Genomic DNA, 281,460 nt, shown 5'->3' on the forward strand with positions numbered 1-281,460 from the left:
ATTTCAGTTTGCTTTTTCCACAGCCAACACTTTAGTAGTAGCCAACAAAAAAGGAAATGTGCTGGTGGTGCTACAAAGGAAAGCTGGTAGGATTTGCAGAAGTTAGCAAACGGTCAGGAGAGAAGATGGATACAGTGGTGATGCTGGAAGTGGATTCAGTTCTGGGAACAGCAACACAGAGCACAAGAGCACAATGCAGAGTGGTGATGGACACTGAATGCTGTAGCAAATCGGTAAGCCTAAGCTCCATAGAGGTGGAACACTCAAAGGCACCAGGAGAGGCAGGATCTGACAGCCTGAGCACAGAAACGGTGCTCCAAGTAGGAGCCTGAGCAGAAAATGGTGGAAAGGCCAGGTTGGATAGGGCTTTAAGCAACTTGGTCTAATAGAAATTGTTCTTGCCTATGGCCCAGGGGCTGGAACTAGATAATCTTAAAGTCCCTTCCGACCCAAAGCATTCCATAATTCTATGGTAAACAAGTACCAGAGCTAGATGTGGTGGACTGAATACAATAAGATAGAGGCTTCTGGGAGCTGCTTAAGAAAAGGGTCACAGAGTCATTGGAACTAGTCTTGAGAAAAAAACTATTCTCAAAATGAAGTTTGTCAGCAAAGGGGAGGAGAAAGTTGCAAAGTGCATCCCACCAAAGGAATATGGACCATCAGAGAGAAGAAACCAAAACCACTCTCAAAGCAAGAAATAAGAGGGATAGGGGAAGCTGGGCACACAGATCAAAGAATACATAAAAGCAAACAGAGAAAAGAAAGAAAAAAAAAATTGACCAGCACTCTCCAGTGCCCAAAAAAGGCAGGTAGAATGTAGGTTGTGAAAGAACAAGGCAAGAAGGACCTAGTGGCCAGAGGGCTGCAGTAGGACCACAAAGGCTAACAGGAAAGGACAGGAAGGATGGTCCATAGCATCAATGGAAGATACAAGTGGATGGAGAAGCAGGAGTAGGAAAAGACGAGAGAATGGCCAAGACAAGCCAAAAGCAAAGCTAATGGATTTAACAAAGGCACAGAAGAGTCTCTACCAGTATGGCAACCCTAATTAAGAGGATATCGCACCAAGATATGATGGCAGCAAATCATTAAAGGTTGTTAAGAGGAAGTAAGGCTAATAAGAGAGTAATTTATCAGGAGCCAACAAGAATAAAGAGTTCAGGAGCAGTAAATTCAACAATGGAGTAAAAATAAACAGGCAGAGCAAGAACCAGAGCCACCAGCATGAACAAGGACAATGCCACAGCAGAGCATAAAGCCTGTACACACATGGTGAGCGGCTGATGGAGTCCCAGATGGAGCTGTCAGGCCTCCACCCTCTCCTTATTCAAATCTTCTCTGAACACCCATCTGTGCCAGGAGGCCTTTGGGAAGATATCAAGCCAGTGATCAGGGAAGACGCATAATTTTGAAGTAGGGCCCCTGTTGCACTTGTGCCTGCACCCAGCATCTCAAACAAGAGCTCCTGAGGCAGAGGTTGTCACAAGATCTACACCATATATGTGGGTGGACAGGGGGTGGAAAAGGTGGGAACAGACACAAGGTTGGAGTAGGACAGCAGCCACTAGTAGATCCCTGAAGGAAAGTGCCACTGTTGGGCTTGCAGAGGGAGGGGCAAGAGGTCTTCATAGTTGCAGCCCCAGTGACGGCATGACAACCGAGCTCTTGCCTGGGGAGCAAAGGACATCCTCCCATGGGAGCAGGGAAACAGGAGTCCAGGCATCAGCCTGGGAGCGGGAAGGCAGGAGGAGCAGGCTACCTTCCCCACAGCTCTTGCTGCATCTTTACAGCACCTTCCTAGAAAGTACATGAAGCTTATTAGCCATGTTCCTGGTGCTCCTGCTCTGTCATGCTCAAACAGGAGATGACTGCTACTGTCCCTGCAGCAAGGATACCCCTCACTCACACATGCCCAGTGTCCAAAGCCAGACAGACAGAAGTGCACACCCATCCCGCTGCTCTCCACATCCAAGAAAATCCCAGTCCTGAGCCCAGACTGCTCCACAGGGAGTAAGTGGCCAGTGACCGCACGCCAGCAGCCAGGTTTGCTCCAGTGCTCCCTCCCATCAGCTGTCCTCAGGCTCAGCCGCAGCCACCTCAGCCCAGCCTGCTCTGCCAGCTGGGGACGCAAGGCACGGAAAGGAAGGGCTGCCGTGGAATCCAGAGACGCACCTTGAGACATGGATGCACAGAGCGTGGGAAAGAGGCTAACGACATTCAGACATTCATGTTCATCAGAAGGCAGATAAAACCACTGCAATAATAAAATTTCATTATGATAGCTAAGGAAGAAGAAACAAAAATTCTTTGTTTACTGTGTCTATAATAAAGTACAAAGGTACCTGCCTTTGCACTACTGTTTGCACAGACAGGTTTCAGCCCTGGGTGAGGACTAGAACTTGCTGGTGCATTGTATGTTGGTTTCCAAACCGTCTTGTAATCCCAGCAGTAAGCAAAAGCAGTATCACAGGCAGGGTCTCCAAACTGAGCATACAAAACACATGAACTCAACATGAATGACCTACAGAAGGATCATGAATGACCGATAGATCAGTCATTACTCATTGTGGTTTTTGGCAAATTTAGAAAGAGCAGGCATCTAGAAGGATAATTTCAAGACTGCACAGCCTTTGGATGGAACTCCTGTGGTTCTTTGAATCTCTCAGACGCGCTTTCCTTCTCCCTGCTTTGGGTTTCTTATCTAGCTGATGGGACTAGTGATTACTACTAGCTTTTGAAGCCACCTGGAAATCTACTGATAATAATGATAATAGCATGCTACTATCTTGATGTTTTTTTCTCAAACTGCTCCTAAAACACTTCCCCTCAAAATGAACATGGGCTGCCACTGGTGACCCAGCTCTTACTCCTACACCGTACATCCAATTGCAGCACAGTGCAAAGGACACCGTCAGCATCTCTTGGGATTTTTCATCACTGTGACTTCAAACTTCCAATCCTTCTTGTAGAAATGCCAAATTTATTGGCATCACTTTCTGGGATGTTTTTAATGGAGTGAAAGTCCTTGGGCAAGGACCTGTGTTCTGCCTATGGATAAACAACAAAATGTACATGCTCAGCTCTTTAGGGTTTATTGGCTAGCCATGAATAGCAGCATTTACGGAATCCTTGTCCTTTTCTATGGCAAGCCTTGCTCTGAAGATTATGGGGCAGCCCTGGGCCTTCCCACAAAAGCCTCAAGATAGACTGAAGGCTCTCCTAAGGAGCTATGGACTGAAATGACCCAAGTTCTATCTCTCTCCCAGGTTGAGTCAATGGAGAGTACTCAGCACTGCTAAGAAATCTGTTATTTGGGGCCAACACATAGCATTTGATACCATGACCTACCTTAGAAAAAGATGGTACCCATGGTGGTACCAACATGTCACCTGTGTGGCCCAGATCATCTGAACAGAACTACAAGCCTTAATTAAGCACATACAAAAGCATCTCTGCACTGCATCCACAAGACAGTTCACTCACACTCTTCAGTCTGCCTTGCAGCCCAGACACATCCACAGAAGCAATGTGCAACTTCTTTCAATTTCCTGCTCCCCCTTCTAAACCTAAAGCACCACCTTAGTCATCTTTCCCTCAGGCCTTCTGACTAGCAAAGGGGAAGGGAAAAATTTCACCAAAAACTAAGGGGAAAAACACCTGTGAAGTATAGGTTGGTTAGTACAGTAATCACTTTCTCAAAACAGCCTAGATCAAATTTTCAGAGCTAAGAGTAAGGATTATCAGGTAAAACAAAGATTTATTAAGACAGTCTCAATCACAAAAACTGAAAACAGACACTAGGAAAACACAGCCCAAGATATTTTACTCTTCTCCAGCAAGACCGAGATAGGTACCTGGAGAAGGAACCAACGTCTAAATTCCACTATTACAAGAGAGACAACCTCAGGTGTAGGACTTCTGCACTAATGTGGCTCCCAATTTCATCAGGGCTGCCTTGAGATTTTCTGCTATCAGGAAGCAGATCTAAAGAAATGCTGCCAAGAACAGTCAGGAAATTTTGCCAGGAAAAGAGCTGACCATATAGGCTCTGGGTACAGATGAGCATTTCCTCCCAAGCCATCAGTATCTCAGGCCAAGAATATCACCAAACACTCAGGAAAACTAATATATAACAATAGAAAGATTTGAATGCATTGAAATACCAGGTCAATTTTTGGCAGATACTTAATTGCTGGAACCTGTTTTTATCTTACATGCTCACTGCACTTTAATGAGCCTCAGCTCCTCCCTTACACAGGAGAGCATATGTATTTTTAAAAGAAAGGCAACCAGACAAGCAAACTGTCAGGTAAGAAGAACAAGCAGTTCATGTCGCATCCTCACAGCCAGTTCTACCACACCCAACCTCTCTAAGAATGTACTTCCTGGCTGGGTTTTTTATTTTCAGATAAAAATATAAAATGAGCAATAAATGTGGGAAATGCACATTTTCCATCTCCAGAAGCAGAACACATTTCTTGTAAATCATGGATTGCCACCTTCCACAACTCCAGCCCACAAAAATCAAAAAGCAGAACCTTACTGAGGTTTGGCTTACTTAGACAAACAAATCAGAAACATCCTGGGAACAAAGCACCATGTGTCTTAATATTCCCACTTGGAACCAAGCCAGAGTCTCTTGTGTCCCTACTGCAAGCAGTGAAAGAAATGGTGAGCCTACATCCACATCAATTAAAGCTATTCAACAGTTCCGAGAATCATAAGTTATCAGGGAAACACTATTAGCCTGCTAAATACTTAGTGTCACTTGGCCTTTAGTAAAAAGGAATTGCTTCTAATAGCTAGTTAAATTGGGTCAGCTATGCCAGACCTTCCCAAGATCATAGGAGAGAAAAAGGAGCCAGAGCAGGGATGCTTTCTTGTGAAATTACCTACTCAACTCTCCAATGAAATTACACTCCAGGCAGATGAAGCAAATTTCAAACATTAGAGTCTCCCCCTAGGAATTTTCTAACTTGGAGTGTCCCTTCCAGAAGGGCACAAGTGCCACAGAAAGCACCACACTGCTTGCTAAATGCCTCTCACCTTCATGCTCAAGCACTGGCTGAACACATGACAACCTTACAAGCCCGGGGTATTTAATCCCTATGTGAGATGACTCAGTCAATGCCACTCAGAAAGGAGTGCCAGGCAGTCAGATCAGGCTGATCTGAAGGGCCAGAATATCTTATTAGCAACTCTTTCTCCTGTGTAATCATCTCTTATAAAGAAAATTAAATTTAACTGGAGACAGTACTATCAGGTTCCTTGCACAAATAAAAAATGTATACCCAAGGCAGGGTCACTTGCAGTGAGAGGTGCAGATGACAACATCTTCAACGATTAGCTGTTCACATAAAGAGGTGCCATTTCATCTTTGCATATCCTAATAAGAAATTCAGTTCTGTTTCCTGCTCCCTGTTGTGTGCGTGGTACCTTCATCAATAGCTTCCAGCTCTCATGCTGGAAGGGAGAGTGAGTTCATCTCCACTTAGGTTCTTCTGGCCTGTTATGGCTCTGCAGGACTCTCCTCAATTACTCTGCTGCTCATTACAAGGAAGCTTCTCCACGCCTCTGGGCCTCCTCCAATTCTCAATTTCACCCTCACCACAAGCAGCAGTAAGGCAGGCTGGATAGCAGGTTCATACAGTTACATAGAAGCTCTCTTGGTTTTCTTCCTTTCCTACAGATCCTAATGTTGCATCCACTTTTATCTCAACTATTACCATCTCTCCAGCTCCATGCTCAGCTGGGACAGGCTGTGACAACAGCTCTTCCCCTGTAAGGTCACTGGCAGCTCAGAACCAACTCATTACCACCTGTGAGGCAGACAGCCCATCCCATGTGTACAGCCCTATTTCCTAACAAAGTCTGCCACCTGTGCTAGAGTGACACTTGTGCCTGAGATGCCAGAACTGAGGACCAATGCAGGGAAGTCATGGGGAGAACATAACATTGTCAGAACTGTTATCATTCTTACCAGTATGCAGGGAGAAGTGTTCAGGTTCCAACCTGGTGACTATTAACTCAATTTGGGGCACACCTACTAAGTTCACAGACAACACAACTGCACAGTGCATGACCCAGAACACCAACATCAAAAAAGAGAAAGATGAATCAGCAGGATGGTAAGACTTAATTTCATCTTAGCTTTTCAGCCTCACACATACCATGCTAAATCAGTTTTACAAAAAATGATGAAGTCAAGCTTGAGGTATCACACACAGTAACCACCAGAACTGAATGAGCATGTTTATTCAAACACAAGTTACACATAACCCTTCAAGAAATACATTCCAACTAAGCCTTTGCATATCAGATTTTTTTCATTTAGCTTGTCTACGAGACATACTTTGCCAAAACAGCATAATCAGACTAATTAAATGGTTACAACAGAGAACTGCATGTGATGAAAAAAACAGTTTGAGAACAAAGACCATACAGAGAACATATTACTGGATACAGCCCAGCATGGATCATTCAGAAAATGACAGGAGGAAGTTTTATCCAACAGAACACAAGTAGACAGCATCATTAGTATACATTTTCCATTGATATTTATTAAAAAATAGAAAAACTGTTAACTTCAAATATTACTTTGCTAGCCTCTATACCTATAAGGTAAAACCATAAATGGACTAACTCTGCTTAGGAGGTGGAAAACATTAAGTCTCTAGAATTAACTAGAGCCCAATTCAGCAAGCTACTTATGCATGTGCTTAAGCCCCACCAACACTAGTAAGGCTTACACATGTTGAAGTATTACAATTAACATTGAGAGATTTCAGCATGCATCAACAGTGAAGTGCAGGCCAAACACTTGTACTGAATCAGGATCATATCCTTTAAAGTACAAGTTACATACATACCATAAAAATAATGATCCTCCTCACTCAATGTATTGTTCTATCACAAGAAAAAAACCCTACTGGGTATAAGAAAAACTGACGAAGTCCCCTGAAGAAGCACAGCTTTTCATGTTTTATTACACAACTCCAAAAGTATGCAATAATCAGTGCCAGGGATAATCCACCTTAACTCTACTTTCCAACCTCAGTCTTTCAGAACAACAGAATTTACCTGATTGGCACCAGTATAGTATTATAACTCTGTATGCAATTTGTAAGTTCAAGATCAAGAAACTTGTTTCTTCAGATCCTTCCCCAAGTGATCAATAGATTCTTAGAACTATACAGCTGTACAATAATGTCAGTGACTATATACAATCCTGCAAAAGATACTGGAATAAAGCCACAAAGTAACATAAATAAATGTTCAAAAATATTTAATTTCTCTTGCATTTAAGTGTTACTAAAACCACAACAATCTCTGCAATTTTGACCTGTATCAGCCCTCTCTAAAATTAAAAAAAAAAAATCCCATAGAATTGCCCTTGTCTAGAAGTTGCCTGTATGGCTATTTAAATAAAATCAGTCCTGCCATAGCTATGAAATACAGAAAATAGGTAGCCAGGAAAATGTTCCACATACTTAGGAACGAAGCATTCCCTTTTGGTTGGAGGAATTTGATTGCTGGGTTTGGGGCTTTTTTACGTAACCCACTATACAATAGTGAACAAAATACTTTTGTTTCATGGAAACAACTAACATTTGCCCACACCAGGCAAATGCTCTATTTACAGATAGATTAGGACTGCCTGACTGACAGTGAGTGTAAGTTGCTGAACTCCAAGAAACATGGAGCCTAAAACGGCGACACTCTCTGCTGAATCGCCTTCCCTTTGAGGATACGTCTTATCTGGAGAAGAGAAAAAAGACAAAAACATTAGTATTCATTGTCTTGAAGTAAGCCCCAATCTGGAAAAACCCCCACCCTAGATCCAGTTTTGCCTTCATTCATCCAAGTCTAGGTCCTTAGTTCAGTTACACTAGAAATGATCCCAACTTTACAGCATCTGAACCAATCAAAGGCAACAGTCAGCAACTCAGCTGTGCTTAAGTTACTAGTCTTAGGTCAAGAGTCAGTTTTTTCACCAAATACGAAAAAGGGATTTTCTTCATTTGTTACCTAGGCCTAAGAACTATCATTACTAATTCTGACAAGAGCAATAAAAGCATGACCTCAGGCCATAATGACATGAGCAAGAGAAGGAGTATTGCCCTCCAGTACATTGCAGGGTTACAGCAACAAAGCCTGTCTTGCCAGGTAAAAGCTTTTGAGATGGAAAAAATAACGTGAAACCTAAAATTCCACGTCTGTATGTTCTGCCTCATCTTGGTGTTGAAGCTAAAGATCTAAAGAATAAAATAGTATTTGCTAAATCTTTTCCTTGAAAGCTACAACTCAAAACCCCAAAGAAACTTCTGGAGTGGAATGCAGCTTTTGTGTGGACAGGGACCGATGGAAGGAGAGGGCTGTTACGAATTTTTTACCTGTTCCCCTACAAGGCCGTCAGGAACCAGATGAACTGGCTGCTCATTCTCCAAGTTCCTGGCACTGGGATCAGCTCCCTTGCGCATGAGCAGGCGCACAGCATCCAGCTGGCTCATGCGGTACTGCAGGCTGGCAGCCACGTGCAGGGCTGTGTTGCCATTGTAAGCCTGGGGATCAAAAAGCAACTCCATGAAGGAACAGTGAGGGCATGAGCCTCTCTCTATCTGTATTATGGAAAAATCACCATACCTTTGCATTAACAAAAGAGAGATAGTTGGGCAGCTCCAAAAAGAGACGAATGAGCTCCAGGTTTGCTTCTTCTGCTGCCAAATGTAAAGAGGAGCGACCACTTTTGCGATCCTATCAGAAAAAGAAACTGTTTAGTCTTCTTCCCTGCAGGTGCTTCACCTATCCAGGGGGAACATGTAGACAAATAAAAACAAAAAGCAAAGTAACTGCAGTGTGTTGAGGAAACATACTTGCACTACAATTCATCAAAAGTGAATCTGAATACATATATTTTAATATCAACATCTAATGAACAATGGAACCTGATCTCATCTGCAGGTAAGCTTACATAATGTAATATTTGATATTTTGGCTAAGTAATGGTCTGGCACAGCATCGACCTAAACTACACAGGTAAGCAGTTTTTAATTAAAATTTGCAGTTCAAGAACAAGGTGTCATCAGCAGCACCCTACTACTATGGGGACCTCAGAGTGCTCCAAACATATTCTTACTTTTACAACGCTACTCAGTGCAGCCAGCATAGCATCATTCTTAGTCTAGAGATTAGACTGTCATCTCCCTCTTTCCCCAGGGTTCGTTTGCATTGATAATACCTTGCTCTGAATAAATGCAGCATTCTCATCCCATCTGGGTAAATTAAGCTGTAGGGAAGCTTTCAAATTAGTCTACTTCCCTTGTAATAAATGCAGTGTGGGAGAAAGGGACATAGTAGTCTGCTTCCACATTCTCTCTGGATCTGGCACTTCAGACTAAGGCATTTTACTCACTTTCGCTTCAACAGAGGCTCCCATTTGTATCAGAATCTTGATGGTTTCCACCAGGCTCTTGTTTCTCAGCAGGAGCTCCTGGAACTCAGGGGAGTGAGGTGGCTGACAGTTCTGCAGTTCATGCAGCACAGCATTATGGGCCAGAACCGCACAGTGCAATGCTGTCAAACCTGAACATCAAAAGAAAACCATAAAATCATCATGAATGAACAAATGCAATACAGAAGTATTGACTGGCTGCTTGATTCAGAGCTTAGATAAAGGAGCCTCTAACCCCATTAAGCCCAGGGATGGTTCCATATTTGTAGGTGACAGTGACTGGTCCCAAGCAGTCTGAGATCTGGACTGTCCATCAGTGAACAGTGAAGTAGCAGCCTACTGTGAGCTCTCAGCCAGCAGATGGTGAAAGAATCAATTTCTAATTATTTTTGTACAAACTATACATTAGAAAGAGCTGTTTTATGGAAAAGGGATCCAAATAGAACAGCTTTCTACTGCCAGATTCTGGCTACTGTATCCACTTGACACAAGGCTGGCACTCCAATGTTTTAAACAATGGCCAGTTACAACCTATGCTCTCCATGCCAAACACAGCAATCACAAGAGGAAAGAGCTCCTGACAGACACAGACCAACAATGTTTTCATCTGGCACATATGACAACTGCACCTGTAAATTTCCAACTGAAAAGGAAATATTGCATTTTACTGCATTCCCATCAGTAGCTATAAAACACTGTACTATCCAGTAACTCTGTAAATTATAAAGTCTTAACTACTCACCATCATAGTTTGTTGCCTCAAGGTCCACATACTGATTGCTTCCCATAGCTCCCTTTTGGATTGCCTACAAAAGTGGAAACAAGTACACATTTACATCTTATCCAAACCACATACTGCTTCAAATTTGTTTATTGTCTTGATCCAATAGCTGTGATAAAGTTGAAATACATAACAGCATCCCTGGAAGTGTTCAAGGCCAGGCTGAATGGGCCTCTGAGCAATCTGGTCCAGTGAAAGGTGTCACTGAGCACAGCAGGGGCATTGAAACTAGAAGGTCCCTGAAGTCCTTTCCAACCCAAACCATTCAATGATCCTGTTATTAGGAGGAGACTTACTGTTTTGGTTTGGTAAACTACAGGATTCCCCCAAAATTACTCAAAAATATTGATGAGAACCTTAATGAAAAAATCAGTTCCATTTTAAGCTCCATGTGTATACAGACTCACAAGGCTACCCAGAGAGAAAGATAAAGGAAGGAGTGGTGTTCCCAGAGTTTCCCAACACAGCTAACACCAAAGGTAAGAATCAATGGCCAGGGCAGAGCTGTGCTTGCCTGGCTTTTACCTGGAGGACCTGGGCATGCCCCTTCTCAGCGCAGACATGCAGCGGCGTCCTACCCCAGCAGTCTGTGGTGTTCACTTGAGCCCCCAAGCTAACCAGGTCCTGCACAATGAGATGCTGATTGGCAGCCACAGCAACCTGGAAAGCACTCTGCAAACATCAAGAAGAAAATTTAAGCTATTAGTCATCTGATCACTAATAGGAAAGAGCAACTAAAACAAATAAAAACCCTAGCTACCTGGTATTATTTAAGCAGTGATTATGAATACCAGGAAGCCAGGACAAATGAAGCAGAGCACATAGTTCTACCAGCTCAAGGTGATCCCAAGAAGTATTAATAGCTCAAGGTTAATATTAGTATGCAGGCTAAATCTTGGGGTTAATATTAAATAAGCATTTCACCACATCTTTCCCAGGGTTCAGACATGCAGAAGCAGTCAGGTGCAGAAAGCAGGTGCAAAGATTTTTTTCAGAACCTCACCTGGCCATTGTGCTCTTTAATATCCAGCATGTGCAGGGCAGCCATCTTCCTTGCAAGAACATAGGAGAGAGCTCGACGGCCCTGGGCCACAGCAATGTGGAGGAAGCTGCAGGAAAGAGGGGCAACAGAGTTACACCACCAGACACAAACCAGGGCTCAAGACAGCAGAGAACCAAATGTCTAGAAGGGGTTTTATGCTACCAGCTTCAGACCTCCTCTTTGTAACTAAGACCGGAACACGGGTATTTCTTACTGGCATAATCTAAAGCATCTAAATTACAACGTTTTTTCCCCATTCAGCCAAGTCTAACAAAAAGCACCTGAAATTAGAAAATACATCTACTCAAGTGTGCAGGAGCTCTGCATGGCAGCCATCAGCAACACCACACCTTTCCCTTGATCAGCCAAACCACTGCACTTGTGACACAAACACTGCTATTGAACTGCTTCACTATAACCCACAGTCTGCCAAAACCCAAACAGAAACATTTCCCAACCTCCCACAGAAGAAACACCAAGATAAACAGCACTCACGTGTCTCCATCGGCGTCTTTTGCAAGGAACTGGTCTTGAGAGATGTTAGACAGTTTGTTCTCCTCCTGTTCCACTTGCCATTGAAAAAATGACTTGCCCAGCTGTGTCGTGCTTCTGGCAGTGTTTTGGTCAGGCAGTGAGACATTCAGAGCAGCCAAAGAGATGCTGCGCTCCAGACTACCACAGAGGTTGCTGGAGAGCAAGCTGAAGCTCGGGGCTTGAGGGGCAACCTCAACCTGGGGGTGGGCACTACTCAGCAGCTGGAGGGGACCGGAGATGCTATCTGAGCCTTCCACATCGTTCAAGAGGGAAGAGAAGCTCTGTGACGGGCAGTAGGGCAGCTCATGGCTTTCAAAGGTGTTCTGCTGGTAGGCAGGAGACTGGTCACTGGCAACAAATAACCTGTAGTCCAGGGAGGCATCTGAAGGATAACTCTGTGACAAATCTTGGTTGTGGGATGCAGGGAACTGGTAATGCTGTGGCAGATCAAGCATGTGCTGGCTGGTGTGGTCTTGGAATGCTTGGTACTTCTGGGACGGGGAGAAAGCCTGTGTTCCTGGGCTGCCCTGGTACTGCTCAGCAGGCGAGCCATGGCTGGAGGCTGAGTGCAACCAGCTCACCTGCACCGTGTTCAGGGAAATGGGGCTTGACTCGTTCTTGATGTTTATAATGCTCTGAAGCAGATCAGAACTGCTGTCGTGCTTTGGGTCAGTTTTATGTGTCTCCTCCATACTATCCATAGAAGTTGGTGTCTGGGGTGGGGTCTGACAGGGGGGAAAAACAAAACAAAGGCAAATCAAAATAAGCCCGAGAAAATTAGAGGTATAGTTGTATCTGGTAGTTTCTGATCATACCAAGCAAACTGAAAAATAAAGACACATAAAAAATTACTACAGACTTACCAGGAGATGTGGGTGAACATTCGCTTGGCGTTTGAAAGAAGGTCCATCAGAAAGGAGTTCAGGAGCCTTTCTTTTGCCACTGTTGCCCAGTATGCTCTTCAGTTCTGATGAAAAGAAAATAAATTTAGAATCCATTTGGAGGTTACTCTTACTGCAGGGTATTTATTAAAAAATGGTCTACCTGTGTATGGTTCATAGTTCACCAATCCTCCTTGTGCCTGTTAAGAAAAATCCAAACTTTTCTGTTATCATAATGTTATTTCTGAGGGAAAACAAATAAAAGCAAATAAACACAAAAAACAATCTACACCCAAAAAAACCCCAATGACAACAAGAAAGCAGCCATGACTTCCTTCTATAAAGACAGAATATACCTTAGAATAATTCTAGTACATGGTTGTATAACCCTAACTTAATTTGTTTTAATTAAGGTTAGAAAATGGAAATAGTTTAATGGAACTTAAATAAAGCCCACTGTTTTTCTTTAGGCTTTTCAAGTCATTTGTTATAAAACCACAAAACTCCAGAAAATCTAGAGAAAGACATTATTCCTTCCAGAAACCAGAGGATTTTTTTCAAACATAAATAACCTAGCCAATTTTACACTTCCTTAGTGCCGTGAACTTTCCTATGCAAAAATCTTCCTCTGAAAACACTTATCTATAAAGCTTTCAAACACACACTCGGAAAAAAGAATCTGATCAAATCAAAAACACCCTTTAATCTTCTCAGAATTTCCTGTAATTTTTGTCTTTTCAGATTGAAAGGGCCTACCTTTACACTGTGTGCTTTGCACAGAGGTGCAATAGCATGACAAACAAATCTGAGAAAAATCCCTAACCCTTCCAATGAATGATCTCATTCCAGCCAACACAGAATTTCTGTGGTTTCGCAACACAAATGTATCTTTATCCAGACTCCCTCTAGAAAATAAAGCTTAGTAAGAATATTTTTAAGTGCCTCCTTCTCTCATGGCAAAACTTCTTTCTGATTTCTTCCCAGCTGTATTTTTCCATTGAAAAGGAAAAACACTGATTCCATCCACAGCAGATAAAGCAAAAGCTCATTTCTAGCATTACCGCAAAGAGCTTTCTTGCAAGCTTCAGTAACCATTAAAATCAAACCTGTCAGTGCAGAAAGCTGCCGGTTACCTTGCTTTCCTCAGTGGCAGGACCCGAGGACATCTGCTTGCTGCTCCTGAAGTGCAGCAGGAGCTCCTTCACGGAGTTCTTCACACGGACTCCCTGGAAAGGTCCTCTGTGCTGCTTTCCCCCCACCATGTGTTGTTCAACTGTGGAGACAAAAACAAATTCGACCTTAAGCCACCCATTTTGTTTACGTTTAACAAATAAAGAAAATAACCCAAACTAGAAACTCTGGTGGAAAGGCACCTAAACCCTGGTTTAGCAGAGAGGAGCCAGGGAGCTGCCCCGCGTATCCCTTCGCCATCCCACGGGCGTGCGGCTCCTCCGCTGGCCCGGGGACCGCACTGCCGCACCCGCTCCGCGGTTGGGAACAGCCTGGCACCGGGCACAAAGCGCCGGCCAAACGCGTCCGCTTTTCACCGCTTCAGCCGCTTTCACACGCAGGAGGATCGGCCGGCTTCACCCCCGAGGGGACGGAGCGGGACCCGCGGCTCCGCGCTCTCCCCGCCACCCCCCGGGCCGGGGCCGCCTCGGGGACCCGCCGTACCTTGCAGCGCGGGGCGGGGGCCGCCCCGGGGGTCCCTCCGGCCGCCGCCGCGGCTGCTCACCGAGAGGTCCGAGTCGGATCCCGGCGAGCCCGGGGCGGAGGAGTGCGCCGGCGAGCAGCTCCCCTCGCTGGAGTGGGGCGACGCCCCGTAGAAGTAGGCGAGGTTGATGGGGCTGCTGAGGGCGCCGCCGTCGCTGCCATCGGGCGCCGCGTCCCGGCTGCTCTCCACGATCATGGCGGTGCGGCGCGGCGGGCGGCGGCGCGGGGCGGTGGGCAGCGGAACGGGCACGGTCACGTGCACAGCCAGGGCCGGGCGGGCAGCGCGGCGGCTCTGGGAGCGTGGGGCCGCGGCCGCGCTTATACGGGGTCCGCCCCCCGTGGGCGGGACCGAGCTGGGCGGAGCCGCGCTTCCCGTAAGGCCGGCAGGAGGAGCCTGGCCGTGAGGGAGTCGTGGTGAGGCGTGTCGCCTCACACCTTGTGGTCCAAGCTTGCCCCGTGGGCTTCGCGGGATAACAGAATATCCTGAATTGGAAAGGCCCCATCAGGACCATCGAGTCCAACTCCTGGCCCTGCCCAGGACACCCCAAGAACCACACATGAGCCTGAGAGTGTTGTGCAGATGCAGCCTTGGCAGCCCTCGCAGCCCTCGCTCACAACGCATGAAACTGCTAATTGCCACCCTCTTATGGAGCTGCAGAGGTGGGAATGACCAGAATCTCCCTCAGCCTCCCACCGCTGCTGATGCCACCTCATGTCCCCATGGGTAGGTATCCCTCACCCTTTGCCCCAGTCCTGCCAGTCCTTGGCTCTAGGACACAGGCATGGAAGAACAGAGACTTTTTGGTCATGTGCATCCCATGAGCAGCATCCAGTGAGAAGGGGAATATGAGCAGTTACTCACAATGGAGATGAGTCATCTGTGTTCCTCTTACTTGGCATGGAGTAGCCAGGGGCAGACAAGGAGTGATTTTGGTTGTAGGTTGCACCATACTGTAGTGGCAAGAGCCTCTCAGTCAAGGCCACGGGGAGAAGCGGGTAAGCAACACAATGCCAAAACAAAAAGTGGGTGAAACCCTGCCATGACTGTTAACCTCACTGAATTATTACCACTGTTCACAGGAAGACTTCTCAGGTTTCTACTTTTCAAACAAATATTCCTGCTTTCCCATTTCCACTGAAGTCACCATCTTCTAAAATACAAGTGAGCAATTTTGCCCACAAGGTTGAGTTTAGGATGTTTTTAGCACTGTGGCTGCTCCAATAAATATGTAGTAAAACAACATGGTCTTTCTAAAGTATATTATGCAAATTGGAGGTCTATAATTTTTATGTTTTAATTGTATTGAATAACATGGGTTAGGTGCAATATGAAATTATATTAATCAGCCCACGAGAAGGCAGGAGGGAATTGCTTTATATTATTCAAATATTTCTCCCACCATCAAGTGAACAAAGGGTTTTGCTGACACTGAAACTGTCTAGGCAGGTTTCTACTCCAAAGACTGTTGTTTTACACCATAGATTGAATCTATGCAACCAGAGTGAAATTTGCAAGTAGAACCCAAAAAACAAAATCAGATGCCAAGTAGTGGCAGAAATACCCCGATAAAGGTAAAAATTCACTTGCTCCCTGAGCAGAAACTCACTCCCAAGCACACCTTCTCTCTCATTTAACAAAACACTTTACACAAGTGAGGATTTATGAAATCAGGCCATGTGTTTTAAACAAGCAAGGAGATGGTTCCCTGTTCTTCAAGCCCTAGACTTCAGTTATGACACCTTAACCTTAGGCAGAGGCTTTTAAGTATCTCTTCATTGAAAAGCACTTGGTGCTCAGAGATCTTGGAGCCCACAAATGCTCTTTGCACATTTGGTGGCTGTGAGGAGGACCCACAATTCAGCTTTCCAAAGTGGATCCAACCAATGGACCTTTGTGTTCTCATCCCTGCCAGGGAGCCCAGTAAGCCACTCATTTCAATCTCACAGGAGGCTCTACAACTACTGCAAAATGCATCTTATCTTTCAACAAGCAGATGGTAATGCAAATCTGAGAAGTTGATAATCCAGAAAATTAGATTTGTCATCACAGTTGCCTGCCATTCCCTTTAAAATGTTGAGAGTAAAAGAGACTTCAAACCAAAAGTGCCTGTGTCTCATTGTAGTTCTTCAGTGTTGTAGAAGGTCCCTAAACCACATGCAGGCAGGGACAGGCAGCACCTTTATTCAATAACAATTTTGGAATGGATTTAATTGGAGATTAGTCTCTACATATGAATGAAAACTGTTCTATAAAACAATTTAATGAGTTTGTGTTTGGTTTTTTCCCTAAAGAGGGCATGAAATTTCTTTTTCTCTTCTATTCCAAAGTCTCTACTCTCCTGAAGGAGTAGATTGCTGACTTGCTCTCCTTTTAGCCAGTAAAATCCATTTCAGGCAACACTCTGATACCTCAGCTCGTACTTGTTTCATCAGTGACACCTTATTTATCAGGTCTCCTGGCATAAATCTACTCCCAGTCAAAGCAGATTAAGGCAAGTCTAATTCCACCAAGCTCCATAACAAAAGGCTCTTTCAAAAATATACACACACCCATTGGTTGCACAAGATGTGCTGGCTCACAGCAGCCCTGTGTTCTCAAAGTGCTTCTATGAGAGTTACTGGTAAATTATTGCTACATCCACAAACTGTAATTATTAATGCTGCAGACCTTGAGCATTAATGGGTTTTGGCCCAAACACTATGTAACATCTGTGGTGACCAAAACCCTGTGAGGCATCTGCAACCAAAGTAAGTTCCTCTGGGGCAGGGCGGTGACCAAAGAAAAAAGCACTTGTCACCTCTTCTCCTAGGGAAGGCATCCAACTAGGTTCAGCCTTCTTTGGCTGAGAGGTAATTCAGTGTAACCCACCAACCTCAGAGCTGGAGAAGGCTGCGAGGTGAGCACAAGGCAGCGACCTCAGCTACTCCATGTGCTGTCTGCCCATGTTTTTATTGCACCACCTCCCTACTGGGATGTATCAATAATGCCAACTAGTGGCCATTAGCAGCAGCATTTGTCCTGAAACCACTTTTCTATACACCAGCAAAAAGTGAGATAGGCTTATCTTGGTATCTCAAATAACAAGAAAAAGGAAACAGAATGCACTTTTTTCTGAAAACTCTGTTTCTTCCCTCTCTTCTGAGCACAGCCCAGTATTGTAACATTAAAAGCAATCAATCTTGGTTTAGATTAATCCAAAATACTTGATTAATGAAATAACTTTTGAGAGTGTGACTTGTGCACACCCATGAGCTACTTCATGGGATCCAGAAAAAACTTTTGTTAAGAACAAAACCAAAATCCAGTTGTCTTGAAGCTTGTGCTTGCTGGGTAGGGGTCTCATTACAGAAAGCAAAGAGGCTGAATACCAACACAGCCTTTAACCACCTGCTAAACATCTAGGCTAACCAAGGTCATGTTTATCCCCTTTGCCATCCTAATCAGAACGGAGAAAAGATGCAGTGTGCCTGCATTGCTTGGTCCCTGGGGCACGTACTAGGGTGAACACTATAGGGAATGTAGGCTTTAAATAAATTAATTAATTAATAAAGCAAGCCCAGTAAGTGGAGCTTTGTCTTCCCTGTAGAGCAGACCGTAGTCACTCTGCCAGGCACTCCCTCTGTGAGTGAGGAACATGCCAGCTCCCAGAGCAGCCCATGCTTCAGCAGTTATGGGAGCAGAATAAATCTCTCCCCTCAGTCTGTCTCATAAGTAGCAGCATGGAATAAGGGACAGCCTCTAGGCAAAATGTCAGAGCACAAACTGCTAGTAACAAGAACTTGGTTTTGCAACATGTTTCTGGAGTAGCATGACTTTTGTGGTATTTCTTAAACTGGACATAAAAATGGTAGTTTACAATCCAGTTGCTTAATGCAAGTGAATATTTGCTGTGTTGATGTCAAACGTGCCTTGTTCTCCTCTGGGTGTAACTGAGGCTCCTGCTGCACACTGAGAGCTGAGGCGTGCAAACGCCACCGGCACACCTCTGCACCCCAGCAGTGTTTCCAACAGCACACACCTCCCAAACCATGCAGCACAGCACTCACTTTGCTTCTAGACTGGCATTGAGAAAAACAGAGGTAAAATCTCAGGAACTATTCCACTCCTTGAGAGCATTTGGGGTCTGTACCTGCGTTTGCTTTGAGGGTTCTGAAGAGCACTTGTCAGCAGGTTGGAAGTGGTCCATGACACAGTTTTACTCTAAAAGCTGGTACAGAGGAGTTAGTGTTTCTTCCCTCTTTGCTATACTTGTATTGCTACATTTTTCCTAAATTTTGGTCTCAAAGACTGACATTCTGGGATTAACCTGAACATCAAAAGGGGACATGTATAATTCTTCATATTAAAGATAAACTTAGAATTCATATTTAACATATTTCTTTTGGGCCTTACTCCTTTGATCCAGAGAATATTTAAAAAAAAAAAAAAAAGAAGAAGTAAATTTAAAAAAAAAGTTAATTGCTCCTAAGTAGATCCTTCAACACTGTGTATATAAAACAGCTGAAATCACTACAGAAGAAAAGCAACCCTAAACCCAGCAAGTGTTGTAAATCTGGCAGAGAGGACCTGAGTTCTGTGAAAGCAGTTTCCTTGTATATATACCTGATGTTTGGGGACATTCCTCCCAACATACTCACTACTCTGGTTAGTCATGTTTTCTCAGCAGCTTACCTGTCTCATTAGTTCATTAGTTCCTTGCAGTAGGGAAGAAGTGCACAAACCACTGATGTCACAGCGTGTAAACAAGGAGCAGGAGGCCGTTTCCCCATAGCAAAGGGCAACCTCATATGTTGCCTAGCCTAAAGGATACTCTGTGTACATAGATGAGGTAGAGGGTGCACGTTCTTGCCTCAAAGTATGTGGCTTGTTGTGGCATTCCAGTTCAGAAAGGGAGTTGGCACAGTTTCTCAGTGCTGTTAGGAGGTTTCCCAGTGTAGGTTTGGAGGGGTCAGCATCAGTTTTCCTTGTTGTTCATGCTTGAAGATATTTTTCTTCCTAACCCAGATAATCAACCTGGCCAAAACCTGACATTCATAACTCACATGAATTTCATGTTCTGCTGTTAGATGCAAGAGCATGTGTTGCAAGCACAGTAGATGAGTTGGGCTCTGGTGTACTTTGATTTCAATGTTCCTACCTTCCACAAACAAGGACCACGTCAACCACCTGTAAAACAAAACCACTTTTGAACAGGGACTGCAGAGCTGTCCCGATACACATTGCCACACAACACTTCAGCAGCTTCAGCACAGGAATGAGAGGAAAAACTCTCAAAGTGAGATTTGAACCTAGAAAAACATGATTTTTTGAACTGTTTTCTACCCAGACACTTGCATTCCTAGACTCAGTTTGTGTGTAGTAGCAGGTAACCTATCTAAGATTAAGGTTGCCATACATCCAGGTTTCTTAAACATGCATTTTTTCCACTCAAAAACATTGTCTAGGCAGATTTTGAAAATCTGTGCTCTTCTTGGACGTGGCAAACAAGTCACATCTACCAGACAGCAGGTCTAACAGCTGACCAGTCCAGAAACCCCAGGCACAATGTCAGTATTTATACAGCCCACCTGTGCAGCACTTGTGTGGCAGGATCAGCACCTGCAGGAAGCTTCAGCACTGATTTGCACAATCCTACACATCCTGTGTGCATACCATCAGCTCAAGGGTGCAGATTAATGAGCAGGAAAATCCAGGCAGAAGCAAGACAACCAGTAAAAAGCACTTGTAGCATGTTGACACTGTAGAGTTCATTGAAGGGAATGCCCTCATCTAATGTCTTGAGCTTATTTCACTGTGTTTTCCAGCTGATAGAGGTTAAATGCCTTCAGTTCAGACATCCATTTACTAGAGAAATCCCAGCTTTCAAAATACATGTCTGTCTGACCATTGGGAAAGTCCTGAAACTCAGCTACAGAGCTGTCCTCCATTAGTCAGAAAAAAACTCAATAAACAGGAAATTTTCTCATTTAAAAAAGCACCTAAATCAGGGCAGACAAAATTTTATTATAGTAGGGAAAATGTTAGGTCGCTTCCAAACAGCGATACAAAAATTTTCCTGGTGCTTAGGATGAACTGCATCTACTGAGGCAGGTTTTATCTTCAGTTAAATGTGTGCTGGAACAGGCTGGAACAATACCTCTCCACCTATGGGTCAGAATTTGCTGTCGCACAAGTCTCAATCATAGATGGCTGTGTAAAAGATTCAAATATCACAGAAAGGATCCAAATACTCTGTTCTTTCTAATGAATTAACAGGCACCTGCTACAGGTTTAGAAAGAAATCCATGACAGTAATGTCAACTTCACATTAATATGTAAATCATGCACAAGTTAGCATAAAACATAAAAAAAGTTGGAAATAAACTCTTTGATTTGGTGGGGCACTGTGCAGAGCTCCATTCCCAGGCGTTGGCTCCCTCCTCCAGTTCCCAGCTGGGAAAAGACACCTTCCAAAGCCAGACACATCCTGTCTGACAGGACGCTACTCTCCACAGAAGCCAGCCCATGGATGCTTAAGTTTCCTTTTAATTTCCTGCCAATTTTTTAAGAAGAAAGCAAAAGTAAAGGCAGCTCTTGTTTCTGCCTTGCACGTTTTGTCTCAGGAGTTTGTGATTGGGAACACATAAAGTCACACAGGGGTTTCTTAGCAGCACCATCAAGACTGAGTTTTGCTGCTCTTGAAAGTCCCAGTGAGAAGCAAAGCCAGGTCAGACCACTGGGGCTGCAGCAGGAGGCAAAGCCAAAGTAAGTGATGGGATTGTTCCTGACACCCTGCTGCTCCAAGCAGCCCAGGGATGGGAAAGGAAGCTCCCCAGTGCCCAGGACTGCTGCTGCAGACCTGCTTCCAGCAACTGATCATGATAATGATGATGATGATGATGATGATGATGATATCCCAACCACGACCTCCAGGGTGGCAGGCAGCAAGGCTGCCCCAAGCAGCCCAGGGCTTAGTTGGTGCTTGTCCCCACCCCCAACCCCTGACAGAGGGCATTTACTCCCCGCACACACCCTGCTCCCACCCATTGCCACCAAATGCAACAGGAAATGTGTCTTGCTGCAAAGAAAGTAAATATAAGTCTAACGAGCAAAAATAAAAAATCACTTGCTGGAACGTGATTACCAAGCTGATACTGGAGTTATGTGTGGAGCAGAAATATGGCCTCTAGGTGACATTTGCCCCTGACTGCTGGTCACCCAGTCTGGCTAAGGGAGAGCCCGGGGTGTCTCCCTTTCCCTGCCCACTGTGTGCCTCCAGCAAACCTCCAGGTCTCAGCTGAAGTCACCTGGCTTCCATCTGAAGTATGTGCGAGGTACCCACCCCAGTCGCACGCACATCTCCAATGTCATCACGGCACACACAGGACCCCAAACATTTGGGGTCTGAAAACCAGACCCCATTTTATCCTCTGCAAGACTCTTCCTGCTGAGCTGCCCTCCTCGCCTGCCAGAGACAGGCACGGTTAATGACCTGGGGTGCTGCATAATCAGCCTCATGTGGTAAGCCAGGGAAACCCTCGCCAGATGATGAAAAGAAGCTTATGGTTTGGTTTAATAAACCCCTTAGCAAACAAAATTTAAAGTGAATTTTAAGCTCATTAAACTTAATTCTTTTCATTCCCACCAATTTTTTTTAATTACATGAAAGTAGGCGTAAATCCCTATTTTTATATGCTTCCCTGTGTTGTCTCACACTGCACCATGACAGTTTATTCCTGTCCTGTTGAAGCTGGCAGGCTTATGTGCTCATATGATGGTTCTCTGCTATTCCAAAATTAGCTGATGAGCTGCCAGGAAAGAATTGTAATCAAGATTATACAAAACACCTTTTTTCACTAACAATGCTTCTTCCATTGAGTACTCTCAAAGCTTCACTTTCCATCCATCCATCCATCCATCCATCCATTCATCCATCCATCCATCCATCCATCCATCCTCTGGAAAGGTATTACATCCTCTTCTAAAAATGCAGATTGTTTCAGAGAGAGTCACCAAGAACAGCTAAGCTAGTTAGGAGTATTTTGCCACCAGATTCACTGAGGGTTTTCAAAAATCACACCATTCTTTGTGGTTTCTTTGCTCTTGGCTGTTACCCATTACCTTCCCAAAAGCCAACCATTCTTCCATACTCAACCCCAAAACACACACAGACTATTACAGCACAAGCCACTTGCGAGGCTCTTATGAGTATAAAAACTTATGAGAAGACAATATTGTTTCAATCAATTAGGATTTTGAAGCAATAAATCAAATAAAATTATACCAGCATACCTTCATGTTGGAGGAGTGAAGTTAGAAATAGTTCTATGGAAAACAAGCCAGTTCTCTGCACCCCATTGGCAACTGATCATTCCTTATGGCCATGACTGTGTGAATGACTGAGAAGTTCCTCTGAGGTTTAGAGGTGTGAAACAGAGAAGCAGTGGTAAAGAAATTTTTCTTCCCCTCCCTCACAAATGTCCTGCTTACTTTGGCTTTCTGTTCACAAAAAAAAAAAAAAAAAAAAAAAAAAAAAAAAAAATTAAAAAAATGTAAAAAGGAAAAAAAACCCTAAATAACACCCCACAAGTTTCTTTCAGCTCCTGGCTGAGTACCCACAGGGCACCTTTAGTGCAGTGGCTCACACGCCACTTATCTTTTGGCTCTGGTTAACAGGAAACGGGGATGTTGTGACATGTGAGAGGAAGCAGGGTGGAGGAGGACAGTGGCATGAGCATGGCTCCCTGGACTTTTTCTGCACTGCGGAATTTCCCAGGTGGGGTAAGCCCTGGTTGAGGACATTCCCCTGTCAAAGACGCTGGCAGGAAATCCCAGGCTGGTGTAACACTGCCAAAAAAGGGTCTAGAAAACACTGATGAGATAAGAATAATGAAAAAGTGCTGTGCCACAATGGGGTGAAGAGAAACCTGTGGGTACAACCCAGTGGGGTTTCTGGCCTGCCAGGGTCAGGTTCTCCTTGCCCACCTCCTGCCTGCAGTGCTGCCTGTATGGCCACAGACATTAGGCTGCATCTCACTATCCCTTTTCTGTCTTGGCACTACTTGGGTAAACTGGATAAGCAGGTGCCTGCATAGCATTCACCTAGGAAGCAGAGAGATCCAGTGTCCCACAGGAAAAAAAATAGCTCCAGCCTTTGGGAGGCGGTGCAGGACAAACACTTGACAAAAACCTTGGCAAATGTCTGGCTTTCAGCAGGACTTTGCCCTCAGAAAGGTTGGAATAAGTTTCACACAGTGTGAAAGTTTCATAAAACCAGGAGACTGGTTAAAATGGAAGGGGGATATGTGTAAAAAGAAAAAAAAAATAGAAAGGAAAAATGTAGTCTCATTTTTCGCAGATGTATCAGGCATGAAATAGTCACCTGCTCCAGAAGATAAAAAAACCCTTCAGTATAAAAAAAGTCTCCTGGATTTTCCTAAAATGTGAGGAGATCCATCTTAATCATAGTCCCTTTTCTTTTCTCCTTTCACAGTGGCATGGGCCAGGACTCACCATGCATATCAAACATGGTAAGCAAGGACAGAACACCCAAATCTTTTCAGGGCAAACACCCCTCATTTTTCAGAGCCTTGTGTTGCCCCTTCCCAAGTGCAGCTAACTGATACAATTTCCAGCAGCTGGCACCAACATCGGGCCACTGGTCCCCCTGCCCGTTGTGCCCCCAGTGCCTCCTGCACTGGGACACAGATGTTAAAAACAAACAGAACATCCTCAGACTTTTTTCCCACCCTTGCCCTGTCTCAGCAAGCTGCAGGAGGGAGGAAGGAGAGAACATCTCCATCCCAAAGGTGATAAATTAGAAACCTTCCCCCTGCAGGCAGGAAATGCTGCGTGGGCTCCATCTTCCTGTTCGCAGATGTATTATATCGCTGGAACATGTTCAACTGATAATCTTGATGGACTCGATACTTCTTGTTGAAATCAGGATGGTTTGTTCCAGCTGGGGATGATATTTGTTTGCTCACTGAAGGCCCGTGGTGCCCTCAGTCTTGTCTAACATGTGTCAGGGTGGGGCCTCATCCGGACCCTTGCCCTGGTGTCTCCTGCAGCAGCTGTGAAGCAAAACCTGCTGCCTTTTGGGGACCTGAGTGCCTTCACAAGGTATAGAGATCTCTCTTTGCAAAGAGGGGAGGCTGCAGCCTCAAAGAGGCACAGATGGCCCAACACCACAGGCAGTAGGAGCAGCACCTGGAGCACTACTGAGCTCGTCCATTCTCCCAGGTGTCACCGCCTTTGAAGTTAGGGCAGCTCAGGCGCTTTGACTCCAAAAATCACAGGGGACATTTTTTATCAGCTGAATATGTGATGGAGGTCAGCCCCCTCCTGGGCACCACTCACCTGTGCAAAGAGGTGAGCACCTGCTGCAAAGAAAAGGAAAATCCAAGTCCAACAAGAAAAGAAAGACAGGAAGAGTAAAAATGTCATGGCTGATGTGTGGCAGGGCAGGAAGCAAAGTAATGACTCCAGCCACAAATGAAAATATCTACTTGTAACAATGTTGCACACAAGAACACGGGCAACAAGACATCAGGAAGAAATGTGTTAACATGGGGAACCTACATTTCAACCAGCAGATATGAAACTTCTGATATTGGAATATATATATATTTTGAACACATTTTACAACAATGTAAAGTAAATATAATATCAGCTTGTTATTGGAGCACCTGATATTTTTTATTGTATTTTTAAGACAGGATATTTTTTTCAGTAAAGTAACTTTCTTTTTCTAATTTTACTTAACAAAGCAAGGGCAAAAGCAAGGCACAGCAAAAGCAAATAATACACAGGGGAAAATACAAACGTGGAGCAGAAAGATATGAAACCATCAGAAGGAAGAAACAGCTAGAGACAGAAATAGCTGCCTTGCTGAGAGCAAGCAACAATTCCCTGAGAGAAAGCAACAATTCCCTGAGAGAAGCTGACTCAGAAAAGAGGGCAGGCAAGACTGGAAAGCATGACTCACCTAGCTCAGGGAAAACCAAAGGGTAGGAAGGAGTGGAAAGAACTGACTGCAGGATGGCAAGAGGGGAAAAACCCTGTAATTTGTCATGGTTCTTTTACTGCATGTCCTCCTTTTGCCATGCCTCTCACCTACTGCATTCCCACAGGTATGTCCCACCTGGAAGCTCTTCTGTGAGGTCCTTCAGAGTGAGCTGCCACCCCACAGCAGAGGAATAGTGCTTGTCATATAAATACTCCTGGTCATTGCAAACAGCCTGCAGCAGAGATTTAGGGAGAAAAGGGACAGCCTTGTACCAAACTGAACCAAAAAACAACAGGTGCCTTCAGAGGGCCCAAGCACAAGGACAAAGGGTGAAAAGCACTTGTCCATTTTCAGAACTGACCAGGGAAGGAGAGAGTAAAAATTGGAGGGGACAAAATGTTTAATGGATGGCTGACCCAGAGGACACTGACTGGCTCAGCAAGTCTTGCTCTCAGACCACGGACACTGCTTAATTTCCTATGTTGCAGAAAGAAGTAACTTGAGGTATACTATTCTAGCCTGGTAAAGTTTACTCCTCTCAATCCTTTTGTGGCTTAGGATAAAAAAATCAGATTTAAAATAATATTTTTGAGGAAAAAAATAATCCTCTGAAGCATAGTCTTCAAGCTAAGAATTATCAAATCTATGTCATCAACTGATTTCACTCACAAACTTCAAGTCAAATAGCCTCAATTGTATTTGTGACATTTGTTTTCAAAACACAAACTACGCAGGAGTTAGAAAACAAACCACCACCAAGACAAATATGTTGTGGCTTATGTTTTTCATTTGAGAGTCATCCCAGACTCTTTTTCAGTGCCTCAAAGCCCTCTTCTGGCCACATTCATTAAGGGATTAATCTATTAAGCCCAAGCTGACAGAGTTGTGATGTGGGGGAAGGCACATTGCACTTTCACTTAGCTTTAGTGATGTGCTCACTCCGCATCTGGGGCTCACAGAAAATAACTCACACACTCAATTCTCTAGCATTCCCCCACAAAAAAACCTCTTTCCCCTTCCAAGCAGAGAAGCTCCTGTACAATTCACCATGACAGATTCACAGAGCAGACCAGCTTGCATCACCCCAGAAGGCCACTGAATATGCTCACAAGAGGCTAGTAACACCAACAGTGAAGGAGGACATAGTAATTGGGACACGATTTTAGAATCACTGCCCAGATACAAGCTAGGCTCCCTTATATAAGAGTTCAGATCTGGGTGACAAGCACTGTGATGAATTAACAATTCAGGAAGACCCAAAGATCCAGATTCAAGGACATAAAACATTTCCCTGGTTTCAAATACACTGATCTTGCACCATAAATAGGACAGCTAATGTTAGAAGTTACCTTATACACTGCTAACTGAGGATGCAGGGCTGAACCATGGGATGAACACATGAAGCCCCATTCCAACCAGATCAGAAACCATGTCATTTTGGCTTTTTGCCATCCCTGGTGAGCCTCCTGTCCCTGTGTCTGATGGATGAGGCTCAAGCCCCTGCCCTTGCCAAGCAACCTATGCCATCTCAGGCAAGTTACATGCCTCCTCTGAGTCACCATAGCCTCTGAGGAGCACTTGGTGCATGATGAAAACCTGCCTGTGCTCTCCTCCTTAGCTTGATTACAAATGCTTTGGGTTTCTTTTTAAAAGTTCCCAGCTATGATATCTGTCACATCTACAGTCATGTGAGAACACAATACACAGGGCTTCAAACAAACTGCAAACAGAGTTTGGAACTGTACTTAACATGATTGCTGTGTCATCGCTGTCAGGAGGGCACAGAGGAAGAGGTGGGTGAGCAGCCTGGGTGGGAAGAACAGTTCCTTTTTTAAAACATGTGGAGCAATACATCTATGTGCTTTCTCAGAGGAGTGAGTCTGTCCCACACAATTGGCACTGCCTTTGGAAATCAATCTCCACGTGACCAAATCCCTGACCTTCTTCCTCTCATTGGTGTCACAGAGCAAGACCTTTACATGTTGTTTTCCTTAACTACATCCTACTTTTTTGCTTCCCCTCTCTATCCTACTCATCACTCTCACTTCCCCTCTGAAGAGGCCTGGGGCCTGACCTAACACCACACTGAAAAGCAGCTCATACTTTGCAGCCTCTCTCATTCATTTTTGGCTGAAGGAAGGCTGATGTAGGTTGGACATGATAGCAGCACACAATACAGTTTCCATAGCCAAATGCTGGGAAGAAGCTGCTTTGCCTTTGCCCTGTCCCCTCGGGGCTGTTGGGACTGGCCAGAGCAGGCTGGGCCATGCCCCAGCTCTGTGCTCGGAAGGAATGTGTGAGCAACACCCAGATCACACCCCTGGCCCTTGCCCCTACCCTGCCCCCTTCAACAGTCAGCACAGAATGAAAGGGGAACAGAAAAACAGAACAAATACATGGCAATACTGCCTCAGCACTTTCTCCTAGCTGTCAGGACTTTGTCATTCAGGGATTTTTAGCCTGGTCAAACAGGCTATTTTTGGCTATCTATGTCAGGAATCAGCACAAAGGGCATTGCGCCCTGCTTGCTACTTTCCCAGCTGTGAACCCTGGCTGCAAGCTAACTCCAAGGCAAGCCAGTGGACATCCCCCCAAATCCTCCACCCTTAGGCCATCCCCGAGACTCCCCAGTCTGTGCCAGGCAGCCACTCTCTCCCTCTCCCCTGCAAACACAGCCCTTGGGCTCATGGGGCAGTGGACACACATCCCACCAGTATAGGATGCCCTACAGCCCTTGAACACTCTGATTGACTCACAGGACACATTTCTCATCAATTTTTCTCCCATTATTTAAATTAAAACTGTTCATAAGATAGAGAAGCAATGACCATGCTGCATCTGCTCTTCACCCTTTTTTAAATGAAGTGGTTTAAGGATGTCCTGTGGGTCAGTCAGGGTGCAAAAGCCCTCAAAGAAGGAAGCCTGTATTAGGTACAAGCTTTTATTATGTGTCAGGCCTGACATACCAACAGAGGGAATCATCAGTGTGCTTCCGTGCTAGGTCTCACGTCAGGTACAGATCACCCCTCTCCAAATACAAATCACATTTAAAAAATTACTTAGAGTGAATTTAATCTATAAACCATAGCGTGAAACTCCTATCCAACACATAGCACAAAATATAATAGGTAAAACTAAGGGAATTACTATGCAGCTATAAAAATATAAAGGACATGTGGTTACAGCAAACAAGATAAACTGAGACTAAATCAGATTAAATGGTTCAAGTAAACTTGCCCTCTTTATTAGGAACTTTTCATTCTCTGAGCTTTCTGGCTATTTAAATTGTTTTTCTGATCACATCAGGAAACAAGACAGTAGAGCCTTTTGTATATTGTAAGCATTACAATAACATACATATATTAGAAAAAAACAAGTTATTTCAAAGCAAGTTCTTTCTCTAATAACATACAGAGTTCTTCACTCCTCCCAACAGTGAGTAAGAGCCTTCCAAACATTCTAAATATATATGAAATTATCTGAACTTAAGGAGTAAGTGCTTTACCAATGAAAAACACATTTGTGACTGAAGTTTTTTGCTGTTACTTAAACTGTCATGAATGGAAGAATGTTTTAACCCATGCTTCTGCAACAAAACCAAAACAAAACCCCAGTATCCTCCACCCCTCTAGAAGGCAACTTCAAACCTTCGTCTTTGTCATGTATCCATGAAATTGTCACCTGCAGTACATAAAAAGTTGTACAGACACTTGTGGTAAGCAAAGTTTCCATTTTTAATTGCTTACCTACAACAAGAAAAGCAATGAAAAATGGTAATTTAAATCTCATTAAGCAGTGCTACATTTGCAGATGAAATTAAAAGCAACTGAAAGCTTGAAAAAAGGGAAGCTTTTGCTTTTTATCCTCCCTTCTCATTAACGATTCAACTAACATTTTTACTATATTTCTAGAAGGAAGAAATCATCCTAAGAAGATACACATGAGAAACAAGACTCTCAAAATATTACAGTGCAACACTAATATATATAAAATGGAGTTTACTTATTTTATAAATAAATTACTCTGAAATCTTCTAATAAAAAAATAAAATTAAGTTTCTTTCACTGGAATTTGAGAAAGCTGGATTTTGAATGAAGAAATTAAAAAATATCTAATGAAAGATTAATAATCAAAATTATCAGTACAATAATAAAAATATAAAAAATAATACAATTTCTTCCTTTCAAAAGAAGAAAATGCAAAGAAAGGGAAGACAGGGCTTTGAAAACCCTGTGAATTATTTTTTATGTGTTGAGGAAGATCCTTAACAGATGCTGAGAAATTCCTTTCCAGTACTGTTTCACATTAAGTAACTTCAAAAATAAGCAACACCTTAACCTAAGTCCATAGTAGAATCCATTTAGAAGTTTAAAGAAAGTGATTTAAAAATATTTTATTGCTTCTGTGTTTGCATATCCCATACATACACAACTGGTAACATGATGAGATAGATGATAACAAGATGAGAAGAGATATTAAAAATTCTTCATAGATCACCTGAATAACATCTAAAAGTACAGTGTCCCCAAACATAACTTCCCTGAAGTTCATTACCAATAAGTTAGTTCATCTGTTATTAAAAAAATTAATCTAATTAATCTAAAGGATTAGGTTCTACCAGAAGGCAATTAGACACCTTTTCTAATAGCAGTTCTGTTCTATATCCCTCAACTGTGAAAGCATTCAAAAGAATATTTTCTTCTCTCTTTGTGCTCGGTAGCTAACAGTGATATAAAGCTGCTGTTGAGGAGCAGTAACAATCACTACAACACCCAGAGAAGAAACATGCAGCCACAACACTTCCACACACAGTATGGCTTTATGAGTTAAATCTAATGGTCAGTCCACAAATTAAGTAGTTTCCTTCAAAGAAGTCTGAAGTCCTATTTCCATAAGCATTATTAGGATAGAGTTGTTATTCAGGATGAAAGCCTTTACCTATTACAAAAATCACAACTGGAAAAGATGAAAGTTCATTTTCCATTGTGGCAGTTTACTTTCCCAGACCTGAATTGGTGTGGCCTCTTTATAGCAGAGGATAAATTGCCATTACCATATTAATGTAAGAAATAGTTACCTAATGCTAATGTATGGGAAGATGCTGTGTGAGGCAGTTGTCAGTAGGAATCAGCAAATTGGACCTCTTAACTGTTTATTTGAAAAGCTAAGAATAGGTGCTATTTCAGTGTACACAATTCCTCCAGACATGTTTAAACATTTTTAAATTGTTACGTATATAGATGGATAGTACTGATGTCTTTTACATGCTAAACTAATTTACATTTGTTTTTAAACTACTTCTCAGTTGCCCGTTAAAATGAACACAATAAGAAACACTGTTGCTGTAGCTGGCAGCATTGGCTCTCGTAGGGCTCAAAGGGCACAAACTTCATTAGGAGAGCAGCAAACCTAACAAGGGGTGAAACTTTTCTAACATAAAGATATTTTGATAATTTCATTCTGTGCAACCTGCCAATTTGCCTTATTCATCTTCTCAGTTTGCTTACAAAGACTCAACTTGGTTTTGACACAAGCCAGTGAAGACTGGCTTTGGCCTGAGTGGGACCAAAGATAAAACAGCATGGAACACTTCTCAGCTGTTTAATTTGGGAGTTGACTTTAATAAAAACTGTTTTCAAAGTGCTTCTAGTTAAAACTCTAGACAGGCTCAATCAAATAAGCAGCAGTAAATGCCAGGCCAGGAGGCTGGAGAGGCACCAACAAACCTGGGTCTGTGCCAAGCAGATATATGAAGGCACCCCTGGGCATGCTTGGCTTTTGGGTGCAGGACATTCCACCTTTTATATTGGCAGCAGTGAAGTTCATGAAGAAACGACAGAACTGCCAGACCCTGAAGAGGAGTCATTGCACGGCCTTGACCACCACTGCCAAAACACACCGGGGGCCCTCGGGTCGCTTTGCCGGCCCATCCTGACGCGCGTGGAGCCTGTGTCGGCAGCCTGGCTTCCCAGGAGCATAAGGGAACGGCTGTAGCTCGCAGAGAATGGAAACACTTTCACTGGTAAATGAAACACTTTCACTAGCAAATACTTTAAGCTTCAAGTAGGCAGCCTGCAACTTGAACTTGCAATAACTGCCTGAGACGGTGTTTTCACTGAGGTCATAAAACACACATATCCTTGCAAATGATAAATCAAGAAGTAGACAGTGTATCAAAGCTCAAAAGAAATTCAGTAGTACAAGAAACGAAACTAAAATACCAGCTATTTGCTCTATTTAGCAGCCATCTGTAAACAACAAAGTTACCTAACTAGGCTGCTCGATCGAATTTCAGCAAATTCCTCATGACTTAATTCTACAGATATTGTGATTGTGCTTCCTCATTGGTGACTTTGGTACATTCCCTTCACTTTTCTAATTAGGACTTGGAAACAAGAACAGACACTGTGCTTCTCTGACACACAAGTGGAGGAGGCATCCCTTAAGCTCTGGAATGCTGAGAGAAAGACCATTCCCAAAATCCCTCCCAGGTTTCACACACTGTTCTGAGCAACAAGATCCTGGCGCCAGAAGCAGTGTCACACGGATTAAATTAGGCGTACAGCGCAGACAACTAGTAAAGCTAATAACCCAAATAGTCTCTTATTGAATCCTGCCAATTTAATTTAAGGTGCTCTCTAACAATCTCAGGTATGAATGATAAGCTTGAAGGAATCAACCTTGCAGGAAGATATGGCCTGAAGAGTCAACTCCTCTTTACCACCCTTCACAGCTACCCAGACTTTAAGGCCACCCTACTTATCCTGCATGCGAGTACAGTACCCAGAGCTCCTCCATGTCATCCAGCCTCATTCCACAGCTCAAAAGAGCAACTGTACTTGGGCTATAGCAAAAGACGACATAGGGATACCCATTTGTGCTAAGTTTGCAGAGGGCACACGTAAGATAAAAATGCATCTATTTGATTCTTAACAATTATTTCATTAGGGTGCAGGTTATGTGGTGAATAATGAGCCAGAGACATCTCCCAAGCATCCACAAAGTTCACAGCAATTCCTGAGAACATTTTCCTCATGACAGAATCAAGCTGTAAGGAATACCAGTCACTGTTGAAGAGGCTCACTTCTGGCCCAAGCTCCTGAACATTCGCGGTTCTGATGACGATTGAAGTCTTGGGGCTGCGGTCCAGCAGCTGGATAATGGCTCTGCGGATGTTCCTGAGGCGCCGGATGTACACTTCCACAGGGAAGGTGCTGAAGTGGGACCATATGGTTATGGCTATGACAGTGTTCCTGCCACCCACGATGCTGTTGAGCTCGTTGGCGATGTAGCGCAGCTCGCTGCTGAACACCGTGGAGAAGCGGATGGGCGGCCCGTGGCAGCGGAACTTCAGCAGGATGTTGTGCTTCAGGTCCACCGACATGAAAGGGCCCACGTTCTTAGGGCTGCCCAGGTTAAATTCCACTAGATCTGAAAGCCCAGGAGCAAGTGTTAGCGAAAGATGGCACAAGAACTTCAAACTGTCAACAAGATGCTTTGACCACAGGGCAAAGCAGGAGTAGATAAGGAAATCTGGACATATTTCTAAAATTAAACAGAAGGTGAGCATCATTTTTCAGAGTGGAGTTTATGGGTATTGAAATCTGCAGGACAGCACATTTGGATTTCATAAGGCTGTCAATGCCCTTTCCAAGTTTCCCAAACTATTTCCTTCTCTCTTGTGAAAAATAAATTTTCCAAATAGTCATTGTTACTCTCTGAATCCAGGGTTCCCAAGAGCCCTTCTAGCAATTTTAGGACTCCATTAAATTTAAAGTTTACCTCAAGTTGTAGGAATTAAGGCAGCTCAAAGACTGTATTCCAACACAATTGAAGCAGTTCAGGGGAAAGGGATGAAGGAGACAGGAATATTTAGTTGTCTACTGAAATTCTTCTACTTAAGTAACTTGAATAAGGAAAAGGGTCCCAAAACTATAAACAGCAATGGAGGTAATTTGCTGCTTCATTCCAAAATCTCTCTTGTGACTGGGATGCTGCAAGGCCTTACAATGGCAACTCAAGTGACTTTCTGCCATGCCTCCCGGGGTGGGCACCTTAACTCACAACCACAGCAGCAGTCCTGTTACAAGGACAACTTTGCAGATACCTGGTGGCCCCATTTACAAGGTTTACATGTTTTCAGTGTCTGCTCAAAAATTTGACTGTCTGCCAGGGCTTCTGATGAGGTTTTGTCTTTCCTCTTCCTTTGTTTTGTCACTGTCACGCAGCAAAAACAGCTCTGTGTCTGAGATGTGAGAAATAAGGCTTTGTAAGGGTCCTTAAGGACAAAGCTGAATAACAAAAAACTACCTGGAACAAATGCTGTCAAATATTCAAACCACTGCCTTATTGTAGAGTCTCCAAACAAGTGGATTACTTTTCCTTTTAAGCACTCGGTTATGTCATCTGATTTGTTAAAATTATGGATCCAACGTGTTCTGGACCTCCACTGGTCTTCATAATAATAACCAGAAGGGGAAGCTGTGGGATCTTCAGCTCTACCCATACTGGTTGAATCTGGAAGAGAAAAATCCTTTGAAATTAACATGCAACCAAAGCAGCCTCTATAATCTTCACATGTAGTCAGCAACTGCTGACAAGACCTGGCTGGCCGATTACAGTTCAGCTTGGTTTAAATTAAACGGTATCTCTGCCGCTAATGTGAAAACGCATCTGCCACCTTTCCCCCTGCGCTAGAAGTGCTCAGTGGCGGGTGTTTGCCCGGCAGACAGGAGCGGAGGCAGGGAGACCAGCGGAGCATCTTCCCCATGCCGCGGCGGATCCCAGCGCTGCGGCCGCCCTGCCGCGGCGCACTGCTGCCCTCCAGCGCCTGGCCTGCGCACGGCAGCGCTGCTCGGCAGGGACACCGACCGGGCGGGGACAACCTGGTAACACTCAGAGAAACATCCAAAAAACCCAAAATAAACCCACCAAAACCCCCAAACAGACCAAAACAAAACCCAAAAACCTACTCCTACGGAATAACACATACCCCGGCACTCTAGAAGAGTTAAGTCTGAACAATAAGGCCTCCAAACCCAGAAAATGCCAGAATTGAAGCTATGACCAAAAATGTTATATGAATATGATAATTATAAGAGTCTCTAATTCCATGGATTTCGTACTTTCTCTCTGCTATATAGTCCCCTCCCCATTTATTGCCTGGGACAGGCAGCCCCCTGAGGAGCAGCTACACATTAGGGAAGCTCTGTTCCATACGATGCCTTTTTAACTTGCAGAAGTTGAGCAATACCTTGCAAGCAAAGGTGTCAGGATTACAGGAGATTACAGGAAGAGAAACTGCAATCTCATGGTTATATTAGTCAAATACTGCTATATTGCTCTCAGTAACCAGGGTGATATTGGTGATATTGGTACATCAACGTTCCATAAGGTTGTTTCAGGTTTGTCCTTTGCCATTTTTGTGTATTCAAATACCTCAGCTGAACAAGCATGGAGATCTTCCCCAGCACAAACACCAGCTGCATGGACCAGACACTTCCAGCTGTTTAAACACGTCTACTCAGCTTGGTGTGGAGACTGCTACGAACAGTCCATGCCCTGTCATAACTTACAGCTGTTTGATAAAGCACACCTTGCCAAAGCCAAAATCATGCCTGGGACTGTTCAAATTATGTAAAAGTACAAGCACCGGAACTCCAGGGCCCAAAAGCATCATCTGATAGATGCTTCATTATAACACACACAGAGCCAACCATAACCATCTTTCCTAATAAGCATATTTTTAACAGCTCTTTTTCTATTCAATATTCTCTGCATGTTGTATTAGTAGATGTTAACCTTAGAGGTTAGAAGATGTTAACCTCCTTAGACCTCACAGGGACACTAAAAACGCAAACTACTATTATGTTTGTGTAAAACAAATTATATAATCACAATTATCATCAGAAAATTCCATCTCTGGATGATTCTTTAAATCTGACAGCAGGAATAAGGAAGAAAAAAAAAACCAGCTAATAATGCAGACTCATCTAATATCTATTAACAGGAGAAAGGGGAAAAAAAAAGCCTTCACATGGTCATGCAGTTAAAGATTAATTCATAATGTGAATTCACAACTTGAGTCTGTTTAATTCACAGTTCTGATGCAAAAGTAATTCAATTTTTTACCTTTTAGATAGATTCTTATATATATATATACATAAGTGGTACTAGAACAACTTTTTGGTGCCTCACAGTAAATCAGCACTTCAACTCTGTGTATAGTATCATATCAGTTTTGGCCCAGAATTCAGAAGTGGCCCTTACTTTGCAATTTTATAAAAGAGAATAAAAGCTCCAATCTGAAGTTAAAAACCAAGGATAGAAATAAAAACTTGTATGTCAGAAAAAGAAAGGTTTTAAAAAACTTGATCTACATTTACCACCACACAGAAAAACATGTACAAAAAGAACAACAGCAGAACAATGACTTTGTGTGTATCATCAGTCCTAACAAATCCACACATTCACGAGCATTATACCAGTGAGTTCAATTTATTCAGAGACTGCTTTACTTGGAAGGAGTTTCCCTGAGGAAATGTGCTACTGTCAACCCCTTTTTAACCTAGCATTAATTGTCAGGACATTGTTGGCAGTCTTTGATCATTCTTAGCTCCTGGAAGAAGGGTGACAATCAAATTTTTAATTTGCAGCAGTTTCTGTCAGGAAACATACAGGATTAAAAAAGTAATAAAAACACATCAGCTGAAGGATCTGGACAAAGAAAAGAGGTGGAGGGTAAAATGTGCAAGCCTAGTAGCAGAACTGTATTTTTTTAGTGAACAGTAAAACGAAAAGCAAGAAATGTTGTAAGTTGCCTTCTGTTCAGACTTTATTGCTCAGGTCAGTAACTCTACCTTAAATCTCTTATAACCTTATGAAAAAAAATGAAAAGTTTTCATTTAAGAAATAATTCTCTATGTATCACATTTTATGCAGACTTTTTAGAAGTATAAAAAGCTTGCTTTTGGATATGAATGAGATAAAACCTCTGAGTTTATTTTAGTACAGACTGTCTTTGTTCTATTCTTAGAAAGGGCACAAAACAATTAGGTTCTAGTCCAGAACTGTAGATTCTGACATCCTGTGGTAACATAAATTATAGTAATAATTAAATGCAAGTTATCAAAATCTGTTAGACAACATTCTTAACAAAGAAATAAATTAAGAAACACAACACAGCTGTTTTCATTAGATTGAGAGTTTGGTAAGCAGTTACTCTAAGATGTTTTACACTGTGAGTAAATGCTAGGGGAAATAAAAGACATTTTTGGCCAAGAGAACAAACTTCTCTCTTCTTTTGATTTCTTTTTTTTTTTTGCTAAAAAAATGCAGTTCACCTTACCTGTAAATGCCTTGGGCTTTACAATGACTGAATCAGGTCCACTGGAGAGTATTGGCCTTTTGATATTCACGTCACTTGAACAAAAAATGAACACAGCAATATTTGTAAAAGTTACTGTGAAACTTGAAGGCAATATTAATCTCATTGTTTTCTTACTCCACTTCAAATAAGCAGACAACACTACAAATTTTTACTCTAAGTTTACTCTACTCCCTGCAGTTGAATTCACTCTGCATTTACTTTGAGACCACCATCGCTACTCTCGATCCAAATTCAAAATTTCATGGCACTGACACAAATCTTGTGCATGCTTGTACTGACACAACTCTCAATAAAGCAATCAAGCTGTCAGAGGTCTGCAGGAAGCTTTTGGGGATTTGCCCCAGAGATGTTCCCAGCTTGCAGAAGTTGTGGGGACAAACCACTGCAAGGCTACAGGGCCACAGCAGCAGCTCCCAGCTGACTAATACTAAGATCTTGTTCTGTTTTTTTCTACTGTTTTGAAGAGAATCCTTGTCTATTTTTTTTTCCATTTAAGAAATAAATTATTTGGAATTTCTTTAAGCCACTTTGGTCAAGGATCTCAGAGCTGAATGAAACAAATAAACAATCAAAACTAAACCAAGAAAAACACCTTTCCCATTCCCATATGGAAACATCACCAATAAATATAAGCTATATTTTACAGGTGGACTGACAGAGACACTGAAAGTCAAAAGACCCACTTACAAACTTGATACAGAAGTGCCAAAAAAAATTCTACTGATGCTTACTTTTTATTTCTGGTCTTGGTTATGAACATGCACATATACTTTCCTAAATTAAACTATTTGGAGCTGCTACTCTAAAATCTTTCCCAATTTAGGCCTCAAGTGAACATAATGCCAAAAGCCTTTCCTACAATATCTTTGGAGAGCAAGGCATTAGTCTACAACTACAAATCTGACACTACACAGTAACTAACTTTATCTAAATTCAGCTGTGTAATTTCATAAAGAAGCAGTTCTGTCAGACGTACCCAGGCACTAAGAGATGGTTTGGGTGGTTTTTTTTATGTTGAATGCAGAAATAAAACATGACTGTGACACTAATTTAGTTTGACACTTGAAATAGCATGCATATATAATTTCCATTTGCATGGGTATTGCTCAGCAATTTGTTCCACCAAGTGTTTTCTTTATGAAAACTGTTTCTAAGATTTGAAAGCCATATTGAGCAACAAGGAACACATTTAATGTAATTTTTGATGAGGACAAAAACAATTGGTAATGTCTGTAAAAATGAGCCTAAAACCTGGACTCTTTTCAGGTAGTTTATATTTGGACAAAAATACTTCTCAAAGCATTGTTATTAATATTGCAAGTGAAGGTATGGAAACAGGAAATAAGGAAACAGCCCCTCCCCACAAAAAAACACCAGATTTAGACAGCATGCTCTTGTGAAATTCAGTAGAGTTGAATTCAAAGCACAGAAAGAGAACTACATGCCAACCTCCTTAAAGATTGCTGTCTAAAATTCTTGCACAGGTGAATGGAGGGGAACAGACTATTCAACAACTAACACCAAACACCTGGTCCTGCAGATACACTCCTCCTCTAAGGCAATGTGTCATATTTAAGCAACAGGCTAACGTTTGTATTAAAAAAAAAACAAACAAAACGACTGAATATATATAAATTCAACAACATACAAACCTTTGGAAAAAGAGGCTTTCCTCTTGTGTCAGAAGACCTTTCAGATATCCACCTTTGGCATGGCTGATTCGGCTGGCACAGGACAGTTTTCGAGGCTTGTAACAGAACCATGGCTCACCCGTGTAGAGATCTGTGAAGTTACAGACTGGGAGACCTCCAGGCAAGCAAACGTTGCACTCTGTAGTCTCTGAATACCTCCCAGACTTGAATGAGCTTTTGAAATAGACTCTGTCCGGCCTTTCCTCTCGTAAACGCAGGAGGACTTGGATTGCTTCACTCGGATGGACAAGTGACACAGAAACTTTGACCTCTCCTGGCCAAAGCAAGGTAAAGAAGACTTTGTAAAGGCCATTATGGCAATCTACAATCCTTCCTGCTGCTCCAGCTTTCAGCCCAGGAGAGTGAATTCGTGCCTGTAAATAGTCTCCACCATACTGCTTGGGTTTTCCTTGGAAATCCTTCATACGAATGAGTACCTCTAACTGATCACCCACCTTGAAGAACCTGCTGGGTTTCACAATCACAAAGTCACTGTGTGTGGGATCAGTGCTTTGTGCAAAGGCGATTTTGCCATCAGGGGGCTTTGGCCACTGTATTGCACCAAGCAACGATTCCTGCTCTGCTTGTTCCCTTTTGGACAAGCTCTGTTGCGTATACCCACAGTAAGGCTTCCTGGTGGTTTTGGTTGTCTGTAACAGAGAATGCTGGACATTGTTTTCTGTAATCCAATTCGATCCTGAAACTGTGTCATCATCCAGGTGCTGGGGAGAAAAAGATTACCTGGAGCTGTGCTATGAAAAGAAACACTGGGAATAATGGATGCTTTGTCAGGAAATGATCCCAAGAACTGGGCTTTGCTTTACAGAGCTTTGAAGCTGACCAAATGAAGCAACTTCACTAGAAGACCTAAATCTATTACTTTAACCATGGGATTTCTAGGGAAACAGGTGGGCAACCTGTAGTTATCCTGATCTGGCAAACAAACTTTTAAAGAGATCATATCCAATATATGTTTCAGCTACCAGTACATTCTCTAAATATCAGTAATGTGAAAAAAAAAAAGACAAAAGGTTGGATGATTAAATTATAACTCTTTTTTTCTTTTCTTCTGCAGTAACATTTTAGTCTTGGAGCACCATGAGTTCTAATAGCTGCCCTATGTGACACAAGGAAATAGGGTTTCTTTGAGATGTTCCACTGCAGGTTAAGCTGATGCACCCCGTGCACATGCCTTCCAGAGAGGTTTGCTGCATGTAGCAGCTGCAGTCATTTATCTGGTCATGCTCACATCACTTCTTGGCTTATTATCTGAAATGCATGTTTCCCTGTAATGTACACATTAAAAGAAATAAAAGAACAAAAGCCCAGATCCTCCTGGGACAATGAATTCATGAGCCAGTTGGCAAGTAGAATAGTGCAGCACAAGCTAGGACTAAAAGGCAAAACCCTGCTTGTTTATTTAAAAGATTCAAAAATCTATACACAGCTGCTTCTAGCACCAAATGAAGCAGCAAGCAAAGCATCCCCTAATCACACAAGAGTTTAAAAATTAAAATACTTAAATACAAAACTAAAGTAAGAGAGGGGGCTTCTGCTGCAACTTGAAAAAACTGTATTTTGTGTAAAAATATCAGTGTCCAAAACTGTATTTGCATGCAAATGACTGCAGATACCATCTTCTTTATCATATCACATAATTTTGCAGGTTTGCACTAGGAAAATTTTAAAAATAGCACAGTCTAAGACTCCAGAGGTACCCATGAGACGTCTAATCAGCAAATTAAGAAAAACCCCTTCAAATATACACAAAATCAGCAGTTAATGAGCAATTAATTACCAGGTATATATAGTATAACTTATCCATAGTTCTATTTCATAAAAAAGGAGAATAGTTTTTCAAGCAAAGATTAAAATTGTACACTGTATCATTCACATAGCATCAGATTATATGCTCATTTAGAAAGATTGCTAAAAAATTCAAACTAAATTATTTGAAATCTTTAAAAATACCATTGTACTTACCAATACACAGTGTTTTCCATTTACTTCCTCCTTAACTAACTGCTCAGTAATGTACTAAAAGTCACAAGACTCTTATTAAAGCCTTATTCGTTGTTATAAACCTTTCTTAGGCCATGAAAATATAATTTGAAAAATCATTTGAACCACACTGGGATTCTACATACTTATTTAGAAGAAAGGTAAACCTAAGAAGCAATAGATACATATAGGCTTCTGAAGTTTGTGACATAAATTGGTTTTGATCAGCTTTAGAGTAAGAGGATGAGCACATGAGGATGTAGGATGGATACACAAAATCTTCTTTGTTTGATATCTAAGTTAACTATAAAACCTGAGACTTTAAATTGCTATGCTGTAGCTCTGAAACATAAATTGACATATACCCATCTATACACTAGATGTTAACATCACAATACAAGCTTTAGCTTCTGTTTTATATTCCCACCCAGGATTTAATAAATTTCCCCGAAGGTCATAATTCTTTTTTTTTTTTTTTTTGTTTTCCATTGCAGCAAGCCAAGCTGCAGATGTATGCTGCACATTACTTTTATTAGTCCAGTAATAAAAGCTGGACTAATTCCAGCCAAAGCTGAAAGTGAATCTCAGGCACAGTTCTACTGTGATTTAAAGTTCTACTTTAAATCTTGCCTACATGCATTCTTGAATTAAGCAAAGTTTCTATTTTTAGATATCTTCACATCTTCTTCCCTTCACTTGCTCATGCATAAAATATATATATATATATATATATATATATATATATATATATATATATATGAAATAGAAAATGTTGCATGGAAATATTTTTTAAAGTTTGCTATACATTTTGATGCATCCAATAAGTCAGTAACAATGTCTCAGCAAAAATATTTATGCATTTTATAAAGAGGAGTGGAAAGAGAGAATATGTGTTACAATTAATTGTTGTTTTCAGTGTAAGCTCCCAAGAGAAATTTTCTGGTTTTCAATTGGTTCTTCAATGGTTGGTACTTTGGGTTGGTGGACATGGGAAAAACAAATCCTTTCAAATTAAGAAGATATGATTATCTAAGACAGCTTAAAAATTTATGTATCCCTATTTTTAATCTTCTATAAGTTTCCTCAGGGTTTTTAACCCAGTATTTCTGTCAGAGATGGAGAGATGCCATTTCTGGCCTAGCTAGGCTTTCTGAAGTTTTTCCAGGGGCATACCTATATCTTTCAGTGGGAAAGGGTGCAGAGAATGCCAAGCCAACAAACTCATTCAGAAAACAGAATATGGTTTGATGTCTCCAAATCAGTCCACCTACACAGACTTTCAGCAGAGCAGAAGGCCAAAGCTCTTCACTTGTACACAGCTGAGAACAAGGACAAGCACTGTCACTCCAGCATCTCCAGGTTATGTCCCAGTAAGCAGAATAGATCTTACCACAAATATTTCCTCATTCTATCTTCAAAAGACCTGAGGGGGAAGCTCCACAAAGGTAAAAGCAGAGCTTCTTCAACATCCTGAAGGAGCATTCTTTTTCCAGCCTCCTTGCTCAACTTTACAGCCCTCTTTCAAGCTCAACCAGGACCCTGTATTGTTGCAGAATTATAAGCTTATATGTGAAAATAAGCTACATCATGTATGCTGTTCACAGGAGAAAATATTGCAGAGATTCTCTTTGCCAGTAAAGGCAGAAAAAGCTTCAGTCAATTAATACAATGATCCCTGACTGGAATATAAAAGCTTTCAAAACCATCTTCCTTTCTTAAGTGTTTCCCAGGCTCAGCTCCAAACAAGTACTTAAGTTCTCCTGCCCCTACAGATACACAAGGCCTGCTCTGAGGTAAATAATTGGCTTAGTTTGTCCCCACTCCATTCCCTACTCCCTCTTGGCATTTCCCTCTCTGGCTCCCTATGTTGTCATCCTGGGACTGTGCAGAATGGAGGACTTTCTATTGTAGTTAGTAGCTAAACTAAACAGAATTCCTTTTTGAAAAACAGATAAAGAGAATTTCTCAAGAGCACTCTTCCTTTATGACACAGATTCTTTTACTGTTCATTACAGGCTCCATGTGGATAACACCTGCTTTGCTTATTTCCATGTATACTCCATTCAAGGCGTCATGTATAGTAAGTGCAATTCCCAAGGGGTATTGTTTGTTTGTTGGGTTTGAGAGTTTTTTGTTTGTGTGGGAGGAGTTTGTTTAGGTTTTTTGTTTTGTTTCGTTTTTTCCTATCATAATTTTTTTTTTAGTTCACTGTATTTTGAAGCTACCCAGAACCCAAATGTGACCACAAAGTAATTTAATGGCTATCTGCCAAGTAACACAGGCAGGAGAGAAGAGATTACATATCAGTTAAGCACAAATAAATCCACTAGCAGTTCCTGCATTAGAGATGTCATAAAAAGGAAAAAAGGAAGCTGTATTTTATGAGAACTAATGGAAGTTTCAGCTCATCTCCTTGGCTTTTGGCATACTCACCACGATCTAAGCAAAAATTAGATACAACATATAGATTAACCCAGGCAATAATGCTCTCAAAGATATTCTAGATGGGTCACAGATACTTGGGAAGATCTGCAATGAACACCTGTCCTTAGTTCAACACCACAATGTAGGTGGCTGATGAAAACATTGAGTATTTCTATTGCTGCTGAAAAAGGTGAACTCCACCTCAAAGCTCAGTATCTTCCAGCAGCTGTTAGCTCCTGCCTTGGCCTGGTACATCCTGAACAGCTGCTGCAGACATGCATAAGTCACTGTCACTAGAGCAGGAAACAACACAGGAGATTCCCAGGTAACAGGCACAGTGGGGAAATAAAAGTTTCAGGAATCAGCATCTGAATCTGAACAAATACCAATTCCTAAAAGGTCAGTCATCTTATATTCAGTAATTTTACACTCCAGGTACTTTATTTGTTGTCTATGACAGATATGAAGTCACTTCGCTATCATTACCATCACACAGCACTAAGTGGCTACTAAACTACTCTAAGTGTCAAAGCCAGTCCTCAAAAGCCATTACCTGGCAGCCAAATGTTCCAGAAATAATTGGAATAAGATAAAGTTATCTTTTGTAGGCACCTGCAGTTTAGCAGCAAGAATTTAAAACTTTGTTACACAGTTCTTTTGTTCAGTTTCAGCTATCTGATTTCATACTCTGTCCGGGCAAGAAGCTTCCCTTCTCTACGTACACTCTCTCTTCTAGGTGTTTTTAAATAAAACAGCCAATCCCAAAGTGGTTCTGTCACTCTAAAGGCCACTGGTACAAATACACAAACCCTTCTGCATCCTGAAAACATTATGTTTGTGCAATATTCTGATACTTCACAAAAAGAATTACTGTACCTCTTATCTGTCTGGCTATATTCACAGAAAAAAAAATATATTAAAATAAAACCACATTTCTTCTGGTACTCTATGATCAACTATGTGACCCCAAGGGAACAGTTATTCCAGAATAAAAAGCAAAGTAAATAATAATCTGGCTACCAAACTTTTTGTGGACAGCCTGGGGTTTTTTTTGGGGGGGAGGTTTAAACACAAGATAAGGAAAGTAAAATTCTGACATGGGTATGACTACTGCAAGGATGTCATTAGTAGTTTAAGAAATTAAGAGGAAACATTCCAACACTAAAAGGTATAAAATCCCAAAGCAAAAAAGAAGGGAGACTAGCTGACGATTGCCTTAGATCTTGAGCTTTAGCCAGCTAGGCTGGATTATCTGGGGATGAGAAGTATGTCTGATGCTTTCACAAACACATTCTCAACAGTAGCCAACAATAAACTCTCCTTCCAGAGCCTGAATGGATTTGGTTACAGATATTCTGTGAAAGCTTTATAAGATGTTTTTCTGGCTTTGATCTCTGACTGAAAAGAAGCAGCATAAATGCTTGTATTAGACTGCCTGGAAAACAGAGCCAAGACAAATACAGGAGCAGGTCCATTCAGGAAAGTCATGGCAACAGAAGGGGTTAGAGTTGCATGTTATAGTGTAAAGATTTACCAGCAACACAATACTTAACGGAGGTTAGAATAGCAGATATGTAAAGGGCAACAAAGACACTTATCATGGACAGTGACCAGAAAAAACACAGAGCGAACACCCAACCTGCATTTTCCATTTCACTCTCAAAGCACTGCCAGAGCCTTTTTCTCTAAGAAATGTAATTTTAAAATGGAAAGAAAACAGTTTAAGATTCTAAATATCAACACTCCTCAGGCAACATCCTAGGTTAAAACCCAAAACAAAATAAAACTACAGAAAGAGAAAACAAAAGCTACCTCCTACAAACAAAATGGATCATGCTAACTTGAACCAAAAGTCCTTCAAACACAATATTTTGATTGCCAATAGTTTCCAACAGCATGTATGTGGGAAAAGAAAACAGACCAAACACGCTGTGCCATTTCCTCCTGTAGACTTAACGCACCATCTAGCCCTTTATGGTTCAGATTTCTTAAACACTAGGGTAAACATCTTTAATATCTAGTATCCTCTAATGGATTTTTCTTCTGTGCATTCATCCAGATTTTTTTAATATATGCATTTAGTAACTGCAAAGGCTTTTGTAGCTTTGCTGCAATCCATAAAAAATATTCCTGCTTCCTTTTAAGTCAGAATCTGCAGTTTTTATTTAATGTGTCCACTAGTACTGGAATATGTAACAAACACTCATTCTTCAGTTATTGATCCTGAGTCCCTTGTGGTTTTAGACTTCCTAAACATCTTCCTTACCCTTATGTGATCCTCTTCCCATTCAACTGTATTTTGTGTGGGGTGAGGGGGCTTTACAGCCCCTCTTTTGGATCATTTAATTTGGGCATCACTAGCCAGGAGGAAGGAAGATTCTGCAAGCAGCATATACACAACTTAAAAGCATAAAGCAATCACTGACTGGCTGACATGCACAAAGGACAGCTATAATTTACAAGGTGTTAGGCTAAGCATTACAATGCTCATCCACCAAATGCAGCACTAGAAGGCCTGGCCAGACAGGAAGCCAGTGGGCAGGGTCAGCCTCCAGGGCTCCCACAGACAGATCCTCATCCTCCTTGGCTTTAATCTGGGGTTACTGACTAAGCAGTTTGAAAGTACCTCTGCACTGAAGTGAGAAGAAAGATGAAGAAAGATGCAAGACAGACACAGCAGAGGGAAAAAGGGAAAGGTAAATAAAAATTGCATCAGTAGAGGCCGGAGATGAACAAGCTAGTAACAGCTCTGCAGAAAAAGACCTAGGGATTCCAGGAGACAGCAAACTCACCATGTGTCAGCAGCACAGCACTGTGGCAAGGAATTAACAAGATGCTAAGCAGCTGACTGAGCAAAGTTAGAGTTCTCCTTAACTTGACCATGGTGTAGTCATACCTAGAACACTGTGTCTGATTTTTGGACAACCCATGCCAGAGTAAAGCTGGCAAGACTAGCTAAGAACCCTTGAGATGATTAGGGAACTGGAATGACACTAAAGGAACCAAAGCATCTTTTTTAATTCTGGAGAAGACCAAAAGGGAACCTAACTGCAGTCTTTCACTACCCACAGGGGAGTCACAGAGAAACTGGAGTTAAAGTACACTCTAACAGGATAAAAGGCAACTTCCTGTTGTACATAAGGCAAACATTCTTCCCTCTAAGAGGGATGCAGCATTGCAACAGGCTGCCTAGGTAGGCTGCGAAATATGAGTGTCCTTGAATATGGTCAAAAGTCAAAATACCCTGTTGCAGTCCAAGCTAACTCTGATGCCAGCCTTTTGAGGGAGGTATTGGATTAAATACATCCAGACATGCCTTCAACTATTGTCGGACAATACAACTTCTACAACTATTGTCCCACAAACTATGAATTTTCTGTGATTCCAATTTATAGCTAAATGCTGGAAGTAAGATAATTCTAACCTTACACTCAAAAGCCAGTAATGTTGCTCAAGCCATCTTGGAGAAGAAACAGGCTCCACTTACCTCTAACTGAAAAAAGTTATGGACCAGTACCACAACAGCCAGCACTGCCATGAGCAGGCAGAAGAGCTGCAGTCTGAACGAGTCACGCCACATGGTCCATTTGTCCCTTTCCCTCCCATGTTATGCACTGCCATGACTTCCATTCACTGCAAGCATGAATGTCATTTCGTCTCAGCAGAGCACGAGAGAATTCAGTTGACTTCCACTTCATTCCTGCAAATGCATTTGCAAATACTATATTAAGTCCCAAAATGTTACCAGAACTAAAGTCAAGTTTTGCACTGAAAGCTTACAAATGGTGGCGCAATAACTAGCACAATAGAACAGTCAACATAGATTCTTTTTGTGGAACTAATCTGAACAGCATTGTCTATCATGTTACATAATTCTCTTGGATCTTCCAAAGCAAACCCTTATAATAAAAACAAATAACCACCACCTGTTAGGCCACACCACCACCGTGGCCTACCAGACAGAAACAGAATCAGACTGAAACAGAAATTTGTGGGTTTGGACATCTCCCATTAGCTTTTATAGCAGAAGCTTGTGGGTTTACACATCTATCATTTACCTGTTTTATACATTCCGATAAGTTGTTATTAAACACTGGTGTCTGAAACAAATTTAGATAAGCAAGGTAAAACTTCCTCCGGTTTTCTGCTTGGGAAGAGGGGAAAATAAATCAACTGTAGCATTAAAGAGGAGATACCTAAGAGAGTCGAAAGCACTAAAATTTAACTTCATGCAACATCTATAATGTTACATCTTCCCTGTTTTGCTTTTTTATCATTCCTTTTATCTCAGGTAGTCATATGCAGCTCTAAAAAATAAAAAAAATAAACTTCCAGAAAGAATGCAATATGTTGGGATTCAGTGTTTCTGGTTCTTTAAATCTAATAATAGTACTGTCTTTCATAAACTTTAACTTTCATACAAGTTCCTTTAAGGTTGCTTGCTGACTGATCTCCTATAAAATCACAGAATTAACAGCCACTGATAAAGTTCTCAATGCTTGCTCAGAATGACTCTTAAACCTTCCTTTCTTTCTGAGAAGGACAATTTTGATGCAGTCTTTTTGCAAGCAAGAAGGGTACTGTTCTTGCAGAAGCTCTAAACTTGGAAACAGAAAATAGATGGCAAGGAGAGACACTCAAAAGACACCAATCTCTCCAAACCAGATATCCTCAAAGCAGCATTACTCATACAACCATGCACCAAGTGCAACAACATAATCAAATGATTATATAAACTTGTATAACTTTCTATAAATTGTATAACAGAAAATTTATACAATTAAGATAATATAATATATAGTACCTATAGTTTTAAGACTATATGAAAAATGCTGTGTACATTTAAATGAAACATACTGATACATTAAATATCAAGATTGAAAAATTATTTATCAAATCAACACAGGCTAGAAAACTGATATACATTACTGGTATAACCAGGACAGCCTCAAAATAGACCACACATCAAATTGCTTTACAAGGATTATAGGGATTATAACTTCAAATGCTTTGCTGAGAATTAGAGAGATTGTATTTCTGACCAATGAACTAGCATTGAAAAAGCAAGATATCCATTAAAGTGAAAGTATCAAAATGCCACAGAAATGCAGCTTTGTTGGAATGGCTCTGCACTAATATGAATTTTGAATAAAACAGCAGCTTAGGTCGTAAATTGATACTAAACATACCTAGAGTACGTGAAAATGGTAATTTAAGGACATATATATCCATTTGAGGAAGAAAAACAAATACATTAGACAAAACCAGAACTTTCAATTCTGTTGCTGATAATTCTTTCCACATCACTGAAAAGCACAAGACATTGAAAACGTAACGCAATTTTATATGCCTAAAATTTCAGATGTAATTTCATGTAATTTCAGATACCTAAAAATACCACAAACACTGTTCCATATATTTTTATTCAAATTTTTCTGTATTCTGTAGATATCACATGCCCCAAAAAATTTAAATGCAGGTTTAGAGCTTTATTTATGCTAAAGGTATAATATACTGCCAGTTTCATCACAACTGGTCCCGTTCATTTTTTGTATACGGGAAGCCCATAAGTACACCAAAAAGCCTTAGGACTTACCCTACTCTTGAAATGTTCTCCGAAGCCATCCACACAAAAGGCCAGATAACCTTGGAAAACAATACATTAAAAAATAAATACATCTACAGAAACACATGCAAATATTTCTTAATAAAATTTATACACTGGTGGTTTGCTTACAGTGGCACAAAATAAAATGGCAGTTACAACTTTTTACCTGTAAAATCACTTTAGTTTCTACAATGACCCAAGGATTTTGTTGAAGCATTTTATTCTTTTAAACTTCAGTGCTGTGCCCTTGAATTTTCTGCTATTTATTGCTAAGTATCGCTTCTCTCAGCTTTGTCCCATGTTACCACAAGCCCCATTTTACCCAATGTTAAAAACAAAAACCAATTTAATGGCATTTTTATGAATACGTCATTAAATTATGCCACATGCTCCATTACAGGATTGTTGTTTTGGGTTTTTTTCCAAGTTGTCAATTTCTGTCAGCTCTCTATCCCCACAGCTCTCTAAGCCAACAGCGTTGCAAAGGCAGATATGAGTGCAACCTCTCCAAATTCTGTCATGCAAATCTCAAAGGCACAGAGAAGCCGCTACCACTGGCGATGCCCAAACCATGTCACTGGGGCACAGAGGCTTGATGCTCGCGTGGCTGTCAACACGGAAAACCAGATTTCCTGCTGTTTTTCGCAGATTCCGCCCTGTTCCTCAAGGCGCGGGGAGCTGGCAGTCCCCCAGCCCGCTGACATTCCGGGGGCAGCGCCGCAGCCCCCGCGGCGCTCCCGGCCGCGGAACACGGGACCCGACACGCACCACGAGCCACGGACGGGGACAGCGAGCAGGAAGCACCGCTGCCGGCAATGCGAACGGCGCAGCTCTGTTTTACTGCTTCAACGGTACTTTTTAGGGTGCCGCGGGATAGGCATACCCGGGGAGCGGCACAAGGCAGCCCCAGCATCCCCGGGAAGCCGCTAGCCCGGCAGGAAGCACCTTCAGCCGCCGCCTCTCTGAACCCCGAGCGGCGCGGGCAGCGCGGCCCTGGGGGCGGACGGACCCGGCCGCGGGGATGGGGGATCCGAGCAGGGCACCCGCCAACCCCGGAACCCCGCACCTGCCTCCCGCCCCGGGCCTCCCCAGCGGCCCCGAGCCCGCTGCCGCCCCGGCTGCCCCGCCAGGCTTTGCTTTTCCCCCGCTCCCCAGACGAGCCGCGCAGGCCGCACTGCCCGCGCTCCCTCACCGCAGCTCCCTCACCGCAGCCCCCGGCACTCCCCCGGGCCAGGCGGCAGCCTCGCCCCCGACCCGGAAGCGCTCGCTGTATAAGCCCGGCTCCCGCCGCCCCTGCCTCTGCCCGCCCCTCACCCGGCGGCTGCGGCGGCCGCCGCGCCTCCTCCCGCCCCGCCCCGATAGCGGCTCCGTCCCCGCGGCAGCTACCGCAGCCTCTGTGCCGAGAAGGGGCAGTGAAAAGGGAAGCGGACACAAAACCCAACAAAAACAACACCGCCGTCCCTGTAATTTTTGAGCCACCGCAGGTGAAGCCTAAGAAAGCAGGCTGTGGGGAGCCTGGCGCGGAGCCAGGCACTATGGCCTGAGTGGCATCACCATGGGACCCTAGCCGCAGCCCCAGCCAAGGGAGAAGGCTCTGACACGAACCATCTCAGCTCAAAGCTGCCGAGCCTGAAGGTTGTGAAAGGAGAGTCTGGCCCCAGACCAGCTGCAGGGGCTGAGCGGGGGCCACAGGCACGGCCCAGCACAGCAGAACTGGGCAAACGCAGCTGAACTGAGGGCAGGACTTCAAGATGCTTGATGAGGACATGCACACAGTCAGTGTTGAGCTTTGCACCCTGCACCAGAGCCGGGCAGCACTTTCAATCCGCAGGACATCTGTAATTAGTTTGGTAGATGTGAAAAATGCATATTATATGGCTCTACGCAGATATTTACTATATGTATTATGCTAGGTTGGAAAGTTATGTTGTATTAACATTTTAATATTATAGTAAATGTAGTTTTGTAATTAAAATTAAGCTTTAGTAGTTAAAATAGAAATTATGTGTGTAAGGTATTCTTTTCATTAGCTCAAGAAAAGGAGAAGATAATCAAGAAATTCTTCACACAGAGATAACAATTACAGAAACCCATAAATTTTCCAGAGGAGAGGAGTTTATGGTTTTCCTTATCAGCAGAAACGAACTTCTTCAAGCTGGACTTAGACTGGAAGGCATCTGGGGATTACAGAAAATTTCTTGACAAGTACCAGATGAATTTCTTGTTTTAAATAAAATATATGCATATTCATAAAGTGTTTTGTATATGCAACAGATTACCCTTCTTAAGGAGTAAATTTTCTTTTAACGGGGTCCTTTTCCTGGCTCACTTTTGTCCAGAAAGAGGTACCCAGCCCGAGCTGTAACTCTTTGCTGTTATTGTCTCATTAATTGTCCTAACTCTAATTGTGTAACCTTTATTACTACACTTGTATTATTTTTATAACCATTTTATTTTTATTAAACTTTTCTAAATTTTTGAAACAAGTGATTGGCGTTTATAACAGTAAACACTGCATAAGTTTGGGAATGCCAAAACACTCACCTGCCAGAAGTTCTTTGTATAAGTACAGCTTAAGGGTTTGAGCTTATTTTTACTAAGGAATATGTGGGTTGCTTAAAACCAGAAACAAGACAGAGCAGCTGAAATATTCTTGTGAACACAGTATTTTAGCCGTTAGAAATTGCCTACTTCTGTCTCCTGCCTCCATCCCCATCAGCCATAGCTATTTTGAAGAAGTGATCTTACCTCTATTTTTCTCCTTTCTTCATCTTACAACAGTGGTTACGTGGTAGAGATAGAAAGCAAAATCTCAACAGGCACCAGCTTTTATTTCTATTATACACTGTAGGTCAAGAATTGAAAGCCATCTGGCTGTACAAGCAGAGCACATTAAAAAGACAGTATTTTGAACAATAATTGGTACTGATTTTTTTACCCTCTCAATATACAAAGTCTATCAGTTCTCTAGCAGTCTCATTTCTGTTCACTCTTCCTTCATGAGCATCTAATTCCCCTACAAATTCTGCAGCTCAAAGTGCAACCTAAGGCAAAACTCGTGTGCCAAATGCCAAGCATTATCCCATCTCTTAATACATCTGGAGTGATGTTGGGGGTGAAGGTATGGAAGGTGACAACAGTGAGAAAACCTGTCACATCTAAGCAAATCGGTACTGCTACGCTACCTTCTGCCACATTTTACATTTCACCTCACCTCAGAGATGGGAAGTGATCTCCACACTACTTCTCTTCATAAATTCTTCAGTCATCATTATAGTTAGACTTGATGAAGGCCTAATAATGAATCAAATATGCCTTTCTAATCTCTGACATGGTAAGCCCTTTTACACAGAGGCCAGAAATCAATTTCTCTGTGTTTGTCCCCATGCTCTGCAGAAGGCCCCATGTAAAAGGCTGTTTGGGTTATTTGAGAGTCAATGGCATTAGTGAGGTCTGTTCCACCTCATCACCATGCAACATCTAAATGTCATTAGTGCCAAAAGAAGTACGGCTTTAGCACCTGTTGCTCACCTTACATCCCTCCTTGTTTATCATACCAGAAGCACTTGCCAGTTATTTTGATTTGAGTACAGAATGCTGGATAATGAAAAATAATCAGTCTTTCCTTATTTTTTTTCCAGAATTATATGCAGCAAGGTGAAGTTACACTGGGCCTTTGGCCCCATTTCCCTTCTCTCTCTTACCTACCAAAAATAATCAATAAAACACAGTATTTTTGATAATATATATGGGACTACTGAACCCATTCTTGATTATAGGCAAGTGTTGAGGAATGCTTTGGTTTGTTCCCTGAGACAAACCAAAACATGCTTTTGTGCTGATGTATGGTGAGATTTAACAAACAATGCATGGGAGAGCCTGCAAAGAGCACAACTCACACTGTTCTCTTTCTATAGACACCTTTGATCTGTCTCCTTTTGCTACATTACCCTTGTATCACTTCTCCAGTCTTTTTTCCCTTCCACAATTATCTGGGTCTTGTTCTTCTGCAGTCCTTAGAACAGTGAGTTTCACGCTTATCTTGCACACAATTTCAGCATGGCCCCTGGTTTCAGGCATAGTAACAATAAAGTCTATTTAACTGTCGGTAAAACTCTTGCTGACCTGGTGCCATTCAGATGGTTTTCACATCCCCTAATGCTTTAAAGGGATAACGCTTTTGCTAGAAGAATCCTCTTGCAGTTTCCTCAAGTCCTTTTCCAAAAGCTTACAGAGAAGCTTTCTTATAGGCACCATCAGCCTTTCCATGAACCTGCATTCCCACTCCAGAGACGGGCAGGAAGGAACACAGGTTTCCATTTCTTCCAGGTAGCTCTGCTCACCTTTGTGACTAAGAGAAACTCTTCCTGGTCTTCCTTTCTATTTCTCCACCAGACAATGGACATGGCCACAGCCATCTCAGCCATAGGCTGTCCAGAATAGATCCTGCCAGTTTAACAGTGACGCTGCTACACCAAAGGAAGGAAAGCATCAGGCAGCTAGGAATATGAGAAAGCAGGTGAGATAAAGGTAGCTTACCTGTCCTACTAGTAAAATAATACCTAGTTCACGTGCTTAAAAATTTCAGTATCTGTGAGTAAAGCCAAAGAATCAGAGACCAATAGGAAAGCCAATCTGCTGTAAAGCTAATGAGCTTGGGAATGAGCAAGCTGCAATGAGGACAAGTGCATCTCTATCCTGAAGAGCTCATCACTACAAGACAGCTGGAGTGCCAGTCTTGAAAATATGGGCTCCAATACCACATGCATTTGCCCAAAACTTCAGGTTGAAGGGGCTGTAGGAACTGCTAATGAAAAGAAGTAAAGTGAATCCTGGTTGTAGAATTTCTCAGTGTCTCCTCTTTCTCCCCAGGTCCCACAGACTCTAAGGCATAAGCAGTAGTAAGTTGCTCAGCACATCTTCCATGCACTTCCCACACTAGAAAACATGCTGCTAATACTCAAGGGACTGGATAACTTTAGCTGGTGTAACAATGGATAGGAAAATATTTCCCAAAGGCTGCTGCTTGAATGCAGTTTAGCACAATGCTAAGCAAACATCCCTGACTGCTAGACTGCTGCCCCTCACAGCAGTACATTGTCTGAGAATTGTTTAGGCTTTTCTAAGGGTTTATGGATTTCAGTCCAACACATGAACACTTCAAACACAATGTGTCAGACTTTACATTTTCCAGAGCATCCTTTATGATCACAGGCTTCTCAATTTTCACAATTTAAAGCATCTTAGAAGTCAGAGGCAACTCGTTTGATTTGGGCATCCTGAGCACAATTTTCTGATATTCCTTCCCTTGGTAAATATCATCTTCCACATATCAGAAAGAACAGCTATACTGGTTTTGGATGGAAGACAGGTAATTTTCTTCACAGCGGCTATGGTAGGTCTGTGTTTGGTTTGTGCTGGAAACAGTGCCCCATCCAACCTGGCCTTGAACACTTCCAGGGATGGGGTATCCATTTCTCTGGGCAACCTGTTCCAGTGCCTCACCAGCCTAAGAGTAAATACCTTCACAGAAGTGCAGAGTCCCACTTTAAAAAAAAGTCTTTTCTTTGGTGTAATGAAGTAGAAACACATAGTCAAGACTTTAAAATGTCCACTAACCTCCATGTGTTACAAATTAAGTGAAAACAAAGTTAGCTTTGTTGTTTCAGTTTTGTTATTGTTGTGTTCTTTCTACCTTTCAGAGAACTGTGTTGCAGTAAAACATGACTTCCATGTATGTCTGAACTCCTCAACTGTTTCTTTTTGTTAAAGCCTAAAAGATGTTTAATTAGTCTTCATTTATTTAAGAAGAGACCAGGTATCTGACCAAACCAAGAGAGGCATCACCACACGTTGCCATTGTGTTTCTCTTGATAAGCCCCTAAGTCTTAATTCTCTTTCTAGAAAACTCTGTACAGAATACTGCCACATCTTTTCATTTAAACACAGCAGGTAATTAAGAACACGAAAGAGGGCCAGCAATAGAAACAAAGGGCTGCAAATCACAAAGACCAACTTCAGAGTCATTGGTGAACTCATTTCATGTACCCTACTAGACTATTACTGTCCTAGGCACTGGAACAGTGGCCATCAGATGTCTCAGTTGTGCCAAGTAAAGAATGCCAACACTTATCTTGTCATCACTTGCTTTCTATTCCTGAGCTTCCCATGTCCAGAACAGCTCTCCAATTGTAAAATTATGACTATAGCCATAAGAGTCAACATAAGGTACACCATAAAATTTTCAATAAATGTACAAATCATTTATTTAAAATTCAAAACTCAGCAATAAACAAAATACTTAAGAAACATTAAATCCAAAATGTAAACACTTATAGAAAATATATGAACTGTATCAATTTAACCACCTACCATTGTTCACAGAAAACAGCAAGAAATAGAAAGACAAACCAATACCCAATTCTTTTTTTCTTCTCAAATTCTAGTTTAGAGGTAGAATACCACTGTGAAAGTCTCAAAAAAAAAAATTAATTCAGTAGAATTATGCTACAAATAAATTTGGCCCATATACTTATAAATGTAATGAAGCTAGAAAAAATATTCTTACTGAGAGCTCTTGCACAATGAAATTTGGCATGACACTTTCCAAGAGATAAAGCACCTTTCCTGATAAATATTGGTTTATGTTCTTGCCAGAAAGGGATCCTGTGCTTTTTCCATTACTGACAAAGAAAACATTTAAAAATAGACCAACTTTTTGGTAGGCATATAGAAAGCAAGTGTTTCTCAGTAACTTGTCCTAGAAAGCCAATCTGGGAAAAAAAGAAGTGTAACTATTAAAAGAAGACATTTTGAAAGACTTTATGAATATTTGATGCATACTTATTTGGGTGGCACAGTCCTCAAGGGGGAAACGGGGGGGAAGGGGGCAGGGGGAAGTTAATACAACAGGAGAGGAAAACAAAAGGAAGTGTCTTTTCCATTAGCAGGAGAACTGACTGGTTTTTACATTTTATTGTCATTCAGCCAGTCTCCCCTAACTGCTACAATTTTATCCTCTCAGGAAAAAGTGTATCTGTGTGAGACACGCTAGAACATCAAGTGCAGTAAAAATTACCCAGGTAATCTCAAAGGAACATATATCCCATTTTTGTCCATCAGATAACCTGCAACAAGTAGAAACAAAAATTGCAATTCTTCAGACAATATATACAAATTCATAAAAAAAAACAGGAACAGTTTGCAAGCTCAAATACAAACATTATTCAGAAAAAAAACCCCAACATCTTAATACAGAGACTGGCTGCTAAGTGCATTATTTAAACTGCTGCATGCAAATAGTGGAACCTATGGTTGTCTAAGAAACTTAACTATCAACAACTGTTAGGCTTCTGCAATTTAGTTTAGCAAGGATTTTCTCAAGTATTTGTTGAAGGACGTTTGTGGTTTAGAAGCAGAAAAATAAAATTTGCAGTCTTAATGCCTCCTTGCTTTATGGTATATAGAACCACTTTTCCCAGCCTTCAGAAAAAGAGGCAAAAGAGTAATTTCTGCCACAGACTATCTGAAAATAGCTTTCATGTGCCAGCTACCTCATTTGGGGCAAAACTACTTGTGTGGTGCAGTTTAAATAGTCTGACCTATATTTATATGATTTTTCTGAAGCAAATTAAAGAAGCATTTGAACTGTACTCATGGCAGAACTGGCAACATTACCTGGCAAATAACCAAGTGATCTCTCCCACTAACACTGGAGGATCAGCCCAGGACAAAACACAAGAGATAAGCGTTTCTTCTACATAGTACATTCTTCTGCTGAACATGAAGCCTTTCAGAAGGAAAGAATACAATATTAACACCGGAAAGTTTCAGATCTCTTTTAGGCCTTCCAATTTCTTTATGAAATTTCCATCACCTCCAAAGGAAAACTGTGCACCCCTATCCAACTAAAAGACTATTACATACCTAGATTAAGGAAATTTACTAAAAGATGAGTAAATGCTGAGCCATATATTAAACTATGATATTTCCACATCATGATTCTTTGAGAGCTCAAAATAGGGCTGAAAGAAGACAATTTTAAGTATACATCCAGTTTTATTCCTTACTTTTCCACTGTATCCCTCATTATGCCTTTCCCTGTATGTATTTTAATGGTCAGGATGAAAATATTTTTTGTATATACAAACTAATTACATTTAACCCTGTAAAAACTAATCCCAAACTTCACCATTCGTTGATTTCTCTATATTTAGGTAACTCATCTTCTACACATGCAAGATACTTTTCAGAATATTAGAAAAAAATTTTCTAGTATTTCACTGTTTCCCAAAAAAATTAAGATAAAGCTGAATATTTGCTGGTACATGCTTTGCTGTACCTGCATAAAACCATTTTTGTATATATAGGTTACACATTAATAAGGACAACAGCTGACCTCGGCATTAGTTAAAGTAAGTTGCCTTGTCATTGTGCTTGCAAGTTCTAATAACAAAATGACATATCAAGAAACATCTAGGGCTTCCAGAAAAAATTTACTTGCACCAAGTTTCCCCCCCCTCTGACAACTCCAAAATTAAAGTTGTTTCACCTCAAACTGTGCAGCAAAAGTGAGAATCCAAACCAGCAAAATACATATGCTCCCCTCAGTGTCTCCACTAAGAGAAACATTGTTATCCAGGCAGTGGTCTAGTTTCTTCCAGGTCTTGCAATATAGCACTCTGTCAAGAAAGAGACCTTACACCTGACCACTGCCTCCAGAGTGCAAGATTCAGAACTGTTTCAAACACTGAAATAATTCCTTTCTCAATATGCAAAGAAGCTTCTTTGAAGTTTGGGGGTTTTATATAACATCTTGACATTCAAAGAGCTAAGTCCTATGAACTGCAGATCCCCAAGCATGGCAGATTTAAAGCCAAATTCAGCACCTTCAGAGGACAAAGGTATGATCCTGTGGACTACACACTGCTTTGCCCAGGTAATCAGACGTTGTGAAACATTAATGCACCTGTACCATTTTCAATACCCAAGCACAACTGTGCTCTAAGATCTGATTATGAATATGGTCATACTACAAATGTGCTGTGACTACATTCAGTTAGAAAGACAGCACATTAAGAACCTACCACCTCTGCTGTTATGGGTTTTCTTTAATGCTCCCATATATGCAAGGCACAGTCAAAGGTCAGCCTGACTGCAGAGACAGCTCTTTGGAGAAGTTGGTGTCCGAGAACTTTTTTGAGGTGGGAGAAAAAAAGATGATGGTTACTCTATACAGAGAGGCAAGCTTTATTCTTCCAAGGCAAACTTCACCACTGGGAACATGGCTGGTACAAGTCCAATACATCATTTATGTTCTAAATAAAGGATATTTTGAGGCCTCAAGCAGATATTGGCCCCATCCCAAACTCCTGAGTAGTGGTAAATTTCAACTTGGAACCAAAGCAGACATGCAACCAAAGCTTTCACAAAAACTAAATTATTTTACATGGTAACATGGCCATGAATGAGTTAAAAGAGTGCTAGTTGGTTTTCATGACACCATAGCACCAGAAGTCAACCTGTGGATCCAGAGAATTACAATAAGCATGTGTCTTTGTAACTGAGAAGTAAACATTAGCAAACTACTGCAACACTGAGCTTCCAGTACATGTTGCAAAATGCAGCATCAGCAAATGCCACTGATCCCTGTAAATCACAACAACAACTTTTATTTCACTAGTGGCCATCACAAATCACATGGCAAAATGGATTTCTCATGTCACTGTTGAAGTATAGTAAGATCCCTGATCATTTCCCGTTAAAAAACCCAACATAGCCATGGCTAGGTAAGATACAAACCCTGCTGCTTTCCCAGTGTTTAAATTGAAAACACAGCCTAGGTATCTCAGCATTTTTGCTAACACGGAAGAAATACAACTTTTTATCCAGGTCTAACTAAAATGTCAGCTACTGGATATATAGGGGAAAAAAACAACAAAAAATCCCAACAGGGATATCAGGAAACAGTTAAGTCATAGCATTTGCTTTCAGTATTCATACCTGTAGATAGAAGTAGTTGTGATCCATCAAACTCACTAACGTCTTGAAAGCCATGCAAGTCCAGATCCCACATGGACATTAGCATCCTAGTGGAGCAAAACATATGCCAGCAAGTCTACTGCTGTAATCCAGCAGGCCAGACATGGAAATGATGTTCCCAAATCACATGCCCTTCTGAAATTCTTACTAAGTCCTGACTGCTACTGGTTCCATTTTGAGTCTTACCTGAGAAGGCAGGGAAATTCAACCCCAGGGCAAACACAGGTCAAGGCTTGTTTGAAGCTCCCTGTGGTCTCTCTCCTCTAAGTCCTTGTTTCAGTGTTTGTATGTAAATTATCTAATTCCTCACCAGCAGCTTCAAGTTATTTACAAAATAGTAGCTGACTTGGACACTGGTTTTCTGAAATGCATCTTTGATATGCTGACCAAAGTTACTTTTGTTTAAGTCAAAAGAAGTCTGAAAAGCAACTTTTCATCTTTCTCAGGAGGCTGCATCCTGCCTATGACAGGATATACTGCCTGTATTGACTCCATTTCTTCACACATTGTTTGCTTCTCTTTGAAAAATAAGAGCTTAATCTTTCTTTGCAGGAAAAAAAACCCAAACAAATACTTACTAACACATTCACCAAAGTGAATTTGCAGGAAACATTACCACGACCACCACCCAATCTTCAGAATTAATTTAATGGAGGCCAGTTATTAGGATACCAGTTTTATGTTTGAAAATAAAGTGCATAATGATTGTCACTGAGAACTTTGCTGATTTCAGGTTAGCATAGTTAGTGTCAATCCTCAGCAACATCAATAAAATAGTAATTACAACAAATTCATAACATGAGTCAAAATCTGAAACAGAACACATGAAAAATAAGTTTTGTATAAACAGGAAAAAAAAGAGAAGGTGAAATGGAATCCCTAGTCCTTTGTGGAAGTGATCCTATTATACAGCTATTCCAACATGCAGCATCTGAAACGAAGAATCACAGCCTGTTTGCTTCCCTTCTACTATTCCTGAATTCAGTTTGTAGCCTTCTGGTGGTGTCTGATAGATTTCACCTTGGACAGGGGAAGATGTGTCTTGAGAGAGCTCTACAGAGACTGTGTCAGAGGAAGAATCTTGGCTTTCTGCTGACACAGTGATCTGTAGACAGCTGCCCTCCATTTCCTCATTGCAATCTGTGTCTTCATCAGCCTCTTCCAGCTGCTGAACAGATTTTAAATACTGTTCTATCAGTCCGCTGTCCTGCTCATTACTAGAGCTCTCTTTACTTTGCCCACACTCCCCAGGGCCATCCTCTTCAGAACAACATGCTAAAAAATCACAATTGCCACATTGTTTGATGGTTTCCATTGAAAGGGAGCTCTCAGTTCCTTCAGCTGAGCTCTTTTCAGAGCTACACAGGTCACTGGCATGAGTCTGATCAGCTGCAGAAGAATGAAAGCCAGAGTCTGGGAACTGCAACAAGGACCTTTCCTGAAGATCATCCTCACTAGCTGGAACTAACAAAGCAGAACTAACAGCTGGTGAGGTTTCTTGCTCCACTGCAGACGACTGAAGAGGTGGTTTGGATGTACATAAAGTATTGGCTGAAGGGATCCCAGCACCACCTAAGTTCTGCATCACTGAAAGCTGCCATTGTTGAAGGGATTTAACCTGTATAGAGAAAAATTCATTATGAAATGCAGCTAGATGTATTTTGATTTCTAGTGGATTTCTTGCATTCAGCAACCAAGCTCTGGTATAAAATCCAAGATCAAGTGAAAAACAAAAGGCTTCTGATATCATTAGGGAAATTTTGTTCTTCTCACTGAAATCATGGCTTTTAAACATACATGCCCAACACTGACAGAGCACACAAGCTCCCAATTCAACTACCTGAAGAAAAAGAAATCTGTTCTTAAAACCAGAAAGGATTTATCTGTTTTTAAGAAGACAGCCTTATTTTTGGAAGAAAAGCTTATTAAAAGGTGTATTAACAACTTTGCGGCCTCAAAAATGAGTTGCTCACAAGCAAAACAGCTTGGAATCATTTCACTTGCCATGGGCATTTACAGTAACATCATTCTCCACAGTCCTGCTTAAGTTTATTTAGCTTTTCTTGCATTTTGTCTTCCTTCCTACACCAGGCCACAATTTAGCCTTTAGTAATAAAACCAGTGTTCTTGCACTAATGTTCTGAGAGTTATTTTCCCCCACAGTATCAGTATAGCAAACAACACATCAATAAGATTCTATTAAACCACTCAAATCACTGGAAAAACTGAACCATATTGACTATCTTTTCAGGATCTCCAGTAAGAAAGAATGCAAATTCACATATAGGCAGATTCAAATTCGAATTCTAAATTCACATTTAAGCAGAAAAACAAGAGGACTAAAATTACTTACCTGGTTCCAAAGAAATTTGATAGCTTCCTCCTGTACAAGCCTCTGCATTTTATCTTCATCTCTTTCTTTTCTCAGTCTGCAAGAGCACACATCCAAAATTTATGCAGCTTAAATAAGCAACATTTCGGTAACAAGAGCAACAAGAACACAAACATGGCTATTATATAACAGCACTTTTGAAAGATACAACAGAGCCTAACATTAGGAAATTACTGCAGTCTGGCTTGCCATAAATACCCAGCTGCTGACTTCAAGTTTCTTTTTCAGCTACATTTAAATTCTGCTTCCTTTTACTGCAGCACATTTGTTGGATTGGCAATAATGTGTCTTTTTCTAAACTGAACCCGAGCTCTTATTTTTTCATGCACAACTATCACCCCCTCCTCCCCTTCTTCATTTCAAATTATGCTGTCCCACTGATATATGTATGGAGTATGGTGTGTAAGCACTGGGAGTTTCTGGAGTTTCACTGAGCACTCAACTCGATTTACAGAACTTTTGTCACTTGTGATAGTAAAGAAAAAGAGCTTGTCAGACTAATAGATACAGGCTCATCCAGAAAGATCTTAAATAAATCCAGAAATTTTGCCTTACAAATTGAGGAACTTTGACCATGATCTTCTCCAAACACGGATTCACAGGATCAAAAATTAAAACAGAACCAAAGACAGAATCACGTTTTAAAATTGTATCATACAAGGTAGAGGAAATTTTTTTCACAGCAACAGAAGAATGGCTCTCAATATGGACACTTGATTTATAGACTCTGTAATTGTGAGGAGACAAACTTCAGAAAATCCCACACAGCAATTTCTATTTTGAAATATGCAAGTCCTACTAAAAGAGAAATAGAAAAATGTGTTCTAACCCAATCCACTTACAGAAGGCCCTTTGATAGTATGAATAGCTATGTGCAACACTGTGCTTACCTTACGGGAAGCGATCATGTAATGTAATCAGTTTTATGTTTCTGATGCTAGGTTCTACTGTGAGTAGTTATACCATATATATGTTTTGAAATACTCTGGATTGATGGTTATATTCAGACAGACTTGCAAATATACAGCATGACCTCAACTTACTTTTCTATTTCAGCTGTTAAGCAAATGATGTGCTCCTGCATTCTATGTAGTCGAATTTCATTCCGCACTTCCTTGGCTCGAGGATGGTGGTTCCTTGTGTAAAAGCCTCTCCAGGAAGCTTGAAGCTTGGTAGCTGCTTCAGTCATCCTTTGCAGTTCAGCTGCACCTTGATCAGCTGGTGCTGCACCTTGCACAGCCAGTGAACCAGACCTTTCTTCTGTCATCTGGTCAGGACAATGAGTTTTTACTCCTGATTCAGCACCTAACAAAATGCTGGGGTGACTGTACATAACTTGGCCTTCAGAGGCCCCTAAAGAGTTGCCAGTCTTTGCAGCCAGGCCAGCTGTTACTGGATGAGGAGCAGGCACCTGCAGGATCTCTTTGATACTCTCTTGTCTTTCCACACTTCCTGCTGCTTTATTAGGGTGCTCTCCTGTAACAGGCAAAGCTTCTTGCTTGTTAGTAGTTTCCCTACTATTATTATCTCTCACACCTTCAATCACTGTATCATCATCATCTTCTAGGCCCAAATTGATTCCACGTAGCTTGAGGTCTGACGCAGGAGACACTGGAGATAATCCTGAAGCAACTGGCATGAAAGCCGACTCTGAGGATAAAAGGCTGCTGTTTAGTTTGTCTTCATCTGTCTGTACATCTTCGAGGTGTAGCTCCTTGGGAAAGCTTCTTTCATGAAGAAAAGTGTTCTTTACTGCATAGGAATGATCATTGTTTGCACTTGGTCCAACCCAAGAATTCCTCAGGATGACAGGTTCTAGATAGGCAGAAAGCCACATTATAGTGTTAGAGTATTTCAATAATAGTAATAGTTTGTTTAATTCATAGGGATTCGCAGTTTGGTTTTGACAGTTAGCACCGGGGTGGGTAAGATGTTTTAACATGTTAGTAATGATGAGCATCATTTCTGTATCAGGACAATATGCACCACAGTAACATCCAAACTTGGCAAATACTGCATACAGGAAATTGCTCAAACTGCACTTCCTTGGAGAATAAACTTGTATAAAATGCAAAAGTCAAAGTAGTAACTCCTTAGTTTCTTGGATTGGGTTTTTCACCTAACCAGTCTACTAGCATTTCAAGACACAAATAAGCATGGACTGGATTTTTAGAAACAAAGTATAACTTCAGTTGAGAAAATCAAAAATCAATAAAATATAATTATAACAGGGCCTTGTTCTGAAATTCCTTCCACAAAGTTACCTATGTTCAAAAGAAAAATATTTATTTCCACAGGTTAGATCACAGGTGTAGATAAGCTACTTACCCTTTTCAAGAACCATCTGTGATGGCTGGGCCAGGCCACTGTGTTCATGAGCAATTGGCACTGTTTTGCTGGGAACAGAAGGTGTAGGTGGTTCCTCATTTTGGTTTTCATGCATCAACTGCCTCTGGTGGAGTCTAAGCACAGAGTGCCAACAACAGATTTTATGTTCCTTTTAGACTTTCTTTTGTACAGAAAATATCTAAAAGAAACTATGAACTATTTCAAAAGAAAAAGTGATCAAAACATTCTAAAGGAGAGGCTAGTTTTGCAGACTCCTATATGCACAAGGCACTAACAGGACTACTCACACAGCAGGAAATTGCAGTCTTTTCCTGCTCCCCTTCCTCCATACCCTCTTTCTTCATTACATGTACCAAAAAAAAAAAAAAAAGACCAAAAAAAAAAAAACAAAACCCCAAACAAGGAAACCAAACTAAAAAAAAAAAAAAAAAAAAAAACCAAAGAAAAACGAGGAAAAACCCAACAAGCAATTCTGACTATAGACTGAAAACCATGAGGTTATTTCTACACACAAAGAAAGCATGCAGATATTTTAAGTGTCTAATGTGGAATACATTATGTGTATAGGTATAGAGGGGTTTGAGGAATGTGGGAGTATCTTTTACATTTCAAAGTGAGTGAATCAAGGAATAGGTCCTGTTACTCCTGTTACTAACAGCTCAATATCCTAGTACAAATCAACAAATATTTTCACAGAACAAAAGAAATCATCCTTTACAAATTCAAAGAACACACAGGTTGTTTCAGCACAGCTAAATTAGAAGCTCAGGAGACAGAGGACAATGTCAAACTGTCCTATAAATCATATATGCATACAGGTGATGATTTGGGGGGGATTGCTTTTTCTGCTAGGGTTTTTTTTTTTTTTGGCTTGGTTGTTGAGGGATGTTTAATTTTTGAAGAGTTATATTTAGCAGAACAACTTCCTGAATTTTCCCCAGAAACGTGTGAATGCTAGAGCACTTAGCTAGAGATTCCAAGGTCAAGATGCGTTGACTGCACCTTCTCCTCAGAAACAGCTACAGCATTTCTATAATTTCCTCCCAAGACCAATCTACACTTGCAAAGTGGGCAGTAACTCTTTCCAGATACTTTCAAGTTTCTGGTCCTTTTGATGCAATACCCTTCTGCTAACTACAACACTTTCGTTGCTTAGCTTTTTAACCACACTATGCCACTTAGGTAGTCTGTTCCCGGGAGCTGAATTTTCTGCTCTTACTGCAAGAAAAACTTTGTAAATAGGTCCTGGGGAAGAACAACCTGTATTGCTTTGTTTTCTTCCTTCTAACCAAAATTAGTTCACCTTTACATGGACAAAAAAACGCACCATGATAACTCTACTCATGTATTTGCACAGACCTTAGCAACACAGCTACAGCTGGCAGAACCAGCAGGCTCTCCAGAGGCCTCTGCTGACAGACCTCAGATGCCAGATACAAGCGGACAAACACATCACTGGGAACAGCATCCCTCAAAGGACAACTTTAACTTTAAACCAAGAAAGAACATCTCAACAATAAAAAAGTGGCTGATACACCACTGTACCACAATAGTCCTCATTTACAATTAGAACAAAAGCTAAGCTCCTCTTTGAACTTTTCATCATTTTTTTGTGTGGCAATTAAAACAAAAATCCCAGTGCATAGTTTATTTTAATCACAGTTCTAACACAAATTACTTTCAGTGTCCTACAAAGCACAGACTGAAAAATATGAAGGAATTTTCCCCTAGATGGCCCAGAAAGCAGGAAAACACTCCTGCTGCTGCTGCCTTGCCCCTCATTCCCATCTAGGACACATCCTGTACCTCCATGACACTTTGCATCTCCAGCCCTCACTGTTACTTTGAAATACTTAAAATAAAATCTTACTACATCTAACACATCAGACATATAATTATGTTCTCAATTGCATTCTCTAAGAAAGAAACTAAGTTCTCACCTTTGCTTATTCAGTATTTTTTCCAGTTTGGCATCCTCTTCTGTCTGGAGTCCATATGCAGATGTGAGAGGACAAACAGTAGCCAAGTACTGAACTAGATGAACATGCTGCCCAGGTCGAAATGACCTTCCTTTCCCTTGACTGTAGAGCCATTCTGCTTTCAAACTGTTAGGAAGGGGGAAAATGGTTTAATAAATGGCACCTTTAATAAACAGCATAGAAACAGTAACTGTTTTCATTACAGTTCTTCACAGCATAGAAACAGTAACTGTTTTCATTACAGTTCTTCTAGTGGGTACCAAAGAGCTAATCTACAAATCTAAGCAAAACATGGAACGCGTGCAATGCCCAGGGAAACTGGCAATGCCATTAACAGAACAGTGAATAATGTATTCATTCATTTAAGCATCAATGAAACAAACGAAAAAAAAACAAAACCAAAAAAAACCACTTGTCCAAAACTGTGCAGTCTCTGCTTTGTGTGTAGTCTTTGAGCACTGAAAACACATTTGTCTCAATGAACTTATCAGCAAAGCTTTCACAGAAACAGAGAAGTTCATAAAAATATGCAAAACAGACAAAGAGAGCAAATATTGCTAAAAAGTATTCAAGTCTGTTTTTCAAATTAATTTCTGCCTGAGAATATTTCATATAATACATCTACATTTAATACATCTACATGTATTATACAAATACATGTATATACATTTGTATATATACAAGTACATGTAGATACAGTTGATACGGAACATCCCATTAGTCATGAAAAAAAGTCTAGAATTCCAACAGGCAACTCTCTTGGAAAGTCATAGCACGTTATGGTGAAACAAAAAAAGAATTGGTTTACCTTTGACCAAAAAGGGGCACCTTTTTTATTTTAGTAACAGGGGGAAAAGGACATTAATGTCCTAGAATATGTTAGTGTCCTGGACTGGAATGTGTTTATACTGGATAATAGTTATGCTTGCACTATTCGGATGTCAAGAACTTTGTCATACAGATACCATAGTGATATAATGAGCACAGTGATACAGTAACAAATTATTTGAGCAAAATAATATTTAACTAATTGATAACAAAAAAATGCCAAATCTAGAAATGCACACGCAAATGATGCTTATATAAGGACAAGTTTGAGCTTCCCCCAAGACAACAGCTTTAACTCCTGCTGATTGTCACATTCTGCAGAGTCAAAGAGGCTGTAAAGAAAAGGTACCAGACCATTGATGAACTACTACCACAGTTTTGCTTTGTAGAAGTGCTTCTGTGATTTGAGGAACAAAACAAAAGCTTAACTTCATACTTCTGCCTAACCAAACTAAATAATAATTCGAGTGTAACAGATGAAAAATTTAGCTAAAGCAATTTTAGCTTAGCCAAACTTCATGTAGCAATTTTAGAGATTTAATAATACTGTTATGTCACCTTTCCTTCTGAGAAATCACATATCCATCAAGAACTTTAAGGCTCAGACACCAGCTGACAATATAAGGCCTGTAGTCAAAGCCAGGGACAGAAGGTGTGGCCATCACACAAGGATTGTTCATAACTGACAGCTGTTCCAATTGGTGAAGAGAGGCCAGGAAAGAAACCTTGAGAAAATAAGATACCTTTGTTAACTGGGCAAACATTCCACATTTCTCCTAACTACAGCTGGACAGCTCGTGCAAAACAACAGAATGACAAATAAATCAAAAATCACATTCAATTTGTGAACACAAAGGACCTTCTATCAGCTACTGCCATTTACCATTAATTCTTCTGTAAATGCTATTAGTCCTGGAAAGTATTACCTTCTCTTAAAATTTGGGAATGGGGTGAGAAATTACCAAAAAGTTTTCTTCTGACATGAAATCCCAACCAAGAGTTTTGGCTGCTACTTGTAATAAATCAAACAAACAAAACAAACACAAAAGTCACAGGCAGATTATTTGTTTCTCTTACACAGTGTTTGAAAAATAGGTCAGTGGCAACAAGTGCAATTCAAACCTCTGCTCTAATCCCAGCAGCTGCAGAAGCTGTCTGAAGCATTTAATCAGCTCAGCTTTCAACATGCAGACAAATACAAAAGGTTAGGCCTAAAAGTAACATCCTTGAATGTTGGGGAAGATGAAATAGGAAAACCTTATAAATATGATTGCCTGGCAAAAGATTTGGAAAATACAGACATTGAGATGAGAACTAGATTTGAAATAGCAAACCTTGACTACTGAATAACTAGAAAACAATAGTATAGCCAGGCTGAAAGCAATCCCCCCTTCTGACAATGCCTAAACAATGCCCTTTACCTGCAGATAGGTCCAAGGGTCAAATGGAATGCTCTGTCTCACCCCCAATGTATGGTTCATCCCATACCTGTAACCCTCCCCTGAAGTATCAGGTATCTGTGACCCCATTGGCCCAAGTCCTGTTCCAGCCCACCTTGAAGCCCCCTGATAAGGTGTGCCCGAGGGACCAGACGCTCTCTTGGACCTTCCTCTCTTGGACCCTTGCTCCCTCTCTCTCTCTCTCCCTCTCCCCCTGGGCCTGCCACGAGTTGCCCCTGGCAACTCCAAGCAGGGCCTTTCCCCCTTTTAATAAACCACATTTTCTAAGACCTGACTTCAGAGATCTCTCATCCATCCAAACCGTCCTGGAGATCTGCGCTCGTTACACTTGAATAAGAAAAACATAACAAAAAAGGCAAATTTCTTTCCAGACTAAGTTTTAAAAGATACCACTAGCTCGTGCAGCTAATGCAAATATGGTTATTACATCTAAACAAATAAACTATTAAAAGTTGGGTTGTTTCAAAGAAGAGAGCCCATTTTCAGTTAAACCTCAAAAAAATTGTTCAACTTCCTTCTTTCAGTCTACCTAAAGACAAGGTGATCTATCTTCTGTATCTTACCTCATTTAAGTCTCTGATTTCATTTTCTGCCAAAGAAAAAACAGTCAAACTCTGAGGTAGGCAAGCAGGGGCAGTGCGAAGTGAAGTTATAATATTTCCATGTAGCAACAGAGTCTATAAAATAAACACACATGATGAACACATGATGAAATGAATGTTTGATCAAAACCCACAGACTTCTTTTTCAGGCATCACCTGACAAAAATACATTGCAAAAGAAGTATAAGTAAGACTTTCTGGTCACAGTTACCAAAAAATGTATTTGAAAACGTTTTTCTCTACAGTGTGCATGTTGGAAGAGTTAGAAGTATGTTTTGTTTTGATTCATGATAGGAAGAAGATATCACTATCATATCTTCATCAAAATCATTAGAGTGGCTATAGAAAAATCACTGCCTCAGCTCCTGCAACTTCAAAACAAGGAAGAGAATATTTACATGCTTCCCTCTAGAAATTACAGTTCATGAATTAAAATGGTCTAAGAGCTAGTGTTCAAAGAGTGAATGTCTAAAGGCAGCAATTTTCAAAGCAAATTTCTTTGTGTATAGAATGCAATAAAAACAGAGATAGAACATCTACCTTTAGTGAGGTAAGCTTGGAGAGATCGCCTATTTGAGCTATGTTATTGTCTGACAGATCAAGATGCTGAAGAGACAGACAGGAATTGATTTGTTCAATGGCCTACAAAAAAAAAAAGAAATCAGTTACTCACAGTAACTCTTTTTAGCTACTAAATAAAACCAGGTATAAATAATTATAAACTATTTTGAAAGATAAAAAACCCACTAGCTAAGTAACACAAAGTAAAAACTATGTTTTAATACAGTTGTATTTTAAAGATAATAATTATTTTTCTTATTTTGGAGACTACTTCCTTACTTTCATTTCATTTTCATAACAAACCTTTTATTTTTTCCTAGACAACTCTACTGCAAAAGCTGCCATCTTGTATTTGATAAGCCAGCAGACACAAAACATTAACATTGTTGTTCCAATCAAAACATATTCAGATTTCTTTGCAGCATTTTCCAAATTTCAATAACACAAGATTCTGGTAAATACAACAGACTAAATAGTTTACCTTAATGTTATTTCCTGCCAAATTCAACCATTCCAGGTGCACCAAATCCTTCAGCCCTTCCACATACCCAATACTATTATGAGGCAAGTTGAGCACTCGGAGCTTGGTCAGTTTTGCTACACCCATCATTCGCACCAAACGGTTGTTGGCTACAGAGAGCTGCAGACAGACACACAAAATAAACAGTTTTAACTATGCAGATAGAGAAAGATTTTATTTCTAATAGTTAAAAATCTACTCCAACAGATACTTGTTCAGTCTACATATTTCATTTTCATGTAAATGGCACAGACAAAAAACCTGCAAGAGTCAGGAAATAAATTACTGATCAAAGAACATGAGTCCTCACAGCTCATTTCACAAACATAAGAGGAAATTCTCCTAGCAATAGCTAAAAAAAGGAAAAAGAATGAGGAACTGTATCATATGAAAATTAGGTTTTAATATCAGAATTGCCAATTCATTGTGCAAATTGTTGCCCCATTCCTGGTGTAAAATTGCACTTACTGTCAATATGGCAGAGGACAAAATGTATTTCACACAGTTCTCTAACAGGTTCTGTATTAATAGGACTGTAAACCACAAACTTTTTAAAGGGTAAATCCAGACTAGACACACACTTCAGTAACATGATCACCCAAGCAGGCAGTGTGGTGAAGGTTTGTTGTAGCAACAAACCCCACCTCTGCCAAGTCAGTATAGCTGGTCTGTAGAAGTTTATCAGGCAGCTTCGAGTCTATCCAGAAGAACTTTCAGTGATAATATTAAGTTATTTTTAAGGTTACAAAGTCCATGTACTCAAAAGATAAGAAGTATCAAAATTTGAGTTATCAGTGACTTTTCTAAGTGTCCTTATGATGTCCCTCCCCCATTAGGATTTTTTTAGCTCATTTTTAGTTACAGCCCCCTCCACTGAAAGCAAAGCCTTCTACTTATGTCAGCCATCATTTATTTTCCTGTGAAGACAGTAACTGTCAGCTTATTTCATTACATAATGTGGCCTGAAGGCAGAAAATTCTAACATCACCATTATTTGATAATAATTTCAAATCAAGTAACACTGACCTGCATCAGATTCCTGCATTTCTCCAAGTGTTCCAATTTAATTATCTGATTTTTGTCCAGAATCAGAGTCTGAGTATCAGCATCACAGGGCAAGGTTGGACCCAGTTTTTGCAATCCTTGACCTGAGCAGTTGACTACCAAGCCTTAGAAAAAAAAGGAGGAAAAACAACAAAAAAGCACCACAGAGTTCATATATAAGAACATGTACTGGAAAAACAATGCAAGACAAAAATATTTGTTTTATAATAGGTGCAGATAATTTTGAAAAACTGATTAATTTTCTTTTCCATGTAAAACTGGAAAAGAACAACTTCAACAAAATGACTTGAGCTTGAACACTTTAAGAGTAACTGATCCAATTACTGGAAAATATACATACCAGACACTGTTCCAATTAACAACTCTGGCAGAATTCTGGGAAAGTCACAAGAGATCCTTTAAAGTGAGATGCAGCAGAATTCTGGTAGCTAAATTTAAAGGTGTGATCCTCAAAACCCCAAATTTCAAAAGAACCGAAATTTTTTAATTCTTCAGAGAAATTAAGTTTTGAGCAGCTTGTCAACTATGTGTAAGCATTCTTTCTAAACTAAGAAGCCATCCATGCAGCCACCCTACAGTACTGGGGGCACTGGGAGGAACAAACTGTAAATGGGCTAGCCTACAATTTACTTAATGCAACACAAAATTCAAATGTTCCATGCAGAAAGGCTCACAACATAAAGTTAAAAGGCAAACATATGCCATCCACAGGGAGCTTGAATCACTGGGTACCCAAAGTGACACCTGATAATCATAATAATTTTCATACACTGAGCCTCTGCTGTATATTTGATGTACAAATATCACTGTAGTGCTTCTTGATCTCTTAGTATCTGTTCAGAAATAATGCTTCTTTTTTCAGCAACATATCCCAAATAGTGTTCTCACCCTAATATGATGCACGTATTAATATTACAGTTTATAGGTTTTTAGGGTTTAGTTACACTATGGATGGAGACAAACATTTTTTGTGTACCGTTTTGTCAGCTAGAGAACATGGATTTCTAAAAAAGATGTCTGATGACATTTATTACATTCCCATATTTTTTTTCAAAACCACGGTTGCCCCAAGAGCTTTGGAGAGCAGCAAGGCAGAGCTGGCAACCATCACTCTGTCTTTGCACATTCAGGGAGAAAGTATGACTTATTTCTCACTCAAGCAGCCATTTCTGCAACCCCTTGGTCACTTTAATTGAACAGACAAACTTTGCATCTGCTCATTTATCCAAGGGTTTGTTACAAAAATTCAGAACTGGCCCCTCCAGCCTAGGAGAGAGGCAAGGACCCACAGTACAGGGCAAGAGCAATCCTTTTATTCGTGCACATGAGGAGGCCCATTCAAACTGGGGCACTCGGAATGTGGCTTTACACATGGTTCTCATAGATTTCCAGCATTCAAGTATAGCGTGATCCAATTGCTACTTAATACACACAGCTATTTGCAAAGAACCTGTATTTCTATGGCAACATCATCCACCTGCTTCACTGTTGCCTGCAGCCAGACTTGCTACAATCACTTCTCCATGATGCTGACAAAGGAAGGTTTTCACAGAGGAGTTATCTCCCTGTCTGGGGGTATACTTTATGAGCACCTTCAAGATTCAGAGAAGCATAGGTCTCTCTTTCACAGAGGAGTTATCTCCCTGTCTGGGGGTATACTTTATGAGCACCTTCAAGATTCAGAGAAGCATAGGTCTCTCTTTCACCATCGTCTGTATTTCTCCTTGCAACAAGCTTTACTTTGCTTGCTTAAGCATAGCAATTCAGTACACAGCATGAATTATATACACACGTATAACTACGAAATAAATATAATTCTATTCTATACAGACTCATTAATGTAATACCTGGGGAACGACATTTTCTTAATAGGCTTTCTGGACCCAGAAAAACATTTCAAAATTGCTTAATTCTCGTTTGGCAGGAAGCAAGGAACTACACCCTCAGAAGTGGCGCTGTCTCCAAGACCTCTCAGCCCTTCCCTCTAGGGAAAACGGGCCCTATATCATTCAAATCCTGACCTATAAAGGTTCTACAAGGCGGCGGGACCCTCCAGTACGATGGACAGACGCTCCGTCCTGCCCCGAGCCGAGGCGCTCCTCAGGGCAGGAAGCGGTGCCCACGCCGCCCCCCTACCCCGGCCGCTTCCAGGCCCGCGGGGCCCTCAGGGGCCGGCTGAGAGCGGGGGCAGCGGAGCGGCCCCGCACCCCGAGAGGAGGTGGCGCCGCCGCCTCCACAGTGCCGAACCCCCGCGCCCCACCGAGCGCCACAGCGCTTTTGGGGACCCGAAGCCCCCACCATCGCGGCCCTGCCGGCCCCCGTCTGGGGCTGCCCTTACCCGCTCCGGCCGCCTCATCCCCCGCCCTGGCCGCAGCACCGTCTGCCGCCATGCCCCGCGCTTGACAACACCGCCAGGCAACCTAGCGCCAGGCACCGATAGGCCAGGCCGCTCTGCCACGGGAGCACCGCGCCTTTTATGCTGGGCACCGATGGGCCAGGCCGCTCCGCCACGGGAGCTCCGCGCCTTTTATGCTGGCTAGAGCGGCGGGTCCCGCGTCCGGGGCTGTGCCGGGGTAGCCCGGCTGGGTGAGCGCTCCGCGAAGCTGCCGCGGTGCGGCGGGAGCGAGGGCGGGGCGGTGCTGCCCGGCCAAGTCCTGCCCTTCCCGCTCAGCTCCCGTCGAGCCCCGCGCGCTGCTCCTGACACCGCCTCCCGGCGTCCCCTCCGCCTCTCCGGCCCCTCGCAGCCGCCGCCATCATGAAGTGAGCGCCCCATCTGCCGCTATCCGGGCCCATCCGCCGCGGGGAGGCTGCCGCGGGGCTCCGGCCGCCTTCCCCGGCCACCCGCGCCCTCCCCTAACTCTTCTCTCCCGCGCAGGGTCGAGCTGTGCAGCTTCAGCGGGTACAAGATCTACCCGGGCCATGGCCGCCGCTACGCCCGCACGGACGGGAAGGTGAGGCCGGGGCGAGCCCCGCGGGCGGCCGCGGGTGCGGGCGGGAGCGGGCTCTGCGGACGGGAGGGCGCTGCGCCCGGGAGAGCGGCCGGGCGGTGCGCGGGGAGCGGAGGCTGCGCCTTTGGGATTGACCGGAGGCTCCGATAGTGTTGATGTGACCTCTGCCTGAGTCTTTCTTATCGAGCTGTATGAGAACAGCATCGGCCTGCAAGTGCCGTAGCTGCTCCGCAGGAGATTCGTGCTGTGATACAGCTTGGGGTTGGGTTTTAGAATGCAGTTCCCAAAGGGAGTCTTAAAGCAGCAGGTGTAAAGTACCAAAGTTCTGTAGAAAATGGTGCTTAGACGTCCTGCATCAAATGCTAAGATTCGCTGGAGCCAATAGTTGGTCTTCCAAATTAATTGAGTAGAAATCTTTGAGGTAAAATAGGGTCGAGAACCCTTTCAAGCTGTCATGTCATACGCAGACAGGAATGTCCCTGCCTGTGAAAGGAGGGCTTGGCTTTTGAGTATCCCAGTACAGTCAGCTTTCTTTGTGGAATTCCCAGCAAAATGACCAGGGGATAGACTGGTTGAATCCTTATGAGCACTCCTGGGAACTAGCTTGTACTTTAAATGGAATTATATAGCTAATAACAAACCAGCTTGCGCGTTCTGCCTGTTGATTTAGACAAACAGCTTAGTGTGACTAGCCGAGAAGGTGAGCATTGGTCTCCCTGTGTTCCCTAGGCCAAGTTTTGAGTCACTCCCACATGCAGGAAGTGCGTTGTTGCTTGAAGACAAACACTTGGAAAGCATGATGCTGGACACAGCTATTCATGCTGTGCCTGAAATACACAGCAGCACTGGATGCAACTGGTAATTTGAACTTTTTTCAGAGAAATGAAGATACTTCAGAATGCCTTGCAAGACATCAGTTCAACCACTGTAACAAAATGCAGAACTTGAGATTACTTGAATTATCTTCTAAAATTTTGAATAGTCAGAACTGTGTTTAAGAGCTCCAAAAGCATCAATGTCGAAAAACACCGACTCAAAGAATACTTAATGCAAACTGTGATAATGTCTTATATGGAAACAAAGCTTACGCAAAACATTTTTCCTTCCCAGGTTTTTCAGTTCTTGAATGCAAAATGTGAGTCTGCATTCCTTTCCAAGAGAAACCCTCGTCAGATCAATTGGACTGTTCTGTACAGGCGTAAGCACAAGAAGGGACAGTCGGTAAGTACATACCAGCTAATAGCACTGCAGGTTGGTGACTAAAAGATGTGGTCACTGGTCTGTTAGAGGTCACTTAAGTGTGCCAGTGTTCAGCAGAAGCATGACCCAAGTTACCAGGATGAAGACTAGTTAATAATGGTGAAAATGTGAGTGCAGTTACATGAGTTTATACACCACTTCAACAAAAGCATTGTATTGTGTTGTAGCACTTCTTTGAGAGACCGCTCAGAGCCACAGTATATTCAGTAGATCTTAAAAACTGTAGGAATAGCATGGTTTTAAAAGTTAGTTTTAGGGAGGGTGGGTAATGCTGTTTAATATGCAGAGTTCCTAAAAGCTTGGTCTTGTAAACTTCTCAATAGTGACAGCATAGGGAGCTGATTTTGGGGTTAGAGGGGCAGGGATGACACTCCTAATATACTCTCCTTGAAAACTTTGGGCTGTAGCTTAGCATGAGGTCTTTCCCTATGTAGCTGTCATTGCATGAAAAGGATAAATCATGAAGGCATGTAGCAGGAGGTATGCTGCAGTGCTCTTGTTTAAACTTGCACAACAGAGGAGCTTTGAGAAAGGCTTACATCAGTGCAGTAGGTCAGTGTTCTTGCCAGTTTGGTTGAAGAAAGTTGATGCATGATGGCTTACACTGCTCCCCAGCACTGGATTCACATGAATAGGTGTGGAGTGTTCTCCTTTCAGAAGACGCCATCAAAGATTTATCCTTCCCCCCCTTTTCTTCTTCTGGGAGTTATAGATGGCTGAACTTCTAACATTCTTTCAAAATATTTTTTTTCATACTTCACTGTAGAAGCGTAGAAGATACAGGGTCTAATGTATATGTCTCCAACACTGATAGCTGGACAGCTGGGGAGCCAACCAAGGATTGTTGGTAATAACACAGTATGAAAAGTACAGGATGTGGTTGGAGAAGGGGCCATATGGAGGTACGGCAGCACTTCTCTGTACCCAACAGAAGGATTCTCTAAAGTGAGAAGTAAAATTCTACTACAGTGTACAGTTTTAGATAGCTTCAATTTGAGTAGCAGCTTTTTTCTGTAATTGTCTTCAGCCACGTATTTAATGTCTTGCGGTGTTCATTGTCTGTGTTTGTCTCCTGCCCTCTTAGGAAGAGGTCCAAAAGAAGCGCACACGCCGTGCTGTGAAGTTTCAGAGAGCCATCACTGGTGCCTCTCTAGCTGAGATTATGGCCAAGCGAAACCAGAAGCCTGAAGTACGAAAGGCACAGAGGGAACAAGCTATTAGGTGAGAAGTCAGATCAGTGGAGCTATCCCAAGCTTTTCAAAGAATGCAGTACTTTTCATACAAAAGCTTAAACTCTCGGTGAGCTCTGTGTTTTATAAGATTTTTGTGGGGGTTTTTGTTTGCTTTTGATCTGTATGTTTGTATGTAATACTGAGTAATCTTGGCAAGAGATGGTGGCAGCAGAGAAGGATCTCTCCTTGCTTTTTCCCTTGTACTTTTGTCACTCACAGTTCTGCTACCTCTATAGAAATTCCTTCAAGGGATAGTGAATATAGAGGAGAAATCTGCAGTAATGCATTCCATTCCTTATCTTGGGAAGCTCTCACAGTGCTGAAACAAGGAAACAGTGAATGGCAGACACAGATAACGTCCACTTTTTCTGTGAATTAACAGGGCTGCAAAGGAAGCCAAGAAGGCTAAGCAGGCAACCAAGAAAACAGCTGTTTCTGCTGCAAAGGTGAGATGCAATAGGCAAATAAAAATTATAAAATGGAAAACACCATGTTGTAACATGACACACAGCGTTCTGCTGTAGCTCTTCATTGGAAATTCCTGTTTCTGTTTTGAGGAAGCATTTTTGTAACTTAACAGCTGCACAGAATAAATGTTTTTTACAGAATAAGTACATATTACAGTAAAACAATTCTCTGACCTAATATCAGAGATAATTAATAGATAAAAACTTGTCTGAATGTGACAGCTTCACTATCTAGGAACTTGGTAACAATATATTGATGAATGCTACCATGTGTTTCATTATCATTTATGAACTAATACCATATGTTGGCTTAGCGTTACGTGTGTAAACATCTGTTAACATGATCCAAATATTACAGATTGCAATTCTAGGCTGATCTGATCCAATTTCTTTGAAGAGTACATACAAAGACACTTTTAGGACTGCAGATAAATATCTTCTTTTCATTCATACTTCATTATTTCTCTACAGGCCCCTACGAAGGCAGCACCTAAGCAGAAGATTGTGAAACCAGTCAAGGTTTCTGCTCCCCGTGTTGGTGGAAAGCGCTAACTTGCCAAACTGTTGGTCATGCTGAATAAACATCTAATGGAATTCCATTACTTGTGCCATGGTGTGCTCAGCTGTGTGAGATATACTGAAGGGAATGAATCTGTAAAATGATCATGTCTGGGTTTTGCAGACTGAAAAGCATCTTCTGCCATAAAACGCTTCGTTTCTTAGACAGTCTGCTGTATTAGCACACGTTTCCCCAGTCTTCACTGAGTGGCTCAGGTAGCAGGGAAGATGGAGCTGGTATTTGAGGAATGTTCTTGCCTGAAGGACAGAACAGCATCTAAGTTTATTCTGCATCTATGACAAATGACATAAAAGAGGTTTCTAAGATCAGAGATGCATGCAAGCTAAAAGTTAGTGTGAAGCAATACCATTTGTAAATTACTTACAAAGGTCCTGTGTTGTGGAATGCCTGTAGCAAGATACAGAGAATCAAATACGGAAAAGGTAAAAAAAAAAAAAAAAAAAAGGAATTGATGGTTTCACAGACTGCATGGCCCTTACACACAAAGATTCAGGTGCAACTTCTGGGTCAGGAAGTTACAAAATTATGAATTGCTGGAAGCTGTTGTCAGGAAAAGGAAGCCTGTGAAGATTGAATGGGTTTCAAATGCAGCTGATGTTACACAGTTAAAGCACATTTAGGTTCATATTTAACTTGCTGAATGTAGATAGGGGCTCCCTTAGTAATTTTCCACCCTCCCACCGCTAGAGGGATTGAAATTCCTCATGGGTGTTCCTGTCTCTGCCTAAGTAATTGCACTGTGCAGACAGGATGCCCAGACTTTGCCAGTTTTGCTGGACAGCAATAGCCTTGGCAAAGCATGTCCTGATTTACTAGAACCAAAACGGAAACCAAACCTTCACTATTTTCTGTATCAGTTACTTTTCTGTTGGTACTTTGAGGGCTTGATTTGTTATTTTACACCAGTCAAGAAGACAGCTGTGTTTCAACTTCCTGCAGTTCTGGGCTGCAAAAACAATGGCTGTAATGGGCACTGTGGATTATGGGCTATATTTATACCTTGTTTGGGTTTTAGTAAAATAGATATGGGTCTGAATGAAGGCTACAACTCATTTAAGAAAGGTCTAGCTTGATGATATTAATGGAATTTGCACCATGATCTTCCAAACAATTCTGCTTCTTGCTATTAAACAAAAAAAAAACCACCAGCGCTACTCATGCTTAGAAAGAAATTTAAGGTTTTTAAACTGGTTAAGACATTTGAAAGCAAAGGAGCCAGAAACTAGAGGGGAAAAGAGGAAGAAAAATTACCTGTAATTAGCAGGGAAAGGAATTTTTAATAGTTTGAAACTGAAGGCTGTAAACACCTCAGAATATTACCCATGCTAGTGGCAATTATAAAAATCACACCAGTGTCTTGTACAAGGCACCTGGTACCCTGAATGTGTCCTTGTTAATGTTTTCAGCTAAGAAGCTGAAAATAAAGATGAGCTTTTACCATCTGTTTGAAATACCATTAAGGATATATATATATATGTAGAAACTGATTGGCAGATATGACTAATTAGTAAGTTAGTATGTGTTAATGCTTGGAAGTTTGTAGGCTTTGGCTGCCTGGTGTCACTGCAGCGCTGCACAGAAGTGCTTCATGATTACTTTCCCTTGATGTTTACTCCTGAATTCTGACTAATATGGTGAGAAGTAAAGAATAACAGCCCATCAGGTTACTCTTCTCACAAGCTATGCACTGACTGAGGCAGGCTGTTCAGAGCAGGGCCTTACTCTGGTGTAACAGCACTTTATTCACCTCAAACATAGATGTAATAGAATGAATTATCATGGAAATTAATATAAGCCCTTGTGTTTACCTAATGGAATGTAATTGAGCCTCTATCAAGTATTTGTCAGAAGAAATTGAGTACCTAAGTTTATCACAGACCTACAAAATAATTTTGGTTGAAAAAGACCTCCAGAGGATATCCACTCCCAACTCTTTGTTGAAAACGTGTCTGTTTAAACGAGATTGCTTAGTATCCTCCTGAGTCTTGAACACAACTCCAAGGACAGAGATTCCACAACCTCCTAAGGCCACCTGTTCCAGTATTCGACCACTGTCATTGTTTAAATAAACCGAAAAACTAACTACAGAACGCTTTTTCTATATAAATAACGCCTTTGGCCGGTCTTGCTCAGTCTGATAGGTATTTCTGTGAGTGGGGATCGCTGTGCTCCAGGTGCGTCCCGCAGGTACCGAGCGCAGGGGAAGGGTCGCTGCTGCTGCGCTTTCCTTGGGCGCGACAGCCCCGGCTCCTGCCTCGCGTGTCTGTTATGGATGTAAAAACCAGCGCAGAGCTCGGACACGTAAAACGCGCAGCTGACTTCTAAGGATTTTCTTTCTTGCCTCTTACAGACAAACAGCGCGCACTGAGCGCCCCGGGGCGGGGCTGCGGCGCCGCCTCGCCCGCGCTGGTGAGCTCCTGGTCGGCACGAGTGACCCTGCTACTCCCCTCGCAGCTCTTGCCCCCGAGGCAGTTCTGGAGCAGAAGCCGCCATAGTTTCGGGGCCGGGGCTGCACAGGGATTCCCTCGGGAGCGTCACCGGCTCCCGCCGCCACGACCGCGCCCCCGCAGCAGGCTTTGCCCGGCCCCAACTTGGCGGCCCCGGCTTTGCGCCCGGGTTCTCCCCTGCCCGGTTCCAAGATGGCGGACCCGCTCCCCCGGGTGCTCCCCCGCGCCCCCGCCCCTTCCCGGCCCCTCCTGCACGCGCGCGGTCCCGCCTCACTTCCGCTTGTGCAGCAGCCATTTTGTCTTTCCGCCGCCGCTGCTGCCCGAGCTTCTCCCTACCTCCTGCCGCCGCGGGCCGCGACACTCCAGTTCCCCCCTGGGCGCAGCTCCCGCCGGGCCGGGGCCGATCCCGACCCCCCTTCCCCTATCCCGGGAGGCTCCTCCGCAGCCCCGGCGCGGCTCTGAGGGCGCGGGGGTGGCTCCCGTGCCCCTGCCGCGCGATGTCCAGCGAGGAGAGCTACCTGGCCATCCTGCGGTACCTGACAAACGAGCGGGAGCCGTACGCGCCGGGCACGGAGGGCAACGCCAAGCGGAAGATCCGCAAGGCCGCTGCCTGCTACGTGGTGCGCGGCGGCACCCTGTACTACCAGCGGCGGCAGCGCGACCAGCAGCGCTTCGCCGAGCTGGAGGTGGTGCTGCAGGCCGAGCGCCGCGCCCGCCTCATCCGCGCCGCGCACCTGGCTCCTGACGGCGCGCACCGCACCCGCCTGCAGACCTGGCAGGGGCTCTCGCAGAAGTACTGGTGGAGAGGTGAGCGCCGCGGGCGGGGGCGGCTGCTGGGGCACGGAGCCGCAGAACCGCAGTAGGTGCCGGGGTCATCCCGGAGCGCATGGCACAGGACCGCGTCCAGACGGCCCCCGAGTATCTCCACTGGTGGAGACTCACAGCCTCTCGGGGCAGCCTCTACCAGTGCACAGTCACCTTTACAATTTTTCCTCGTGTTCGCCTGGAACTTGCCGTGCATTAGTTTCTGCTCGTTGCTTCTTATGTCATTGCTTGGTACCACCGGGACCTTGCTCCATGCTCCTGACACCCTCTGTTTAGATATTGATACACATTAATGCGGTCCCCTCTCAGTCGTCTCGTGTTAAGGCTGACCGGGCGCAGTTCCCTCAGCCTTTCCTTGAGATGATTCGGTCCCTTAACCATCTTTGTTGCCCTCCGCTGTACCCGCTCCAGCAGTTAAATGTCTCCCTTCTACTGAAGGGATGTCCGTATGCCTTCCGTGGCAGGACCAGGAGGGGACTGTCACTTGCTGTGTGACCAGTGCCTTTGAACGCCACCTCGAAGCACGTGGTCTGTGGGCAGTGACATTGTGTCACACCCCGAGAGGCAGGGTTTACTCTGCACAGTACATCCTGGTCAGCACATTGTCTAGGGCTTCTCATCTGGTGATGGCACCTTGAATATTTGGAAACACTGAGTACAGCTGTCCCCTCCAGGTCTTACACACAGCCCAGGTAAGACAATGACATCTCAACTGTGCCCTTGGGATAGGGTGATAATCCAGTCCACGTCACCTGGGTTAGATTTGGACCTCATTCGTGCATGTGATGGTGTTCATGTTAAAGTACTACAGCTGCCAGTGGTGGTTGGCAGTCCTGGCGCTCATTGTTTTATTTGTTTCTTTCTTGCAATGAGAAGCTGAAAAGACCAGGCTAATTCTCAGCTGGATCCTGAGTGTTGTCACAGCTGTTACAAATGGTGGTGCCTGAACAGCAATTAATTCCCAATTGGGACTTTTCTTTTGCCTGAGGGAATGGCTTGATATCTTGTTCCCTTTGGATTTGGTGTTCTACTTTTAGCCCTAGGTATCCATTAAACAAATAGCCTTCTTTTCACTTGCCATGGGCCCAGTGTGTGTCTGTATTGCTTCTCTTGTTCTGCTCTCTTCATCCATCAGCAAGTCTGTAATGTAAGCTTTAGTTTTCCCTATTTTCAGTTTGAGGGATTTTGCTTTAGCTGCAACCAGTCCCTCCAGTCCAGATCTCATTGGCTTGAAGATATTTTCATGTGAAGAAAGAGTTTGGCATCTCAAAGCTGATATACACATTCTGGATGGTGGTTTCCTTGCCTTTATCTGCATTCTCCTTGTCTGCCCAGCATTGTACTGTTCTGGCATCTACCCTCATCCTGTGCTGGAAACTTCCTCCATGGGCCTCAGTGTAGCTTCTGTTTGTCAGGAGAAGGCATTCTGTATTCTTTTGATCTTATTGGTCACCTTTATTTGCACACCGTAAATCCTCTTGCTACTCTTACACTGAGAATACTAAAATTCATTCCATGCTTTCAGTTCAAGTATTATGTTTCTTACATGTGTCTCCCTTAAAACAGTGTTTTCCTGGGCATTACAGTACTCTCTGTCTGCTATGGACAGCAGCTTTAGCCCAGCTGTCATCCTGAGAAGGACATCAGCCTGGTGTGTGTTCTGTAACTGCAAGGCCATGGGCTGGAGAACGGCTCAGAGGCCAGGAAGGGTGTTAGAGATGTGAATTGCAGGCCAGAGACCTCCTGTCTGATTTCAGGTGAAATCAAGGAGGTGTACAAATGTTTAAATGGGCATTAATATCTTAGGTTGCCTTAAGTCTCGGTTTTCCTCGTCCTTACAGAGATAGGTATTTAATGATAGTGCAAGTTATGCTCTGAGGCGATGTGAGCAACCAAGTCTAAGTCTGGGTCAGCAAAGCTTTTGAGCTGTGCTGGATTTTAAGCCACAGAGGCCCAGCTGCTATATATGCTTTTATGTTGTCCTAGTGAAGAGAATGAACTTGGAGTGAAAGCCATGCATGGAAAATGCCTCGGTGTCTAGAAGAGGACCCTGTACTTAGGACCTGTTGAGTATCTGAAATTATTTACAAAATTGCAGAATGTGCTGAGTTGGAAGGGACCCACAAGGATCCCTGAATACAGGGACCTGGACCTGCACAGGACCATCCCCAAAAGGCACAAGAGTCATTCCTGAGAGCATTGTCCAAACACTTCTTGAACTCTGTCAGGCTTGGTGCTGTGACTGCTTCTCTGGGGAGCCTGTTCCAGAGCCCAAACATCCTCTGGATGAAGAACCTGTTGCTAATATCCTACCTAAATCTCCCCTGACACAAATTCAGGGTATTTTCTTGGGTGCTCTCGTTTATATTTGGTTCCACTGGTTAAAGTACTGGCGGGAAATTGATTTATTTCAATTCCAAAATCATAAGCAATTGATTTAAAACAGCGTTAATAGTACCTATCAGTGTCATTGCATATAGCACAGTTGATCCCAGTTTTGCAAAAGCTCATAAGTGAACCTTCCAATTCTTGTCCTCTTCAGCAGGAGCAAGCCATTTGTGAGGGCTAAATACAGGATTATATTACATTTGTCATTACCTTGGGATGATGAGACTAAGTGTCTAAATACCTTGTTGTTTTATTTTTTTAGCCTTAATAATCTTTCTAGGAGGGTTTGCTTGATGTAGTGGCATTCTAAATGTTCTATCTCAAATTAGCAGTAGAGACATACAATATCATGCAATGGTGTGAAAGAATAGAATTGGTAATATTGCATTAGAGAGGGAGAGTGTAGGCGACTGACTTTTTTTCTTCTTGGTTATTATGTAATATTTTTGTTTATTAATTATTGATGTTTTGCTAATCTTCTACATACTTAGTTATTTGTTTATAGTAAATTGCATTAAGATTAGAAGCCTAATCAAGCTCCATTAATTTTTCTTAGGTATTCTTAAGCAGGTTAAAGATTACATTAAAGAATGCAGCAAGTGCCAGGAAAAGCTAGATCGCTCTAGATCTCTCTCAGATCCTTCTGAAATGCTGGAGGAGTTAGGACTGGATGCAAAATCTCATGAAGACAATAATGAAACAGATGATGAATTGAGTAACACAGCATCAATCCCAGCAGCATCCCCAAAGCCTGTGAAGAAGAAGCCAATAGCAAAACACGAGCTTGTGTTTGTAAGTACCACTGTTTACATCTGAATAGATTGGTATTTTCTGTTACTGCATTCTTGGTCATGTACTTCTTTTCCATTGTTGTGATAATCTTGTCACAGCAAGACTATACATTTTGCCAAAGATACTGAAAAAGTAGAAATGGGATACTGGTGTATATGTCATGAAATCAATTACAGGATATCATTGCTGGGAAATAAAATCACCCTATATATTATTCATATAGAATCTGAGATAAAATGAATGGCAGTAGTAAAACATCGCATACCAGATTCTTATGGGCTCTATATCTTTCCCTTAATAAATGATGCTATACTGATATATAAAATTCTTGTTCATAACTGCAGGCTCACATGTACATAAAGACATTTGAATTTAGAAACTTTTTCAGACTGTAGCCTAGAAAAATACAGTCAAAGAGCTGTTTGCATATGTCTTCCCATTTTTCCAGTCAGTTTTAATTGTGTTTGGAGGGAGGGTGAAACTTAGAGAAAGAAAACAATAGTAAAGTTAAGCTCTGTATTCTACAGGCTCAAACTGATTGTATGGTTACAGAAAATAATCCTTTTCTGTGTTTCAGTGTGAATGCTTAAAAAGGCACAATAAATGTAATGAAGTTCTCAAATGTTGTTTATGACAGGTTGACAGTAAGGGCCTTGTGAAGCAGTCATCTTCCAAACATTGTCTGTCAGTCTTAAACCAACTGAATCAGCAGAGGCTTTCCAATCAATTCTGTGATGTGACTTTGCTGATTGAAGGAGAGGAGTACAAAGCTCACAAATCTGTCTTGGCAGCCAACAGCGAGTACTTCCGAGAGCTCTTCATTGAAAAGGGAGCTGTCACTAGTCATGAAGCTGTAGTGGATCTGTCAGGTGAATTGCTGTGGGTTTCAAAGCTAGAAATTATAATATCCTAAGTAAGGTGTACAGTATTTAATTCAGTCTTTTTTGAGTGTTAAAGACAACCAAATTTTAGCTTGCTTTTTTTCTTTTAATCTAAAAGTATTTTGTGTGAATCTTAATGTAAAAATGATCACTCAGATTTTGCCTAACCTGATTTTCCATGGACTGTGGTATTTAACCTTAAAATTTCTGAGAAGCTTTTGATGGATTTTTACCTTGCTTAAGCATGTTTCCTCCTTGAATTAGTCACAAATGTTAAAAAGGGAACAAAGTCAAATGCTTAGTACATCAAGCAGGGATGTTCACAGGCTGCTTGGAGAGTTGTTCAGCTTAATGAATGCTAAATTACTTCTTATTTCTGTGAAGCAGAATTATATGTGTCTGCTTATTTCTCAGACCTGGTACATGAAAGACAGGAGCTAAAATATATGTTCTAAAAATAGCTTTGTAGTGATGAAGAATAGTGTACAGAACATATGCCTTCTCCATTGCTTTTTCATTTATTAACTGTCTTTCTCTGCATGAATAATAGGCATGCATGAACAATAATTCTCTAATAGGATAGTCCAGAAGGTTCCCCACATTAAATATTTGATTTATTATTTATGCAACTGTGGATAATTATACTAAATTATTATATTTCAGCTTTCTATCTATATATCCATATTTTTATTGTTTTCAATAGCTACTTCCTTATTTTTCTACCGCATCACTTGTTACTTAAGACCTGAGTACTTTCTGAATGTAGCAGATCCTGAAATACTTTGGTTCAATTAATCTGCTCCAAAAGTATTGTAGCTCTCCCAGCATCTTGAAATATTCCTCAAAGAATTTTATTGTGAAACTCTTTAAGTACTACTTAGTTTGTGGAAAAATTGTCTGAGCTTACCCATACATGGAAACTACATGAGGAGAAAGCTGTAGTGTGAATGACAGCTAATTGAGTACCAGTGATGGGCTTGTTATTTCCAAGTGTGTTTTGCTCTAAATTTCAGGCTTAACTGTATCAAAGGTGAACTGTTGTATTCATCATGGGATATTTTGGGGTAATTTTAGGTCATCATTATTTGCTCTAATATCTTGTTTTATTCCTGGTAGGTTTTTGCAAGTCCAGTTTCCTGCCTTTATTGGAATTTGCTTATACTTCAGAATTAACATTTGATTTCTGTAGTATGGCGGAAGTGGCCATGCTCGCCCGGCATCTCTTCATGTCAGAGGTCCTTGAAATCTGTGAGAATGTGCACAAACAGATGGAAGAGAAACAAATTACAGTGTACCAAAAGGGAGATATTCAAACAGTAGAGTCAACACAAAATCTAGCAGAGCAGGCTGAAGTGGAGGTGCATCCCGTGGATGGTGTTGAGCAACCTAAACTTGCAGCCAGTGAAGTGCCAGTAGCTGTGAATGGAGCTCCTTCCTCTGCTGGGACAGAGGAGGCAGCAGCACCCCACCCTGACCTCCTGCACCCAGGGCCTCTGGAGGCCACTGCAGATGATCCTTCCAAGCCTGTGGAACAGTGTGAAACAACTGAAAATTACATCAAGATCCAGCTGGTGGAGAGCATTGCAAACAGCCTCTACAACAGACTCAGCACTGAGCCATCGGCTGTGGAAACCATGGACACACAGAGTCAAAAGGAAACTGGGACAGTTCAAAATCAGAGTGATAAAGCACATGTGGCCTCTGCTTCTGAAGACTCCTCAGAGACACTCACGCAAAAAAGTAACGAGCAGAGCAACTCCATTTCCCAGCCAGAAAGCCTCACTTCCAGCCAGGATGATACTTACAAAAGCAAGCTTCGCCAGCGTTCAGTCAGTGAGGGGGGATACATCAGGCTGCATAAAGGAATTGAAAAAAAACTGCAGAATAGAAAGACAAATCCTAAATCTGCAGTGCAGCAGGTATTCTGTTTGTCATTAGACCTTGTAGTTACCAGAGTAATTTCTAAGCTGTGACAGTTGGGCAAACAAAATCCCAAAAGCATTGACTTGGCATCAGTATTCCTTCCATATTGAAGGTCCTTAGAACGCTCAGTGGCCACAGTGTAGGCTGAGTATCTTCTCACATCTTCTTAGGGTTGGACAGAAGTTCTATCATCTCCCCAAAATTCTTAATGATCTGGGAATTTAATTTTGAGCTAGCTCATGTGTATGTCAGTCATAGATATGTACAATTATCTATTAGAGAAATGAGATCCTACATTAGTTCAGACCTGACAACAGCATTGGGAATTAAAAATTTTACATAAGTTGTAGTCATGAGTCACGATAATGTATTCCTGCTACCTTCTGATTGGGGTCAATTTAGAGAAAGGTTCAAAGAGCACTGGAATTAAAAACTCTAGCACCTGAACATACTAAATGTTAAGTAATTGAACTAGCTCCATTTACTTTTTTTTTTTTATGAAACAGTCTTATTACTCTTTCCCGTTATCTTATTGCTCTTTCCTCTTTCAGTGCCTTTGGATAGTTGACAGTCATCTCACTGGGCATTCATGCATTTTGTTTGTGACAGAGTGCACTTCACTGCATGTTGGCAAAGTTTTCTGAAGAACTGTTAATTACCAGAGGAGTCCTGAGAGTTTTGTGTACTAGAGCCACCAATCCCACACACAGGACAATCATTTGTTATCATTACAACACCCTGGTAGATAGAAACTGTAGCATTACTGTCTTTTTACAGGTGGACAGCTTAAAGCCCAGATGCTAAAACTAGCACAATCAAAATACTTGAGCAACCTATTTATGCTGGTTGGAGAGCCACCAGGGTTTTGTTCTGTTTTGGGAAGGGGAATATTTACTTTTGGGATTAGTTCCTGTTTTCTGCTAGTTCTCATTGGACAAATTCCTTGTTATTGTAGGTGCAATTTTTTTTCACCCTCAGAATAGTTAGTTACATTAACAAGTGTCTCATTCTCAAAATAGCTTCGTATGGGAACTTGCAAACTGCTTGATAGTGGCACCTAGAAGAAGTGACAGGGCCGCTTTGGTAATTTAGCAGAGTGAGGCCTTGATGTTATAAGGCCTTTCTTTTATAATTCTTCTACCTGTCTACAACAGTTGGGAGAACAGGATGAAGAAATTGGGATGGTTGTACTTCTTCCCTTGCCTTATTCTCAGGAACACAAATGGGACACACCTGATACAGGACATTTTAACCTGATCACTTAGAATTTGGCTTCTAAAGAATTTGGCAGCAAGTTTCTACAAAGGAAGATGAGATTATCAGCTCCAGGTAGCACTGCCAATACCACCTAAAAAAACCCTCTAGTGCCTTATTCCTAGATAAAAATCTCTAGGAAAGCTGGAATGCTCTCAACTTGATAGAAATCCTGACTGGCAATACTCTGTGATTCTTCTTTAATTATCCCATAACTGTCACTTAGGCAGTTAGGGCTGAAGAGTTCATGGTCCCTGAACTGGTAAGTCACTGTGTCACCATCATCACAGTTAGTTTATGGTTTTTAAAAAAGAATGGTTTTTCACTCACCTTGAGATCTGTAGTTGGGTAGTGAACAAGGTAACTTTCAAGCAGCTAAGTCAGCTGAGCAAAATTAATAGGTATTACAGAAACACAGAACATCAACTTTTAATACAAACTTTCAGACAAGGTATGAAGTGCAATGCAGTAAAATTCATCCAGAGGTAATGTTTTTCCAACTTAGGTTGCCATGAAGCTGGTACAAAGAGGGAAAAAAATGAAACAGCCCAAAAGAGAGACCATGGAAAATAACGAAGTGGAAGCGCAGCACAAATGCACTGACTGTGGAATGGTGTTCCAGCGGCGCTATGCACTTATAATGCACACACTGAAACACGAAAGATCTAAAGAATATAAATGCCCAGTAAGTTGAGGGGTTGGATTTTTTTTTCTGTGTTAACTTTCCTCCTTAGAAAATTTGATTCTGTAATTATATTAGTAATTATTTTTTGTTGTCTTTTTTGGTATATATGTCTATTTTACTTACCAGTTTCAGAGTTGGATATAGCCTTGATCTGGATAAGGTGAGGTAGAATGGAGTGCAGCCACTTGGCCTGACAGTAGTGTGAACTTGCTGCACAAGACAGTGCTAGCATGGGATTTGCTTTTAACCCTACCAGTAAATTTGTATTTAGTCTAGTCTGGAAGTTAATCTCACTGAGAAGTGATCAGAGGTTCTGTCAGTGCCATAAAATAAAAATTTACAACTAATCATTAACCTTATTCAAAATGGCTGTTGGAGTTGGGTTATAGATTTAACTCATCATATTACTGTACTTAAAACATTTGATTTCTGGGTTGGTTTTTTTTGGGTTTTTTTTTTTTTTGGGTTTTTTTTTGTTTTTTTTTTGTTTTTTTTTTTTTTTTAAGAATTCTGAGTGTTACATGCAAAGTAAAGTTGTAATATTTTCTGTCCCAGTTGTGTAAGAAGGAATTCCAGTACGGTGCCTCCCTGCGGGCCCATCTGGTGCGTCACACACGGAAGACAGAAGCCAGCAGTGCAGGTGCCGAGGGGACAGGCGTGTCCTCAGTGAAAGGGAGAACCAAACGGGAATTTGTGTGTGACATATGTGGGAGAACTCTGCCTAAGCTCTATTCCCTCAGAATCCATATGCTTAAACATACAGGTGTCAAACCCCATGCATGCAAGGTAAAGTCCTTTTGCTCTCTAATCAGATTAGTAATGTTCTCTTATTATCAATATTTTGGTGTTGACGCTCTGCCCTGAAATTTATGTTAATCTTGGTCGCTTCACAATAGGGAGAACCAGTGTAACATTCATGATGAAATTGCTTGCAGTCCAAGAGTGAGAAGACAAGAATGAATTTGAGTTATGCAAGTTCATATTCTTGTATCTAGAAGAATTGTCTTCCTTTGATGATTCCTTTTTTTTTAACAGGCTTTGTCACTGGTGCAAAGTCACAGGCTTGGCCATCCTAGTTCCCAAGAAATACAGGAGATTTTGTTCTGTTTAAAGTTAAACACCTATTACATAATTAGTTTTATTTGTCCTATTCCACCACGTATGGATTTCTTTAGGTTTGTGGAAAGACCTTTACATATAAGCATGGATTGAAAATGCACTTAGCTCTCCATGAAGTACAGAAACAGTTCAAGTGTGACTTGTGTGAAAAATCTTTTGTCACAAAAAGAAGTCTTCAGGAACACATGAGCATTCATACAGGTAAGTGATGAGAAAGGGAATCCTTTTCCTTTGCTTGGCTATTTTATGCTGCTGAACTTTAATGTTGTTCTTCAGTGTCAAAAGAAACTGTTTAAAAAAAATAAATGGCAATTTGTTATTTTTCTTCTGGTCAGGCAGCTGAGATAGAGGTAAGTAGTCATTTTCTGGGGCTAAACCATATTTTAGTGTTATTATGCAAATGTTCTATACAAGAACAGGTTGGTCTGTTCCTGTGGTTTTATGTACATATTTCATGGCTGTATCATGTCAATTCAACAAGAAATAGGCAACAGGCTGGAATGTTCTAATGCACCTAATCTCCCAGCCTGTCCTTTTAGAGGAAAACATGCTAAGTTAAATCTCTCAATATCTCCATGTATGTTTTTCAAGATTTTCTGTACTGACATTTTGTAAAGCCTAGTGTCTTGAAAGATCTTAGCCTGTGAAAGATGGCAGTATAATAATTCAATACAAGCAGAGTTTTAAAATTGTAATTTGTAAAGGTTGTCTGTGGTTCTGGTTGTCTTGGCTGGGCAGAATCAAGAGAGATACTTAGGATAATTTGTTCCTGAAATTAAGGGATTTTGTATTAGTAGTCGTCACTCCTGTGTTGATGAAATAGAGCAAAAACTTTTATTTTAAGGTGTTTTTCCACAAATGCAAGATATAAGCAATAATCCATAAGCAATGCTGTGTTTCTGAAGAAGTTGCATAATACATAAACACAGTCAGTTGTGGTTTTTTTCACACACTTTTCCTCACTAAATCATAGTTGCAGTGATGTAACTATGTTTAAAAACATAAAATAATTCAGAGTTGCTACTCCCCCCTTGTGTATTATTACATTAGCACATACAAAATGCATTTAAAATTCCCTCAGTGTGTAATTAAACAAACTTGTCTTTGTAGTACTGCTCTGATTACTTAAGTAACTTATATTTAAATTAAAAACCTGTCTCACAAAGAACTCCAGAGAAATGGAGGCCTGGCTTGGTAACATATTTTGTTTTGTTTTTGCTAGGAGAATCCAAATATCTTTGCTCCATTTGTGGAAAATCTTTCCACAGGGCATCAGGACTCAGTAAACACATAAAGAAACATCAGCCAAAGCCTGAAGTTCGTGGATATCAGTGTACTCAGTAAGTCAGGTGATGGGTGGTTTTGGTGGGCTTCTTTTCTTAGTATTGATGATTTTAATAATTTTCAAGATGAAAAGCAGCTCCTTGTTGTAGCGTAAAACTGTTCCGCTGGCATGGGATAAGACTTGGAAAGCGGAGAATAAAAAACGGATTTTTGTAAATACATGTGTTGGAGAGCAAAGGTGTTACCTGGCTCTAGTTCCATGCAGCTATTCTCTATTGACTTAGCACTGTAATTGGTGCTGTAATCAGTAGCTGTGTGGGTATACAGCTTTTTTGTAGGACAGATAAAAGAGTGTAAGGCTGTAAGAGGCCAAGGGCCTTGAGCCTGGTTTTCCCGTCTTGTAGTGTGATAGTGGATTTCAGTTTGATTTGAAGCTGTCCTATAGAGTCTGCAATGTCCTGCACTTGTGTGCAGTGTTTGCTGAAACATGGCTGTGTTTAGGAACATCGCAAACTGAGACTCACTGACTGTTGCACTTCTCTTGATTATAAAACATATGTGACCACTTAAATATTGCAATAAATTACATTTATTTTTATTATTAATGGCATTTATTATTATTTACATGACAGCATTGTGGACTTTAGCAAAGCAGAAACTGTAACTGGAAAGTGTGTTCTTAGTGCATTACTAAAACATGGATACTTTTTCCATGACCAAGCAGACTATAGGGAACCTTTCAAGTGCCCTGCAGAAGGATTAATAATGTTTAATTTTGGAACTCACAATGAGGTCCCTGGGAAGCTCTGTCAGATATTAAGAGGAGTGGTACAATTTATGATTGCCAGTAGCATCTCAAGGTTTTAAAGAAAGCAATGATCTAAAGAGTTTTTTAAAGTATCTCAGTGCTGCTGCATACTAGCAAAAATAATATTTTCTAAATTATGAAAACTTACTTCAGTTCTGTCTATGTTTTTATTTAGTGATTTTTAATACTAAAAGCATTAATTCTAAAAATACAAAGAACAGAGCTAATAGGGTGCACAGACACTGTTTCATGAAACATACTATGGAAGGGAATTTTCGTTTTGAAGGTGAAATATAAAACAAAAATTTTTTACTCAAGGCAGTAGGGCCATGGATGCAAGAGATCACCTTGACATAGAAGATATTTTGACTCTCCACCTTCTTCAAAATAGACACAGTCCTTGCTGCTTCTCCAGCAAAAGTCTCTACTAAGGATATAGTTCATGTTGTCACCAGTGGTTCAGAGAGCTTCACTAAGCAATAACCAGACTTCAGTTCTTTAGTTCGGTGTATTGGAATGGAAAACTCCCTGTCAGGCTTCAGTCTGAACTTCTGGCCCCATTGAGCAAAGCTGTCCATTAATTATTTTCCTAAAATGTTCCTGGAAGTTTTGCAGTGAAGTATGTGTTTGATTAAAACACAGTAATGCATGACAATGCATGGTGGTTGCTTGAGTTTTTACTTCTCTAATGGCTTTTCCAAATACACAATCCTTGGGGAGAGAGCACCGAATGCCAGCACCTTTCAAGCCCCTGAGGGGTCGTTCTGATACTTTTTAATGTGGATGTGCAAACTGAGGATCCCTGAGAGCCCCATTTGAACTGGAGCAGTGAGACTTTCCAGCTGAGGAGGAGGTTGTTTCTGTGGTTCAGGGACTGTTACCCATTTTTTTTTTCTCCCTCAAAAGCAAAGACAATTTTTTTTTCTCTCAAGAATGCCCATTATTCAGGCAATGTAATATCAAATGTTTTGTTCCTGTATGGAAGCTTTTTTCCTTTTCTGATTCCCTCATTCCAGTGGTTGATACTGTAGAAGTTGGATCAGCCACCTTTGCTTGCTGGCATTGCTCTGCCTCTCTCCTTTCTTGAATCATGCAGCTGTATGTTGTTAAATGAGGAAGAGAGAGAGATGAGCAGCAGAATTTCTTTCAAAGGGAGAAACCATGTTTTTGATTAGACCAAACTCTGTAGTCATCATACCAAGAGGAGCTGTATAGTCATATTATACAAAGAGTAGTGAAGGAAAACCATAAGTTAGCCTGGGTTAAGATGTGTACAAGCAGCAAGCTAAAGAATGAGTATCAATACTTTCAGGTGCTTTCTTGCAGGCTTATGAATTTGAGTTTTTTTAATTTTCTAAAAACACCCTACATTTGAGCATTAAAAACAATAAATTCCAGTTATCTTTGCGTCAGTCCTCTTTGGTTAAGGGAAGAAGCAGCTGTTACTGTCCTCATATGTTCATATGCTATAATGCAAATTTCTGATGTCTCCCAGTTGGTTTGCCTTTGATTGTTCACCATTAAAACAGCAGAAAGAATATAGTTACTTAGTAACAGCCAAAAGGGTTTCAGAGGTCCTCAAGTTTTAAAGTTTTATTCCAGGCTTTCAAATAAGCTGCTATTCTTTCTAATTTTTCCTAGTTTAGAATGGGATTATGCTTTAAATAAATATTGATGATGCCGTTGGTGTTCTCAGTCTTGAGTTGCTATTAAAGAAGAGGGTCCCAGTGCTTTTGAAATCAGTGCCTTTCTTGTATGGGATGCTAAAACATTTCCTGTTACAGGTGTGACAAGAGTTTCTATGAAGCTCGGGATCTTCGGCAGCATATGAATAAACATTTAGGTGTAAAGCCATTTCAGTGTCAGTTCTGTGGAAAATGTTACAGCTGGAAGAAAGACTGGTATTCTCATGTGAAGTCTCATTCTGTCACAGACCCTTATAGGTAAGAGGAAATTAATTTAACAACTGAAATATACTAATCAAAGTGAGGCTATAGAGATCCACAGCCTGTCAACAAGGCACTGCCTAGTCCACTTTTGAAGTACCAATAGATTGATGGTGACTGAGGTCTTGAGTACTTGAGGATGGATGGGTGACTTAAAAATAGTGGGTTAGCTGCTAACCTGGGACACAGTGCTGGAACTAAGACATGAAGTCATAAATGGATAAATACAATCAGTGAAATTAGAAACTTATGTGATCTCACTTCTCTAGAAGGGTAAGTGGAAGCTTTGTGGCTGTGGATAAGAGGAAATGTATTTTGGGCCAACAATATTACTTCTATTTATGGAACTACTTACCATATAAGACAGTATTGCCAATTACCTTTGTCTACGGTAAATAAAGTGCATTTTGGCTTAAAAGACATAAGCGTATAATAATGGTTTTAATAGATTTCTCACTTAACATATTTTAGATGTAACGTCTGTGGAAAAGAATTTTATGAGAAAGCTTTGTACAGGAGGCATGTAAAGAAAGCCACACATGGTAAAAAAGGAAGAGCAAAACAAAATCTGGAACGAGTTTGTGAGCACTGTGGAAGAAAATTCACACAACTCCGGGAATATAGGAGGCACATGAACAATCATGAAGGTATGTAGAACACAAATAGTCATTACATCCCTCAACCGCTAAAAACACGATGTGCAAAGGGGTAATTTTTTATTTGAGTATTTGTGTGTGCTGTCTGGCAGGACAGGGAGGATTTTTTACAGATTCTCCAGTTTTATGTGAATCCTGCTTTGGTAACTTGCTGTCAGTGATTCCCAGAAGTTGCTGTTGGACTCTTTCTGAAGCTCCAGTCACACACAGGGACTGTGCCAATTTGTCCTCAGAACCTGAATAGAAGAGGAACATTTTTACAAGTGACTAAGAGGGATAAATCTGGCAAAGAATTGGATGCACTAAAATATTCTCCATTTTCAAAGGTGCACACAGTTAACAAAGTACTCTTCAAATAGGAGAATGATTGGCCTAAATTTAAAAAAAAAAAAAACAAAAAACGGACCAATGTTGGAAATCGATCAACTTCTTAATTTATGACAAGTGATAAATTGTATGATGTTTTGAGAAAATATGAAAACATTTTATATTTTTTCTTAAAGAATTGTGTGCATTTTTACTTTAGATGTAAGGTATGAAATTGATTTTTGAGTATTTGGTTCTTTCAGCTCTGTTGGGAGTCTATATTTTCCTGTCCCGGGGCAAAACCCACTTTTTTTTGAAGCATGTCTCCCTTTAAAGAGCTCTTAACAGTAAATCTGACAGCTGTCTTTACTATTGAAATAAGATTTTGTGTTTGTTTCTAAACAGAGGAAGTGTCCTGTGGTAGGTACCTAGCCTAAATCTACAGTAACTGTCACAGAGCAAAAACCAGTAGTGAGATGGTGTTTGTCACCACCCACACGTCCCGTTAGATATTACAGACCACAGAACTCAGATGTTACGAGGGAAAATAAGATCATACAAACATCAGGTGCTGTATTTGAACATATGCAGTGAAGAGGAGGGGTAAAGCTGTAGGTGTACTGAAGGATTGACAGAAGCAAAGGATGACTAGAAATGTAAGTGACAAATTCTGTGAAGTAAAACATGGCTTCAGAAAGGCGTCAAAATGATCAGAATTCCATTAAGCGTTGTGCACTTAAAATAAGGAAGAAACTGCATTAAAAGGAATCTTGAGAAGTTTTTTAAAGTGTTGGATTGGGTTGGGCACTTGTGGAAAATCTAACTACTGAATGCATTATGCTTGCATTGCATTGTTACACAGAAATGGTGGACAGGATCTCTTTCTTACATGGCAAACATCACAGTGTTGCTCTGTTTCCCCACGCTGCTGTTCTCCCTGTCGCTCCTGGCGGGCTCCGTGACCTTTGCTTGCTTTGCCCTGCGCAGGTGTGAAGCCGTTCGAGTGCCTGACATGCGGTGTGGCCTGGGCAGACGCGCGATCCCTGAAGCGCCACGTGCGAACGCACACGGGGGAGCGGCCCTACGTGTGCCCCGTGTGCAGCGAGGCCTACATAGACGCACGGACCCTGCGCAAGCACATGACCAAGTTCCACAGGGACTACATACCCTGCAAAATCATGCTGGAGAAAGACACCCTTCAGTTTCACAACCAGGGGACGCAGGTGGAACACGCCATCAGCATTTTAGCCTCAGACATCCAGGAGCAAGAAACCGAGATCAGCTTTGGCGCTGGTGAGGGCGAGACTGTGGTGGTGACAGGAGAGACGCTGGAAGCCATCGAAGCGGTTGCAGCTACTGAGGAATGCACGTCAGTCTCTACCCTTTCTGACCAAAGCATCATGCAGGTGGTAAATTACGTACTGGCACAACAGCAAGGACAGAAAATGGCTGAAGTGACACAGGCCATTGAAACTGTAGAAGTAGAAGTGGCCCATGTAACAACAACAGAGTCAATTTAGTATATGAGAGAGCAGGAAGGGTGAGGTTCTGTATCTGTGAGAAGCAAGTGTATAATGGGTTAGCTGAGGCTTTCAGTGATGCCTGTTTTCAAATGGTTAATTCTCAGTACTGAATGTTGTGATGACAGAATACTGCACCACGCATTATATGGAAAAAGTATCAGTACTCCAGTGTGGTCCAGGGCTTTGAAAGCTAAGATTTCTATACTGGCTGTAACTTTAAACAAAACAAAAAAGTTAAAATTATGTTTTTGTGTCATGAAGTATCATACTGTAACTTTGAAAAATTAAAAAGAAAAAACATATAAAAAGGCTGCACTAAAACCTAGAAATGCACAACTATTGGTTGCTTTTTTGTTTGTTTTGATGTGCATTTCTTCAAGTTTGTGAGCAAATTACCTGTATTAGATTCTGTCTGTTTACTCCCAAGACAAGGGAGGTGGTAGAATGCTTTGTGTAGGCTTGTGCTTCATGTGGCATACAGAAAAACTGAAGCTTTTTTCTCTGGACAAATGCACTATTGGTAGTTAGTGAATCCCAGTTCTGAAGAACTTACTTAAATTCCAGGTGTGTGGGTGGCTGTTCCAAGGTTCAGCAAAATGTAAAATGTTTTATAGATGATGGGCAGGGATTTGCCGAGTCTGAGGAAGTGGTTCTCCAAGGTGGTTGTGAATTGAAGTTGACCAGAGGACAGCCCACCACAGGGAGGCTACTTAGGGAAGTAAACTCCTTTTTTTTGTAAGGGAGGAGTTTGCACCGCAGCCTCTGTGCACAACCGCGTTTAGCTCCATGTTTGTTTGGAAGCTATTGCCAGCGCTGACGTGTGAGCCCAGCACAGGCAGCCTCATGAGGGATGCTTCTGGTTTTGCTTTACATTTGATGTAGAAACTGTCAAAGGATAAAGAACTAATGGCACAATTCTTCAGGAACTAAGGAAGTTCAGGTAGTTATGAACTGATCTTGTCTTGTATTGAAAGGAAGAGCCCTGCTAATTCCCAAGCAGGACACATGACAGTATCAGGGTAGAGAAATATGAAAGTCTTGGGATGGGGTAAAAATCAAATTTGTCTCAAAATTACCAGAATCTCTAGAAGACCTTATTACTGCTGCTTTAAGAGAAATACTTCTAGGGACAGTTGATACCTGGTGTTACACCACGTAGTTTGAAAAATCCTTACTGGGTGTTCCTGCAAGTAAGTGTGAATGCTTGACCCAGGTTTCTGTGTCCCTGGTTTATCACCATGAATGGGGCACATCTTAATCTGTACAAGCTGGGGTTCCTTTGTTGCTGCGTGATTTCTTTAAGCAAGCAGCATGTCTGTCAAGGAAACCAAAAGTGTTTGCATGTGAACAATCAGAGCTGTAGTCTTTAAATTCTTCGCAGTCTATAGTGGTATCACATGTTTCCTAAGCTGGACAGCAGAAAGATACCCGAGCAGACAGAAACTTGTAATATTGCAGGGTAAATTTCATAAATAAAGTGACATGCATATAACTGCTACCTGTGAATCAGATCCACTGAACAAAATTTCAGCAAACCCTGTGGCAAAGTAACCACCTCATTTGAATTAGTATTTCTGCTTTTCATCTTATTTAACTATGTGGATATCTGTCTACTAAGCTACAGAATGGACTGTTCTTTTTGTACTTTGCAATTCTGTAGATAAGCAGTTGTTGAAAATTTTTTATGTTTGAGTTCCTATCTTGGATCCAAATTAATTTGTAGTTGTCTGTTTCAAAAGTCAGGGTCTTATTTCAGATAAATAACATAGTTATTTATATATCCAGCACCCCTTTACAATTGTATTATTTTCTAATTATCAAATGGATTAAAACTAAAATGAATATTAAAAAAAATACTGCTAGCTGTAACTTGAATTTTTGTATGGTAAAGAATCTGGAGATAGCCATGCTGCTTAAAATTGAAATACTGCCATTATGATGGAAAAAGATTTAAAAGAGCACTAGATAAACTTGAAAACTTACTTCAGTGTTTGTATCCTAAAAATAATTATGTATTACTAAAGTGAGGAAGTGCTCAAGGAGAAATAGCTGTAAATAGTGCTAGAACATTATTTGTATATTTAGTGGGTTACCTTACAAAAAAGAATATTACCAGCACCTTAGTTTAATCTTTGGTGCATTTATTTATTTACCCAATCTATGGAAGAAGCAAAAGTGAGTCTGAATTTTGGAGCCTTCTTATCCACTGTCAAAATGCTTTTACTGAGGCAATGATCTACTGTTTAAAAACAACCACCAACCAAACTAATAACAAAAGGTTGTTCTCTAAACAAGACTCAGCCAGGAATGTCAAAGCTGAACTTTGTGGCACCCCTTTCCTAATGCGCTGTGCCTTACCTTTTCAGAACAGTGTGAGGTAAGTAGGGAGTGTCACTCTTGGCTTTGCTGTTCCCATCTCTGTGGGATTGCCTTATGTTTTTCTTTGGACTTCAGCACTTAAGACATTCACTACCCTTCTGCTAAGTCAGACTGCAAATATGCAGTTGGTATTTGATTTTTTAAGAAATGAAGTTTATGAGAAGTGTCTGTTCATTAAGTATTCCTTGTGAATTCCTGTACATAATGACTCAGATTTGTACATTCTGCTGGTTTTATTTAGTGTTAGATGTATAAAGTTATGGTTATTTCTGTCATCAAATAAAGTGAGCTCTGCCATCAATTGCTCTTTCAAGAAACTTTCTTTTTCTCTCAGGAAAGAAGGTGTTGCAGATTCCTCTGCAGTATTTCATTTTCCATATATGGACAGATTCTGGCCTGGATTGTTCTAGTAACACCTGCTTTTTAAGTTTTGTTACGTTATTAGGAAGGGAAAACACAACACACTCCTGAATTGTGTCAGAACATGGCTGTACCAGAGCACAGTGCTAATGAAACACTGTGTATATTGATACTGAAATTGCTTTGGCTGCAAGTCCTCAGGGTGGGTGAGGTGTCTGCTTGGCCCCCTGGTACCCAGCTGTAACCATTCTGGTTTGTTTCAGATGATATTTCTTTTGACTTGGGTGTACAACACTGCACCCCAAAGCAAGCACCAGCCAGCACTTCCATCTTGGCTCTGCCTGGGATGGATATCTGAGAAGGGGTTGTGGTGTGGAGGTTGTCCTCCAGTGTCACTCTCCTGGCTGAAGGATGAGCTGTACAGCTGCCTCCAGTTCTGGGAACAGTGTCTCGTGCCTTTCCCTTTACTGTTACACGAACTTCAAGGCAGCACTGATGTTGCAGAAAACCCGATTCTTTTCTGGGAAGAGAGAGGGAACGCTAGGAGCTTTTTAACTCCTCTGTGAGCCCCTGTAAGTAACCAAGCTAAGTCTATTATTAAAGAAAAATGGGGGTTTCAAAAGGTTGAGTGCTGAAGGAGTAAGGTAGGCTTCTGTTGAATAACTACTGCTCCACAGGGATGCAACTACAGATGCACAGCAGCCAAGTGATGCGTGGATAATTTTTTGCCCCGCTTTGTTTCTACTGGAGTTAAAACCATGTCATTCCTTGCTGTTAAAGGAAGCACCATGAATTTCTGCAGAACCAGTGTATAATGCTAACATTCAGGAGCCAGTTTTACAGCTGTGGCCAACAATGTGGTGGAACCCCCCAGCATCTCTGGAGCAGCTCTTAACCGAGGCCTGTTCTGCAGAAAAATTCCAACTGCTGCAGGTGAAAGGCCCCTGGTCACTGTAGTCACCCTCAAGTGCAGGGCTGTTGAGGAGCATCCTTACAAGTCTCCTGTGACCTTTAAAGGACTGAGCAGAAAGGAAGTTTTTCTTGTTCCCCGAGGAAAAGTTTTGTGCTGCAGGCTTTGTCTCTCCTCAGGGGTCAAAGCCTTCCAGCATTGCTGAGTTAAGTGGTGCTTTTAGATGTGGAGTAGTGCAAGCTCTTCTTGTCATGGCTTTAAATTTTACATGTGAACAGGATTGTCACACATTGTCTAAGGATTTTCTAAGTAACAGAACTTAAGCACCCCTTTAGGCCCTTGTTCAGTGCCTGCAGCTGTAGACATGGCAGCTGCTGTGAGTGGGGACACTTCTGTCACCAAAGCACTGCTGTGATTCTGTAAGGAGCTACTGAGCATCAGCCAACACCTTATATGCAACTACCATGTTTACAAATTAGGGGATGCTGGGGGAGAAAAGAGATCATTACATTTTTATTATAACTTGCATTACCTTTAAATTAATAACTTGTACTCCCAGGAAAACATCAATATGGGTTCATGACTTCAAGTTTCAGCAGAGCTCTTGCTACAGAACCACAAACACTTTTTGCATATCTATCTCATCAGGAAATCCAATCCCAAGAAACAAATATAAGAACTGAGCCACACACCAAGCAGAGGTTTTCCAGACCTTGTTCCATGCCACTGCATCAGGAAGTCCATGCACTGATTACCAGCTACTCCTGCCTCCTCCTTACCCAGCCTGAGGGGCAGCTGGCATTGGAGTGTCCAGACCTCAAAAAACTCCAGAAGTTTGGGCAGTAAATCTTGGGCTCCCACTACTGCGGACTGCTAAATGCAAGTTTGCAAACACAAACTGAACATGCTGTGTCCAGAGTTAAAGTGTAACAGTTGATGTTCTGTGCTTTTAATTCCGTGGATAACTATGCACCTACCCCCAGGCGATGGCTCCACATTATTACACATGAGCAGCTTTCCTAAGTTAAGCACCATATAAGATGCCAGTATTTCAAAATTAGACAACAGTAGATCTTTTTGTTAATGAAACCAGAGGAAATAAGGGATGTGTTAATAGGATAAAGTAAAAAAAGCAAACTGTTATATTATCTAGTATTTATGGTGTTCTAGTGAGCCATGACAGAGACACTAGACAACAAATTCTGGTGAGTTTAGAACATAACCTTCCCTCTTGTAGCTTAAGGGCAGAACTACTCAGCATTCCTCAACTTGTAGTTATATAAGGAATTTTAAAAAACCAAATCTCTTTGCAGAGCACTCTTTAAGGCTACCAAATACACAGACAAAAAGCCTTTTGAAACCCTGTAGCTTCTTCAAACAGATTTATCTTATCTTACAGCAACCTATAAAGAGTTCTAGTGACACCAATGAATTCCAATAGTTTAAAACCTCTTTGCCTCTTCAGGAAACAGAAGTTGCCATTTTCTCAAAAGCTGACTTTTCCTGCCATGTCTTTTCAGAAAGCCAGCTTTGGTAAAGACACTGGCACCACGCGGAGCTCAGCAGAGTCCTGTGAGCTCTCACAAAGGGGTGCTCTACAAACCAGCAGCCATAGAGATGAAGCTCACCAGGCCTGATGGCAGCTGTGGCTGCTGCCTTGGTGCTCCCAGGAGAACCACAGCTGGTTTTGCCGAAGTTCAACGAATACTGGGATTGGGTCATCTCCGATATGGCTCAAGTTGGGAACTGGCACCCCTCAGTAACCTTAGAGACAGGCTGGGGACTCCTTCCGGCTGATCAAATTTTCATTCTGAGAATCTGGACAATGCACCTGCCATGCTTTAAAGGAATGAAATTAGGTAAGAGGCCACACCCAGCGCTGCTTGAAGCATGGCCACCAGCCGTTCATTGCACTGTTTGGCGGGACTGTTTTATTTTGGATTTTTGGGAGGGGACTTTTCTTGCCTTTTCTTGCCTTTTTTTTCTTTTTTTTTTTTTGGGGGGGGGGGGTTGTTGGGCTTTTTTATTATTTTAATACATTTAGATTAGTTTGGATCCATTTACAAGCCAGTAGGCTCAGCACAGCCCAACTTCAGGGTAGCACAGAGAAGGCTACTGGGTAACTGCTCACATCTTCACCTGATGTCACCTATGTTCTGCAGGCCATTCACGTGCCAATTCCTGCTAAGCAAGCATGAGCTCCATGGGATAAAACCACACAAGCTGGCATTTCAACCACTGATAGGCACACACAGCGTGCTGTACTAAGCAGTTCAAGGTCTCAGCATACCTCCTGGAAGCACTTCAGCTAAATCAGGTAATTTACCATGAGTTTCAGGATTCTTGTACCTCTTTAGAAAAAAAAGCCAAATCAACTACCAAAAAAAAAATCACACCAAGAACAAAAAAAAGGCTCTCTTCATGCAAAAAACATGACTACTCTAACAAGAGCCTATAGCTTCAAGTTAATCCCAGCTAACATTTGCCTTGATGATATTGTTCAAATCAATTTGTTCTTGCAAGTGTCAAGTGTCAGACATTAAAGACCAGCAGACAAAATCCAGCTTATTTGGCACCCAGTCCTGAGGAGACTAAGGCCATCCTGATGGATTTGCTCCCACAAAGCATGGAGGAGGAGGAGAACACCTGCATTGGGTAGAGGCAGGATCACTGCTCACCTTCAGCTGAGATTTAGAAGTTTCTGCAGTCTCTCACAAGGTCTAGGATTATTTATTGACCATGGAAGTAAGATAAATATAACTTTTTCTCCCTCAGTTGCATGGAAGGTATTTCATAGTATGTCTGCTCTTTTGCCTAGCAATTTCCTAAATGATTTTGAAGTACAAGGAAATTCTGGGTATGAACATCTACTTCAGACAAAGATGTGAAAAAAAGGGGTGGTAGGTTAATTAAAACAAGGAATAGATCTCTGAGTCATTCTCTTATTTGAAGTTCTGTTTTGCTTTGTTCCTATACAAGTGATTGATATAGTATGAACCAGCTACTGAGGAGCACAAGAAAATAGCTATTCACTATGGATTACCACTATCTTAAAGGGATTTATTTAGACAAACATAACCACATGTGATGAAAATAAGTGAAAAGTTTGTCTTGCCTAGTTCCCGTAATGCCCAAATTGGTTTTGGAAGGCCTGAAAGTCAATTTTGAAAGTGTGTTTTAAATAAACCAAATATTTCTGCTATGGAAGAAAAATAATGTATACATTTTTATGTTAAGTTTATAACAAGGCTTTTAAAAGAAAACAGTTATTCAACTGCATCAGACTTCAAAAGAAAAAAGATTACACATACAATACAAAAATACAAAAAATATTTTTAGAACTTACAAACTCAAAAGTCTAAGTGGTCAGAGCTTTCCTAAAATAATAATAATAATAATAATAAAAAAATACATTTCAAGATGCACTTTCCTTTCTGCACTTGCAAGTTCAACTTTAGCAAGAAGACAGTTTTAGAGGCAGGATGAAAGCATCTAATATATTGAATGCTACAACCATTTTCCAGCTGAAATTAATTTAGTGGTTGACACTATCAGGTATTTGAGTTTAAAAAGAACCTTATGTTTATTTGGGGTATAGGAGGTGGTGCTGTTAGGGCAGGCGGTGGTATTGCTGTTGATAATTTAACCAGTTAAATTGCTGTCCTATTTAACCAGTTCTGTTAATAAAATGTTTTTACAAAGACGCAATCTAAATTAGACTGAAATTTAGACGGTCATTACTAGCACGGAAATCCTTCAGCACTGTCCTGCAGTATGGAAGATAAGAAGTAAACTGACCAGATTCATGCCACTGTGGAAAATCACTGCAAAAGGAAGACAGGCAGGAAAAGGTCAAGTTTTATTTCTGAAGCTGATACTTGCTAGGAACATCAGGACTGCAGATACAGCATTCTTTGACCTGATAGTGTCCACTGAGGTCATAGGCATCAAGGCATTTTGTCTTAAATGGCAAGACAGGGAAAGTGCATCTTAGATTTTTCATACTTAAGCAGTGAGTTACCGATTTTTGGTGTGGCTTTTATTCCTTCTAGGCATAGTAAAGAAAAATATTTCAACCAAAGGTGAAGCTTCATGTACATTAGCTTGTATTTTTGGTGGTGGCTTTTGTGTACCACTAGGAAATGCTAACAAGAACTACTCAAGGCTAATGATTTAAAAGGAGCACACTGAAAATACTGATTTACCTGTGTAATGAATATTCTTTACAGACTGTATCTAATATACAGACAAGGCCCATTTCCTTAGGACAGAACAGGCCACTGAAGGTTACACACCCGACATGAAGTTTTAAACAAAATTAGAGCTAAGTTACTAGAGCCACTCAGAGCAACATAATTCATAGTTTGCAGAGACTTAACAAAAGGTGACTGCAGGGAGAAAAAAAATCCAAGTTCTTACTATTTCCTGTGTAAGATTATATGCAAAGTAATAGTCCAGTAACGCTTCTAGCATGAGACAATGCTCACTCTCTTTAGCAGAATTCATAGGAGTCAACTGTTTCTCCTGTTATGAAGAGGGAGCCAGAAGCAAGAATGCAAGAGCATTCAATTTTAACCTGATTAAAGAGACAGTAACCTTTTTCATCCATCTTATTTAATCACTGACAAAAAAAAATTATCTTAAAAAGGTACCACTCCAATTTATTATCTATAACCTTTTGAAACTAATCACATGAACTACAAAATTAGCAAATGCCTTGAAATCTGTATACAAAACATAAATTACCTCTAATTTCAAATTCATTCATTAGTGTACCACTCAAACTCTTAAAAAAGTGGCTCCAAAGATAGTCTCATACCATTCTTAAAAAAGGAAACTGTTCCTTTAATGTTACACCCTCCCCTCCCCCCAGACACCCAACTTGTAATCCACATGATTTAGTTATTTTCTTGGTCATGGACATTTCCAAGATGAGATTTTATATTTCGTTCCCATAGTTTCTGGTTGTCAGAAAATCCATGCTTTCCCTTATTGAACGAATTTGGTCCTGCTGAGGTTGGTGTATCCCTGTGAAAAGCAAAACAAGAGCAGTTGAGAAAGCCAGCTCAACTATAGTAGACCGTGCCATATGACACTGAAAATGCTGATTTCAAGCCCAGTCTGCCCCTCTAACTACCACACAAATTTCCTTCTGCTACATCAGGAGCCCTCACTATTAGCAACTGTAAGCTGGCCATAGAACTGATCTGTACACAGTATGTCAAACCAGTGAGGAGATGGGGCAGGAGAGGAGGTGGCAGTGGCAGTAACTGCTGCCAGCTATGAAAATTAAGAAACTGAAGATCCAAATTTGTTACCGGAGAAAAAAGAAAAACCACCAAACTAGAGAACTTCCAGAGTGACTGACTTTAAAAGCAGTCTATCATGACAAACACTTTTGAAATACAAATTCTCAAAATTCATCCCTAATTTAAGTGAAGCCTCCTCTGAAAAGGTCCCAATTTATTTTAGGACCGGTCCCCTACCCTCTCAAATCTGTGGCAAGCAGAAGAATTACATGATTTATTATAAAGTAAAGAAGCAATTGTTTGTCTTTCTGAGAGATGATTCTTATCTTCTCCTTGCACATGTGTTAAAAAATGTGACCAGACTACCTATTTCAAGGCAATTTATAAAAGAGAGAACCAGAAAAATACAAAGTAGAGAGACAAGCTGGAATTCCCACCTATTACACATTTAAAAAAAAAAAAAAAAAAAAAAAAAACCAAAAAACCAACAACTTCTATTTAATGCAGACTCAATTTCTTCCTCAAAAAATGTAAGTAAGATTCAAAGTTCAAAGGCAAATGTAGTACTTTTAACCTGTAGATGACACATTTGAAAATCTTGTTTCTGGAGAAATGCTTCTTTAACCTATTCTACCTCCTTGTATTCTCAAACCATCCTCAAGATCTGCCCTGAGCTGGGGAGATATTCCACGCACCGACCCTTCTCCAAAGCACAGTTCAAAGCTGCCCTACCTTCCGATGTTCTTCATGCGCATCTTGGCTTCAGGGGGCATTTCCTCTGGTTCGCTCTGCAGGGACAAAGGAGGTCAGAGTGGGGCTGGGCGCCTGCCTTTGGACACTTCAATGTCTGACAAGACAAAGGCTGGACTACAGCCCTACAGCACAGCAAAGTGACCTTGGACACAATGGAGGTCCTACACGGTTATAGAACAAAATACAAATTCCTTTGTTCAACTCCATGAAAGAAGGAGCACTAATATGACAACAAAATATTTAGCAAACCAGAAGCACATCTTTCCTTTGCCTCCCCCTAATCAAGCCTAGAGAAAGCAAGTATTAATTCAAATTATGTTGTGCATCTTATTTTCAGGGAGAAGTTATCAACATTTTAATGATTTCTTGAACCAACACAGAGCTATTGTACATTCTTAATCTGAGCCAAAAGAGATGCTTCTACGTTGAAAATTCCTGACATTTATGTTAAGAACCATAAATAACCCACTCTCTCTGTCTACCACACCAATGGTATTTTGTGTTGATCACTGGCTTATTACTCACATCTTCATCTTCGTTGAAAGCTGCTGCTACAGAAAGGGTTTTTGGAGCCAGGGTTGGAACAGGCTCTTTAGGCTTCTGGAAAAGACAAAATGCACAAGTAACATAAGTCTAATAACTCAAAAAAGCCATCCTTGGCTTTTAAAGTATTTTGGTACAATTAAATCAAATATCTTCACTGAAATGGGCAGCCAGGGGAAAAGTTTTTGTCTGAATCAAGCACAAAAAGGATTCTCTAATGACAAAGGAAAATGACTGCTCATTTATGTGTGATCACTCTAAGCAGCAAGCCGAGTCCTCTCATATTACAACTTCGCACATGCAGGTCTTAATTTTCTAGAACACTGCAGGGGTAGTCAGCCACTGTTGCATGACATGAACAATTAAAACAGAACCCGAATAACTTGTGCAATTCAAAATTTTACTGTGCCACTATTTCCATTATTCTTTTGGGATATTCTTATCCATCAATGTCAGAAAAATAATAATATGTTTATTTTCTTCTATTTTAACAACGTGACAGCTTTCTCACTTAAAACAATTCAATGCTTTTAAACTACTACCAGTATCTATCATACAGTCCGATTAATATAAGTTCCTTTAAAGAGAATTTCTTTTATTTCCAATTTTTTATTCCTCTATTTAAAGTGTAGGAAGCTGTCAAACTCAAAACTGTTACATGTACTACAACAGTGGTACCAAAAGTTACTTCAACACCACTGAGAAAAAAAAAACAAGTAACTAGTAACAGATTGCTACTATAGTACTAAATCAATCCTATACAGTGCTTTCTGCATTTTGCCTTTACTGGCAATTCTTTAATACACACTCCTAGAAGCTGGTACTGCAGCAGAGCCCTTATGCAACTGTCTACAGCTGTTCTTTACTGATACTGCACAACATATAAATACGACACCATTTTAAAAGCATCTGCACCCAAGGAATGGGAATGTTCTAGGGGAGTAAAAATGACTGAAGAGAAACAGGGCAAATTTCAGCACTGTCCATCACACACGAAGTTCAGTGAACCAGAAATCCTGAGCCAAATTTATTGCCACTTTGGACATGAGAAACTGAAGCATGCTAGAAACTCAGAGAAGGAAGCCTCATATATTTTTCCAAAGTCTGAGCTGACCTGGCTGCATTTATACCCTAGAATGCTGCCAGCCCACATCTCCCATCTCAAAATAACAGAGCACCCTTTTAATCCTCTGCAGGTTTCTAAAATGCTGGCATTGCAGGTGCAAAGCTTTCACAATTAGTTTGAATTCAGTGCAGACAGCTACTTATATCCAACACAGTGATAGGTGGGAAATGTAAATTAATTGTATTAAACAAAGAGACAGCCCCTGGCTTGTCCTTGGCCAAGCCAGTGGAGGACTACTCTGGAAGTACAGAGAGTCATCAGATTCCCATCTGAACAAGCACAAGGATACCTTGTGCTGGACAATCAAGGGGATCAAAATTCTTAGAAACCCATGTAACAAAGCCCCATCTCTTACATTTAACACAAATCATGCTGACTTTGCAAAGAACAGGCAAAGCCATGGAAATACGCTATAATTCCCCATGCTAAAATAAGATCTTTGGAGTGGAAGACAACCTATTAAGCCATCTAGATGCTTTCTTCTAGCTTTAAGCATCCTATGCAATGAAGATCCCAGCACTCATTTCAAAGTAGCCTGAACAGCTTAACAAGTCTGCTCATTTCCTTCAGGAAATTATTGCAGACTTATCAAATCTCATTATAAAATTATTCTGCATGTACAAAGATCTACAGTTCATTTCAATCAACTCTTATGATTCCTGAGACTACTGACCTGTTATTAATCACCTTGAAGTACTTACACATGCATGACTACCTGGCCCTGCAACACCTGCTTAAGCTTTACCCAAGTTACCCTCATGGGAATTCAAGGTTTCCTCTGCAAGGAAGCCTCCCCAAAGTACTTCCCTTTTCCCTCAGTTTCCCTAAAATTAAAAACTAAAAGCCCTTAGTAAACTTACATTTGCTCCCAGTTTGATGGATATTGCAGATGCCTTCTTTGTTGTCTGACTGCCTATGGAAAATCCAAACTTGGACATTTTGGCAGGAGCAGGCTTTGTGGTGAAGTCTTCAGCTTCTTCATTAGCTGCCCGTTTCTCTGCGCTGCGACTCGAACTTTCTCCTCCATTACTGGAAGAAACAGTCTTAGTTTTCACAGGTTTTTCTGCTTCTTCTTCAGGTCCTGGTGAAGTTGAAACAACTTACCAAGATGAGCTACTTTTACTGAGCAGATTGATGGGAGCAGCAACCTCAAAAAGCATTATACTTTGGGTGCAATAGGTAAGATGTTTTTAGTGACAGCAGTTTCCAGCAATGTATATTTAGTGGACAGCAAAACACAAAGAGGAGAAGAAACTGCAAGCACTCCACTACTTGTAAAGAACTTCTTGTATGAGTCAGGAAAACCATCTTGAAGCACCATCTCTTTATTTAGTATGGAAGTCAAAGTTCATGTAGTAAATTAAATGTAGACGACTAAATCTTTTTAAGTTTTTAAGTTGCCACAGATAAGCTTTCATAATTGGAATCTCAATTCCAAATCTAGAGTAGATAATCTAGATAATTTTAACTAAAATTAAGTCTACTAAATTTCTACAAAATCATGTCCATGTCAGTCTCTAGGCTTGTCTGGCACAACTCTAAAATCATGGGAGTGACTACAGTGAGGCCGGCTGTCTCAATCATGTTTCAAGTCACTGCTTGTCCGCATCTCATCTGTAATAAATCTGCCAAGCTCTGTTTGAGGAAGGAATCAGCACTAAAAAACATATATATAGATTTCATCTTTTCTGGTTTTGTATAGTCATGGAAAACATAGCAGCCAAACAGTGATCCAGAGAAAAAACATTCAAGCAACACTTTCATTCCTATAAAATCAGCTTCTTCAGCTACACCAAGAGACAAAGATGTCCTTGGAAAACTCATACTGAACAGAGTAAATGCTTCAGCAAAAAGACACTTCCCTGCTGCTGCAATAAGCAAACCACTGCAGTAGCAGAAGGGGGGAAAAACCAACACACATTAAGGGATGGACAGGGAAGTGCTCACAGCAGCAGTTTAAAACAACTGGAGCTAGCACAAGTTCCTCATTACATCAAATGGAGAACAGCACCTTCCATGCACAGCAAATTCCGACCATCAGGGGATAAACTCCTTGCACTGCTAATGCAAAAAGCTACTAAGTAAGATGAAGCAGTGGGAGAGAAGAAAGTCTGAACTGGGGGTCAATAAGATTGTAGCTCTGAGAAAAAAAAAAAAGAAGCAAACAACATCAGGAAAGAGAAAAACTAGGGACTCAATCTATATATATATATATATTTGTCTGCTATTTCCCAAATCAGAAGCAGCAGAATATACCACTTCTACCCCACTCTTCCAGGTATCAATAAGTGATTGAAACCAAAATAGATTTATCATTCACCTTCAGAAATATGGCAGATCACAGAATAAAAAGGTAACTTTAATCAGTTTCACTGTATTAAAAATGCTACTAGAAATTTGATCCAGAAAATATAGATATAAAAATAAAAAACAAAGGAGGAAAGAGAAACAATCAAAATTTACACAAGTGACCTTGGGTACTGGTAGCTGTCTTAGCAGAGTTTACCAAACAGCAGTCTGCAGAGACTGTGAGAGCATCCTTATAGTTAGTCCATGGAATCACATTAAACAGAATGTTCCAAGTGCAGCCTCAGTACACTAGAGACTGTGCTTCAAGGGTACCTAGAAGATTCACTGGCCAGATTCACTGGTTCCTGTTGAAACCATAGGGCTAAGCCTTCTTTTTCATAACATAAAAAATCCATAGCAGTCCAAAATTCAGAGCACAGGGAACCAGTTCCTAAACTAGTGGTAGCTTGAAGGTTATTACACTACTTCTTACAGCTTACTTCTTTTAAGTACAAATTCTCAAATACTGCTGAGCACAAGGTGAAGCCTAATACAATCTCCTCACATCTGTTTATCTGTTTTCTCAGCAAATCCTAAAGAGCGTCTCTCTCAGAATTAGCTCCTATCAGCACTGCATTCTGAGCGTTATTTCTACTGGGCTTGCCAAAGCATGAACACCAGACTGCTGAAGGAAACACTCTTGCTTGATGAGAGAGCTGTAAAGGGCACAAGTCAACTGAGGAAGGAGGGGAGGGAGCTGTTGTGCTGTTTGATTTCTGCAGTAAACAGAAATGCAGGCATAGTAACCATTAAGCAGGTGTCTACCATCTCCCATGCCAGTCCATATAGATATTCCAAGATATCAAGGCTGCTTTATCATTTCCTGGAGGTCATACTTCACCTACAGAAAGCACCAGTACTATTTCCAAACTAGACTGGCTAGTGCCCTTTCCATGGATTGCAGACATTAAAAGGTGTCCTATCCACAGCCAAGTTTTACTCATGCGTATCAACAAGCCATACGAGTGGACAACTTCCACGGCCCAGGTGGCTGAAGTGCCAAGAGTGACAGTGCCTGCTGTACAGCATTTCAGGATCTGTTATCTTGGGAACCACTGGGGCATGTGGGAACAAACCTCTCACAGCTAAGTTAATTTTAAGATAAACCCCATTATCTTGCCAAAAGCTAAAGACTACAAATTGCTTTCAAAAATCGTCAGGGAACAACTATTCTTCCTTAGGACCAAGGTACCTCAACTTATTCAGATCATGTTTCAGCACACAAATCAGTACACAAGACAGTATGAAGTACTGATGTGCTGATGCTGTCCAGTTACGGTATTCCTAATACAAAAAAAACACACCCAATACCACCACGAAAAAATAAAAACCAAAAAGCCACCAAAGCCCAACAGAGAACCAAGAGTCAAGGAACTGCCTAAAATCAATACTCTTCTAATGTCAGTGATTATCAGAAATAACATTCACTGTTGAGGCTATTCTGATTAGTTTACAAGCCCGATTTAATTTTTCAACAGATCTAAGAAGTGCTTTCTCCCTACAGATATACTGAAACAAAAAAACAAACCTACCAAAACCCAATTAAAACAAAAAAAGAAACACACCAAGAAAGAAAAGCTTTATCTTTGCAAAGACATTGTCCTCTCAACTTAAAGGGAAGAAAGAAGAAAAGAAACATACAATTAAAATTTTCGAACCAAATACTACAGAAATTACAGGAATGTCCAGTCGTAATATAAATACTGTTAAGACCAAAGAGCAAACTTACACATTGTTGCCAAGCAAAAAAATCCTCAAATGCTTAAAACAGCAATTAAAGAATATTCACTGTACCCATTTATAAAAAAGGTACCATAACTGCTGGAAGTTAATAGTTAAGGCTCTGTCTTCATCCTTGCAGACAGCAACAGTCGTGTTTCTCTCAGAACACGGCGTAAGTACTCCATATATTTTTACGAGAGAGAAATATCGCATTTGCATGGCCAAAGAGAAGCTGGTGTGTTTTTACGAAAGCGCCAGTAAAGCTGAGCACAGCAGGCGCGACTCGGCCTCTCCTCCAGCGCAGACCCTCAGGCCCTGGCCACCCACTCTCCCGCAGGGCCGGGCACCGCACGGCCCGGCCCGGGCAACTGACGGCCGGATGAGGCACACTTGGACCCCCTCCACCCACCCTGGACCAGCCTGGAGCCCGTTCCCACCCCACAGCTCCGCGGCGAGAGGCGCTACATGTTCACCTCCTGCGGGCTGCGGCCGCTTCGCCTTCTCCCCCTCCGCTCTGCCGTCCGCCATTTTCCCCCGCCTCCTCCACCGCCTCACGCGCCGCGCACGCGCGCCGCTCGGGCCCGCCCCCGCGAAGCCCCGCTCGCGGCCCGGCCGGCCCCGCCCCTGCGGCGCGCGGGGATGGCGCGGCGGGAGCGCGCTGGGGCAGCGGGAGCGCGCCGATCTGATGCTCGTCCGGAACCGCTGCGCACGTGGGCACGGCTTCCATTCCCTCTCTCGGTAAAAGCGGGGGTATCAGAGCCATCCCCCGGCACTCCCAGCATCGCACCCTGAGCCTCTGCGTCTCGGGGGCGCGAAGGAACCACGTCCGCTGCCGCGCCCTCCTCGCTGCGCGTGGTTTAACGATTACCTCCCATGATTCACAAATACCATTACCTCATTGCCTCCTCGGTGTGTATAAATATCTAAAGTGTGTGGAGGTGGTGCGCCAAGGAGGATCCGGTGGTGCCAAGCAATGGGACAGGAGGCAACGGGCACAAACTGACGCACAGGAGTTCCACCTGAAGGTGAGGAAGAGCTTCTTTCCTGTGCAGTGACAGAGCACTGGACAGGTTGCTCAGAGGGGCTATGGAGTCTCACTTACTGGAGATATTCAAGAGCCTCCAGATAACAACCCTGTGCCACGTGCACTGGGATGACCCTGCTTGATTCGGGAGCTTGGACCAGATGACCCACTGTGGCTTTTTCCAACCTAGCCAGCCTGTGATTCTGTAACACGAGTTCAAGTGAGCAGTGACACCACCTTCCCCCACCCCAGTGTGCATGCCAGTTTGCAGATCAGAAGAGGCTGTTTGAATGGAGCAAGAGCAAATGACAGAAGGGACATAGTGCCCAGCCTATGGCAGTGGGCTGGATCTAGATGAGGCCCCTTCCAGCCCAAACCATTCCAACAGTTTTATGACTCCCAGCAGCACGTAACGAGGCACGCACACTCACACAGCCAGTCCTTGTACTTCAGGGCTTCCCAGGGAGCTGAAGGTAGCTCTCAAGCATCACCTGGATCACCACCCTAGGGTGAAGCTTTGTGTACTTCCCAACCACACACAGCTGAAAGGAACCAGGTAAAGACCCTGTGCCAGAGGTGATCCATGCCTGCAGGCCCCTGCACCTCACAACAGGCAGTGAAGGGCAGTATCAGGGTAGTGAATCTTCTGCCTTCCAATCCCCACCTTACAACAGCATGTAGGAAGAGATCACCAGGGAGTGGGTCACCACCAACTCATCATCTGCTATCACTGATTTTAAGCATCACCCACAAAGAAAGCCCTCCTCATCCTACAGACAGCAGACCTGTATTTAGCTGCCCATGGCAGCTCTGCAGCCTGAACAGAGACTTCCAGAGAGACACCAATATATTTTTGAGCTGTGAGAAATATTAAAAGGCTCTCTGCTCCTCTAAGTATTTACTAATAGGGAAATTTACCATCTCAGAAGTTCCAGCACTTTGGGAAATCTACATTACATGGCCTGAAAATACAAGCACTCTGGGATAAAAGTCTTAAACAGAAGTAGGTAAGATTAATTTTTTTTCAGCACAGTAAAGAAATTTGCCTGATTCCTTGCAAACAGGGATTTTATTTGTGCCAGATAGAACATCCAGAAATAAATGGTGCAGTTCCCCAAAGTCACACAAGGTTTTAATCATTTAGTTCAGCTATCAAAGGTCAATTCATCTGCATACAAGAGGATTCAGGCAGTAATGGGAGAGGTCTCTTCTACTTCATCTTAAGTGATCTTTTAGAATAAAACCTGTAGCAGCCTCTAAAACAGTGAGCTCTGAAGACCTTTGCATTCAGTAACAATCACCCTTGTCCAAGCACAGTTCAATTGAACAGACTGACAGGCTTCATGTAGTTTTTTTTTACAACAGATTATCTCATTTCTCTTACATAACTTCAATAATTTGTGAATAAATTTAAACAGCTGGACTACTAAAGTCATTAAAAAAACCCAACTCTTAACAATAGTTATTTCAAACGTAAGCAACAAAACATGTTCTAGATTAAGAGCTGAACAGAGTTCCAGATGTACCAAGAAGGCGGAGCATCAAAGGATACAGTTTGTGTGTAAAAAATTAATTTTCCTTCCCATCACTCTACTTTTGCTTTAGTTTATACTTCTTGGGGTAATTTTTGGCAAATTTCTTTTCTACTTTATCCCGTCCCTTTCCAAGTTTAAGTGTGTTGATAAGGTCTAATGTTTTTTTCAGTTCCTTTACAGGCTTGTTTACAAAGCCACAGTATTTCCTTTTTGGAACAAATTCCAGAGCCTTTTCCCAGTCAGCAGTATCTTTCAAGGTTAATAAAATATGCATCATTTGATCCAGTGTGAGATTTTTGGCACCAGTACACCAAAGCAAATACTTCTCCAGTGGAAGCGCTGCAGTCTCCAGTCCTAATCGCTTTGCCCGTGCTAAAGAGACTCCTGTTTTTATGCTCTTGTCAACCATCGACCCAACAATATAGATCTTATCGTGATCAAATGTTTTCATTACTTTGGGAGAATCAGCTGTCAGATAGATGAGCTTATCCTTTGGAAAGATTTCTGTGTAGCACTGGTCTGTCACTGTGATAAGCAGTTTGTCCCACGCATCTCTATAATTCTTGATAAATTCCCTATGATAGAGGCTATCATCTTTGAAGTTACAGAAGTGGATGTGGAATGGATCCACAGATCTCCGATTGCTGCTTTCACTCATTACTATCTGTCTCACTGTATTTGTGACTTCTCGGACAGACATTTCTTTTTCATAAGACATGTCAAATACTAGAGGCTGGCCAAAGACCATAGACTGAGCAGCCCTCCAATTGTATGCTTTATCCATAGTGCGGGACCAGAAACATAGGAATGGACTCTTTTTGGTCTCATCTGTTTTTGAAGATTGATCTTGTGCTTCCAGCCTCCTTTCCCTTTTCTCATCCATCTTTCTTTTGTCATTTTTCTTGTGAAGTTCTTTGAGATGCAAATATTTTAAATACTTCTTTTTGGCTGACTTAGAAGGACACTCTATAAAAGTTTTTAGCTGTTCTTCACTAATATTTTCTGGAACTGCTCTGCCAGCTAGTCTCCACATCTCCAAAGTCTCACGTGCAGCAGCCAAACTGGAAAGCTCCTTAGGCTCCGAGTCCATCTCACTGACTTCTTGCAACCCAGATTTCATGACCTTCTTCCACTCATCTAAATCCAGTTTTTCTGAGGGTTCACATGACTTGTCCTGCTTCAAATGAACTGATAAACTCAGAGTTCTACTGAGTGGAAACAAATCCTTTTTCATCCCATGTTGCGCAGCAAATGGAAGGACAGAACGTCTTACAATTCTTCTCAGAAGCATATTAGTAGGCTGCATAATTAGACATGTGCTGTGCTGCAACACTTATCTATGAAACACCAAGAAGAGGGGAAAAAAACTTGTCAGAAATCACCAAGAAAACACGTGCAGATTTTTATTCTTAGTAACATTAACAGACAATAGGTTACTTCTTGGAGGATGCTAGAAATTCCTGCTTTGGCTATGAATTTTTTAAAATAAAACCAGCTTAAACCAGCTATACTTACTGCAATTCAAAATGCAGTCAAACAACCTTCAAGAACTGTGCAAGATCTCTTCAAGTTATCTGTATCATATGATGAGCCTTCACAACCAAAGTCAGTGAAATGCTGCATGCAAACCAGAAATATTTTTATATAATTTATCTATCCTGTGAAAACAGAAAGAAGAGATGGAAGAATAAAAACTAGTAAAGGAAAAGACCATCTTTCTTCTTTTTGCTAAATTGTCTGTGAAGTTGGCATAGGCACATAAACCCTCCCCAGTCCCATTAATTTTATTCACATTTGTATTTAAATATGAAAAGACTGTAGAAAGAAAAACACACACAAGAACATTTAATAGTTTCCTTGGCCTATGCACACTACTGAACTAAGCATCAGTGAAGTTTCAGTCCCAGAGGAAATGTGATTTGGACAAAACTAGAATTAATTCCCAACTTTTATATCAAAATTCATAATCTTCCTAATTAACTGAAAATAATGTGATATACAAAACAAGAAGTTAACGAAACTAATATTGGGTTTGTAAATATGAACCTGCTCAGATAGAGGCACAGAAGGAGCAGTGTATTATTTAGAAATGTTATATAACCTGCCATGTGTTTTACGATGCAGTAATTGGTCAAGTTGGTGGCTGACCTCTCATGTTCTACTGTTATTAAGATAAAAGAAACAAGAACCACCAAGCAACCTAACCATGTGAACATTTGTAAGTGCAACAATGGAAGTATCCCTAATTTTACACTGAAACATTAAACTAATGGCAAAAGTAATAATCAAAGAAGCATGGAGAAATCAAGGGATCAGTTCCTCAGTTAACTTATGTTACTGGAGCTCCAATTAAGTCAATATTGAGCACCAGATTTACACTGCCAGAATACCTGATGACAGCTTTTGATAGAGCCAAGTTACCTTCCAGTGCGTCATTCACGCTAACACCACTACTGCAAGAATTAATCTAACGCTCTTTGAAGAACCTAGATTTGTAGCACTGAAAATATTTTTTATTTTTATTTTTGAGCATGACTTCACTGCAACTCATCTCAATAACAGAAAGGCTCTTCGCTGATATTTCAGAGACGGAACAACTTGCCTTACTTCTCCAGCATAGCTGCCCACTCAGAATCACAAACTGAGTAAGGTTGGAAGAGGCCACAGTGGATCATCTGGTCCAACCTCCCTGCTCAAGCAGGGTCATCCCAGAGCATATGGCACAGGATTGTGTCTAGACAGGTCTGGAATATTCCTAGTAAGGGAGACTCCACAACCTCTCTGAGCAATCGGTTCAGTGCACGGCCAACAGCACAGTAAAGAATTTCTTCCCCATGTTCAGGTGGAATTTCTGTGCATCAGTTTCTAAACCCGTTGCCTCTTGTCCCATGGCTCGGCAGTACGGGCAAGAGCCTGGATCCATACTCTTGGCACTCCCTTTAGACACTCACTGATGAGGCGGGCTGCAGCGGAGCAGCACTGCTCGTGTTTAACAACTTTTAAACCAGCCCACGAGCACCCGAGCCGCTGAGCGCCAGCTCACACCCCACAGCCCCGCGCAGTGCCCCCCAGCCCTCCCAGGGACATTGGCGCGCCCGCTTTCCTCGCTGCGGCGGGGCCCACGAGGACCGCGGCCTCCGGGGCACCGCGCCGTGGGTGGCGAGAAGCACCTGTCCGATCTCCGGCCGCGCTCCCGCCCGCCTCGGCGGGGCTCGGTCGGGGCAGGGCCGGGCGGACCCCGAGGCGCCCCGCGGTCACCGCCGCTCCCCACCGTGCCGCCACCGCGCTCACCTCGGGGAGCCGCTGCGCCTGCGCGGGGCGGGCCCGCCCGGCCGCGGTGCCCACCTCGGCTGTCCCCGGCGCTCCGCGGCTGCAGCGCCGGCGTTCCGGGCTGTCTGGGCCCCCACGGCAGGAGCTGCGGCGGGCGGTGATCCGAACTCTCCCGTATTCCATTCTTCCCGGGGTGCCGCCGGGCACTGAGGGGGCTGCCGGTAGGTGCTGCCGCCGCCCCTGGTGCGGGACAGGGTCTGGCTCCGCCGCCGCGCTGGGGCGTGAGGCAATCTGCTGGGGCCGAGGGGTATGTCAGCCCGGCCTGCCGATCTGTGCTGTGTCGCTGTGTCTCTGTCTCTGTCTCTCTCTCCCTCTCTCCTCTTCCCTCTCCCTCCCTCGCTCTTTTCTCTCCCCTTCCCCTCTCTTTTTCCCTTTAAAAAATTTTAATAGCACGGAGAAGTTTCGCTTCTTTTTGGCCCGCAGGTTGCTGTTTGATGGTGTGTTGTTTTGTTCCCCTAACTGTAAGGCTGGGATTTTAGTGGAGACCGTGATCTGTCGCGATGAGTTTTCTGCTGCCCAAACTGGCCTATAAGAGGGAAGTGGATCAGGCAATAAAAAGCGTCGCTGAGAAGGTTTTGGTTCTCCGTTTTGGAAGAGATAATGATGCTGTTTGTCTGCAGCTCGATGATATTGTAAGACCTTTTTGGGTTTTTTTTTTTGGTTTTTTTTTTTTTTTTTTTTTTTTAAACAGACTGTACAAGTATATTTGGTGCATGGAAGAGAATGTTGCTGTTGCTAAGATGGGCACTCATGAAAAGTTTGGTGACAAAGATAGAATAAAATTACACTCTATTTATAAAAAGGTTTGAAAAGTAAGCATCGGTGTTACTATTGCTGTGGCTGAAAAAAGGCTTGAGGTAGAGAAGATGTGATATTCTACACCCGCTTTAACTGGTAACACATAAGAGAAACAGGCTTTCTAAAGCTTGCCACCCTCTTTTCCTTGTATCTCAGTCTAATTGTCATCTGTCTTTCTCACTCTTTCCAGCTTGCAAAAACAGCTCATGACCTAAGTAAAATGGCAGTCATTTACCTGGTGGATGTGAACAATGTCCCAGTGTACACCCAGTATTTTGACATCAGTTATATTCCATCTACTGTATTTTTCTTCAATGGACAACACATGAAGGTTGATTATGGGTAAGTCATCCTACCATTGTCTATTATGTCCGTAAGAATTATCAGTCTTTTTCTCTGTTGTCATATTTGGGAAAGGTAATATTTGAAAACTATAATGTTACCAGCATCTGCATTGAGAATTCTGTAGGAGGCCAGAAGGATGTAATTAGGGAAGTAATTTGAAATATGCTCTCATGCAATAAATAGGTTAAATATGTCCAACTCTGCAAAAAATAGTAAGAAATGGTTAAAATCTTAGACATGATGCTGCACATGTTTGAGCTTTGGAGGTCCCAGCATATTCCTGACTTGGTTATGCCATTACAGAGTTAGTTCATTCTTTCAGAATGACCAGATCAGAACTCCTTCTCTCATCTGGGCATCCTTTCAAATTTTTAGGTGGTTTTTCTCTGAATACTTTAGCATTACAATTCTACCTTTGTCTTATGCTTATATTTAGGTCTCCAGATCACACCAAATTTGTGGGAAGCTTCAAAACAAAGCAAGACTTTATAGATCTGATTGAAGTGATCTACCGCGGAGCAATGCGGGGAAAGCTCATTGTGAGAAGTCCTATTGATCCCAAAAACATTCCTAAATATGACCTTCTCTACCAAGGAATTTAATGGGTTGACCTGAGATAAGAATTACACAAATGGACGATGCTGTAGATCCCTTTTTCCTTTGAGCACTTTTGGCCTCCTCTGACATTGAGGGACAGTTTGAGCATTTATCCCGAAGGATCATATTGGTCTCCTTCTGAAGACAAATATTCTGTCACCTCATGCTTCTCTCATAAATAAAGCTACATGTTCATGTACAGAGTTCAGAAAAGTTCTTTGAGTTGTGTACTGACCAGCCCTTACAAAACAGGCAGGCTGTGTGCATCCTCAGCTGTGGCATCTCCAGTGCAACCTTCTTCAGGGAACCGAGGCACTCTGTTAGTTGTCTGTGTAGTACCATTTTCATTCTGATGTAATAACAGTAAACCTGACATTAATAAAAAAAGCTGTGCTTGCTCTCAAGAACATTCCTTTCCAATAGAATTTTACATTTTACGCATTGCTGCGTAACAGGACAGAAGTTTCTTCTGAGAGAGATGATGACTGAAATCTGAAATGGATATAAACACAAAGGCAAGTAGATGCTCTCTTCTCTCTGGAACCCATTATTACTGCTCAACAGCTTTTTTGACTGAGATTAGAATGCTCTATACTTGTAGGAGAAGGTTTTGTCATCCTTCAAAGAATCCTTTTTTGTGACCATTGAGCACTTTTGATTCCCATGGGTTTGAACTGGAATTTAAGAATAATTCTTTTGTTTACATTCACTTTAAAGATTATTTGAACTTCTGCTTGTACACATTGCAAGCCTTGAGTATGTAAATTTAAAAACTGTGTTTCCCACCTCTTTCTAAAGTTAAACAGCTGAGAGGAAAAAGCAATGTCATTCCTTTGCATCAGTTTGTTAACTGCAGGCTGCCAGACTGGTGTATCTCTGTAGCAGCTCATGTCCAGTATTCTCACTGGCTCAGTTAGCTTTAAAATGGAAATTATTTTACCTCCATCTGTCCTGTTTGGGGCACATCAGCTCCGACTGGAGGGAAGGTAGTAGTATGTACTTCCCTGAAGCATTGTTCAGCTTAACAGTAAATGTTTCAAGGAGGAAGGTGGATGTTCCATCTCTTGAAAGATTTTAAACAATACATGGTACATAGGAGGAAACAGATTGTTTACATGCTTTTGCTATTCCAGATTTAGCCTTCTAATGAAGCTAAGCACTTAAGCAAATGTTTTCCTGATAGTTTAGTCTGATTATAGAGCCAAAACTATAGAATGTTTATTGTAGAAAATGATAGATGAGAGTTGGTATACCTTAACATCTTTAATTCAGCTTTAAATTTCACAGCTAGCCAAAGGGTTGTGGCTTAAGGTTTTCAACAAGGCATATCTTTCCTAATAGTTAATGTTTGTATTTTTCTTCTCAAAACCAAACATAGTCTCAGATGCAGAATTGTGAATTTCTCCACAGTGAGATGAAGGTGCTTAAGTGACCGAAAGGTGCAGAGGCACTTATGAAAGGAGGAGACCACTATCAAGAACAAACCAGTGTACCTTTATTTATCATCTCTTCTTTCTTGTGCTGCTTCTAGTTGCAACAGGTGAATTCCTCGAGGCTGTTGTGATCTTGGCTTTCAGCATGCTTTTCAGGTACTTAAAGATGGGTTGTAAGCAGCAGGAGGGTGCTAAACCATACTTTTCTGTTCCAGCAGAGAAAGTAGGACAATTTGCTCTCATGAGAAATTGCACAGTTTTATTTAGGGGTTTACTGTTAGACACCCATTCTCGGCAGTTTTTGTGTATCCATTCCTGTATTTCTGGATCATGTCTGCTCTGGTGCTGCATGTTGTGCATGGAGTCGATGAACGCCACAGAGCACACTTTATTCATCACTTCACGTTTCCTCTGCACCAGCAGATCAACAAACACCAACCCACCATAGCCATGGGCAATGAAGGCCACGTTCCTGGCTGCACTCTTTGCAATGAAATGATCCCATACATACACGCTATGCTCTTCAGGGCTGCTGCTGTCCCTTTTGGGGATCCAACAGGCAGACTGTGTAAAAGTAAGCACTTCTTCCCTGGCAGAAAATCTTTCCTTTTCAGTGTTCAGTTGAGTGAAATTGTCATTGGGGTTCAGTACAATCACTTCCCAGTGGCTTTGCAGGGCCATTTTGATGAATGGTATTTGTGTTCCATGTTTCAGGCCCTCACTGACAATTGCCCTTTGCCCCCACTGTCCAGCACAAAAAACTCCACGGTCTTGAAGAAGGATAATTAGGCTAGAGGAACTTGTTAGTGCATCCTTGCTCATGAAAAAGAAGCTTCTTGGTTCATCCTCTGTAGCGTCAGTAGGAATATAAACCTTCTGCAGCATGCAGACTCTTTCCAGGAGCTCATAAACATACTGAGTAATAAAATGTCCCAGAACTTCGTAGCGTTTATGATTCTGCTCACGTCCATTCTTGTTGTAATTGAAAACAAAGGATTCATTTGTATCCAGGTGCCTCAGTTCCCCTTTTATATTGAAGTCGTATTTTAGTTCCTCTTGATACTCTGAACCTGCTGTTAGTTTCCTCAGACTGAGTTCATGCTGTATTTGTAACCACTACAAATTAAGAAGACTATTTTGTTAAAGTAGTGATAGACCTCCCCATGCTCCATTAGAATTTAGATTTAAAAGCTGTTACAAATTAAATACTTGTTGATCCAGGGTATTTTATGGTGATGCAAACAAACCAGATGCTTCTAAAGCCCCTTAGAGATGTCAGTTGCAAAGTTCCAACAGCAGTAACTCCTCTGCCTTTATTATGCCTTATTTCAATTTAGTAGTTAAAAATTTGTAAGTAGCATGTTTATTTAAAGATCTGTTTAAGGTAGTTTGAATTAAAGGCTTTAAGAAGGAGGCACATGTACATGGTTCATTGTTCACTTGAACAACTTTTATTGTGCTGTCTCCTAGCCATTATCTTGGCACTCTGCTGAGTTTCAAGGCCACCTTTGAAGTACAGGCCTAGGCAGCTGGAAATAGTCCAAGTGTCATAACTGGATCCTGAGTTTTTAAAGAAAATAAGCTGTGATTACTAAGGACTTCAACCTTCCCATTGCTTGTGTACCAGCATACTCTCCATGTTCTTCTACCTTCAACTGCACTAGAACAGATAATGCATGTATGTGTTTGCTTTTTCTAATTTCTCTAGTTAGTCATTCATCCTTGCAAGCACTTGCCACATGGAAATATAGGAATGGATGACAGAATAAACTAGCCACTGTGATCCAGGAGCAGAAGAAAGTCCAGGCAGCAAACTATCATGAAGTTGGACTGAGGTCTCCAATTTCAGATTATCTCTAATGACTGATATGAATTATACCAGAAAGTTATTTTTGTGCAGCTGAAAAATTAAGCTTAGCAGAAGCTTCTATTTTCTGAGTAATTCCTCAATCTACTACTGACTGTCACTGGCTGTAGAACTGCAAACAAGGTATGACCAACCTTTGGTATGGTCAGAATCCTACCTTTACAGGAGTTTAGTCCTAATACAGTCATTTATTTTTTTCCTGTAAGTGGTCTGAATCAAGTTATATTTGGCAAGTTAGACTGTATACCTTTAAGTTTTTCTTGCTGAACTAAAAGAAGTTTTATAGAACACAGTAAATTACATTCTGTGTTAAAAGTCACCATACCATTTGATAAAGCCAATTACTAGGACAAAAAGTGATCTGAATATTTTCATATAAGCTACTCGATTTGGAATTCAACTCTTTCAAGGAATGCAAGTTTTCTTGAGGTAAGGTGATTAGCAGATTGAAAATTATTTCTTACACTCCCAAATTTAAAAAAAAAAAAAAAGCACAAAAAACCCCACATTTTTTGCTTTTTTTGCTGTTCAACTTTGCAATATTGTATTTTCCTTTTGAGTAATCTCCACCTGGCTAGTGTTACTAAGTCCTCTCTTCAAGGTCATTCCTGTCTTCTAAATAATACAGAGCAGGCTAGAAAATTATACTTTCTCTTTTTTTATCTCATATAATCAGTACACATAGAAAAAGGGAAAAAAATCATATGCTATGATACATAACCCATTTATTACTGTCTTGCCAGTTTCTTGAAATGGAAACAGCACAAAGAACATGAAAGGGTACCCATTCATGAACGATTTTTTCATTCTGCAGGAAGGCACGAAAGACACAAAGGAGATGGGAAAAGAGTCTGTTTGCTGTATTACGGAAATATGGGCAATTAATGCAAAAGAGATAATACTTAGTGGGAAAGAAGCTACCCATATTCCAGTTGTTGTTCCCATGAGACAAAGTGGGAGAAAAATGGACATATTTTAAGGAAAGATGCATATGAAGAAAGGCACAGCTTTCTGTAAGAATTAGGAATAGGTAGATGCAGTTTCCTTGGAGTGGTATGCTAGGGACCACCTCTCAGTCCCTTTCCTTCTTCACCCCTAAAAGATTGGAGAGAGTAATTTTCCAGCATACTCTGAATAGGAGGTTACTATTCTTTTACTCCAGCTACTAACAGCAACATTGCTTTTTCAGTTCCAAAGCAAATGTATGTGATTCCAAATTAAACCCTGAACATCTACTTTACAAAGCATTGTGAAGGATTGCTGAAGATTTCAGGAGGCAGAAACAGTTTTACATAATGTGGACGGATGTATGACTTTCCTTTCCAAAACTGCCTTCAGAATGCAAAATGAAAAGTTTTGAGGCAATTATTGATAGGTTATTACTTTGGAGTTGACTTAAATAGCAGCTTATAATTATATACTTACTAGTCCAAAGGACTGATTTTATTGTAGTAACACAATTAATTATCAAATTAAAAAGTAGCAATTACAGGTTGTTCCAGATGCAGCTGCATAGTGCATGTACTTCTTTGCTGTAATTCTGCATTCTAAATCAGCACTGATAGTTGTTTGTACTTCACTGTCTATATGTAAATGCAATATTCAAGGTTGTATATGCTGGCAGCCTTTAGAATTGCTACCTTTTTAAAAAAAATTGCTTCTGGGGGAAACATAATCCCTCTTTCCCTTCAGATTCTAAAATGCTTCAGATGTAAATTCAGCTGGTGCTTGTTGTAGAATTTGTCATATTCTAAACACTTCTGCAGTATAAGTACTATATAAGATCCATAAAGATTACTTTGTTTATAATTTAAAGCCATTTTATTCTAGTAAAGCCCAATATTACCGTATCCTCGTCTGTAAAATCTGTCGTCATCATCATAGATGGAAATCTTTTTCACTCTGGGAGTGTAGACAAGTCCTCTGCATGAAAAAATTAAACTCGATCATGGCTTCAGTTTTCATTACTTTACCTGCTGGGGCACGTATCTACAAAACCTGTCAGTAGCTGATAGTTTGTGGCCAGCTAAAGCACTCCACATAGTTCCAAGTTCCAAACTCGCCTCTCTTGTTTGTAATTCACACCTGACAGTAAGCTAAGGCTAAACCTCGAGTATGAAACAAAACATTTGTCCACACCAGTTTTAATTCCCACTACCAAAAAGAAAACAAAGTGGAAAGCGCCACACAAGACTTACAATTCTGAAGCTGCCCTGAAAAAAAAACACAGAGCGAAAAAAGCCCAGCCACCAATTCTTCGCCTCCCCTTAGCTGCAGGAGGATTTCTAAGGGCAGCGGCTCCACACCGCGGCCGGCCGGGGTTATGAGGGCGCTCCCCGAGGTGTATCCCTCGTCACGGGATTAATTTGGCGGAGTCTGGCTGTCAGCTGAGGGAAGCGTCATTAGCAAGGTACAACTTAAACCTGGCCCAGCCCGGCTCGGCTCGGCTCAGCTCAGCTCAGCTCAGCTCAGCTCATTATTGCTTCTTTACAAGTAATGCGGTTTTCTCGGTTCTTTAATAGCTTTTAGCCATTAAAACTAGTACTGAGCTCATCCCGAGCACATTAAAGCTCGGAGGGCCTGAGGGGTAGCGCCCGGTGGCTCCGGCAGAGTGGGGCGGTGCTCGGCCCGGAAGTACCCGTTGAAGCTGCGCAGGCGGCGGCGGCGGGCTGGCCCGGGTGAACAGCTCCGTTGGTGGCGGTGAGTGCTTCTGCTGCCTCTGTGGCCGTTCGCTGCCGCCCCTTCGGCAGGGGAGAGGAGAGGAGGGCAGAGCTGCAGCCGGCCGGCAGCGTCTTGTGGGGGGCCGTGCGGCCGTGGTGTCTGCCGCGAACGAGCGAAGCCGGCAGCGCGGTTGAACGGAGGGCACCGAGGGACGGAGGGAGGGCTGGTGGCGGCGTTACTGCGCCTTTGGGAGAAGGCTGAGGAGAGAGTGTGAAAAGGTGGAACTGCTAGCTCGGGCCCTCGGGATTTGCGGGTTTGTCAGAGGAAAGCTGTTCCCCTCATAGTGGGGGGAGCCGGGGCTGCTCAGCTCGGGGCCCGCGGCGCTCCGCCGGCGGCAGCGCAGTGCCGGGGCCGGGCTCGTGCGGTGTCAGCCCGCACGCTGCCGCTCCTGGGCAGTGCCTGCTCCCCCTAGCCCCAGGCGGCCCCCGTTCGTCCGCTCTTCTTTGTCGCAGGCGTCGGAACAGGCAGCACTTTGGCTTTTCTTTATCGGTCTGTTCCCCGCCCTGGGGCACTATGGCTCTAACTTTAAAAAACCTCTGAGATAAGTAAAAGTCCCCGAATTTGGCTTCTCGAGAGACTTCAAACCAGCTGTAATCTTTGAAGGTCTTATGCCAGAGTCATATAGAATCTGTATAGCTAGAATAGCTATAAATGCTGGAATCTCTGAGGCTGTGTTCTTCTAGCAATGAAGTTTATAGGTTTAACAGGAGTCCTTGGCTGTTTATTCTTGGAACCCTTGCAGTGGTACAGATGTACTTTTTTACTCCTTTTCACTCTATAGTCTAAGTGTGAACTGCTTATTAGTTGTATGCTTGCAGTAAGGAGTTAATCTGTAAATGTGTTAGCTAAGGATAAATTCTAGAACAATTTCATTAACAATTTAGTCTATGCTGACAATCCAGAACCTTGCCAGGTGTGTTTCTGTCTTGTATTGTGGCCGTCAATTACTTTTTACCAAGGCCTGTAGTGACAGGGCAAGAGGGAATGGTCATAAATTGAAAGAGGGTAGGTGTAGATTGGACACAAGGAAGAAATATTTTTTACAATGCGAATGGTGAGACTGGAATAGGCTGCCCAGAGAAACAGTGGATGCCCCATCCCTGAGAGTGTTCAAAGTCAGGTTGAATAGGCTTTGAGCAGCCTGATCAGTTGAAAGATGTCCCTGCCCATGGCAGGAGAGTTGGACTATAGAAACTTTTTAAATTCCCTATCCAATGCAGGCCATCTTATGAATGTGGTTCTTTTGTTCTAGATTGCTCGAAAATTATTTTCTTGTTCTTTTAGTGCCTGCTACTGTGGTTCTACTTCCCTCTTAATCAATAAACCAGAAATTGTTAATTTTTTTTTTTTTTCTTTGTATTTTTTTTCCAGTAGAGAAAACCATGTCAGGACGAACACCAACCTCAAGTCATGTCAGTGTAAGTGTTCCTGTAATTATCAACATTTTATTTTGAGGCTGTGGGTATCCTAGGGTGTTCTGATTCATTCTTCACTTTGTTGAAACATGCTTTCTTGGGAAACTGTTTTTTTGTGGTAGCAGTCAATACTAATGTCTACTGTTGTACATTTATTTATACATTATAGGCTTAGCATTTGATTACATATAAACAGGATATTTTCAAAGTTATTTTAAGACCTAGGCTAACACCTAAAATTTTAGAGTAGTTTTAAGTAAGTAGAAAACAGCTGTGAAACTGTGTAAAACTTTATCTGCAGAGATGTACTCAGAGGCTTCTTATGCTGGTGTGTATTTTTTCCTAAAGTATGCCTATTAGAAGCAGTTTCTAGCCGTGGGAGTACTGGTGAGAACAAATGGTAGACATAGGAACTAGGTGTGATTGGGTGAGGTCTGGGGGATCTAGTGGTTTAGAAATAAGATGTTTCCAGCACTGTGTTTATGCACTTTTTCTGGCCCTTGCTTCTACAGGTGGGAACCTTCAGGAAAGTATTGCTGATTTAGATGAGTCTGCTGAGTGTGTATGCACATGTATGCGTAGAGTTAGTCACTTTTTATTTGGGAAAAGCTGAGGCAACTGCATACCTTGTGTTTAGCATAGATTCAGACCTCTCTTTGCCTGTTGACTTTGTGCTTGCTCTGTAAGTAAATTGTGGGTGCTGTAAACCAGCATCTTCCTAATGAATGCAAGCACTGGGTAGATGTATGGTGAGCTGAAAATATTGCTGGTTTATGTATCATGTGCTTTTTATCCCTTTATATTAGTTGTCTCTTCTTTTTACTGAGTCTGACTTTATCTGTAGTTAATGTTGCCTGTTATGTCATTACAAAGGTTATCAGAATCTCCTTAATTTTAAATGTATGTTAAAATTCTAGATAACTGTATGTTCTTTGGAATGTCAAAACATAAGCTGCTAGTCAGGCAGCAGGTGGAGGTCTGAAGTAAGAGATCTGTTCCTAGCCATTGCAGTGCAGATCAGAAATATGCTTTCTGACTGATAAATGTGTTTATAGGCTACTTCTAAAACAAAACCAACCAACCAAACAGATTTGAAACAATCTACTTGTAGAAGTTCTTGAATAAAAAAATGTTGTTTCAATCCTTCTGTGTTGATAGAAAAGGAAGGGAGGTACTTGTCTGAGAAGTTATTACCTGTGTGTGACATTTGTATCCTTTAGAGTTTGAGGAATCTGTTATTAAAGGAGTTTTTTTTTGCAGTGTTTGACCAGCAAAGGTGGCCTGAGATACTGTATAGAAATTTGAGTCTAATTACATAAAACTTTATTCTTAGTTTCAAGGAAGTGTAGAGAAGGAGTAAGAGCACTCACAATTGAGGATTGAAATATTATCTCATTATGGTGCAGCATGCTTCCTTATGGTCTGTCTGAAGGACTACCTCTGAGCTAATGAAGGCAGTTAAGGTGCTAATAATTAAGTTGTTAGAGTCACTGTTCTGGAATCCCTGCCTGTAATTTCATGTTACAATGCAAGGCATCTGATGGCTTGCAAATCAAGTTCATAGGATGCTTTACAGTGTCCATCATATGGAGTAGCTTCAGCTTTTTCCTGCCTGAGCTAGATTCAGTTTTGTGAGAGGTGTAAATGTTGCATTCCCTCTCTGATACACTCTGATCTGGTTGTATTTGCAATATCAGGTTTTGCTTCTCAGGATGCCTGGAGCAATATCAATGCTTGCACTTTTATTCTTTCAGTTGGTATTTTAACTAGTTTAAGTAACTGATAGGAAATATCATCTTGTTTCCTTGTCTTGATGAACTAGTACAAATTTAGTTTGATTATTTTTTGTTTGATTTTCAATGAACAAACCTACTTTCCTTTGTATGTTTTTTCTGAACTGGTGAATTCATGTTGATTACTAACTACTTTCAATAATTACTTTCAAAATGCTGGCTCCATTTCTGTGGGAGGTGGCAATGACAATAGCTGATACCATTTTGAGTACATTAAAGTCTGATGCTAAATTATCATACCAGAATACTTGTACAATGAAGAACAATAAGATGTAATTTTTCTGCATCCTGAACTTGTTCTTTTGAGAAAGCAAACCTGGTCATGACATTCATCTTTTTTGTTTTCTCTTTATCATTCTCTAAGCTGAGACAGTTAAACTAGAGTGTAAACTGATTAAAATGAACCAAGAAAACTGTGCCAGTGGATTGGTTGTCACCTTTTTGTCATGTTTGAAGATGTAAAGTTAATGAGATGGAGCTTTTTCAGATGGTTCATGTGTTAAAACTAGCTCATCATGTGGTATGACACCTGATTTGGGATCAAGCATTAATGAGGAATACATTTCAAGTAAAGTCACAAGTCAGGGCTTCCATTACAACTTTATTTTGCCTAGTTAAGACAACATTGTACATGAAGGTATGTCAGCTCATAGCACTAGTGGATAATTTAGTTTTACCATGTGTAACATCATCTATTTTCAGTTTCGTATACCAAAGAAGAAAACAAACACCAAGTCAGAGGATGTCCAAGTTCAGTCCCCTTTGGCAAGGCTCCCAGGCTCCCACCATTGTGACTACCCTTTAAAAGAGGTAAAGAGAAGTTCTTCAGAGTGTAAAGTGTGTAGGGGAATGTTACATGAGGTTTTGATTTAGTTTTGGAGGCTGGGTTTTTTCAACACCTAGTGCTGCCTTGTGACCAATAACTAATCCAGACTGTCTTGAGAGAGACAAGTGTGTAAGTCTGAAATCTGGTTGCAAGCACACATTTACAGACATGGGAGTCCTAAATCATTGAAAAGCAGTTTGTCTTTGGGTGTAGTTTGAAACTATCTTGAAAATCATTGATTTAAAGGTAAATATGATATTCAACTTTATTAGTTGATTGTCTTCTGACTGCTGAACTTTTAGCCTATATTCAGATCACTTACCAAACTTTTTGTTGTATGGAAATAACCTTTACATTGAGTTTTCAGTTATCCAAGAGCTTAAGCTTTAAAGAGAATATATGAAGCATTCTATGCCTCTTGACAGAATTTTAGGTGCTAATACAGAAATAACTTTATTAAGACCAAAAGACTGTAAGAGTCTTAAGGTATTTATCATAACTGAGTGTCTGGATTATTTCAGTCACATACAGAAGCAAATATTTACCTCTATTAAATCTGTTCCAAATTTCGTAAGCATTTCAAATGTCAAGTGTTGGAAACACATTTTTGCTACTCTTGTTTCGTTAGCTCGGCATCCAGAGTTTTTTGCTGTATTTAGTGCTTTCAGAATCATTGGTCTGAACAAACAGACCTTCTCCCCCTCAGAGGAGGTTGAAAGGTGTAGTGAGGTAAGGTAGGCATTTTTCTTGACTTAGAGCAGCGGTGCTAATGTGACCCAGGTCTCTTGGTAGGCCAGATCATTTGAGAATGCTGCAATAGAGACTCACTGTGGGGTTGTGTTCTGTACTGGTAATGCTGTCAGTGAGCAGAGCATCCAGTTGCAGTCAGGTTTTGAAATGGCAGGTGATGTCTCCTGAGGCTACAAGCAGCAACCTGTCAGGCAGATTCAGATAGCACTTGCTTGGAGTTCTTCCTGTATTTCTCTCTGCCTGTATAAAAATGATGATTTGAATGGTGAATTGAAAAATACTTTATTTTCTTGTTATTTCTTGGATGTTGTCTAATGTTCCATATCTTATTTTTCCTATCTATGTCTGTATATATTTCAAGCTTTCCAATGTATTGGGGGATTTCAAATGCTTTAAACACTGCCTAGTTTTTATGTTCTATTTTAAAAAACTTGGTCGTGAGTTGTCAGAGTTTTCACCATGTTGTTTGAGAAACTTTGTGCTGTTTTCAGTGATTCGGCTGTACAGATCTCTCCTGTGCTTGAATACCAGTGGTATGAGGTGAGCTAGGTGGTGTTTGAAGTCAGGAAGAGGGAAGAGGCTTGTCAAGTCAATTTCTTGCTGCCAACTTGAATAATGGGTTATTTTGCATTAGTTAGTCCTTATGGTAGTGAAAAGTTTGATTTGGCATGTGCCTTTCAAACTTCATTAAAGTTTGTAGAATATGCATGGGCATGAACTTTTCAGATGCCCTTTCAAACCACACTCAGTCAAAAATGAAGATAAGTTTGTCTGCTTTCAGCCTGAGTGCCATAATTTTCAAGCATCTCTTGGGTTTATTATATTTTGAATTTTAAGAAATGAGGAAGATTAGAAGGAGGGTTGGAGGTTTCTGGAATTGCAGCAATAACTATGTTTTGGTGAGGCTTCATTTATTTAATTTGAAAATATAAGTACTTTCTGGTAAGGTAAGAGAATTTGGAAAAAAAATGAAGTCTTGCTGTTCTGAGGTTTGCCACCTAGGTACCAAACCTTCAAATTGCTTTTCCTTCTCAGAATTTTATATCTTTAATATCCATATTGTAGCCTGTAAAATTTGCCTAAATGCACAGTGTTAGCCTCTACTTTCTGCATCTTGTGTATTTGTGATTATGTGGGACAGACCTAATATTTAAGTCTGTGTTTGGTATAGTCCCCCTTGAAACTGGGAAACAGTGGAATTGTCCTGTATATTTCTTCAGAAGAAAAAAGTTCTGTTCAAGATCAGGTGGTATGTGGATTCTTTAAATCAAGCAAATTAATTATTTGCAAAATTGTTGTATACACTCTTCATAACTTTGATATATTTGTCAGTTGCATTGTTTCAGTGTCCCATTTTCCTAGTGAATTATGCATTATGACATATTCAGTTTTTTTGAAATCTGCCAATTTTATTTATTTCAGTGGAGATTAAGTGCCAACAACAGAAAGCCTTCCACAAAAGGAAAAAGGCAAAAGGATTGCAACAGACACAGCTCTAATGATGAAGAATCAGTTGGGTAAGAAGTCATCTCAAAATTAGTTTATCTCTGTTTGCATATTCAGAGTTTCACAGTCTTTCTTGAAGATGAGTGTCTCTGGTCTCTAGCTAATTGTGTCATACAGAGATGGTTTTCAAGCTGTTGGGTGGCTCACCTTCAGAGATTCATGCTTCAGTGGTCTAATGGCAACTGTAACCTTTCATTCCTGTAATAGAGTGAGAGTGCTTGCTTACTAGAGGAATTACTGACTGTTAACCTGCTTGGAGTCCTGAAAGGTGTTCATTACTCTCTAAGTGTAAACTGTCATTCTAGCCCTAGATATCTTTAGATATGTAAGAAGCTTCTCAGAATTCTTTTTCTCATCCCTTTTTGTTCTGTAATCCACACTCATTAGCCTAAGCTTTATCAATTCTTTAAAACAATTAAAATATCCCTTAACCAATATGGTAATTAGTAGTGGAAGAAAGTGGAAAAAAAAATGAGAGCTTTTCACCTCTATGTTACTGTCAAGGCACTTAAGTAATTAAGACTGCCGATGTGCCACTTCTTTCTCTGTTGCCAAGAGCATATATCTTGGTTTCTTTGAGATTATGGCAAATTATTGATAAACTATTATAAGATAAAACCATCATCTTCAGAGTTGTCAGCTAGGTAATTGTTTTATCCAAGAAAGTTTTGAAGCTGTAATTTCTGCAGTTGACAAATGGAAATAAAAATTTAGAACTAGATTTATTAGCAGGAGCTGGGAAACATAATGACTTTGTGACAAAATGAATATGTCATAATGAAACAGTTGTTATTCCCTAAATCACTTAATTCTAAGTAAATGAATAAGCATTCTCTGCCCTGTTTTCTGACTGCAACTAAACTTACCCATAAGTAGTTTCTTATCAGGAGAGGCTGTTAAAAACAAAGAACACAGATAATGAAAATGCAGGTGATTTTGACACTGCTGAGTTCTGTAGGTTTGTGGTTTATGAAGAGTCATTGTTTAGCCTGGTCTGTATATTCAGAATGCTTCAAAGTGTTGCAGGGAAGAGCTGAAATTGTAAAAGATGCTGAGTTTATTTTTCATACCTCCTCAGAGGCATAGCTGTCAATTTACATGTACTTACCTGAAAAAGCTTCTGTCAGTAACTTTTAACTGAGGGAGCAGCTCACAGGGTCAACCTAACAGAATTTAATTGCAGTTTCCTGAATGTTATTTATGTTTTGACATGGTTGATATATGATATCAAGATATCCATCTCTAAAGGTCTTTCAGTAAACTGAACTGATCTTAAAGGTCTTTCAGTAAACTGAACTGATCTTTAAGCATTGAGAAGTTTGGTTTCTTTAAAGCTACTTTTAAATCTGTTGTGTATTAATTTTCTGTTTATTTCAATATGTAAGAGACATTCAAATAGCATTTATAGGTGTTCCATAATTTTTACACAAATTGTTACCAGCACAATAGTGACAAAATATTTAGACTACAAAGAGACAGCAAGTATTTAGATATTAAACCTGTGCATTTTTCAGTTCCTTTAAAAAAGATGTGTTTCTAGAGACTAGCTGGAGCCTCTCTGTAAAGTAAATTTACTTTCCTGTCTGCAATGAAGCTTGTACTAAGTGTTCTACTTGGGTACTCAGTGTTTATCAGTAAGTCAGAATCAACATGGGGACTTCATTGCATAATAAGTGGAAAGAGCGCACAGGTTCTAAAGAGATGGTGTTTGTTGGGCAAGTCTGAGAACTGACAAAACTAGAAAGAGTGAAGTTGTGTGCTACAGGTCTTACTTATGGAATAGTTTTTATTCCCAGTGAGGCATTTTTCATTTGCATTACAAAATGGGAAATAAATCTTAATGGCAAACTCCTATTAGCTCCTGGTATTTTAAAAGCAATCTACTTTATTGATAGGAGCCAATCTCAGATGTTTAGGGAGATGTGCTTCATCTAAAGTGTGGCTTAAGGACTGTTACTACCACCTAATTTTAGTCATAAAGGACAAAGTAGGTATATTAGCACAAACCTACACTTTCACATGGGGTGTTTTTAACTTCTGGATTACAAAATTTGGTATTCAATTGCTTCTGTCAGTTGTGCTGTGGTGTGAGATCTTGGGGGTCTGTAGCAGCAACTGCAGCTGCTCTCACTTGTACAGCTCTGCTCCTGGGCTTGTGAAAGGTGAGTGTCAGGGGGTTTGTCTGTGATCCCAGAGAGGGCTCCTGGGTTCCCTAGTTAGGGAGGAAGGTGGAAGGAATACTTAAATAAGATGTGTGCAGTTCTTTCAGGTCAGTATTTTAAATGTTCAGTGAAATACGTGTTACAGCTGAATCAGGTGCTGACCCCATAGCAGTCAGGTTTTTGTGGCAGTTGTTTACATACTGGTCCCCCTTGCCCTGACAAGTGCATTTGGTCAGTAATAACCTCTTAGTCCAGCAAAGCAAGGAGGTTCATAGGCATGCTGATGTTTGCTGTTTGTGGGTCACTGACTTCTCATCAGTTGGTGAAAGGTCAGGACCTTAAAGCTGAAGGAGGACAATCAAAATGTTTCCTCACAGCAGTGTTGTCAGTGAATGCCTCAATCAGTGATTCTTGTTAGTGATAGTGTATCACGTTATTCCTTTGGGCTCTGAAAGTTCAGGGAGCTCCTGGGCTGTGCATGTGCTGCAGAAGCTCTGATAGCTGAATACACATCAAGTCTATCAGTGGCTTTATTCTGTAAACAAAGGACAGACCCTCAGCTTGTATGAGGGCTGAGGGAACAACCCTTAAACAGTACATGACATCCCACTGCCAAAATATTTATTTCCCAGAACTTGGGTTTACTAGTAAAATAATATAGCCATGAAGTCAGCGGTGTAGACAATTAATAGTAATTTAGTTCCAAATGAGCCAGTAGTCTCCTTGTCTCATTTTGATCACTTTCTAGTACAAATTTGAATGAATTGGAGACAGCAGTTCCAGCACTGGTGTGTGTACACAAAATGATCATTGGGTAGGGAACTATATCAAGCAGCTGTGACTGTTGTGTGAAATAGAGGTCAAACACTTTTCCCCAAAGTGATATAAACAATAGCTTTTGTTCCTGTGGTTTATAAGGTAGGATAATTGTTTTATTGCCTGTGAAAAGCAATATGAGACTTGTCAGGAGCAGCTAACAGCATTTTTCATAATATATTTTTTGTTTTTCCATCATTACATGCATAACTATGTTTTTATTACCTTTTCATTTTTTTCAGTTTTAGGGAGGTAGATGAGAGACTATGGTAGGTACTTGTTTTAGAAATAGGAATAATTGTCTTGGTTTTCCTTCACCAAGATGCCCCTAGTGTTACTGTTACACAAGTTACTTGCTGGGTGTGCTGGTGGGACTTGCTTTTAATGTCTACTTTGTTCTTTTCTATTTGACACTCACTTTAATCTTCTGAAATATATTTTGCTTGAGTTGCTCACTTTGTTCTGTGGACAATTTAACAGATAATTTAGGGATCTGTGTCCCAACCATTGTTTACAGATGTACGGGATGGTTTAGGTATAGACGTGTCCCTGAATCTATTGTACTCCCAGTCTTAGCGACATGCTTTTTAAGAAACGCTGCCAGAGACCATACCCCTTTTAGAAAGGGAAGCCATTGAAAGCTCTTATGTCCCTCTTCTGCTCTGAAGGCTTGGTCATAACTGGTTCAAAAATTTCAGTCAAAACCTGGTGCCAGACCAGAAGTGATGCCTTGGCCTGGCGCTGACAAGTGTATACCATTGGCTTCCTTGTTTGTTGAAGGTTCCTCTCTTTTGCATAGATTTCCACTGCAAAGCTTGCTTCATGGTATGTGTGCATGCTTGAAATTATAAGATCATTTTTGCTAAAGTACTTGCCTAAAATCTATAAACCCCATTTAAATCAAGGGAATGGGGAACATTACAAATTCTGTTCCGCACAGCGATCAGTAAACCAAATTATATAGGAACCTGGAGCCTGTAAAGGTCTAGCCTGATGTGAGTGCGAGCATGGAATGTCAGACCTGAATTTTCAAGGTGGCCAACAAACTATAGGTAGTGAAATTCTGCCTCTGACTGCTTTGGCTCCTGCTGTGGACTTTTTCTGTCATTATGTTGTTTAAACACTCAATGTTGGAATATTTTCTGGTGTCTTTACAAGTCTTGATCATGCATGGTCACAGTGTCTTTTAATTGTGTGTTCCCACTGGACTAATTACCTTGCTGTTTGAGCCTGAATTTAGTAAAATTTCATTGTGATATCATGTGTTTGAGAAATAAAAAGAAAAAAAATTATTTCTGTGAGGTGGAACAATGAAAACTGAAAGAATTGAAATCTGGGAAATTGATAGCCTTGGTTTGTTTTTAGTCGGGAGAGCTGAAGTGTTCCACAGAGAACAGCACATTTATGTTGTGTCAGGATCCCTGCAATAGTGATTTTAAAACATATTTTTTAAGAAGGAGTTTTCTGGTTCACATCTGCATATTGCTAGGGCTTCTATGACTGTTCTCTATTTGGAGGAAAAAAATATAATTTAGTTACTTTAAGGTTTGATTTTTAATTTTGGGTCCTTTTGGAGGAGGAGGGAAATAGCTTAGTCTTTCATTGCATCATCTCTTCCAGCATCCCTAGAGCTGAAGTGACTTCAGTTCTTTAGTCTTCAGTAACTGGCCCTATAAAGTAGTTTGGGCGTTTCTTGTCTTTAGGGGAGAATTTTAAAGCACAAGAGTGAACGTCTAGTTTCAAAAGGTAACTTGAACAAATTTTCTTGATGAATTTTACCTTGAAATTTTCCCTAACTGCTTCAGTTTCTGTAAATTTTCTTAACAGCCTAATAAGTTCTTGTGTAGCTGAATTTTTTAATTGATCATGTTTCTTAAATATATTTATATTCTCTATTTCCTTAGGTACTGTTTATTTATTTCTTATTTCTGATATACATTACAGTAGACAGGCAACAAATGATGTAGAAGTCTGTTTGCTATAAGCTCTTCTGAGGTATTAAACTGTGGTTCATGTGTGAGCTCAACATTTGAGAAGTCCAGAAGAAAGCTAGAACTTCTGATTTAGTGGGGATTTTTATAGGAAAATAAGTCTCTTTCTTCCTGTGCTGAATCAAGAGCACTTGCCAGACTTGGGATGTACTCACTAAGCTGCTCACTAAGTTGAGCTCCACCATTTAAGACATTAATGTTACTAAACTGACCCCCAGGACCTGTGTTCACTTTGTAAGGTTTTCAGTAATTCAAACTATATCTGGAATTGAAACTCCAGTCTCTGGATCCTTAGAGTGTTGAACAAGCCTCTCTGACATCTACAGTATTTGAGCACATTTTTGGTACACTTTTTTTGCATTAGCATTCATAGACTGTGTATACAGAACTAGATGAAAGAAAAGAAAGAGGAAAGCCTTTTCCAGACTGCATAAAACATTCTGGAGCCCTACTGTGCTTTAGGTTGGTATTCAAATATGACTGTCTTTGCACATGTGACTTCTTATTGCCTTCACAGAGCCAATGTCTCCCTTGATAAACCCTGGATTGTTTTTCCAACAGCTAATTAGGACCTATCTGTTACATAACACTTTTTTCTGTGTCCATGTCCTTGGCATCAGAGTGCCTTCAGTGGGTTTTGGATTTCTTTTTTATTGGTGCCTTTTCTTTTTGTCTTCTGAGATAAAGTCTTAGCTCTTTTCCATCAGTTTTTCTTTGGCAAACTTCTGATAGAAGTTCAGAGATCAAAGGAAACTGCCTTCACTTGACCTTAAGTTACTTAGGTTTGAAAAGGAGACATTTAGATTTATTATGCATTGTCTGGATAGTGGTATCCAAAGTGTGTGTACAAGACAATTCACTGGGATACAGGAAGGAAATATTTTTGTGCAATTACTAAATGTTTATATCATCTTTATTGTGTTTCTTTTAAATTTCTATTTCTGTGTTTTATAATCATAGAATTGAGGTGGAAAAGATTTTTAAGATCAACCTGTCATTAGTACCTCTCTGTAGATTTTAATAAAATAAACTTTGTAGAAGGTACATGCTCAAAATACTTAACTGCTGGTAGGGATGTGTGATTAAAACATTTTGGAGATTGCTGGTCTGGGAAAGGTGTAGTAGAGCTCTTGGAAAAAAGCAGCTCATGGCATACACATTATGGCATTCAGGGGTGCAGGTTCTCATCAGGTTGACAGTCATCCACAGCTTATGGGCAGGTTGTCCAAGCTGTGGGTAGGAACATTTGTCTTTTCAGGTTCAGTGAGGGATTATGTGTCTTGTGAATTAGGTAAGTAACTAGGGAGAGGAAATCTCAATGTCAAGATTGAAAGAGGAAAATAAAAGGCTTATGTGGATCATTTGCCCCCAGTTCATTGTGTTTCACTAGCATGGCAGCTCCAGACCTTATTTTAGATTCAAGCATGTCTGTCCTTCAGCAACAAAAGTTTCCATGCTGAACCTGTATTTGCCACCAGGTACCATATAAGCAGACTGTTGAGCTGAATGCAGCATGTCAGTGGGACAATTACAGCTGCTTGCAGATTTAAACCCACTGAGGAGCAGCAGCAGCCCTTTGGTTAACAAATGTTACTGTAGCGTGTGTGTAACAGCTATGTGAGTATTAAGATTTTTTTCCTAGCTATTAAAAATATTTGCTCTACAATGAGAACATTTTTTTTTGTTATGCAAGACATGCAGAAGGAAAAAAACCCAATTCTTGCTTCAGTAATCTTTCAAAACCAAAAAATTAGCCTGAACTTCAGTGTCTTCATAGGACCAGTTCTTGGAAAACAAGTCCAGTTCTCAGAGGTTTGAAAATAAAGTAAATCCTTACAAATCATCTATGATCTATAATGCTTATCAACTTATAAATTCAATAAGCTGAAGTCCTGCCATGAGGTCACAACCACCTTATGCAGCACTACAGGCTGGGGAAAGGGGGGCCTGGAAAGATACCTGATGGAAAAGGCTGTAGTGGTAGTGGTCAACAGCAGGTGAAAATGAGCCAGAGTTTGCCCAGGTGGCCAAGAAAGCCAGTGGCACCTGACCTGTGTCAGCAATAGTATGGCGAGCAGGACCAGGACAGTGATTGTCCCCCTGTACTTTGCCAGTGGTGGGGTCACACCTCGAGTGCTGTATCCAGTTCTGGGCCCCTCATTAAAAGAAAGATATTGAGGTGTTGGAGCAAGTCCACAGAAGGACAGTGGAGCTGGTGAAGGATCTGGAACATAATTCCTCTGAGGAGTGGCTGAGGGAGCTGGGCTTTTTCAGTCTGGAGAAAAGAAGATTGAAGGAAGACCTTATCACTCTGTAAAATGGCATGAAAAGAGGTTGTGGCATGTGCACACATGTGTTGTTCTCTTCTCCGAGACAACAAGTGTCAGGACAAAGGGACATGTACTCAAGTTGTGCCAGGGAGGTTCAGGCTGGACATCGGGAAAAATTTATTCACTGAAAGAGTGGTTAAGCACTGGAATAGTTTGCCCAGGAGTCACCATCCCTTAAAGTGCTCAAAGGCAAATAGACATGGCACTTTGCAGTATGGTTTAGTGGGCATTCAGTTGAAGACTCAATGGGTGGTATTCAGTTGAAGACGTGTTATCTTGGAGATCTTTTCCAACCCTTATGATTCTGTAAGAAAACTGTCCAAGTTACTGGCCATAATGCAGATTAATTCTTTATGTGAAGACTTCAGTACCAATCTAGCAGAACTACCAAAGTATAGATAGAATTATGAATTACAAAGTTAGTAAAAATGCCCTACTGAAGTTCCTTAAAAAGCTGAGTAATTTGTTTAGTGAAATTGAATAGAAATGGAGCTTCAGAACTGGGAGATTTGTAATAACTTCTTTTTTTCCCAGCAAGATCGTAATTAATCTGCTATATTAAAAAAAAAAATCATGGTTTTAAAAGAAGATTACACAAAATGAGTACCTGTTTTCATATCCTGCAAATGGTCAAGCGTACACTTTCAGAATAGCTTGTGAGGACATAGTGACACCATTTTCAACATTTTGTGATAACAAGATGCACCAAAATTTCCATTTCAGTGTTTCTGCACTGAAAGTTTACCTCTTCAGAATGGCATATGGTTTTGTTAGTCATTCATGCCAGACAGAGAAACCTTGAAAGGCTGTCCTGATCAAAAGAAGAGTTTGTGGTTGCTCTTTTCCAAAGAGAATTGCTTTGTAGATTGCCAGGGCAGTGACCTTAATTCTATAAGATATGATGCAGAGACAGCAAACTCACAGAATATCTTCATTGAATTCATGTGCCTTAAAAAGTTCTCAGCACTTAATGTATTGTTATATGTATGGCAGGCAACCCAAAGTTATCTTGACCAATGTCCTGAGGACGAAAATAGGAAGAAAATACACACTGGCGCAACCTGAAACTGGTGTTAATTTTTCTGATGCTGGCAAGATGCAGTCAGATCAAGCACCCTCATCATCTGCTGCCAGCGTAAAGATATGGCAGATTTTAAACCCTACTCTCCAAAGTCTTTTTTTGTCTAAAAGGTATGTTGTCTTTGCCTCATGTAACTAAGCAAAATAATTTTCCTTGCAGTTATTTCTTCATGAAAAAGTGTTCTTTATTGTGCCACAGTTTCCTTGTTAATGAACTGTATTTTATCTCACTTCACTGAATTCACTTGTACCTGGTTCCTTTTGATAATCATTGAGAGAGATGGTGCCAGGCATGCTTTAGTGTTTTTTTCTGATCAAATGGCTTCTAGATGGTCTTGTACTGTCAAGACCAATTAATTATGGTTTAGGCATTGGATTATCTAAATGTTTGGCTTTTTTTATTCTCATGAAAAGAATAGACTTAAATTTAACTGCAGCGCATTTCTAAGAGGAGATACCAAGGTGTATTTTCACTGTTACTGCTTTAGACTACTCATGAAAATAGGAAAACTGGCATAAATGATCAGAAGAAAAGCATATCAAGTCTAGTATCTTCTTTGCAGCCCTGCAAGCAGTGGTCAATTGTAGATATTCAGAGAAAAATATGGCTGGAGTGAATGCTGTATTCTGTTGAGCTTCTGATGACAGACAGTTTAGGGGCTTCCTTTATCGGAGGTTACATCCAGTCTACATGTTCTTCAGTATTAGAATTTTCATCTTTAAGTTGTATCTCTTGATTGTTTATCCCCTGTGGGTCTCTGCAATCATGTCTGGAAGGTAGTCTTCTGATGAAAAGCAAATTTACATCTTGGTGCAAGAGGAGATCTGAGTGTTCTCCAGACATCACAGAGCCTGTACTGGAGGATGAACACAGACAACAGGAGAATTATGCAGTCAATACCCAAAAGGCAGCGTTGTTCAAAACACATTCAAAAAGGCTATAGCTTTACAACCTAATCCAAAATAAATTGCAATGGAGTGATAGCATTTAAATCCCAGTCTGAGAAAGGAAGTGGATATGGGCTATACAACAAGCTGGCTGCTGTGTCATTGTATGGAGTTGAGCTGCTCTTACACATCCATGTGTGTGTTCAAGTAGGAGTTGCATCTTTATATTTCTTCTTGGCTTATTTTTGATGCTTGTCTGTTTTAACACCTGTGGGTATTTTTCTGGGTCTTGCAATACCGCAGAGTGCCACCTCATATTTGAGGAGTGGAATAAAATCTAGAATCTAACCTTTTGTGTACAGGCTACTTTTCTACCTGTTCACTAAGTGCTTTAGAAAATTTGCTGTTTTACTGGAGGCTTTTGGTTCACAGGAAAATCAAGATTGTTTGTTCCAGAGATCTGACACATGTGTACAGATACTGCATGAAAGCTGTTTAGAGGGAAATATTTGCCAGTTTTTAAACAGTGCTGCAGGATATGTTAGAGGCAATGCAGTATGCATAGTATCTGGCTAAGGTAAAATTACATGGCTAGTTTTTCTTACAATGGTCTTATTTTGTGTTTACCGGCTTTCCATGTACATTAATGGGATTTTTTTTTTTTTACTCTAAGGGACTACAAAATACTGATGTTTAATTACCAAGCCTTTAGGATACATGAATTTAACAAGAAGTTTGTTTCTCTAGATTGCAGTGCAATACTTATGATTTACTATTATATGTATGGCAGGCAACCCAAAGTTATCTTGACGAACATCCTGAGTACGAAAATTGGAAGAAAGTACATAGACAGCCACGTAATAATTGATGCAAATTTACCTGCTGCAGACAAATTGCAATTGGGTCAACTACCCTCATCAGCTGTTGCCAGCCTACAGACATGTCAAATATTAAGTTCTCCTCATGAAAGTTCTTTTCTTTCTGAAAGGTATGTTACTGCTGATTTTGCCAGTCTTCCTGAAATGACCTAACTAAACAATGGAAAATAATTTCCCTGAAACAACTTTTGTTCTACTCTTTTCTTGAATCAGGAGATCGGTTTGTTGAGTGCAAACTAACATGCTTCTCCAATGAGCCATTTTAACATTGCATTTGTTCTGGTTTGCTGGATCTGATGTTAAAAGGCTACTTTTTTTTCTTAGAAGGAATTTCTGTTTGCAATGCATCACTGCTTTGATTTGGGAAGAAACACAAGTAATTCTAACACATCTAAGTTGGTTCTGTGTCCAGAACCAAAAGCTTGCTTTCCTGTTGGTGTTAATGTGTTCTAGCATGATTTCAAAAACTTCTTTTGCTAAATATCTCCAGATTCCTCTCTGTGATAATTAATTTCTTTTTGCATTAACCCACTGGTGGTGTCAGTATTCCTAACAGGGTGGCTTTGGTTAAAATAGCAGGAAATTCTGAGGAAGACAGTAGAAAGATGAAGAAGAGAAGAATGATGTGGGTTTTTTTTTTTTTTTTTTGAAGGCAGGAGTAATTAAAAATTCCCAGGTTAAAATAGAGAAAAGACAGTCATATTCCTAACTCTGATACATCAACATATTAGAGAACTGAAATTAATAGCAATTATTTTTCCTATTCAGTTGCCCATTGCTGCTTAGATTAACCTGACAAAGCTGCTATTTAAATGAGATTTAGAGAGAATAGTTTATTAGGCTGTCTCATTTTCAAGTATCATATTTTTTGATTATAATTGTCTGTGACTTAAGGCTGGCTGAAGTGTGGGGTGTTCATTTGGATTGTTGTGAGTTTAGGTTTTTAGTTTTTATTGTTTTGTTTTATTGCAAAATAAGACTAATTTTTCAGTATCTGAATTTTTAACTTTAAAAATTTGGATGATGGGAGGTAGTGGATTTATAGAGAGGAAAACATGAACTCATTTAATGTTCTAAATCTGAGGGTATATCTTGTGTATTTTTTCTGACTCATATCTGGAGCACAATATCATATATTAAGCACAATAATAGTTTGAGCTAGTAATTTTGTTGTAGTAGTTGTGAACTCAATTTGCTTTAGATTTGGAGTGGTTCATTGTTTGAATGATTAATATTCTGTACCTGTGGCATGGTTTTCTAATGTATTGTGTAAAAAGCTTGTTATCAGGAACCAGCATTAGGATGACTTTTCTCCCTTCTCCAGTGACTAGCACTTCAGTGCAATTTGTGATAGATACAATATGGAAATGGAGAATTGAGAAGTTATTTCAACAAAGTCATGGTTTGATCCTGGTCACATGTCTGGAAGTAAAGTCAGTGCATTACATAGACTTGGCACTGATTTGTTTGGGGTCTCTTCTTTGGAGGAGAATAATTAAAGCTCCCCCTTGTAAGTGTTATGCGTATATATGCACATGATCATACAGAGAGTCTCTTGTACCATCACAGTAGCCAGAATGCATGCTTTGTATTGCTGAAAATTGTGCTAGTTCTGTACTGTGGAAATTTCAGATCAAGTTAAAGAATTTTGTGTGTCATTAGAACAGGGTGATAATAAATTAACTCATCTCTACCAGCTAGAACTTACTGCCAGCTCCCTCTTTCCAGTCTTGCTCTTTGTATTACAGAATTGGTGAATTTTTGTTGCTTTACCCCAACCTAGTGTGAAATGTACTTATTTAAGTGAGCACTGACCTGTTAGTATAACTAATGAATTTAAAGTAGGTTTTAAATATAAAGAAAGCTAGGGTTTTAAAATGTTTACAGTATTTATTTCTCATGGTTGTTAAGAACACTTTACAATATATATTGCCGTAGCTTCATAGGTGATGCATATATCTGTTAAGGGGTGCATTTTAAACTGAATTATCAGCAAAGCTGGCATGGAAAATAAAATGTGTGGAATTTATGTAAAAAGCAAATATGTTTAGGAAAATCTGTTAGCTGAAACAGCCCGTTTCAGGTGCTTTCTGTTGTTAAAATGCCTGAATTGCGATGCTGGTGTAAAACAAATACTGAAAAACACTTGATGGTTTTGTATGGTCTTTTAAGACTGTCAACTCTGTAGAGCTGTTATGCATACAAATATTTTAGTTGAGAGAGAAGTGTGGGTTCCAAAATAAATTTTCTATAGTGACCTACCTAGTCTTTGGAAGACTGTCTTGTTCTGTATACAGAATGAGCAATAGCACTTACTGGAAGCTACTTCTGTATCTGCTCCAATTCATGATTCTTTATTAATGGAAAAATAATCAGAAATTTTTTCACAGTGTTCATCACTGTAGTATTGGAGCACTCCAGGAATCTTTGTCTGAATTCCTAAAGAGCACTGATACTCCAATTTACAGATAAGTCACTAAAGAGTAGTCATCTGTTCAAAAAGTGTCCAGCAGTTTTGGTCGTCTGGTTAGAGATGTCAAGAATGTTTCTTGCCATGGTGGGTGATGATTTTTAGGAGTTGAAGCTTGGCTGTCACTGATATCAGGTGCTGTGATGATCACTTAGCTCTTTGAAAGTTTGAGGCCACAACATTCTGAGTTGAATACATTATAAAATGATAACCACAAAATCCATTTGGATTAAGTATTGTAATTCTTTTCTGTTTCTTTCTTTTGATGGCCCATCTGTCTCCACCACCTTTAAAGTTACTGTTTCAGGCCCTTTTGAGCAGGAATTTCTATTTCAAATAATTTCACATTACAAGATCTCACTCAATGGATTCTATCACCAGTTCTGAATCTAAGTTAACAAATATGGTAAGAATGTAGTATATTTTTACAAAGGCGATGTTAGTCAACTGACTGTTCTCTTTTTTTCTTGTGTTCTTGTTGCAGTCATTCCTTAAAGCAAAATAATGTTTCAGTGTCTGATCTCAAGCATGTCAGATTCTCATACCATGCTTTTTAGAAGCATCTGTTTCATTAATAATGTTAGAGTATCTGTGTATTTCTGCAACTGGACTGAATTAATTTGTTTCATTTGGCAAGGTCCATATGTTTATGGGAGAGACAGAAGTTTGAAGTCTGATCAACTCTTGTTTCTGTTGGTATTCTTATTCAGTATTATTCCAAAATTAAAGATAAGTCATAGTTAATATTATTTACAGGTCTGAAAGTTGCCTGAGAAAGACAGATGATGAACTGTGTAAATTGACCAACACTTCTAAGGAACCAGAAAAAATTAATGCTGTCACTTTCAGAAGACGAGAGCTACAGAAGAAAGGTTTGTAGTTAGCAGTCATCTGGTAGTTAAGTGTGAATTTTGGAGATTGTTGGGATATTTTCCTTTTTTTACTCTAGTATTGTGAGGAGAGCACAGAAATAAATTGTGCTCTCAGTATATGTGTTTCCTCAGAACACTTTTTTTTTTTACAGATACAGTAAAAAGATACCAAATGCCTGATTTTAAATAGGAGTAAAACTATGATGAATCAAATCTGTGAAAGAAAAATGAGTCTGAGTGTGGCCTCACTGCACTGATATACAATCTTGATTTTCTAGAAAGTCTTATAATAAAGAATGTAATCCATTAAGAATACTCAAATAGTTTGTGAACCCTGCGAAAATACTCATGCTAGACAATATCTGCTTTCACTGCTGAAGAATTATGACCTCTATGCACACTGTCTGGGGATAATGTGTTGTCCTTTTTATGCTGGTTACTAATGTTTGCAGATTAGAAAAGGAAATTGAGAATATTGCATTTGGCAGAAGATAAAGAAAGACTGTGGAGTATAAAGTGCTAAATCTTGTTTGGAAGGGAGCTATGAATTTGGTTATACCCTTGACTAATTATGCAAAAATAATAATAATTTTAGGGAACATACAATTATACATTAGCCATATAAAATTAAAAAAGAACTTACTTTTGCCTGCTTCCATGCATTTTATATAAGACATAAACAATATGAAGATGCTTAAAGGTTTTTAAAGATAATATGTTAAATTACTTTTTTTTTTTGGACACAGAAAACAAGCACTGTGGTGAACTGGAGAAGAGGAGTACACACATGAGCAGCACTACGCTTAGTCAAAAGGAATCTGGTTCTTTTGATTCTGAGAAAAGGAAAAGAAAATATAGTGGCCATATTTCTGATGATTGTAATGCACACATTCCACAAAAGTCACCTGCATTCTCTGTAAGTTGCACTTAATTTTAGCACACATTCACACATACTAACGTAGCTGCAGTAGCAGCATCCCAAATAAAAGGATTATGCCAATAAATAGTATTTATTATACAGGTATATTAGCAGGTATTACCTGTTGATGTAAAGTAGTTCAGTGATGCATCACAAGGAGTGAATAAAGGTTCTTCTGTCCACATCATCACAATGTGCTTATTGTAGCAGAAAGGTTGAGAAAGATTAATGACCATGTTTCCTTTAGACAAGAGCATAGATTCAATTTTGAAAATAAGGCATCTAGCTACTTAAGTGAAGCTTCTTTCACAGATGATCTAGAATTTGGGACTAGTTAGGGGCATTAATAGCAAAACTGCAAAGCATACTTGAGGTTATTGAAATCTTGCAGATGTCACCTTTTTGCTTCCTCCTTAGTCTGTTGTACTTTTCCCTGAAATTTTGTTCTTACACATCATTAGGATTTGAAAAAACCCAACAAATAAAAGTCTGAGGGAATCAGTCAAGTACAAGGTGTGGTTAAATCCTTCTGATTTATACCATACAGAGACAGGCAGTTATCAAACCTGTAAAATCCAGTTGACCAAGCCACTCTTTTGGAAAGTAAAGACAGCACTGATTATTGGCCTCTCCAGGTCTGACACTGACAGAGCTGCTAAAAATCAGAAATAGTTCCTTGTCCAGTTTGTATAGGGGTCACTGTAGCCTTTTAAAAAGTTGTCCCTCATGCTTTTATGTAATAATACTCTTTGGAATATGAGGGGGGAGAAATGATCTGGAATTAAGCATTAAATGTCACTGTGTTAAGCTATAATTATTTTTTCTAGCACATAGCTAAGATCAGTGATCTGAACCATCTAGAAATGTCAAGTAATAAACTTACATCCTGTCTCTGATTCCTGTTTCTAGGAAAAGAAAAGTTTTAGTTCAACTCAGTCTCCTGGCTGCAGAATACCCTGTGAGGATGGACAAAACCACAGATCTAATCCTATTCTGGTGCCAGACTGTCCAGCAGAGAGAGACTCTAAAGACACTTCCACCCACAACCACTTAAGGCCTGCTCACAGCCACACAGAGGACTCTGCCTCAGAGTCTTCTTCCATAAATTTGTCAAAGAAACAGCTTTCTGCCACCAGTGAGGATGTGATTTCACCACAAGTTCGTACAATCAGGCAATTAAAGATGTCCAAATCAGAGTACCTGAGCAAGCTGCGGAAACGAATCTGCAGGGGTAATCAGCAACTTGTTTCCATTGACCCAAGTATGTACTGTGTCTGTGCTGATGACAATTCCTGGTGTGCACTTAGGTACTAGGGGAACTGGAACATAACTGGCTAGTTGAGACATAGGGAACAAAAGATTGAAGACTGTCATCCTGTTGTTTTTAATGCATTGTCCAGGTTAGAGTACAGTGCCTTGTGTCAGGATCTTGTACCCGAGAAACAGGATGGACAGCCAGATTCTTGAATTCCAACCCTCTTTCTTCAGCTGATTTTGTGGCTATGGAAAAACCAAGCTTTTAATTTTTAATGATGCTAAAACTGAGAAAAATTACTCTCTTCTTTGAAGCAGCTGTCCTGTGTCCTGTTTCATTTAATAGCCAAATAATTTTGAGGATCTGGTATAAAAGGTTTTTGTAAAGATTCAGAGCACTGCTTGTTGCGTACAGTTCCATGCACGCAGATCTTGACTGGTTTGAGCAGTGTACTTTGATATCAAGACTGCAAGACAGAATTCTTTACTTGTCTGAAATCCACAAGGAATGAAATATTCACAAGTCTGTAATTTGTAGTATATGTATACTTTTTTTCCTTTTTAGTTATCCTTTACAGTGATGATGAAGATGGCCCTTCTGAACCACAATGCACAGAGCTGAAGCAGGATAATATCACTAAAAGTAAAGAAACAGACCAACAGTCTGACTTCTGTTTTTCAGACAAGCAATTAGAAGACAAGATGAAAAGTCAAACAGAGCAGGTAGTCCAGCTTTTGGCCTATGTATTGTTATGTCAATTTATTTCTGTAATGTTTGATATAGAAAATGATTGTTTATTATAGTCCCAGCCACAAGCAGAAGCTGTAGTAATTTATTTCACAGATAGAATACTGGACAGTCTTCAGAGAATTTCTCTGGTTCTGAAGCTTAGGTGTTTTTGCTACATACAATGTATTTCCTATTTTGACAATAAACATTTGGAAATATTTAATTTCAGAAAATGGAAAGATCAAATAGTAACCTGAGGTAGAAACAGACATGATAATGATACATCTGTGGAAAAATTTGTTTCCACATACTGTTTTACATTGGTCATTGTTTCTTTTTGTCATCCAATCCTCTGTTGTAATTCAGGGCTTATAGAAGTTCAGGGTCTTTGTTGACAGCAGACAGAGATAAGGTGAAGTTCCCTTTCCTGTCAGGCTAGCTGTAGAACTTGAATCTAAAAGTAGCCTTAAAGGTTGTTTGCCCCATTTTGGACTTAATTAGCCGTTGGCTACTTGCTTTGACCTGGCTATGGGTTATCTCTGTAATCCTGAAACAAGTCAGAAGAGCCATTGCTGCCTCTTCTCACAGGTGAATAAATTCAATCATAAGCACAGAATTGGATCCTGAAGCTTTGCTATGAAAAGAAGGGTATTATTCTGTTGCTCTGTTGTTTGTGTTTTTACTAATTTAGAAGCAAGTCAAGAGCACAGATTGTGTCTTGGTAATGGAGGTGTAGCAAGGTGCTGTTAGACCCGTAAGGAATGAAAGTAATAACACTTAGAGTTTTTTAATATGATTTTATGTGGAAGCTGGCTTTGGGAGTGAGTTCTTACAAGCATGAAGAAAGGTATTCCTGAGGTTACAGGAGGAGCATATCTAACAAGTCCTTTAGTAAATACACTTTTTTTCCAGTTTTTAACAGAGTCAATTGAAGATAAATGTCCTCTCAGGTTACCTTCTGGAAGCACACCTAGAAAGCAGACAAACCTGGCACTGGATGTTCAATTTGATAGACTACACATTGGGAAACTTAAGTGTTTATCAACAGGTCCTGCTAGGGTAAGTTTTTCTATTATGCAATTTTGTAAATATTTAAAAATTTAAAATTCTGGTTAAACAAAGTCAGTGGTACTTAGTGTGGAAGTACAGAGTTTTTATTACTGTTGCATTTAATTCCTTTGGCTAAACAGTGGAGTGTGTGGCCTTGTGCATTTGGATTGATGTCAGTAGGAAAGCTAACTGATTTGCTGTGGCCACAGTTTTCACGTGTAAAGGTTCTGTATAAATGCTGTACTGGAACACAAGTCATACTGAGGAAATTTTTAATGAATTCTAACAGAAAACAAAGGCCATATTAATGGCCAATTAATGTCACTTAAAATAAAGACCAATTATTTTTCTGAAATAGTAGTTGTGTTCTCATAAAGTAATTCATAATTATCAGAGTTCAGATATATACTATGCTCTTGCCTTTTAAACAGAAAATTGCGTACTTTGTGGCTTCAGAGAGCATAAAACAGTACTAAAAGCTTTAGTGTGTAGACAGTCTGCTACTCACAGGGTGTAGAAACATAAGTGAAGATGTTCTTTAAATGGAGCATGTCGGAACCCAGAATGCTTTTCTGACATTTTCAAATATTCCTATGAGTCAGAGACCCTGGCAGACAGCTGGAGACAGCTGTGATTTTGATTTTGAGCCATGGAATGAGTTACCAGCTCTGCAGGAAGAACAAGAAGAGACAAAAATCTAGAATTTACAGTAGATAAAGTAAAAGTAGTTATAAGTTAGAAGAGAGTATTTTTACATTATGTTCATGGGGGTTTTGACCGATGTTCGGGGGGGTCAGGATTAGTACGGGGGGGTATGAAAAATCCAACATGGAGGATTTAGGGTGTGACTTGTCCTTTTCCTCCTTCTTCTTACCCTCCATCTTCTTGGTGATATTGGCATCTTTTAATTGGGTTTTACTGAAAACACACTGTCCAACATAGGTGCTAAATATTGGCAAGAAATAGTAAACATGTAGTACGTAGCAAGTAGTATTTAATCTCTGTGCCTGCCTCTCAAAGTCAGATGCTCCCTTTCTGCCTTGCTGGACAGACCTCAGCAAGGGCACAGAGAATTGATAGATAAGAAATAGTAAACAACTGTTAAGAAGTCTGCGCCTTCTCTTGGCCAGCAGCCAAAGAGACAAGCTTCCTGATAACTTGAAATAAATCATCCAGAGACTGAATACTGTGGCTGCTGTGTCTTCCTTCGTCAGTGCAAGCCAGTAAAGGCCTTCTCCACCATCCCGGAGTCACCTCAGCACTAGAGGGACATCCGAGAGGAGTACAAACTCCTGGAGTTTCAACAGGTCTTTGACCAGATTCATTCTGTATATTGCAACTGAAAAAGAGATGTTTGAACCTGCATCTCTTTTGCCTTCTGTAAGACATTTTGAAATCTTGGATTGTAATAACAATTTCAGCTTCTCACAAAACAGCAGTTAGAAAAACATTTCATGGAAATTTTCAAAATTAATAGGCAAAAATAATTGAGGAATGAGTTGAAATAGGTTTAGGATCAATGCTTGTAAGTGTAAAGTAGAAATTTTCCTTGGGAAACACAACTTTGTGCCTACTGTGGTGCCACAGGGGAAACCTCCTTTGTTAATATATATATAACCTTTTGTCAAAGTGGCAATAAAGCCTTTCTCATTTAGCAAAGTCTCTTTAACATAGTAGCAGTGCAAGTGCAATCTTTAAAGGCCTTTAACTCAAAGATTGATGGAAAGAAGTACCAGCATAAAGTTGAACCACTTCTATCATGTCCTTAGTTCAAGTAGTGCATCTGACAGCTTCTCAGAGGTTGCTTTAGCTCCTTCTGTCCCAAGTGTTGTTATGTCTTCTTTTTAAGGAGCCTATTGGCAGTTCTGCAACTTTGTGCTCATTTCTCAGTGTCTTGCATTTCTGAAAGTTACTTGCTGTCATTTATGTTCTGCAGTGCCTCTATGAATGTTTTTGGGTGATATAGGCAATGTGAAGTCTTAAACTAAGCATATTTGACTTGAGCTTAATGGTGTTTTCCAAACAGAATGTTTATATTATACTATTTTCAGTTTATTTCTCTATAAGGAAAGATGTGCAGATATTTTAAAATCCATATATTGTTTTAATCAATTTGTAAAATGTAAACTAATTTATATTTTTTAAAAAACTTATTTCAGTTTACAAAGAAAAATATTGTGATCCCATTACAGGGTAAGAGAATTTTTTTTCTTTAGCCTTTTCTGAATTGTATCTTTAAAGTATTGCATTAAAACACTAAGTATGTATTTCTGTTATGAATAATTTATAATCTTTCATGAAGATATTACATAATTTTTAATTTATGTTTTTCAATAAATAAAAGTTTTGGTGTCTTTAGAGTAAACATTAACAACTTAGCAGCTTCTTCTACTTTTAAGGGTCATTCATAGTTTTAATGGCATACCTCCCATATTCCTGCATATTTTAGGTATTGACCTATAGTAGATATGACTATGCTTGTTTTTGAGATGAAACATTGAACTTTACAAACTAGATCCTTAGGTTTACAAAAACGTATGAGTAGACTAAAGTTAAGAGGAATATAACTATAGATTTGCATTCAGCTGATTTTCCAGTATGATGTGCAGTAGGAAAAGGTTTATGTGCAGTTCTAAGTTGAGTTGACCAAAAGCAAATAGGAATTAATAATTTGCAGTATTCATTTTTCCATATTTGTAGGTATTAACTGTGGTTATTTTGAGAAAAAAACCAATTTTTTCAGGAAGAACCTTGCATGCAGGTGTTTAGATTTTTGTGTTACAATTTGGTAACTTTGTTTTACACAGCTTGATGTAACTGACTTAAATATTGAATTCTCAGTATTTTATGTAATGCAAGGTGTACAATCTATAAGTATTGTGTTAATACACTCCAGTCATACCTCTCAGCATGTAGTTATTGTGGTATGTATTTATCTATGGCTGTTAAGAGCATGGTTTTTTTTAATTCTGTTTTCTACAGTGTTTCTTAAGAATATTCAGCTTACAGTGGATACACTGGATCTGAGAAGATTTGGCTGGTGGAAAAGTGGTGGTGGCTGTTCTTCAACAATTATTTTTCTTTGGTTGTCTGTGGATTATGTAGAAAAGATTGAAACCCAGATGGGAAAGCTAGTTACCAGCCAGCCATGTGAGTAATTCCTTTCCTGAAGTGCAATGAAAAGGTCATATCAGTAAAGTGGTTGTTTGACGCCTGTATTTTTTGAATGCAGAGGAAAGCCTATAGTGTTTTAAAGATCACAGAATCAGAAAATACACTAAGTTGGAAGGATCATTGAGTCCAGCTCCTGGCCCTACACAGCACCATCCCCAAGGATCACACCATGTGCCTGACAGCATTGTTAAAATGCTCCTCGAACTCTGTCAGGCTGGTGCTGTGACCACTTCCCAGGGGAGCATGTTCCAGTACTCAGCCACCCTCTGGGTGAAGAACCTTTTTCTAATTTCCAATATAACCCTCCCCTGACACAGCTTCAGGCCATTCCCTCGGGTCCTGTCACTGGTCACCACAGAGAAGAGATCCATGCCTGCCCCTCCTCTTCCTCTCATGAGGAAGTTGTAACTGCAATGAGGTCTCCCCTCAGTTTCCTCTTCTGCAGGCTGAACAAACCAAGTGGTCTCATCTGCTTCTTGTATGACTTACCGTCAAGGCCCTTTACCATCTTTGTGGCCCTCCTCTGGATGCTCTCTAATAGCTTAATGTCACTTTTATATTGTGATGCCCAAAATTGCATGCATGTACTCAAGGTGAGGCTGTACCAGTGTAGATAAGTTGGTTACTTCTGCATTTCTAAGATGCTTCACTGTACTTTTATTTGGAAGAAAAAACCCTAATATTATGTGGTTCAAAACTACTGCTACTTAATAAAAAAACATCAGAACAATTTAATTGTAGTCTCTGTCAGAAGGCCTTCTGAAACTGGACTTGAGTACAAAGCATGTCTCCCTCTTAGTAAGAGTAAATATCCTTACTCTTGAGTACTGCATATGCTATACAAAAGGCTTGGCAAGTAAAGATTGACTTGACCTTTGACAAGACTGCAGTGAGACATTGCATTATTATTGAAGAAAATTTCCACAAAAGGCCAAATGGGCTTTTTAGTCTTAGAGTATTATGGACTCATTGTATTTGGTTTTCCAGCATGAATCTCTGTAAAAAATAGAGCATGCTCTATAAAAAACAGAGTATAACTTTGGCTCACATATTCAGAGTGGCACAATCATACAAGGCTTTTATGTAAGCAAAATTGTTGCAAATAGCATCTGTGAAAAAGATGATGTCAGCATTGTCTGTGTGACATTTAATAGTATGTATTCCCTATACAGTCACCACCTGTATGAAGAAAAATTATAAGTAATGGCAGCATTACATAAGGAGTAGAAGTAATTTGAAGCAAAATACTGAATAAAATTTTAGCAGAGAGCAACTTGTAGTTGATGCAAATTTATTAAAGTTACTGGTTCCTTCTTTAGACACAGTTCCCAGTGAAATGAATTGAATGTGAGTATGAAGATGCAAGGCATCTTTTAATATTAGGTTTATCTGCATTGATTACATTGTTATTGGAGAGACCATCAGGAATGTTTATTAAATTTCTGTTTGATTGTTTTACACCTCTTAATTTTACATAGTAATGTGAATGTTTTGACGTGTTTTTAGAGACTTGTTGAAAAAATCAGTGGTGGTTTTGCGGATCTATGGAAATGGTTACTATGGTTCTGCTCTGCTGCCTTAATGTGTTTATATTAGAGGAAAATATATTGTGGTGGATCTGACAGCCTGAGTGGTGTCAACCAGGAGAGTTAGAAAGGACTTTAATAAGAAGACAGGATAGGCTGTGCTGGTCCATGCTCATGGCATGGCCAGACAAATGCACTGACCAGCAAAGTATTTAAATGTGACTGGTCCTTCTTATGCCCTTAACCCTCTCTTTGCCCATAATACTTCTTCCCTTAATTACCTGAATGTCTCTCTTTGCTGCCTTTAGGTCTTTCCTTAAACAATCCTTTGGGATTCCTGTGCAATCCCAAAATACTCTTCCCCTGCATCCCATCATGTGTGCTGTACAGCTTAGCAGCAGCCCCCTTTCAGTCCAAAAAGTGCTCTGGCACTGACTTATTTTGATGGGTTTTGGGTTTGGACCCTTGGGCTGAGGCTCTCCTGGGACAGCCCTGGGAAGGGCCCTGACTGTGTGTCTCTTACTTAGTCTGTAATTTGGGTTCCTACCTGCTATTTTGCTGTGCTGTGAAAGTGGGACTTCCATGGGCTGATGATCAACCTGGCAGGGCATTGTTTGAGCTTCCCCTCTTGCCATTGTCTCTCTAAGTTCCTTTGTGGTTGTTCAGACAAGTTTCTATCACATAATCTAATAGTTACTATTATCCATTCTCTCCCTTTTCCAGCCAAATCCAATGAATTTGTATTTTTTGAACTGTCTCCACCACTCACAGAATGGGAAGAAGACAGACTGACTGAACTGATTACAGGTGTCAGCAAGAGGAACAGAGCACCAGATCTTGCTGAGTTTTTGTCTTTGAAACAAGCAGTGCCCTTGTTTAAGGATCTTTCTCCTGAAGAAAGCTCTTTTGTGAGTTGCAATAAGGATCTACTAAAGCAATACATGCCAGAAGAGAATACCTCAGATGCTCATGAGCCTGTAATTCAGGTTAGTAGATAGCTGTTGCTTTATTCGTCACCACTGGTTGGCATTCACACATTTGAGTAAATTTTAGGTCAGCCTTCTTCCTTAATTCATAACTCAAAAAAACCCAGTCAGGATTACTCCAAAATCTGCAGTCAGCTAGATTGTGTCCACAGAGGGATAGTCTATAAACCTCATCAGTAAGTGGCAAGTACCAGTGCTTTAGATCTATTAATGGTTGTGTAAGTTTAGAACCACAGGGGTGTTCTGCCCTTGTGGTGTCTCTAGGGCAGCAAGCAGGAAGTCAATCAAGTAATGAGTAATGGAACCATATTTTGTTGAGCTGGAAGTGCAGCAGAGGAAGAGCTGTGTAGATGGCCCTCCAGACACCTTTAGATGTACTTGTGGGGTCTCCACAGCTTGAAAATACTGAATTATTCCTCATACTGCTGGGGAAATGAATCTGTGCAAGTTGATGTGTTGTCTTGATTTAATCTCTTGAGTAAATGTCTAAACCCAGCCCCACATCACTGTCACACAGAAATTACATATCTTTTTTCCCACCAGTAAAAAGCCAAGAGACAGCATATCAATCTGCAAGGTCCAGGAAATTGGGGACTTTAAAAGGAAGCCAGCTAGTTCAAATATGGATTGTTTTTAGGCATATTGTTCAAAGACTAGATTTTTAAACCTTCTGAGCATATACAGCTTCTGGTAAGAAAGTCTGACACTTGTCTCCATTCTTTTATGTTTCTTTTCCAAAACCATTTCTGGTTCACTTGGCTAAATAATACTTGAATAGTTTTAAAGAGATTATGATGAACTAAGATCTGTTATGATTTTAAAAATATTGATAACTTTTTAGTTGTCTGAACAATGGTATGTTTGCCCAAATACCAAAGTTTATACTTTGGATCTCCAGCAAGAATCCTCTTCAGTCACGTAGGGTACTCCTGTGGTTTTTAGGCTTGGGTTTTGTGTCTTGTGTTTTGTGTATCAAGCTGTATAATGCTTTTTACAATTGTCTGTGTTTTCCTCGTAGGAATCAAAGCTAAAAGTCATCAGGCCCAGTTATGCCCTTGCAAATAAGCGGAATAGTGGCTGCTATTGTATCTCTTTGTCCTCTGCACTGAATGATGAATGGAAAGAAGTAAGAGAAGTGGGAGCAGTTGAGAAGTAAGCGTATTTCATATAAATGAGAAAGGGAAAATACAAGAAATTGAATAAATTAAATACTGAAATAAAAGCTGTCACTTATCTGCCATTCTTTAGTTGATTTGAAAGTGTTGTATGAAAGTCACTCTTCAAATCTAAAATATCAGCAAATATCAGTGTAGTTACCCATTACAAGACAATATGGATGTGTTATAGGATGACAGTCTCAAAGATATTGGAGTAAATCTGATCTATGGCTACAACGTCATATCATGGGTGCATCAACAGGGAGGGTGGGGATCTCATTGGTTCTATCAGTATCCATTTAATCCTATCTTAGCAAAATTTACTAATTTAAACTAGCTTTTTGTAAAATCTGAACAAAGTTTTCTTTTACTGTTCTGTCACACTCAATCTTTTTATAACTACTTGTCCTCTAGTATTTCTTCACATTTTATATAGCCATTTTTCAAATCCTTTGATCAAAAATAGAAAAACAGGATGAAGACAAAAATAGTCTGCTTTTCAAAAGTTTTTTATTAAAGTTTTGGGGTGATATTTGTTTTGTAACACCTACATGTTGGAGGAGGAAATGGTAAGGTTTTGAGAACTACTGCTTTTCACAGGTTTTATAGAAAATCTTCTGCATATAAGACAGCCATATTCAGAACAATGTCATGTAAAACAGTTTGTCACTGTTATGATATGATTTGTTTTCTAGTTTAATTGTTTATCCACCCCCACCTGCAAAAGGAGGATTGGGAGTCACAAGAGAAGACCTAGAGTGCTTAGAATATGGAGAGTTTCTCAATGATGTCATTATTGATTTCTATCTTAAGTAAGTAATCTCAGCCCTTCTTGTATCCTTCACGTTCTCTGGGGTGTGATGTGGACTTGAATGCTACTGGAAGTTTTGGTTACTAAATACAACAATTTCAGAAGTAACAATGTGATGAATTGGACATTTTAAAAGAGCTTTTTTTGTTCTTAGCAGTTTCATTTGTTTAATTTCATTGGTTTTGTCCCTCTGAAGGGCTGTGATAAAATCTAGACAGAATAACTGAAGGAAAAAAGCTTCTTGGTGACCTTACAGAACAGAAGGTGTTAAGTAAGTAGCTGAAAAAAGTAGAGGGCCTGTAGTAGTATTTTATTTACTAAGTTTGCATGAAGTGGAGCATCCTCTGCTATACTGTGCAATTTCAGGTATTCTTCTGCTGCAGATCTGCAGAAAGAAACACAGCTGATAAATCTTGAGGAGGTTGTGCTTGGCTTAGCTACTCCAAGCCATCCTGCTAAAGTTGCTTGTGAAAGCAATTTTTCAAGAACTGGCCTTGTTACCACCAGTCCCTAAAGCTGTGGTTTATTTTCACTCTGCTCACTTAGACCTAAGAAGAATTCTGGTTCTTTTGAAGCTTGTCAGCAGGAATTGCATTTTATTTGGCATCCAGGTGGGTGCAAGAACTGTGAGCAACAGGAAGACTTTTCTAGAGGATAGGAAAGGGAAATGTGTAACAATAGGGTTTTACAGCAAAGTCCCTCATATTTTGCTCTAAACTAGAACTAAATAATACATCATGACCCTCGAATAGCTGTAGCTTCTCAACAGAAAAGGAAGATTTAAGTAAAAGAACTTAATGCAATTGTTGTAGAACTCCCTCTGCTTTTACAATTTGTTAAGGCTTCCCACATTCTCAGTTTCCATTCTGTTGCAAGCAATGTCATGTATGACTGTGTTGCCCAATTGGTCAGGTGAAGCTGGAGGTACCTTGTATAGGATAACTGCAATTATGAGAGCTTTGGCCTTCTAGAGTGACAGAATAAACATTAAAGCTGATGTTTATTATAAAATTATCAGCAGTGAAATAATAGGTACTTAGCTTTCACATGCATAACCTGCAAAAGTGAAATGGACAATTTAACTGACCTGTTTACCATGTGCCTTTGAATAGGCACAAGTATTGGCACATAGTATAGCATATATAGGTTTATACTTGGCTAGGTTTTCAAGTCTCTCTTAATTGTAAGGGCTAGGTACCTAACTTTCAAAATAAAGTCAGAAGCTTGAATACTGGAGATAAAAATCAGGGACAAAAAATAACTACCTTCTTAGTAGGTGCTTGGCTGTTACATACTCTGCTGATGTGAATAGTTAAAAAAGAAAAGTTGTGTGTGATTAATGACTGTGGAGGCAACTGATGCTAAGCATAGCCTGAGTATGATAAGTCATCAAAATAACTGCCCTTTTTCTTTAGCAGTAGCAGTACTTTCTAGAAAAATAATTTCATAATTTTCTTTTCTTCTTTGGTAGGTATCTGTTGTTGGAGAAGGCACCAAAACATGTTGCTGACCGTACACACGTTTTTAGCAGTTTCTTCTACAAGTGCCTGACCAGGACAGAAAAAAACTCTGAGGGGGATTTCAAAGTTTCGTAAGTTCATTTTAGATGCCATTATGACCAGAAACAATCTATCTGTTGGTGCCACTTTGAAGTTCTGGAGATCATCTACTAATCAGCACATAAAATAGTTTTTGGTGTTTTCCAAAGGATTGGTAATTAAATATTGTAACTCACAATTTAAGCACACAGGTGTTTTTACTTAAAATCAATGTGTTTCATACTGAATATATATGAAAATGTTATCACCTTTCTCCAACTTTATCTGAATATTTACTTCAGGCAGTTATTTATTTGATATTTTTATCATAAATACACAGTTTTGCAAGATATGCATAATTTTAAGAAATTATGGTTCTAATAATATTTTTATATTTACTGTGTGTTTCATTTTACATATTGGTAAAAAATTATTGGCCAAAGCTTTAGTAAGAAAATTTTACTTTACACCAAGCTTATACGTTTTGTTTTTAACACATGACCTCACTGAATTGGAGAGTTTGCCAAAAAGATATCATTAGCAGCCCAGGAACCCTGCATCACATTGTGTTTCTTGCTAAGTGTCTGAAGGGTAGAAGCATTCTTAACTCACTTCCAGTTTCTTCTCAACACAGATGTTAGAAAGCAAAGCCACCAGCAGTCATTTTGTTTTCCTAGAGCCACAGAATCTATTAGGTTGGAAAAGACCTCTAAGATCATCAAGTCCAACAATTATTACCCAGCACTACCAAGTCCACCACTAAACCATGGCCCCAAATGCCACATCTACATGTCTTTTAAATACCCCCAGGCCTGGTGACTCAGCCACTTCCATGGGCAGCCTGTTCCATCCTGTTCCTTAGAAAACCTTTTGGTGAAGAAATTTTCCTAATAGCCAATCTAGGCTATTGTTGTTGTGCCAGTTGTTCCCTGGCACAACTTGAGCCTGTTGGCTCTTGTGCTGTTGCTTGTTACCTGGGAGAAGAGAATGACACCCACCTCACTCATAATCTTCTGCAGGAATAGGAATGGCACTCTTAATTTACCGTATTTCAAGGACTCTGGTTTTTCTGGATTAGGAGATAGCTTTGGAAATTCTAGTTTTGTGTTTGGGCCTAGATACTCACCTGGTGACTGCGGATGGTTTGGGATGTTAGTTTGTTTCAGTGGGGGTTTTTTGATGAATGGCTAGTGAAAATCCTGGCTCTTCACTGTTGTAAATTCAATTAATCCCAACAGATGTAGCTACTTACAGACCCTTTGCTTCACTTTGGTCACACAGCTCAGATGCTGGATTGAGAAAGTTGCTTTTATAGGTGTTTTCCCAGGTTATAAACAGGCCTTCCCTTTGGAATTCCCAGTGCTTCTACAGTCATGTAGCAGAGGAAGTTTGCAGCAAGTCTTCACTTAATGCTGGCCCATACAGAGTGCTACACCAGCCTGGTTTTCCACTCCTTACTCATTTTCTCCAGTTCCTACTACTCTGAAGTTGTGTTTCTTAATCAAAGATGAGGATGGAATCACAATGATGATAAGGATGTCTGCTGAATAGAGTGAATTTTACTTTCATATTGGAGCAAAGTTCTGTGAAATGTTGGTTTCTATTTCAACTTGTGCAAACTAGGCTGAAAATCTAAACTTAAATAATTTCTTAGTTTTTTCTTGTTCTAATATTGTGTCATCCTGCTTTGTCTGTAGAGCTGGAAATAAAGTGTGGTGCAGCATTTAAATCTCAGGATTGGAGGGCATGTGTTTCACCTCTGTTTGCTGCCGGTGTGCTGTATGACCCTGTGAAAGGCATTTAGCCTTTTCCCTTCAATAGATAAAGTTGTTCAGATAGGCCTTCAAAATAGTATTGTGAAGCTTAATTCATGGATGTTTTAAAATTACTATAGATCTGTATTTACACTGATTGGTGTTTAGATGAGTGTTTTGCATTTAGTGCAGAAAATAATAATTACAAGAAACCCACTCCAATCTATGAATGATTGTGAGGTTTTCTTTCAAGAAGAGCTTAAAATGATTCAGAAATGGCTCATTAGTCACTTGGGCTCAATGGTGTGCTGATTTATTTTCAATCTGTCTAGGAATTTTCTAGAATAAATGAAAAACCCATTGAGGGACTGGGGAGATGTAGGAGTGCTAATTGCTATGCCTTGCTTTAAGTGAAAAGAGCAAAACCAAACAACAATTGTAATTTGTTTTTTCAGAGCAGCACAGAGAAGACACAGAAGAGTAAGGACATGGACTCGCCACATAAATATCTTCAATAAAGATTATATCTTTGTGCCTGTGAATGAGGAGTAAGTCTATGTTTTCAACACCTTTTCTGCTATTCAAAGATTTCAGTGAATGTTGTGGTAGTAAAAATCTGTGGCTGGTCATTGCCCGTGATAGATTCGATTTTGAAGAAGTAACACATGTGGAATGAGTAATTTTTGAAAACTGTTCAAAAGGTAAGATGTTTATTCAGCTGTTAGCTTTGTACCTTTGGTATTTGTTTTACTGAAAATTACTGTTAGGTATTTTTCAGACTAATTTGTGTGTCATTATGATGGTTCCTATGCACTTGAGTAATATTTTTCTAAAGAAATCACAGCAACTCATAGTGGCAACAGATAAAAGTAGAACTTCCATAATCTGTGCCTTGGCCTGGTTAAATAACCAACCTGTACATGAAAACACCTGTAAAACTGAATCATCATCGAAAGGTACATAATGGAAAACAGCTGTGGAAAGGTGCCATACCTGCAGCTATATTCAAAACTGGGATCACCATCACTGATTAGTATTTTTTTATTTTGGATTTTAATTGAAGTGTGGAATGGGTGATCATACACTGATAAATTGCTGTGGTGGGTTTCTTGGGGTTTTTAAGGGAATTGGTACTCATTTTTGCTGTTGGGGTTTTTAAGGGAATTGATACTTATTTTTGCTGTTATGCCACAATGTGAAGTAAAAAATGAGGGAGAGGATTAGTATGAGATGCCATGAAAAGAACATGGCAATGATGGTTTTGTCACAGAACAGTTGTCCTTGAGCTCTCAATACTATAAAAGCTTTTCATAGCCTGTTCAGAACCAAATATTACAGAGTTTTAACATCTTTTCCTCCCTCTCCTCGCTGCTGGGCAGGTCTCATTGGTACATGGCAGTTATCTGTTTTCCTTGGTTAGAAGAAGCTGTGTATGAGGAGTGTCCCCGTCAGAATTCATTATCCCACCGGCCTCAGCAGTCTCCACTGGAGCCAGAGAGTGACAACACTGGAGCTGGTTCACTGCTCTTAAGGGATGAAGAAGAGGTGGATGGTAACAGAAGTTTATTCTCTAAAGGCACGTAATCTAGGAGAAAGTAATGTCAAGCCATGAGTAGTTCTAAGTGTCTTAGTTCTTGAAGGAGGAAAGTAATGTGAAAGATGATTTCTAAAACTTCCAGACTGATGTAGTATGTTTTTATGTACTCATACATGCTAAGGCCTGCCAGTTTTCTGGAACTCTGGAAAACACTGGAAGAGACATGGAAAATCAGGGATGATTGGAAAGTTGTTTGGTTTCAGTAAGAATTTTATCAGGAGGGAAGACCTTCGGTAACACTGCTATTTCAGAATTCAAAAGGGAATGTTAAAAATTGGTATATAAATTAGTTTTTTACTTTCATATTTTGAATACTAATAATCATGAACTTGAAAATAAAAATACTTAGGCATTATTTTCTTAACTTTTTTTTTGTTCTTTTGTACTAGGTGGCAATGAAATTGCTGCTTCTGCTTCAGTTCTATATTCAGCTATTTCTAAAGTAAGTGCCTTTTTGTATTGACAGAGAAAACCTATTACTGAATTTCTGAAGGCTTTGAGACTTGACCAAGGGATATTGCATCATCTTTTTTGCGGTAGTTATTGATGTTTGCATAGCCTGCAGCATGTGCAAGGCATTTTGAATTAGCTTTGTCCTCCTTTGCTTACCTATTTGCTCTACGATTTCACCTGTTTGTAAAATTGATTTATCAGTTTCTACTTTGCTGAAATGAGAGCTTCTCTAACTACCTTTAAATTTATGAAGATCTTAGTGTTTATAATTGGTGTTGGTTTTTTAAGATTTATTTTTATTTTTTCTTGTCTCAGATCTCCCTAAGTAATTCCAAAAAGCAGATTTGTAAAAGGTATGTTTCTGTTTTCTTTCTAATATTGTAACATTAAATTAGGGAATTCTGTAGTAATTCAGGTATTGTCATAAAACCACAGTTGTAGGTACTTGTCCATTTTTACCACACTGGTTAAAATATTAATTCTTTTGGATAGGCTGTATGCAAACAAAATACTTCCTTCAGTGGTGTTGGTGATGAAAGACTGCAGTGACTTAATTTTGTTTTTGTTGTGTACAGGCCTTGCATACTCATCTTTGATTCCTTGAAAGCATGTTCTGTGCAGAAAACAGTTCAGGTTTTGAGAGAGTAAGTAACTACAGTCTCTATCTTTTAGCAATAGATGCTGCTGGTTATATTTCTATATGCAAAGTTATTTTGTCTAGAAAGGTGTATATTTCTAATGCTAAAGGAAAATCTATGAAGAGTTATGACTAAGGAAACGGTAATTATAACACAGAGGCTTCCATGAAAAGCCTGTCTGTGTTCTGCAACCCACATATGAGGCAAAACCTGTAAAGTGGAGAGTGGAGAAAAAACAAAAATAGAGAGGTTTTTGCTGGTGTTGTTTTTGTGGGGGGAGGATTTATCCCATCTAGTCTAGCAACTGAATGTGCTTTTAAGGGTAGAGAAACACTTAAAATTAATACTTTGAAATCTGAATGATAATTTTCTAGTGGACTGATGTTCTTTTTTTGACAACACAGACTTAGTGTTAAATCCACTCCTATGTACAAAAATGCAGAAACTAGACTGAAGCTGTCTAAAAGCTTGATGTGTCAGTAGAGTTATAGTGGAATGGTATTTGTTTTGAAAAGTGTAAAAAATATATTCATTTTTTTATGTGATATGTAAGTATAGGAAGAATGTAATAAAAACTTTAAGTACTTTTACACACTCCTAATGACTTTAATGTCTATCAACAACTTTAAAAAAGTTATTAAATATCTGAAGCCAAATGCAATTGTTCTTTCTGTTCTCTGTGCTATTCCTTTCACTGAAGGGTACAAAAATCTGTAAACTAAATAGCACTACCTTCTTATAAAAGTAAATTCTTCAAAATGCTATGTAAAGTTTAGATGAGATTTAGAAATCCTTGTGAAACTGTCTTTTCCCTAAACAGAGATACCTCCTTGCTGTGTGTCTTGGGAGGAAGAATGAAATAAGAACTTCTATTTATTTATTTATTGATGAAATCTCTGTGGGATGTATTATTTTAGTGAACTATTCTTTGAACTACTCCTGAGGCTGAAATTCTAGAGTGCGGTTTCTTGAAGTTTAGAGAGATGTCACAAAAAGTCAGAAAACTAGTGGAAACCTATGGAGTCATGAGATAAGGAGAGTAAGGAAGCAAACTTCTTATTCCTTCATTTTCCAGTTACACCCTGGAAGCAGAAGTTTAAGGAAACTGATGTAGGGATTCTATGACATCTTCTTTTCCCTGAGTTAATTTTTGTTGTGTTTTGGGCAGTTGTCAGGCTCAAACAAACGAATTAGAAAGCCTACAGTCATAGGTTCTTGCAGTTTCTAAAAAGGGTGCTTCACTGAAATGTCCTATCTTTAAATTGTTTCATATTCGGTGCCTTTTCACAGTTTCCATTTTCTCCAAAAGCTGTTTAAGTGTTCTATATGTATTTTTATTCTCATGACTGCAAGGACTTGGGGCTTTTAGAAATCAAACACAAGGTGTGACTTAATGCACATATTTATTCTCTTAAGTCAGACCTTATGCTTGATTTTCAGGAGCCCCGAGACTTTACGTCTAGCTAAAGCCAGGAGATGAATACAGGTAACTATTGCCTTTGAAAACCAGACCCTTAGTTTTTCCATCCCATCTCTAAAATCAGCAGCCAGCCCTGAATGTGGAGTCAGTGAGTTGCTACTGAAGCATGAGAGCAGCAAAAACGCCTGATAACAAATATATCCTAATCACTATAGAAAAACTTTCCTAAGGTTTTCATCAAGACTTTAAATACCTTGTGCACTGTTAGATTGCAAGGGTTATATTCCTGCAATTGTAACTGAAGTTTTTTGTAGGGTGAGGTTTAAGGAGGCTTTAATGGCTTGCTTAGGTTGAAAAAGCACTGCTGGCCTCTTAGAATGAACCTGGGAATAATGTGTGATAGCCAAGAAAATTATTCCTTTAGTTAAGGTATAAAAATGTCCTGGTATCCTAATAGCTTATAGAAACTCTGCATAAGTAGCTGATTTTAAATGACATCATGCATATTTGTTTTGTATATTGCCTATTATGTGGTAGAAATGCCTCTGAGTGCAATAGAATATTGGATATTTGGAACAATGTTAAGTAGTGTCCCAAAAGGTATTGAGCTTTGGAGTAATTCCTCAAGTATTTCAAGTGTTTTCTTTCTTTTGTAGGTACCTTGAAGTGGAATGGGAAGCTAAACGAAAAACACATCGGGAATTCAGTAAATCAACAATGATTGACCTATGTCCTAGAGTGCCTAAACAAGATAACAGCAGTGATTGTGGGGTCTATTTGCTGCAGTATGTGGAAAGCTTCTTCCAGGTACAAATGCAAACTACCTTCCCCTTTCCCCCAAATTATCTTAAACCACAAAAACCCATTTTCTGAGCAAAACAGCCAGACACAAAAAGCTGTCAAGTGTCAAAGCCATTTGAGAAAAAGGAGATGAAGGCCATTCTTAAGTAATGGCAGGGGTCTCTCTGTCTGGTGTCTCGTATGTGTCTATCCTCAAATGTTTCTGACCTTGTAGTTTAATGTTGCTTTTATTGTGACACATGAGGTATCCCTGATTACTTGCATGTATTTGGAGCCTATCAGTGTATGCACTGCTGCCCTATAGGTGTTACAAAAGTATCTTTGCATCTCTTCTTGCAGCATCTAAAACTTTGTCAGCTTGTGCATCGGTCTTTGAGTGAATCTGCAGGCAGCAGTTTCTGTAGAGAGAGGGAGAGGGGAAGTTATTAAAAGGGAAGGTGTAGAGCTAAGGGAGCCTCCTTTTCTTTTCCAGCACATATTTTTAAATATCTGCAGGTCCTGGGCTTCAGGCACTGTCTTCCAGGGTGTCCCCAAGTCTTCCTCTCCCTGACAGCACACTGCCCTTTGCTCTGTCCTTTGAATGGCTCTGCTTGTTTGATGCTTGATGCATGTGGTGCGCATTCTCTGAGATTCCTGTGCATGCAGAGCCTTGTGTGAGGCCTTGGGCAATGGACAGGCTTTTCTGCTGTAGGAGAACAGATTGCCATTCCAAAGCACCTGTACACAGGTACATTTATTGGGGGAGGGTGGGGAGATTGGAGCTCTGTGTGCAATTGCAGGCTGTGATCTTGTCCGGGTCATGTACATTTTGTTGGATACATCACGTATCCAGCAGGAGTGTTATGGATGGATATTGGCTCTTTGGAAAGCACAAGGAGGTAGAGTTGTTCTTTGTGTGGGTCAGCTGGAATGCATGGATCTATGCCTAGGGCTGGGCGAGGAGCCATCTGAGAGGTTCTCAAAGAGCAGAGCACCATGGGTGACATAGCAGCGGGCATCTGCTGTCGGACACCTGATCAAGAGCAAGTGCACAAGGCCCCTTTGGACAGGTAAAAGCAGCCTCACATTCACAGACCCTGGACCCTTGGGGTGACTTGGGCTGACAGCTTCCTGGAGAGTTCCTGACCTGAGTGACAAGTGACCCAATGAGGAGAGGTGCTCTGCTGGAAGCTAGGAAGGTCTGGTTAGGGATACAAAACTCCAGAAGTTCCTTCAATCCCCAACCATTCTGTGGTTCTCCAATAGATAGGTTGAGCTCTTTGTGTAGGTGGAAAATGAAATTCTTACCAAAGCTTTTGAACTGCCCATTCTCTAACAAGGGGGACTTGTTTTTCTTGAAGAAGCAAGGTTTGGGACAAGGTGTTTATAAACACCTTGTAACTTGTGTTAAAGGTATTTGTAACTTGTTCTAAACCTGCCCGGACTCATAGACTGTAAATCATGATGTGTTCTTTAGTTTATTGTTTCCATTTATCATATATTTATTCAAAGGAAGAAGGAGGTGAAACATAAGCATGGCAAAAGAGTGAAGAGGGAAAGAAGGGGGAAAAAAAGTGATTTTGGCAAATCAGATATGATGTTGTGGTCTTAACTACCAAATCTGCCAGCACCTCTCAGCTATTTAATTTTGCTATCCTCTTTTGTTCCAAATTCTCCCCTTCTCATGTCCTGCTAAAACTATTATCAATACTCTTACTTTTTTTGTTGTCTCCTGTCAGAAGACCTGCTCATGACAGAAAAAACACATGCTTGAGACAAAAATCTCAGGATGCTCCACCACAGTATGCTTGATTCTTTGCTATAGGTTGCTATAGTTGCTATGTATTTGTCAAAATACATGAAATCTGCCTTTTAATATGTGTTAATAGTGATGTATCTTAGTGATGATAACCTCTTTGGTGTTTACCATGAGTACCTTTTGGTAAGGGCACATATATATGTGATTATGATGAAGGAACTGCAATTTGATTTTGAAGGCTGGCAGTCTTGTGTGTAAACTTGTGTGTGCCTCCTTGATCTCAGCAGCAGTGGAAGGGCTTGAAATTCTTTTTGAATGTTGTGCTAGGAAATTAATTCCATAAATATTCCTTTTTCTCTTGCCAGAATCCCATAGTTAATTTTGAACAACCACTGCATCTGGAGAATTGGTTCCCTCGTCAGCTGATCAGAAACAAAAGAGAAGAAATTCGAGACCTGATCTTGCAACTGCACTTTCAACAGCAGAGTGGCAGCAGCAGCTAATAAATCTAATAAGGCAGTCCTGGCAAAGGGCACTGCTGTATAAAATAACTGGAACTCTGCATAGTGGTGTTTGGTCTCTCCCTGCCTTGCAAGGAAGAAAAAAAAATAAGGCACAAAGAGTACTTTTTGTTTGGCATGTATTTATTTATTAATTATTTAGATTTTTAATGCTGTTCACCTGATTTTGGGGAATAATTCCTACAGAACTTAAGGCATCACCTGCATTCGCGAGGCAAATAGGCTGTGGCTTAACAACCTCAAAAGTCTGAGGTGTTTTACTGAAAAATAAGGTCATTAAGATATGTGATTTACATATAAGACAAACAGGATTTGTACCTTGCTTAGGAGAATTGAGTAAAGATGACTGAATATTGAGTGAACTCAGACTTGATTTGATAAACTAGCACAAGTTCATCAATGTCTTAATTTGTATTTATGTAGCTTTTTTTGTTGGTAAATCCTGTCAAATGCCATAAAGTCATCTTTTTTTTGTCCAGTCAGGGGAGACAATTTAGATTCTAGACAGTAAACCTCATGGGCTTGGAGATAGTGGGTATCTCCATAATAAAGAGCCATGGTCTGACTCTTTATTAGTAATTTCCATTACAGTAATCCTTTATTTGACTTTTTTTTTTAGTTACAGGTGTATTCAGCTTTTTGAATAAGTTGCATTTGAAAAACAGGGACACTATTTATAATGGTATGTGTGCTGTAGCAGTATTTCAGTGAGTATTGCTCTTTAGAGATCTGTAATTCAGCTAATCATGTTTATATATGAAAATACATGTTTCTTCTCACAAATGCAAGCCGTCAGAAAACCGTCTCTATTTTTGGAGGTACTGGGATGACTTGGTGTGTTATGTCACTAGAATTACACTTCTTTTTTTTTCTCATTCAGCAAGAGTTCTTTGCATGAATACTTTTGAACAGATACAACTTGGATGCTGATAACGAAGAATTATATATTATTTCTGATACAAAGTGTTTCTGTGAAGGCTTCTATCAAATCAAGGAAGGAGTTAATTTTTCACAATTATTTTGGAAATCTATTACAAGAGTTGTTTTGCTTATTTTAAGAAACTTTAAATTATTATGCTTTTAGATATGCCTTTTGCTATAATAAATGTAGGAGATTTTCAGCTGTTGCAAGTCTACATTTCAGTGCTGAAATCACTTGATTATAAAATTGATAGCAAACTAATATTAATAAAACTGAATTTACACTAATATTTTATTTCACAGAAGCTGACATAACCATACCATAGAAAACAAATTTTGACAGAGGTGGTTTTTATACTGTTCACATTCTGATTGCCTTTGTGTACTTTGTTGATGAAAGAAACAACAATACTGTAAATCTAAAAAACCCTCCAAGAAATCTTTTAACTGGGTTTTATGCTTTTACTGAAGTATGTGTATTCTGTAAAGGGATTAGTTGTCACATGTTCTGGAGGTAAGATAGCTTTTGCCTTTATAAGCGTGTGTAGTGTTTCTAACCTTGATCCAGTTGCATTTGTGCAGAATAATGTGAGCAAAAACATTCATGACATTGAAAGCATGGGTTTCTGTAGAGGATTAAAAAATAAAGCTGGTCTGTGTTGGATCCAGGGTCATAGTAAGGATAACCAAGCTAGCCTCAATAGTTGCTGTCTCTACCCAGACATGCTGAATAGGACTTTGAAACAGCTTCTGGGCACCAGTGCAGTGTTGTCTCTGTGCTGTTCCATGTGTACCTCCAGCACAGTGCTGCCAGCATCATGGTTAGCTTGGCAGAGCCAGACTAGGTCTGCAGTGATGGTTTGATAGATCCAAAATGTATAAGATTCTAAGAAAACTGGGGGTGTTCAAGCAGCTCAGTGGTTAAGCTTTAAGTGTAATTTAATAATTTTGGGGCGGAGAGGGGAGAACCAAAGGAAATATGTTGCTGTTTTGAAAAATATCAGCTAGTCTGTTAGATGTCAGAGACAGAGCATAAAAACAAAGGTCATTTTATTTGATTCCTGTGAGTGTTGTATGTGTAATACTGCTGATAATTCTTGTTGTGTGAATTGCTGGCAGTTCATTAGAGCAGATGGAAGAGAGAAGTGAGCATCGTACTGCCTAATGAGCTCTGTGTAAAAGCTTTGCAGATGGACACCTGGGAATCCAGCTTTGAAATACTTATACAAAATCACTACCAAAAATAGTCACTTCAGCCAAACCAGCAGTTTGTTCAGATTGATCTGAGCACAGTAACCAGGAAGTCCTGAGTATCACCATGAAGAAGACAGCCCTGAAGGAGATTTCCTAGTGGTCTGAATGCAGTCTGCCATTGCAGGGCAGCTTCCACACACGTTTCCACAGTGAGCTGACCCTGGATGGGAACTGAGAGTGCTGCTGCTTTCCTGTGCTCTGTCCTTTCTGTAGTTTCCTTAGCTGATCCTCTCTTCAGCTATCTGTACTCACTTCTTGCTGCTGCTTGTGTCAGGTAATACCTGAACAGAGATGAAAGAATCATGACTTGCCCTGGCTTTATCTTTGGAGGAGGCACTGCTTTTGGGATGCAGGGGATAGTGGTGGAACAGCACAAGACTTCCTCCTTTAGCAGAGACTCGACAGCAGCCGTGTAATCAGAAGAAACAGTCCCACAGAGAGGTTGCTTCAGTATTTACATCTACAATGGTGCTTAAGCAAGTCCTGCATTTATATATGTGTTTATATTTGTACAAGCAGAAGACAAAACACACAAGACTTTCTACTGGAAATTACTGTGCTCCCCCTGATGTTTTGTGGCCAGCAGGATTTTTAAAAAGAGCAGAAATTGAAAGGCCAATGAAAAAGCGTGGTTAATTAAATGTGAAAGGTGCTGTCCTTGTTTGGACTGTCTCTTAATGGTATGACAAGCCCTGGTAAAGAGCTTAGCTGGCCAGATTAAAATTAAAAAATTGTGTCAGTCCATCTGCTAGCTCCAAGGAGTCTACTTCGATCACTTTTTCTTGTTTCTTCACTAAAGTAGAATATTGTCTTTTAAAAGAGCAGAGCAGGATGTATTGGTTGAATTTTTTTACCTGATGCTTTCTCCAAAGATAATATGTGACGTCAAGACATTTTCAAGAAGTGCAGTGCTCTTGGTTGGTTCAAGGCTACGGTAAAGACAACAGCTCTTTTGCTAAAAGGGATTGGGATTTCTTGCTTTTATATATATATTTTTATTATTATTATTATTATTACACAAATAAGCATGTTTGGCTTCATGTGGAAAATCTTTCTTTGCCTTCCGGGAATGATTAACACAGATCTTCAAATGATTGCAGGTAATGCAGATATCTTTCTTATGTTCTTGGTTACAAATTTAACTATGGCAGAGTATAGAATTAGAAATAGGTCTCTGATTTAATTGTGACAAAAGGGGCTAATACAGAGAAATGTTTGGTCAAATCTGTGCTGTGATAGCAGTGTAAATATGGAATACTTAGACTGATTTCCAGGTGGTAGAATTGCACATTTGTCTTGAGTGTAGAAGTAGCTATAGGAGGCAATTTTTTCAACTTTGAGATGTTAAATGCTGGTATTTTTTTTTTAGTTTTCATTTTCCTTTGTAAATTTTGTATTCAGTCTTAAAAAGTAAGGTTCTGTCTTCTGCATATGGGCACTGAACATGTATCAGTTTGGGTAAAGATTGGGGGTTTGTCTTATAGACCTTTTTTGATGTTCTTTCTGCCTCTGCTATACCATCTGGTGATCTTCTGCAACAGAGCTGGTTATTAATACACTATCAAAATAACCATGCCTTTCATCTTTCAGTCATAAAACTCAAAGGTCTACTGACTATGAAATTGCAGAATGAACTCATAATCTGTTGGATGACAAATGCCATAGAGTTATTACTATTCTTTCTCTAATAAATGATTGGCTGTGATTGTTTTTCAGGTATGTTTTCCAGGGAAAAAGTGAAAGAAGTTGAGTTAAATGATTTCAGATCAGCTGACTTTAAAGGATGGAAAATTAGACTGTCAGATTAAATCTCAATATACATGTTCTTACCTCAGCTGTTTCCTCAAGTTTCCTCTGGAATGATGTGGAACAACTAATATAAGAGGGAATTAAAAATGAAAAACACATACAAAAAAAAAAAAAAGCCACCACCAAAAAAAACCCCAATATAAAGCTGATGAGCCCTTTTATTTCTCTTTTTCCTCCTTGCTCTAGCAGAGTAGAGACCTGTCTCAGTGATGGAAGGTTAACTGTCAATTCAAGCAGCTTTCTTTTTGCAAAGTATACAAATCTGTTATGGAAAGAAAGTATGGAGTAGGATTATTTCTCAAATATTTATTGTACTTCTGAAAAGCCCTGAAAGCTTCCAAATACATGTTTGTTCACAAATATAGTCCCATTGATTTAAGCCTAATGGCAGATGGAAAGTTAAACACAAGGCATTAGAATTCAAAGGGTTAGAGCCTATGTTACCATTTGATGGGATATTGTAAAGAGCTTAAGGTTGTTTATAACACCAGAGACAGGTTCTGTTAACAGAATAAAGCACAGCAATTTCCTTCAGAGACCACAGAAGAGGCATGAAGATAGTGATGATTGCATCATTATCTCATCTGAGAAATTTGTGTGGTTTTAATTTCACAGCAGAAGCTTATTCAGCTGCAGGAGGAGGACAGGCGAAAGGTGTTTCACCAGCCCCTCAGCTCAGTGACTGGCAGTTGGCAAACCCTTCTCTGCCTCCCAAGTTGAAAAAGCCTAATGGCATCATGGACGCTGAGCAGTTCCACAGGCATTTGCAGTTACGAAGGAAGCGGTCCATTCTGTTTCCCAGTGGAGTTAAGATCTGCCCTGATGAATCTGTTGAGCTGGCTATTGCCAACCATCTGAAGTACTTCAGGCTCAGAGGTAAGTATGTCTCATGGGTAATTGATAAAGAACATTCACTTATTGAAAAATAGTTCAAGCTCTTAAACATAATAAATACCAGGCCATAGGTAATACATTATTACTGATGAAGCTTACTTTTCTGTGATAAACTTGCTTATGAGAGCTGTTCTGGGCTGAAACACCACCACTCTCTGTCTACACCCATATATCATAAGAACTCTTGCTCCCTGAAACCGCATTGTTTACTAAAATAATTATTTCTCAGAAAAAATTGAATGCTAAGAAAAATCGGTGCTATGTACAGAGTAGCTAAATAATAGAATTTGTTTGGTTTATTTAGTGTTCTTAAAGTGCCAGCACAATTCATTGAGGGGCCAGTCAGTAAAAGTCAAGTCTGAGACATTGGCGCTTCAGCCATGTGACTTTTGGCTATGGCTGATTGTACAAAGTGTACAATCTCTGTGTGTCAGGCTGTAGTATAATAGACAAGCAGCCTTTCTTTTAATATGTGGAAGTTGGTGTGGCAGAGCTTTCTCTGAAGAGCTGCAATATTCCCACTGACATCTTCTTTCACTTGAAGAAATATTACAGTAACATGATGTATTTCAAGCCCTTCTGTCTGACAGAAGGAATGGGGCATCACAGTCATGCAGCACATTCTGCTCTTCGTGTTGTAGCATTCAAACAATTTGTAGTTATCTTAACATGTCTGTAGAAAACTGGCAAAAGGACAGAGCTGCTGTCAGAGAAGAAGGAAGGGTGTTCAGAGACTCATGTTTTATGAGACTCATGTTTTTCTCTATAGAGAAACTCTCACTGGTGACAGTTTCTTTACTTAGACAAGTGAAAAACACTGACAGCCAGGAGTTGCTTAGTGTTTGCACAAAAGTAAACATAAACAATGTATTTGGAGAACAAAGTGGAGTTATATGGGGTTTTACAGCCTCATTCAAATATGAATTGTGCCCAGCTTCCAAGGGATGTTGACACTGATGATGCTGCTGGTGGTGTGACATGCTTTTCCAGTTTCTTATTTCCACCCAGGAGGACTCAACTGTTGTTTGTTTGTTCCAAATGGATCCATGCATACCATAGGCTTTTAACTGCAGTCACCTCTCAGTTATCTGTGGTAGGGGTACATTAGGACAATACCAACTAAGCAAAGGTGTGAGTGATAATAAAGAAGAAAGAAATCTGTAAATTAGGTTGTAAAAGTATATTGGGTCTTAATAATCCTAGGCTGAACCAAAAATCCACCTAGTCCATCTGTTTCCTTACTGGATTTAACAGCTTTCACAATCCACAAGGTTTTCTTGAGCAGAGAGTCTGTGATTATCATTAGTGCTTTTGAGTTAAAACTTTTGAAAAAGACCTCTGAAAATAGTAGAGGTGACTAATTAGCAGCAAAGTCACACATGGTCTGGTTCAAGCAACTTGTTATCTTCATTCTGTTAGCAGCGACTGCTGCTCCAGAAGTGTTGGGTGGTGTCTAATGATGTCCTGAGTGGGCATCTGAGGTCATGAGAGTGCATGTGCTAGGTATTGGGTTTGTGTGGCAAATTTTTGATAGCAGGGGGCTACAAGGGGGGCTTCTCTGAGAAGCTGCCAGAAGCTTCCCCTGAAGCCAACAGAGCCAAGGACAACTGGCTCCGCTGGTCAAGGCCAATCCCATCAGGAACAGTGGCACACCTCTGGGGTAAAATATTTGAGAAAGAAAAAGTTGCACAGCAGCAATTGCATTTCAAAGAGAAGAGTGAAAATAGAGAAACAGCTTTGCAGACACCAAAGTGAGTGAAGGAGGAGGAGGTGCTGCAGGTACCAGAGCAGGGATTCCCCTGCACACTGTGGTGCAGACCATGGTGGTCAATGGAACTGCAGAGATCCACCTGCAGCCCATGCAGGACCCCATGCCAGAGTAGGTGGATGCCCATAGGAGGCTGAGACCCCATGGGGAGTCCACACTGGAGTAGGCTTTTGGCAGGACCTGTGGCCCCATGGAGAGAGGAGCCTGCACTGGAGCAGGTTTGCTGGCAGGACTTGTGACCCCATGGGAGTCTGTTCCTGAAGGACTTGCAGCCCATGGAAGGAACCCATGCTGGAGCAGCCTGTGAAGAACTGCTGACTGTGGAAAGGACTGATATTGGAGAAGTTAGCAAAGAACTGTTTCCTATGGGAGAGGCCTCACACTGGAGCAGAGGAAGAGTGTGAGGAGTCCTCCCCCTGAAGGGGAAGAAGTAGTGGCAGAGACTGTGTTGATGAACTGACCACAGCTACTATGAGTGACTAGGAAAACAACTGACCCCAGAAGGGAATAAATATAAATGTACACAGAATCTACTGATTTTTCAATCTCAGAGTGTGTTTTTAGATTTTTTTTTTTTTTTGTATATGTTGAAGTAAGAAAATACTTCATTATCAATATATACTTTCTCTGGAAAGGATGGTTCTAATACAGTCTCTTTTTTCCTTCGTTCTGCTGTACTGCCAGCAATATCATGCCACTACATTGGAAGGAAAGGCAGATTGTATTGTGATGCAAGAGCATGTTAGAACATAAGAAAAGGTTTGCATATGCTGATTATCCAGATTTTTTGTTCTATCTGTGTCTACCTTAGAAGGAAACAGGTGGGAATGTAATTATCTGTGTGTAGCTCCTATAGCTTTATTTTCTTTTGCTAGCTGGCAAAAGCCTCTCTAAGTGTCAGAGACTGGCAGATGAACTTTCCTGTTATAGGCTTTAAGGAAGTACTTCTGTCATGTTGCTGTAGGCTTTACCGTGTACAGCTTTTTTTTTTTCTGACATCTGGATTTTTTGAGCTGTAAAAAGATACAAGGTAAAGAATATGATAAATACATAATAAACCATTAAAAAATCAAAGTGCAACAAAATACAGGGATCTGGAGAAAAATCAGTATTTTCTAAAACAGCAGTATCACCCTTCAGCATATGAAAGTCTAATTAATTGTATGATTATTGGTGGTCATTTTATTACTGTGACATTCACAAGCATCAGCCTGGAACGGGGAGGGGGGTGTACTTGTTTTTCTACACCTGCAGTCTAGAAGACAAATTTCTGAAGTGCTGCTTTGTTCCTACAATCAGAAGAGTTTTGCAGTAGCAGATGATGTTATTTTCACTCTTTTGAGATGAATCTTGGGTTATGATTGTCTCTGCCTGTTTCTGTCTCTCTTGTAGCTGTGTACGTTCCTGCCGTTGGCTGACCTGGTATTTCATTTTTTGGAATGTGGGGATGGAAATCAGTCATAGATGTTTACAGACTGGGTACTGTAGGCCTACAGGCTGGGTCTTAGAGGGTTTTTGACTGATGTCCTTTTAAATGGTGTAATGTTATGGTTGCTGATGGAAGTCTCATGTAAATGGTTCATTGCTAGACTGTTGTGACAAACACAAAGTGTGTCCAACAGCAGCTGGAGTTTCTACAAAAAATGTGGAAATCTTATAGTGGGATTTATTTCAGACAGTGAGAGGGCTGTACATGTTACTGTCTGGTATGATGTTCTTTACTGCTGACAGGGAAATGGTAGCCTGAGCAATAGATAGATAAACTTTATTACAGGAAAAACAGCCATGCCCACTCAGACCAAGTCTTTTGTGACCAGTACCCTTATGTGCACAATTCTGTGAATCTGTCCATTCTCTGTTGGGTAAGTTGTTGGTAGATGATTGTAGTAGGCTTAGAAGTTGAATTAGCATGTAAAACAGAAACAATATAAAGATTACAAGATGGGTAAGCAGTACAAGCCATGCTATCTCATGCCTCTTAATTGGGCTGCTGGATTTTGTCACCATGGCTTAGGGTAATATCCTTCTTTGCCACCTTTGAGATGTAATTACTGTGGTGGCTACCTTTCCTAAATTCTCTTTACATTTTTTTCCTACTGTGACCCTCTGTCTTAAACTATTCAGTGTATGTTGTAAGTACTTTTATTTATTTTTTTTTGTGAGCACTGATCTTCTTTTCACATGAGTAGATCAGATAGTCTCTCTGCCAGAACTGTTCTTGTCAGCCAGAGCTTCAGATAAAGTCAAACATCTAAGGATTAGCTTTTAAAGATACTGACCAAATAAGGAAATAGATGATACTGCAGTGAGCTATAGTTGATGAGACATTTTTGAACTTTGGAAAGAATTCCTGTTTCTCAGGAATTAAATTCTATGCATGAATGTAATCCCTAGATTGGACATAGCACTATACCTGCTCATTTCCCCCTTTCTTCAGTCCCTTCAAATCTGTTTACTGAAGTATTAGAAATAATGGTGTCATTTTCTGCACATGAACACATGTGCAGAAAAGAGTAAAGTTTCAATTTGATACTGAAATCACAATGTTACAAATTATTCAGATCTTGCTAATAATGATGAAAGCAAAGAGCCAAAAGTCATGAAAAGTACCTGGCTAAAAAGCATACATTAAATAAAGAATCTGTCTGAGTGATCCTTTTTCCCTGTTTCCCCCACACCCCTGGCACATATTACATGTACCTCATACACAGCAATAAATTTCTGAAGTTTATTTGTAGAAGGTCTGTCTTCCTCTACATTTGAATTTTTAGATACCAGCATATCTTTCTAAGAAACTTTTTCCATGGAGGACACTTGTTAGTTTTTACTGAAATATTATTGGTGAGAATAATTTATGTGCTAGAGTTTAGTACATGAGTGTTCAAATCAAAAATCTTTCATGTGGATTAGCTACTTCACATTCAATTATTTTCTCAATTTAAACCCCTTGTTTGTTTTATATATCATTTAAGAGTTGCTGTGTTACAGGCCATACACAGCAGCATTCCAGCAATAGATAAGTGATTTCTCTGCACGTGTATTAATTTGTTTAACAAATGCTAAGAAAGCATTTACAGCAATGACCTCTTAGGAGGTGTCTGTCCCTGTGACTGTTGCCTTTTTCAATCCCCTCTGCAATTCAGCTCTTCAGTTGTGCAGAAATTGTTATAGAGGACAAGGAGCTGGCTTCACGTTGCCTCAAAATAGAATATTCAGCCTGATTCAGTGCTCCTAGTTACCACAGACAGTTCAATTCCTAAGAAGCACTAATGAGATTTGATTGGGATTAAGCTCCAGCACTGCCCACTTACACAAATGGCCAGAAAGCCACTCTACCCCCTCCAGGGTGCTCAGTGCTGTCATATGGTGCCCCTTCTGTTAACCTCAGAAATCCCTGAGCACAGACTGAGTGTAATAGGCTAATTGTCTCTCGTTTGAGAGATAGATGCATCCCAAATGGTACAGCTGGAGCCACAAGGATGCTGTATCCTACCCAGGTTCATGAGGGGCAGCTGTACTGGAGAATTTCAAAGCAAGAGAAAGGTCACCTAATGACATCACAGATCTTAGCTGGAGGTTTTGAAAGCAGTGATGATTCCTTTGGGAAAGGAAGCTTCAAAGAAACTTTTTTTTTTTCACTCATTTCTGCAGATCAGTAGGACTGAAAAGACCTTGTGTATGCCTATGAGGAATTTTTTGGGTTGAAACACAATGTTCTTAAGCTTTTCATGATATTTGCTATTAGTTTTGAGTATTACTTGAGCATAGACACTACATTTGAAGTAGATAAACTCCCAAGGGCTGGGCTTTTCTGCTTTTGAAGCAGATATGCTGATAGACAGTTCCCATTGGAATTGTCTTTTGACATGTCTGGCTTTCTGAAGCAGCTTTGGAAACCCAATATGGCCTTTAAAGGTTAAGACATTGCTTACTTCAGGCACCTGTGACACTTGGCTCAGTAAAGCTTGAACAAGGGCATGGACCAAATGTGCCCATCTTTTAATTTTTTCCTATCCCCTTTCACGTTGAAGATGATTATCTCAGTGATAAGTTAAATGACTTCTAACTTGTGAGGCTTTCAGGATGGAGTACATGGAAAATGTAGTATATGCATGCAAAATATACTTTGGAGACAAACTGCAACCAAGCTGTGTGATTTGCATTCTTGGTTTGAATTCTGGTTTATTGTGCCAGTCAGTTACATGTCTTCAGCATAACTATTCCTTTTCCTGTAGTCACCTGGACCTGATCACAGCATTTGTAGCAGGGAGCTTCTCTTCTCATAAGCCTTCATTCTTTTTTTAACATTTGAATTCTTTGGAGGAAAATTGCAAGGTAGCTGCGAGGTCAACTAACTTAAGAATACAAGTTATTTATTACTGCAGCCATGGAATGAAGGAAACAATTTTCCAGAGGAGCTTACCTTCCCACTCACGTGTAGCTCCAAGACTCTTAGCTCACTGCCTTAAAAGATTGATCTCGATTTTATGATGCTTTTAATCAGTATTGCTTGCTGGGGATTAGAGGCCTCACCACAAATCCTGTCTCCTCCAGGGCCCGGTGTGGCTAATGCTGTCCCATATATTTGTGCCCCTCTAGCAGGCTAGTGAAAGTTGGGTGTGAGATCCAGGCATGAAGAGCAGCTCTTCGCACATGGCCCGAGGGCTGAGCTGCTCTTCAGGTGGCAGTGGCAGTTCTTCCTCATGCTGGCAGGACTCCCTGTTTTGCTGGTTTTTAAGAATTTTGTAGATAGTCTTCGAAAACTAAATCCTGGAAAGATCATAATGCAAAACCTGTCCAGCAGCTTCAATCATAACTCTGAATAATTGGGCTCATGGCAGGTTATTATAAGCTCTCATGCAGCAATTTTTTCCCCATTCTCTATCTCCTTTAAAAGCTTTATATTTAAAACTCAGAGTAGCGTTTCTAGTTGAAAAGCTTGGTGGTCAATTTTTTGGTCCCCCCTGCCTCTCATTTTGTTTCATTTTCTGTTTAGGTGTCAAGGAGTTGCTATTTTAAATCTAAGTCAAAAGTTGTTTCATTTATTGTCAGCATATCTAGGTAATGTATTTGACACAGACACTGCAAGTTTCTGGAAGGACAGAAAAGAAAGATAGTGAATTATTTGAAACAGTAAGTTATAGTTATTACCTGAAGCTTCCAGTCAAGTCCTGCTTAACTTGGGTTTTGTGCCTCTAACTTTTGTCTACAGTCTCAGAATGCTTAAAATCTAGTTAGCAAAAAACGTGTTTTTCCTTATGGGAGTTCTCCAGAATTTGAGAAATTTTGAAAAACCTCCCTCACTTACAGATAGCTGAAAACCTATCACAGGGTGGGCAACACCTTCAAGTTAAAAGAAGGTCGATCACACTTTTTAGCCAACTTAAGTGCACTGTGAGGCTGGTGTCTTTTCAGTTCCCTGGGTGGCCATGTCAAGCTGAGAACTTTTTGACATTCCTGAAGGAGAGGTGGAAGATAGAATTGTGCTTGTCTCTTTCTTTACATGTGTGTGATTTGAACCACACTGAATAAATGGTGTTGTTCTCTCTCTGTGTGTAAAATGGCAACTCTCTTCTAACTGTAAAACAATGAAAATATTTATGAGAAAGAAAAAGAACAATTTTGTTTCAGTCTTTCTTAGCCAGTCCATGAATTTACTCTTGAGCACCCTATGGGTAAGCACATCTGAGGATGGTTATTGTGTTAAGCCCTTACAGCCTGGATTTGTTATCCTGCAAAGCAATCCCCTGCTTTACAAACTGGCCAGTTGGAATAAACAAGACAGTGACAAGATGGACTATGTGTCAACAAGGTGGTGCAGAATGATTGTGTTGGTGAGCAGCTCACCAAGGTGTGGTTTCCTGGACAAGGCTAACAGAAGTGTTCAAATGGCAGTTGTGGTAGATGCTTGCTTGGAGTTTTTAATCCCTCCCTGTGTGTCAGAACTAACACTCTGACTGTGTGGAAGGAAGAGAATACAGAAGGAATTTGCACTATGTTTTCCATCTTGTTTCCTACCTCAGTGGAAACAGCTAGACAGGAGAGGCGGGAGAGGACAAGATGTGACTCCTTACCCACATCTCCTTTTGCAGAATACATGGCTGCATTGACAGCTTAGGTCTAATTAATGGGCTTGGAGCCCACGGATGGCACAAAGCCTTTGCTACTGGAATTCAGTGGGGTGTCTAATTCCAAATGAAAGGACACACAGAAAATCCTTAATCTATTGGGAGCCGATTGGAGCAATTGTTTATACAGGAGCAGCTCGTATTCAGGCAAGACACTGTCTCATCACGTTTATTTTAAACTTGTTTAAGAGCATTAAGGAAAATTATCTTCAATTACTTGCAACTCGAAAGCCAGTCCTTTGCCTGTTGGTATTTGAAAACTCTAGGATTAGACAGTGTCCCTGCAATGTTTTTGCAGGCTATTGCTATGGCTTCAGTTGTTACTGAGAGTCTGCTGAGGACTTACCCCAGCCACAGAGAGTAATCTCATTGTAGGATTGTTGCTCCACAATGTGGCACGTGGAGTGAAAGGTATGTAGGATACAATTACCACCAAAAGAAATGTGAGCAAGTGATAATCCTTAGCGTAGGCTTCTGGATTTGAAACTAGACTTCAGTCTTTTCCTGGATGCCTAGCTCTTACAAGTGGGATGGTAGAGAGAATATTATGGATGTTATTCTGCTTCAGGAAGCTTGTTAGTACTCTAGCAGGAGCCAGGAATCCCAGAGCAGGATTATGGCTTCAGTGCCTGAGGTTTATGCAGAGGTCAGATGGAAATGTGGTCTCTGCCTCAAAGGGTTTGCAAATGAAACTTGAGGGGGGAATGTGAGATGGTGCATGGATGTTTATCAATTTGGCTATTTGTTTCTGATTAATAGAGATGCATACACTGATTGGAAACATGGACAGTACTTTCCAAATTAGTGTGTTTTACAGATAAAGTTAACTGCCTAGATGCTGAAGGGGTGGTAGAACAGTAATATACTACTGACAGTTAATAATGCAGACTTTGGGGACTTTATTGTTCTCTGGTCCTGCATAGCACATGAGCTACAATGCTAATCTCCATGTCATAAACCTGGGAGTGTGCCATGGAAATGAGAAATGTCTTTGTGTCTGTACAGTTCCACAACAGAGAAATGGTCTCAGCTGCTCTGATAAACTGAAATTGAGGGTGAAGAAAAGAACTTTTTCTGTATGGTGCCATCCAGTGTGCCAGAGTCAGCTCAGCTTTAAGGGTGCTGCTGCATAGGAAACAGTTCCTTAATGTTGCTGTTTGTAAAGCCTTTGCATTTAAGAAAAATGTCCATCTTGGTTGAATAAAAATGTTTCCATATGTGATCTATATGTTAAGTTTTACATAGGTACATTTCAACAACTTTGGAATTTGGAAAACAAAGCATAGGGAAGAAATAACAGCAAGGTACTGGGTTTGGCAACCCAGAGATAATTTTAAAGCTGATTGAAGAAAATGGATTTCTGGAGATAGATTTAGTCTCCTGTAAGGGCTTGCTTGTGGTGTCAGGACTGTCCCGGAATGCAAAGCATTTCTCTGCTAAACTGTCTAATAAGTGAAATCAGATTAGGCCAAAAAGCAGGTTTGTCTGCTACTCCTCCAGAATGGCATTTGGTACAAATGATTTTGAGAGTTCACCTTTTAATGTTGCTCTTTTCCAGGACACAATGAAAATCCTATAAATCTTTCTCTCTTTGAGTTATCCTGGGTCACAGAGTAGTTCTTGTTTGAGCATCATGTGACCAACTGCTCTGACTGGCAAAAAGAGCATGTGCAAGGCTGGGAGATTAAAGTAGGCAGTGTAGTATATGATATTAAACCTTAATTCTCAGGCTGACTCTTCAGAACTGTCCAGTTCTTTCTCAGTGAACATGTACAGCACAGCTAGAGCTTGACTTATTTAGTAGCATATTCTTTTGTCATCATCCTGCCTTGTTTTTTGAATTATGAATGCAGTTGTAATTTCTGAAATGTATTTTAAATTCTAGGTAAAGGTGAATATGAAGGAATTGTTACTGACTGAGCTTACTAGACTTTGATCAGTGTCACCATCTTTCTTACAATTTATGCTCCACCTCTACTTCCTATGAGGACATTTGCCATAGTATTTTGGTTTTCTAGGTTTTCTAAAAAGTCAATTCATTGATCAAATGGCAGTTTCACTCAGTGGAAATACTGTTGTTCAGGGAGAGAGGTAATATGAGAGCATCATCCACCATATCTTCATTTCAGTTGCTTCAATGCTTTCCTCAATTCCATGTAGATGTCAGGTTGCTGTTTTCTATATGCTAATGTCCTGACAAGCTTACAACATTGGGAAAATAATAGCCTGGCTGCTTGTGCCACAGAAGCACTCCTGTTTTACTAACACCAGACCTTTCTTGTGCCTTCAGTGTGCCAGGAAACTGTCTGGGAGGTCTTCAAGACATTCTGGGATAGACTGCCGGAGCGTGAAGAATATAATACCTGGATGAGCCTGTGTGAGGAAGGCATGATGAGCATCTTTGAAATGGGCACCAACTTCAGTCAGTCTGAGGAGCACCGGAGCCTGATCATGAAGGTGGGTGCAGCAGCTGCTTGGAGAGTTCTCATGGGCAAGGGCATTGTGTCCCACTGCAACATGCACCTTAGGCATATGGCATTTGGCAGTGATGGACAGAGCCCTCAAGACAGGCAGGCGTGGGTGTTCCAGCTCTGGGATCTGTAGTTCTGAGATCAGTTCCAAAATAAAGTTGTGGGTGATCCAATGCAGAGAAAAGCAACAATGATGAAGAGATGGTGTCTTTAGCAGATGTGTTCCTGACAAGTAGATGGTGTTCAGACCCACCTCATGAGCCAGGCTGTGGTGCCTTTTCCCCTGGGGTGTGTAGCAGCCTCCCTGCTCTGAGCTGCATATTGAGGTACCTTCAGCACAAAAGGCACTTGGGAGCAGGAAGTTCCAAGCTGTAGTTCTGGTGCTACCAAGCCCTATGGCATAATTGCCTGTTGGGTGTTCTACAGGTCTGTGATGTCCGTGCATTGCTGCCTGACTGAAATGAGTGTAGTTATAAATATAAAAACTTTGGTGTCCTTTGAAGGCAATGAATAACATTAGGTAACTCGCCATGGAAAGCTGCAGGTTAAAATCAATGTATGAGTGTAAAACAAGTCAATAAAAAATGCTGAATATCTTTATATATTTTCTGTTGATTCAAGTTTATTTTAGCTTACAGAAAATAAAAGAAATATTAAGTCAAACTGAAAAAGCCTGTCTCAAATGAAATACAAAGATGTAGTTTCAGGAGTTGGTGAATTTTAAAATAAAGTGCCTGAGTTTGTATTCATCTAAGATACAGTAGATATCTTAATTTCTCTGGATAACAGGCTTCTTAAAATGTGTGGTGGCTTATGGATCTTCTTTAACATTACTTTTGCAAGCTAATGGAGTAGTAGTTTTATGAAGCTTGTAAGTCTTAAATGTCTAACTCCATAGAAACAGTAATGTTCAGTCAGTGTGGATGTGCTGATTTCTTCCCCTCCTGCTTTTTTGCTGGACTTCTGTGCTAGGAATGTGCACTAAGGAATGTGAATATGGAAACTGATGTGGATAATGGAAAGAAGGTTGTTTTTTGTTCTTTTTTTTCTTTTACCTGAGCCTGCATGTTAGTCTTCCCAGGTGATGCTAGCCAAAGTTTGCTTCTGTGAAGTCTGATGATGCTGTTGCCCTTGGAAGTCTTTGCAAAACGATAGAGAGAAATGAAATTAATGTGATTTTTTTTTTCATGCACACAGTGCATGTACTGTTTTGTGTTCAATTTTCACAGTGAGATGATCTATAGTGGGAGTTTATTTAAACAAATCAAGATTACTCTTGGAAAGAGAATGATGCATCTAACTTCCCACTGCTGCTCTCCCTTTTTGGGTATGGCTCTGCAGCATTTCAGTGGAATCAGATAAAGTGCTCTGGGTTTGATCTTTTCAGAATGTTTCCTTTCTCCTGTAGATGGATATATTCCCTTCAGCAGTGCCATAATCTGGAAAACAGTCTGTTCATTCTTCTATTTTCTTTCAGCACAAGTGGTAAAAGGTGATGGCTCATGAGCTGATGTGATGGCAGACTAGTCTGTGACAAGACGGACCAAATGCTGTCACCTCTGTGCTCCACAAAATGTCACAAATCAGTCAGGTGACTTTTTTTGAAGAAGAAGCTGAACTCAATTTGACTTTGAACCAAAGACTGAAGGCAAGAGCACCCTATCCCCCAATGAGTCACTCTCAAAAGGTCCAATGGTATTTTTAAATGCATGGGTCAGAGAGTGGATTTAATTGCTCTAGTACTGACTCACCTTTCTCATATGTGTTTGTGCACAAAATTCTTGTTAGAGTATAAAACCTTTTTAAAGCAGCTGTGAGAATGTTAAGTCCAAACAGATGCAGTGGATACATCTCTGCTTTTAAGAACATCCTTCTTCCTGCTAGCTGCTTTCCCCAGTCTAATGTGGTGGTAAGAGCTGGGGCTCAGCCTGTGGGAGCAAACACACTTTCTAAAAGCCCTGTTGTCCAACTCCCTTGTTCTTTCCACTCTCACCAGCTTAGAAGTCCAAGTTGTATGGTCAAGCCTTTCCATTACTAGTGGGATTTTGCTTCCCTCTCATTACAGAATGTTCATTCATTTGGTCATGATTAGCTGTTGTTATTTTTTTCCCCATTCCTTAAATTTGATCTCTAAAGCAAGGAGCCCTTGTCACCAGAGGGCTGCTGTTGTTTCACTGCATGCACAGGACTCTGTAGTGGGCAGGTGTGGTACATGTGAATGGGCCACACTGTTCCTTAAAAGGAAGATTCACTTCTGCAGTGGTTTTTTTTTTTTTTTTGTTTGATCATTACACTTATTAAATACCACTTTTTTCTAATCTTCCTCTGCCCTCCAATGTCTGCAAATCATCTGTGGTTAATTTCAAGAGGTTAGTTGAGAGCCTGTAAATTCTGGAAACCATGTTGGCAGATTCTGTCAGTATTATTTCGTAGTGTATTTCTGTATTACTTTTTGGTAGATTGCAACATGAAATTTAATTTTTAGAAATTATGCATGTCCTGAATTTTCCCCCTCTCTCTCAAAAGAAGTTCAGTGTGTCTGAAAATTAAGCAAATTAAATCTGTGGTGTTTGCTTTTAATAAACAATAATTCAGCAAAATTATTGCTTTCATGATATTTTTGTTGTAGTGTGGAGGGCCTGTTATGAGCAGTGTAATTAAATGCCATCTTATTAGCCTTTTCTTTCTTATCCTTTCCTCTAATCCCCAGTAGTCACTGTCACACTCCCACAGATGCTGCAATGTCTGCTCCATCCCAATTTAGTTCATGTTGAGAAAAATTCTTTCTCTTACTTTAAACATACTTTTTTACTGGATATCAGTTGAAGCTTAGACCACCTTGTCTCAGCTTTCATACTTCTTTTTTTGTCTTGGAGATTTGAGGTCTACCTCTGGGGGTTTCCATGTAATATCTTATATACATGCATGTTCTGTATGCACCAATACAGAATATATCATGAGTTTCTTTAAGCAGATCACCTGCCAGATTTTCAGAATGAGCAAGTGGACATATTAATGCCAAGCATAAAAAATTATTTTAAATATCTTTTTTTCCCCCTTGAATTTTCATATTAATTTGTGTGATCATGTTAACTGACAGTACCTTACATATGAAGAACAGTATCCTAGCTAATTTCTTTGGATATTAAGTAGATTTACAAATTGTGAGATTGTCAACCCATCTTTTTTAAAATTCCTGACAGAAATGCAAATGGAGAAGGTAAATCCAATCCATAGGGTGGGTTTTTTCCAGTATATATCTTCATGTAAACATTCCTTCCTATAAATTAACTTGGCTTGTGTTCCTTACTGTATAGCTGTATTTTCAGTGGGGAGCAAAACCCTGTTACATAGAATATAGCATTCATCCTCTGTAACATCCTCATTCATCCCATTCTATACTTTGAGACATGTATGTTTGGAATTCCAGTATTGCCAAATTTGCCCTGACTCTGCCCTGTGATATAGGCCATGTTCCCACTTGAACAGACAATTTTTGGAAAATCCAGGTGAGGAGGTATTGATTTCCCAAGAATCGTGGATGACTTGCTATGAGATTGAAACACTGCTGCCAAAGCAACACAACCTGTGCTGTTCAGAGGAGAATTTACAGCTGGCATACAGGACTCCTTCCTGAGTCCATAGCAAAAAGCAGCTTAAAGCCTGATCCTGCAGCGCTTTCAGTGTAAAGTTTTGTCTGCATCCTGTATTTCCAGTGTGGGTATGTAATACATGTTATAATTTCAATTTCCCCAGATTTCAATCAAATTTCAGAAAACAAAATTTTGAGGAGTTGCTGTTCCTTACAGGTCTGATGACAGTCTACAATGACAAAAGATGTTGAGAAAAGCTGTTATGAGAAATTAAGCCTTAAAGGAACCCATGCAACTTAATCTGTTGAGCAGATACTCAACCATACCTGCTGAGGACTCCTGTACTATCCCACGTCTTTAACAAAGTATATCTGACAGTGTTGGGCAGTTGTTGCCCTATGCAACAGGGCATAGCTCCTGTTGTCCTGTTGTTGGGACAACAGGAACTAGGTTATGAATTGTTTCCAAAGGAAGCAGGTCTGTGAGATTTTTTTGGTTGCTGGTGAGAGGAAAATTTGTGCTCTGCCCACTCTGGTGGGTCTGAGAACCAAGACTAAAGCTGAGATTTAGTGTGGAAATGAGTTTGTGGTAGAGCTTTCCCTGAGATTCAAAAGGCAGACAACTTCCCCAGGAATCCCCAAAACTGTGATGGGAGGTGCTAATCTACTGAAAGGCAACTTGAAAAGTTCCCAGGACAAGATGCAAACCCTTCAAGGTGTTGACTCAGCAGTACTTTTGTGTAGTATTGACTTTCCAGCCCATGAGCAGTTCTATCTGCTTCACTGTCTTTGCAGCACAAACTGCTCAGTGACAGATTAGGGTAAGAGGGGAGAAGGCAACCCTGCCTGAGGATGCCTAAAGCACCTCCTTAGCTTGATGAAAGGGGTATTTAGCAATGTAAAATGAGTGATTTTGCCTGAAATCTGAGAGCCATATTTGAAGGTGGGATGTGGCATCCCAATTATATGAATTATTTGTAACCACTTACTCCCAGTGCTGTTGCTTGAATACTTCACAGAGGCAGAATATTTTGTATTCCTCAGGTTCCTGTGGAAGATTTCTTCTGCTGTCTCTCCTCTTCCCCTGTTCTGTGACCTTCCTTGCTTACCATTGTCTTTCTCTGTTTAATTAAATGTCCTAACCACTCTTTCTGGTTCTTTACATTATTTTCTTTGCATAGAACATCTTTAGTTTCTTCTAAATCTGGAAAAAAGCAGATCATATGTGCTCTTTCACATCCCCCATCCCCTTCTATGCATGCAAAAAAAATTTTCAGTTGCCCTCCTCTCAGCCATAGTGTCAGATTTCCTTCAACCCTTTTCTTATCCATGCACTTACCGTTCTCTTATTGATTTTCATTCTTTGCATTACAAGTTTTAGCCTCCTCTGGTTTAAAAAGAAAACCCCTCCACCCTTGCACTATATATGTCTGTAGCCTTCATTTCAAGGTGCACATAGTTGAAACAATACCTGTTCCACTAAGCTGCTCCTGCTATTTCTCCTCTAACTCACTGTAGACAGTATTTTTACCTAACCTGTCTGGGATGTGCCTCAAAGCACTGCTCCCTATTCTGGCCTTTCTCTACAGCTTCAGTTCTGGGCATTGTCCTCCCTTTCCTTGAATAATCCCCAGTGTTGTGGCCTTGCCATCATGACAGTGTGGCTCTGCCATGCACCATGGTGGGAGATCAGGACTGGCAGATAGAGAATAATTTCTTGGTGTGACTTTCCTTGTTGTAAATGAGGTGTATAGCTGGGTTAAATCAAATATGCTTTGTACAGTACTACACAGATGGGATTAACTAATATGGGATCATTTCAGATCTCCATGACATTTCCTTTGCCTTTTTCTCCTGCCTGGGATTACCCTCAGGATATTTTGTATTCTGTGCATAACGATAGTCTCTCAGGATCAGGCAAGAATATCCTATATAATGGCTTTTCTCCAACATCCTGAGTTGACAGAAGCTCATCTGGTCAGTACTACATGTGATTTGCTGCATTGTTGTAGCCTGTTTAATGTATTGGTATTAATTCATGATAACTTTTCATTACATAAAATAACTTTTGAGAAAGGCAAGCACTAAAGCAACAGACACAAAACTCAGCTCCCAGCATTAGGAGAATTGGTGTAATAATGTAAAGAACGTCTCACTTCAAGAGAACTAATTTTGTACAAAGCACCTGCCAGAGATAGCTTCAATGAGTAAAAGCTCCACTCAGCTTTGGTGTGGCTGCTGCTGTTATGGAGAACTATTTATAGATCACTTCAAGTATTAAAAGGGTGAAAACATTAAATAATCTTTGCATTCTGTGTGGAATAGGTAAATTTCTGACTCCATCTTAATGAAGGAACTGAATCAGAGAAGTGAGGTGTTTTGGCAAAGGATGTTCTGTCCTAAATTATTAAACAAGCCAAAATTAGAACTCTAGAGATCTTGGCTTCTAATTAGGGGGAAAAGGTGATGTTTGCCATGGAGTTCAAATATGTCATCACTTGTCCCACCCCAGGCTGGAAAGCAAATTAAACTTTTGAGAGAGAGGAAGACAGTCACACTTCAGGCTATTGCAATAGGGGGTGCTAGTTTACTATGAAATTATATGAGAATTTAGTAATTTGATGCCTTATTAAAAATGTGCGTGTGGAGATTGTGTAGTGTTTCTTATTCTAGACTTTGGCCATTCAAATTATGATTTGACATTTCAGGTTTGATTCTTATAAGTTCTCCTTATAATTTGTTGACTAGATGACTTGGAAATAACAAGACATATTGGTTAAGTCCAGGGACTCGAACTCAGGGAATCTGGGAGCCACCAGCTCCTCAGACTGCCCTGCAACAGAGTTTTGGCCCAGGCACCCCTCACTGGGCCCAGGCACCCCTCACCCTTCCTATTACTTTCTCTAGGAAGTCAGGACTGCACCGAGCTCTGGTCTCAGGGACTTTTGAGGAGCAGTGAGTAAAACTGCTGGGTACAGACTAGCACTGGGTCTGAATAGACGTGTGTGGCCTGTAATACCTGGTGTTAGATTAACAGCACTTATAAATTTTCCTGACTGGCTGAGTGTGGATTAACATCTCCTTTTCTAATGAAAAAAACATTTTTACTGAGCTACTACTTACAGATAACATTCCAAAGCCTTGTAGAGAGGGAATAAATCTCTATCTTCCTTGTAGATGCCAGTGCACTAGGGGTGAATATAGCGGCACTGCAGAAATCAGCATAATAAGTCCTTAATAAAACTACCCAAAGTCCAATGCAGCTTTAGTGGCCCCAAGTTAGTTTCCACTGTAGACTGCCTGGTTGCTTTGTTTGTCACTTACAACTAGTCTTGTTGTGTCTTAGCTTTTCATTCTAAAGAATCTGCAAATGCTTCATTAAATTGAGTTGTATAATAAATGTTGGTCAGAGAACATACTGAAAGGCAACCTGACTGAAATTAGTATTTTGGCAAGCCCTGCTTGGGCTGATGTCCAAGCTGTCTGCGGTTCTAGCTGTGATCACAATGCCCCCATGTCCTAGAAAGAAGAGAAGGCTACTAACTGACATGGCTCCAAATCAATAACAGCTGAATTTCTTCACTTTCCTAGAAGCACAGGAAAACACAGGTGAAGAAAGTGAACAGGCAAAAAGTCTCTTTTGCCTTTTCAACCCTCCTTCACAAGAACCACCATAAGGATAGCTTAGAGTGACAATCTTTAGGTCTTCTCTGTTTTTCAGACAAGTTTGCAAAGTGAAAACAGTATGTTTAAAGCTAATTTTAATTTAATTTCAAAGGGGATACTTGAGTTTATTCACCTCCTGTTGTTTTTACTGAAAAATATACCTGCATTGATTATACAAAGAAAGCCAGCCCAATAAGCAGTCTACCAAACAATCCTTTTTTGACCCCCTAAAGCAGAGAAGTAGGAATTTTGTGGATAGACATTCATTCTATGTAACTATTCGATATTCTCTTTATATTGGTACAGCAGCAGGATACAGCATTATTTCTCAACAGATCCCATTATTTCTCCAGACCTCCTCCACTTCTTGTGGTGTTCCTCACAGAAGCATCTCTGACTTGCCTCTAGAACTGATGGCACTAATACCTTGAGAATTTTGATGAAAAAAATATGAACTGTGTAGCCCTACACCAGTACAGGAAAAAACATCATCCCTGCCACTTGTATAACTGAACAAAGTAATGAGATTAATCCTGCTGTGGTATTTCAAGCTGTAGCTTTACTTTCAAAAGATTGTTTTCAATCTGTAGACAATTAGAAGAAGTAATACTGAATTTCTGAAGACTGCTTCCTTAAAAGGTTCTTAATGTTGGCATCCTCTAAAATGGGAGAATGTTGTACCTGCAGAACACTTTAGGAAATGTAGAGCACCTCTGAGAAACCTAATGCTCTTTACACTGTCTGATGTTGAGTTTCAGTTGTATTTTGGAAATGTCAGACATATTTCCTTTTCAGCAGGGACTTTGTTAATAAATTTTGAACTTAACAAATGAAAGTACAGAGAATAGAATTAATTCAGCATGCAGAAGGAAATAAAGGGGTGTAAACTGCATTTCAATTTATTTCAATTTATATTACTCAAATATATTTAGGATTTGTTTTTGTTTTCCAGAAACTGGCCTATACAAAGGAAGCAATGGGCAGGTGAGTATCTGTGTTCTCCTTGTATTTTATTTTCTCTAGAGATAACAAGATGGCTGAGTCGTGACATTTTATAACCTTTTCTCTCTTTTTCTTCTCAGTTCCTGTGCTGATTGGTCATGTGGGTAAGTAATTTTCCCTTTCTAAAGGCTAGTAGTAGGTAGTTTCTCTGGTTCTTGCTGCTGTTGGCACTGATTGGTGCACTGGAGATGAATAAAATTCACCTTTGTGCAAAAGGACGTATAGAAAAGTGTGGTCGAGAAGTCTGGTGGTTCTTGCCTGTGAGCCACCGTCTTGGTATGGTTGGCAGGCTCAAAATAGCTCAGCCAATCTGAGGCTTGTACTTCTGCTTAAGTGTGTCATCACCTTGTTGGCTGCCAGGCACAGACACAGGCTATTTACCTGAAGAGGTTTAGTGGGAGAAATCTGTTCAGGAAAAGAGGTGTGTCCATAGTCACTTGTGTTAGTGTTCTGGTTGTCTTGAAAATCTTTCCCAAAGGCTTTCAGGTAGTCCTGGTCATCATTACAAAAACAAAAATTGAATATTTTGAAATGCTATTTTGAAAGACTTTCAAGAGATGTGTTCCATAAACAGTTACAAGGGAACTGGCTGTTTGGGCTCCTCACACTTTTAACAAGGCAATAAAACTGAAAAATAATTTGTGGCATCTTTGTAGCAATGCAAACCTGAACTTGACCTGTTATTTTCATGTCTTTTATTGAACTGAAAACAAGTTCAAATTATTATTGCTCCATTGCTACTCGGAACTTAATCTAAGCTGTTATTTGTAGGGTCATTTAAATGCAAACAATCTGCTGCTGAGCTCCTCTGAAAAACTGGCAGGTTCAATTCTCTGCTTTACAGGCCACATAAAGCTATGCTAAATGTGAGTAATTAAAATACCAGGAAGACTAATTATTTGACAGACTTCTTAGAAAAGCCCCCAACTTCTCAAATTAGGTATCCTCATAGTGATTGCTTAACCACAGCATATGTTAAAATTAATAATGTGAGATAATAATGGCTAAAGTGATTCCTAAAAGGTTGGTTTCTCTCTGTCCTGTGGAGCTGAGTGCTCCTTTGACAAGAGCACTCCCTGAAAACTCCAGGTCAACTGGATACTGTCCCTCTGTTCTGAAGAAGCTTGAGTTTGAAAACCTGCTGCATCCTTCTGTGTGATCACTCAGAAAATCTAGTAAATGTAGAGATACATGAGGGGAATTGGAGTCAATGCATTTAGAGTCTAAGCATGGTACTCTTACTTACTCTTAGTCTACTCTTACCATGTACTGGGCTAAGCAAAGGAACATTGCAAAAAGACAAGCTTTTGATTGAAAGGTGGATCAGAGTGATAAAATGTACTTGTCCAAAAGCCATTTTATGAAGTGTTTCATGGCAGCATTAAAGGGGTTCCAGTAGACAACTGGCAAACTTTGCCAAACTCAGTTCACTGTGGGGCTATACTGCATCTGCCTCAAAATTACATTGCTTTTATTTCAGTATGTATTGCTTCAGACTGTTTATAGCTTTAGGTTGGGATCTTTGTTATTGCTGGTTTAAATTTTGGGTTTACTGTATCTTTTCCTCTGAGATTTGTTGTTTGTCTTGTGCTTGGAAATTGTTTTATAGCATAAAGAGGGTGATAGAGGACTGAAGTGGTGGTAGAAACAGGTAGACTTGGCCTGGGTAATGGAACATCAGGAGAAATTAGTAGAAATTATTTTTTCCATTATAAAATACAAACTTACTTTAAGACTATTCCAGGCATCTTAGACCATTCATGGTTTAAGATGTGAAGTTTGTAAGCCAGAGTCCTATAAAAAACAAAGCCATGATTTTCTGTCATGGGTAGAAGATATCTTATCTAACTCCAGACATCTTGCCCCAAAAGGAGTAAGTCAGCCATTTCAATACTACCAACAGCCAATGTTAGTCTCTGAAAAATAACCAGACCTCCCAGTAAAGATCAGAATAAATGTTCTTCTAAAAATATTCTGTAAGAAATTATCATAAGTACCCATCCCAGGACCACCATCAGCCTCTAAGGTGCAAGATGGTAAATCCAGTGTCAAGTCCCTCCAGAAGAAAGGAAAAGTGAGTGCAGTTCTACGCTCTCCTGGGCTGTGCTCTTCTCACCTGCTGACCCACATGTGCAGAGAGAGGCTGGCCCAGTGCAGGGCAATGCTAGGATCTGAGCACAGCTGACTTGTCACCCAGCTGTGGCACCTGTGTCAGAAGGGACAACTGTTCTGGTCTTGTCTTGAGGGAAGGCAGGACTGTCGTCAGTATCTAGCTAAGACGTTCAGGTGAGATTCCCACACTGCCAGGGAAGAGCAGACTTCTCCAGATGGTGCCTTGAAGTGAGGGTCTAGCTGAAGTCTCTGATTTGTCCTGTGGTGAGATCCAGTATCTCTGATGACTGTGCAGAAGCAGCCATTTCACTTTGGAGGCCTGGCACTGGGCATATTTCTCTGTCTGTTTTTCCACTGATAAGAACAAGAGAAATTTTGCCATAGGTTCTAGAGCTTAGCCTCCACACAAGAAACTATTCCATAAGCTGTGACCAATCTTTTTTTCTATGAAACATATTTTTTCTTTGAAACAATTTTTTAATTTGGGGTTGATCTGGAATGGAAGACAGGCCCTTGATATCTGTTAGTCATTTTAACTTACTACCTCTCTAAATCAAATCAAATCAAATCTGTGCTGAAAGCTGTAAACAGCTGTAGAATTGAAGCTGTGACTTGAGTAGTTGGATACAACTCATATAATCCTACCTAGATGTCAATGTGGTATCTCTCTCTAGCTGGAAAAAGCTGACTTCATCTAGTTAAATGCTGGGATAGTTTTAACGTAGCCTATGGAACGGTGCCTTGTGCTCTTGTGGTTTAGTTCCTGAAATAACTCCCTGTCTGGCATTACTGACAGTGGTGTAACAGCAGGATGGAAGTTTGTCCCCGTAAGGTTTAGAGCATGCATTCATGTAGCTTGAATGCTCAGCTACCCTGGCCTTTTCAGGAACTGAGGGATTAAGCTAAGTTCCACCAAGGAGAAAGCCTCAAAGGAAAAGCAATATATGGGATACAATCCACATGTGTACAGAGCAGCACAGTGGCCATGGTAGAGTTTTTGGCCCAGCTGGAAGTGTCAGAGCACTACGTCAGCTAAAGACTTTTACTGACTGCTTTATTCAGTAGGCCACTGGCACTTCACACAATGAAGTTCTGTCTCTTAATATTGGAGTCTGTCTCTTGACAATAGGACAGTTCTTTTGTCTAATTCCTGGGGGATCAAAAGCCAGATCTTGAGAATCAGCTGCAAGCAAAGAAGTAGCACAAAATTGTTGCAGCAGAAAACAAGAGCTTTTATGTCATAGCCTTGCTTGAGTGCTGTATGCACAACAGCATACTGAGGAAAAGATAAAGAGGATAGTATAGTTGAAAAGGAGGAATATAACATACTACTTTTTCAGTTCTTCAGGACCATTTTTTAATGTAAAGTGAAATATTTAGAGGCACGTGTCCTTTCTGATGGTATTTGCTGATTCTAACCTCACTGAAATTAGTTGCAGTGAATCTTGTCCAGACCTCCTGTGTTCTGTCCATGTTCTCTGCCTTGGCAAATCTGAAATCCATATTTTATCAGCAGTGGTAGCAATGGATGATGATGTATCAATTTGGCTTTTGTACTATTTATCTAAATGTGCTTTATGAAAGAGTAAGACTTTGTCTTCTATGCTGGGATAATTTCATCAGTTCAGCAGTTCTGCCTGCAGTGATATAGAAACATACCCAAGTTTCTTTGCATGTGCACTTGGCAGTGATAGTCCTAATTTCTGACATGTTTTTATCATCTGCACGGTTTTACCACATGTGAAGAGTTCCACACTGTTCCTTTTCAGTTGCATATTTTCTTTTGTGCTCCCTACTGTCTGGTAGTAAATATGAAAAGTTTGTCCTGTTTTAATTAGAACCAAGAGAGATTAAAATTCAAGAACTACCTAAATGAAAATTAAGATAAACGCATGTAAATCTTAAAAGTCAGAGACTCTGAATACAAGGCTTTGTCTTGAGTTTTGAAATTGCATAAAAATACTTCTTAAATTGCATGCTAGTTAGTTCAAGACTGTGTGATTGAAATATTTAAAAATGAGAAAAATCAAACAATAATTTTTTCTCTCCTTTGTGCAATATGAGAATTGAAGTAATATTGTTCAAGAAAAAGAAATGCTTGACATAGCCAGTTAAGACTTTAGAACATTCAAATTGACCAACAATCTTATAAATAATAGATAAACTGGTGGATGTCCAGAACATGTATTACAAATCTGAAGATGTTAGCTTCAACCACAGAGTTGGGTTTGTCTTAAACCTTGAAGAGAAATGTAGAGAAAAAATCTAACTAATACCTTCAAAGAACTTCATGGGGAGCTGTGAAATGGTATCAGTGATGGCCCATTTGACAGGTCCAGTGTTGTTTCTCCTTAATAACACAGTATGGCTGCACATAAAGAACCAGTTTAGGCCTATGAGTCAGTGGAACTCTGTTTATGCTTTGGTGGTGGACTGGAAGTTGTCATGTCTTCTCCTGATATGACTGATGTCACACAGAAGTCGTACCATGGGCCTTTACAAGAAGGGGAATGTAGGCGGTATTTGTGAGTTGTGACTGCTGTATTAATCTGTATAGGCTGTCCATAAGCACTGTTTGCTTCAGATCATCTTCCTAGGCCCTTATGGATCTTATCTTATACCTGCCTGGATCCTGGTGTCCCACAGAACTGTGTGATCTGAAACCGCTTATTTCTACTGAGGAAACACAAGTGCAGTGTTGTTCATTCTGGTGCTTAGACATCTGTTTTTCTCTACTCCTTCCTGCTCTCCCTACATATGTGTATGTTTTTATATTTTGCTTACTGCTCAGCCAAGATGATCCAGGGAATCACTCATGCAGGTAGGACAATGGAAATTATATTTCATGTGTCTGTGTCAAATTCACAATAAACTATTGTTGGAATATAGTCCCTCTATCTGAAGTGGCTTGCTTGTGAAGGTAGAATTAAAAATCAAGTGTGGGCCCTGGATTAATTCTGGGGCAAAACCATAAAAAATCTTGTGTCTTTTAAGTGGTGCAAATGAGCACAAATTTGAATCTGTGTTTACCTTGAAAAGTTATGTGTTCAGACAATTCAGTATATGCATTGCCATGTGTATTTTGAATGACTTCCTTAGAGTTGCCCAGTACAATTGATGAATTTTTAGGTGATCAATAAAGTAGGCATTAGAAAAATGTTAAGGGGAAGTAGAAGGCAAAAAGAAAGCAAACCTCATCATTCTAGTAAAGTAATGAAAAATCAATGTTGTGCATAAAGTGAGCTTGGTTACAGCATAGTGTCCTTAAAACTATATTTTCATCCTCTTGGAAAACAGTGGTAGCTGATCATTTGACCAAATTTGGTGTTTGACTGGTTTGGTTAGATTAATTAGGTGACGTTCAAGTGCTTGATTTTTAATTTTCAGCCAGCTGTGCACTGGAATTCTGTCAGAAAATTTGGTAGCTCCTGAGGGCTTGTATTTAAAAGCCCCTCAGTGCCAGTAAGAATATATTTCCTAGCCTTGACAAAGAGTGTGGTCTGTTGTTTCTTAAAGAGCTGGGTTTGTTACACAACCTTAACTCTCACTGTGACACTGGCCTTACTCTCATCTCACCTTTCAGAGCTATCATGGCTGCCCCAAGGCCTAGCTTGGGCTGTGGTTGTCACCATGTGGCTAAACCAGTGCCTCAGGTGAAGCTTGTGACAGAAGTATCCTGTTGGGGAGCTGCCATTTTTTGGAGTCAGTGACAGAGAAAGTCCTCTTGGACTTTTTAAACTTGGAGAACTTCACTTTGATGTGTCTATGACTAGTAATCTGATCTTGAAGTAGAAATTGAGAAAGATACTAGGCCTTTCCATTTGTAAATGGCTCTTCTTTTGAAAGTGTGATTTATGCCACAGCATTTTGTTTGGGGTTCCTTGTCTTCTTTGAGAATTTTTCCTTTAAAAACTCAAGCAACTTAGTTCAGGGGGCTCCTGTCTGGGTGGGTCTGGGGCTGCCCTGAGGCGGTTCCAGACGGCTTTGACAGGCAGGGTTTAGCCCTACACTGGTGGCAGTGTCAGCTCAGGGAAAGCCTGTGTGAAAAAGGGCAAAAACATGGTACAGGGAGAGGAAGAGGGAGCAAAAAGAATGAGAAACAGTGGTGTGGGGAATGCCAAGGCCAAAGGCACCACACCAGGGTAAATCATCTATTCCCTGCAGCCGAGGGAGGACTCAGACTGGAGCAAGCAGAACTTTCCTGAAGGAGCTGCTGCCCCTGCAGAGCATGCACTGGGTAGAGGAGTCCAGAGTAGAGCTGAGCCTGGGAAAGGGTGAAGAAGAAGTGGTGTTTTAATGTTAGTCTGCTCCTTATTACCCAAATGTACTCAAATATGCAATAAATTAATTTTCCCTAAGCTGAGTCTGATTTTCCCATGGAGGTAATTGGTGACTGATCTTCCTGGCTTTATTTCAACCAAGAAGCTTTTCATCATATGTTCTCCCCTGTCTTACAGAGATGGAGGGAGTGAGAGAGTGGCTGGGTGGGTGTTTGGCACTTGGCCAAGGCTAACCCACCCCAGAATTGGGTGCTCAGTTGGTCAAATAGTAATTCAGGTCCTTTTGAGATGCCCTTAGTTGTAGCACTAAGTGTGCAGAAGGCTGGCAGGGACAATGTGGGATGCATGGGTGACCTGTGTCTTGTGGGGCAGTAGCTGGAGGTCAGGAGTGCCTGGAGGCCTGTCAAAAGATACTGGGCACCAATCTATGGCCACCTGGATCAAGTCCCATGAAGCTCAGGTTGGGATCAGGGCTTCCCACAGCAAATAATGTATCTTGTTGTCCTCTTCTTTAGAAAAGGTGAGTGGATACAAGACTCAGCTAATGGCTAGATATAGCTTTGAACAGACCAGAACATTAAAAATCCTGTAGCAGAGTTTTTACTATTCATCACTTTGCTTTTGTTGAGTTTCTATTCTGACCCTAGTTACACTGAATAGTTTGTAAGAAATAAAATCCCAAACTGGTTCACCTCTTCTGAAAAGTAGGGTCATTCCTGCTTCTGAACTTTAAACAGGATGCACTAAAATGCTCTGATGCTGTTATTTGGTGACACTCTGTTATAGATGCAATATACGTCCTATTGAAACTGGTAAAAGAGGCATCTTGAAATTAGGTGAACTTGATTGGAAAATGTTTCCTCAGACCAATTAATAATTAAGAAATAGTTTTTATTGCAGTTCTAAGATGACAAATGAGTGAAGAAACTAAATCCCTCCAAAACATAACCAGCATTCTCAAGAAAATATCCTTAAGAGAGGCTATCTTGTCTAAATTACACTTTTTAGTAAAATGATTTACCGAGTTTGTCAAAGAATTTGCAAACTGAAAAGCAGCCTTGCACTGTGCTGGCTGAAAACAAGTACCAGTGTCCATGAGATGGAAACAGGCAGAACTACACTTCAAAGCTTGCATGGAGTTCTTTGATTTTATTTGTGCAAGAAAATGCATGAAGATACTGTTTAAACTCTTGAATAAGTATTTTCTGATTTGTTCATGTGAAAGTTTTTATTTTTTGTTAATATTTTAGAATTGTTGTGGAGATTTCACCCTGTCAGTTTAACATTCCCTGAACTCTGTTTTGGTATAGTTAATTATTTTGTGGAGGATTGACTGTGCCTTCTGGGAAAAGATGGGTGAAAAGATTCCTGACTTAAATAGAAAGTTCATCAGGTTTGCCCTCAGGTCTGTTTTTTGGCACATAAGCCTTATGTGACTGTGAGGAGCAGCAAGAGAAAGTGTTTCAGACATTAACTCAGTGAATCTGTGATCTCTGCTCATATGCTGGTGCTCTGGTATCTGTAGAATGGAAATGTGAGTCTGCTTGTCTGGCTGGTGCTGGAAGCCTTTTTTGGAGTAATACAAAGACTGACTATACAGCCTGAAGGAGGCAAGATATCAACTTTGCGTGGAGTTTTGCTTGAGGATAGGCTAGATTGCAAGACCAGTTGTAGAATATGTGAATCATAAAACAAACCTGGCTAGGCCAGGAGCCATGGCTGATGTTGCATATATTAGAGTGAAGACTTGCTGCAATGCGTGTTTCATGGCACAAGTATGATCACCAATAAAAAAGGAGATCCTTTAGAAGTGAGAGAAATATCTCAATATAATGAACTTAGTAATGTTCATGTTCAGTTTCTCCCCAGCAGTCAAACTTCTAGTCTTACCACTTGGGCTGTATATGTTAACAGTATGACAAACTCAAAAAATAATTTTCCCTTCATTCAGGAAAGACTTGTTTCTGTTAGAGCATGTCTCCCACTCTTGGTAACTTGACAGTTGCTCCAAGCTTACAGAATTGGCTCCAAGCAGCTTGGGTTTACTGTAAGAGTTGTGTCAAAGCTGTTCGTTTTTCTTCAGGCTGACAGTCTTCATGTGATTGTTCTTCTGAAATGTTTTTCACATTTGGCCCAGAGTAATTTTATATATGTGTGTGAATCCCTTAACTGGGTTTGGAAATGGATGTGTTTTGAAGATTTCCAAATAAGCACAGTAAAATTAATTATGAAAAGAACCCATCTTCTGGCAGCGATTTCAGTGCAGTTATGGTGTTTGAGTGCATTGGGGAATGTTTTAAAAACTAAGTGGTTTATAGGGTGTAACCAGTTATTTTTGTGTTTTATCTCTTTACATTTGCTTTCTTTACAGAACTGCTAGAAGGCAAAATGTATTTTTGTATGGGACTCCAGGTCATTTGGGGTATAAGAGGCTTAGCAACCCAGAGACTCAAACGATGTGTTGTATGATGCAAGTGACCCAAAATCTAAGTTGCAAAATATGACTGAAATACTGCTAAGCCTAATTTTTATGAAGTTATGAGCAAAATAGTACCACGAAAATTTTCTTCTGTACAGGTACTTCTTGGTGTACTATCAGAATCACAGAAATATCAAAAACTACTACATTTATCTTACCATATCCAGCTTCAATTTCTGACTTGTTTTTTTATCTAGTGGGACTCCTACTCCGCCTTCAGATGCTGATGTTACCACACTGAGAGGTCAGTTTTTATCTAACTGCTGTTAAGGCTGATTCTGAATTACCAGAAAATTGAGAAATTCATGTGTTTGGATTTCAGAAAGAGCTCTGAATTTTTACACCTCTCTAATGCCATTTGTAATCTGGAGATCATGTTATATGTTGACATTTCATTATTTCATGAATCATGAAAATCCTACTCAAGAAATTAGGTTTGTGCTGGTTTTACTGCACAAAGTTCATGTTTCCAAAAATACATCTGCTTAGGCAGAATGTTAGCATCTTATAGTGATTAGTGTATTTGATACTTTTTCTCAGGCTCTTCATGTGTCTCCTGTGCTTTTGCTGTCAAGATAATGGGAATAGGAATCAAATCTGACTATTTGTTTATGCTTGCTGAACCACTTTGTGGGTATATAGAAAAAAAAACCAACAAACAAACAGAAACAAAATAATACTGTTCTCTTTCAAACTCAGATGCAGCTGCCAATGTTCCTCCCCCTCATGAGGTCTCCGTTGAGAGTCCTGCAGGTGATACCATCCATGAGCATGACAATGTAGACACTACTGTGAGTGGGTTTTTTCATTTGGTTCAACATTCTGTTGCCTTCGCTACGTGATATTGTTTATGGTCATTTATATTTAATAGCAATTAAAGGTGTTCTTAATACGATGTGTTAACACAAACTAGGATTTCATAGTGATGCCTTTTTCTTGGTCCTAAAATTAAGAGCCAGACACAGTTAAGGGATAAAGGATTTTTACTTCAGTATTTAATAAGGATTCTTATGATGCAACAATTTACCAAGGTGGAATATGCTGAAATGCACGCTCATGGTAGATCATGTATATCATTTTATGGACCTTGCAAATTAGTATGTCTAACAAAGATGTTCCAATGAGATGCTTGAATGAATAATATGACATCCCCCTATGCCAAAGTGTTCCCCTTCAGATGGGCCTAATCCTGGCTTATAGGATGTGTTCTAGAGGGGGCCTTGGTTTCTCAAGCTAGCATAGGGCTTTCTGGCCTCCAACCGTGAGGCCTCTAGGGTGTTTGGTCTCCTGGCCTGACAGAATACCAGGACTATGCTAAGGTATCAGACTTAAGGAATTATAAGTATGCATGCTAAGGGTACTGAGAATACCTAAGAGGTATATTTAAAAAAAAAGGCAAAAAATCATCATGGCATCAATAAAATCAGGGTGTGAATTTCTAAAGTTTTGAGACATTTTCCTGGGCAGATATTTTTTCTATTTGGAGAAGCTTTGAAATGCCTCTTCCCCTGCAGTGGGAGATAATATATTCAGTTGAACTATCAGGTGAGGAATTTGCTAGTGTCATAGGACTAAAGAGGGAATGCCTCGTGGCTCTGAAAGCTTCAAGAAGAATGTGGAACACTGTTATTCCTATGGAAGCACCATATTCCTTACGTTGCTGTAGTAGAGTTTCAAGGGTCTGCAGAGTACAATTGTATAGGACAGCAGAGAGGTGGCCTGGACAGCCTTGAAGACTCTGATAGTCTGCTCTTTTTCCTCTGTTGATGTAGGAGAATTTTTATTTAGCATCTTACAAGTCACTCTTTCTGTGATATTTAACCAAAGCTCACAACACAGGGAAGTCTAGACCCCATATTTAAAACGTCTCTGTAGAAGTGAGCTGACCACCACATAGGTCCCAGGGCAGTATTTGCTTCTAGGAAACAGGTCCTCCAGATGAAATTTTAATTCTACACCCTAGAATCCAATTGCAGTATTCATGGGCCAACATGACTGAAGACAATTTTGTAAACCAGTGTTATCAATCAGCTGGTTTCTGTTTTCTTATAAAAATGAAATGCTCAATGGATCACAGAGAAGCTCACAAAGTTTCACATACTGCATATAAGTAGCTGATTTATTTAATAACAGGGAATAACAGGGCCATATTGTTCAATAACCTAGTGTGGCCCTGAAACGAAGCTGAGCTAAACTGTACTTTCTTCTAGAGCTTTCAGTGCTGACTGGAGCTCTGATGTTGGAATAAATAGAGAATATGAAACAGACAGCTTCTGACTCAAGTGCAGGGTCCTGCTTACATTATGTACCAAGAACACATGTGGTTTGGTCCCAAGAACAGCATTATTCTTTTGAAACAGTACTGCTTGGAATATTTCTACTGGAGCAGAGAATAGGACCACTCAGTAAATTGGAAAGGAACCATGCTGCTTCTGCTACAGCATTTTTACTCTGTACAGTTGCTTTCTGTGCTTCGGACTGCAGCATTCACGTGTCAGTAAGTGTTTATCTTCTCTTCCTTCTTCCTTCTCTTCCAGATCAATAATGAGATAAAGAAGCAGGATGAAAAGCTAGTCAGACCTGTAACTGAGCAGATGATTGAGTTCAACATTTTGATTGTTGGTGAACAGTACAGTGAGGAGCTGAAGGACCCATCTGCTGCTGAGTATCAACTGCTGTCTGAACGATTCATTTCTCAGGTGATTTGCTCCCCTAACTTCATTTTTCCTTTTGCTGGCTCTGCAAAGCAATAGCAGCAAAAAGCATCTGTGTCAGGGCTGCTGGTTTTTGTCTACCTATGGTTTCCAGTATTTGTTTTTTATTTTGTCTATAATGGTAGTAATTATATTGCCATCATATTTTGGGAGCTGGGTCTGTGTCTTTCTTTTCTCCTTGGAGAGGTATCTGAATTGCCATATGGCTGCTTATCGTGAGGCTTATCTTTTCTCTAGCTTTGCCTCCTTCTTAGCCCCATTTAGTTGGGGTTGATTCTCTGAATCCTTTTTGCTGGGGCTAAACCTGTGCCAGATCCTGGGCCAAATGGGAAAGAGATGTACTCTTCACTGCAGCCAAAACCCATCACCATGACTTTCACAAGTTGCTAGTGTAGGCTGGACATCTCAGTTTTCCTAGTTGTGAGTCCAAGTAGCAATGCCACGGTATGTGTGTGTGTAAAAAAAGTCGGATGGGACAGAGTCCACCTGGCACATGGATATTCCAATCCTTTGATCCCTTGCCTGGTTTTCTCTGAGTTTGAGTTAAGAAGCTCTTGGGGGAAAAAAGTCAGCAGCACTGTGATTGTTTAAGTCTCACCAAAGACAGTTTAAAAATAAGGAGATGGGGGATGGGAACAATAATTTACAGAATAAAAATAATCCTCAACTGGCAAGGATCTCTGGAAGCTAAAAAACTTTCTAAACCAGCATGAACTTTCAGTATTCTCTATCTTGGTTTTGTCTCCTGTAGCACGGTTGATAATCTTGGCAGTCTCTTTCCATTTCTCCCCTTGGAGTGTTTCTATACCGTTCTTGGAGAATATTGGATGTTGTTCTTCATACTTTTTATTTCCTCTTTTTCTAATAATGAAACAATGTCAACAAAACTACTCTTCCATAAAGAAAATAATATTTAACTGTTTTTCACCTATTCTATATAACAGCTCAGATACACTTTTGGAAAATGCTAGAAACACTTCCTGATTTCTCACCACATGAGCAGAAGTGAATGGAATCTGTGTTATTTTTTTTTTTGTTTTTCCATCAAAATAGATTAAAAGTGTATTTGAAGGACTACCTGGATACAAAAACATCCATATCCTGGATTACAGGTAAAAGATCCTGATGCTTTATATGGTGATTGAGCATGAGCATGTATGATGATGCAGTGAGCTGACATGATGCTTGGCAGGATGTCAGGCGTGTGTGGGGGAACTCCTAGGATGTATTAACCGAGTGCTCTCATATTTGGTACCTCTATATATGCAACTAAAATAGAAATACAGAACTAATTTTTTCCTTCTGGCATTTTTCACATTAAATACTTGCTGTGATTTTAAGACAAGGCATTATTGTTCAAGGTTTTATCTTAAAATTAAAAGATATATTCGTATCTGCTACTTCTAATATGTCCAAGTATTAAACAAGGAAGGACACAGAAATCCTTTTGGGGAAAAGTGGTGTATTTAAATTTCTTTTTCAAATTCTTGATGTTAATTTGGGATGGCTCTAAAGGTGAGTGTTTAGGATATGTAAAGGTCTTGCTCTCTTGGATCAAAAAAAGGTGGGGGATAGTTTGATAAATGATATGGAATGTTTTAACTCTCTGTATTTCTAGAAATATATTTTTAAAGACCTAATTCCCTCAAATCCATTTGTGCTTCAGAGTGAAATTTAAAGTTAATTTGTTAAGTTAATGCATCAAATGTAAAATGTCTGACTTTTGGAGTACAGGGCTCACAAATTGTGACTTTTCTTCAATGGAATGGATATAACTTTAAAAATCTAATGAGTTCTAATTTTCATGAGTTAATATAAACTGTGTTTTATTTGAGACTCTAAACTGTATTTCTTTGAATTTATTGCCTGGAGTAACTTAACTAGCATACATGTAGGTAACAAAGCAGCTGTAGTGAGAGAGGTCTTGTTGTTGGAACCCTAGGCTACATCCAGCTTTCAGACTGGAAGGTAGCAAAACCTTCCATCTTGCTATTTGCAGTCTAGTAGGTTTGCAAGCACTTGGTTAATTTGAGAAGACAAATAAAAGGCTGGTATTTCTGGAAGTCTGTTCTCTGCTTGTAAAAACCCATTGCTTGTAAGTTAAACCTTTAGGTAAAATAACTGAGCCTTGATCTTTCTTGGTACTGACAGCAATTTACCTGCATTATTTACAATAATCTGAGATGGCTCTGCTCTGCTCATTCCTTGGGATCAATAGAAAATATCTCAGTTCACTAAAAGCAGAACAATTTGTTATGTAGCTGAATAACTATGAATAACTATGCAACTTAAAAGGATTTTCCTGTATGCATTTTCAAATGGTTATGCCCTGTAGAATACCAAAGCAAACTTGTTAAAGTTTTAAGACTTATGACATTGATTTAATAGGTTTTACTCTTCTGCTTTGTTTTTATAATCAGCCCTTCTGAGGAAAACAGGTAAAGACAACTTTTTTATAGATATTGCCATAATACAGATGGGAAAAACATGCTTTGCTGGAGGACATTGTTTTTTGGGATTTGTATTTTTGTGTTCAGAGCAAGATAGTTATCTAACATAAATATTGTGAGAGAGGGTTTTACCAGAAACTGCAAGTAACTGATCTTTTCAATTAAGGATAAACCTAATTTGCTCATTTAAGTAATAATAAAAATAAAAACCCTCAGGAAAAATCATCCTAAACACAAGTCAGCTACTGGAGTAACTTGTATATAAGAGTCTCTTATGTGAAGAAAACAAAATTGCTTAACAATGACTCAAAGTATTCATACTTTGCAGCAAAATCTTGAATAGATATGGGATTATTATTAATACTGAAATTGAAGTAGGTAAGAAACCTACAGTTCCCCAGCAAAGGCTGTTGGCTTAGCTTCAAGGCCAGAGGTGCTGCAGATCTTAGCAGAACTTTAAGAAATGTTCTTTAGCAGAATATGAGTTTAGTCTGGATTTGTTTTTCATCAGACATATGCAAGCTAAGAATCCAGAAAATTTTCCTTCTTTAGTAGGTTGAGAATGTCATAAGACAGAAAAAGAACTGCAGCCTTAATTTACTAAATTTATTCATTTGTTCTGTGTGTATCTCAGCATAGCCAGTTTCCATGAATAAGTTTAAAGAGAATGAGTATTTTCAAGAAAGGTTAGCAACAAAAATCTCTTCACAAACTGTATGCAACTGTTCAGAAGGGCTATGTTCCAGGCACCAGATTTTTCAGCCCTTTCCAGAAAGAGGGTGGTGTTGTAGTTATTTGTTAGGAATTTTGAATGACAGCACAGTTGTATTAAACCTAAATGTTATGTTTGAGGAGCATATTCTGTTCCGTTTTTCCTGTGCCTTTTCACTACTCCTGTCCTTTTTAATCTCCTCTGCTGACAGTCAGAGCCCATGGTGAGCCTATGGTGGGTTCATGTCAATGACAGAGCCAGCAGCAAAACCCCAGGCTCCTGGGTTTAGTCAGTGTGTTTGTGAATTTTCTCTGTTGTATCTGGAACTGGGGTTTTAAAGACTTCTCTAAACAGAACCATTGTTTTAGAAATCCAATCCAGCTCTGTGGAATCAGGAAAACCTATATTCAGAGCATATGTTTCTAACGCTTCAGAGGTTATTTAATTTTCTTGCTGTGTTCTGTCTATGGCCAAAATGTGTTGTATCTTGTAAAGTTCCCTTGTGATTATGTCTAGTGTATGGTAAATCTGATTGCAGCCTAATCTGTCATGTGGAAAAGGACATCCAGATGTATTAAGAAACAGGAGGAGAGTTAACATGAAAACAAAAAACCCTAAACTGTACACAGATACAATACTGAGTTATAGAATAAATGATCAAATGAGTCTAGATAAATTTTCCCAATGTGATGAATTAAATACTATTTTGTTGCTATTAAAAACATTCTTTCAAGCAGTTTAACACTGCACAGTGACAGAGATTAGGGCTCTCACTTGCTACTATAGATTGCTACTATGTACAACATGTTTTTCCTGTCTATTTTCATACCTCAGAGCCGTTCCTATTATTGGTATGATCTTAAAATCACCACTGTCACCACTGCATGCTGGTGGACCCACTAATAATGCTTGCAGAAAGCCAGTGTTTTGGTCTGCTTGTGGTCTGTCTGCCATTCACTAGTAGAAATATGGGACTGGGACCAGACCAGATGTCAGTTTTGGGTAGCCTTTCCCTTGAGAACTTTGTAAAAAGTATCAAGTAGTTTTTAAAGCTGTGTATTTTTATATTATAAAGGGTATTGATGTGGGCTCTTGTGAAAAAAGATAGTGTTTGCTTGCTTAGGAAAACCTGGAATTTCTCATCAGTATTCTTTCTCTTTGTACAACTGAAGTGGGGTTGAAGTTCACTATGCTGTCACATTTGATGGAAAAGCCATCAGCAATGCCACCTGGGACCTGATTAACCTTCATTCAAACAAGGTGGAAGACAACTCCTTCATGGGCATAGAGGATAATCCAACAGTTGTGTATACCATCAGTGATTTCCGAGATTATATTGCTGAGATCCTCCAGAAAAATGCTCTGCTTGAAAATGCTTCCATCACTTTAGACCCAAACTCTCTTCAGCTTACTAATGGTGGGTATTAATTATCATGCATCAGTGTGCCACACATCTGACTTCTTATAAAATAAATCTCAGATGAGTGAATTATTCAGCTGTCCTCTGAAAAATGAAACAGAAAAGAATCCACTGTGTTATAGCCTGGTTTGCTCTGATCTTACCCAGGCCAAGTCATGAGCAGTAGCATCCTATTCTTGATCCATTAGCCTAGCCCCCCATTTTATTTTAATTTTTATTTTGAAACTGAGGGGTTTAGTGTGTAGTTTCAGTAATATTTTCAAAAAATTAATAGGAATAAAAGGGGGAAATGTGGTTCACATGGTGCACATTGCATCAGGGTAACCTTCAGCTTAGTAACTCTGTGTTGGCCTTAGGCAGCACAAAGGGAATACCCAGATTATTGCTGAAGAAAGGGTGCTGTCACCCCTTTGTTTTCATCTTTCCCCTTCACTTCCTGTCAGTGATTTGAAGGCATTTCCAGAAACAAAGTCTCTCTGGCAAAGTTTTTGAGAAGATTTTACTTACAAATCTGAAATCAAAGAGGGTTTTTCAGTTGGTCTTCCAGTGCAACTTCCTCACACTGTTACTGCAGCCTTTAGATCCCAAGTGTTTCTGTTTCCACAGTGAAGGAAATACTGCACCCCACATCGGAAGACCCATCCTGGATTACTGAGCATCCAGTTGTGCTGGAGCGCCCAGAGTTCGATGTGAGTATGGTTCTGAGCAGTGGCCTTTGGACACATTTGAATAACTTAGTTCAGCAGGATAGAATTGTAGCCAGCACTCAGAGCTTCTCTATCCTGTTGTTCATGCAGACTAAATACTAATGAAGGGACACCTTATATTGGAGTAAGAACTGGTGAAATATCTCGTGTGACAATTGTAGTGTTTGCTGCCCTACAATTTTCTGTGATCATCTTATTTTGATTGTAAACATCTCTAAAGAGGTCATCCTTCCTTCCACAGTACTATTTTTCTTTGGAAAGAAGAAATAGATGTAAATCCTACACCTGGCTGCTAGAAGAGATAAAATGCTAAGTTTCATAATTTCCTTTTGTTACTGTATTTATTTCAAAGAAAGTTCTTAATTTGGTTTTAAGATGATGGACATTCTCCTAATACCAGCAGAGGAAAATTACTGGCACTGGTTCTTTTTTTTTTTTTTTTTTGTTTTGTTTTGTCTCTTGAAATTGTAATTGTCTTTTCTGACTCCCTCTGGAATAATCCATGACACAGACTAGAGTTCTGTATTGGATAGGAGACTTGATGTCCCTGACCATGTCTGTACAAAGGGACTTTAAGTAAAGTTACTAAGTTAGGTGCCAGCAATGCTGAGGCCAAGCCAGTCAGTTCTGCCAATAGAGAGATCTTCTGAGTGCTGAATCATTGTCTGGGCAGTTGGTTTCTGCTCTCCACTCTGTTCTGTAACACAGAAGTGCTTTCAACAAGAAATTAACTCAGATCCAGATCCACTTGTGCTGGATGGTAGGTTCTCAGTCCATCGTGAGATAATGTTATGAACACAGACACATTTAATTTTAGCCAACTTTTGAAAATTTTATGTAAGCAAAATTTGTTTTCACAGAATGCAAATATTGTTAGAATGGATGTACGTATAATGTCCTTAATTTCATTACAGTTTTTGTTGAGTCTTAAAAACTACTTATTGATGTCTAAAATAAAAATTCACATGGATTTGCCATAATGGATTAAACATGGTGTAGATAAACATGAATTTAAGTTAGCTTTAAGAAAAGGGCTTTCTCTTTACTGAAGACATCTTACTAGAGACATTGAACTAGTCTAAAATGTTGCAGATGTTTACTTTAGTGAGACAAAGAATTCTGCCATTCTGTACTCTGACAGATGTGCAAGCAGGAAGATATTTTAGAGTAGTGGTACCTTTGCAATAATAAATTTTAAACCAGTTTTTGGGAATATTATGACAAAAAATCGTTGAAGTTATATTTTTCTAATCATGACTATGAATAAAGGCTTCTATGCCTTCAGTCAAAAACTGATTATGTAAAAGGTATCAAGTATATCCCCAAACTGGCTGTGTACAATCTGCAATACACAGGTAATTTGCAAAGTAGCTTCAGACAAATATAAGAAAATTCTAAATATGATTAGACAGTATGCAATCGATCAGTTATTTCCACAGATGCCAAACCTTTATGGTTCAAGTTGATGCTTTCAAGTAGAACTGCTACCTATGGAAGAGAATTTTGCTATAGTTTTCCCTAGGTGATTTGAGAATAAGCTGGATTTGTATTAGCAGACCAGTATTATGACATGAGACTGTCATGATTTCATCATCCAATTGCTACTAGATGGTACAATTAATTCTTTTGAGTTTTGCAGCTCTCTTTAGAAGTAAAACAAAAATCAGGTCTAGTTTTTGAAATCCACATGTTCTTGTTGTTTATGTTGAGTTGGAAGAGGTAGAATGCTCTGGCTTACAATGCCTTTCTGGTAGCAGAAAATGAAAAATCAGGGAGAAGGGTTCTGTGTTTACAGCCATCTATCATATTTGTAAGCCTTTTACATTGGTGAAAACCAGAACTAGCCAATATGATATTAAACTTGTTAGTATAATATATTGCCCTGTAACAAGGATCTTTGTCAGTTGCCAAAGGAGCATTTATCCATATTCAAATAAAAGACGAGGTGCAATCCCTGGCAACTAAATGCTTATATTAAACCAATGTATCGAGGAGCAATTGCTGTTAGTCTTAATTCGTTCTTTATGGAATTTGTATGTGTAATTTATTTCTAATTTTGTACAGTAACTCTTTTTACAGCTTTATTTATAGTGGCTAGTCTTGCCAAAAATAAAATTGCTGGAGCACGTCTCTATGGTATATATACTTTTCAACTGATTTTTACCATATAAATTAAAACATTTGATGAGACTCTGGTGGCATAACAGTTGGCATTTTTAAATATGATAATACATGCAAACAAGTAATTTTAAGGAAAAAAAAAACCCAAAACCTTAACTGGCCTGATTCCAAAGCATTCAAATGCAGTTTGAATTAAGCTGAAAATTTAATTCACCCACATTTCAAGTAAAATTTCAAATTGAAAAGTATTTGGATTCTTCCTGTTATTCCTGCTGGTCAAGCAATAGAAAGAGATTTGACAGGAACAGTGAGCTACAGAAGTGATTACAAGTTTTGAACTGTAATACGTCTTACAGAAACCTGTGCCCATTGTAACTTAACTTTACTTGTCACCATTGGCACTTTGTTAGTCCTTAGCAAATTGCTGCTTCTTGAGATTGCTTGGCAGTTTTTCATACCCCACGGGGTTTTTGGTCCATATCCCACTGCTGCACAGCATTTATATTTGGGCACGTATCCATGTAAAACACTAATTCCTGAGTTTTAGGCTATCAGCTTGCTTTCGTAGCCTTGACCAAATAACTTAATATCTCTATTGCCTTTTTCTAGTATAATTACTTCATCAGACACCATAGTAGGAGATTAATATTCAAAGATGAAATATGCTAACTACTTTAACTGTAAACCAGCTAATGATTCGGACGTGGAATAGTAAATAAACAGTGTGGAAATTGGAGATGTAACAACAAATTATTTTTTCACGTTTCAAATAATTCACAAATTCGTTCTGCATGCACTTTGTTGTTCATCATTACTGCTGATAGATTTTTTTTTTCTTCTCCTGCACAGTTATCTTGGCTTTGAGACTAAATTATTCCAGGTTCTAAATGCTCTTCATTAGGTTCTGGTCTTTGCTATTCTCTTGGGTACTATAGATATACTAAAAGATATCAATAAATGATAACTGGGCATGCATCCATCGAAGTTCACTTTCTACTGTTTCACGTATCATAGTAACTGAAATATTAGAATTACTGCACAGCATTTATAGGTGGGCAGGTATCCACGTTGTGTGGCTGATGAATAATAGCGGTTAGAACCTCATCATGCTTTAGGAAGGCAGACATTTATCTTTGATTTAGTTGGAGACGGACAGATTCATTTTTTCAACATAGAAAAGGAGATGGGGTTGGATATAGATGGTAAATCTTTTAATAGCCCAAGGGGTTCTGCACTCCAAACAATCTGAATGGTTCCTTTCCCCTTTTCATGGACATGACTGGACATGACATTTGTCAGAAGGATGTGCATTTTACACGTATATTGCACGAGGCTGGCAAGGGTCTGTATTTGCCACTCATCCTGCTGCCGTGCATTGTTCTCTCAGAAGCAGTAGTCCAAGGTTTGGCCACTGCCTGCTGTTAACCCCTTCTGTGTGTTCAGCCCAATGCAGACAATCAGTGTTTCCCCTGTAGTAGTCAATCTTTCAACATATTAATATTGGAAATACTAATAGTGGCTTTATGTTCCAGGACAGCACCTTTTTAGCTGAACGTCCTTCTGCAGATGAGTCAACTGTCAGCAACACTTTGCCCTTTGACTACACCAAACCAGATTCCACCTCAGACCGTGAGCAGGCCAGTGACAATGAAATCCAGCCAAGACCAGAGAACATTGAGTATGAGGCCGGTTTGGCACCTGAAGCTCCACTTTCCTCAGAGGTTCATGTCACTTCTTTGCCTGATGGGCACAATTTAGAGACTACTCATTTAGTCACTGTACCAGTGTTAGAGCATGATTCTGTGGACTCTCTAGAATGGCTTTCAGCCCCCAGTTCTTTAGACGGTAAGTTAGTGCCATTGACTGAAGCTTAAATTTGGATACAAGTAATTCCTGATACTCACCAAATTATAGTTCACTGAAATGAGTTTTCATTTGAAATGAAAACTGAAAACCATTGAAAATTAAGTATCTTTCTCTGCCAGTTTTACCTTTTGTGTGTACATGTATCCTAGAGCTATTTACCAAAGTAAAATGTTTGTAATAGCTAATAATACCCGCTTCTCTCTTCTGGAAATGATACATACTTGTTAAATAGCACAGAAGTAATTTTGTATGTCTTGACTTGGCCCATAGAATTTCTGAATGGAAAGTGGAAGAGGTTAACAGGGGTCCTTATGACTTTGGCATACATAGGCCGGGGTATATTATGGAAAATGTGGAATACATATCTACAGATAATAAAATGAATTAAATTTGACACTTTTTATCATAAACAACATCTAATTATCGATTTGTTTTTATTTTTAATGTTTGAAGATACTGGACTATCTGAAGAACTTTTGCCTTTAAGTCCTTCTCACCTTGTGCCTGAAGAATCTCCATCTACCGATGACTATGCAGTTCCTCTGCTCTCTGCACCAACAGTGGCCTCTTCGTCAGTCATAGAGACTGATATTAAGGAGAAGGAAGAAGTAATCCAAGGTAGTCCTGAGGGCAGTGACAGTGCAGACTCTGTGGAAGAAATTCCTTTTACCTTAGAAGTGCCCCCTATGGAAGATGAAACTGATATATTTCTTGGAGATAGAGTTATATATGATGATGGGTCTGGTTCAGCTTTTGATGGTTCAGGAAAAGAAATGGAATCAAGTATCTGGCCTTGGGAAGAAGCAACCCTGGAACCAGTTTTCTACCCTGGTCCTGATAGCTGGCTTGAAGATGACAATGAGTCTTTATTAATCAAAACTGAGGATATTCCTGAAGGCATGATTTTAGACTATATTCTTAACTCTGGGAATAAATTAGATTATGATCTTTCCAAAGATGAGAATGAAAGGATAGTCAATATAAAAGATTTCTTTGAGTCTGAAATATTTGTCTTTCCAGAGACAACAACTCTGCAAGTACCTCTGTTACATACTGAAGAGCCATCGTCTGTGGAACCATCTACACAGACAGAAACACTGGGCATGTCTGATTCCTCTTTTGTCATGCCAGCTGGAGACGCCCCTGTCTCACCACCATATACAGATCTGTCTGTGGAATATAGTCTCCATACATCTACAGGGACTGTCAGTATGGAGCAACCTGAGGAGTCTAGTGTAGGCCAGAACATAATCCCTGAAGTAGTTGAACACCAAAATGAAGACAGGGCAGTGGTAGAAGAACTATTCACAGTGAAGCAGCCGGATGTAATGGAAGCTGCTACAATAGAACACTTGGACACAGTCTCTTTAGAAACAATTCTCACTGCAGATCCCTCTGTGGTAAAGCCTGATGCTTCCACAGACGAGCAGCAAGCCCTTGATTCATCACTGGCAGTCCAAAACACTCGTGGATCAGCAGTGAAGGAACCAGCTGATGTTTGGCCTACTGACAGGGCACTAGAAACCTCCTTAGATCAGACAGTGCAACCAGCAATGCCAGTGGTTACTCAAGGTTCAGCTGCAGTTCCTTCTGTAATAGATCACACCACTGTCCTAGAGGGCTTTGCTGGACAGGATGGTACAGACCATGGCACAAATATTTCCGTGAGCTTCAGCACTGTTATGGATTATCAAACAGTGAGTGTAATAACAAGCACCATTGAACTTCCATCCCATCTTCCTCCTGTGGGATCCACACCGTCATTGTCTGTGGCTACCTCAACAAAGCTGGGAGATGAAACAACAAGAGTCCTGGATGTTTTAGTAGACCTGGGTCATGTTAGCACTGTCCAATTTTCTCCTGAGCAGACTGAGGAGGGAAGGAGAATGACTGAAAGTCACATGGAGCTAACGACTCGTGTCCAGTCCACAGAGATGGCCAGTGTGGCTTGGGCCACACAAGAAACTCACTATAGTAGCACCGTCCCGTCCCGAGCTCTAGTGGTGTTCTTCAGTCTTCGGGTTACCAACATGATGTTTTCAGAGGACCTGTTTAATAAAAACTCCCCTGAATACAAAGCCTTGGAGCAGCGATTCTTGGAACTGGTAAGCACTTCTGGGCTAAATGTCCATTACCAGACAGACAAAAACTGCTGGTAAATTATGTTTAGTCATCTCTCTTTAGCAGAAAGCAACTCAAAACTGGTGTTCACATATAAGATTTGTGTCCCTCGGTGGTGAAAGTTCTGTCTGAAAATGGATGGTGGGATGCTGTTCATCTTTTATTCAGATAATAGTCTCTCTAAAGGAGAGCTCCTTAGCATCATGGACCAGCTGCTCTGCTGATGTCAATAAATATAGCAGTGTAGCTGAAGTCACTACTACACTCCCCCTACTTGCTTCCAGAGTGCTCTGTATTTAGTGTGTAGGGAGGAAGATGCAAGAAAACCTGGGGCTGTGAGTAGGTAACTTTTCTGCAACACATTCAACCTGTTCTAAGTAGGAGGTAGCTGAGGGAACTAAGCTGTTCCTAACCTGACTGATGACTTGGAAGGCCTCGCAGGAGTTACACAGCAACAACTGCCAAATTTTAACTGCCAAATTGGGAAATACCCCTCTTCTGAATGAAACAAGCATTCTCTTGTGAGAGATGAAGGAAGCAAAGCAGAGAGAGGGAAGGGGGACATGCTTGAGTGAAAAACCCTGTGAAATGGCAAGTATTCCAGGTACTTAGATCAAGGGAGAACACAATGTGTGTCCTGAGAACTGTGTTTCTGAATTGTAGATTTTTAGAAACTCCTTGCAAATTGCTATACTCTTAAGTACTGACTAAAATTTTCAGGCTCCTGGCAGGCTGCCAGCACAGACCTCAGCTGGGTAAAGATTAATGCCCTTGATTTGGATAAAATCATTGAGACTCTAATTGTCTGCTGCAGTAACAGTGCAACTGGCTCGAGCAAAGATTCAGCTTTTCTGTCATATCCCCTGTGTTGCAGCTGGTGCCCTACCTTCAGTCAAATCTGACGGGATTCCAGAATCTGGAAATCCTGAACTTCAGAAATGGCAGCATTGTGGTGAACAGTCGAATGAAATTTGCCAAACCTGTGCCTCGGAATGTCACCAACGCTGTGTACATGATCCTGGAAGATTTCTGCAACACTGCATATCACACCATGAACCTGGCCATCGATAAATACTCCCTGGATGTGGAATCGGGTAAGGCAACAGGGAAATGCAGTTTAAAGCAAGAGATAAAGAAAAATTTCTGGTTTAAGTGCTAAGGATCCCACAGCTCAGAGGCTGCCCAATGCTTTTCACAGGCTGGGCTTTAGAAAGACAGTCTTTCATAGAGTAAAAACAAACAAATGAAAATTTGCTCTGGGACTAAAGAAATGAATGTCAAAGTGGGACCCAGACAGAGAAAGCTGTATGGGATCCATATAGATTTATGGAGAAAAATTAATGCATAATGCCCCTGTATTTGGCCTGGAGAGTGGAGGAGCAGACAGCTCAGGGAGAACAGTGGTGCCTATCTCTCTTGTGCTTACTTTCATGTGTGGTTTGAACATACTCCATGTGGTTATTCCCACAGGTGGTAGCCAGTTTACCTGCCAGGTGGGCATCTGCACTGGTAACGGTTGCTGCCTCATGCCTGGGTTAAGGTCTTGGTTACACTAAAAAGTGACAAGCCCTCTTGCTTCACTTCTCTGATACAGGGAGAAGGTTGTTTTGGTTTTTTCCCCTGTCCAAGTTAGCCAGTAGTTTACCATATAAGCAACCCAGAAATCTCTCCTGTTTTAACGTTAGAGAAAAATAAGAGTGCTGACCTGTTGGCATATGGTAGCTGTTCTTCCCAGATAGGTCTCTTATAACGATGGTCTAATTAGCATGGCAAATGTTCTGATATTGATTGTTTAGCTGTATGCCAGCCTCTTAAGCCTAATACAAGTGAGATATCTTGAATGCTTCAAGCTTGTACTCCTTGCAGACAAATAGGCAAATCCCCTTACAGCAGATGGTGAGTGCCTGACATCCCACTGCCCTTCCCCATATGCTGCCTAGGTTTTCCAAAGCAAGAAATACTGGAGATCACCTGTGGTTTACTCATTTGTAAAAGAGAGTTCCAGCAGACAGAGAAAATATGAGGTGTTGTCTGTTCCAGTATGAAAACATCACTTCACACTTGCTTTTTGGACTGGTTTTTGGGTGGTCCTTGCCATGCCACTGGCATGTGCAGACAGGGGTATATTTGCTAGTGCTTATTCACCTTAGCAGAACCTTTTGTTACTCAGGAAATATGCAGAGTGGATTTTTGTGGATTATCAGGAAACCATTAGAGAATCTGACAGCCAGCACCCTGTCTCAGTTAAGGCTCTCCCCTTTCATTAATAGTTTATGCTCTGTGTATTTTCAGGTGAGCAAGCAGATCCCTGCAAGTTCCAGGCCTGCAATGAGTTCTCTGAATGCTTAGTAAATCGCTGGAGTGGGGAAGCTGAGTGTGTCTGCAATCCTGGCTATCTCAGCATCGATGGGCTGCCCTGCAACAGCATTTGTGATCTGCAGCCAAACTTCTGCCTGAATGACGGCAAGTGTGACATAAGCCCTGGGCAAGGGGCCATCTGTAGGTAGGTCACCCTGCTGCTGAAAGTTGTGCTTCCTGGATGAAAACTCCTATTGTCTCCTCTGTTGTAGTGTTCTGTAAGATTTGTCCAAAATTCTGTGCAATATTATGTAACAAGTGAGTAGATTGTAATTATCATTCATGTTGTGCTGCTCAGTGCAAGTCACAGTATTAACATTAGTTTTCCTATCTATATATCAAATGAGACAGTAACAAATTAATAGAACAGAAACATCAGAAAATAAAACTAACAAGGAATAGAGGTGTTAATGGAACACACTCGGTTGTTCAAATCACTTTTATTGGCCTTTGGGGACAGAATTTACCTCCAGAGGTTTCTCAAGTAGCAAAGTGTTTGATAGTGTCATGTCACCTATGAGAGGTTACTCCATAACAGAAATTTATATCTGAACATCACATTCATAGTGCATAAATACATTAAATATACTGCTGTTGGTCTGGAAAAAATATAAAAGTAAATTATTGTACATTTGGGAAAAATCAAGTGGGTTCATAAAAGGATGAAGAAACAGGCCCCAGATATTTGCTTAAAAAAAAGATACAGATGCATCTGAACAGGATTGCTGTATTTTGTAGGTAATCAAAAAGACTTTGTGCAAGATGCAGACAAGTTGGTGATTCCCCCTGACACGCCACTTTACTTTTTACTTTTCAAACAAGTAATAGTCTATTTTTAAAAATAAAATGTATCTATCAACAAAAATTAAGAAAACTACCACAAACAATAGTATTACTACTAGTAGTTATTTATGTTACTTAATGTGATTTTGTTTTTAAAGTTCACCTAGAACTTCTCTAAAGTCAATCATAGACTGCTAACAGTTAATAGAAGAAATAAAAATGGTTTTAAAACTTTAAAATTGGATATTATTACAGATGCATTATACATTTAAACATTTGTGTGATAGTGTTAATCAGAAGCAGGTAAGTCTCTGAAACCAAGCCTGTTCCAGTCCTACCTTTGCAGTGTTGATATGTCACATGCAAGGCTCAATCAGGGCAGGAGTTTTTCCTCAGTCTAAACACTTTCCAGTTTTAACACCTCACGGGATACTGTACATTTCATAAAGCACAGGTGTTTTCCACCACAAATGTGTTACCCTTTTGCTATTTTACCTATCTGCATTCAATTCTGTGATTGGGGTAGTTCATCCTGGAGAAGAGGAGGCTCCTGGGAGACCCTTTCTGTGGCCTTTCAATACTTAAAGGAGGCTTGAAAGAAAGGTGAGGACAAACTCTTTGTCAAGGTCTGTTGTGATAGGACAAGGTGTAATGGTTTTAAACTAAAAGAAGGTAGATTCAGACTAGATATAAGGAAGAAATATTTTACAGTGGCGGTGGTGAAACACTGGAACCGGTTATCCAGAGAGATGGTAGATGCCCCTGTACTGGATGGGGCTCTGAGCAATCTGATCTAGTTGAAGATGTCATGGTCCCCTCATTGCAGGGCACTAGATGACCATTAAAGGTTTCCTTCAACTCAAACTAATACTTGATTATCTACCAAAAAGTATGTACATAATAACAATAAAGAAAATTAGTGATTGGACAATGCAAAGACATTTATTGGGGTGACTTAACTGAGGGCACATCATAACAGGAACTTAAATACATTAACCAAAGCTTTTGCTGTTGTGTAATTTCCCTGTGTTTCTTTGTGGCAGGTGCCGTGTGGGAGAGAACTGGTGGTACAGAGGGGAGCACTGTGAGGAATATGTGTCTGAGCCACTGGTTGTGGGTATTGCAATTGCTTCTGTGGCAGGATTCCTTCTTGTGGCATCTGCTGTCATCTTCTTCTTGGCCAGGACCCTTCGAGACCAGTACACAAAGAGTGATACTGGGGACTCCCAGGGGTAGGTGACACCATCTAATATTTTAAAACACATCGGCTACAATGAGGATAATTCTGTCATAAGTCTTATACCACACAGTTTACAAGCAACAGGATGTGCAGGCACCTCCAAATGCCAGGCTTCCTTAGTCTATCTGCTGCCCTTCCAGGCTGCAGAGAAGCTCACAGTGTGTTTATTGCTCCCCCAGGCAGGGTGACAGCCTCTCGTCCATTGAGAATGCAGTTAAATACAACCCCATGTATGAAAGTGACACGACTGGCTACAGCCATTATTACCGGAGATATCCGCAGCTAACGTCCTACAGTTCCACCAGTGCAGAGACATCCACAGACTACAGCAGTGAAGAGATCAGGCACATTTATGAAAACAGTGAGCTTACTAAGGAGGTAAATGACCTTGTTTTCATAGGCATGGGAAAGATCATGGAAACAGTAAGCTTACTCCACACTTCTAACCTCAGAGGTGGGCCCGATCTTTCCCCAGTGTCTATGCTCCAGATAAACAGGTTGCATCTGCTGCAACTATTTAAAAGAAGACAGAAAAGCTTGCTTTCCCTGCTTGCTTTTAGAGAAGGTTATGGGTTTTTTCTGACATGTAATGAATTTCACATAATAAAGGATCTGACCCCTTAGGTAACTTCATGGGAGTTGGGGAGGTTGATGTATTACTTGACACACCTTTTAAAGCCAACTCTTTCATGTAAGAGTAGTTGCACAGTGAAAAATTGGTACATCCAGGTCTTTTCACAGGGTGCTTTTGTTTTGGGTGTTTTCTGATTGTTTTTAAAGTGTAAGTCTTTCTATAAGCTGCAAGTTAGATCACACCTTATTTCTTCCTGTATACACAGTATCCAAGGTTTACTCTAGATGACTAAAGAGAAGGGATTTACATCCCAGAACTAACCACAGATCCTTAAGCAACTGTGAGAGGTGTGAATCCAGTACGTAGCTGGTAGACTGACTGGTAGGCAAAGTGTCTCTGAAAGATAAACGGTTTTGTTAAAGCCTGTTGAAATGCTACACTCTGTTCAAACCCTGGTTTTGATTTAAAAGTGAAGTATTACTGAATTCAAATGAAGTGCTTCACTTATTGTTTATTTTCAATTAGAAACATTATAACAAAATAAATAAAATAGAGAAGAATTTTAGCATTGGAGTACCCAATTTCAAGCTCCACTCTTTGAAATAGCAACACATAGGAGTTTTATTTCCCAAAACCCAGAAATCAGTTATTTCAGTAGCATGCTGATTTCTATTATGTACTTACAATTCCATTTGTTGTATTCTAGGAAATTCAGGACAGAATTCGAATTATAGAGCTCTACGCTAAAGACCGCCAGTTTGCAGAGTTTGTTAGGCAGCATCAAATGTGAGTGAAATGTCTGGATAAGTAACTCTTTTGAGATTGTGTCCTCTGGCCTTTACATTACGGTATTATTTTTTAAGGTTCTAGAAATGCTGGGACACTAGAGGCTAAGATTTCAACATTATTTTTGAAGAGGTTCAACCCTTTTACAGTATTTAATAATCCCAGAAATCCCAGGGAAAAAAAAAACAAAACAGTGAAGGGGAATCCCAGAGTTAATGAGTGTCAGAGCTCTGACATCAATTGATGTCCTTGAAAGCACAGATAGAACCTTGTTAATTCTTCTGGTGTAATTCCCATTGCCCAGTGCTTTGTTTAAAACCAGAAATTTTAAAAAGCCCAAACAAAAATGCTCATTTTTCTTGAGTTCTCAAGATCTGGCAACTGACCAGCACCAGACAGATCATTGGTACAGTCCTGTCTGGTATGGTGGGCACCAGCTGTAACAGAAACTTTACAATTCCAAACAATTAATCAGTCTGAGCTGTGTGCTATGATGAAACTAAGCACAAGGAAAGTCCTCAAAGACTGAATTTTAGCATACACACTTGCATGAACTGTATTCCTGCTGTAGGAAGCAGAAAATCACAACTTGCTGGGTTACTTTGAACGATACTGTAATACAGTTCCTTGGCATCCTATCAAAAATGTATACAGTAGCAAAATCTCATGTTCCCAGATCTTCAGCAGTATTATTTTTTTTAATTGAAAAGAACAGCAGTTCCCATTTTTCCATGTCAGTCATTCATTTTTTCATCTTGAGAAGGATCAGCATCTAGATTTTCCACAGCTGGAAAGCAGTAAGGGCTGCCTTGTATAAGCCTTGAATCCAATGCTTGAAAGAAATGAACTTAACCACTGCTTTTCTGTTTTTCATTTTAGGAAGCTGCTTTAAGAAAACAAAGAAATTGATAGAATACACATGGGAGATAAATGCTACCTTGCTGCCCCAGCAACGGGCTCAGATGTAACTGCAAAGTTACTTATAGTCTTAACATTGCATGGATGAATACAGATATTTTCTAAATGAAAGGCTAAAATATACAGATGTCTGTTTATCTCAATTTCTTCTGGCTTTTCCATGTAAACTGACACTTTTAAGAGGCAATCAGAAGTGGCAGAGGTTATGAAAGTTCAATTTTCTTTAACTTCAAAATGGACATTGAAAGATTTTGTATACAAAAGGCAAAAAAAATCTCCTCAGATAAGACAAGATACACAACCAAAATAAAATGCACATAGAAAATCCCTACCTGGCATTTTATCCCCTCACTGGAGGTTCCAGTGGCAATTTTATGAGTATAAAACACTAGCAGAAGGAAATATTTGATTTGCAAAGGAATGAGTTGTAGGGGAGAACTGTTGTGCTAGAGTTATGTTAGCATTGCTTTAAAGCATTTGCAAAATTTTAAAGCAGACACAAACAAAACCTCACTGGAAAAGCTATTCTTCTGTACAGCTGCCTGATGTATATTTTGCCACCTGGCATTAGCAAAGCAGAGGATAGCACTGAGCCTGCGGCCCCCTGAGGGCTCTCCCTGGAAATCAGCATCACCACCACCTGTCAGTGACCCCACAGGGAGCCTTGGCCAGGCAGGACAGTGCTTCTGCGCCACACTACAGTGTCTTTAAAGCCGGGATGGGTGGTTCTCCAGCTCATTCTTGCAGACACACAAGCTGGGGCACAGAAGGGCTTCTATCATACAAATGTTCTGTGAAGCTTAAGTGATTAAATTGATTTTTACTTTTTTTTTGTATGTAGACATTTTGTTTCATATTTTGTAAGCTAATTGCATTATTTATTTGTTGTGTCTTTCCTTCCCAGCTTGTTTTCATAATGGATTTAGTTGTTGAAATAGAAAGATAACTAGTTTTAATAATTAAATACTATGCTGGCATTTGTGCCCATTTTTCATATCAATATTATATTTAGTGTTTACTCAGGGTTGTAAATTCAGTCAACTAATATTTGGAATTACTGAACTGGGCAATAGCCTGCCATGAGCTCCCTTTCAAAATCAGGTACTTAAGTCCATGCACATTTGGTAGATGTCAGCACTTTCCTGTAGGGAAGGGAAAAACTGAAATTATTCTTAGTTTACTGGAAATCAGCATAGAATTCCTTAAATAGAAAAAGCATTTTGAAATAGCTGAATTGAGAGGGGTACTTCCAAGTAAAGAAATGGAATTTTATCTTCAGGTTATGAAGAGAGTTCTGACTACATGTGTTGGGGCTCTGTTCAGTCACCCAAGGTCTCTTGTTTAAGTCATTAACACAGCTGTCAGGGTTAGGGCATCAAGTACGATCACATTAGCTTGTGCTAGCAAAGAAGGCCAAGTGATTTATTTCTACAACATCTGTAGCTCTCGGCCCACATGTGCCAACAGCCACCTGATACTTTCTAGAGTTAAGTGAGAGTGATTTAATGGATTGTGTTTAGACAGCTTAGCTAAACAACAGAATATTTCAATGCAATTTTTCTATGTGTCCTGGAGAACCTCACTGGATCACTTGTGTAGTACCTTCTTGCCTTGAGTGGCAGGGGATGGGTATCAGAGCCACACATCTGTCAAAGAAATGCTTATATAAACCACTGAAACCCAAATAATGCCAGACAGCAGGAAATATTATGGTGCTGCTGAACATTGTGACCAGATGTTATGAGACAGAGGCCCCGTTCTACTGGCTGGCCCACGGGCTGTCAGAGCAGCTGGTCCAGAGTTTGTGAGGCACAGCCCACTCCTCGTGGCACTGCAGCAGCACGGCTGAGCCATCCCCTAACACTGGGGCCTGTGATCAGAGCAGAGAATTGCTGGGCTCAGGGTGGGAAGCAGCCTGGGACTTGTTTCTGTGCAGCTCAGCTGCCAGCCCTGGGAGATTTGGTGCTGCTCCTGCTGGGTGCAGCAGTGGATGGCAGCTGGGATCACAGAGGTTTTCAAGGTATTCTGCTGTGCACAAGCTGAGAGGAGGCTTGGTTACACTTAGTGTGAGGTGTTTCAGTGAATATAACAGTGATATTTTCTTTGTGTGTGTGTATACATATGAACATGATGGTATGTTTTCACTACAATAAAAATTTATTTCCAAAATATTTTTTCTATAACATTCATGTAGAGACTACAGGTTTGACATGGAGAAGGTGTCTTAGCCATGAGCATTTATGTGTGTGTAGGATCAGAAAATTGTTGTAACAGAGTTGGCTAAGCTGTTAAACTCTTTTGCTAACAAAAGTGCCAAATATAGTTCATTAACACTTGCAAAATGATAGACTGAAAATTCGTGCTGTAAAGCACGTACCTGGGTGCTTTGCTTTCAGTTAAACTCTTTTGAACATGTTTCATCCCTAATCAAAAAGCCAAGAACTTAATGAATGATTGACTTTCTTTGATACTTTCCCAATCCAAGGCAAAGATAAAGAACTCCAAATATCCTAATAAAACAAAAAAATCCCAAACCCCCAAAACAAAAAAAAAGCCAACCACCACCCAACCAGCTCTGTGTACAAATCTCAGTCTATTATTAGTTAGCATGCTCTTTTTTACTTGATAGAAGTAAAAAGTGCAGGTTTGAATGACTTGGCTTAATTTAAGAGCATGGGAAAAAAGCAGGTACTGTTTACTAAATACTGACAGGTCTATCAGCATCTGTGGCTCCCCTCAAGACTGGAAACAGAGATGAAAATCAGGTCCCCCAGGATGCTACCAGCTGGGTAGAGGGTCTCTACCCTCTGCAGAGGGTCTCAAACACACAGCAGCTCAGGCTGGATCTCTCAAGGCCTCATTTTTAAACCTCAAGACATCAATCCACAGTGGCAGAATTCTACCAGGGCCAGAAATTCTAACACAAAACAAGTGTTCAGGGCTGCAAAACTATCAACCTTTCAGGCAGAATTGTGTGCTTGTCTTGTATTTGTTTTTTTGCAGAGCACAGAGCCTTGCCCAGAAAGAAGCTAAAAGATACCAAGTAACTGAGTCTCCATTCCAGGAAGCCCCAGACTGTGCACTTCATGTATTGCTGGATAACAGTTTAGTTCCAGAAAACAGGCTTTTTCAGGTTCTCAGAGACAGCTGAAACTACAAATTTCTCCTATCTCCTCCAAACCAAGGAAGTGCATGAATAAACTTTTTAGGTTTTAAAACTTAGAGCTTAAATGTTAGAATGAAAAAAGCCTTTGATAATCAAGACTTTAATTCACATTTCTCATCAGGCCTGCTGGAATTGGTCCTTATTCTGAAGGGCTGCAGGAGTATGACAGGACTTTGAATCTTCTGGCACATGGATTCTGTGAAGAGAGCCATGCAAAGGTGCTGGAGCTCCAGCATAGGCTCAGTCATCTCATCCTATAAAACACAAACCAAAATTATTCACCAATACCAAGTTATTTGCCTATCTGTAAGCATTGTAGGACAGACACAGACTGACTCTATACAGCATAGGAAATAGGTCAGGGCATTGTTACTGTTTTAAATATCAGTAAAAAACTCACAGGGCTTTAGTGGCGCTTGGTTTATTTGAAGAATGCTGCAACACCAGTAGCATTTCTGTCTTGTCCTTCCACTACTTGATCCAGTTTGGGAACAGATGCATCATCTCCTACATAACATTGATTAATTTGCTTTGGTTTTTGCAACTGGAAAAAAATTCCAAAGCTATTCCTGTGCCAGGATTTTTTTTCATTTGTCAGACCAAGTGGGAAAGTTTTGGTTTTGCCATATTTATCACTAATTAGCTCTCCTATTCCAGATTATTAATGACCCCCAGGAATTTTTGTTGAGTTCCTGTCCTCTTGGACTCTTGTTTATGTTGCTACTCACCCTCCTTGATGGGTCACCCACCACACTGAGCAGTGCAGGCAGCTCTGCTTGGGGGATGGCAGCAGGTTGCAGGACTGAAATATCATCTTGCCTGAGTTGCTACAGCTGTTCTGAGCCTGTGCTTTTAGTTTTCCTGTGTTTCCAGTTAAACACAAAAGTAGATTTCAACTCTTTGTTATTTCAGGATGAGAAATACCCTCAATACTAGAATTTTGTGAGACAGGTGCCAATTCATATTTTTTAAAAATCAATTCTACCATCAGCATATCGAAGGACTTTGTTTCTGTACTAAATGTATAAGTTGGAGTAAACTACACTTAAAGCCTGACCTTTTAGAAGGGGATACTGCCCCCAGTTCTTATTTATACAGCTAAACCAACAAAATATACTATGTGTCTTGAATTATTGGAGGTTTAAATGTTGTTCAAATGTCTATTAAGCACAAATTAGAGTTGATGTTAATTAGGCTTGCGGTTGCATCTCCACAGCTGATTGCCAGATGGGGAAACCATGCCTTTCTGGAAAGGCTGACATAGCTTGAACAGCAATGAAAATGGGAGCAATAAAGGATATGGCTACACATCAAAACTTTATGTCGTAGCACAGGCATGTGGCTGGATAAAAGAGAGCAAGTGAAGAGGTAGATTTTCAGAGGTGAGCTTACAAGCAATCTGAAGTGTGAAAGATTTCCATCTACTCATGGGAGACAGCTATGAGGAAATTCACTCAGCCCCACCCAAAGAAGATTACACAGGGATTACATGATCTCTTGTCTCAGTAAGGGAGAGGGATGCAGAACACTTCCAGCAGCAGCACAGGACTCATTTCCTGCTGTGACCTACAGGTAACTGACTGCAGTTAACTGTTTGTAGATCACATCGTCTGCTCAGTAAGGCAGTGTCTTTTCTTCCCATCCCTTGTTTCCCATGGAAAGATCAGAATGTTTTGATCCAAAATAATGCTTTATACAGTCCTCCAATAAGCCAGAGACTGCTGCACAGCTTTTTTTTTTTTCTTTTTGTCCTTTGTTATTTATTATTTAAAGTTTTTATTAAAAAATTAAAACAATCAGAAACAACAACAACCATGACAACAAAAATCAACAAAATCTTCCCACACTTATCTTTTAGTGTTTGCTTTTTACCTGCTCCCCTTAGGTATGGAGGCAAACACACAGCCATGGTGGGAAGGCAGTGTGGTCTACAGATCTCTTCCATATGGAATTCTCACTTTTCTCTTCTTCCCACCACAGCAGCATTTATAAAGTCAGCATGTGAATATCTGTTAAAAAAACCCATCACGTTTAAAAAACGATCCCACACTGGAATGTCCTCCCAAGGCTGGCAGGGAATGTGAATGGGAGCCTCATAAACATTGAGACTGACCCTTAAACCTTCAGAATTATGCAGATAACTCCTGATGGGACATGCCTAATGCAACACTGATTACACCAAGGTAACAAAAGCAAAAGCAGTGGATATGTGACTGGAGAGTAAGGTGCATGTTAAATGCTTTGGGGTTATCTCTAAGAACATTGCCACCGTGGATATTTTTCAAAGAGCAAAACACAAGAGCTTTTCACTTATCTGCCAAGAAAAGGAAGGAAAAAGAAGGTCCTGGTAAGATGTTGAAATCACAGAACTAGTCCACAGTTTGCAGGCAGACCAAACCAGTCTCTAAAATGGAATAATTTAGCCTGTAAAGATGGAATAAAGTCATGTCAGGAAAAACAAAGTAAACAAAGAGGTTATATTTTAAAAGTTTTTTCCTATATAAGAAAGAGGAGAAATACCCCACAGTCATTATGATTTGATAAACTTTCAAGTCAAGTCAAGCTTTTATGTTTGCTTTACAAAGGAGAGGGCAGAACTCTGAGCATTTTGCCCAGTCAGGCCCTCTGCAACCTGCTCTGCACCCAGAGATAAGCAGGAAGGAAGGATTAAGTTGGCTGTGTGCATCTATTCTTGGAGGTTACATGGAAAATTTTACTTCTGAAATATTAGTGAGGGATGTGCACGACCCAGTAGAGCAGAGGTTCTGCAGCTTCACTGCTCAGCACCTATTCAAGAGCTGTCTTGTATCAAGTACTCTCAGCTGCCTGTGAACAAACTTGTGAACTGTGCACTGTTCCTCTTCAGATGGAGCACTGCAGCACACCTTGTCATGATATAAAAACCTGATTAGCTGTGATGACCAGTATGTTTCAGAATAAATTAACAAAACTTCCCGCTCTTTAATTACTTGTGTGCAAAAACAAGGTGATTTTATAACATGAGAAACTTGGTCATGGGGGGGAAACCCCACAAGATAATGCAACAAAAATAGGAGAACTGTTCAGCCCTGTAATATAGAAAACCAAAGATGAGAATTCTCCAACACTCATGTGAACCTCTCATGAACATTTATTAAACCAGCTCTAGTTAATTAAGCCTCCTGACATTACAATGGTTGTGCCTTGTCCCCGTTCTACTCTGGGAAATGGGAAACCTCAATTTAGCAAAGATCAGTCATCAAACAGAGATGCATTCAGGGACCAAATTTGAAAATCAGAAGTATTCATCCAGCTTTAAATGAAAGATAATGCTAAATCCCTCAGAAAATTAATGCTGAAAAACAGAACTGGTACAGCAAAATGCCATTACTTACTCTGTCTTTTGCTGCATTTTATAAGGCCATCAGGTGTCTCACACATCTGGGATTATTTGATCATTTCAGGACATCTGCTGATCTCCAGTATGCTTGCCTCAAAATCCTGCCACTCTGAGCTTTCTTCCCTTTAGGTAGTATCATATAGCTTCAGCTTTGAAAGGCCAAATCAAAATTTGGTTCAAATTAAAGAAGCAGCCCAGCCCAGTAGCAACAGCAATACTAACTACTCTACATCCATATCAATTGGATCCCACTTCGGAGTGCTTTTGACGCTGGGAGGAAGGAGCAAAAGATGGGGAGAAAAACAGAGAAAAGACAAAGCTACAGTCTGAGTCTGCAACAACAGCTGAGATACAAGTCTATGTGAAACTGTAGAAATGGAAAGAAGTCTCATCCACCTGTACTTATAGGGTCTTTCTAAGAGCAGGACAAAGAACTGATATCAGCCTACTCTACTTAAAACGTTTTTGGTTTATTCCAACTGATTAAATCTCATTTGCCGCTGCCTTCAAAATACCTTATGGACAAACAGGGTTCTCCTGAGTATCAGCAAGAAGACCAAAGCAACTGCAGTCTACCAAGCTCAGTAAAGTTGCCATAAAATATGCAGACCACAAACAGTTGATTTCATACTAAGAGGGAAGACTGCTAGCTTAGCTTGGGTCCAGGGCACTTTATCTAAAGATCCCATGGAGGGTAGCACAGACTGAAGTTCAGTGAAGGCTGATTTGCCCTCTTGGGTAAGCTATTCTACATGGACTATAAGGTTCCTCAGGTTGCTGCCAGACTAGGGGACCTCACAGAACACACAAGTGATGGTTTGATCAGTGTTGATCTGCTGCCTTGATCAGCAACTGAGCTCTGGAAAAGCAGGTTGGCTGCAGCTGGTAATTGCTGGCCTGGAAAGAATAATCCCATGGGGCAGCCCTCATCATTTCACCTGCACTGATGGCTGCTCTGTCCTCTGTCCTCTCAGCAAGACCCCTATCCACACCCACCCATGGGGAGGGAGGCCAAGATCCCTGCCCAGTGATGACCAGGCAGTTCAGTTTGGCCACAAAGGGGTGTCCTGGCTTTGGTGGGTGCTCACATCTGGCACACACAGTGCTGTACTGGTTCTCCAAATGGCACAGGCTGGAAGGATGCTGGGTACTGCTCACTGCCAAGGGTGGAAACACTGCAGCTGCCAAACAGACATTTTCCAGTGTCTCCTGAACAGACAGAACCACAGACAAAAGTGTTCTCTGGTTTCAGGGTCTGACAGTTCACCTCATAGCTTATTATGGAAAGTGGTTTCATGACTGACTCCTCTACAGAAGACATCAAGTACTGGTACAGCCTTTACTCCTTAAAGGAAGACTGAATAAATGCAATCCTATTCCCACTGTCAGCATAAGGTTTGACACTTTATTTGCTTTGAAATTATTTCTTTAAATCATGCTGGAAATCTTATGCCTATCACTTTTAAAAAGCAACCTGTTAACTTAGATATTAAAACATTACTGAGAAATCTGCCACAAGGTGTTTCTAGAGGCACTGTGTTGTAGTCAGGGTGCTTCCTGCATAAAGTTTGCTGTAAGTAAGCGTCCATCACCCTGGACACTTACTAGGCTGAAGAGAATCCAGCCATTGAACAAACCCCTAAGTGTTGTCCCAGAACTGATCATGACCCAGTCTTGAAAAATTCTGATCTAGGTAAATTCCTTCAACACTAATCCTGTGCTTTACACCTCCCTCCAAAACTGCCATCTACCCTACTGTGTGGGTAGATTTTTAAGGTCCAATCTTCAATTTTATCTTCAATAAGCTCTGCTCCTAGAACCTCAGAACAGTCTCATCCCAGTCTAGTAGGTCCTTGCCAGCAGTGACAGTAAGCACCATTGCTCACAATAAAACACTTTTTGGTAGCAATAATTAGCTAGTATCCACCCGAACACATATCACTTCCCAAGTTATCACACTTATCTGCAGTTTGCCTCTGCTGAGGCTGCTGGTGACAGTCCATATCTACTGGAGACTGCAATGATATGACCATCTCATTTCACATAAGCCACCAAATCACTATCTGAGGACAACTGATTTTTCTAGTTGGCACTGAGTCTCAGGAGCACTCACATAAAACCCCATGTACTCTAAATTACACTTCATCTGAACACTACCCACATAAATAAGTATGATTGTTAATAAAAGGGAGATGTCAGCACTAAAAGGTGTTGACAATTATTTTAGGAATAATGAATACTTTGGGGATTAACAGTAGCATATGGTAGCTTTCACCTCCAATTTACTGGTACAAATCCAGCTAGAGCAGCATGGATAAAAACCTTTACCATCTGGTGACTTATTACTTTATGGAAAATAAACAGGTGTTTATATCTCACACACACAGAATCCACCACCATAACTGGAAGTCTTGTTGGCTTTCTCAGTAGACTGATCAGAGAGGGGTAGAACACTCTTCTCCTCCCCCAGTATAACCTGCCTATTTACCTGAGAAGTGAGGACAGCTGAATGCCAAATAACACTACCGACCCAATATCAGAAATTAAAATATGACCATATTTTAGTCCCTTTTTTAGGGAACAGGACGATTTATGGTTTTCAACCCAAAATCTCATCTACTTCTTTCCTCCATCACAACCCCCCAAAACAGTAGGTGTAATAGTCTCCTTTTCTGAAAGCTTTATCTAGCTTCTTAAATCATTGCTGCTATAGCAGTGCTACTTTACAATGATTCACATTTAGCAGCTCTCATATCACCCATAAAAAGGAAGCCGGACGCAATCAGCTTCCATTCCTCCGTGAGTTCTTTTGAACATTATGCTTTTTTATTCAAGAGTACCATCCAAGTTTGAGTTATCTGCTTTGTTTATAAATTTGCTCTCTCAGGCTCCAATTTCTCCCTATGAGTTAGAAAGCTTTTTTCCTAAAAGAAATATTATCTTTAATATTGCAGGAAACATGAAAGCAGTTACTATCAGTTTTAAAATTAATAACAACAGGTACATAAATGTCCTCTGAATTTCCTGCTAATTTATCACTTGGAAATGTGGAAATCACTTTATATATAGCAGAAGTTACTAGCTGTTTAATATATCTAATCTTTCGTAGTGGCATACAGGAGCTTCTCTGAATAAATTGAAACTGGGATAGTCAGAAGATAATTTGCTCGCCTTTTTTAAAGCTCTATTTTTATCCCAGAGTAAGTGGTGTGTTTTTCACTAGGGCTGAATGCAGCTACTTTCACATCCTGTAAGGACCAGGAACACAAATTGCATCAGAGAAATCTCTTAAGTTTCTTTGCAAATCTGCACCTGTTGTTTTGTAGCCTCTTAATGAAAAAAAACTACGCAATAAGTGTTCTTATTTCATTACCCCATGTACACTTTAAACCCTACTGATCAAAGGCATGACAATGCAAACTAGAGACTTTCTATTCTTGCTCCTTTGCCTGTTTTATCAGGATGATTAACACATGCCAAGTGAGACAAAGCTAGAAGTAACTAAAAGGGATTGAGATCTGCCAGAAACACCATCTTACAAATCATATTATGTGTTTTCATACTCCAGTCACACCAGCTCCCTGCTCTGACCACCTGTGTCTGGATACACTGTCTGGCAGGGCTCCCCAGGGAACATTTTCATGCATCTGCTAAAATTTTCCAGGTATCTTTGGGCTTTTATCCTTACTCTGAGAAAAATAATATTAAAAAAGCGCATAAATTACTACTTAGTCATCAACTATTTGGAGCTAAAAGTAGCCCTGCACAACAGAGAACAGTCTGCATTACTTCAAAGTGACCAAGCTCCAGGCTGTAATTTAAACACGGTGTGCACCTCGGTCTGTAATGACTTCTCCTTTCCAGCTCTAGCATGCTATTAACTATTCAGCTGCTGAACCACAGTGGAATTCCTGGCTGAATGAATGTGCAAAGTTTCAAGGGGTGCTCTTCTATAAATGAAGTGCAGTGCATGAAGAGTTACTCAAGAATTTCAAGGACAAGAAAGTGCAAGGGCCCAGATGCCTGCCATATCTGCATGGCCTGCTCAAAAGACAACGCAGTTTAGGATATTCTTGACACTTATCCATTTAAGATTTCAATCCACAGCCTTTGTCCTTCAGATTCTTCCATGTATTTGTGGCACAGACAGTGAAAGACTGCTTAATTTGAGCCTTGCTTTCAGATAGTCCTGACAAATTTCCTGTCTCATTGAAACAAATGGCTTCTTTAAGGCTCTCTGTCAGCTGGTGCACTGCTCTAGCAAGTTTTCCAAGTGAAAAACAACATAAATACAAAGCCAGAACCAAAAAGCAACTATTTGACACAGGTTTAAATACAATTACAAGCTGGCTGAAACTAGATGGAGTCCTAGAAAAGAGATAAAGGGACAAAGTTTGCTTTTCAATGGACCACAAAACTTCAACATAAGCTTGTGCTGTTCTAACAAAAGGTAAACCAGAAGGACAGGGGGTACCAGAGACTCGCTGTCATCCCCACAAAACCAGCTCAAACCAGAGTGCAGTGGCAAACCAGGTATCTTATTAGATGCTGTGTAAAACCAGAGCAAAGATCCCAAGAGGTTTGGTAAGTGTCCTATTCCCAAAGTCTAAGCTAGCAGTGGCTTCCCACAATTTGCAGCTCCTCTGGGACCATGCTTTCCAAAAGCCAGAGCAATGCTCTGAAAATCCACCAAGAATTCATGATTGGTGCATCTGCACATTGTAAAGACCCCTGCAGTAAACTCTCAGAAGCCTTGTGGACCATGTTGGAGCATACATCATCATAACCATGGATGCAGTAACATTCTTCTGGGTGAGCCTCAACTCAGAGTGCACACCTTGGTGCTAGTCACTTTTGGATTTACATTGGCAGTAATACGCAAGGAAAACTGCCTCTAACTGTGTAATCAGCAAGCTTCCTCACCATCAAAGCATGACTCAGCCTGTGGAACTACCCTGCTATGCCATTTTAACTCTTTTAGCTCAGTCTCCAAGTGCAGAAGGGGAACAAGTAAATAAGTAAAATAAAATATCAAATGCAGATTTTTTTTTTAAATGACATGATCCTAGTGCAGCAGACTTCAGTGTTATTAGATGTACCGGAAAACACTCAGAGAAAAAAGGGGTGTGTGCCAAGACTATATTCTCTATTTCTCACCATTTTCCACACACCAGTTTCTCTTTCAGTTTCTGACTTTTTGCTCCTTTAATTTTCTCAATTTCTCCCACTTGTTAGCTGCATTTCTTATAGTATGGGTATAATCTAGTATAATATTTAATTTTCTTTTGTCATAAAGTGGGACTTGAAGGAGTGTTGCACACTCAATGGCAGCTGATTTTCTCATGTGCTATCTCAGGTGTCTCAGCTTGAAACAATACATTGTGTCCCCTAATATTCAGTTGCCTTTCCTTGATGAGATTGTTATGCCCCAATATTGTTATTATCATGAGCTAATAATTGAAAATAAGGACTAAAATGTGTCTGTCTTGCTATTCACCTGTAATAAAAGAAGCTGTCTGAGACTGGAGGACTTAGCATACAAAGGCATTTAACAAGATCTTGTGACCTGACAATGAACTTAAAAGAACTGGACAACAAATGAGAAGTACTCAGGCATTTAAACACACAGTGGTTCTGTAGGGGTTGCTTGGATTCTGGATTCACTTCTATTTGGAGTCCTCAAACCTAAATACTATTTCCCCCAGCTTTCTAAAATGGGACACCTTAGCTTCACTTCCAAGAGAGAAATGCAATGGTCATCCTTGAAGGCATCTGTCAGCAATACTTTTCAGCATGAGCATGTATGTGGACTTCATCCTGGTCCTCATCTACGCCCCTGACTGAGCTGACCACACCAAACTGACATACTACTTCAGCCATCACCACCTCTCCTCATCTGCTTTTGACAATTCTGCTTTACATTCTGTACATGGCTCCTGTGATGTAGATGAGCCTCAGGGTACAGAAACACTTACATGAGACTGGGTTTACTTAGCATAAAAATCAGCATATCTGTGTAATACCCATTAAAAAATCATAACTTTGTAAACACCCAGAGCTACCCCAGCCATCAAGTTTGCACTGTCCTCTGTTCTCTGAAACAAAGATGGAAACCAGCACCAAAGGGAACAGAGCTCTTGAAAGTTAATGCATGCACATTCTGCTAGAAGTTTTCTCAATGATTCACATTCTTAACTTTGTTAGATCCTACGGGGGTTTCTTCCCTCTAAAACTGTGCCTACTTACACTACTCAAATGTGAATTTCACAAGCTGTTCACAAAGAAAATAGGTTGTGATCCATCTTTTATCAACTCCTGGATTCTGACCTGAGTTTCACTTTTTTTTTTTCCCCCAGACATTCTGTAATGGTTTTAAATACAGTGTGGTCAAAAACAATCTTGGATTCTTCCTCTGTAAAGATATCATACTTGTGACACTGACCACAGCTTTTTGTGTGTGTGTCTCATCTCCAGCCTGTGCCTGCTATTTCTTTCTTTGTATTACCTTAGAATCTTATCTCTCTCTGACCTGATAATTTTTCTTTCAGCCCCATCACCATTGGCCTTTCTATACTCACCACATTTACTCAGAGCTATTCAGTGTAGCGCTATTTTTATAGTTACCCTAAGCAGTAGCTTCGATTTCACTTCCTTCACTGATCAGTCATCCTCATAAGCCTGGGAGCTCTACCAGGACTCATCCCCTGCCTCCAGGAGCACACTTACCTTGTCTTACACTGTACTGCTTCACTGTGCTGCCATCCATCCCATTTAGTGCCACCACCCTTTGCTGTCCCACTCTCTGTACTACCTCCAATAAAAAACTCTTTCCACAGCTGTCTGTGGAGATTTCCCTGTCTTAGTTTTTGAAACACTTTTAATGATTGGGGTGTCTGGGGTGATTTCCCACCCCAATCCCACAGACATGCTTTCCCAGTAGGATGTCTACTCAACAGATGTATCCAATGAATGCTGCCAATTTAAAAAATCCCACCGACCCAAACTTACAAAACTAAGAAAAGGAAATTTAACTTCCTTTTAATAACACAGAGAAGAGGATCCCATTTCCAGTTTTTTATATAGTTATAAACCCACTGTGCTCATATTCTGAAATTATATCTGGCCTTGTACATTTAGTTTACAGAAACACATTCAGTTTCCTCTGCTCTGGGCCACATTCCTCACTGTCAAACAGTTTCTATGTTGCTCTGGACAAGCTGCTAAGTTACTAAATATCTGGAAATCTGGAGCACTTCTTCCTCTTCATTAGAACCAAGAGAAGTACTCTGCTTTCTCAGGTTAATGGTAGGCCAAATGATACTTATCTGTATGCCTTTTCCTCAATCTATTAATTGTTCTCCTTTATTAATTAGACAATGATTATATTAGTGCATCATTTGGGTGCTGAAGGGGTCCATTAAGCATTTGAGGAAAGTTCACACATAAGCTGTACGAATGAATTTTGGTAAAAGAGCAAAACTAAAACCCAACACAAAAAGTCATTAAATCTGGCCAAAAATAACCTGAAAAGCAAAGCAGTGAAACACCCCAGCCCGTTATAGTGCAGGACACATAAAGATTCATGAAAGATTGTATAACCTATTAAACATGTATTACCTCTCCTCCAAATTACATGTAGAAAATTCTCTACATTTACATGGTTCTACTCGTGTCTCACTAACCACAGAGTCAGGGTCTTTGCAAGCTGTTAACTGACATAAGGAGTAACAGTTGTCTTAAATTAAAATTACATGCTGAACTAGCAGCACCAGGGCTCATTAGAAAGAATGAAGATGAAAACCTGGCCAAACTTCTCTTCAGTTTTCATTTATCCTTTAAGGACAATCAGGAGAGCAGATGGTCTATCATTCCTGCACAGCTTCTGAGTAAAGAAAGCTGATCCATTTATTTAATAGTCTTACCTCCTGTCGGTCCTATCTTTGGCAAATGGCATAGTGCAAGCTTTCCCCTTACTACAAGACTTCTTTCCTGACAGGCTTGGAAAAATTTAAGCTTTCCTGTCAGTCAGATGAGTCCCTTTATCCCATTTGGCAAAAAACCAGCAAGTCTGTAAAAATAGTCTGCCGTCTGACTAAGCAATTGAGAGACTGTAGGGCATGCTGGAATGCAACCAACCTGAATGCTAGTTAATCAGCTGATGCCTTTCCAGCAACACCTTCTGGCTGCTCATAAAGCATAAGAGACCTCTCTCAATAGTGCATTTAAAAGAACATATCTAAAGTGGGCATTTGCTTTGTCTTCTTTGGTGTGAGGATGTGTGAAGCTCTACTACAGCTTCCTGATTTTAAAGGTTTGTTAACTTGAGCCTTTCTCATGAGATCTCTCTAGAAAGTCTCATGCTATTTTCTTTTCACCTTTTGAGCTTTGGGACAAAAGGGGAAGATAAGAGACTCAAACCCAAACATAGTTCAGAAGGCCTTAGTTCAGAAGACTACTACACAAAGGCAGTTTGATGTAGTGCATACCAGTTTGGCAGACAGGAATGACCACTGTTGACTATTAGGAAGGCAGCAGACAAACGTGTATCAATCTTTGTGAAAGTGAAGTATTTCATAGTACTCTGACAGTATCAAGAGTATTTTGGTATTATTGACAGAATTTTTTTCCATCTAAAATAAATTAAACTCTCTCCATTCAGACCGATCACTAACACGAGCTACAAAGAGTCAATAAAGTAATTGAAGTGAGAGACTCCTCCTTCCTCTCAGTATCTACCTCACCAGCTTAGTCTCCTGAACAGGATAAACTTGAATAAAGAAGTAAAATGAAATGACTTGCTGACATCTATCTATTCTATTATTTCAGGCTGAATAATAAATTGTGATGGCTTCAAAGAAATAGAATTATTCTACAGCTACCAAATTAATTAATAATAACACCTGAGAAAATTTTGAGGCATGTATACAGGCTCTGCCTCGCTATCTGAACTTCACATTTTGGATCACAGGGAAACACTCACCTGCCTTTCCAACACTGCTTCTACTCCCTCACTCTCAAATGTATTTAAGCAGATAACCTACAGCACACTCTGCTGGAATTTCTAGGCTGCTACTTAACTGAGAATTTTTTCACTCATGCTTTTCCAAGTAATTTACTTTTATACCTATACAAATGATAATTGGAAGTCTTATATTATTGTTAACATTGTGCCCTAGAGATGCATTAGAAAAGGTATGAGCATAGAAAAGAATGAGCATACTATTTTAATTAGAAGAAAGCACCAGTATGGGACAATAGGGAAGGAAATTTCAGGGAAGTAGTCAATACCTACTCTCTTAAGGACAGGGCACAGACTAGACTGTTACATCTAGACTGCTATCCCAAATTACTACAGAAGACTTCACTTCAACGATAAGTTTCAAGAAAAATTTAAATAAATGCTATGTCAAATATGAGAGGAAAAGCCAATTTCCAAGAGAAAACTGGACATTCAGTATTCATTTAATGCATTTGTATCACAATTCTCCACACTGAAGGCAAGAGTGAAAATAAGAAAGTTCCTAATTTTGGTGTTGCCTACCCCATTATGTTATTATTATTATTGTCTTAAAGACATAGTATGGTACTCTACAAGACTAGGTGATCAATTAATTCAATACATCTCCAGAAAATAACCATGTATTTACAGTTTCACAGAAAAAAAGGTTAATTATAGAGGAAAATATTAAGTCTTTGAGGAGAGAAACAGATCTCCAAGGTATAACTATAATTAGGTTAGGAAAATTTGCCACTTTCTACTAAACTCCAAAACAGAAAAATTCTGACTGGAAATTGTGCATCATTTACTGGTCCTGTGAATACTGTTAGAAGGCAAAGAAAAAATGTTCACCATTTTGCAACTGGGCACAACCCATTTGCAATTTAGGAGTTTTGTTTGGTTGGTTTATTTTTAAAAACTAAAAATAACATCCTTTTGCAATTAAATGGTAGCAACTGGTTTGATACAAACATTAAATGTGAAGTCTCCCTGTTTTGCCTACTCCCTGTGTAATTTTACTGGATGGCAAATGTTCCAGATCTTGCAGAAGATATGTCCTTAGATCCCAGAGCAGAGAGACAAAGTTCAAACTAAATTCCTTTTAAACGTGATGATTAGTTCTTGGTCTCAACTTTTTTTAACTGGGATATCAAAAAAGGAGTTCTCCGTGAATCAAATTTTGCTACCTAGAACTGGAAAGCCTGTGAAGAACAAATGTATACACTAAAAAAGAAGAGATGCCTAAATCACAGCAAGAACATGAGCTCCTCATTTCTCCAAATGATACTCTACTATGTTAGAAGGAAGGTCAGTTTAGGATTATTGTAGTATATACTTTCCATTAGCTGGGGGCCTCCTGCTTCCCCTAATGCAGTTTTTCCTTATAAGTGAAGTGCAGGAAGGACTATTCATTCCAGTTGTGGAGCTGCATGCAGTCAGTCTAATTTATTGCATTTGTGTTGACAGGGATCAAGTGAACATTTGGGGTCAAAAAACCTGTAGCTACTCAGCTAATTATAGCAGGGGGTGAGTGTATGTGGGAGGAGAGATGAGAGTTGGTGTGCTGGACTTGAACAGGAGATGTAGCAAACCTGCACAAGTGGAAGTGACAAGGGTTGACTGCAATGCAAATGCTGCCATGGGAACTTGAGCTCTACCTGTGTCCTAGACCAGAAAGACAGGAAATGTGAGCTGCTGGAACATGAGTAACATCTCCCAGCTTACAGCAGCATAAGCAAAAATAGCACATCCTAATGCCAATTTTTCTTCCTTTTTCTTTGAGCACCTGTGTTTGGGATGTGTGCTTTCCAGTACCTATTTTTTGGGGGTGTGTGCTTTCCATCAGCTATGAAAGCATTCATCAGAGTGCTTTGAGAGGCAGCTGAAACTGGGTGTCTGGTGGCCACACAAGTAATAACCATCCAGAGTTTTGCCCTATTCAAGCAAAGCCAAGCTTCTACTCCTGACTGGCATCCAGAATTTTCCCTCTCAGTTAGAGTGACCAACAATGGCTGGACAAAAAGCTGTATTGCAAGTAATTCTTCCTGCAGTCAGCCTGGAAGTGCTACAGATTTTCATGAAAGAAACTGAAATTCAGTGACCATGTTCAGTATGGCACTGTATAAAGCTTTGATTAAATAAACCTGTATAAACCTTTGATTAAATAATATACATCTTGAATTACATCCACTTCCACTTTGTCATTATTTCAAAAGGATGTGTTCTAAGCAAGCAGTACTTGAGCTAAGGCCCTGCTGACCCATAGATCTGCTTCCCATGGTATCTGGAAGGATTGCTTTACTTCCCAAGAAGTTCTACATGACTGTTGGCCATGCTGGGCCAATATGATGATGAAAGTAGCTTTTAGTTCCTACATCATTACATAGCAGTGCAGTCACTGCTCCACATCCTCATTCTGGTAACAGTTAGGATGTTTTCCTTGAAGATTTTGGAAGACAAACTTTTCATGTGACTAGCACACACCCCAACAACAACATAATAATAATAATAATAATAATAAATACAATAACAACAACCAAAACCCCACAACAAAACACACAAAAACCACCCTCAACATAAAAACCCAAGCAACCAAGAAATCTTGCTGTCACAATCCACTTGAAAGAACAAAAAATTCTAATTATCTCTTGGTTCCACAGCTAAGAGCCTGTGGAAAAAAAATTCACTGGAAAGAACAGAAGCCTCACATTTCAGGTCTAAATCTAACCCCACAATTAGGGATTAAAACACAGGCTTCCAGAGCAAAAGCTCCACGGGGTCCCTGGCTGAGGTGATGGCTGTATTCTCTTCCTAATGGTTGATGCTATTCCATAGCTTGTAGTGGGTTTTGCTCAGATGCTCTGAGGCCTTTTTGGGCTCTGGGAGTGCGTGTGTATGAGAGTGAGTTCTGGGTTGATTTGGGTTTGCTGGCATGTAGGATTGACACCAGGACGCCCGTGATGTAAGGCTTGTTTTCTCATTCACTCGTTTATCGATGCATGGCTGAGTGTCTTTTGGGGTTTTGTGGCAACTGTGGTGTGTGCTGTCCACTGTGCTTTGATTTCTGTGTGCATGGCTGAAATTGCATCTGTGGGTGTGAAGTGCCCTCTTGTTTCAGTCTTAGTGATTGCAAGATTTGGTATGGGTTTAGGATTATCATCACAGGCTCCAGGCAGAGGAATACCAAGAAGTTCACCTCTAGATTGTATTTTGCAAGGATGAAAGAGATTTGGAGGTGACCATTTAACAGCTGATGTTGTCTCGTGCTAGCTTTGTGTACCCTGCGTGTGCTCTCTGTGCACTGTGTGTGTGCCGTGTGTCTGAGTGGAAGAGGAAAAAGGAGAAGGAGAAAAAATATTAGAAACAGAAAATGGACTTTTAATGGACACTGTGGCTACTTATTCAGTGTTAAATACCAACCAGGGAAAATTAAGCCAAGAAACTGTAAATGTTTTTGGTGTAACTGGGAAATTGGAAAAACATATATTCTTTAACCCCATTAAATTTGGCAAACAGTGGATAACACACCAGTTTTTATATATGCCTGTCTGGTTCTTCTTTTCACAAGAGACCTGTATATTGGAGGCTCAGATTGTATTTAAAGATGGAAAAATACAATTATTGGTACCCAAGACTAAAGCCATCGAGGCAAGGAATTTTATGTTGCAGGGAACACTGGAACCAGACAGTTGTGGAGGAATACCAGAAGCCATAGAAAATGCAGCAACACCCTTGATTTGGCCTGGCAGAGCTCCAGGCTGTTCTGATGAGCTCAGCCTGTAAGCATTACCTTAAAACTACTCTGCAAGGCACACCAATGTGGGTATTCCCAAATTCATGTAGGAAATAGACTTGCAGAGAAAGCTACACAAGAGGTTGTGCAACAAGGCACCTTAGCATTAATACATAAGAAAGTTATTTCACTTCCAGAAGTTAGCCCTGGATATGGTCAAGCTGATTCAAAACTAACTACTTAGCTCAAAGCCCAGAATAAAATGAGTGGGTGGTTGGTGACTCCTACCACAACTGGTGTTGCAAATTGTGAAAGAGAAACATCAGCAAATCCACTGCGAAACTGATGCTATGGTGATCGGTCTATGGACTCAAATACTCGGTGTCTGTATGACAAAAATTGTCAGGTCTGTTACAGAAAAATGCCTGATATGTCTTAAAAACAGCACTTTGAATTCAAAAAGACTGCCTCCAGGAATTACTAAGAGAGGAAACACTCCTGGGGATTACTGGCAAGTTAATTTTTCTGAGCTGCCACACCAACAAGGATACAAGTATTTCCTGGTATTAGCAGATACCTTTTCCAGGTGGTCAGAAACTTTCGCCTGCTGCACCAACAAGGTTATGGAAGTCACCAAGGTACTCCTCGAAGAGATCATACCCAGGTTTGGCTGTCATCTGATAGGGGACCCCATTTTATATCTGAAGTGTTACAGCTACTTAGTAAGCAGTTGAGTATTAGTTGAGATTTACAAAGTCCATGGAGACCACAATCTAATGGAACTTTTGAGCAGATGAATCAAACATTAAAAGGGCACATTAGCAAAATGTGTCAGGAAAGTTTCTTGAAATGGCCACAGGTTTTACCACTAGCCTTGTCAGGAATTTGAGTACAGGCCCCAGCTACCCTGAAGGTGAGCCCATATGAGTTTATGTTTGGGAGACTGTTGCCCTCTTCCCTGGGTCCAAGGAACAAACTGGGAATCAGGAAATAGAATATTTAATTTCATTAGGGAAATACTTGAATTAACTTCGAAGATTTATCATTCTCTCAGAATCTCTTACCCTACACATTCCAGTTCATTGACTTCAGCCCAGGGATCATGTATACATCAAGACCTGGAAATCCAAGCCACTTCAGGAGCACTGGGAAAGACCTTATCTGGTTCTGTTGAATACAATAATTGCTGTGAAATTTAAAGGGATTAACTCCTTTACCTTGCACCCAAATTAAGAGGGCTCCTGACCAAGAGTGGACAGTGGAAAACACCAGACCCCAGTAAGTGAAAATTTCAAAGACAACCATAAATGAGCAGCAAAATGTATACACTAATGTTTATGGGAATCATTTTATCTTTAGGTGGAGGTGTTGAAGAAAATTTAGTATTGAATTTAATCCAGGGATTTGGTAAAATGTGTAATCCGTCCAGCATTACAGCCTGCCTCCCTATCCCCAGTTCAGAAGGGGAATGTGTTCCTTGGGGAATTATCCCCATAAATCTGTCAATGGTGATTCAGTATGATAATTTGACTAATGTAATGGCAAAGGAACTTGGTAAGTAATGAAACTATCCAAAGTCACAGAAAGGGGATCCCAGATTTTAAATAGATATTAAAATGATATTACAAAACAGAATGGCCTTGGATCTATTATTGGCCAAAGAACAAGGGGTTTGTGGATAGAGATCATTGTTGTAAGCACATCCCAAATGTAACAGAAGATCTCCAAAGACAACAAAATAGAGCAAGTTGCTGACAGCGATGCTATCCGAGCAGCCTCTGAGACTAATTGGCTCAATAAAATTCTTCAAGAAATAGAATGGTCCCTGAAAAGATGGCTGGCTGAGGTACAAAAACCATTATAATGGTGATTATAATTGTAATAATTATCAGCATAGCTACTGGTCATGTTCACAAAAGGATTAACCTTAATCTTGCAGGAATATATGTACTGTGGATAAAACCTGAGTTGAGACTTATCAAATGGCCTCAAGGAATTTGAGAAGTTTCAAAGGGGTGGAATTGATGCCAAAGGGTTACTCTAAGAACAAGGAGTTCTACTTCATATGTGTACTTTTAGCAAAGAAACAGGGTGCACAGGATTTGCTTGCTGAGCAAAGACAGAAGGGAGATAAAGGAGCCTTGGAGGGGAGCGTATCTGGCTCAGGACCGCAGCCACAGCCAAAGTAAGACCATGAAAGGGGCTGAACCAGGGGCGGATTTTATGGTAATAAGCAATTACAATATGTATGAATTCCTGGGAATTGTGATGCGCGTGCCTGTATGAGCGTGTGCAAGCGATGCCCTTGCAGAGGATGGGAACGCACGCTGGATGGAGCTGTCCCCCGCGGGCCGCAGCTAGTAATTCTCGCTTCTCGCTGCTGCGGTGGTGTTAAGGAGTTCTATTTACCCGGCTTTCCGGCATGTTCGGGGACAGCAGAACTACCAGACTACCGGCTTTAAACAATACTTCTGACAAAACTATAATATATTCGTTTAAAGAGCTGAAGGTGGTTTATAATCGTTCTAAAATGGCTCTAAAACTGAAGAATTGATCCAGCATGGCTCGCAGGGAGGTTCTGTAGGGGCAGCATTACAGTGTTTTCAGCGCTGTCTAGGACACTTCCCACATTCGGCTCTCTGCTGGGAGTCAGAGCCAACAGTAGTGATTCAACTAACGGAAATCTTTGAAAAGATGATCATGATTCTGCTTCTGTCGTCTTGCCTTTATTAACAAGAAGTAATGCAGAAACAATTGTGCAAATGCAGCTGTTGCTACAATTAAGATGATGTAGCATGTTTCCTTCAAGAGTATGGTACAGTGACAGAGCACAACAAGGGCTCTCTGACTATCTTGACTACATTTTCTATGTTAGCAGCATGTTTCCAGAATCTTTAAATGATAAATTATGCCTGGAAAAGTCACTTCAACACAAATCCAACATAGTGGCATACCTATGACATGATGAGTTTTTGATGTGGGTATGTGCATGATGACGGGAGGATCAGATTCTGTTGTTCTAGTGATTATTTAGAGTTGAGATTTACATTTTACTTTGTAACCTAAGTCAAAAAGGTAGAATTACCTTTGTGAGTTGCTAACAAATATCTTACCCTGTTAACTTGTTGGTTGGGGTTTTTATAATTTTTAAAAAAGCTGTGGGGGTTAATTTCAGGAAAAGTTAGGAACATCTAAGGGCCCTGCTTGCTTCTATGGTGTTCTAAAAACTCCTTTGGCTTATCTGTTGAGAAATAATGTAACATTAATTAATATCATGTTTTTGGCATGTTCCAGTTGTCAATAGTGAAGATAGTAAAAGAGCCAAGTCATCTTAAGATTCTTCTTAATGCTTTTGCTCATCTTTGTGTTGTTTCTGAAAATAACATGGACATTGGCATCCTCATGTTTTTAATACACGTGAGCTGAGCCAGCTGCTGTCTTCTTTAAAGAGAGATTTGAACATCAAAAACTTAAAAGCATTGTTGCTCACCTAAAAATAGTGTATGATGTTTGTGACAAAATATAATCCGGTGAGAAAGGACTTGAATGTTCTCCATTTTTTCCTTATTTAATTATAATTGGTTAAATTTACTCCATATGTAAGCAATGCCTACATTTGGATTCCCTTTTAACCAAACAAAAAATGCTCAAAAGCAGTATATTGCTGTCACCTGAGTAAGATGCTGACAAAGCTGCAAGAAAGCTCATTTTTTAATTACTTCTGTCCTCTCCAGGGTTTAGAAGTATAAAAGGAATGAAGGGGGAAAGGTGGCAGGAGCAGGAATAGCTTTTGCTCTTTCTGTTAAGAATTGGTGCCTTTTGCTGGATTAAGGTGGTAAAGTTTAATTAATAGAAAAGCTGTTCTTTTATAGAGTCTGCATGTTATTTTAGCATGTTTTTTGAGGGTGAATTTTGGAATGCTTTACTTCACCTCAAGAAGCCCTTAACATTGAACCATGGTTGTCCTTTAATATTTTTGGCTGTAATATATGAATAATAGGATTGGAACCATATTATGGCAAAGAAAATTATGGATGATAATACTAAAAAATAAATCCCACATGAGAATGATAACTTTTTTCATGCCTTGTAGATTGCAGTTCTTAATGTGCTGCTCCAAAAGGAGTAAGAGGTGACATATTTTTCTATTTTCTGACTTGCTTTCAAATAATTTCAAAACTTTTATGCCTTTAGGTAGTATCTCAGTTGTCAGGGAAATTATGGTGTGGTGATTTACAGTGATTTGGAAATACTGAGATAGGAGAAAAAATTGGTGACAGAGGGATTTATGCACACAGACAAAATTTTTCTATTTTTGTTATCATAGTCACTTCCTCTGAGAACTGATTGAACTAATGAAGACGTTATTCTTTCTATGTTTTTTCTCTTTAAATTTTAAGGTATGCTCTTTGAGATTTGTTTTAAAGTTGCAAAATCATTTGTTTATAAATGCAATCCTAAAATAACATTGAGGTCTTGTTTCTTTTGGGAAGAGCTCAAGGTTCCAAGGCCTGATGGTTGGTTCTTGCTGCTCTAAACTGTGTTCTCTAGACATACTGGACTGATAGAAAAAAGCCCCTAAGGAATAAGTCCCACAAGAAAGATGAGAGATCAGCCCAAAGTGGAATGTCTGAGCGCTGACTCCTTGGCTCACCATTTAATGGCAAACTTTTCCTCTGCTTCTCTCATGTGTTGCTCCTTTTCCTTTCTAAGCTGTCTGTATGGTACTGGTTTACTTACCAGATAGGACTGTCCTGGTTAACTCCTCTGACACAGTCTAATATGGTGCCACCCATGGTCAAAACTTCTTGAATCTTTAAGACCTCAAAGACTTTTAACCTTTGAGAGTTAACCTTCGCAGTTTTATGCAGGCTAAGCTATGCAGTAATCTTTTTTGGTTTTCCCTTTGGCATGTAGAATTTGGATTGCGTATTGTGCTTGTGTGGACTTGTGTTTTGAGACAATGTTCAGAGAATCACAGCTAGTTCCTACATTGCTAAGTACATCTATTTTAATGACAGAAAATGAGATGTTATTAATAGATATGGAGAGTACATTAAGTGGAGAATATGGAAGTATATGCATAGAATTAACATCTGTAATTTAAAGACTGGACTAATTCAATACCCTCAATTACTGATTTATATCTGGTGAACTTTGATAATCTATTAACACTTGCTTTACTGCAGCTAGGAGTGTTGAAATCCCATTCAGCCACTAACATCCATGAAACCCCAAATACAAATTTATGTCTAAAACTGTCTTCCATTGCTTGTTTCATAGTCTGTTATGTCTTGTTTGCATCAATTCCACTCCCAGCAGGCAGCTCTCCAAACTGCACAAGTAACTACTGTTTATGGTGTTGATATCTTTGCTGGCAGCTTTTGCTAAATAAACAGCTGAATTGGTTGGGCATTACACTTGGCATTAAAAAGGTAGTGCTGCCACCAGACATTCTGGAAGAGGCCATGCTAAACACTGAATGTGTTCTTTCTGTATCAGCTTCTCTGCTGTATCTTCTCACGTGCCATGTGCAGCTTCACACACATGTATCTTCTTGCCAATGTCATATTCAGCAAAACATATTAATGGAAAAAGACACTAATCCATGTACCCTGACAGATTCCACCAGTAATCTGAGAGTCCTGCATAATGAAAACTCAACAGACCTTTCAAACTTAACATGTGGCCAAGCATTGAAACATGGCTGTGCTTATGTAGCTATTTATCTAATATTTATCTTGTAGTTTAGCTATTTAAGTATATTGTATATTGTTTTATTTCTGTCACCAAGTGGATCAAATGCCACATTTTTTTGTATTGTGAGAATTATTTTCATCTTGACTTGGGAAAACTGTAGAAATTGCAGTTCTTGTGGGAAATTGTGAAAAAAAAAGAAATCCTTTGAAAAGTCTGTGGTTTGGCACAGTGGCATATTTTTGGTTTTGGTTTGTTGTGTTTTTCTGGGATTTGTAATTTTTTTTGTTTGGTTTGGTTAACTAAGTCTGGACTGCTGACCAAAAATCTAATGTTTAAATGCCTTGGTTCTGCTTATTTTCCTTCAGGGTAATATGAGTCAAGTGAGGTATTTGACCTCTCTCACTCTGTAAGTTAAATCTTTAATATGAAACTATGAAATATATTGACTTTTTCTACAGGCTTAGTTAATTATGTGTTGTAAAAAATTTAGCTAGCATGTGTAAGTTCCTCTATAGGAAGTGAAATAATCAGTTATAATAAATAAGTTAACATTTAGAAGTGAATTGAATTTTTAGCATTGAGAGATTGTAGTGACAGGTGCCACAGACTTTTTTTTTCTCCTCTTTGCTAATTATTTTGTTTATTTTTGTACTGACTAGGATGGCTTATATAGTCACAGTGCTGCTGAACAAATGAACCTCAGTCACGAGTTGAGTGGACTGTGTATTGTTTTCCCCTTGCACCGCCCCAGATTTTGAGGAGGGTGCCAGCAAGCTGTAACAGATGTTGATATGCAGAACAATTGTTTTTAGTACTTAGACCAGAACAGAGAGTAATTTTGGTATAGACTTGTAATGTCAATTGATAACAGTGGCCTATAAAGATAAAGGTTTTTTAAAATATTATCTGAAATAATGTATTTAGGTTGCTTAGTTTTAGTCTTTCTTACAGATCATGTCATTCAAAATCCACATAATTATGAGAAAAATTATGTTTGCAATTCCAGCCTAGGTTAAGCTGGTTGTTGTTTGTGTCTAGTTTTACCAGTCATTGTGTTGGTGCACAACAGACTCTAAAATAAGAGAAAAGTATAATTAAATTTTTCCTAGGGAATTTCTGCTGAGTTGATTTGACATTTGACTAAGTAAAGTTCTTATCTTAATTCCTAAAAGAAAGATGGCTGTTTTTGATCTCTTTAATTCGGTCAAACAACAGATGATTATTATGTTGACATGATGTTGAGTTTCATATTTGCATCACTTATTAGTCTGAAACTTCTGTGATTTTCATTTTTATCAGTATCTGGTTTTGCTGAGATTAATCTGTTTTTTCTTTAAGATTAATTTTCCTTTGGGGGTGAGGCTGCTTCTTTGTTCTATTTTTCTATTATTTCAGTGTCAGTTGTAACTTTTGATTTTTTTGGACAGTGCTGTCCACTGTAGTAAGGCCATATGTTATCACTATAAACACTATTTGTTAATGATAAGGCTTTGTATTATATGTTTTTTTGTGTTAAGCTTAAGTGTTCTGAAAGGAAACCTGGTATTGATTTGTCTGCTTAGATTGATTATATTTTGATACATCTGTAGGTATAAAAAAATGCAACGGCTATCTGTAGTACTAGTAAATATGTTTTGCAATTTGAGTGTTATATATTTTTGGCTTACATTTATTGTCTAGGTTGTCAGTAATTCATATCCTTTAAAAATGTTGTGAATGTAAACCACAGCTATTTTCATTCTTTGTGACATAGCTTACTGTATTTTACAACTTTGGTGTCCCCCAAGAACTTTTCTTTTGTGTCTTTGTCCCTGGTGTGAGACTGAAACAGTCTCCAGGGTGTTTCAATAAAATAGATGTCTCCCAGAGTTAAATGACTTGCACTGGTTTCTTGTCCCCAGTCATCTCTGAGCCAGCATTTCTTTTCCAGTTGTTAAGAAAGAATCAGGAGCTGCAGATCACATTTTGTTGTGGGTATCCACTGCGTTTGCATTAGAAGCAATATGGCCTTGGGGTTATTAGGGTTACTTACTGGGAAGATGGAGTGTACAAAAATATCCCTCTTTGGTGGATCACTACTGCTCTGGAGGTATCTCCATCCTTTTGTCACAGCGTCCCAGGAGTAGATCTTTGCTATTCACTTTGTCATGATGTCATGCTGCCTCTCAGAAATTCACTGCTAGAACCTCTTGAGCACAGAGTGGAGAGCTTTGCCAGTAATCTGAAAGTTATAATGTTTGTTCTTGTGTAGCTTCTTCCAGTTACTCTGGAAAGCCTGGGTTCCACAGTAAACAATACCAAATACCGCTGCCATGGCCCTTCACAGGGCTAATTTAGCCAAAAGGGGATGTAAAAATGCTAACGTTTCAACTGAATATATGCATCAGAAAATTAGAAATATCAGCCATCTTGACATTTATGATGCTCAGTAAGAGAGAAGGCTCATAAAATTGAAGAAAATTCAAAATGTAAAGGATAAACGGTATATGTTATTTCACAGTAATTTACAATATAGAATTGACTTGTCATCAGTAGTTTGATCAACTAACATTATGCATATGAAACCCAGTTGTTAGTAACTCTGTAGTAGTTGACTCTGTATTCCCCAGAACCAGATTTCCTTTATACAATCAAGAGGATATTTATATAAAGTTAGAATCAGTAGTCAGTGTGCATGATGGTGGTGTGCATCTTGGAGTTTTTATTCCACTTCCATTTAACTAATCGCTGCATAGATGAGTAGTTTTGAAATGCTAACTTCATGATTCATGAATGAGTTAAAGTACAATTACGAAGTGAGATATTTCTGATGATCTCATAATCTCAGGCTAATTCAAAATTACTGCCATTTGAGATTCACTTTTGGCAAGTGTTCTTGTAATTAGCCCCAAGGAACGTTTTCTAAGCAATACAGTGTATAGTGTGATCTTTCATAACAGGTACAAGTTGTTACCCTGCTTATGCTTTTTCATTTTGGTATCAAAGAATTGGTGTTTCCCTCCCCTAAAGAATTTCATGTGTAGGTAACAGTAGGCAACTGTAGGCTCTGCATTTTATTTAAGCTTCTGTCACTGCTGTAAATCTTCCATAGAAAGTACTGCATTTGTTAAAGCTACTTTCTACTATCCCTTCTTTGATGTGAAATGCTCTTACCTTTTATCCAGACTTTTTCAGGAATATTAGATAATTTCTTTTTTCTATTAAGAATGTGCATTTGTCAAAACTGAAATTCCTTTTGGAGAAGGATGACATATTTGAATTAATTAACTTCAAGGAAAAAAGAAATCATTCAAATCCATGGATATTTATATTCCTTAAATAACTGGGGTTTTTTTGTTTGTTTGTTTGTTTTTAACAATGAAAAATTGTACTGAAATTACCAGTATTACCATTGCTTAAAACAATCAGGTTTGGTTTTTTCCTAGTTTAGGTATATGATACACTCTAAGACTTTCCTTATAGCTTTCTTTGGATTGGATTCCACTACCCACCCCCAAAAGACAAAAGTAAAAATCCACTTTGTGTAGTTTTTCAGAGTATGAAAAAAATCCTCCTGATTTTGTTCATATTCCCTAAACTCACAGCTTTGTGTCTCAAAATTGTACTTTTTTTTCTGCATGTTGCCTGTATTTTTTTATCTTAATCTTTCTTACTCTGGGAAATTATTTAGAACCCATTCAAAGTGTGAACATAGAACAGCTATGAGATTTATGTAAAAAGAGATTTCCTCCAATCTACTCATCTTCCCCCACACTTTTAGATTTTTTATGTAGATTTTTTTATTTAGTACATGAATATATAATGATAATATATTAGTGCATTTAAGACTATTACCATCGACAGTACACTTGGGTTTGAACCAGATGAAACGTGGAAGAACAGCACATGGAATAAAACTATTTTGAAGCATTTGGTTTACCAGAACTGTCTGAGGACCAGTGTACCATTTTTAGTCTGATTTTCTAAGAAAATGAAGCTGTTATGAGCAGCTTACATTGTTGTTCGTAAATGTTCTTTATGCTGCAATAATATAAAGATTCTGTAAACATCCTGGGAGAAAATAGCAGAGAGAAATTGCTGAATACATGCTGTTTTGAATCCTATACTATTTTTTAAAGTAAGAATTTTAGGAGAAAAAAAGAAACAAATGGCAAGTTTCCTTTCTGCCCTTGAAAGTTTAGTTCAATGCTTTCTGGCTTCACGATTAGGGAGAAAAGAAACAATTACTTCCCATTCACATTTCAGATTCCACAACTTTAGTGTATTCATATATATATTCACACATATACAAGATTCATAATATATAAGATAAGATTCACACATCTTTAGTGTAGGAGCCTTCAGCTGCAGTTTCCCCTGTTGAAAAGTTTTGGGTGGGTTTTTTTTTTTTTTTGGTTGGCTTATTTACTCATTTATTTTGAAATTTATTTCTTCTTCCTGTGAAATCTACTTCTAAACTGTGCCCCCTGCTGCTTTTTTTCTTTACCTTTTCAGTTCTGCCGTCTCCTTTTTACTGAGTTTGGGGCATGGGGCAGAGACAGCTGCATCGCTTGTACCTTCTGTGCTTTATACAGTGCTTAGGCACAGTGATATTCTTTGTTGTCTTAATGACAACAAGTCATTAATGATTTCTTAATGTTTTTTGTTCATTCAACCATCTCTTTTTAATGATTTGTGTAGCTAGGTCATCAGCACATTTTGTTGCATTATGGTTTGTCTCTTTTTTCTTAAACTTATACTTGTATTTTGAGGAACACAAGCTCAAGGACACTTTTACAGATAGAATATTATCTAAGTAGATAAAAGTAGACATCAAGGTATTAAATCTTTCCATTTGGAATTAATGGTGTTCAATTTTACCTTGTGTATTTAAATTTGTAATCAAGTTAGTGTAATTCCTGTTTGTCATGTTTCTTTCATTCTGGTTTAATTCAGTATTTTTTCAGTCATTACAAAGAGGCAAGACAAAAAAACTTAGTAATAAATGTGCTCTTTTTAAAAAGACAGTTTAAAAGTTCATGTGGGTGTTGGCTTTTCTGGGATTATTGTTTTGGCATGCTCTGAAGGGAAGCGGTGTTTGAAGAAGTTGTGAGACTTTGAACACAGTGTACTCTGTCATTCGGGGTGTGGTTTGTGGGACATTGCACGTGCCTCTGGGAATTTGTGTGTTTTCCACTGGTAGTAACAGCGCTTTGTTCAATTGCACCTTCTCCCAGCTGTGAACCAAGGGGGTGCTGGCTGATGAGTAATGACTGGAGAGCTGGTGCAGGCCTTGGCCAGGAGAGATGATTGGGATCTTTTTATCCTCTTGCTTTGTGTGACCTGATTTAAGGAAAAATTGTGAATGGCATTTTCCAAAATATGTTTGACTTTATTTTAGAAGGGCTGGCTCACTGTACTGAGGTCTGGAGATGCAAAGAAGCCCAAGATTTTGATACTAACTGTGTGTGTCCAACTCACCATTGTGTTAGGTGATATGTCATCTCCTTGCCCTCCTAGACAGGTATCATTTAGATCACCTTTCTGATTTTTTTATGAAATAAACTTTTCAGTGCGTGTTTGCAGATTGTTCACAAACTTAATACTTCATATTGTCAGGGCATAATAGTAAGGAAATGATATGGCTTGAATAAGTAAATAATTTGGAATTTGTAGTTTCTTCATCACTACCACGCTGTTTTGCATAACAGAAGAACAGGAAGAAGGTTTTCAAAAACACTCCTGAGGAGGCCAGTGTGTTTAGAATATAAACTCTATGTTGCCATTATAGGCCTTCTACTACACTTTCAGTAACTGGCCATTTCTGCCACTGATGAGGTTAACTTTGTCTGGCTTAATAACTTCAAACTGACTCACTTCAACACAGTTTCAGCAGGTCTTTGAACGGCAGAGCTTTTCATTCCCAAGCCTATTGTTCCGCTATCAGTAAATTGTGTTACAACTGCAGTTTAGTCCTTTGGTTCCTAGAATTGCAGTTTCTTCTTGCAATAGCCTGAATGTTCTAGATTCTGAAGGATGCCTAATTAATATTTTGCCTGTATTCTCCTCTTATCCTAATAAATAGATTAATTAATTCATATCAATACTCAGAACTGACATATGATATTGTTTATGACTGTTTCATTGTCTCAAGATTGCACCAGTTATACTTCACTGCCCTGTGGCTGGAAGATTTGACTATAGTTAAAAGAAAGTTAAAGAAATTTTGTGTACCAAAAATTTACAGCTTGCAGAGCTGACAGTTGTTTTTCCTTCTTCTAAACCACTCAAATATCTTATCAACTTAGAAACAGAAGTGCATAAATGAAGTGAATATCCAGAAGATGTAAGTAGAAGGATCTAGTGGCTTAGAGAGTCTTTTCTACATTACAGAGACCAGCTCAAATCCTGATCATCCTCCCTTTCTCTGGCCCTCTGTCAAGAAAGAGATAACCTTAAGTGAAATTCCTTTTGTTTCGTTGGTTATGTGTTTTTTCTTTAATGTACCTGACCAAATTCTAGGCAGTGCCAAGTCAGAAAAAAGTGCAAACTATTTACACGGATACAGGATGTTGTCAGCACTCACTAACATTTTATCTAAAGTCAAACAACTGTCATCGTCATTGCACCTGTGTTTTATCTTGAAAAATATAATTGAAGAAGATGGTTGGTTTTGCAACTTGGCAATGCACATCCATGTAAAATATTCAGGAGTGAAATTAAAAGGTTTCAGGAGAGACATGTGAAAAGTTTCTAATGTGGAAATACTTATTTTATGGCAGAAAGTCATTACTGTATGCCCGCCCAAATAAAAGGATTCTAACACAAAGCTTGGAAGCAGAAATGGAGATACAGTCATACTCTTAATAAGTACTCACTCTGTCCAGCCATCTCTTTAGGAAGTGACTTTAAATGGTGTGAATTTTACTCTGGATCTGTGCCTGACTTGGGATTTGTTTTTTGTTGCTGAGGAGCATATTTATTTAAAGGACACTTGGGTTAGGAAAATTGTTGGACAGCTGAAACCTTGTAGAAATGGAAAAAGTATAAATTATTGAAAAACTGCTCAGCCTAATTCAGCAAACTGTGACATTAACTAGTATTCTTTTGCCAGTAAAAGCTATGTCCACATTAGGATATTTTGGAACTATAGGTAGGCCAAATATTGTGCATCTGAGTCTTTGCCACAGCACAAAGAGCAACTTTCATATTTTCTCCTCTAGTTGCACTGCTGAAGGAAAACAGTGCAAAAGATTATCTAAATATGAAAACCTCAATCAACTGAAGTAACTGTCAATTGCTCTTTGCATAGAAAATAAACTGTGGTATCACAAATGGATCTGGATGAGCTTTCAAGCACCTCCTGCTTGCCTCAGGCTGATTAAACCACCAGGCAATTGTCCAAGCATAGCAGGCTGGGTAACTCTGCCTGGAGTTGAAAGGGAAGAAGTAAACAATGACATTTTTACTCTGGAAAGTGCTTGGTCTCTGCCAAAAGGTTATTTTCTTCCCCATGTGGAAGTTGTATAGCAATGGAATTACATTGTCAGGGCTTTAATCTCTGAACGGAGAGATTATTCCAGCAATTGACCCTTCTTAGTTTAAGACTGAAGCTGTGGGTTCTGTCAGGAAATATTAATGGGTGGAGATTTGTAGCTTTCTTCTAACAGCCCTGGTGTGAAAAGCTTTCTGCACACTCCACTGTCGTTTGTAGGACATGCTAGCAGCTGCAGCGGTGATGAGGAAAATGAACTGGAATCCTGCTACCTTTATTTAAAGAGAGAATAACCATGTGCAATTAGATACAATTAGCATTAATAATTCAAATTAAATAAGTGAAAGAATTCAAACAAACCCCTTATCATCAAATGGCTGTTATATAGATGTGGTTTATGTCTCACATGGCTACTGAAGACAAAACTATTGAAAGATGAGGCAAGCTAAAAGGAGGGAAGCCCTATTGATGCAAGCCTAAAACTGGAGAGAAGTAAATTTTCCCTGGGAAAGTGGTTATTGGTGTACATATGTACATGTATACATGTACATATGTACATGTATAATTATGTTTGGATAAATAGTTTTATTTATTTGGGATTTTTAAACATGCATCACGATTCTTGCACATAGTATCTTTCCAGACTTATGTAATTTTCTGAATAAGCTTGTAAACGATGCATATTACAGCAGAGGACAAATTTTTTAGCAGATGTGATTGCTTCATGGTTTACCTTCTGCCTGAACATTTTGACTTTGACAGAGTACTGGGGACCAAATAGTTTCCCAATAAATTTTAGTTGTGTGTCTGTGTCTGTGTTCCTACAGTTATGTTTATGTGAAAATTTTCTCAGGGTCAGTTTGGATGTGTAGCTCCACCCCCCCAAACTTGCTGAATCCAGGACTCTCTTGGATGTGAATGGCGCTGATTTACAGAACTGCTACTACCTCTACAATGAGCAGAACAGAAGTCATAGTGTTTTGAATTAATGATGCATATAGCTCACCTGCTGTGGACTTTTAATACAATATTTCTAATATCATGCCCTCTCTGTCACATGAACAAAACAAAAAATTTTCCCAAAGCAAAATATATTTTCTCTCACACAAGAAGCATGTAAATAGCAGGGAATAATTGTGAATATATTATAAGCTGTTTTGCTTCTGTCATATGTATTTCTTTAAAAATATGAAAGATGAGGAAGTTCTGGAATTTACAGCTTAACAATCATCATAAAAAGCAAACCAACAAAACCCTAAAGCAGGTGGACAAAAGGAGACAAAAAATGTCTTCTGTGAATCTGCTCTATTCAGATATCAGATAAATTTACTCACTGTAAAATTATTCTGTTGAAACACAGGTTTTCCAAATTTGCCATGCATGGTCATTAAAAAAAAGTAAATGAACATATTTTCTATATTACTTGAAGACTTTGGTTCCATATCTAGGAGTTTATTAAGAGTTTGTAGTTAGCAAGCCTGAAAATAAACTTTGAAAGAAGCAAATCCCTTTCATATCTTACTCAAAAGGAGCCCAAGCTTCCAAGACAGAAACACTAGCCTCCGTATGCACTTTTATTTAAGGTCTTCATCTTATTTTGCCATTTTTTAAAGCTGTTCTCTGTGCAAGTCTTTGCATTACTCATGCGGGCTAAGGTCTTGTTGCTCATCACACTTGCAGTCCAAAAATGCAGCCAGAATGTGGAGCCTTTTCAATGACCGGCTCATTTTGAATATTGTTTTTTAAGGATTGCAAACTTTCTGTAGACTTGACCAATCCAAAATTAGCTTTAATATGTGGGAAGCTATTTGAATGCTACTCAGATGTAAATTTTTCTGATGTTAATTTCTTCTCCATTTCAATATACCTTTTCTCTCTGAGTTTTATATCTGATAGTGAATACTATTTTTAGATTGTATCTGAGTCAGATGCTTGAGTAGGAGGTTATATTCACTGGCAAGAAGAGTAGTTTCATGTTAGACTAAACAAGATAGGGTGACAGAGCAGCCATATAAGCGTTCAACAGTGTCAGCAAAACAAATGAAATTTCTTTTTTTGTCCTCTGCTTTGCAGTCAAACTTCAGCAGTATTATTTAATCTGTGTCATGAAGATTGAAAAGTGTATCAGTGAAGTGCCTGTTCCTTTCAGGTTAATCAGCATGGCCAGACTTTCCAACTACACCAATACTTTTATTGATCCTTTTAGAGTTCATCAAGAACAATGTTACACAGTGTTCTTCCCTTGCTTTTCATATGGCTTGGCTTACCTACCAAAGGAGGGAGTGTCAGATGCATCTGCTAGGGGAAAAAAAATTATTGAACACAATATACAGGGTTTTTTTTTTCCAATTCTCAACTTTTAGGTAGTGGATTTATTAGTCATTCCTGAGTGAAGAAGATAAACAAATGGATTCCCTTGCTTTTGACAACTCTTGCCACTTAAGGATGGTGATTCTAAATACTATAGGCACTGTGCACGAGTAAGCCATGGCTTACAGGATTGTGAAAGCAGATAAAAGTCTGATGTTTAGCCTTAAGTATGCTCAGAAAAAATGGAATTGCTAGAATAATTTCCAGTAAGCTAATATTTTCTGACTTTTACAGTTGCAATGCCAAATTAATTCAGCCTAAGATAAGAAAAAAGACCACATGTGACCACTTAAAAAAATCCTTGTGGCTTAATCATCAATGATCATAACAAAGACAATAGTATTTACTTGTAGGCTGACAAAATAATTCTCTTGTTGTAATTGAGCCCACACTGGAAATTTAGGAAAACATAAATTTTATTTTAAAATAGAATTTATATAACATAATACTGAGAAAATGTTCAAGAGCTTGGACAAGCATCACCTTACTTCGTGACTGCTTAACAGTATGTTTTTGTTGCTGATGCTGCTTATTAAAGCTGTTTTTATTCTGAGTGCTATTGTATTCTGTGAGAAGAGGATCTTTCTGTAGTTCCAACCTAGGAAAACATTGCTTCCTTTCTCTGTATGTGGTATATGTAAAACTGGTTAGAATATGGATGTCTCATTGGAAATACATGTATTTAATGTATATGAGAGGAGAAGGAAGTGATCAAGCTGGAAAGGACAACTGTGTTGTTCACAGAAGACATCTGTAAAGATTTTAAATAGAGTTTTTTGATTGCTTGGCTGCCTGTGGAGGAGGGCTTAAAATGATAAGAGCCATCTAGCCTGTTTTCTTCTTTTTGGCATTCTGCCCACCAGAGCGACAGAGAGTGGGAGTGTTGTTCTGGGACTGGTGACAGTTTCTAATGCAAAATGTATCAGAAAATCAGTCAGAGAACTCTTAACCATGCCTCAGAGAAACGGCATCATGCTGGTGTGCCTAGCAGTGTTTGAACTAGATGGATTCTCCCACTGGCAACTGGGAGAGTCAACTTGTGATTGTTCAACAGAGGTTCTGATAGAAATATCAGTGTGAGTGTGGAAACTCTGCACATGTCCTAAACTATCTAGGGAGTTATGAGCAAGCAGCCTCTTCCTCTTGAGCTTGGTTGTAATATACACAGACTGTTTTTTTTTTTTGCCTGGGGCAGGGTACTGACAAGAAGTTCCTTTTGACTCATCTCTAGTTCTTTAGCCAAAAATATAGTAAGTATTCTTCAGTCTCAAGGTCATATCCAGTGTATTTTGTGTTAATAAAATAATGTTTTTAAGATGATGAATGAACTTGTTCTAATAGCCTTGATAGAGTAAGGGTTAAATTTAGTAGCTTAGAATTGAAATCATAGGAATGATTTCTAAACTGTATCGGGGGTTGGTGGTGGCCAGAGCAGGCAGGTAGAAGGAACAGGCCTGGACCTGCAGGACAGCCAGGCCTTGGGAGTGAATGATAGCCCTGTAAACAGTAATTGTCTTAACCAAATCAAGCGTGGTCTTCAGTAAATCAAGTATAGTCTTCAGTAAGTCAAGTGAAACAGCACCTGTGTAGAAATGGGAACTAGAATAGAACAATACAAGTTAATAATCAGTGTGGGGTGGGGAGGAGTAGAAGGGGTTATAAGCTACCGATTCGGGTGTATCGTTGAAGCCCAGATCTGGGGTCTCACCCCCGGGCTTCCGCGCGCTTCAATAAAACACCTTCATATACAATCAATTCTGATTGTGTGTGGATCCTGACGCTAACATTTTGGAGACCCAGGATGGGACCCTGTGAGGGCAGCTGAGGAGGCACGATTTGATCACGCTCCAGCCGGCACCGAGGGATTCTGGGGGAGCCCATCGGCCGCGACCATCTCTGCCGTCTCACAACGTCCCCTGGGAAAAGGTAAGGTGTTTTCTCTGGTCTGGTCTGGTGCCTGCCGGTCAGACACGGTGAAAGCCGTGCTCGGTTGGGCTAAAGGAGTTCCTGGTATTGCCTAGGCGCCGTCCGTTAGTCAGTGAGAAAGCGCTGCCGGAGCGGCAATCTGTGGTCTTTTGTAGCTGTAACATGGAGAAGCTTAAAGGGGTTTTGGGTGGCTATGCCCCCATACCGAGCAATTCTCCTTTGGGGTGCTTATTAGCACATTGGAAAAAAGGTAATTTTGGGCAAGAATTACACAAGGGTAAATTTATTGATTATTGTAACACGTCATGGCCAAAAATATGTTCTGGAAAGTGGGGAACAGTGGCCGCAAAATGGATCTTTGCAATATAATACTATTTTACAGTTGATGTTGTTTTGTAAGCGAGAGGGGAAGTTGGATGAGGTCCCGTATGTTGACTTGTTTTTCTATTTGCGAGGTAAGCCAGAATGGCAGGCTGAGTGTGGTCTGATGGTAATTAAGGCATTTGTAAATGATAAGTGTGAGGCTTGTGTAAAAGAGAAATGTTGTATAGAACATTTGGCTGAATGGGTGGGGAAGGTGGGAGATGCTTTGGAAACTGATTTATTAGTGGGACCCACTGCTCCACCGGGGTCCTCCCGGTATTCAAATTCCATTCTGCCAGGTCTCACCCCACCAGATTCTCTCACCTCCCCCTCGCTTATGCCTGCTTTGCCTGCTCGAACCAATCCCCCTCCTGTGCCTGCTCGACATGCCCCCCCGCTTTCTGTGTCTGCCCAGGAAAATCCCCCTTCTCCTGCTCAAAGGTATCCCCCTCCCCCTCCACCGACCCCTGCTCAGGGGTATCCTTCTCCTCCACCCACACCTCCTTCGCCGGCTCCTGTCCCCTCTGCTCCCCCATATCCTCCCTTGCCAAATTCAGCTACTGCTTTTCCCCAGGGTAGCAATCAGGATTTCGCTGTGAGAGGGAGACGGGCGGGGCGGGTAGAGAGAATAGACAGAGCAGAAAGTAGTGACAGTGAGGAAGATAGGTTAGATACCCCAGTAGCCCACCGTACACGAGGGAGGTTAGCCCCAGCATGGCCCAAGACAGGAAAGGATACATCAAAGCAAGCAAAAAGAACAGTAATTTCTCTGCTGAGGCAAGGGGTGGGAGCTGAGGGACCGGTCTTTGTAAAAGTGCCGTTTTTCACCTGCTGATCTAGTCATATGGAAACAGTCAGCTGGGTCATACAGAGAAAATCCAGATAAAGTAGCACGTGTGGTTAAAGTGATAATGAAAACTCAGAATCCAGACTGGGGAGATATCCAAGTGATTTTAGATACTTTGTTAGATGATACAGAAAAGGATATGGTACTCCGAGCAGTGAGAGAAAAGGTTAGGGAAGACATACGGAATGGTTTGGTGACAGGGCTCTTGGATAACCATTTCCCCACTGAGGACCCTGGGTGGGACCCTAACGACCCATCCGGGATAGGTATGCTAAGGCTAAAAAGGCTAAAACAGTACCAGGAGTGGATTGTTATAGGTGTTCAGAAGGCAATGCCTAAAAGTATAAATTGGTCTAAGTTATATCAGGTAAGACAAGAAAAGCAGGAGTCCCCCACGGCATTTTTAGAAAGGCTCAAAGAAGCAGCAAGAAAATATACAGATCTCCAAGTAGACACAGAACCAGCAAAAATTCAGCTTGCCTTTATTTTCCTTGGCCAGTCACAGGAAGACATAAGGAGAAAGTTACAGAAGCTAGAGGGAGAAGAATTAAGAAATTTAGATAAATTATTGGATGTTGCTTGGAAGGTTTATAATAATAGGGAAGTGGAAGCGAGTAAGCAGCAGCAGCACAATCTCTTGGCAGTAATACAAGGAAAAGGGAATCCAAATATTAGGGGCCGCGGCAGGGGTGCTCGTAGTTCAGGTAGGGGTAACAGAGGACGTGGAGGTGTTTCTAGGTTAGGGTTAAGCCAATGTACCTATAGTAAACAAGAGGGACAGTGGAAGAATGAGCGTCCAAACCGGTTTTACCAGAGCAACCAACCCAGTCAAGACGGTGAGGTAAAAAGATTGATGATGGCTCAGGGAACAAAAGCAAATGAAGAGCCGGTAGTGGTAATTTAACTTGGGGAAAAAGATGTTAATTTTTTAGTAGATACAGGGGCTATGTACTCTGTATTAAATGATTTAGAAGGGCCAATTGGAGATAAAGTTGCGACAGTTGTCAGAGTCACCGGGAAGGAGGAAAGTCAGCCATTCATGCAACCCCTTGATCTAGCATTTGGGAACAAAGTCTTAACACATGAATTTCTGTATATTCCTGATTGCCCAATGCCCCTTTTAGGACGAGATTTATTAGCAAAGCTTGATGCGGTAATTGCCTTTGAAAACGGGGAATTAGTTATGCGGATACCTGAATCAAATACTGGGAAAAATTTAATGCTTAAGGAGAAACCGGTTTCTAGTGTTCCTAAAGAGGTAAATGATGCAGTAATTCCTTCAGTCTGGGAGACAGATATTCCGGGGAGGTCAAAGCTAGCACAACCAGTACATGTGGAAATAAAAGAAGGAGCAAAGGCTGTGCGAATTAAGCAATATCACATAAAACCTGAAGCACGCCAAGGAATAATAAAGATTATAGATAAATTTTTGAAATACCAAGTTCTAGAAGAATGTGAATCAGAATACAATACACCCATATTCCCAATAAAGAAACCAAATGGGGATTACAGGCTAGTGCAAGACTTGAGGGCAATAAATGAAATAACCAAAGATATTCACCCAGTGATTGCTAATCCTTATACATTGTTAGCATCCGTAAAAGAGACATGTAAATGGTTTACTGTGATTGATTTAAAGGATGACTTTTTCTGCATACCCCTTGACAAAGAAAGTAGGAAACTATTTGCCTTTGAGTGGGAACATCCCAAAAATGGAAGGAAGACCCAACTCACCTGGTCCCGGCTACCGATGGGGTTTAAGAACAGCCCCACCCTATTTGGGAGTCAACTTGCGAAGGAGCTGGAGATTTGGACCAAGAACGGGCAAGTACCACGAGAACAGTACCTGCTGCTACAGTATGTTGATGATATACTATTAGCTACAGAGGAAAAGGACACCTGTATAAAGGTAACAATTGAAATCTTAAATCACCTGGGAATGGGAGGATATAAGGTATACAAAGAAAAGGCACAAATTGCCCAGCAGACTGTGATTTACCTGGGATGTGAAATCTCACAAGGGCAAAGAAAACTGGGTACTAACCATATTCAAGCTATTTGTGCTATTCCAGAACCCCAAAACCTACATGAGCTGCGAATCTTCCTTAGGATGACAAGATAGTGCCGCCTGTGGATCGTGGACTATGGACTTATTGCAAAACCCCTGTATGAGGCCCAGAAGGCACAGCCATTCACCTGGGGCAAACAACAGAAGGAAGCCTTCCTCAAACTAAAGGAAGCATTGACAACTGCCCCAGTGCTGGGACTGCCTGACCTGTCCAAAGATTTTCAGCTGTTTGTCCATGAGAGGCAGAACCTGGGAGTGCTGACCCAACGTCTGGGAAGCTGAAAAAGGCCGGTAGGTTACTTTTCCAAACAACTTGACAACGTCAGTGCTGGATGGCCCTCATGTCTGCGTGCAGTCGCAGCCACTGTGATGCTGATACAAGAAGCCAGGAAACTCACAATGGGCAGACACATAGATGTCTATGTGCCACATATGGTAACCACTGTCCTAGAACAAAAGGGGGGCCACTGGCTATCCCCAAATCGAATGATGAAAATTCCAGGTAATCCTAATGTAACAAGATGATGTAACATTAAAGACAACTAACCTTTTAAATCCAGCTTTGTTTCTAGGAACAAGAGTCGAAGAAAGCCCACTGGAGCACAACTGTGTAGAAGTAATAGAGCACACTTATTCAGCCAGAACAGATCTGAAAGACGTCCCACTAGAAGAGCCAGACTGGGAATTGTTTACAGACGGAAGCAGTTTCATGGAAAACGGGACCAGATACGCTGGATATATGGTAACAACAATAGATGCAGTAGTAGAAGCAAAAGCCTTACCAGCAAACACATCTGCTCAATGAGCAGAACTGGTTGCCCTGATTAGAGCATTAGAACTGAGTGAAGAGAAAAAGGTAAATATATGGACTGACTCGAAATATGCCTTTGGAGTAGTGCATGTACACGGGGCACTGTGGAAAGAAAGAGGACTACTGTCTTCTCAAGGTACACACATCAAACACCAAGATGCAGTCCTGCAATTAATAAAAGCAGTGCAAGGACCTGAACAAGTAGCAATTATGCACTGTAAAGCACACCAATCAGGAACCTCCAAAATCTATGAGGGAAATCGGAAGGCAGACTGGGCAGCCCGACAAGCTGCTCGAGGAGTACAAACAGCACTGGTATTGATACCTTTAAAGCACCATGTGTCCCAATTCAATTTGCCTCCAAAACCCGAATATTCAACAGAGGATGACAAACTGGGACATTCACTGAATGCACAAAAGAATTCAGAAGGGTGGTATGTAACTGCACAAGGGCAAATAGTGGTGCCTCCTGTAATAATGAGAGAGATCCTACAAGTTAAACATAACAAATGTCATTGGAGTGCAGAGGCATTGGTTAAATTGCTAAAACGATATCTAGTCTCAGTACGGATGTTAACCATGGCTAAGTCTGTGATGACAAAATGTGAGATTTGCTTGAGAAACAACCCTGTAGCTAGACGACAAACTCAGTTAGAAAGAATCCGGGTAGGGATAGAACCAGGAGATTATTGGCAAGTGGATTTTGTAGAATTACCAAGAACTCGGGGATACAAATACTTGTTAGTAGGGGTTGACACCTTTTCAGGATGGCCAGAAGCCCTTCCCTGTCGCTCAAATCAAGCCAAGGAAACAGTTAAATGGCTATTACAAGAAATCATCCCCAGATTTGGGGTGCCTATAGGGATTTCATCAGATAGGGGTCCACATTTTGTAGCTACGGTGGTAAAGGAAGTCAGTAAGTTACTGGGAATAACCTGGGACCTCCACACACCATGGAGACCTCAGTCTAGTGGTCAAGTAGAAAGGATGAATCAAACCTTGAAAAAGGCAAATTAGTAAAATATGCCAGGAAGCCAAGCTGCAGTGGCCACAGGCTTTACCCATAGCACTGTTAAGGATGCGAATAAAGGCCCGGAGTGAGATGTCAGTCAGCCCGTGTGAGATATTGTATGGGAAACCATACGAATCTCCTGATCCCAACCCAAATGTACATATTACTGGAAAGCAAGAAGTGTATAAATATGTTTTATCTCTTGGGAAAACTCTAGCATGGTTCCGGAGCGCTCTCGTGTGGAATAGGCCCCTGACTCTTGAGAATCCAGTTCATGACATTAATCCAGGAGATGACGTGTGCATCAAGACCTGGAACGAGGAACCACTGAAAGAGAAATGGTGTGGGCCACATCAGGTGCTCTTGACAACATTTACAGCAGTCAAGGTGGCTGGATAGACTCCTGGGTCCACTACACTCGAGTAAGAAAGCAGGACCGTGGGTTGTGCAAGCTGTAGGACCAATGAAATTGCGGCTAAGACGTATTTAACTGTCCCAAATGGCCTTGGTAACTGTGCTCATGCCTCTCTTGTGGTCACTAATACTCTTGTGAATATTTATGTCACCAGTAAAAGTTACCATTGCTCTGGGATGTGGAATGCAAAAGGGTCAGCCAACCACTCTTCATTCGAGGATAAAGAGAGAGGTACAACCACAGACACAGGTAATAGAAGTCTCTAGGGCAATTCAGAGTGAAAATGTGATGATTGGGTTGGTCAAAGATTTTGCCACAATGCAAAATACCAGTAGAATAACAGCCTGTCTGCAGATGCCAAAGGCAGCAGGAGATCCAATAAGCTGGGGAATTATAACATCGGAGAAAGACTGGAAAGGATTGGAACCCTGGGACAGTGCATGGTCTGTGAGTATACTTCAAAATTTCAGTATATAGCTGGCACTCCTTGGTGCATTAAATGGGAAGGCCCTGAGAATGACACAGACCCAACAGTGATGAATACTGATACTAGTAGTAGAGAGCAAGCAAATAAGGTAGATTGGTGGGCATGCAATAGAATTTATAATTGCACCTCTGATGATTTAGAAATAAACAATAGTCACCATTGGCAGTAGCCTTACGAATTAGTTGTACATGTAGGAAAATTAAACACAAACAAGGCAGAATAGATTCTAGGGTTGTAATGGGATGTAGTAGAAGTACAATTCGGAGTCCAGGGCAATTTGCATGGGCAACAAGTGATGGCACATGGACAACACATTTGTCTGTAGATGGAAAAGTGAAAGAAATTACTCTGGGTATTCCCACCTTATGTCCAATCTGGAAGAGGTCCCCATTTAATGGGAGCTGTGAGATCCTAGAGATAAGAACAAAATGAGATGCCCCAGACGATAAGGATCAAGATGACACTTGGCAAGAACCCTCTAGCGGAGTCAAAATTAGGTGGGCCATAGAGTCCTTGTTTAGTCCAGTAGCAAATTACTGGAATAGGGAGATGCTGTACAGACTCACAGGCCAGGTAAACAGGCTAGCTAGAGTTACACAGGAAGGCTTCAAAGAATCAAATCTTCAATTACAAGCCACCACAAAATGACTTTACAAAATCGATTAGCCTTAGATATGATAATTCTGAAAGAACATGGAGTGTGTGGACTCCTAAAAGGGCGGGTTGATCACTGTTGCATCCACATCCCAAATGTTACGGCTGATGTAGAACATGATATTAGTCAGTTAAAACAAGTAGAGCATGAGGCACAAGAAGAAGGGAAAGAACTAACTACAAGCTGGTTAGACAAAACCTTCAAAGGATTAGGATGGAATGTGAGCTCATGGATTAAGTCTATAATTGAGAATTTAATTATGATACTAATAATAGTTTTAGTAGTTTGGTTGATTTACAGCATCCTGAAGAGAGAAATACAGAAGAAGACGTCTTGGAACCGGAAGATAATAAAGGCACTGACACGAGACAAAAATCCACGCCCATCACCTTCCGGTCCCCTGGTTCATGACAGCACTCATAATGGCTACGACAACCATGGACTCGAAGAAGATCAAGTATAAAGTCAGAAAGTGAATAGACTGTCGGAAGCCGAATGGACTGAATCTAGTGAAAGCATTTTACACACATTATAGTGAAAAATTCTTTCAAAGGGGGGATATGATAGAGTAAGGGTTAAATTTAGTAGCTTAGAATTGAAATCATAGGAATGATTTCTAAACTGTATCGGGGGTTGGTGGTGGCCAGAGCAGGCAGGTAGAAGGAACAGGCCTGGACCTGCAGGACAGCCAGGCCTTGGGAGTGAATGATAGCCCTGTAAACAGTAATTGTCTTAACCAAATCAAGCGTGGTCTTCAGTAAATCAAGTATAGTCTTCAGTAAGTCAAGCGAAACAGCACCTGTGTAGAAATGGGAACTAGAATAGAACAATACAAGTTAATAATCAGTGTGGGGTGGGGAGGAGTAGAAGGGGTTATAAGCTACCGATTCGGGTGTATCGTTGAAGCCCAGATCTGGGGTCTCACCCCCGGGCTTCCGCGCGCTTCAATAAAACACCTTCATATACAATCAATTCTGATTGTGTGTGGATCCTGAAGCTAACAGCCTCACCATGAGTATTTTCTTAGACTAGGCAGAAAAACCATGCAAGGACATGTAGCTGAGAGATTTCTTTCTCTGTATGCACAGGTTATTTCTGTCTGCAAGTGAAGGCAACTGTTTCAGGGAGCAGATTTCAGTGTATGAATGTGTCCAAGCTTCCCTGCATTTTTCAAATCCACTGTATTATTCAAATATTTCATCAAAAGTTACATTAAGAGCAGCTGGTATATACCACCATACCGAAAACAATTATTTTCTGAGCACTTTTTGAGTTCTTTTCTTAGTTTTCCTGTTGCTTTTACATTCCTGTGTCTTGGGTTTTCCAGTGTTCATATGTTTTATTTTCCTTCTGTTCCATCTCTGTTTGCTCCCTTCAGAGAGCAGAGTGACTGAGGAACAGTAGTATCCTATCATGACTATCATACATGTTAAATAAAATAAGGGGGCAGAGGACTCTTGCTCTTGCTGTTACTACTAATTTATTAAGTTTGCAAACTAATACCAATTAATTCAGCTTTTGTGTAATAAAGTCCCTACTTAGTTACCTGTCCATTTACCTAAGTATTCTCTTATTATAACTGTGTACATAGGCAATTACACTGTACATAGATATATTCTTTTATTACCATGCAGAAATATTTCAGTTATCCTGTATTGTCAATCCTCTTCCACATTTAAATTGCATTTGCTCAGAAGGTTGTGCTAGAATCTTACAATCCTCCAAAATTTCTTATTGAGAAACATACATTTCATCTAAAGCCACAGATCAGATGTGATTTTATAATTACCTTATTTTGTTATGATTGCATGGCCTCAGGGCGATTAACACTGTTAGTCAAAAATCCTATTCAGGCATGTATTTAATGATGTGTAATAAATAAATGATGTGTTCTGAGAAAGGGAAGTTTGTAGTTTTTCGTAAACATACGGTAATGTGCTACAAAATATGAAAATATGGCAGTAGTATTTGCAAATAATAATTTGAAAATCAGTATTTTACACTGTTTAGGCTATCTTTCACATTATATAAATGATGCTGCACGGTGTAGCTATTTTGGAAGTCTTGTAAAATGCAGTGGAACAACTTAAACATGAGTCATTCGCTAATTTTTTTTGTTGATTTTGCTCAAGAAGCACTATGGGGTTTTTTTGGTCCCTCATTTCCCTGCTAATTAGTTTAAATAAGTATTGGATGTGGAGATTTATCACACAAGCCAGCTGAATAAGATTAGAAAAGCTACAAAAGCTGAGTTGCGTTTATCCCTGGGGATGTATAAGCCTTTTGATTCCCTCAGTTTTGCTTCTGCTTGTCACAGGTGTAACTTTTAATGGCAAGATCCAGGGATGATGAACATTGGGATGTTTTGCCTGAAGAGGTAGTCACAGCAGCCAATCCAATGTCTGACAACATATTAGAAAAGATTAATAAGGTAATTGTAAAATCTGTTTGGAGCGCCAAGTATCAAACTAATTGGTTTTTATGAAATCAAAAGTGCTACTTTTCTTTAACTTTTTTGGGTTTTTTAATCGGTACCATTTTCTTGGACAGATGAAACTCTTGTATATTTACCTTATCATGCTGTCTTCTGCACCTGATGATTTTCTTGCTTTCTGTGATTTAAAGTCTTGTTTGTGACTTTTTTTTTATTATTTTTTAAATTTATGTGCCACTGGCACAGTTTTCCTAAGGTTCAGATGAAATCTGTCTCTTATATGGGATCTTTGCATTACAGAAGCATTCTTGCTTTTTGAAATGAATGTGAAAGCTTGTTCCCGACATTGTCAGTTCAGCAGATGTTAAATTTCTGTGTTCTGTTAATTTTGCCAGTCTGTCATTGTATAAGCTGTGTGAGGTCTCTCAAATCACATTCCTTTACATCTGTGTTGTCATACACTGGTGGAACCATTGCAAAGGATTTCCTCACACCAGGGTAAGGGAACTGCCATAAGTGATCATACCCATTCTTAGCATACCCTACCCAGAGAAGAATAGAGTAAAAAGCCTCAAAATCAGAAGTATTTCCATAAGATTGTTCTCTCCTAGTTCCTTTTTGGCTTGGCACATTCATTGAAATTAAGTATCTTCAGTGTTAATGCTTATAATACGATCTACTCACATTGAGAGTTAAGGGAATTCTGAAATGTCTTCAGTATTGGAATTAGAGTTCATACATGGTCAATATTTACTAAGCAGGTCTTTGAAGGATATTTTTTCCCAACAATTTCATGTTGATAATTACCAGGCCCAAAAGAAACAAAGTACTGTATCTCTGCATCCTTTAGAACTTATTTTTGCTAATGATAAAATTCGCATTATCTGAGATCTTGAAACTGGTATTTTGATTGTAAGTGTTCCTTGTTTTAGTAACATGCCACTAACTTCTGACATGAAATTCTGTTAGTCTTATTATTTCTGGAATAGCTTAACATGGGTGTCTTTCTGGTTTCAGAACCCTCAGAATTCTTTAGAGTCCTTTAAGTCTCAGCTTGAGGGACTGAATTTGCTGAGATGTCTGCTGTTCTTTTTTTTTTTTTTTTTTCCTTTCTTGGAACAGCTAATAGTCTTTCTCTGCAGTACCAAGTTTCTGGCTGTAGAAGCAGGGGTTGAAGTTTAAAATGCTGGAATTATAAAATTATGGATTGTTGAGCAGTAACCTAATTAAGGTTCCACATTATTACACCTCATGACTTACTATTCATGGTTGTCTTATGCACAGATTTTAGAGCTACTGAGCACCAGTTTTGGAAATAGAAAGCCCTTATAAATCTTGGAACCATCTCAGTCAAGACAAACCCACTTTTCTCAAAACTCATTAATAGGGACTTGCAGCGTAGCAGCTGATGTAATAATGGGTGTGTATAAACAAATTGCTCGTTTCCTGGCAAATACTCTGATACCCCTGCCTTGCCTTCATTGCTATCAGATTTCTTCAGGATGGTTGCAGCTTTTAATTTTGTCCTTTCAAAATTCTCCTTTGGTTCCCGTAGGGAGCCTGCATAAGAGTCATGCGTATGTATAATCTCATACAAGTATTTCTGGTATTTGTCCAGCTTAGTCACAACATACACTAGATTTCAGGACCGGTGTGCAGAACATTCATTAACAAAATCACTGTCGTTATGGGCACTCATACAGTCTCTAAGACAACAAGGGACTATTACATCATTTGGTCTTACCTGCTGTGTATCACAAATCCTTTTCAATTTTCAGTAAAAGCAGAAATTGCCGTTAATGAAGGTTTTTTTGAGTGGAAAGATCCTGTCCAGTTACTGTTTGAGTCCCAAATGGTGGTCTCTATTTCTTAATTTTTTTCCTTCCTTTGCACTGAAGATCAGAGTATAGCTGTAAGTTGATCTGAACACCAAGAAGAGATCTGCTGCTTTGACTTTCCCCCATATGGTACTTGTTCAAGGTATCTGATCCACAAGTTCTCAGTGCTGTAAGGTTTCCCTGACATGATGGATTTTGTCTCTGTGCATGTAAGCCCTGCACCATGGCATCAGCAGGTTCTGGAAATACACTGAGGCCAGCAGACCCATTCACACTGTCCTCTTTGCTCACCTGAACCTGCATGTGGGGACAGCCTGCCCATTAGTTTGGGACCAGTCCTGTTCTTGGCCACTACTTTCCCATTAGTGTCCCCCTTTGGTAGGAAAACAGTTATTGATCACCTGTAAAGCTTGTCCAGCACGAATAGTATGTCATGAGGGATAATAATGTGGAATCTTAAGCAGGTTACTGCTCAACAATCCATAATTTTATAATTCCAGCATTTTAAACTTCAACCCCTGCTTCTACAGCCAGAAACTTGGTACTGCAGAGAAAGTCAGCTGTTCTAAGAAAGGAAAAAAATATGAATAGCAAACGTCTCAGCAAATTCAGTCCCTCAGGTTGGGACTTAATTGAGGGGAAGGAATCCCAGGAGACAGTGTCCAAAGTCTTACTAGAGTTGAGGTGAATATCTACCACTCTTCCCTCATCTAAGGGAAGATTATCACCAAGCTAATCACCACTGAAGAAGATTTTTGGCTTAGTAAGCATGATTTCCCATTAATGAATCCATGTTTACTACTCCTAATGGCATTCATGTATCTGGAAATTGTTTCCAAGATTAATTCCTCCATCATCTTGTTGTGAACTGGCCTCCTGTTGCCTAGATCCTCCTTCTCACCTTTCTTGAAGAAGAATATGACACATTTCTTCTGATCATGGGGAATCTCTCCTGATCACCACAACCTTTCAAAGATATTCAAGAGTGGTCTTGCAAATTCATCAGCTGTCTTTCTCAGCATTCATGGATTCCTTCTGCCAGGCTCCATGGACTTACATACACTCAGTTATTCTGCTGAGGTGAAGCCTTCCTTGCATCTAGGCATGATTAGATCATCAGTTCCATTGTGTTTCTGGTAAATATGTAATCAGCATTACCCCCTCCTCTTTATATAGAAATACACAAATATATAAACTTATGAGACTCCAGCAACCTCTTCTTGACTTTTCTGCTCTCCTATCAAAGACCTACCTTAAGAGATAACTTAAACTTTATTTTCAGAAGCATTTCATAGTAGAAGTCGTTACACATAAAAGCTCCAGATACAGAAAAAGACATTACTGTAATAAAGAGGGTCATGTTTTGGTCAAATCCTTAGTGGCATTCTCTTAAAACTTTTTGAAAAGTTCCCAACAGAAGCATATTGAGACAGCAATAGTTGTCCTGTGTATTTTTGATTAGCCCTTAAAATTCAACTAGAAAGAGAAAAAAAAAATCAGCAGAAATCTCACAAATACCTTTGTAGGATGAACATCAAACAAGGGTAATAAGGATCAAGAAAGAGGGAACAGGATTCACAACAGAGATCAATACAGTCTGTTTTCATGAACTCAGCTGCTACTTCTAACTCCTTTTTGCCATTCAAAGGACACTGCAGGCACTACTTAAAACACAGGATGGTCTGGGATTCCTTCTGTGTCCTGTGAAATCCTAATAGACCAACTGACAAATTATGGGTTAGGTAAATGGATAGTGAGGTGGATTGAAAAGTTGCTGAATGCCTGTGAATTTTTCAGTATTTGAACTTGAATGTCTTAAATAATGTGTCTGCCCTATTTTTTTGAGAGACAGGAGTAAAGTGGAGCATGGTCAGAGGAGAATAATTCCTTTGCAAAAGCCTTTGTTGTTTCAAGCCAGAACTGCTAGGATTTTGACAGTTATTCATTGGATGAAGGCAGAGGAAATTAAATGTTATGTTCTAAATCCAGGACATCTTTGTTGCAGTTTATTAGGATTTTTTTGACTTTTGGCAACCCTCAAGGTGAATATTCAAAAATGTTTATTTAATGATTTTAAGTATTACTTTGCAGAAATCTGCCTACTATAGTAAATTTCTTCATCACAGTGTTAAAAGAAAGGTAAGAAAAATTTCACAATGCAACAGAAGGCTACTGCCTTTATATCAATAAAGCAGAGCAAGCATAAAATGAATGCTGTAAAATGAGCATGTAAGGGACATGCTGGTGACTAAGTAGAACTTTTCATTTTTAGAAAAGGAAAAGGTAAGTTGATTGAAAAATAAAGGCTAACTTAGGCTCACATAACCAGGTGTATATAGTTTTAATACTCATTTTCAATACTCAACTATTGAATATGGAGGTCTCAAGCCAGTGGTTTCATGCACATTTTTGTGTACTCATTTTACTATTCATCCAGCCAAGCACTGCCCTGCAGGGGAGAACCCTGACCTATGCCTGAAGTTGTTACTTTTTACTTCATTCTTTTGGTCAGTGTTGGAGAAGATAAAAGCTCTCTCTTTCTCTGTCTCCCCCATCCCAACCCCTTCCCTCCATTAACTTGATAATGCATTGAGTAACAGTTGGCAGCTTTGTGAGTTGTTTTGAAAGCTTTGAAAGCCTTTTTGTACCTTAGAGACTAAATGCTGTTTGTGAAATAAGTGATGCTGTATGCTTTGTCAGTTTATTGGCTGCTTTCTCACATGCTCTTTTGGAAAATCCCTATACTCCTCATGCACTTCTTCCCACCATTCCCTTCCCCTACTGGCACATTACAGAAGATGCCTCTAGTTTTTCTATAGTCATGTTGCTTGAAGAGCTTTTGTCTTTTAGCATCCAAATGCTGTTCCCAGGGGACCCTCTAGAAATTGTTCACCCTGACTCATGCGAAACTGAGCTAAATCTCTTCCGATCAAAAGAGTTTAGAACTGTTTTTCTGAGAAAATTATGTCTGACACTGTAATTTCCATTTGAAAACAGCTAACATCTGTGGAAAGTGCATAACCAATGCCTGAGGAATTTCTGTGAATTAAGTCCATGTCATGTTTGACTTTTTTTCAGTTCTCCTATAGAAGGAAAGGGTGGGTGGGGGGAGCAGGGGGAAGAAGCCTCTGACCCAAGACTGAGCTAATTTTGGTTTCAGCATACCCTGAGAGTATCAAGAGGTCATTTTTCTTTCTGCTGTTTTTCTCTATTTTTGGGACCGCTCTACACTTGCAGCACTTGTTCCCTTGTCACTGGTTCACTGAGGGTGAGCCAACATCTTGAACACTGAGTTAAGAATTAGTTGATTCAGTAGATTAACTCCATGTTTGTACTGCTTGCATGATACCACTGATGCTGTAAGTTTTTCCCCTTAAATACTTTGACTCATCATTGCACACAAATTTTTAGGGATGTGGCAGATGACAGAATATTTTGCTGTTAAAGGAAAGGCTTGTTACAAAAGGTATGCATGTATACCCATGTGTAGTTAATCAAAGGGTTTATCTCCACCTACTAAATTATTCCAGCAGCCAAGACTGGATTGTAATTTGGTAAAGTAGCAAAACTGATGTGCCCTACGTTATTCTGTAACATTTTTATACCATTCCAGGAGTTCTGTTTGCAGACTTCTGACAGCTTTTGATACCCTTTTATGTTCCAAATTTTCTAAACGAAATCTCCTGGTATTATCATAGTTGTTATAAATTATACAGGGGAATGCAAGCTAGTTAGCTGTTCTCATACTAACCAAAGGCCAGACACATCCCACTAGTAATTTGAAGTTTTGAGCACTTTCCTGAGTTGGCTAGGGAAACTTTCATCCACAGGGAAGCATGTACACTGCTTTAATTGAAAAGTGATTTCATAATGTAATGAGAATGGGATCCACTCTGGACAAACCATGACTTCTTTGAATACTGATTATTTTGCACATCTGTCTTTTCATTTTCTCATCAAATTAAACTAAGAAATGGTGGTATTGTAAATATTTTCTGCCTTTACAGTCTGAAAAGTTTTCCTACCAGGTGGCATTCTTTTCTTTGTAAGTTTTGGTGGTTTATCTTATGCCACACTCAAAGTAGGAAATCTTCTCTGTTTGCCAATTCTTTTTTAAAGCTCATCTGTGCAAAAGCATGTTCAGCATCTGCTTATAAAGATAAGAATAGCACATTCAAGATCAGAATATATTTCCAATTTCAGAGGTATATGACTACAAGTGAAAGGAGATTTAGATCCATTTGAGGACTACTACTGCTTCTGATCTGGAATACACAGACTTGTAGCTAAGATTCAGAGATCCATTTTCTCACAGTATGCCAGTAAGTAGCTTTTAACTAAAATAAAAAGGGAGCTTTTTTTTTTCCCTGTGCACTGGAGAGGGTATAGCAAGATATTTGCAATGTGAAAAGGAAGGAAAAGATAACACATGAATCAATCAAACCCACAAATTATCTTCATCTTCTCTCTTACTTTTACTTACAAGATTAAAATTGAAAATCAATGCAATAGCATATGTTAATGTTTTTTTTTCCATATGTAATTATCATAATTGAATACTTTGCTTTTTCATTGGTGTAGCTGATACAGAGCTTATTTAAAAACTTATAGTTTTTATATTAGTTGATACAAATGTATTAATATTTTTATTTGGAACAAATGCAATTTGCCATCCATGAAGTATCCCAAAATTCTTATTTTCTTATTATGCTAGGGGATAATAATGTATGTCATTGTTATGTGGCTTCTTGTACCTTGCCAAGTGAGGGTTTTATACTGTCATGTAATAGTCATCCAGAAGATTTGTTTTTATGATGTTTCACGGGTTGCCGTAATTTGAGAGCAGGTCAGGGTCCTCTGCAAACATCTGTGGGGAACTGGTGGTGACTGCAGCCAGGTGTCAACTCTGTAAAATGAACACGATGCTCAGAGCTCTCATTTGTCTGCAGTGACACCAGGGATGAATGGCTTGAGAGAGGAAGTCTTCATGCTTGGGGAATATCCTTTCATTTTATGATTGATGCAAACTGGCAGAATACAGCTACTGAACTAGTGAAGTATTTATCTAGTGTTTAAATAGGAACTCATAGGGCCACCTGGCACTCTGTGCTCAATTCCAGGAATACTTCAAAATTGTCCTACTCTGTGCTGTCAACCTCTCACTGAAAATACAGAAACAATAATTTTGCAGGAAAAGGTTTTGAAATGAGCTGTAAGTTTGCATGCGTGTTTCTGTTTGTTCACTTGTGTTTGCTGGAACACAAACACAGATGCTGATTTTATTTGATAAATAGTAATATCAACTGTTACAAAAATACCTCACTGTTGCACAAGAAGAGATTTCCAAAATGTACTATTACAACTGAGTGTACTCCAGAGAGTGTCCATGTCTCTGTAGCAGTTCCCAGCTCTCACAGACTGTTTGAGCTCTTGAAGATTTGCACTTTGGACATTATATCCATGTTCCTTGAAAGGTTTTCAAGATCCTGAGGTACAACCAAGTTCAAGAGGTTCTACATATTTTCACAAAACAAAATCCAATTTTATATGAAAGCCATACAGGATTTTAAACTAGCAAAGAATTCAGAATTGTTTCCCTGCTCTTCAAATTATGAGACAGTTCCCAAACTCTAGGTTTCCCAAATACTAAGGATTTTTTAAAGCAAATGATGTTAAAATGTTTTTTGTTTTGTTTTGTTTTTTTTTTTTTTTCTGGACATGTGATGGTCTAACTCTTCTGTGTTGCATCTACCCTTTTATTTGGTGTGAGAAAGACTGCTGAATTTCTTTAGCTGTCAATAGTATTTTAAATTTAGAAATTTACAGAATTTAAAATTTTTAAATTTACAGAAAATATTGTGTTCTCGAAATCAGTATTTACTTTTCATGCTAGGAAGTGCACTGGTTTCATTTTTACGTGTATATATGTGTGTATATATATGTGAATGCCTGAGAAGTGATTCTCCTGCTCATCCCCACTTAATGTGGGGAATCATCCCCACTTGATGTGATGGGAATGTTTTGGATAGCACAGTTGGACTATTTTCAAATGGAACTGAATGGGAAGGTAAGATCCACCGTATAGGATGTAACCCTCTATAGCCACTTGGGTTTGCATGGCTTGGTTTTTGCTAGCGGGAATGGCCACAGAGGTGCTTCTGTGAGAAGGTGCTGGAAGCGTCCACTGTGTCCAGCAGAGTCAATTCCTGGCAGCTCCAAAGATGGACGTGCTGCTGGCCAAGCCTGGGCCAATTTGAGATGGTGGTAATGCCTCTGTGATAACAGATTTAAAGAGAAATCATAACAAAGGTGGTGGCATGGTTTTAATTACAGTCAGAGGAGCAGGAATGAGAGTATGTGAGAACACTTCTGCAGACATTGAGGTCAGTGGAGAAGGAAGGACAGGAGGTGCTCCTGGCACTGGAACTGAGAGTCCCCTGCAGGCCATGGTGAGGACCATGGTGAAGCAGGTTGTCCCCTTGCAGCCCATGGAGGCCCACCAGGGATGCAGACATCCACCTGTGAGGGAGGTGCTCACGCTGGAGCAGGTGGATGCCTGGAGGAGGCTGCGATCCCATGGGAGACCCATGGAAAGAGAAGCTCTGGCTCTCAGGCTTGAGCAGCCTGTCCTTGAAGGACTGCACCCCATGGAAGAGTGACCCACGCAGCAGCAGTTTTGGGAGGACTGTTGCCTGTGGGATGGACTCTGGTTGCAACAGTTTTGGGAGGGCTGTTGCTTGTAAGATTGAGCCATGTCAGAGAAACTGATGGAGAACTGTCTTCCCAAGAAGCAGCAGAGGAACAACTCCTCTCCCTGGGCAGCAGGAGAAGCCCCAGGTGATGAACTGACCATAACCCCCATTCCCTGTCTCCTTGTACCACTAGTAGGCAGTAGAGCTGGAAGGGACAGAAGGGTGAGGGGAAGGTGGTTTTTAAGGGCCTATTTTACTTCTCATTATCCCGCTCTGATTATGTTAGTTATAAATTCACTTTGTATCTCTAAGTTGAGCCTGTTTTGCCTGTGATGATATTTAATGAGCGATCTCTCCCAGTCCTTGGTTAAATTTTCTCCCCTCTGTCCAGCTGCAGAGGGGAGTGAGTGAGTGGCTTTCATGGGTGCCTGGCATCTGGCCTGGGTCAACCCATGACACCACTGCTGGCCATTTGGTCCACAGAACCAGGTTAAGACCAGTATTAAGTAATTGGTGTTCTGTCTTGAACCTAAAGCAAGGATGTTAGGCCTGATGTACTGTTTGACCATACAAAGTCATTTCTTTTGGGCTGTGCTTTTTGCGAAAGCTAAGCACAGTCCTTGGCATAAAAGAAATCTCCTAACACATCTGAGAGCTACCTACCGGAAATGTGCAGTTGCTGTTCATTTTTGAAGTGAAACATAACCCCTTTCCTCTACAGATAATGTGCTTTGAGTATAATGTTTCAGAGTTGTTTAGATTTACAGCTGTTAAATACTTGCTCCGAGAGTGCCATGCAAATAATTTTGTTCTAAAGAGAGCATTTAGAGTTTATTTAATCCTGGTTTAGTTTGTTTCAAATAAATTGTTCATGCACTGTTACTTTAATCTTCATGTAATATAACTTCCTAATTTTTTATCCCTGGATATAGAGGACAATTATGACAAGTAAACATATGAATTTCATATAATGCATACAAGTTCTTTATAATAAGTGTGCTGTGTACTTTAGAATAATGTGTTTCTGTTGCTCATTAGCTGCTTTTTTCAGCTTAAAGTGAAGTGTATAGTTCTTAGTGGCTTTTATATGTTTAAATTCTGTGCACAGTAGTGACAAGCAATGACACTCAAATATTATTCACAGTATTCTGACCTAGATAAGCCTGCTGATGTCGAATGCAAACTAATGCAGCCAAATTCAGCCAAAAAGTTTCTGGAAGATGTGTTTTAGGCCAAAATGACTCATAAGGAGAGAGGAAAAAACATGAATTATTTCCCTCCTGTTTTTGCATGCATTCATCAAATCTGTGCATCCTAGCCAACAAACTAATTTTCTTATGCCAAGAAAATAATATCTTTTAATAAAACTAAGAATCTGGTCATCTTCCTACATATAACTTGGAGATGACTTCTCTGCTTTTCTTAAAGTTAACAGTGTTTTGTTTTTATTATTTGCTCTACTTTTGCAGGGCTTCCCCTGGCTTTTTGTCACAATATTTGAAAGATTGGTGTAGAGAAAGGGAGGAGGGAAGAGGGGGAAAAAAGCGCAGTTTAAGGCTGCACCTGCTGTCTCTGGAGTGGGCCAGATTCTGTACTGAGTTGCATTCAGTTCAGTGTCCCCACTGCAGTAAGGCAGAAAAACAGAAAAAAACTTTTTTTTTTTTTTTTTTTTTTTTTTTTTTTTTTTTTTTTTTTTTTTCTTTTCCAGTGATAAATTAAGCTGGCAGCCACGGGGAGAATATTTTTTTCTATTTTAAGTAAAAGAGCACAAGCAACAGCCTTGTATGCTTTCGTGCATTGCCTTGATACAAAGAGCACTTTGGTGTCTCCCTCCAGTCTGTTCTTGGGGCTTATGCTGGAAGGCGTCATGAAATAAATAGGGAAAATCCCAACCCACGAGCAGAACTAGCAGGGTTTGGTGGCAGCCGCTGTCAGTGTGTGGGTACACGGAAGAGCAGTTTGAGCAGCAGCAATCTTCCCAGTTCTTCCTCTCTCTGAGCGACAGGGATTGTGCTGTGTAGGGGCACATCTCGTTCTTTGCTGGTGCTCCAGCGGGCTCGCCGACCACTTGGGAGCTCTTCAGTGCGCTCCACCGGAGCCGGGCTGTGGAGCCGGCCGCTGGCCGGTGCTGTCCCCGCTGGCCCCGTCCCGCTGTCCAGAGCCGTGGCGTGGAGGTGGCCTTTCGCCCAGCGCGGTGCTGTCCCCGCTGTCCCAGTGCGGTGCTGTCCCTGCTGTCCCCGCTGTCCCTGTCCCGCTGTCCCAGTGCGGTGCTGTCCCTGCTGTCCCCGCTGTCCCTGTCCCGCTGTCCCAGTGCGGTGCTGTCCCTGCTGTCCCCGCTGTCCCTGTCCCGCTGTCCCAGTGCGGTGCTGTCCCTGCTGTCCCCGCTGTCCCTGTCCAGGTGTCCCAGCGCGGTGCTCTCCCTGCTGTCCCCGCTGTCCCTGTCCCGCTGTCCCAGTGCGGTGCTCTCCCTGCTGTCCCCGCTGTCCCTGTCCCGCTGTCCCAGTGCGGTGCTGTCCCTGCTGTCCCCGCTGTCCCTGTCCAGGTGTCCCAGCGCGGTGCTCTCCCTGCTGTCCCCGCTGTCCCTGTCCCGCTGTCCCAGTGCGGTGCTGTCCCTGCTGTCCCCGCTGTCCCTGTCCCGCTGTCCCAGTGCGGTGCTGTCCCTGCTGTCCCCGCTGTCCCTGTCCCGCTGTCCCAGTGCGGTGCTGTCCCTGCTGTCCCCGCTGTCCCTGTCCAGGTGTCCCAGCGCGGTGCTCTCCCTGCTGTCCCGAGGCTGCGCCCTGGCGGCCGCCGGCGGCAGCGCCCGGAGCGCTCGGGGCGGGATCCCCCGGGAGCTGGCATACTGGGAAGGCCACTAAGGATCGAGCCGCAGGTGAGGGCTCAGGGCACAGAAAAATGGTGGATGTATTGAGAAGTAAGGAAGGGATGAAACATATCTGTTTGAGATGGAAGCCAGAAGCACTTCATTGAGGAACGGCGGAGGGAGCTGGGGCTGTTTAGCCTGGAGAAAAGGAGACTCAGGGGTGACCTTATCTCTGTGCAACTTCCTGAAAGGTGGCTGTAGTCAGGTTGGTGTCTTTCTCCAGGCAGCAACTGACAGAACCAGAGGACACGGTCTTAAGCTGCATCAATGAAAATATAGGTTCGATATTAGTAAAATTTTTTTCACAGAAAGTGTCATGAAGAACTTGAATGGTCTGCCCAGGGAGGACGTGGAGTCACCATCCCTGGATGTGTTTGAAAAAAGATTAGATGTGGCACTTGATGCTATGGTTTAGCTGAGGTGTTAGGGCTGGGTTGGACTCAATTATTTTTAAGGTCTCTTCCAACCATGTTGTTCTGTGAATTCTGTGATTAGAATGTGGCTGAGCAATGAGGAAGCGGTAGCATAAGGGTATAGTAGTTTGTCCTGTGGCAATAATCCAAAATAAACTGAATCTGTGTCAGATAGGTGATATGAAATGTGGCATGTGGTATTTACTCCTTCACAAACCCCCTATAATATAACTTGGCAAGCATCAGAGAAGTCAATCATTAGCACTTCATTGTTATCTTCAGAGGTGAGTGCTTCTGCAGATCTGTGATACAGACGGACCTCTCTTCTTCAAAATAGAATTGCCAATGACATCAACATTCATGTTCTGAATGTATAAACAGATTTTGTAGCCTATCCTAGTGTACAGTAATAGACTCCAGACTTCACATCTGAGTTCACTAATCTGGACTGTGATCTTCCATTATCTTCACAAGTCAGAACATATTGTGGAGACTGAAAGAGACCAGGAGGTGCTGACTTCCGCAAAAAAACATTGTAATGGAGTATTGAAAGACCAAGACTCAGTACAGCATGGATTATGAAGCCCACCTTCCAAAGCAATCTGGGACAGGACTCGTGCTTAATGTCTTTGCTCATATTTTAAGCATATGTAGAATAATTAAATTATAATTGAGAATAATTTAGGCTATCCAAAATTCATTCTAATCACAGGAAAATCAATATATGCTAAGATTTATTTGATTCATGCAGTTACTCAGTTAAAGGCTCATTACTGTCACATGCCTTTTTGTGTTTTGCTCTTTGCTTCTGCCTGCATTTCAAGTTAATCAGATCGTGTTTAGGCAGTGATAAGTATTTAGAGATATGATGGTGGGAAAGGCAGAGACAGAAGATGTTTGGAAGGGATGTTCAGGGGTAATCCAATAATAGAGAGGCAGTAATTGTGTTAATTATCTCAAGTGGCAGAAAGGTGTTGATAGGAGAGGAGAATAAGGTTGTTTTCTTCACAGACAGAAGCAGTGTCTTCAGTACTTAGTAATTACGTAGTGCTTCAAAGACCAGGCTAGGTTTTTGCTCTAGAGGCTTGAGTAGGTTGGGCAGATTTATTTCTGTTAAGATGTAACAATGAAGGCTTCAGGCGAGGATTTGATGTGTTGTGTGTTTTCTTAAAGAAGCTGGTTTCTAGATAGTGTTTTAAAATATAAATTGTAGCACACATCATGTGTTTGATGGAGTGCACATCTACCAAAGTAGGTCACAGAAACTGTGATCAACTATCTGGCCAAGTAAGTGGTTGGTTGATTGGGCTCAGAGGGCAGTAGGTAGTGGATCATGCTCTACCCAGATGGGGGTAAGAGGTGGAGTACCATAGCTGGTTATCTTAGGACCTATCGATTTGACATCTTTGACACAAATTTGGATGATCACTTGATACTCTTTAGGGCAGGGCTGCCATTCAGAGGGACCTCACTACACTGGAGGAATGGCCTGACAGGGACATAATGGAATTCAACAAGCGCAACTAAGTCCTGTATCTGTATGTGAGTAACCCTGCAGTGACAGAGGCTGGGGACTGACTGGTTGGGAGCAGCTGTGCTGAAAAGCAGTGAGGGATCTTGGTGGGCAGAGGGCTGCACAGGAGCCTGCAGTGCGTCCTGGCAGCAAGGCAGGTCAGCAGTGTCCAGGGCTGTATGAACAGCAGCATGGCCAGGAGATTGAGGGAAGTAATTTCCCCCCACTACTCACCACTTGGTGAATTGCATACCTAGACAGTATCCACCTTTGGTCTCTCACCCCACCCCCAAATTCAGGACAGACAACAATAAACAGGAGCGAGTCTAGAGAAGGGCAACCAAGATGGTCAAGGACTTGCTTAGTCAGAACAAGGGAACCTAACAGCAGCCCTTAGAGTGTTTCTCAAGAGGTGGCCAAGAACATGGAGCTAGGCTCCTCACATTGCTGTGTGGTGGGAGCTTGAGAGAAAACAGGCATGAGCTAAACCAAAGGCTGTTTGGACTGGTTTTAAGGGAAAACTGTTTTTCCCCCATATGGATGGTACCAGGAGCCTAGTGACACTCTTCAGAGTCCTTCCTTGGAGTCAGTCAAAACCTGACTGTTAAAAAAAAATTTTAAAAGACAAAATAAGCCCCAGATAAAATACAACGTCTTGATAACAGGGAGGAGTGGCACTATTGAAAACCTGGGATTGTGTTGGTTCTTCATGTAGCAGGTCATGATAATGGTATCAAAACTGAAGAACTGAGTGTAAGGGGTTATTTGCATTACAAAGGGAATAATAAGATAAGTCAATATTTAATAGAGAAATTAAATACTTAATAGAGAAATTAAATAAGTGGGATTTTTTATTTCACTTCATGTTGTACAGAATTTTGGTGAAATACACTGCCTATTAGAAAAAAATAGTCACAGTCTGAAATTACGAGTGTCAAATGAGTGAGTGATGAAAGAGTTTGAACTATGTAAAACATGCCACAAGAATCAACTCTTTTGTCCACTCCTTTTCACTGAATTTATTCTTCTCACTTTGTCTCAGATCTCATTAATTTGGAAATCTGGAAATCGGTTTGGGATATGGACTGGAATGCCCTGTCTTTGTCTTTTATGCTAAGAAATGAATATGTCTTACCTTTGACTAACAGACTAATGTGTGATCCCTGCATTTTTGGTAGCATGAGAACTCAAATATTTGCTTGTCAAAATGAGAATGGAATATTGGGAAAAAAGTTATTACAGACTTCTAGAAAGTAATTATTTTCTTTTTTCTTCTTTTTTCTTTTTTCTTCTTTTTCTTCTATAAACAGGACATCTGAAAGAATGTTCTTTGGCATCTCTTTTTTCCTGAAGGCCTTTAGAGGAGATCCCATGATACTTGCAAGAAAAAGTGTCCAATAATTTGGTCACTCATAAGAGAATGAAAATTATAATTAACATTTATATGGCATATCTTATGAAAAAGACATTTCACAAATAATTGAAAAACATTGCTGAAATGTGCAATATCAACCAGAAATGTTCTGCAAAAAGACAGACCAAGTGTACTGTGAGTAAGTCCTTACTCTTGGAGAGCTCCACATGGCATTATTGTGCTTTTCAAAGTGAAGACCGGATTTTGTTTGTTAATGTTATTCTTTGCACATTCTTTCTGCTTTAAATTAGAACAGCAAGGAGTTGAAGCACCTTGGCTTTTGCATGTCAAAATAATCAGGAATGATAGGTGAATTGGGAAGGAGTCCAAATCTCAACAAAAGCATATTCGTATTTGGAACAAAATGGAAAATCTTGTCTCCTCCTCTTATTCCTCCCATCCCCCCAGTTTTTCTTTTTCTTTCCATACTTTTGTTTTCATTGTACTTGCCGGTCTGGTTACTAGTTAAATAGGACTAGAAAAGCTCTTCTTTGCCTCCAGATGTGCTATGATACTATCTTGCTGGAATCTCCATTTTTGAGACCTAACCCACAGAGAACCAGTTTAGGTAAGCAAGTAAACTTTTGAGTACTTGACTTTATTGCTTAAACATTAGTTTGGAGCTGAAAAGGAGTCACTAGAGGATCAGAGGTTTTGTCTTTTCCTGTTTGATCTGTTTGAGATTTTTCTTTCCTGCACTTATCTCCATATTCTTGCCATACAATGTTCTTTAACATAAAAATGTTAAAGGTGTAACACAAAACTGTCATTAACTTAATTTTCTTTGCTTTTTAACATTTTCCTTCTGAGGAGTCAAAGGATGGGTAATGTACTTCCAGACCTGTGAGAATGAGAGAAACCTGTGGAATGTGCTGGGTTTGATAACTCTGTGAATGGAAATCAGATTCTCTCTCTGTTTCAATGGGGATTGTGAAGCAGCTCTCCAACAAGAGGAGAAACTGGAAATCTGAACAGCATTATGGAAGTATCCAGCAGTGCAGGATAGTGTTTGAAGTCCCAGGAGCTCCATTATGTTCCCTTGTTTAGTTTTGCACTGCAGTGGTCAACATCCATTGAAATGGCAGGAGGATTTAGGAAAAAGGAAAGCAAAATCTGATTTTTTTTTCTCTCATTTTTCATGTGGCAGAGGTTTCCTAGAAAAGAAGTGGACAAAATCAGTGATTATCTATTTATCATCTATGGATGATTCTGTCCTATTAATCATCTATGGATG

At 40.1% G+C, this 281,460-nt stretch overlaps 11 protein-coding genes and 2 long non-coding RNA genes across 32 annotated transcripts; 5 read left to right on the forward strand and 8 right to left on the reverse strand.

Annotated features, from left to right (window-relative positions):
* Positions 1-6,245: 6,245 nt before the first annotated feature.
* On the reverse strand, positions 6,246-22,892 carry NFKBIZ (NFKB inhibitor zeta). Of its 3 annotated transcripts, none has more exons than XM_068180873.1 (12): positions 22,678-22,892; positions 13,826-13,965; positions 12,856-12,892; positions 12,675-12,778; positions 11,773-12,536; positions 11,239-11,344; positions 10,761-10,907; positions 10,197-10,260; positions 9,416-9,585; positions 8,647-8,757; positions 8,397-8,564; positions 6,246-7,761 (listed from the first exon to the last, which is right to left on the reverse strand). In XM_068180873.1, the coding sequence occupies exons 2-12, from the start codon at positions 13,952-13,954 to the stop codon at positions 7,708-7,710; spliced, it is 1,854 nt and encodes a 617-aa protein (XP_068036974.1). In that variant the 5' UTR covers positions 13,955-13,965; positions 22,678-22,892; the 3' UTR covers positions 6,246-7,707. The 3 variants fall into 3 exon arrangements, with proteins under 3 accessions (XP_068036974.1, XP_068036975.1, XP_068036973.1); XM_068180874.1 differs by lacking the exon at positions 22,678-22,892 and adding an exon at positions 14,428-14,679; XM_068180872.1 differs by lacking the exon at positions 22,678-22,892 and adding an exon at positions 14,367-14,679.
* A 5,715-nt stretch (positions 22,893-28,607) lies between these two features.
* Positions 28,608-49,731, reverse strand: NXPE3 (neurexophilin and PC-esterase domain family member 3). 2 transcript variants are annotated; one of them, XM_068180876.1, is made up of 7 exons: positions 49,713-49,731; positions 48,495-48,544; positions 46,386-46,598; positions 38,435-39,195; positions 36,741-36,814; positions 33,704-33,910; positions 28,608-32,824 (listed from the first exon to the last, which is right to left on the reverse strand). In XM_068180876.1, exons 3-7 carry the CDS (start codon positions 46,476-46,478, stop codon positions 32,274-32,276), a joined length of 1,686 nt encoding a protein of 561 aa, XP_068036977.1. In that variant the 5' UTR covers positions 46,479-46,598; positions 48,495-48,544; positions 49,713-49,731; the 3' UTR covers positions 28,608-32,273. The 2 variants fall into 2 exon arrangements, with proteins under 2 accessions (XP_068036977.1, XP_068036976.1); XM_068180875.1 differs by lacking the exon at positions 49,713-49,731 and having other exon boundaries at positions 48,495-49,172.
* A 9,367-nt stretch (positions 49,732-59,098) lies between these two features.
* Positions 59,099-72,850, reverse strand: CEP97 (centrosomal protein 97). Its single transcript, XM_068180894.1, has 11 exons — positions 72,642-72,850; positions 70,265-70,407; positions 69,200-69,358; positions 68,698-68,799; positions 68,119-68,232; positions 66,654-66,820; positions 65,229-65,393; positions 63,268-63,401; positions 61,983-62,754; positions 60,901-60,976; positions 59,099-60,165 (listed from the first exon to the last, which is right to left on the reverse strand). Exons 1-11 carry the CDS (start codon positions 72,691-72,693, stop codon positions 59,452-59,454), a joined length of 2,598 nt encoding a protein of 865 aa, XP_068036995.1. The 5' UTR covers positions 72,694-72,850; the 3' UTR covers positions 59,099-59,451.
* A 134-nt stretch (positions 72,851-72,984) lies between these two features.
* RPL24 (ribosomal protein L24) lies at positions 72,985-76,809 on the forward strand. The gene is made up of 6 exons (XM_068180901.1): positions 72,985-73,063; positions 73,179-73,254; positions 74,362-74,472; positions 75,596-75,732; positions 76,126-76,189; positions 76,682-76,809. Exons 1-6 carry the CDS (start codon positions 73,059-73,061, stop codon positions 76,760-76,762), a joined length of 474 nt encoding a protein of 157 aa, XP_068037002.1. The 5' UTR covers positions 72,985-73,058; the 3' UTR covers positions 76,763-76,809.
* On the reverse strand, positions 75,845-80,011 carry LOC137468825 (uncharacterized). Its single transcript, XR_010996195.1, has 2 exons — positions 79,756-80,011; positions 75,845-77,062 (listed from the first exon to the last, which is right to left on the reverse strand). It is a non-coding gene; the product is annotated as an uncharacterized lncRNA (long non-coding RNA).
* Positions 79,522-98,307, forward strand: ZBTB11 (zinc finger and BTB domain containing 11). The gene is made up of 11 exons (XM_068180893.1): positions 79,522-80,044; positions 83,007-83,242; positions 83,880-84,111; positions 85,240-86,042; positions 87,806-87,985; positions 88,541-88,771; positions 89,161-89,305; positions 90,327-90,444; positions 92,981-93,139; positions 93,614-93,789; positions 95,092-98,307. The coding sequence occupies exons 1-11, from the start codon at positions 79,735-79,737 to the stop codon at positions 95,622-95,624; spliced, it is 3,123 nt and encodes a 1,040-aa protein (XP_068036994.1). The 5' UTR covers positions 79,522-79,734; the 3' UTR covers positions 95,625-98,307.
* A 4,008-nt stretch (positions 98,308-102,315) lies between these two features.
* Positions 102,316-111,644, reverse strand: PCNP (PEST proteolytic signal containing nuclear protein). 2 transcript variants are annotated; one of them, XM_068180899.1, is made up of 5 exons: positions 111,492-111,644; positions 107,808-108,028; positions 105,804-105,878; positions 105,258-105,313; positions 102,316-104,304 (listed from the first exon to the last, which is right to left on the reverse strand). In XM_068180899.1, exons 1-5 carry the CDS (start codon positions 111,544-111,546, stop codon positions 104,175-104,177), a joined length of 537 nt encoding a protein of 178 aa, XP_068037000.1. In that variant the 5' UTR covers positions 111,547-111,644; the 3' UTR covers positions 102,316-104,174. The 2 variants fall into 2 exon arrangements, with proteins under 2 accessions (XP_068037000.1, XP_068037001.1); XM_068180900.1 differs by lacking the exon at positions 111,492-111,644 and adding an exon at positions 108,052-109,523 and having other exon boundaries at positions 107,808-107,976.
* A 1,448-nt stretch (positions 111,645-113,092) lies between these two features.
* Positions 113,093-116,987, reverse strand: TRMT10C (tRNA methyltransferase 10C, mitochondrial RNase P subunit). 2 transcript variants are annotated; one of them, XM_068180895.1, is made up of 3 exons: positions 116,869-116,987; positions 115,093-115,235; positions 113,093-114,914 (listed from the first exon to the last, which is right to left on the reverse strand). In XM_068180895.1, exon 3 carries the CDS (start codon positions 114,881-114,883, stop codon positions 113,633-113,635), a length of 1,251 nt encoding a protein of 416 aa, XP_068036996.1. In that variant the 5' UTR covers positions 114,884-114,914; positions 115,093-115,235; positions 116,869-116,987; the 3' UTR covers positions 113,093-113,632. The 2 variants fall into 2 exon arrangements, with proteins under 2 accessions (XP_068036996.1, XP_068036997.1); XM_068180896.1 differs by lacking the exon at positions 116,869-116,987 and adding an exon at positions 116,180-116,203.
* On the forward strand, positions 116,949-118,844 carry TXNL4B (thioredoxin like 4B). The gene is made up of 4 exons (XM_068180902.1): positions 116,949-117,068; positions 117,374-117,539; positions 117,896-118,047; positions 118,487-118,844. The coding sequence occupies exons 2-4, from the start codon at positions 117,408-117,410 to the stop codon at positions 118,650-118,652; spliced, it is 450 nt and encodes a 149-aa protein (XP_068037003.1). The 5' UTR covers positions 116,949-117,068; positions 117,374-117,407; the 3' UTR covers positions 118,653-118,844.
* On the reverse strand, positions 118,719-123,838 carry LOC137468819 (putative protein ARB2BP). 2 transcript variants are annotated; one of them, XM_068180897.1, is made up of 2 exons: positions 123,794-123,838; positions 118,719-121,196 (listed from the first exon to the last, which is right to left on the reverse strand). In XM_068180897.1, the coding sequence occupies exons 1-2, from the start codon at positions 123,827-123,829 to the stop codon at positions 120,150-120,152; spliced, it is 1,083 nt and encodes a 360-aa protein (XP_068036998.1). In that variant the 5' UTR covers positions 123,830-123,838; the 3' UTR covers positions 118,719-120,149. The 2 variants fall into 2 exon arrangements, with proteins under 2 accessions (XP_068036998.1, XP_068036999.1); XM_068180898.1 differs by lacking the exon at positions 123,794-123,838 and adding an exon at positions 121,673-122,446.
* Positions 123,839-124,502: 664 nt separating this feature from the next.
* SENP7 (SUMO specific peptidase 7) lies at positions 124,503-166,635 on the forward strand. Of its 10 annotated transcripts, none has more exons than XM_068180885.1 (24): positions 124,503-124,647; positions 126,040-126,086; positions 128,579-128,686; positions 130,875-130,969; positions 139,251-139,448; positions 141,016-141,213; positions 144,330-144,445; positions 145,192-145,361; positions 146,274-146,595; positions 147,184-147,341; positions 148,261-148,407; positions 150,558-150,591; positions 151,381-151,548; positions 153,822-154,084; positions 155,103-155,236; positions 155,937-156,053; positions 157,524-157,643; positions 159,800-159,892; positions 160,724-160,920; positions 161,331-161,383; positions 161,710-161,747; positions 161,970-162,038; positions 164,109-164,259; positions 166,357-166,635. In XM_068180885.1, exons 2-24 carry the CDS (start codon positions 126,051-126,053, stop codon positions 166,492-166,494), a joined length of 3,123 nt encoding a protein of 1,040 aa, XP_068036986.1. In that variant the 5' UTR covers positions 124,503-124,647; positions 126,040-126,050; the 3' UTR covers positions 166,495-166,635. The 10 variants fall into 10 exon arrangements, with proteins under 10 accessions (XP_068036986.1, XP_068036983.1, XP_068036985.1 ...); XM_068180882.1 differs by having other exon boundaries at positions 124,504-124,647; positions 146,274-146,625; XM_068180884.1 differs by having other exon boundaries at positions 124,504-124,647; positions 146,274-146,625; positions 160,724-160,896.
* A 503-nt stretch (positions 166,636-167,138) lies between these two features.
* IMPG2 (interphotoreceptor matrix proteoglycan 2) lies at positions 167,139-221,769 on the forward strand. 5 transcript variants are annotated; one of them, XM_068180881.1, is made up of 19 exons: positions 167,139-169,787; positions 171,112-171,372; positions 181,577-181,743; positions 189,968-189,999; positions 190,098-190,121; positions 199,086-199,132; positions 199,588-199,679; positions 201,426-201,587; positions 202,656-202,714; positions 205,937-206,181; positions 206,791-206,873; positions 210,545-210,857; positions 211,332-212,983; positions 213,874-214,093; positions 215,292-215,502; positions 217,184-217,372; positions 217,560-217,758; positions 218,661-218,740; positions 219,620-221,768. In XM_068180881.1, the coding sequence occupies exons 1-19, from the start codon at positions 169,715-169,717 to the stop codon at positions 219,630-219,632; spliced, it is 4,122 nt and encodes a 1,373-aa protein (XP_068036982.1). In that variant the 5' UTR covers positions 167,139-169,714; the 3' UTR covers positions 219,633-221,768. The 5 variants fall into 5 exon arrangements, 4 of the variants coding, with proteins under 4 accessions (XP_068036982.1, XP_068036980.1, XP_068036981.1 ...); XM_068180879.1 differs by lacking the exon at positions 167,139-169,787 and having other exon boundaries at positions 169,885-171,372; XR_010996192.1 differs by lacking the exon at positions 167,139-169,787 and having other exon boundaries at positions 169,885-171,372; positions 217,560-218,740; positions 219,620-221,769.
* Positions 221,770-221,868: 99 nt separating this feature from the next.
* On the reverse strand, positions 221,869-234,065 carry LOC137468824 (uncharacterized). The gene is made up of 2 exons (XR_010996194.1): positions 233,821-234,065; positions 221,869-227,412 (listed from the first exon to the last, which is right to left on the reverse strand). It is a non-coding gene; the product is annotated as an uncharacterized lncRNA (long non-coding RNA).
* Between the last annotated feature and the right edge of the window lie 47,395 nt (positions 234,066-281,460).

The sequence above is a fragment of the Anomalospiza imberbis genome, chromosome 2, assembly GCF_031753505.1.
Source record: "Anomalospiza imberbis isolate Cuckoo-Finch-1a 21T00152 chromosome 2, ASM3175350v1, whole genome shotgun sequence".
Taxonomy (NCBI): domain Eukaryota; kingdom Metazoa; phylum Chordata; class Aves; order Passeriformes; family Viduidae; genus Anomalospiza; species Anomalospiza imberbis.

Coding starts and splice junctions, on each gene's coding strand:
- TXNL4B (XM_068180902.1), top strand. CDS start 117,408: ATGAGTTTTCTGCTGCCCAAACTGGCCTATAAGAGGGAAGTGGATCAG. Junction 117,540..117,895: donor GTCTGCAGCTCGATGATATT/GTAAGACCTTTT, acceptor CACTCTTTCCAG/CTTGCAAAAACAGCTCATGA. Junction 118,048..118,486: donor CACATGAAGGTTGATTATGG/GTAAGTCATCCT, acceptor GCTTATATTTAG/GTCTCCAGATCACACCAAAT.
- NXPE3 (XM_068180876.1), bottom strand. CDS start 46,478: ATGTGGCGTGACTCGTTCAGACTGCAGCTCTTCTGCCTGCTCATGGCA. Junction 39,196..46,385: donor ATAACTTTTTTCAGTTAGAG/GTAAGTGGAGCC, acceptor TTTTCTCCCCAG/CACCTGGATGATGACACAGT. Junction 33,911..36,740: donor AAAGCCCAAGGCATTTACAG/GTAAGGTGAACT, acceptor TTTCTCTTCCAG/ATTCAACCAGTATGGGTAGA.
- RPL24 (XM_068180901.1), top strand. Junction 73,255..74,361: donor ACGCCCGCACGGACGGGAAG/GTGAGGCCGGGG, acceptor TTTCCTTCCCAG/GTTTTTCAGTTCTTGAATGC. Junction 76,190..76,681: donor CAGCTGTTTCTGCTGCAAAG/GTGAGATGCAAT, acceptor ATTTCTCTACAG/GCCCCTACGAAGGCAGCACC.
- TRMT10C (XM_068180895.1), bottom strand. CDS start 114,883: ATGCAGCCTACTAATATGCTTCTGAGAAGAATTGTAAGACGTTCTGTC.
- LOC137468819 (XM_068180897.1), bottom strand. CDS start 123,829: ATGATGATGACGACAGATTTTACAGACGAGGATACG. Junction 121,197..123,793: donor ATTTTACAGACGAGGATACG/GTAATATTGGGC, acceptor CTTAATTTGTAG/TGGTTACAAATACAGCATGA.
- NFKBIZ (XM_068180872.1), bottom strand. CDS start 14,601: ATGATCGTGGAGAGCAGCCGGGACGCGGCGCCCGATGGCAGCGACGGC. Junction 13,966..14,366: donor CCCCCGCCCCGCGCTGCAAG/GTACGGCGGGTC, acceptor TTGTCTCCACAG/TTGAACAACACATGGTGGGG. Junction 8,565..8,646: donor TCTCTTTTGTTAATGCAAAG/GTATGGTGATTT, acceptor TTTGATCCCCAG/GCTTACAATGGCAACACAGC.
- SENP7 (XM_068180882.1), top strand. CDS start 126,051: ATGTCAGGACGAACACCAACCTCAAGTCATGTCAGT. Junction 146,626..147,183: donor ACTTGTTTCCATTGACCCAA/GTATGTACTGTG, acceptor TTTCCTTTTTAG/TTATCCTTTACAGTGATGAT. Junction 155,237..155,936: donor GAAGTGGGAGCAGTTGAGAA/GTAAGCGTATTT, acceptor TTTGTTTTCTAG/TTTAATTGTTTATCCACCCC.
- CEP97 (XM_068180894.1), bottom strand. CDS start 72,693: ATGGCGGCAGACGGTGCTGCGGCCAGGGCGGGGGATGAGGCGGCCGGA. Junction 65,394..66,653: donor GTGATTTCTCAGAAGGAAAG/GTGACATAACAG, acceptor CCTTCCTAACAG/TTTGAAAGCAGAATGGCTCT. Junction 60,977..61,982: donor TTAACAGCTGAAATAGAAAA/GTAAGTTGAGGT, acceptor GTGCTCTTGCAG/ACTGAGAAAAGAAAGAGATG.
- IMPG2 (XM_068180877.1), top strand. CDS start 171,048: ATGAAGATAGTGATGATTGCATCATTATCTCATCTGAGAAATTTGTGT. Junction 201,588..202,655: donor CTGAACGATTCATTTCTCAG/GTGATTTGCTCC, acceptor CCATCAAAATAG/ATTAAAAGTGTATTTGAAGG. Junction 214,094..215,291: donor CTCCCTGGATGTGGAATCGG/GTAAGGCAACAG, acceptor GTGTATTTTCAG/GTGAGCAAGCAGATCCCTGC.
- PCNP (XM_068180899.1), bottom strand. CDS start 111,546: ATGGCGGACGGCAGAGCGGAGGGGGAGAAGGCGAAGCGGCCGCAGCCC. Junction 105,879..107,807: donor CCATCAAACTGGGAGCAAAT/GTAAGTTTACTA, acceptor TGTCTTTTCCAG/AAGCCTAAAGAGCCTGTTCC. Junction 105,314..105,803: donor CTTTCAACGAAGATGAAGAT/GTGAGTAATAAG, acceptor TTGTCCCTGCAG/AGCGAACCAGAGGAAATGCC.
- ZBTB11 (XM_068180893.1), top strand. CDS start 79,735: ATGTCCAGCGAGGAGAGCTACCTGGCCATCCTGCGGTACCTGACAAAC. Junction 89,306..90,326: donor ACACATGAGCATTCATACAG/GTAAGTGATGAG, acceptor TGTTTTTGCTAG/GAGAATCCAAATATCTTTGC. Junction 93,140..93,613: donor TCTGTCACAGACCCTTATAG/GTAAGAGGAAAT, acceptor AACATATTTTAG/ATGTAACGTCTGTGGAAAAG.